Genomic DNA, 247,261 nt, shown 5'->3' on the forward strand with positions numbered 1-247,261 from the left:
CTGCTCAGTCTGCTTGCTTAGGAAGCCAGCTCTTGATGTGGTTTTTGGCTGTGTGCTATCCGTGCTTTGCCACCAGAGCACTCTGGTGTGTGTCACTGAAGTACCTAGTGTATCTCAATGCCACCATCACCTGAGGGGCAGATGGTTGTTCTCTTTGTATTGGCCTTAAGCTTTGCCCTAAGCTAAACTGGACTATTACAACGTATGACATTCTAGAAAATTAAAGAACATTTTGGTGAATTCCTTATGTGGTTAAAACCAAAAATGGGATAGTTGATAGTATGTCTGTTTCTACCCAGGAGCTGTTTGCATGGAAGGGGTGTAAGTGCTCCAATGGACTTCTCCCTGGGGTGGTTTGCAGAGCATGGATAGAGAATGTTGAAAGATACACTGGACTTGTAGTTGGAATGTGTCATGCTGAAGAAAATAGTGGCTGGGAAGGGCCAGTTCTTCTAGATTAGAGGAGAAGGGAAGAAAGGCATGTTTAAGCTGAACCCAGGGTCTGCATCCAAACTGCCAGAAGGGTCAATACCTCCAGCTGACTTGCAGTGGCCTAACTCTGCTTCCTCTAAACTGCCTTTCTGCAAACTGATGCCTGCTTGCAGGTTTGGGCAAGCTCTGCAAGTAAATGAATGTGGGGAAGATGGAGCTTGTGCTTCCTTTTGGAGCAAGTTCAAGTGTTCCTCTTCCTTCGGTGAATTAGGACTGGCGCAGCCTGCCTGCCCAGGTCCTCTCCTGCGTGTGCTGATTGCTGGTGCTGCTGGGAGGCACATCCGTATCAGGCAGGTGGGCTCCTTGCAGGCTGTGGGGAATGGTAGCCAAGCCACAGCTGCGCTTGCTGGCAAGATGGGTGCAGCGTGGGGCCAGGGGCGTGAGGTGCTCTTGGACACTTACTGAGTGAGGTAGTTTAGATAGAGCTGGAAATGAGCTGAGATCAGCCTGTTTTGATTAATGTGCAAAATGCTTTTCTGAGCCTGGGTGCAGCGGTACGGAGAGAAGGTATCTGAATGGCACTGAGGTGGACTTGAGTTTACCTGGAGAGCAAAGGCGTTTCTAGGTTCTGTCTCTGGCACACCTGCTGTGGTGCCATATGGGCTCTCTTTCCTGGCTTCCCCTTTTCCTACCTTGTGACCATGAGTGGGGGGAGGAAATGTCCTCACTGCAGAACGAACAGGTGAAGGGGTGGGGGAGTGGGTGGATGGATGGTGAGAGACAGTGTGACCTTCCTTGCCTGTCCCTGATGGAGTGAGCTGTCAGGAAGACCCATGTTGCCATCACTCCTCTCTACTATAGTGGTTGCATTGTTCCCCTGAGTGGGCTAGTAAAACCTTTGTCTCTTGTGCAGAAGTGGCATCTAGTCTTTCTACAACTCTGATGTGCGACCGCTGCTCGTGATGATGGCAAGTCATGACAGCTTATGGGGGCAGGCTTACAAAAATTTACCTCTGTTTAAACACAGCCAAAAGAGCCTGGTTATCTCCTTTCCCTGGCCAAGGAGAGCCTTTCGGAGGGAGCAGAGACTAGGCCTTACCTGGGAGCCACAGAGTACAGGGTGGAACAGGAACAGATGCCTGCCTTCTGCAAGCACACATCAGGATCTGATCTGTTTTTTAGTCTTTTGCTGGTTCCTGTCATCACATGGACTAGAGCGTTCCCTGCTCAGAGTCAGCTGGTTCTCATTATTAGTGCTGTGTTCGGGTGAAACTTGCCTTTGGACCTGGGGACCTTTTGGTATCCTCCCACCACCGCAGAAAGTGGTCTGTCTCCAGGCTCTGGTGTTGGGTCCCTTCACACAGCCCATAGTACCTTAAAGCACAGCTCCAGTCTTTACTCCTATCTCAGTAGTGAATCATGACTGAAAAATGGGAAAATAACTAATTATTACTACTGGTAATGGCAGGAGCCTGGACTGGGGCACTGGGAGCGGAGGAGGGACATCTGTCTAGGCAAGCTTGCTTTCATCTAGTTTCCTACTCGGGTCAGCTCTGCGTCCACTGACCTTTGAAGCCAGCGAGGGGCAGGCAGGACTGAGCTGGGGCACCTTTGATTTCAGCTCGGGGCCTCTGAGGAGTGACCCCCTGAGGGAGGCGGCTCATCCCCAGCGGAGCGCCCAGGTACGCCCGGGCTACCGGCTCCCGCGGGCTTTGGGCCCGGCACCCCCGCGGCAGCCAGCCGCCGCCTCGCCCCGCCGCTCCGGCAGGGGGCAGCCGCGGGCCGCGCTGCGGGCAGGGGGCCGGGGCCGGGCCCCGGGGAGTGGGGGGGTGGTGGCCGGGCCCCGGGGAGTGGGGGGGTGGTTGCCGGGCAGGAGCAGGTGGAGGTGCGCGGTAACCCCCAGCCTGCCTGGCGGTGCGGAGTTACGGGCTTCGGTAGTGCCCAGGCCCCGTCCTTGGCCACTTCTAGGAAATAAAATATATTTTTACCACTCTTTTTTTTTTTTTTTTTTTTTTTTTTCTGTCTGCCCTGTGGCGCTTCCCTGAGCCCCGGTCCTGGGAAGGTCCCAGTGGGCATTTCCCAGTGGCAGACTGGGCCTGGACAACCACGGTGGAGAGGCGAGGGGTGGCTGGGGTGAGGGGGAAAGTGAGGGTGCTTGGGCCAGAGACAGCTGGGGCAGAGAGACAGCAAAACAAAAGGGAGGTTTCAGGCGGAGGTGAGGAGCAGGAGAGGCCTGACTGCAGTAACTGTGTGGCTGTCAAAGGTGTGTGGTGCTTGAAGCCAGCTGGGAGAACGTGCCTCTGTAGAAAGTAGATACAAACCTGCTTGAATAACCTCACCCAGGGTGCCACTGCCAGCAACTTCTTGTTTAAGTGAAAGGTGGTTCTGAGTGCAGTTTCACTCTACATCTGATTCAGTTCAGCTTAATTAATTTTTTTCTTTTGTTATAAAGGATAAACATAAGGACATCATGTTTTACGCATGAAATAAAACTGTAGATGTGGCGTTGGGCAGGATTAGATTTAAAAACTATGTGGGCAAATTGGGGAAATGATCTGGAAGAAACAGGAGGCGGTTGAATAAGGATAAGTGGAAGGTCGTACACTTGAGCTGCAATATGAACTCCCTGAGTACAGAGGAGGGAGTGATGGGTTAAGTAGCAATTCTTCACAAAAAGGATCAAAAGCTGAATGCGAGTCAGCTATGTCATGGTGTTGAGGTGATGGAAAATAAGTTGAGGGGAGATGTGGGGTAATTGGATCCAGCCCAGAGGAGAGCAGTGAGACCGAGCGGAAGTTGAGAAACCATTACCTACGGGGGAAGCCTGAAAGAACTGAAATTCCCTAACCCAAAGGAGGAAAGAACTGAAGTCTTTAAGCACATAAAAGCACATAATCTTTGCTCCTTGTCTGTGATGGAGAAGAGGGGAGAAAAAAAAAAAAAAGAAAAAAGGAGGCTTAAGTCACAGCAGGAAAGACTCAATTTTGATGTTAGGAAAAACTTTCTAATGACAGGGATAATAAAGAATAGACTGCCTGGGGAGTGGAGAGCTTTAAGATCAAGTTAAGCAACATCTGTCAGGGATGTCCGAGGTTTAGGTGATCCTGCCTTGGGTTAGCGGGATGGACTGGTCTGACCTTTCAAGGTCCCTTTCAGCCCTAATTTTTCAGTGGTTCTGCGGGCCAACATTAATCTTCTTAATAGTATTTAAATAGTCAGCAGCTTCTCTTAAGTAACTGCTAGTAAGTCTCTTCTCTTGCCTGTGGTTTAAAATTAACTTAATTTCCATGCATCACTTTCACCCTCCAGCTCCCAAGTCCCGTATGGCCAACCAGCAGCTGAATCCCTTGACTGCTTGTCAGTACCTTCTTTGTGGCTCTGTAGCTATCCACAGAGAAAAACAAGGGATAAAAATGCTGCATATCAGTGGCTTTGTTGCCAGTCTGAGGGCGGCCTCCTTTTCTGCTTTTATACATGGGAGATATGGTCCCCCTTCTTGTGAAAGCTGGATCTCATATGTGGTCATTTCATGTTGTGTGCTCCAGGGAGCCTTTCCACGTTGCCTGCAGCTTTCTGAGGGAGCTTGTCATGCCCTGCCTCTGGCCTGGGCGACTGCTCCTTTCTGAAAGGAGTCGTGTCAGACCGTGGGTGTTCACTGTTGGTTTGTATCCAAGCCCAGACACTGCCCAGGGTGGGTGGCACTTGTGTGTAACAGTGTACAACAACAGGTGTTGCAATTAGTACGTTGTCCACCAGTGACCTCTCTTCAAATGGTGCAGACTCCAGAAAGAAGTGTGTGGTGTGAAGTTGGCCCTTGGTCTGGGAGTATGTCCTTCCACCCCTTGAAACTGCAAATGAAGGGGAATAAGCCCTTCATCTGCCAGCAACAGAGTAAGAGGGGGAGAAAAAGCCAGGCCACGATGAGCAGTATCTGCAATCCTTGTCTAGTGTCCTCGGAAAACAGGAGAGCCGGTTAGTGAGTTGTGAAGGCAGGGTGTCTGCAAATTTCTTAGTTATTTGCTTAAAACAGAAAAGATGGCATTTCCATAGCTGGAAAAAACTGTCCCTAATGAGCGAGGTAACCACTGTCAGACACAGACACTAGACTGGAAGTCCTCACCTTTGGAAAATAACTCCCTGCTGAGCTGCACCTATGGATTGTGACTGGGGTGACACTGCTCAGTGTGGCCGTGAAAACTGAGTGGGTATGGCACCAAGAGGATCACTGACCCCACGTCACAGCTAGGATATCAGCAGTAGAGGAGACATCCATAAACAAAAATACATTCTGAACACAGGAAAACATGAGGCTTCTAAACCTTCGTTGCATCCTCCTTAGTAGTGTAGCTAAACCAGAAAAGATGACGTTTCTATAGCTGGAGAAAAATTGTCCCTGATGAAAGGGGGAACCACAAATATCTTATCTGCCCACAGAGGCAGTCGCAATTTCTCCACTAATCTTCTCCAGTGGTTTTAACCAGCCAAGATAATTTGGGGCCAGATACACAGGCCTTCACATTCACTTTTATTAACAGAGCAAGATCTGTCCTATTTCTGCGTGATGGGTAAGTATTAAGAACGTTATTTGATACATGGAACTAATGTATAAAGAAATGAAGAGGCCACCACAGCAGCAGGTTGGAACACAGGGTCTTTCACTCTCAGCCCTCAGCTCCTTCTTCCAGACTGTGTTGCCAGCTCTGAGACATGGGGGGGTTGTTATTTATACGCATAATAAAACACCACCTGAATGCAGCTGGAGTCCTACCTTTGAGTAACATTAAGATGCTTGTGACTTCATTTACAGCTATTTCACTTTGCCTCTCTTGATGCTGGGAATGAGAGTTTCAGGTGTGCTCCCCTTTAAAAAAACACTGTGAAATATGCTTATGTTGAAGTTGGTTGTGCCTTTGTGGAGCCTATATCCCAAACTATATAGTAGCCGCTTTGTGCACAAATTGTGCAAAGGCACAGTTCCACTCCAGTGAAAGTCTATGTATCAGAACCACGACTGTATGAATCCAACTCATTAAATAAGACCTCAAGTTTTTAAGGGAATGTTAGGAATAATACAAATACAGCAAGCTTGTAAGGCCCTCGCAAGGTAAGGGTGAAGCAAGCTTACTCTTTAATTGCTGCAACTTGGGAGAGGTTTTTCTGGAAGTTCTATAAAAATCATAAGCTTTCTTGAGATATCTGAACACTGCTGTATCCCATAGGATTTGGGGGAAGGATGAGATTAGCCACCCAAATGTAAATTTATTTCAATGAAGCAATTTATATAAAGTGCAGTGGGATATTTTAAGAAAAGAGAAAATCAGGACTTTTTAAATTTTTTTGCCCAGACACCACCACCTGGAGAACTCAGGTCCAGCTACACTTGAGCACCCTGAGTTTGGGCATTGCAAACTCAAAAGTTTCCCGTCTGAGGGGTGTTGCCAGCTGCAGCCAGCTTGATCTCTGCTTAGCTCCAGAGCTGGAGCCAGACTGCGTGCAGACACAGTATGGCTGCAGGCCCTTTTGGTGTTTTTACTCTGTGGAGTTTTTATGAGACCGTATCTGTCAAACGTATGTGTGAAGATAAATCAAACAAGCACAGCCACAGCTACTAAATAAATGTGAAATCTGAGTGGCTTCCACCAGCCCCTCGGTCCCTCCCCCTCAGCTGCCATGTGTGCTGAGTGTTTTACAGAAACAGGACGGTGAAGGATGGCTGGTTATGAGAGAGGGAAAGCAGGGGGGAGGCAGCTCCTAAGGAAGGGGGTGATTTCCTTGCAGGGGAAAGCAGAGAGCTACAAGATCAGTTTGGGGCTCATGCTGCTGAAATATTTGGGTCTGGAAAGAGCCTGTGTTGGATCTTGATGACTTTTGAAGAAGAAGAGACTCAATAAATTCCATCGGGGATGCGGTCTTGGCTGCTGTCATGGCATCATCCTAAGTGCAATGAAGATGGGGACTCGGCAGAGGAGGCAAGAAGGTGCACCATGCAGAAGTGTAATGAGATAGTCTCCGACCGTGTTTGGGGCTAATGCTGTGTGGGCACCATGAGGTTGCTGCGCCATGAATACCAAAGCATGAGAAGGACATCAAGCTTCTACATGCCTCACAGCCTGTCTTCTCCTGGAAAATAAAATAACCTTGACCTGATCACCACTCAGATTTTCCTCTTATTTGCTAAACTGTTCTTCCCCTAGGAGAAGGGTGGTCCTTCCAAGGTCAGGGTTGAGGTTACTGACAGGTCAGGGAGGGCAAGGTCAGGCTTGAAGCTGACTGTCTGTACCAAAGCTGTCCCACATAGGGAGAGGGCCTTGCAGTTTCCAAAGCCATCAATCTCCTCCCCACTTTCACTAGCTATTCACCTCTCCCAGTTTTAAGTGGAAGAAAATACAGCCAACCTCTTCAAGCCCTTGTGTCGTGCCTCTGGGAGCTGCATTCTTGCTCTCGAGTGCTCAGTCACCGAAACAGAATAGCCAATATATCACTCCCAGTGTCTTTATTTGGAGGTTGAAGTTGGATCAATGTATCTGAAGGCTACTGTAACCAGGAAATGATTCTTCTGATTTCTGACAATGGGGCCACTTCTGCCACCAAGAAAGCATTTGTCATTTCTCCCTGGCTGCACTGGAGTTTGGCTGAAGGCGCTTATTTACCCCGGCACGCAGGGAGAATGTCCTCGCAGAGGATGTGGGGACCCAACAGGAGTCGAGGCTAACGAATCGCGTGGTAACAAAGCGTACAGTGCTGGTGCCAAAGGTGAAGCAGGAGGGGCAGCACTATGCCGTGTGCTCTGGACAAGGCCCATAAGGCAGGAGTGTCGGACAAGGATTATCTGACCTGGCTTCTACATCTGTGAAATCACTGCATGTCCGTTGATTTTTAATGCTGATTGACACTACAAGAGGATTCAACCCATACAAATATAGTCTGCTGCACATAGGGTGTCATGACATCTCTTGGTCCTTCTGTGTGTATCACCAATGTTCAGCTGAACGAAAATAAATACTCAGAGATGTTTTTTGCCAGTAAAAACATACAAGGAAAGAGAAGGCTAATGTACTAGCAAGTGCATTTCTGCTGAGTGGCTAATGCAATGCAAAGTGATTATTAGTAATAATTAGCAATGCACATGAGACTACCATTGAACAAGCGATCTGTGAACACCCAAAAGGCCACGAAAACACTTAGAACCAATCTTTCTTTGAAAGTAAATAATTTAGATTGGATTCTGTGGGCTCATAGGGCCAGGTTGCTTAGTTGATGTGCTGGCACTGTTACTTTCAATGAAATCTAAATCAGCTAATTTACACAAGCTGAAAACCTCACCCTAAGTTTTCTGGTTTGATCATCACAGTCATTATTAATGTTAAATATTTAAGGGGCTAGCTTTTCATTCAGTGTTGGAGTTGGGTTTTTTTAAGAGTGTGCTGTAGGTCCTGGTATATAGTATATACATGCAGCTCCAAGTGATTCAGTTGCCACTTACCAGCTGAGATGCTGCATCTATACCATCATGTCAGTGGGGAACAATTTTATTCTGATCCCAAATAACAGAAAGCACAATTTAGAGGTCCTGAAGTGCTTGGTTGTCAGAGCAGAGCACAGGGCACAACTGGAATTTAGAATGGGAACACAAGAGGAAAAGGTGGTTGTGACTGATGGCGGTGATGTGCCTGCAAGTTATTTGTGCATATAAACACCTAACGACCCCTACTCTGCCATCCAAGGATGATATGTGGGTTTATAATATGCTTTACTCCTAGTGCTGTGCTTCCCCGTAGTGCAATTCCATTCACAAATGCAGGTGTTTGTGGAACAGAAGTAACACAATGGTAACTTTGAATTCTCCGGTCTTCAGTTTACCCTGCCTATCTCTCCTGTGGTCACCAGTCATCTTCTGTTTATGTTGCTGCCCTGTAACCGGGGTAAGAACCTGGTTAAGATCAGGCTAGAGATGCAGATTGGCTTTGACATCTACCGTACTCCCATTGTGACAAAACCCCCTCACCCTGGGGTCTGTAATGTGCTCTAAGGCACAGGTGATGTGGGCAGTTGCCTTGGGTGCTAGACTTGCAGTCTTTCTCTTTGCTTAGGCCAGAGGAGAGAGGAGCTGGTTGCTGCTGGGGAAGCAGGAACACAAACCACTGGTTTCTCACCGCCAGCAGGCATATCCCTCCATTCCTGTCACCACCAGCAGTGCTGGCTGCAAAGAGTTTCCTTTTGCAGCAGCAACAGCCGTTTGCCCACCCCATCCCGCCAGTGTCACTGCGAGCAGCAAGCCCTACCTCCAGGGTTTTCAGTGCTCTCCCATCTGGCCCTGTATCCTTCACCTCCTCAGGACAAGGTTAGTCTGGACTGGCCTCTCCGCTCTTCAGGTGTGCAGCAGCAGCTGGGGAAGTTTAACAAGATCAGTGACACCTACTGCAGATAAGGGACTACAAGGGGACCAAGTGGAAATAGTGGAAAGGAAGTTTTGGGGGGCAGACTGAGGAAGGAGGAAGGAGAAACATCCCAGCACTCCTCCCTGCCTGTCCCACTGAATAGTCCTAACAAGGCCCTCCACTTACAATGGACCCTTCCCAGTCAACCTCCCCCAGAAGAGGTGCTGACTCCTCCCAAATCTCTGTTCCCCTTCCAGATCCCGAAGGCAGGATACCTCTGTCATTCCTGACAGCTATCCAACCTGTTATTGAAGCTCTCCACTTAGGAAGGCTTCATGATTGACATTTGATGCATTGCTTCCATCTATTTGCCCTAATATTTTTGCAACATCAAGTTTGAATCTTTCTTACTGCAGTTTAAGCCTGTTATTATTTCTTAACCTCTCTGTTTTGGGCAAGTAGAACTGACCAGTGGCATTCTCCTCTTGCTGCAATCTTTCATGAACTTAAAAGACTTGTGCTTATCCTCAGTTTTCTTTTTTTAAGGCTAACCTTTACCAAGCCTTTCAGATTTTCCTTCTAGATCATGTTCTCTAGACCTCTGATTATTCTTCTTGTTTTCTTCTGGACTGTATCTAATTAGCCCGCATCTTTTTTTGGCCTTTCCAAGAGTATGGCACTGATGACAAACAGTTCAGTTTTTAATCTGTGCTAAACCTCAGCTCCAGTAGTTCCATATCCATATTTGTGCAGTCAGTTATTACTAAGTGTGGAGTCTCACATGAATTCCTACTGTGTCCTTTCTTCCTTTCTTTTTTTTTCCCTGACTGTTTCTTTAATTTGTCAGCCTGTGGGTTTTTTTGTTGGGTTTTTTTGTTTGTTTGTTTGGGTTTTTTTTTTCAAATTCTAATTCTGTCTTCAGTGTACTTGAAGATCCTTCCATCTTTGGGCATCCTGCAAATTTAATCATCTTTCTTCTAGTTCGTAGTCCAAGTCACTAACAGACTGGAGTCAGAGAGAAGCCTATACATCTCTGTTCAACAGGTTCCTGCGTGTGGAGTGTGAAGTCCTGTTCCCAGCCTTCTGGGTATCAGTGCAGTGTCTGCTCTGCAGTAGATAGACCACACATTCCTTGCTGGTTTATAAGAATTTTGTGCAAGACAGTGTGAAAGGACTTACTCAAGTCAAGATACCAGCATCTGCTTCTCCTTACTAGCCTGCAAGGCCAGTCTCCTTGTTTTAAAAGGAAATTAGATGAGTTTGTCAAGACTCGACTATGAAGCTAATAGTGATTGTTACTCATCCCATTACATTCCAGTTCCTTACAAATAGCTTTTTTCATTTTTCATTCCAGAATTTTTCCTGTAATTGAAATTAAATTAATCGGCCTATAATTCCCCAGCTCCTTTTTTTCGAAGACTTTCTGATTTTGACTTTCCTTGCTTTTCCTGTGTTTGTATACTAATTCTTAGTAATCTAGCCTAGATTTCACTCTCTGTACACAACCTCTTTATGCTCAAGGTCAACAGCAGCAGTCTAGTCAAGCTATTCTTTTCTTGTACTCCTTTTCCTTTCTTTGCACTGGTGTAGAGCTTGCTTGGCCAAACTGTGTCTTGCTGCCTTCCTGTTGCAGCAACTAGCTGGGTGCAAAAAATGCCCCATTACCACCAAAGCCCAGGCTGTGGATGAAATCTGCGAGTTGCTTCCTGGTTTGACAGTTTCCAGGAAACTTGTCGTGATGATGAGGCCTACATCTGGTGACCTGTAGGCCACCTGATGCTGTCGATGCTCGTGTTTTCTCCCTGCACTGTATTAGCTATAGCATTTCACCTGGCAGATGTCCTGGGCCACCCACCTCAGCACCGGTGCCACCTTATTTATTTCTTTTTTTCAGTCTTGTCAGAAATGATTGGCATGAATGAGATGGCCACACCTTCAGCAATGCCCAGCAACAACCCATTCCAGCTGCTCTGCAGGAAAGGGAAGGGATGCTGAGCACCACTGGCAAATTAAGAGTCCCCCCACCCCAATTACTTTTCTTTGAAGTCAAATTTAGATCTGCATTACCATACTGGCAGTGAAGTCCTAATTCAAAGCATCTTTGGATAATGTTTGCTCAGGTGTAGTATCTTGGAAGTGAAATCATTGCTGCTCCTTCCCTAGAAAAAATAGTCATTGTTTGCCACATTTAATTAAGTTTTCCCCTCTGTTCACGCAGCCTCCCACATCCAGGTCTGAAGTTAGTTTTATAGTTTCCTCTCAGCCTTCTCCTTTGATCCTAAAGTAGCTGTCACCTCGGTACCTACAGCCCTTCCTTTCTCACCTTGGCCAGCATAAAATGTGTTTGTGTGTTAATGGCTTTCTCCTCGGGGGCTGCTGACTCTCTTTACTAGTCAGCTGGATGCTAGATGAAATCATTCTCTCTGCTGGTTCAAGTATGTCATATATATATATATTTCCCTGCCTGTGTTTTATGTTCCATACTGAATTCATTCATAGGAAATGACTCTGTTTTAGTTCATTTTGTTTTGGAAAGTGAATCTGTTGCCAGGGGAATGCGAGAGGTTTCCAGAGACTGGGTCCAAGTTTAGTGCAGGAAGGTGCTGCACAGACTTTGCCACACACAGCTTGCTGCTGCTGCTCCTCACTCCTGCACTGCAAGAGGCTATTCCCTCCTTAGAGACTCCTCAGCACCAGCCATACTCAAACCGATGTGTCTTAAGTTGTGTACAGTCTCTGCTTTGGTCATCCATGTCTGTGACCTGCTCTCTTCACCTTATCTGATGTCTGTTAGCCAACTTGCCCTATACCCAAACTGGAACTGGGGCTTGAACCCTCAGATATGGGGAAAAAACCTGCTTTGATAAACAGAGCTATATTACAGCAACCCAAGCAGGGTAGGAGCAAGCCTTCAGTTTACTGTGAAGAAGGCAGAAAATAGAAAAAAAAAAAAAAAGCCACTTGACATAAATAAATGGCAAAATAACCCTATGCTACAAGATGTAAGTGCAGTTATGAGTAGTACCATTTTTAGTCTGTTTGTTGGGATAAAGTTCTGCAACAAGTTATTAATAAAATGCTTCACCACAAGTGTCGCTTCAATAGCGTGACTCGGAAACCTCAATCTAACAACAGCTTGTCTGCTGTAGAGCCTAATTTGGATGCTGCCTTCGGCCATGCCACAGCAGGCTGACTCAAAATGCTCAATTAGTATGATTAATCCAAAGTATAAAGTAGACTGCACATTTTCTCTGGTGTGCTGTCAAATCAATGTTCTTTAGCACCGGTACCAGGATGAAACAACAGGATCCATCTCACAGGCATTGTGTAGGAAGAGGGCTAATGTGGGAGAGTGCTGATTTGAGGAGGGTCTGCAAGAGCAAATCTAGAAGGGAGGACTGACGGCTTGTGGAGTGAAGTGCCAGAGAAGAGATGTGTGCAGCTACATCAGGGACCCTAACCTGCTTCCTCTCTGCTCCTCAGAGGTAAAATCTTTAGCCGCTGTAATTGGCGACAGATGCTGGCTGCTAAACCAGAGCTCTGCTCCATCTCAAGAGATGGAATCGAAGGCGAGGGCACAAAAGATGTGTGTTAGAGTGATTCGTGAGGAACTATTGCAGGTTACACTCTCTGAAACGAATGAATGTTGTTCCCTAGTGTTCATTACAGATTAAGTTTTAATCAAAAAGTACCCACATTTGTAAAGAAGAGGGTCTAGAGAAAAGGTCTGTGATTTTTGCTTTGTTTTTTCTTCGTGGTGTATTACTATGTCAGTGAGCTTATTAAATCTTACTTCTACAGATCATTTTCAAATTCATGCTTACATTATGACCCAAAAGAATGAAGGAAAAAACTACTCCGTCCAAAAAATGGCTGGCAGATGATGAACAAAAAGTCTGCTTTGGAAATGAGCACTGTCTGTCCCTCTCTCGTACATATGCACACATATCCTTGCTGGGCAGATCACTGCTAATCAGGGTTACTAAGAAGAGTTAAGGCCAAATCTGGAACAAGGGAAAACTCTGTCAGTAGAAACAGCTCAGCAGATGCACATTTATTACATTCACTACAGCAGCAAAGAAAAACCAAACCAAAAACATTTCTTGGTGCCTGTGTCTGATTTGCCTGCGATGACCTCTCTTTCCTTCAAGCCAAGTCCTTTCTTTCTGCAGATCTCCATGTATGGTTGGCATTCCACAATTAGGGAGGCATCAATAAATCAGTGACAGAAAAGCAAGGACTTCAGCCTCCCCTAGAGCTTATACTGCTAAAAGTTCATCTCCAAGTGCTCCCTCTTCATTCCAAGCAGCAGTCAGGGTGCTTAGGGCTTGCGAACAGGAACAGCATGGGCTCGACGCTGGCCAGGCTCTGAAGCTGGAGTCGGAGGGGGCGGGGATGCAGATAATATTGGGTTGAACTGAACGCTGCTAGATATTGGACTATGCAGTGAGCCAAGAACTTGGGTGGTAGCTATTGTTGTGAATCACGATCAAGAAATGTTGTTATTACATAGTGCTGTACAATGGGTTGAGGCCTGATGCAAACAGTGAGGATCCAGCTTCGCGTGACATAAAGACCGAAGAAAGGCTCATGGGGCAAAGAGACAGAAATGCCTGTATGAAGAGAGTCCAGTGGGATGGAGAGGATACTGTAGAAAGCATCAGTAGCAGGGCTCAGTTGCATAGGTTGTCTCTGTGATATTCACTGTATACCTGTCACAGAATACCTCAGATGGGACAGGACCTTGGCAGGGCTGCAGCCTTGGCCCCACTCAGAGCAAGGCTGTTTTCAGAGTTAGGTCCAGGACTCTGTCCAGTTGAGTTTTGAAAATCTCCAAAGATGGGGATTTCACAATCTCTCTGAAAACTGTTTCAATGCTGAAACATCCTCCTGAATAAGACTTTTTCCCTTAGCTCCAATGAGCATTTTTCTTGTGGCAACCTGTGCCCATTGTTTCTTACCCTCTCACTGGGCTCCTCCAGGTGCAGTCTGGCTCTGTCTTCTCTTTAACCTCCTTTAGACAACTGAAGACTGCAAGTAGATTGCCCCTTAGCCTTCTCTGCTCCAGGCTAAACAGGTCCCTCCCTCACAGCTTGTCCTGATACACCCTCTGTAGCCCCCAGATCTCTTAGTGGGAAGTAATTTTCCTCTGCCCCGTCTATTTAGACAGCAAGGTCTTTGGGATGGGTATTGTTATTTAGTGCATGCATGGCAACTTGAGACCGCCTGGATTCCTGTGCTGGGGTCTCACAAGTCAACTGCACATAAATAAATAGTAAAGCACAAATGAACTTTGGAAACCCACTGAGAATTTGGGGTGTGCAGAGGGGGCTGGGGAGGTGATGAGTTAGAGTGGCGAGGCAAGGGTGATGGATGATAACTTTATGGGAAACATTCTCCTCAGGGTAACTCCATTCCCTTGCCTTGCTGGAAGTCAGAAGGGGCTGTAAGTAAAACTGCAGGCTCACTTGGAGAGCAGGATGGGGAAGGAGTACACCACTGAGTGCTTGGTTATGGTCTTGTAGGTGGCCTCATTTTCTGAGGCAAGATTCATTATACCTGAGCCATCCCTGACAGGCGTTTCTCCAGCTTCCACTTAAATTGTGCCCATGGAGGAGAGCCTGCAGTACCCCTCATCTGCTCCAAAGCCTCCCTATTACTGCTCTGTTGGCTGAAATCTTTGCTGCAAACCAGCCCCGGTTCTCATGCTCCTCCCTTGGACTCTGTAGTCTTTCAGACAAGTCCTTACATATTGAAAGACTGTTATGTTCCCTCTTGGTTTTCTCTTCTCCAGACTAAACAAACCCAATTCTTTCAATCTGCCCTCATAGATTATGTTTTCTAAAGCTTTTCTCGTGCTTGCTCTTGCACCTTGGAGCGCTCCCCAGTTTGTTTACCCGATTCGGAGAGTGCTGTGCCTGGTGTCCCGGGCTGAGGCCTCCCTGGGGCCAACTGTAGCACAGTCATTTTCTCCCATGCCTGGCCTATGAATCTCTGATTAATGGATCCCATCAAGAGACTTGCCTGTTTTGAAACAGCATGACAGTGTTGACTAAGTTTTTGTCTGCAATCCCGGGAGCCTTTCCTGCAGCAGTGCTTTTTGTCCAATTAGTCCCCATTTTGCATTTGAGTTCCAACACCTTGCTGTGGTATTTTGCACTCACTCTTGCGTGATTTCCATCCTGCTGATTTTAGATCAATTCTCCAATTTATCTAGATTATTTTGAAATCTGGTGTTGCCTTCCCACACAGACCCCATGGCTACAACTCCTCCCAGCTCAGTGGTGCACGTGAACGTTATCCTGATTTCTCTGCAACATCCCTGATGTTGTGGTCCCTATTATCTCTACTCTGTGGTCAGGCAAGCTGCTGTACCGCGTGGGGCCTGGGACAGAACCCTGTTTCCAGCAAATGCATTTGCTAACCTTTTGGGACAGTGTTACAGTGAGTTGCACACCTGCTTGTAGGATGATTTCATTCCTGGTTGTTTATGAGGCAGTTTTCCAGCACAATGGAAGGCACTGGGTATTGCTGGGCCATGATGTCTTTTGCTGGTCTTCTGGGAGCAGCACTGCTAAGCGCTAAGCAAAGGATTGGCAAAAAAAAAAGCTATCTTGTGGTCCGTGGCTGTGAGAAACTGAACTGTGAAAAATATCCAGAGGGAACTTTAGGGCAGAAGGATGCACTGAAGGGTCAGGCAGACTTCCCTTTCTGTAGCTCCATAAATACCTGAAATACCCTGGACAGCTGGGGAGAGGGGGGGTTATCCCAGGGCGCATCCTCAGGAGCTGGGGGCTTCTGCAGGCCCTGATTTGGCCCCATGAGCTCTCGGCTGACCCCAGGGCTAGGGGCTTCCCCGGGGGCTGAGCCTGGAGCAGGACCTGCCAGTGCCACAGGGGCTTCCCTGCGCTCCCCTCGGTGCCTGGCTGTCTCCAGGCCCCAGCCGCCAGGCTGGGATGTGGGTTAGCAGATTTTTTCCACGCTGTTTCTCCGGGATCCCTGACAGAGCCCATCAGAGCTGCCTTTTATCAGCACTGCACGCCTTAGTGAGCCTGTCATGACTCACACACAATGTGCTCTGTGCCAGATTAATCCGGCTGGCTTTCATGCTCAGGATGTGGGCGATGGGCAGGGTGGAGGGGGGCACGGGGACAGATGCAGGGCTAGCGGGGGCCTGGGAGATGGGCAGACACAAGGACCCCGAGATACTGAGGAGGAGGACTTCATTTCCGGGTGATCTGAAAGGGCAAAGAGAGGACGAGTACAGGGGCACAAAAAAGAAAGGAGAGCAACAGGTCTGTACGCTGCCTTCCAGCTGCAGATACTTGTTGCTCTGACCTTTTAATCAGAGCCATGCCAGGGAGTCCTGTAGAGGTTTTCAGCCTCATCAGTGATTTTGCACTGCTGCACCCTTAGCTTCGCACCATCCCCCTTCCTGGGAGCACCAGGGTTTGCGTCTGAAGGAGCCAGAGGCGGGAGGCAGTCCTTGCCACACGATCATCTCCTGTCACCTCTTAAGTCTCTCCAGCTCTTGGCGCACTCCACGTTATTTCTGCCACCAAATCATCCACTCAGCCAACAGTAACCTATCCACAGTTTGCAGAGTTATGTAGTAGTAAACCAATTTTGCAAGATTTGGTGCAGCTTTGCTGTTCCAGAGACCCAACGTGTCATCGGGCCAGCTAAGATCATGCCTTTGTATGTATGTTTCTGCAGGTACATGAGAGTGTAGTTTGGTGTTCACCCCATTACATGGACCTATGCAACCCTAAGAGAGAGGGAGAGACAGATATTTGCAAATTCAGGTGCAACAGCATTCTTTAGAGCTGCTAATACTTTTGATTTAGGTATGACATTTCTTTGATACATAAATACACCAGTTGAAGCAGATCGCTTGGGGGGGCTTGCACGTCTGAGAGATAGGTATGTTTGAAGCCTTGGTTCATGAACTGAGGGAAGACAGTGTTTATAGCTTGTCTTTTATCTTTTCTGGACTGCAATTTCAAAGTAACTGCAGTTCTCAAAAAATGTAGTGGTTATGAAAAGGATGTCTTCAGAAGGGGCTGCCATGACCGTCCTCCCTGAAACATGGGGCAAGCTTGAGGCAACCTGCTCACTTTCATCCCAGAGTTATCTGCACGCCATGTAAATTTGCGATCTCGGTCTGCTTATTTGTGAAAATTATTTGCCCCTGAAATAAAGAACTGTGAAGCTAAGCTGCAAGGAACTATTATTTAAACTAAAGGTAGAAACTATCCAGCAATTTGTGTTCCTTGCATAGGTAATTTCTGTGAGTCCATCACCATGGGTGTTTAGCATATCTCCTAAATCATGTCTGGATCTTAGTGATTCAAGAGGAGTGAAGAGAAGTTGTATTTGTGTCTTCCAGGCTCTCTTTGCAGCAAGCATCCCCATGGCATGAGCTGCAATCTGAATAGTGCCTTTTGGTGTGACCGTCACAACAGCTCGGCTGGGCACGGAGAAAGGAGCCTGACCTACCTCCTCGGTGCTGGTGCACCTTGCAGGGCAACATTACGGGCACTGCTGCTGCCTTCATTGCTGGCACTCACCTAGCAGGAACACCAAACGGGGCTGGGCAATTACACCTTGCAGCGCCAAACAGGGTGCTCAGGCTATTTTGGGTGCATCACATCAGGGTTTGGAGCTGTCAGTCCAGCACCTGGTTAAATGGCCTGGTTACTTTTTATTTAGTAATAAAAAAAATCGCCCCCCTCAGATGGCCTGGATCTGCACTGACATCTTGGTTAATGGTTTAGAAGTATGCAGAATGGACACCAAACGTCAGTATGACTTTTTGAACAAAGACATATTTTTCACATCCTATTCAATACAAAGAAAAAAACAAGAAAATGCAGGAAAGTTTACTTATTTCTTGGCAGTTAAAGGTATTCAGTCGTAGTTGTAAGGTGTGTAATATTTCACGACATAGCTCTTTTTCACTGGTTGGTTATTCCATCTTCAGCAACCAAGTAATGAGGATTTTTACTCATCTCCATTAAATGCAGAATGGAGAACTTAAAATATTTCATTGTTCCAAAAGACACTCTTGTGTTCTGCTTTGGCAGCTTCTTCCTTTCGCTTTCCTCAGGTGCAAGGCCCTGATTTAGCAAGGTGTTTAAATACCTCTTTAAGCTTAAGCATATGACTAAGTTTATTCCTACCCAGCAGCACCTCTAAGCATGCTCTTAACCATGTGCTCCAGTTGCAGTGAAGTAAAGCAAGCAATTAGGCAGGTGCTTTGCTGAAGCAGAGTCTAAATGACTACTTAAGTCCTTTGTAAGAAGGAGTATAAATCCTCCTCCTGACAGGGGTGGGAGTGGGGATGGATACGTATTATTATCATCCTCCTCTTTAAAGCTTGACTTCGTCTTGCAGACTGCCCGGGTCCTTCCTCGTTCTGGTGGCCAGCTGGTAAGTGGCTGTCACCTCTCTGAGAACTGCAACCATGTACAAAAAAAAATTCAGATTTACAGCAACACTGACAAGATCATCATCCCTTTTATGGAAATGTGAGCTGGTGGCAGAGGAAGGGATGTTGGGAGCTGGCTCATGTTAACCCAGGCAGGGGGAAGACAGCAGGGCTGCCCTGGTTTACACCTGCTAAGGAGCAGGGGGTGGCAATGGAGGGAAAGGTTTGCTCTGGTTTTGTTTCACACCACACCGCCGTCTTCCCATGAGGGCCGGGAAGGCTGCTTGCAGTCGCCCCACCGCTCGGAAAAGGAACACCGTCTCTGTTTAATTTTAATGCAGCCCATTAACTAAGCTGCCTTGCTGCACTTTGTCCATCTGGGTCGCCCCATGCGTGCCAGAGTTTCTCTGTCATATTATTCCCCATCGATTCAGGAGGCTCTTTTGACTTGCCCCCCCACTCCCCCCCCCCCCCCCACTTCCCAGCCCATCAACATTGTGCTGCTCAGCACTGGAGCACAAGCCACATCCCTTCCCCACATCCAGCTGCCCACACAGAGAAGCCCCAACCTGTGCAAAGGTAAGCTGCATGCATGTCCATCTCCCCGCCCCCTAAAAAAGCCCTTGCTGCCATAAGAAAGGGAATAAGCATGATGGAGGGAGGGACCACAACTATAACAGTGCACACTTGTTAACCAGGAAAAAAAAAAGGGGTAGGGAGGAGGAGGAGGAGGAGGAGGAGGAGGAGGAGGAGGAGGAAAAAAGACGTAGCAACAGCAGGAGCTTGGGTGGGAAGGGGGCTGGGGGTGAGGGAGGCAGCCAGACAAGTAGAGTCCCTCCGCTGAGGCCATCAATTATAGGGCCCACAGCCTGGTTGTTGCCATTGGCGGTGTGGAGGGTTGGGATTTTCTTTTTTCTTTTCCTTTTTTTTTTTTTTTTTTTCGGTGAGGTCTGGACTGCAGCTCAGCCAAGGAGGGCTGGGGGCGGGGAAGGAGGGGTGAATACGGGATTTTGCCCAATCCACTGATTCTCAATGGAGGCTTCAGACGACACTCGAGGGGTTGCAAGGAAGCACTGGCCCTAAGTAAGGGACCCTTGGGGGCTGCAGCAGGAAGGCAGGCAACAGATCTCCACTGCCCCCCCCCCCGCCACCCCCATTGCCAGGTCAAACTTTGGGGGTGCTGTGGAGATTTTGGCCCCTGAGCTCAAGCAAGGCGCTTGTGCAGCACTTTAAGACTGAAATGGGTAAATAAATAGAATGGATGGAGCAGATCTTTGGCTGGGGGGATGCTGGTCTATGCCGATGGGGGCTGTACGTGTGAAGCTACACATATACATATGTGCGTATATAGATACATATACACATATATATATATATATAAAACACATTCCTGGGCAGAGCATGGGCTGTAAGGCTGGTGGTGGTGATGGCTGCGACTCTCCAGCCTGGCCTCGCACTGTTCCTGCCCCAAGCCTGCCGTCCCTGGCTGGGTGATATCATCTCTTCCAAGAAAACATCTGGTCCTGATTTCAGGCCTGCCTGCAACTGAGCTGCTGCTGCCCTTCTAGGTAATGTGCCCTATGGATTAATTACTTTCACAGTTGAAAATGTGCACCTTGATTTTCAGTCTGAATTTGTCCGGCCTCAGCTGCTGGCAGCTGGTTCTCATAAATGCCCTTTTCTGCCAGATTAAAGAGCCCTTTGATATTGGGAATCTCTCTCTCCCTTGAAGTGCTTGTAGATCAAATCGCTCCTCGGAAGAACCAGGGAGATTGTACTATTTTAAACTGCACACCATAGGGTGGATTGTCCAGACATCAACCCCCCATCCTGCTGAAACCTTTGCAGATTAAGCTGTGTGGCATTAAATATCCCAAGGAATCCGCACCTGTTCCTGCATCCCTCACCTGCACCGCAGAGGGCTGCTGGCCAGCCCAGGATGGTTGGTGCCTTCAAGATGGCAGACACGGCCAACCGTGGGCTGCCAGAGGAACAGAGACTTTGGGGGAGACCTGACGGCTGCATTTGGCCACAGAGGGGCTGCTCCTTAAGTGTAAAATGACTGATAAAATGAAATTTGCTGCTGTTTTTGCTGCTGGGAAAGTCATGGTGCGCTGAGTGGGTCACAGCAGTTGAGGCTGATTGCTAGTGTGAGGGTGGGAGGGAGATTCCAAGGGGCCAGCGCATTGTGTACCAGCAGCCTTAGAGAAACAGGTTAATCTCTTGGGTCAAAGGGTGTTTAGCTACAATAGTTTACATATGGAAAAGAAATACTTATTTTTAAGAAATTTTTTTTTTCAGATTTTAACTTTTTGTGGTAGTATAGCACAAAAAGGGGAAAGGTTTTTAATGAAGCCTTGAGCTCAAGAATGTGAAAAATACTTTCCTACCCAGCTTTGCAATAATGAGATGTCTCTGTCAGAGAGAGGAACCTGCGGAAGTTCATCTTGTCTGACATGGAAAGGAGAGCCATGTTGTATCCCCATGCTATATACATTTTATAGCTTTTGTTTGATTGTTTGTAAGCTCTGCAGCCCAGTATTCCTTCTGCAGTTATTAAGCCCCGAACTCATGCAAAATGGCATTTCCACTGTCACATGTACCTCTGCCGGGTTGGAGTACCCCAGTCTGTAACACCCACAGTCTAAGAAGTTGAGGCATTGCTGCTTCTACCATGCTTACAACAATCTGGGGTTATATCCAGCTGAGGTTACAGCCAGTTGGGTATAACCAGCCATGGCTACAATAGTTGGGGAACGTGAAACATTGTAGTTGGCTAAGTAATTTGCAAGAGGCCACCCAGGGCATCGGTGGCAGGGCAGGACCTGAACTCTGCTCTTTTAACTCTGTCTCCTCATCACTGAACCGTCAGTGATCATCAGATTAGGAAGAGCTGTCTGGGCAGCCTTTCCCACTAAACTGCATTTCTAAAACAAGGGATTTGTCTCTTGCAGTTGTGTGTTTTAATGCAGAGCTACAAGTCTTAAGGTGAAGGCAAAGCAGACCTTTACTCCAAAGCACACCTCTACTCCCCATCTCCTGAGCCCAGGAAGTAAACCCATAGGGTGTCACAGGAGGCAGCACCACAGCAGTCTAGTCCAATGCAGACCACAAAACTTTTATCAAAAGCTGGATTAAAATTCACCTTTCAGAAAGTTTTCATTTCTCTACAGACTTGGTACAGTCTCCAATTCTGCCTCTGCCAAATACAAACTAAAACAAATTGTAAAAGTCTCTTTAACCAGCCCAAGCAGGACAATTGAGGTACTCCATCCCACTGGGGTGCTGACTGGTGGGTTATTACCCCTAGGCCTTTATCTCCATCAGCAAAGCTAGGGAGAACTTTTGGCTTTTTGGACATCAAACCTCTTTCTTCCTGTGTGGTGCTCAGTGCTAATGGAAATGGAAAGGAGAAGAAAGATCTTCTTTCTTGCCTCAAATCCTCTTACCCCCGTCCCAATCCCAAGGGTCCTGTGTGATATGAGACATGTGTTTTCCTTTCATCCCTGCCTGAGAAACTCATGTTTCTGCATTAGCATGCAAGATGGAAGAGAGCCAGCTGTTCTGTGGGGCTACTTTGGGAGGATTTCATCCCAGAGATCACTTTTACCTTTTCCTGACTGTTTCCCCAATGTTGTCTGCAGCAGGAAATCCCCCTCAGTTTGATACTCACTCACTCCTCTTGACCCTGTCAGTGATGCACTTAGACGTGGTGAAAAGCATCTCTCACCAGAGGCTGCTTTCGGCAGCTCAGGTATGAGGTGCTCTATGGGGCAGGTGACTAAGGAGGCATGGAGAGGGGAGGTGGCTTCTTGTCTCACCAGGTGAAGAGGTGTTAATTAAAGCAGCTATTTTGACTTTTTCGTGGCCTGACATTCTTTGTCAACTTTTCTACAGCCTGATGAGACTGCACGTGACCCAGCTGGCCTCCCAACAAGCACCGTGTGAGATCCACTGTCCTCATTGGCCACTCTTCAGCATCCCGTCTTCGTCATCGTCTCCTGCCCCCCTACTGCCTTGGTGCTGCTAATGCCTTTCCATTATTTATGAGACATCCTTTGGTGTTTTCAGTTCAGCCTTTCTCATTCTCTCTCTTACTGCTTTTTCCTTGGCATGTTGAGGACTATGTCCCAGAAGCCAATATGGTTCAACACTCAGGTACCAAACACAGATCCCTTGAACTTTTCCTTTCCATCAAGGTTAGTTTTCAGAGACATTTTAAAAGGGCAATATATGATCATTGTACATGGTTGTATAAACAAAATAAAAGTGAGACATTCTGGATTAATGGCCATGGAAGCCAGTGACTTCTCAAGTTGGCTGTAAAATGTGTAACGTACCAGCAGCAGTAACGTGGACCAGAATGAGCTCAAAAGAGGGAAAAGAGAGTTACTCTCTTTTTCTTGATGGTCTACTGATGAGGCAGCCAGCTTGTGCCCATCACGATAACAGTTTTTTTCTGCCTTGCTGTGCACAAGGAAATAATATGAGACATGACCAGTGCATTTCGCATGTACCATCACCTGACAAATCCTTGACCATCACCTATCCCTTGCTCAGGATCCAGAGAGTTTTGTTACTAAGGGTTCTCCTTAAGCGAGGAACACTTTATGTTGGAGGACAAGTAGGTTTGAACTCATTGCAGTGAGTTCAGTCATTGCAGTACTGCTCTGTAGGGAAATGGTGAATATATTATTCCTTTTTACAAGGCCTGCATTTGCTTGCTGAGAGAGGAGGCCCAGAGGAATGCTTCCTCACCAGACATCAGCCAGACCTTAGCTGTATGACCTTACAGCTCGCAGACAGCAGTTTTACTAGCACATCCAAAATAAACCTATCCTTCGTCCAGATGCAGAAACTGCACGGAGGCAGTTTCATTTAGAAGCCATTCCTTGGACAGCTTATTCCTCCAGTGGCCTGGGAAAGCTGTCAGCATCTCTTGTGAACTATTTACCACATCTGCCCTTTGTAATACTGAGTCTTTTTGCTGCCTTGCTCGATCCCTAGCACCCACAGTGTGAAAATAATAGTGCACACCAAATTTAAGCCAGGCACAACTCCCCCAGCATCCTCCGCCAGCCTTCATGGACGTCCATGGGTTTTTTCCATGCCAAGTGACGGTTTCTCATTCCCACTGTAATAGCCCAGAGCTTGTTGTCTAAATCTGATTTTGAATTAGGCAGGGGTCCATGGTTCCATGGCGATGCCAAGCTGTGGGTGGGAGCGGAGGGAAGGATATTTTTTCCTAGGGATTTGAAATCTCTTCTTACACTGTTTCTGAAAGATTTCATCTCTCCAGGAAGCAGAAGTCTCTCGAGATGAGCTGTTTGTGCAAGGCTCTGCCGTGTGGGCTTGAGCTGGAGGCTTCAGATGCAGCCAAACTGAAAGACTGCTCTTTTTCTGGGTTGGGTCTAGTCAGGATCCAAACTTCAGGGGGGGATTTTGGTCCAAGAAATTGAATCTGAGCTGTTCTTATCTCCAAGTGTTTCAGATGAAAGGATCGTTTGAGTCCAAGAAGGCGTGTGAAATGCAGTCACCCTGACTTAGTTGTGTCTCCAGGCAGGAGACACGGTGATGGGCCAGTAAGGGAAGCTGCTCATGGCTTGGGTGGGCGCTTGATGAAGTGACTTGACACAGGACACACAAACAGCCTGTAGCAGAGACAAGGAAAAAAAGAGTATCTAAATACTGTTTTGTTATCCCTCTTTGATCCACAGAGACTAGTTTGGGTGGGCCAAATCCACAGCTGGCATTAAGAGCCTCTATACTATCCAAATGTCTAGGAAAGATACAAATACAGAGATCGAGTTAGGAATGAGTAAGCCACATTTCTAGCTGGCATTTACAACAGGAGCCAAAGCTGGGGTTCACACGAAACACATCCCATTTCAGATCACCAAATACAATGCCCCAGTTGGATTTTCTTCTGTACCTGGGTTGGATTTTCTTCTATATCCAATATCAGGGCTGAAAGCGTGGGAATGCCTTCTCTTGAAATATATCTTATTTCCACAGTCTGGCTAAAGAGGTCCCTCACTCCCAAACCATTACAGCCTTTGTTTCTTTCCTAAATCTCATAGCACCAATGTTTGCCATGAAATCACTGGGTCAGCATCCCCCTCCTGGCTTTACTCCCCTCCTCTCTACCAGCTTGCTGTGTTACACTCCAGGTTGCACACAGAGAGATGAGCTGCAAATGCCTGGCAGCGGCAGCAGTGGATCAAATGCTGCTGCATGGAACCCACATTTGTTGTGGGGTCGGGTTTTAACCTTGCCCCATCCCTCCCCTTCCAAAACAGCCTGGGTGGGAAAAGTTGGAGAGAAATAAGATGTTACGCTCATCCTGGGGAGCTGAGAGACGGGGGGATTTGTAACTGGAGACCAGGACAGAGTGGGAGGAGAAAGAAACGTGCAGAGATATAGACGATCCCGCATCTTGGCGTGACAGTTGTCCCCAGAGCCCCTTTCGCAGAACATTTCACATCTCCCGGTGCCATGCATCCCTGTACGTGCATGTCCCTGCGTGCATGCGCGGGCGGTGGGGTGGGGGTGGGGGGCCAGGCCCTTAAAAAGCCTCGCTGAGAAAGGTATTTCTTGTAGGGAGAAAGACGTGGGGGGGAAGAAAGAGGGCAGGCCCCCTCGCTCCCCACTGAGCCCATTTCTCCTGCTTTGCCGGAGCTGTCAGCCTTGAATCCCGGTGGCGTCCCGTAACTAATTGACAGCAATGGGGGCCTTTGGGAGCCAAAGAATACGCGTCCTTGCTGGGCGAGCGCTGGAGCAGGGGCTGCGCGGGCAGCTGTGGGGGGACATAAAGGGCGGCTTTTAAAGCCTTTGTGCCTGTCCGCGAGTGCGTGCGTGCGTGTGTGTGGCAGTTTTGTGGTGGAGGTGAGGGGATGCCGAGCGGGGCAGCGGGGGGAGAGATGGAGGGAGAAGCCACCGAGGAGAAGTCAGTTTCTCCCAAAGAAAAGGGCGGGCAGAGGAGAAAAAGCTGTAAACAGCACGAGGAGCGAGGTCCCCGCGCACTTGGAGGCCGTCGGCGCCGCGAGGAGGGAGTGTGGTGGGATTTCGGTGTAAAGCCAGGGCCATCGAGAAACTAGTGCTCTCTTTTTCATCCTGTCCCGGCCCCAACTGTAAAATATGACCTGCCGGCACTGCTGCTGAGCTGCACCTTCGAGAAACAAAACCCCTGCTCTGTTTTTTCTGGGCTTGGGAAATGGGCAAAGAAAATATGCCCTCCCAGGTGTAACCTGGCAGCTTTGTCCCTACAGTCGGTCACCTTACTCCTTCCTGAGGATGCTCAGATACTCACCGGAGGAAGGGCTGGGTCTTTGTCATTGTCCCAAAGCCAGTGGCACAAACACCTACCAGCATCACAGACAAAATATTGTCCGAGAGACATTTTTATGCTTTTGGCTTGACTTATGCAAAAATGCCTCATTGTCTGTGACATTTGCAGAGACACTGTCTGATAAAAGTAGTCACACATTTACAGCTGGAAAGAAATAAAAAAGCCTCTTGCATTTCTCCAGGATCTGTCACTGTGGAATTTAATAACAGAAGCAAGAAATGGGGACAAGTGTATAAAAAACAGATCCTGAGGCAGCTGGGCAAGGGTGCGACTGCCAAACATGCCCAGGACAATGGTACTGGCAACATGGGACACATATTTTAGACCTAATCTGCACCCAGCTTTGGAGAGAGAAAATGAGTGTTTGAAAGATGGGACATCAGTTCATAGGTTTGAAGGCCAAAAGAGATCATTAGACCAGCTAGCCTGATCTTTTGTGTCATAAAGACCCGGGGATGACACCCCGTTACCCTTGTATTGAGCTAAATGACTTGTATCTGACCAGTAGCCACCTTTTTTTTTTTTTTTTTTTTTTTTTTTATCACAGTTTTTTGTCTCTGGATTTCAATTAGACCCTATACAAAAATGAAGTATGGGCTCAGCCAGTCAAGAGCCCCTAGGCATTTGGCAAAATGCATTCTTTATTCTGCATATGCCTCACTTAAGTAGGTGCTTATTTTTGCCACGTCCTATGTGTGGTGATAAAACATCCAAGTCCAGTTCCTCACAGGTTTGCTTGCCAAGCAAGGCTAATTGCCCCGCTAGGCTAACAGAGAGAGGAACCAAGCTATCTCCCAGTTCAAGTCCAGAGGCCCTTGGAAGTAATCCCTCTCCCTAACACTGGTGAAGCAGTGAGTTCTCATCCTTTCTGTTGCCTGGGAGCTTTGCATCCCTGCAAAAGGGGAGCTGGCTTTCCCAGAGAGAAACAGGTTTTTGCTTGGCAATAGGTTGTTGTGGCAATCCAGATGGTGTGCAGCGAGTGTCTGTTAAGGTTTCTGCATGAAGCCAGAGTGGGCATGTTAAATGCAGAGAGCAGAGCAAGCCCTGGGCAGGTGGTCGGACCAGTGGGCATAGCTCAGAGCAGCCAGCCCCTCTGGTATCTATCCGGTAGCTGACTAGTGCCTCTGCTGGTGGGAGTTACTGCTGTCAGAAGGCGGGTAATGAATTTGTGCTGTTAAAAAAGGAGAATGCCTTATCTAACAGATTCTGCCACTTTGAAAGGCAGTTCCTCACATTTTATTTTTTTTTTTAAAGAAGTAGAGAAAGGCATAAAAATTATACTTAACAATATTTTTGAAACATTCTGTTTTGGTTTTAGTTACATGGATGGTGGTGTTGCTTTCTCCACAGCCCAAACATCCACGGGCTAATACAGCTCCATCCAAGCTATGAAAGATGATACTTGGTCCATCTAGCAGCCGCCAGCTTCAGCCTGAGCTCCCAATGAACTCAGTAAAAAGATTGACTCAGCTTAAAAGGGAACATGACCCTAGCCTGTACCTTGAACAATAGTTCAGAAATGCCTGCCTGGCTGCAGGCTGCAGAGACCTGTTGCCGCTTGTGATAGTTACGCTGTGAGCTCCGGGCAGCACTGACCGTCTTTAAGCACGTACTTAAGTAGTGCACTCTGTGTAGGATCAAAATTAGTTTTCTGATGGGTGCTCCTATGCTTTGCCACAGTGGATATTTAATAGCAGAGCCTGTCTATGTGGGTGTGAGCAGGGATGGCACCACCTTCACCCTGCAAGCTCTGTAATGTCAGGGGGCTGCACAGGCAGCTGTTTTATCTGTGGAGGGGTCACTGGTTTGTGTGGGAAGAAAGAGAGTTTGTGATTGCTGGTGGAGGCAACAGTTCAAGCCTCCTGTCTGCTCTCTCTCAGCTGACAGTAAAAATAATTCAGTTTCAGATAACATGGCGCTGTTCTTTCCATGTGGAAAAATCGGAAAGGCATGCAAAACTCTCCCTCTTTTTTCCTGCTAATTGCCTTGATTTCTGCTTCCACACTCCCAGCTGCCTCTCCTCTTCAGATTGCCCTTTTTGACTCCTCGATTAACTTCTTTGTCCACCCGTTTACCACTCAGGACATGGCGACCTTTGGATGTAAATCTGCGCTGACGTCCCTCCCGCTTGCGTGCTTTTGTCAGGGCCGACATCTGTAGGACTCCTTGCGGCGGAGGCGGGAGGGAGCGGGGCGGATGGGGGTACCGGGCAGTGCCCTCCTCTGCCAGGGCTGCTGCCCCCCTCCACTCTGCACTGCCAGCTCCCCACCCCAAGCTGAGCGCCTTAGCCTGGGTTGAAAAAATCACAGATTTTTAGTCTCCAGCTACCAAGTGACACATGAGTGTAGACATAGCCTGCACCCTCTGGTGACTTCTGGCTGACAAGGTCCTGAGCTGCCCCCTGCTATCACCTCCTCAAGCCACAGAGTCTCCATTTGTTAGCTTAATTTGGACAGGCATTCTTGGTGCAAAAGAATGTGGGCCCAGCCCACATCCAGTGCCCTTCCTTGAGTGCTGGAGCCACTGCTGTTTCAAATGGGAGGCTTGTTCATCTCAGCAAGAAGGTGGAGGGCTTGGAGGATGCCTCCAGAGCCAGGACAATGTTGCCTCAGGGTGAAACAAGTCCTCCCTGCACAGCAAGTCTCTGACAAGCCTTGCAGCTGGGAGGGGGCCAGAGACCAGTGCAGAGCCTGATTGTGCACCTCAGACCAGACCTGACAAGTAGGGTGGCCACAGCACTGCTTTCCAGGAGCAGGGCCCTGTAGACTTTTGAAGGAGATACACAGCTCTTTCCCAAATGATGTCCCAGGCTACAGCATGAAGGGACTATTTACTCTGAAGCAGGCTTTATTCTGCACAGAGTTGGACTCCTGGCATGTGGAGCTCTGCCTCCTGGGCCACTGTGATTTTTGGTAGCATCTCCCAAATCCTGCTCTGAAGCTTTCTGCATACCTCCAGGTTCAGGACAGAGCTCCCACCAGGGACGTGAGCTGCCAGTTATCGTTCAGCTTCCGAGCACCGCGTAGGGCTTTTGGTTTTAATTACATAGACGGAGCCCCCCTTCCCCCAGCCCTCCACTTATTCCCAGCACAATGAGTTCAGACACCTGCAGAACTGAACTTTGAGCAAAGTTGTCCCAGTGCAGGACAAAGGCGTGAGGCAGGGGGTTGTGAGGGGCAGGCAAGCAGCTGCAGCAGAGGGGGCACAGCTGGATCCCTACACAGTGCTGCCTCCCTGCCTGCCCCTTCCTCATCCTTTTAAGGCCCGTTAGCAGCAAGCAAATTAGTTTCTCCTTGAACCCTGCAGCTAGCACCACTGCTGCCAGGCAAATGTCCCTGGACAAGCTCCTTGCTGAATGCCTCTCTGAACAGCTAAGGGAAGTGGTCTTGTTTGATGTTTATTTGTTGAGCCCTTTTCCTCTGCTCAGCATTATCCAAATCAAGCAAGACAACTCTGTGGAGGTTGAAATAAATGGCCTCTCCCCATTGGACCTGTAGACACTAGGAATGGGCAAGCTAAAAATCCCCGCCTCAGTTCACTTAGATCACGGCCTTTCTTGCTTCACTGGAGGTGGCACGCAAATGGCATAGCTAACCTGTGTCCAGCTGCCTGAATGATTTCATTTGAACACTTTTGCTGTACTATAGTTTCCCTTAACGTAAAAGGAATAACTGCAACTGTGCAAAGTGATATGAAGTTGGACCTACATGCTCAAGAGGTCTGTTAGCCTTACAGAGCACTGTAAGCAAATGGTTTTTAATGAAATCATGTGAGCTGAGCTTCATCAAGGTTTTTGTTTGCCTCTTTCCACTCAAGTGAAAGGAAATTAAGAGGACATACTCTTTTCTTAAAAAAAAAAAAAAATTTCTAAGAGTTTGGAAAGAAGCAGAGAGAAAAGAGAGCAGGACTAATAAGTGACCTATGTTCTGCCCAAGATTGTCCCACGGATTAGCTGTATGGTTTTGTTCAGTTCCCACCACTGGTCTGCTCCTCTGTGTTCCCATATGTAAAATGGGAAGAAAAACAATGAGAAGATAAGGAAAATGGGATCACAGATAGGGATGAGTAGGTGGATAATGAGGGAAAAAAGATTGAAAGGGTCATCAGTTCTCATGCTTCAGGATTCAGCTCAGTATTTGTAAGTGCCAGGAGGAAATCTGGGGAGTCGTATCATTCAGCTGCTTCCAGCAAGATTTCTTGCACTTCCTATTGACACTGGGCACCCAACAGTACCTGCTTTCACATAGCACTTCTCCCTAGGTAAATAGAAATCATTCTATGAGCATTGTATGAGTATGATGAGAAAGCATCTCTTATTAGAAATGACCGGTTGGAAGGGCCAAGTGAATTCTTCACCCCGTAAAGGTCTACAATGGGGCAGTTACAAGGCAGCAAGTTAAGCCTGAGCTTTGGGCAGTGTTGGGTTGAGGACGTCAAGTTTTGTCTCCTTCTCCTTTAGGAGGGGTCTGTTCTGCCCTGGGAGGAAAGGTGTCAGTCTTGAGGTCCTCTCGCCACCACGCTGTGGGAATGTTGCTGAGGGGGTGCTGTGCCTCCCCCATCATCTCTCCCGAGGTACGACCCGCTGTGCTGCTGCCTGGGCTGAGAGGTGGTGGTGAGGGGTAGGGATGAAGGTGGGGGCGAAGTTGGTGGAGAGGTGAAAGGAAGCAACTTTTTAAATAAAAAAAAAAAATAAGTGATGAATAGATCGGCTAATCCCGGGAAACCTTGAGAATATAGAGCAGCGTCTGTGGGGCCTCCCTTTTTTCTTTTCTTTTTTTAATTTTCTTTTCTTTAATTTCGCTGCAGCACGTATAATCAATTATGGCTTGAATCAGGGATAAGGGGAGGGAAAGTACTTCAATTCATAAATCAATTTTATACGGTCATCAGTCAGGTTGTGAATGCAAATACCTCTGTCGGTTTAGGTTATTCAGAATTAATTGACTCCCACCGGGCTGGGCTGCAGATGGAGAGAAGCTTTCTCACAAAGTCTGCTCGGGCTCAGCATGGGGGCAGGCAGGCGGGCCAGCTTCCTCCTCCTCCTCTTCCTCCGCTTTCCTCTCCTGGAGCATTATACTATTGGCATTGGGGAGAGTTTTGTGTGTGTGTGCCTGTGTGTGTGTGTGTCCATCTGTGAGAGGGTGAGATGCTTGAAGAAAGAAAGGGATATGCAAAGATTAAAGTCACAAGCCCCCTCTTCAGCCCTGGCCTGCGCAGACACTTTTATGTGATTAGGAATGCTTTGCTTTCAAGGGTTTGCTTTTAAGCCTTGAGCTTCTCTTGAACTTCTCCAATAAGAAAACAAACAGCAGTGTCAAAGCCTCCCCCTGTGCCTGGAATTCAAGCTCGAGTTGTGTCATTAAAAAGCCACTTTGCTACTGGGACTTTGGCATCTGAGTCACTGTTTCAAAGCCAGTCTGGGGCAGGAGAGATCGAAAGTCATTAAACATCTAGTGGTTGTTTTGGTGGCCTATTGAAAAATGAAGTTTGGAGGGTTTCAGGGCCACCAAGAGGATGCAGAACAAATGCTACCACCTGAATCCCCCCAGCTCCTGCACCTTCTCTCTATGGGCTGCATGGCCAAAATATCTGGTGAGGGGGCGGCTGTTTGGAGAAAACCCAAGGGATGGATTTGCTGCAAGGGTGAAGAAGGGTGTACCCTGCAGTACCTCTTTCTCTCCCCCATTAGAACTGCCCAGCTCAGCACACGTCCTGGGCTAAACAGTGGGGTAGAGCTGGCCACTGGTCCACAGAAGGGGCTCTCTCAGCTCCCTCCCCTTCAATCCCCTTGTGCGGCTGCACCCAGACTGGAGGTTGTCACCCTACATGGCACCCTGGGGCTGTCACCCCACTCCTCTCCTGGCCCTGTGACCCCTTCCCTCCTCCATGGCTGCCTCCCTTTGTCTCCGTGATTAGCTGATGGTCTGGTCCCAGTCGCAAGTGCCCCCACCCGAGGGACGGTCATCCCGGCTTTGTGCAGGGGCTCACCAACCAGCCAAGGCTTCAGACCGGCTGGTGCATCCCCCACTCCAGCCACCCTGCGCTGGAGGTTTGTGTCTGGTGTTGCCCCTTCCCAGATGTCACACTGGCAGTCTCTGTGGAAAGCGGCATGGACTGGGTAGGGAACACCACTCCATGAAACCCCATAGGAAAGAGGACATACAACCCCCCAGCTTTCCTAAGCCACTGAGGACAGGAATTGGTATTAACACCCAGGTACACACCTTTCCCTCTTTGTCTTGACTTGTCACACCTAGAGCTTTTCAGACCTGGATATTTATGCTTTAAATTGCAGAAGGTCATGTAGAGAAGGTCATCAGAGATGCATCAGTAAATAGCTAACTACGAGATCACTTGCCAAAAGCAGTCAGAGTATGTAGCTCTATTTTATGCCTGGGGAAACTGAGGCACGGATGAAGATGTGGCTCAATCCAAAGCCTCACCCTTTAAAAAGTGGCATAGCTAGGAATAAAGAGTGGGTGCTATGATCTCCACTCTGTTATTGTACCCATCATGACCCAGACAGCAGATCGCCAGAGAGCTGAACGCACAGGGCCCGTCTGGGCCCGCTGCTGTACAATGGGCTAAGCGCATCAGGTTTTGGCAGGGCTGGAGCTGACCCATTCAATCTGATCCCCATGATCCCATGGAAACAATAGGTCAAAACCAGCAAAAGCTTAGAAGAAGTGGAGGTAGAAGTAACTGGAGAGGAAGCTTAAAGCACCCCAGGAGGAGGAGGCTGCAAAAAGAAGATGAAAGGAGCTGCCTGTAACTGTTCGCAGTTAAGTGGGGAGGTGGGAAAAGGCTTTGCAGTTCTTTGACAGGAAGAGTGGAGAGCAGGTCTTGGCAAGGGGAAGCAAAACGAAGAAGCAGAACAAAAGAGCCATGCAACTTCCACTCAATGCTTTCCTCCATTTTGGGCAAATTGCTATTCGAATGATGACCAAAGAGCCAGGTGCTTTGGATGGCCTTCCACAAGGCTCTGCCAACTTCACAGCACTTCTTATCTGCAAAGTTCTCTGCTAGTTTTCACAGATGCAATTTTGTCAAAGCCTCTTCCCACAGCCCACATTCCCTCTGCCTCCACTGCAGCCCTGGGCACCCCTACACATACCATCCTGCCAGACCAACAGCACAGCCCCGCCATTTCCCCTTGATGCTTCCCCTTCATGCTAAACAGTGTCAGCCTGGCAGTATGGACAGTTATTGATGACAATACGAACGCCCCACATTCCTTGTCCCACATCTTGTGAAATGAACTTGTGCCACATTCTACAGAAGGCAAAGATGGGTTCCTTAGCTCCAGCACTGACTTGGAAGCCCCGGGAACTTACTACTCCTGCTACATGCCAAAGTACAACCCATGAGGAAGACCCAGTATTTGCAAGCCTGTCAGTTCTTCCACACTGAAAATGAGAATCACACAGACACTTCAGGCTCACTTCTGCTGGGGTTGTTGCGCGTTGGGGGTTCTCTACCGTCAGCGTGGTGTCTCTGCTGCTCTTGGTCCTTACGGCAGCCCCAGCGGGATTTCCTGCTCTGGGGCTGGTGGTGGCTGGGAGTGTGGAGTGGGAGTCTGTCGTGTGTTTTGTGCGTGGGCTGGGAAGCTTGTCAGGCTTGTGGTGGTACCAAAAAGCTTTTGCCATATGGCATTTCACATGGGAAACATGTGCTCTCTCCTCATAGAATCACAGAATGGTTTGGGTTGGAAGAGACCTTAAAGCTCATCTAGTTCCAACCCCCCTGCCATGGGCAGGGACACCTTCCACTAGACCAGGTTGCTCAAAGCCCCATCCAGCCTGGCCTTGGACACTGCCAGGGAGGGGGCAGCCACAGCTTCTCCGGGCAACCTATGCCAGTGCCTCACTACCCTCACAGTAAAGAACTTCTTCCTAAGATCTAATCTAGATCTATCCTCTTTTGGTTTGAAACCATTACCCCTTGTCCTATCACCACACTCCCTGGTAAAGGGTCCCTCCCCACCTTTCCTGCAGGCCCCCTTTAAGTACTGGAAGGCAGCTGTAAGGTCCCCCTGGAGCCTTCTCTTCTCCAGGCTGAACAACCCCAACTCTCTCAGCCTGTCCTCATAGGGGAAGTGCTCCAACGCCCTGATCATCTTTGTGGCCCTCCTCTGGACCTGCTCAAGCAGGTCCATGCCCTTCTTGTGCTGGGGGCCCCAGAGCTGGATGCAGCACTGCAGGTGGGACCTCACCAGAGCAGAGCAGAGGGGGAGAGTCACCTCCCTTGACCTGCTGGTCACACTTCTTTTGATGCAGCCCAGGATGTGATTGACTTTGTCTCTTCCCATGCCAAGCACCAGGAAATTTGTGCATTACATAAAGAAGCGTCATTATGGCCTGTTCTGCTCTCTGTGCACATCTGAGCCCATCTACCCACCAGTCTGACAGTAACCAGGTCTGACTCTTGCTAAACATACATCCCTGGGGCCAAAAGCTGCAATCTGTGCTGTCTCTGCAGAGCCTCAGCTAAATTGCCTGCTGAATGCCCCTGAAAAGGTCTGCTTGGCATTCATCAGGTTGGAAACCAGTTTAAAAAAACCAAAACCACCCTTTGGGAACTTCAAGCAAGTCCGTAATATGTGAGAATTAACCTATTTTTAATGCACTGTCTGCTTTCCCCACACTCCTTTGCTGGCCAGAGGCTGGTTCATCTTTCAGAGCCTAACAATGCTTCGTGTGTTTCTGTTTGCTCAACATTTAGAGGGGAGGCCTCTCTCTCTTCAGCACTTTCTTAGCATTTTTTGATCATGTTTATAAAGTCAAATACCTAAGTGACCAAAAGAGCGGCAAGAACTGCTTCTCTACTCTGCAGGGTACTGAAATCTCCTCTTGAAATCAATGGGGAGAGCCATGCTCCGCTGAAATCCTGATGAGAGCTGGGGCTTTAGCAAAGGGGAGGAGTGAGCCCCTTGTTTTACTACATAGCCCCTTTCACAGAGGCCCGGGGAAGGAGGGGGGGGGGAATCTTTACACCCATGGTGGGACTTCTGAAGAATTTACAGTCATCTTTCCTGGAGACACTAAAGATTTTATAGCCTTGGTACCAGTGGTTACAATGCCCTATGGAGCACAGAGCTGAGCGTATGCCAGGGACCCCTTCATCTCACCAGAGGCTGGAAGGCGGCCAGGGGCTTCACACGGGGAAGTTTATTTCAGAGAGAGAAGGGAGTGAGGAAGCGGGAGGGAGAGAAGAGGGGAGAGAGGCCGAGCGGAGGGGGAGAGGGAAGGGAAAACAAAGGCATGTGAGATGGGAGAGCGAGGGAAAGAGGCAGGATGGAGAGCAAGGGTGGGGGAGCGGAGGGAGGCAGAGAAAGGAGAGGATGCCAGCGTGGGAGGAATGAGAGGAGAGACTGACCCAGAGAGGAAGAACAGAAGGGAGAAATGAAAGGGAGGGAGAAAAACATTTTAAAAGTGGAAGAGGGAGGAAATGTGGGAAGAAGCAATAACAGAAAAGGAGCCAGGAAGAGGGAAAGGAAGAAATAGCAAATATGAGGAAAGTTATAAAGCAAAACAGGATCAGAGAGCAGGTACAAGAGGCTCAGAAACAGCATACAGCCCAGGCCCTCAGACAAACTCAGCACAGGAGCTGAAGCTTTTTAGTGACTGTCCTCATTCTCCTGCTAAGTCTCTAAACCAATGGAGGAGCCAGGGAGCATTTCTGCTTACCCGATTCTGCACAGACCTGCACACCCAGGCTCCTCTCTGGCAGATACTTACAAAAATGAATATGTTTCTATGTATGCATGCATGTGGGTTCATCTGTGTATGCACCCCTATACACATGTGCAAGCATGTCGTACATCCAACCGTGTGACATCCATGCTTTCCCTCTCCTCACACTTCTGTGCACCTGCTATGCATATGCAGACTCTCCATGTACCTTCACCTGCCTCCATAGCCACCCACGCATCCAGCTTGAGCTCCACTCCCTCTTCAGCTGGCTGCAAAACAAGGCTTACACTTTGTGAAAAATGCTGAGGTTTGGCCATTCAGGTTCATTCCGTGCTGGGGAGAAAATGAGCCTTTAAGATGTTGGGTTTTGCTTTTTTTTTTTTTTTTTCATGGGGGAAAAAAAAATCCAACAGGAAAATGAAGCCAGCAAGTGCTCCACCCCAGAAAATGAAACATGGACACACATTTACGGAATGGTTTCTGTGACCTGGTGGTCTGTGAATGTGGGGCCCAGATTTAATGATGATTGTAGTGGTCAGTTATAGCCTGGTCATTTATAGCCCTATGAGGCTACGCATAGGGCCACTAGCCTAGGAGTTAAAACACTGCCAGGGTATAAAAGACTCAGTTTTATGTTCTTGCTCCTAAGTCTGGCAAAATCAATGTGGTGGCATTTCTCTGGATGCAATGGGGTGATTCCTGAATGCTGCATCTGCTTGGTTTGCAGATGGGGGTAAAGTTTGCTAGGGGTTCGCACACAGTGGTATGACTCCTGCTTGTGGAGCCATGGCAAACCTGGGGCTTTTGGGCCAGAGCGGACATAGAGCTACTGCCAGCGTCCACTGTCCATCACTGCGTTTCTAAAGCACAATATGCCAACTTAATCTCAGGCAGGATAAGCCACAATCATAAAAATCCCTAGAAGTGAACATGGCACTCAACATGCATCTCTCTCAATATAATGGACAGAAAGTGGCCTGTAGCAGAGATTTTCTAGACTTTTATAGGTGTTGCCAGAGCCCAGAAAGAGTAGAGAACCAAAGGGCAAGAGACCTGGCAACTGTACTCTGGGATGAAGAAGCAACAGTGGTTTAATTTTCTATTAAAATCCGTCCCCACAAGCTGTGCAAACTTCCTGCTGTTAGACAAACACTGTACAAAGGCCCTGGGTAATACATCGTTAATGAGACTCTCTCGTACTGACGGTAACCACAGCGCCATGCTGGAGGACTCGGCAAACCATCAGAGGAGGTAGGTTTGTGCATGCCACCACTGCAGGAGCATGTCCTGACATCTGAGTACCGTGGCAGAGCCACGGAGATGCCAGAGGAGCATCCTCCCTGTGTCAGTGTTAATGTCAGACCTCCTGTGGGACAGCTGAATGGTTTTAGATGCCTAGGGGCACGCTGTCCCCTGCCATAATTTGACACCAGTAGAGTCCCTCTGACTTAAGATGGATGATATTTGGAGAGCCAGACTTCCGGGTAAACAGCTGTTGGGGAACAGCCCGAGGAAGGGATGCCTTTATTTCAAGACCTTCCAGATGCACATTTCTTTTGGATTGTAATTCAGCCTTCCAGCTGTTTAGGGGTGCTCACCTAATGCCACTGGTTTTTACAGCCTCACTGTGAAACACCACTGCTTCAGAAATGCCCTTGTCCCCTTTCTCTCCCCATTTTCTTTGAATTCTCTTGCTTCCCTAATGGATAACCAAGAAACACATAGGGTACAGTGCATGTGGCAGGGGCAGGGGGGGGGAACATGAATCAGAGAACAACACAAGTGCAAGTTGAGCACACCGTCTCGACCCAGAAATGGAAGTTAAATTTACTTTATTTTTCCTATTCAGGCCCTGTTCTTGTCTGGTCATCAGAGGTGGCTGGAAAGTCAAGGCCATCTGCTTTGGAGACGTGTGGTCATCTCTGCTAGATGAGAGCATCAGGGAGCCTACATGTCAGGGCAGGAATAGAAAGGAACTGGATCTTGTGCCAAGACTTTCTTGGTAATCCAAGAAATCCACTCACAAAAAATGCTAAATGTGTTCAAACTATAGTCCAGAGGGGCCCTGGCATCCTCAAGCTGTAAACAGAGAAAAGAAATGGATCTGATAAAAAGGCATATTTCTGGTGTGCTTGGAGGAATGTTACGTGCTTAGTACATGGGAGCGGGAATCTGCATGGCTGGGCACAGGTCTTCACTCTGGGCTGATGCACTACAGGCTGATTAAATCTTTAACTCCTGCTGGTGAATAATTATCCACCTGACCGGTTCCACTGCAGACTGTGAGAATACCCCATTAGTGACTTCTTCCCAAAAAGAGTGGGGCACTCATTCCTCATCTGGCTCTACCTGGCCTTCAGCAATCATGGTCAAGCCAACAGTTTCGGTGCTGGGTGCTGGGTGCTGGCAGGGAGGTCTCCAGGTTTGGGGACCCGTGCGGTCAACCTGGCTCTTGCAGGTAGGGAGAGCACCAGGCTCCTGCTGCCTCCTGAAGGAAAGAGCTCAGCACCTTGGGAGGTGTGGCCCAGGGCCTTCATTCTGATGTTATTTTGTTCCCCGATTTTGGAAGGAGCAGTGGAAACAATTAGGTCTCTTAATTTCTCCGAGGCAAGATCCAAATACAGAAAAGAATACATCTCCCAGGCAGGGAGAAGCAGGGAATTAACTGCCTTTTTTTGGATGAGATCAGAGAAAGCTGATTTATGAAGCAAAGAGAAAGCAAAGTGCTTTTATGGGTAAAATGTTCCCTGCTTATTTCCTTTCTGTCAGACTACGTTCCTCCCACGCTTCTGGCTGCGAGCTCACTCCTTGGAAGCCTGTTTAAGCATTTCAGCATGTGATGATTTAACTGGGCACGGATTCTGACAGATCTTTGCTAGTAACACCACAGGAGTTGCTGGAGGTGACTGCCTAACACTGACCCAGGGCACGTTCAGGAGGGCAAGACTGGCAAACAGAAACCCAGCCATGCCCTTGCGCTCACAGCCTCTCCCAGAGCACCTCTGAGCATCAGGCTCTTGGGAGACAACCCTCGCCATCCACTGAGATGAGATGTGTCTCACAACCTGCTGTTTCTGCTCTTCTCCCTTGAGAAGATAGAGGCGAGGCCAGTCTACGGCAGAGAGGGCTGAAGAGCTGAAGTCTCACGAAGAGTGAGGGCGTTTGGTTACAGCTCAGGCAGATCGAGGGGAAGCAGAACACGAGAGAAATTCAAGAGTCTGGGTGGGGAATGAGAAAGTTTCTGCAATTGAATTTCCACACATGGGGCTTTCAGCTCCTGCCAATGTACATATAGGATGGGATGAACTCAGGGGAACTCAGAGAAGCTTATGTCTACTAAGGGAGACTGTAGCAAGGAACTAATGTTGAATTATGGGATATCAGAACTACATCTGGGGCATTTTAAATGTTGATGGTTGGGCTGTGCTGTCTGCCCTGGCAGCGTGGTCCCTAGTGACAAATAGGTCCAACCATGGTAGGTACAGGTCCTCACAGATCTAGATGCAAACAAAGATGCATCTGCTGCACCCATACATCCCACCCACGCAAGGAGAGCCCAGTTTTCACTTAGATATGTGCAGGCATCAATATTGTCTACACTGCCCAGAGGAACCACAAATGGAGCCACATTTGTGATCCGTGGAGTGCAAATGTGGAACAGTTCAATGCATGGATGTAGTGTGATTTGCACAACTGCCAGACCATTCTGAGGGGTGCTGAAAGGTTTTGATATGCTTGGCTGCCACTCCCGCTCAGGTACCACTCTGTTGATAAGCTGTCATGCAGAAAGGACTCCAGAGCACCCACAAGGATACCGTAAGGTCCAGGGGCAGGAACAGTCTAACACTTGACATACCCTCACAGAATAAAATTAGCAAAGGAGGTGAAATGAAATTAACCCCCTCTGAAGTCAAGCAAAACAGGAAAATATAGTTTAATAATTGATAATGATGTAGACAAGCCCCTACACTCAGACCCCAAACTGCGGTAGGTTTACGGAGAGGAGGGGAGGGGTGGGAGGTGGGGGTAGGGAAGAGAAAGCTGTACGGATTGACCTCTCTCCCCTCCCTGCCCCCTCCTTTTTCTTTAAATCCCCACCTAGTCAGGAGTGCTCATTAAGGATGGCTCTCGTTTCCCTAATTAGGCTGCCCCCCTTCTCTTCACAGGGCTCCAGACCTCTGCCATTCAGCAATAACAAGAATAACAAGAAACTCGTTATTTTACAACCTGGGCTGGGGAGGAGGGGTGAGAGGGAGAAGATGGCTTTGTGATGTGCTCCTTGGAGGAAAACAAGCTCAGAAAAACCTGGGTCAAGGGAGGAGTTGCTCCTGTTAGACAGACCTTGTCTGCTTTTAAACACTGTCTTGCCCTAGTACATGCCTGCACTGGAAGTAACGCTATAAGGAATGGGGATCTGGGTTTTCTCCCCTTTTGTGCAGGCTCATTCTTGAAAGTTGTTTTTCTTCATAGCAATCCGTATGTATGTGCATGTGTTTTTATGTGAAAAGCGACCTTTAGGGACTCTGACAAGACACGAGCCACCCCAGCTCTGAACTTGGGAGGAGGAGGTGGCAGCAGTGGCAGTGGGACACACAATGTGTTAATGCGGTCTGTATTAGGTGTTCATCAGCACAAGGGAGGCTGCGATGGCTCACCTCAGGGAGAGCAGCAGCAGTAAGCCTGGTCTCAGCTTGGGTTTCCAAATCCACTTTTCCTCTCAGATGCTGATGCTGTGCACGCTCACCCTGCAGGCGAGCCTGGCAGGGCCTCAAGTGTGCAAGGTGCCCACCTCCGGCCCATGCCACGCTCCCCGCTGTGATGGCGGCAGCCCCGATGCAACTTTGCTGTCTCCATTCTCCATCCCACGTTGTGCTGGCTGATGATCCCCTCCCTCGCAGCATCCCGGTAAACCTCCTCACCGGTAGATATTCGTTTCACAAAGCTGCTGTGAAAACAAAAAAGACAAAAAATCTGTTCCTATTTTATAGCCATTGAGTGAAGGTGGAGGGTGAGTGAAATGAGGGCTCTCTGACGGACTCCTCTGGGTCTCTGTCACAGGATCAAGCGATGATCTTTCCTCTGGCCGGCGTGCTTTCTCTAAACGGCATGTTGTGTAGCATCCCACCCCAGAAGCAAGCATGACAAGTCAGCACGACCAAGCATGTGTTTAAGTGTTGTTCTGGATGAGGGGAAAAAAAATAAACGCTCACCACCTTGCAAAATCAGACCCTCCCTGAGCATTTGGAATGAATTTTGTTAAAACCCGCTTATCATCTCCATAAATTGTCATAGATCTACTCTGTTTTGCAGAGCTAAACATTTCAACATTTTATCCACATTACCAATTAAACCATCTTTGCTCAATTTATGCCTCATTTAAATAACTTATTACATCAGATATAGTTTGGGTTTTTTTTTTTTATAGTTTGGTTTTCAGTTTCTTTCTCAGACTCTCTTTAAGACTTGTCTAAATCTTTCAAGATGTTCTTTCAAGCCCTCAGACCAAATTAAAACATCATTCACTGGAGATTCAGCACTTAGCAGTTTCTCACAGATCTGGCAAATACTCTTTGAAATATCTTGGGAGCAGAGCAACTGCCAAATAGTGTCTGCCTTAACTTATACGTTGACATTTGCAAGCACGAGTGTTCAAAGTTATGCCTCAAAAGTAGGTGCAGGCATGTAAGCAAGTGACTCTGATTTTTTTCGGAGGTGACAAATGTCCCGCAAAAATGTCCTGAAGGATTTATGATATCAATTACTTGGATTTCGCCTCCAAGCCTTTCTGACAAATGATGGGTCATATTGTTTTCTAAATTTGTGTTCATGCCTTAACTCAGTTGCATCTGCTAGTGGGTTCAGATTGTCCTGATTGTAAATAGACAAACAAATATGTATCCGCTGGGACTGAGAGTCATTGTGCCAAACCCTCTTTAAACCCTCTTTGCTTCCTTCCACAAAAAAATCCAAACCCCCAAAACCCCCCAGATTTAGAGCAAGGCAACTTGTTTCAGCTGAAACATAGTTTTCTTGTGGCACGTTCCTTTGTGCCAAACCTTAAAAATTTGGGTCACTTGAAACATTTAGCAAATTCACATCAGTTTTGCTGAATTATTTTGACTGAAAGAAAAGAAGCCTTGTCTGCAGGGACACCTTGCTTACTACACCTTGGCCATTTTTCTGCAAGGCATCCCAGCAGATCCATCAGACTTGGGAAAAATTGTTGTTAGACCTCTGGTTGTGGTGGACTTTCAACCACCAAGAAACACTTTGCATAGATGCAGGCTGGAAAGAAGGTGTGTGGGAGCTTCATGGACAGCCCGAGCTGGTGAAGCCTCTTCCAGCCCACAGAAACATTCAGCATGTTCAGGACTTTGCCTTTTTCTGCTGGTAGAATACGGCTTTGCCTTTCCAGTTACATTTGCCCTCCTGCCAAAAGGAGAACTTGTATGTTTTGTCTATGCTGACCCTCCAGCTGGGACCAGGAGATTTCTTGGCCACAGCAGGAAGGAAGAGACTGTCCTGGATCACACATCTGGTTTTACATCTCCTCTCACTTCTCCTGTTTCAAGCAGAAACACATGGCAGGTATTTTTTTACAAGCACAGTATATCTGCATTATACCAAGGGCATCGGCATTGCACTTGGAGGGGAGCCCAGAAGTTGCTTTCAAAGTCAGACTTGCTGTCTATACCAAAAGTGGACATGTGAGTGTGAGAGGAAGCTTGTGTGCCCCATGCTGATCCAGAGGCATCAGTGTTGCTGCCCAGGGGCTGGTGGATTAAAAGCACACTGTATTTGCATCTAGCCCAGGACCACTGTGTTGAAGCTGGGCAGCACAGCTAGCAAGACACATTCCCTCGTGGCCACAGTCACTCCTGTGCCAGTCACACACTTTTCATTTACTCCTTAGTCCGCTCGTTAATTATGTGTCACAGTCACGTCTGAGTGGGCTGGTTGGGGTCACAGCCGCCGGAGCGATGGGCAGTCCCAGCCCAGCAGAACTCACACCTCATGGAGATGGGAGGTGGACATAGGGGAGATGTTGGCTTCAGGCAATTGCAGGAGTGGGTCAGGGTCACCCACACCATGACACACACCATGCTCTCTTTCACAGGCATGAGCACAACAGGGAGTGAGGTGCTCCCAGCTGGGAAAAGGCAACTTGCAGCTATTCTGAGCCATACTGGTTGGATCCTGCTTGTGAAAACAAAGAGAGAGAGAGACGTCCCTGGTCGCTATTGACTAGCACTGCTGGGACAACACAGGCAGCTTTATTTGTTGAGGGAGAGGCTGGAGGGAAAAGCCCCAAGTTTTCCCCCCACCCCACTCGGTTCTGTCCCTGCTGCCCTGCGGTGTATTGTCCCCCTTTGTCCCCGAGAAGCACGCGTGTCCGGTAGCACCACAGTTATTTTTAGGAGGGCTTGGCCAGCATCCACGGTGGTGGTGGCTTTGGTGAGCTGGAAGAAGCAGACTTTTCTCTCTCTGCCTTTCAATGTTTGGAAACAGTGAGGCTGCCAAGGCAGCCCGTCTCCTGCTCTGCACTTCCAGCCTCTGGAAAGCGAGAGTAAGCCCTGAAAAGCCTGGCAGGCCAACTGGGAGAGCCTGCCAGGCAGCCGGCAGCGCCCTGCCAACACCAGCGGCCCCTTACTGCCACTAGCCAGGGAAAGCCAGGGCAGGGGGGATGGAGAAGCAGTGGCGGAGGGAGAGGCTGGAAAATTGCACGGGTCCCCCTCGGGGAGAGCCTTTTCATTTCCTGAAACCGAGTCTCTGCATTTGGTACAGAAGTGACCAGGGAGGGGGGCAGCACCCCACAGCTCTGACAGCACAAAGGCTGGAGCAGGGGAAGGTGGGGAAGGGAGAGGCACGGGCTGCAGCCCATACGTGATTTCTTGTACATGTATTTGAGACAAGGTGATCTTGCTCGGGGAGGGGAGACTGCTGGCGTCAGCCAGGCTTGGGGACCACAGCAACTTGCAAGTGACAATGTGGCTGGCCTGGGCTGGGATACCTATGGGGCTCCCCTGGCCTCTTGACCCCTGTTTTGGCTGTCCCTGGTGAGAAGGGACCAAGGCATCCCTTGGCAGGTCAGAAAAGAAGGGGCAAAGGACTGCAATACCAAGATGTGCTGCAGACCGAGAGCAAGAGGCACGGGCTGTGGGCAGCTCAACACCTGGGTAATGGCGGGTGGGGACTTTATCCCTGATGGAGCAAAGAGCAAGTCTAACACAGTCAGCAGCCCACTCAGCCAGTTGACACTGATGTTGCTATTTTTGCCCCAGCTACTTGAATCTTACCTCTGAATGAAAGCAATTTTCTTTTTAAAAAAAGGAGCAGGAGGCATATCTTTCTACCAAAACCATTGCAGACACCCTGTGTCACAGCAGGGAGCACTTGGGCCACCAGCAAGGCAGCAGTGGCAGCTGGGACCAAGGGACAAGTCTTTCTGAATCATTGGCATCTGTTTCACCACACGGACTCATGTGGCAAGCCCGTGCCATCAGGCCAGCAGCCTCTCCTCTCCCGGCTGCATGCCAGGACAGCAGGTCCAGGGCAGCAGGCTGGAGCCCCCTTTCTCTCTCAGAGCCCCACCATTCCTGGCTCTGAGCCGTGCCACTGCCAAAAAGGCGAAGGGCTCCAGTGTATGAACGGGAGGGAGGAGGAAAAGAGGAGGTGCAAGCGTGCGTGTGTGTGTGTGTTGGGGGGAGATGGAGACGTCGGGTAAGAACAGACCAGCTTTCAGAGTTTGGCTAACACCCTCTCCAGCCTATTACTCAGCATACACGGGGTCCCATGATCTGAGTAGCAGCCCCTCTCATGCCATTGTGTGCCTGACCTGCTTAAATAAACGGTGTTATTTTAAGCAAGGGCAGTCGAGCATTTGCTGAAGGTCCTTCTCTTTCTTGCTCCCTTTCTCCTGTAGTCCTTCCTCTCCTTTCCCGCTGCTTCAGTTTCCCCTCCCACCCCACTTTCCTTTACACAGCGGGATTAATCCATCAAACCGAATGGGGGGGAGGAGGAGGGGCAATGAGCCCGCACTCCAGTGAGCACTGAAGAGGCCCCCATTCATGGGTCAACAAAACCAGGGAGGACTCTTGGACTTAATCAGCCAAGGAGCGCTCCAGCCCTGGAGACAATTAACATCAAAGCAATGCAGGAGAAAGAGGAGACGGGACAGCCAGGAAGCCTGGAAACCCACGTACAAATCCTGATTAAAAAGGGAGGGAGGTTAGGAAGGAAGCGGCAAAAGGAGGATGCTCAGCAGCGTGAGAGAGAGAAGCTGATCTGTGGCTGCCTTCAGGAGCGGGAAACTGAGTTGCAAGGAGGAGGAAGGACTTGCTCAAGGCTGATGTGCAGGGCAGCGGCATGGCCTTGCCTGGGGCAGAGTCCTGGTCTCCCAACTTCTGCTCAAATCCTCTTGCTGAGGCTGCCCTGGGGTCAGATCCCATACCGTCAGCGGCTGGGGCATGTATCCATTACGCCAGCTGAAGTTTTATGAACATCAGTGGGACTAGGATTAAGAAGCAGCATGTGGCTAGGTGTTGCTAGCCTCCCACACCTCATTTTGAAGGTTGTTTCCAACAGCCTTGTCATAGTACTGTCACGACCCACGTAATTGAAAAAGCTTAATAATACTTTATTATTACCTTTGGGCACAGCATCAAAGACCGGGTCCACCTAAAGATAATAATGATATTTTGCCTTTATAACAGATGGTCACTTGACTGCTAATGTAAACTGGCAGCACTCCTGCTCAGTTTTCGGGAGCGGCAGGGGCTCTGCAGCAAAAGCCTGGGGCTCAGGCTGGATAGTCCCTGGGGAGGGACAGCCAAGCCTGGAAACCGTCCTTGCACTGGAGCTTGGGGTTTATTTGCAGCTTCATCTGGAAATAAAAGCAGCAGATGAAGGTATAGGTGAAGAGGGGGCAGCTCCTCTCTCTGTGGCTGTAGGCCCACTCACATGAGTGCACTGAACCGAAAAGAAGAGGGCGACACGCTGCTAAGGGGAAGGGTAATGGCAAAGGAGGCTGCAGGGCAATTTTCCAAAACTTTTGCTACACACTTCCCCCCTTCGTGGGCCTCACTCTGCAAAGATCTTTCCACACCTCGGGAGGACCACGAGGAAATGTTAGGCTGCTAGTGAGCTGTTGCAGTTGCAATTTACCATCTTCTTGAGTTACCGTGGGGGTATTGAATGGAAAATCAGATCCGTGCCACAGTTTGCTAGCATATTCTCTCTTCTCGGTTCCAGACTGTTTAGACGTCTCCTCCCCGGAGCTCTGCAACAGGTAGTGCTGTCGCCAGCCTGCAGCTACAGCTACTGCTGTGCTGAGATCTTATGGTCCATGTTAAAGCATTATCTACGATGCTTTGCATTACCTCCCCTACCATCTCATTAGCACTGATGAAACGTTGCAGGGCAACTGGAGCCCTCCTGAAGGAGAGCAAGGTCTGCGCGCACTGCCCAGTTAAACCCTGGCATCTCAGGTGCTCAGCGAGCAGAAGACACGGTATGCACAGAGACACCGCCTCTCTTCCCAGTGACTCCTCCATCAGCATTTTCTGTGCTGTGCTTGCCTGTTTGAACCAGTAAAATCTCCAGGACTCTGATTTTTTTCTGTGGTGGGAAAGTATAAATCCTTGGAGCTCAAAATCCCACTTGTCTAAAATATATGGCGGGGGGGGGGGGGGGGGGAGGGGCGCAGAGGGGAACAGTGCATCATGATGGTCAGGCTTAAGTCCTGATTTGGGGCAACATGGGATTCTGGCTCTTTTTTTTTGAGGAAACCATTTAAAGACACAATTCCATTAAGGATTCTGAACAGAAACCAGGGAAAACGGAGTACAAGCCCAGGAAAAGCTGGGCAAAACCACTGCCAACATGAGCTACCTCTTCTAGTTGAAAGATGAGTTTAATATAAAGAAGAAAGGGAAGAAGAAAAGCTTATTGAATTGGTAGCTAGCTCAATGAAGCACTATGTTTCCATACCAGTATTTACCCCAGAGTATATCACACAATTCAAAGTAACTTTTGGAGCATTTTGAAAAGCTTTTATTATGTTTTTCAGTGTGGAAATGGTAGCTTCAGCTTTCTATATGCTTGAAGCACTGGTCAACACAACCCTCACTGCTCAGGTGCAGGCAGCTGACAAGCTTTCCTGATGTTGATTTCCAGCGCTTTGAACTGGGAGTGGATAAGGGTACAGGGACAGGGCTAAGCACATCCCTTGAAAAGTGGGACCGGGAACAATGGGCAACAAGCAGTGCACCAGATCCTACAGGTGTAAGGGTTTCTTCCAGAGGCGAGGTTGGGGCCATAAAGGCATCAGGGCATCAGTCAGGTCCTGCTGTCTCGTGAACACATAGGTGGCAGCCTGGGCAGGTCCATGCAGCCAGTTATTACTCACAGGAGAAAGGACACCTGGAAAGCACTCCCCATTTCACGCCACTAAAATTTTCCATCTCGGGGGTTGCTCTGGCAGGGTTTGGCTGCTCTGGCTGGGTTTGGTAGCCATGCAGCGGGTCTGCATGGGTGGGTTCATGCCTGGGCAGTTGTCGCCACCATGGGCACACTTGGCAGTGGGCAGATAGGTGAGGAGGAGGTGGGGGACCACCAGCCCGAGGGAGCAGCTCTCAGTGTATCAGTTACATCTTAATTGTGGCTGGCTGTTTGCAAGGAAGAACAGGAAGGGGAGCAGAGGGCCAGCCTTGGCTTTTGTTTCATGCGCTGAACTTTTGGGCTTCTCTTTCCCTTCTTCCACCCGCCCCCTTTTGCTCAGATAGAGCCACCCACATGCTCGCACCATGCTTGCTCTTGCTTTCTCATTTTGTCCTGTCATGGCTCTTCTCCAAGAACTTGAAGAGTTTTTTGAAAGAGGGAAAGGGGGAGCTGGGGTTGCATGGAGGTAAACCACTGTGCAACGCATTCCTTCACCTTCCTCCTCCTCCTCTGCGCTGTCTCCTGAGCATCCCTCCCTTTTCCTCAGCAGGTACCTGCGGAAAGTGACCCTGTCAACAAAACCCCAGCAGGGCTGGCCTTTGGTCTTGCTCAGGCAGCTGGTTCCCATTAAATGTTCTCAATCACGGAGAATTCTTTGTCTCTCATCTGAAATATTTTATTATTGCTTTTCCTTTCTTTCAGTTTCCTAAGGAGAAGGGAGGGAGTTTGTGTGTGTGTGCAGTGAACTAAAGAAAGGGAATTTAGAGCTCGATCTTATCGTGCCCATGTGGAAGGCTGTGTGTTAGCCACCTGCTGTAACAATTATTCCCTCTTATGTACCCACTAAATTATTGCTCATCTTTTCATTCCCCCACTGCCTCAGGTAGAGTCCCCAAGGACAAGAAATGCCACTGTTCCTCTGAGCACGAGCCCCTCCATCTGCTTAGCTTCAACAGAGAGGGGCCAAGACTTAAACTGGGTTGGGCTACCCAATAGGAGGCTGAGAGGACTCATAGGAGCAGCTGAGAGCTGTGGCATTCTGGTTTTGCCCAGGTGCCACTGTTTTTGCAGAACAAGAGGAATCACTCGGCCTGAGAGTTTGTCAGTATCCTCCCTCCTGGACTGACGCATGTAAGACCACTGACTGGTGACACACATAAGACCAGTGTCTGGGCTCTGCCTAAATCCAGTGAGGACAGGTGAGCCCATCCAGATGGGGACTGGTCCCAGTGTACACCCCTCCAGTAAAACACATCCAGGGAAGCTGAGCACGGGGTTCTTGCCAAGGGTCGGGTGCTGTGCATAGCCCCCCCAGGTTGCACTAACCTGCCTTCTGGTTCACAGGCTCTGGCAGAGGCTGCACCATCTCTGCCGGCTGACTGCCCTGAGGCAGAGGGACTGACCGTCCCTTTCTATAAGGCCGCTTCTAACACTGAGTTTAACATATATAAGCCTGGCGATGGCTTGGAGACATAGCCCAGGGGAAACTCAGCAGGGCTGAGAGGTGAAGCATCCCACGTGCAAGGGAAAACATATGCTTTGGTCTTTGCCTGGGGCACCACAGTCTTGTCCTGTCTGCCTGGTGCAGGGATCCTTTGCCCAGCAAGCTTTCTCCTTCACGTTGAGCACAGACAAGTGGTTTCAAGCTGGAGGCAGCTGCTTGCTAGCTGTCTCCTCCACACATTGCCTTCAGCTCCTAGGGCTGTCATCTCTCGCTGTGCAGCTCCCTCGCCCTGGGAACCTCCCCCAGGTCAGGATACGGGCTCCTCGCTTCATACGTGAGCCCCTGGGCTGGGGTGGACGTGGTGAGGCCATTAATGTTTGCCACAGGCTGCCAGCACTGTTTCCATTAGTAGATGCTGAAATGAGCAGCAGGCACTAACAAGGAGGCACACGGTTTTGGTGGTTAGTAGCCAGGATGGGAGTTCTCCTTAAGAAGAGAAGGGTGTATACGGCTGCATAAAACCACCATTTTGCTCAGACTGACTCCTGGCCTGAACGGCTTAGGTAATCCTAGGGCTTGTTGCAGAGCTGCCATGGCCCACAATGACAGAAAGGGTTATGTAAATTTTCCTGGTAATTGTTCAACCTCTATTGCCTTCAAAATTACAAAGAAGAAATGAAGCCCCCTGCTCTCTAATGAGCAAATGTCTGCACTTGGTTTTCTCCTCTGGAATTTCAACTCTTTGCCTCTGCTGTTTGTTTCTGCCCTTCTGCCTGGCCGTGGCCTGGTGTGGTGCCTGCAATATTCCTCCTGGGACAAGAGACACGTTTCTCCTCACAGCTCATTAGTAGGAACCATCATATCATCTTCAGCCATCTGAGAAAGCATCCTCCTCATCTCCTTGCTTGCAACTGGCTTGCGAACAGCTTCCCCGCAGGGCTGGATGGCAAAGGATCCTGCAAGTCTCCTGCCTTAACATGGACACATGAGAAAGAAATCAATCCTGAGTGCTTCGCAGTAGGGATGTAGCGCTGGAAGGGATCTCCTATTTTACCATGTCTCGTCCCTTGCTATTGTCAGCAATCACATCGTGCAATCTTTCACATAAATGTGAAGCTCCAAACAATCCTAACAAGTTTTAAGATTCTCCCACTACCCCAATTAGTAGGCTTTTCCAGAACTTGACAGCTCTGAGGCTTAAACCATTCTTCTTATTTCCAGTCTCAATTTATTCCTGGCTGGAGCATGCCCACTTGTTCTTGCGCCAACATTGTTCCAAGGCTTAAATAGCTCTGCTCCCTCCCTGGTGCTTATCCCTCTGATGTGTTTACCAAGAACAATCATATCCATTCTCAGCCTGCATTTCGCTGGGCAAAATAAATCAACAGTCTCCTGCCCCGTGATAGGCACTCTTCCCCTGACCATCCTGCTAGCCTTTGTCTGCATCCCCTCTCCTCTCAATCCTTCTCTCTTCAGTGCAGATGGAGAGAACTGGAGACCATTCTCCATCACCTGTGCCCTGACTAGGATCCTGAGCAGCACTCAGTTTTTTGCTGGTGCCTCAGTGGCCAGAGAAGGTCTAAGTGTGGGAATTTTTATAGGCACAAACTGCTTTTCGCAATGGATTCTGGTTTTGACCCTTGAGTGTTGTGTAGAGTAGTGCTTTGTCTCGGGGCAGTTTCTCAACACTGCTAAGGAGCCAGCATCCCTGCTCTGCTCTGAAGCTATTGTTGCTAGGCTGCTGGTAAAGCATGCAAGCCTTGCTTCCAGAATCATAGGTATAAAGTTACTCTTGAGGTTTTGAATCATTTGGTGGCACTAGCTGTTAAAGTTGGGTGTCCAATTTCCCAGTGTGGCAAGGCACCCTGAGCTGTATCACTGGATAGCTTTAGCAGAATATTTTATTTATCTGGTGGTTTTCTTACAAAGCATGAGATCCATGTAGGTTTTTCCTGTGATGCTTTCCTGGACACTCTGAAATTCCTGTCAGCAAGATATTGAGAGTCCCAAATAAAATTATCTAAGTGTGAGTGTGCTTTTTACATGATTTAGACCCTCTACCTTGTCTACAACACTTCATCTATCTCTTATGAAAGGTGTGCAGAATGCACATGACAGATTTTAGCCTAGGATATGCTGCAGCAGAAAGAAACAAATAGGTCTATTTTTTAGTTAAGCCAAACCTGGGCTTCAGGAAAAAACAAGCCAGTTGCAGCTCCTCAGGGTGTAGGAACTCAGCCATGCTCCTAATATTTTTTTAACTCTGTGACTTAACCCTTCTACACAGGATACTCTATTAGTACCATGTCCTTTAGATTTGGGAAAGACAAGCAACTGTGGAAGCATGGTGCAGTATTACTTTAGGAACTGGCGATAGAAGAAATGACTAGCCAAAAGGGAGAGACACACGGGCTGCAGTCTTTGGGGGCAGAGACTTCCTTTGGATGCTTCCCACCAGCTCTTACTTGCAGTCTTGCATTATTCTTCTCACTTTTACAAGGGTGATATAAAGAAATCCTTTTTTTCCCCTGACACATCTTATTTTGGCCTTCAATGGACCTTTCTAGGTAGATGTCCCCAGGTCTGCAAACTTATGCAGATGTATCACTATGCTGTTGGAGGTTCAGAAATAATGGATTATGACACTGGGAGGGAGGTGTTGAAAGGCATCCTTCTTTTTGCACCCTTTCTGCCACCTGAGAACCTATGAGTTACAGAAATTTTTCCTTACTGATAGCTGTCTATCACTTCCATTCAATTCTGTTTTGTACATCTGTAACACCTCTTCATGTATCTTGGTCAAAATCCCATGTTCTGACTTTGCTGGGTCCCAAGATCTCAGCAAACACCACGTTGTATAGAAGTAGCACAGCACAGAGATCTGCCTCTTGATAGATTGACTCCCCGCTTGAGAAAATGGGAGTCTCTGACAGAGCACCTGTGGCCCAAACTGATTTGGGTCCTTCCTGGTGCCAGGGACATGCTGGTGGTGTCCCATGGCATCCTTTCTGTCCACACAGGAAGACTGAGGTATAACAGGAAACAATACTTGAAAACCTGAATGGCTTCTTTTTTTCCCCGTAAAGTGTTTAGTTCCTGAAACTAAAGCACAGTAAATCAAGGGGTTCTGCCTTAAATGAGCTTTAAGTGCTCTTTATTAAAAAAGCCCAAACAATCAACAACCTCCAAAACAACTAAATCCCCAAACAACCAAAAACCCCCAAAACAACCAAATCCCCAAGTCCCTGAAAGGAAGAGGAGGAAGAAAGGATAGGACCTCAGAGAGGATTCATAAATCACATTGCAATGGACCTGATACAGATGTTACTGCATTCAGCCCACCAGGCAAAGCACAGCACCATAATGGGACTGACAGGCCACGTGTGAAAGCAGACAGAACGCAGCTGACTTGGAGAAGACGTGCTCTCTCTGGCACATATAACACATGCTCGGTCCCGGCCCTGGCCTCCCTCAGTCCCTCCTGCCAAAAAATAAACAACCCAGATCAAACCTGTCATGGTCTGGAAGTCTTCAGCTATCCCTTTATTTTAACATGGTGCGCATGGTCTGGTTTCCCAGCACTTAACACTTTGGCATAGCACTGAAAAACTGTTAATTCTCCAGTTCTTGGACTGCGGCTTCCCACCTGGCTGTCCAGGGAGTGCCCTGGCCCCAGGCAGCAAGAAACGGGAAGGAGGGGCCAGGAATTTCTCCACAGCCAGACTTCTCCCAGATTTATTTTTTTTTGAGGGGACTCTTTACTGAGTTGCTCAGGAAGCCCCAGCACTGCAGCACTCAAAGTTTGGAAGACCACTGCAGAGGGCTCCCAAGCCCTGAAGCAAGCGGTCAAAGGCTGAGGTGAGCATTTGGCTCCACAGGACAGAGACAGCCAGGAGGGGCTGGTGGCCGTGGGGCTGGGGACCAGGCATACCCAACCCCATGTGGGTCCAGAGGCACATCAGGCTGCGCACCTATCTCCTGGGGCAGAGGCTGCCTGGTGCTGCTGCTGCTTTGCCTGCACACCAACCACAGGTGCAAGAGCATGGTCAGTCCCAAAATCCTCAATCCCAAAGCACCCTCATTCACATTTAAGGGTTTCACAGCTCCTTCCCTAGTTCTCCAAACCAGAAGGTCATAGATGATAGAAGAAAACAGCTCATACGTCATCCAGTGGCCATGCCCTCCATCTGGGAACAAGGGAAGTAGGTGGCAGATAAAAGTTTAAAGCCAGGTTTTTCTGTGGTTTGCCTTGGAAAATGACCTATTGCATTGCAGAAGTCTCAAATGCTGCTGTTGTCAGAAATAGCCTCAGGACGTTCACTAGGGTTTCCCTCAGTGTCCTCTGGTGTGTACCCACAGCAACAAGATTGGAAAGAAGCTAAATTTAGGTCTCACCTGTGCTGCAACAAGTTGCATAGCAATTACGCTTTTGTCTCCTGTGCAGCCAGGGACCCATCTGCCAGTATTCCGGGGACACAGTGAGTGCACGGACAGGCAGCCACCTCACCTTTGGCCCCCGAGAGGCACAGAAGCAGGCAAGTGTTATGTGATTTGGGCATAGCAGCATGGGATATGTTATTTTCCTCTTCTTTTTTAATTTTTTTTTCCTTTGATTTGTCCTCGTTTCAGGAAGAAGGAATCACTCTCATTGGGACAGTTTTGTCCTTTGTGTAAGGGGAGAAAAAGACACGTAGGGAATTCCAGCAGGGTTTAGGGCAGCCAACACCTGGGTGGTGCATTCTGTTTAAAATGGTCTCCAAAACCAACCAGGACCACAAAAGGGGAAAAATTAATATGGATAATTAACTGGTTTCCATCTCCAAGGGCTTTGGAGACATGAGCTAATCAGTCTATAGGCACATACAAGCACACACAATGTCTGTAATTAGCTTGCTCTTCTACTTCCTTACCTCTTCCCCCAGCAGATTGCCCACTGAGATCCCTATCAGACAAAACAGGTCTCTTTCTGCCCCTTCTGCAGAGGCCTGATAGTCTTGCCTTCACTCAAAGTGCACCATCTCTCTGTCAGTCTGTCTGTCTACTTCCCTCCCCTGCTGGCCATGATCAGATTTCCCTAAATGAATCATAGTCTCATGGAAACTCCCTCCTATCTTTGCCAAGAATTGCAAAGTTGATGAAAATGGGACTTACAGCCAAAGGGAGTTTAGCACGGTGCCTTACTGGTTCCAACCAACTGGGTTCCCATTGCAGTTGGTTGCTTCTGGTTGTCCTGTTTCTGCTTTCAGCCTGGCACTGCTCCTCCACCTGGAGCATCTTTCCCAGGATTATCATGTTGATTACTAGATGCTGCACTACACCTCCAGGGCCCTCCTGACAGTCACAGATTGTTTAATTGTTTCCTTCCACTGAGGTGTTCCCTGTTCGCTTTTTTTTTTGCATTGAAGAGGACTTGTTGAGACCAAGTGCCCATCTATCCAGATCACCAGTGTGGGTTTAAACCTCATCTCTGTTCCCAGTTGTCTGGTGTGGTTCTTCCCTTGAACCTTACTTCCCCTCTGATGACTTCATGGCTCTGCTGGTTCTTTATGCTAGACATGCGTGGTCTAGTAGAGCAGGTACCCTCTGGCTGACAACCACAAGACCTCTCCCAGATGGGGCCTGGATTCTTTGTGGAACCCTAGGCAATGTTACTTTGCTTCTCTGACCCTCATTTTCTCCACCAGTAAAACAAGTGTAATAAACTCCCTTTTGTAAATGCTTTGGGGAAGACACTGGATTTAGTGCTGGAGGGGTATCTCATGACAGAGAGGAACTGCTGTTTGGTCTCCTGGGGCTTCCTTCATGCCACCCTGAGGCTAACCCCCAAGGATTTAGTAACAATCTTTTCCTCAGTCCCAGGCTGAGATGCTGAAGCAGAGGTCCTGGGGAATGTAGCACTCAGAGGTGCTTCTTCAGCTTCTCAATCCAGACCAAGCTGGGGTGGCAGATCATTTTGAAGATTTACTGAGAGAAAAGCCCTGGTGCTATCAGCCTTAGCATTTCCTCTCTGCAGTCACCAGGAACGTGCTATGGAGTGTCACTATGGTCCTCCAGGAAACACCCAATTGGACTCCTGGCTGCTTGTGCACTGTGCTCAGGTCTCTTTGTGTTGGTGTCATCCACACATCCAGAAACAGACTTGCAACTCAGGCAGTTCCTGGGAAGCACTTGGAAAGGAGCTCCTAGAGGTTTGCGTGTTGATAGGAAGCTCTTCATCCCTGCAGCTCTGCAGGGGGGTCTCAGGGCTCCTGGGCAGGACAGCATGCATGGTCCCCTTGGGGCTCCCAGAGTGTGGGTACATGGGGAGGCTGCAGCCCCGTCTGGCTGCTAGTGCAGCCTCCCCAGCAGCACTGTAGCTGTTGCAGGCTGCACAGGAGCAAGATCGATGTACTGTACCCCATCTCCTTATTCTCCAGCCTTCACTTCTCATCCTTGCCTTTCCCCTCCTGCCCCTCAATTATTCCCTTTGCAGTACCTCTTCTTCTCTCTCTTTCCTCTCCAAGCCTCTTTCTTTTCTTATCCCACCTGCTCTCACCTCCTTCTTTTCTTATCCTGCCTGCTCTCACCTGCCTATTCCCCTTCCACTTATTTCCTCTCCTCTCCTCTCCTCTCCTCTCCTCTCCTCTCCTCTCCTCTCCTCTCCTCTCCTCTCCTCTCCTCTCCTCTCCTCTCCTCTCCTCTCCTCTCCTCTCCTCTCCTCTCCTCTCCTCTCCTCTCCTCTCCTCTCCTCTCCTCTCCTCTCCTCTCCTCTCCTCTCCTCTCCTCTCCTCTCCTCTCCTCTCCTCTCCTCTCCTCTCCTCTCCTCTCCTCTCCTCTCCTCTCCTCTCCTCCCCTCCCCTCTCCTCTCCTCTCCTCCCCTCTCCTCCCCTCTCCTCTCCTCTCTCTGCCTCTGATCCACATCCAATCATCCCAGCTGGCTCCTTTCCTCATGGAAGCTGCCAGGGACATGTAACAGATGCCCCGGATCAACAGGGAGCAGCAGCTCACACTCAGGCCCTGGCTCCCAGCTCTCATCTCCCAGCTCTGCATCAGGAAAGCTCAAGCCCTGGCTGGTCCAGGAGCTGGTAAAGCCCAAGCGTGCTGCAGCTCTACCTTGCTGCCCCAACACGAGCATGAGCCTCCCCCCAAGAGCAGGGAGCAGCCTTGGCGCAGGCGTGGGGCCTCTGCCAGGGGAAGGCAATGTACCTCTGCCGCCTGCCATCCCACACACGACCACCTCCTCGCCTTGGGGGACAACCACAAGCCCTTATCAAGACTCAGCCCCTTGCTGTGAGGAGGAGGGATCGTTTTCCTTTCTGGGTCTCCCTGCTCTCCCTCTAACCCTCTGCTCTCTCCTTCGCTCTCATCCATTTCCTTTGACACTGGTCCCAGGCCCACTGCCAAGTCTCAGATCCATTAGCGAGGTGCCTTGCTGACTGAAGCACAAATCAGGACAGATCCGGGTGCAATTAGCAGCTTCTAGCACCTCATCTGGAAGGCATTAGCTTGGCTTTTGGGGGAGGGGGTTATGGGTTGGGAGGAGAAGAGAGAAATAAGACAGAATGGATATAGATGCCAAACAGAATAAATAAGCTATTTCTACCACTCTTAGGAACTACCATCTAGCATCCGACAGCAACATACAAACAGATGTGCAATAGCCATCTGTGGGGGACATGGTTACTGTACAAAGTCGGTGTGACCTATAGACCTTCCCTCCCAGGAGGATGTGGTTATCAGGTCCAAGAAGGTACTGAGATGGTATAAGGGTGTGCAGTTAGCCACAGCTTGCAAGTGATATCCCTCCTGGTTTTCCCTCACAAACCAAGGCTTGTGGTTAGGGTGCCTGTAAGTGCACTTTGGTCTAGCTTGCCCTCCTCTTCCTTTGGAGCTCTGCTCCATCTGGCTCCAAGTGCACTAAAATCCCTAATAACACAATGATGTTGTGTCTGTCTTACACTTGAAGAGCCAAGATAGACTAGCACGTATTAGTTATGATAGTCCACATGTGTATTGTAGACACATGCTCCAGATAATGTAGTTCTCATCTCTCTGTACAAAATATATTCGCCTTAGTTTTCTTCACCCAGCCTTGTAGATACCTCTGAGGAAAACCCTGGTATTGCGCTCAGCAGAGACACCAGCCATCACCTGCTCCCTCACCAGCTTGCTCCAGGCTACAGCCAGGGCATGTCGATGCACAGGAGGCTGTGATTCTTGGTAACCTCAGTCCCAAGCCAATGGGACAGAGCAAACATACTCATAGTGTGGCCTTTGTGTTCCCAGAAAGGTCCTGCTCTTTCATGGGCACAGCGGTGCTGTCACAGAATATGTCTCTGAGAGATTACAATATTGCTGACGATTAGAAAAGGTGACTGTCAGAGTGAGTTTGAAAGCATTCTTATGCTCCAGAACAAGTGCTGGTAAACTGTACACTTGTCCCCTGTCGTGTCTGCAGAAAAACAGGCTGTGCATTTTCCTTTAATTTGTACTCCATTCCCTACCTCCTTATGAAAGGGGCCAAAGCCAGCCTGTTAATTCCCTCTGCTTTTCCTTTCTGCCGGATCTCAGGAGGAGAAGGCAGGATGGGAGTAGGGGAGCTGAGGGCTGCGCTGGGCCCCTCTGCAGTGACGGAGCAGTCTCCTGGGAAGCAGGACCCCGAGGGCTACATGGGGCCATCGGCAGCAGGTGGCTGGCATGCCTCTGAAATGGTGCGTGCCGAGCTAGGAACATTCAGAGGAAAAACCAAACACCGATCACAGCCTCCTCTTGCAGGAGAGCCCACTAGCTGGCAAAGCAAGAGGGGCTGGCTTTTATTTATTCATCTGGGTACGATCCCAGTACCCAGACACCAGGTCCCTCCTCACCAAAGCACACACAGACCATTCCACTTCCCAAGGCCACCTGCTGATAGCCAGGGGCTGGGGAAGCCAAGGCTTCCTCTGAGCCAGTGATCTCATGTTATTCCTGCGCAGGCAGCAGCTGGAAATAGCTGGAAACATCTCTAAGAGTAATTTTTCCCAAACTGGCTGTTGCCAGACGAAGGTCTGTGAAGCCCTGCTGGTTAATGAGCTCATGGAAAGTCACCTGCACCTGGGCCCAGGGGCCAGCCACTTTCTGGAGATTTCCAGCCCTGAAACTGTAGTGACATAGGTGTGGGAGCGCCTGGAAGACATGTTGAGGCCCAATATTTGTTGGTTCAAAAAGTCTGGGATGTGTTGTTATATTCTGTGTTCTCTTTTTTTTTTCCTCCTGGTAGGTACATGTATAGTAAGGTAAAGGTAGTGATGGTTTATCCTGCCAAGAGAAACAAGACTGGCAATGGGTGATGTTGGGGTACCTTAGCAGGACAGTGAAGTGGCTGGAGGGACCCTGTGACTTCTCTGTCTTTTTGGTACAAGGAGGCAGAAATGCAAGGCACGAGAGAAAGCCTGCATTTCCTCTTGCCCTGTCCATTCCTCTTGCTAGCAAACTGTGTCAGGAGATGCTGTAAATTCCTCAAAACCAGGGCTGCCAAAGCACTTTCTGTGACAGCAGAAACTGTGACATTCATCCTTTCAGCATCCTTGTTCAGTGTGACAAGGAGGTGGCCCTGCCAGTACTGAGTGTTTCGAAACAGCCGGACATGCCATGCCTGGAGAAGGAAACAGCATCCGGGAGCCTCCTCTGGATGAGGAACACCAAGTAGATAGGAGAGGGGCAGAAAGGGGGGAGCAGATGTGCAATGAGGAAGGGCATGAGTGTGGTGGGAAGCACACCCCATGCTGGGTGCTGCTGTGCAGGAGCAGGGGACAAGGGAGGCCACATGCCCCAGGGGGCTGCAGGAGCAAGTGTCTACCCTCCCTCCATTTGCAAGTGGCTGTGCCTTGCCGACATGGTTGGAGGCAGAGGAGGACACCCGTGCACGCTCTGCTGGCAGCTGCCTGCACGTAGTCTCTTGTTTTCCCGGCTGGGGTGGAAGGAGAAGGCCTGGTTTTGGTTAAGCCCTCGGTCACACGAAGATGCCTTTCCTATTACTCTTTTGTTTTTCCTTCTAAGCAACATTCCCATTTAACTCTTCCAACTCTCTACCATAGCATAGCCTGCCCTGCCCTGCCTGAGGGCTGGCCCGGGTCAGAGGCAATTTGGGAACAAGGGGGAGTTGCTGGACTCCAGGGCTGGAAACCCCTCAGCCCCACAGAGGGGCTTTGGGAACCTCAGTGCATGGGAAGGATGACACTGTTGAGAAGAGCTAGGAGGCCAGGATGAAGATACTCCAGTGGTGTAGTGCTGAGCATGGTAGAAATACCTAAAGAGTCAGTCATGGCATTATCATGACCGAATTTGGCTCCAAACTTCAAATCTGCAGAGGGGGAGTGGGGGAGGCGGAAAAGAAAACATGCAAAGGCCTTTTCAAAACCCAAGACCACAAGAAAAAACTTCCTATAAACAAATCAAATGGAAATATTTTTTTAGTTCTATAAACATTTCCCCTTGAAGCCTTCAACCCAAATATTGCATCACTGTGCTAAGACATAAACAAATCTTGCAGTGAAAGAGATGCACACCAACAATAGACTAGCCTGTTTGCCTTGTCCGGGCTGTGAGAAGTGCAAAAAATAAACAAACAGAGCAAAGACTGACAAGCAGAAGAGAGATGTCTGAAGAGTACTTGTTTGAATATTCGAGGGAGGGAAGAAACACACACACACACTCACCCCCCTCCAAATCCCACTGAGGTTCAATAAGGAAATTCAGCTCCTTCAAGGTCCTTAGAAAATCACAACTCTGGCAGATCACAGGACACCAGCCAGACTTGACTTTCAGAAAGCAAGGTAGCTTCTGGTTTTCCCTAAATAAATTATTTAAAAACCCCATTTTTGACATGAATATCTCTTGGGTAAAGATGTATTTATTTTTACAATGATTGTAATGGTGGTAGCAAGAACTAAACTGGCCAAGCTGTGCTGTGTTTTATACCGATGTCGTGCTTCCCCTACAGGGAGCCCAGCCACTCGCCCACGGGAAGGTTGTTGTCCTCTGAGCAGCAGTTAGCAGGCTTTCAGCAGGAGGTAGGGGGCTTGGGGCGTAGCTTTTGGTTGGTAAAAATTTTTAGAGGCACTCTAGGAGGAAGAATTTGGCACCAGGTTAGAAAATGTGAAGTACCCCACAAGAAATACACACCCAAGGAACAGCAGCATAAGGTGATGCTGGGGGCCTCAGGGCTCCCATTTGTTCTGTCTTCTTGGCATACAGGTACCCCTAATCTGGCTCTACCTCCTCATTTCTCACATTTTTAGGATGTAGTATGACCCCGTAGATGGCATACCTCTGACAGCACATGAAGACATCTGCCTCCAGTCCCTGCCCTTGCTGCTGCGGCAAGGAAAGTGCTGTCCCTGCGTGGGAAAGGAGAGTGGACAAGGACGTGCTGAGGTGGAGGCTGTGGCAGAGGCAGGTGAGGGATGGGGCGGTATGCGCCATAGCACAACTGCACCTGGCAATTTTGGAACCTCTCGGTATCGTGTGTTTAGAGTCACAGTACCACACTGGGACCAATATTTGGCTCATTCCTCATACAGACACTGTAAGAGCTGCCAGGGGTCTCGCAGCTTTGTCTCTCCCACCAAGAGACACAGGCGAGGAGCTGCACAAGTCACTCTGGTGGGAGGGGATTTCACTCTTGTTCCAGCTCACGCAAGAGACACTGTAGAAAGGGCCACCAAAAAAAAGCTGCTTAGCAGTTCATTCTCACGGGAAAGTTTCACTACCAGAAAGCTAGTATAACTTAACACCTCTTGGGCAGATAAACTGCCTCTGTGTTCTGCTGGATGAAACAGAAATATGATTATGCTTGATCCCTCAGCAGGGGTCATACTGCTCAGTCAGTGCAACAAGCAGAAGAAACTATGGTTTCTCTGGTGGCTTAACATCCTCCTTCTGTGAGTCTTCCCGGCGCCGGGCTGTCCTATGCACGGTCCTCACGATCAGCGACCCCGGCTGAGCTGCCTGCAGCCTTGTAGGGAACAGCAAACCTTCTGAGACCATTTTATCTCCCTAGACTCTCGACAAAAACTTTTCCATGCATGCTTTGGTTTTGAGAAAATGACTTCAGGTGCTGCAGTGGGAGCTGATTTACGAGGGGAGGCTGAAAGAATAAAGGGCCTCACATACTTCTCATGTTACATTGCATCTAGCTGGTGTGAATTCAGGGGTGTTTATGCCTGGCTAACGGAGGGAGAATTGGGCCCAGACCCAGTATATCTGTCTGACCAACAGAGAGGATCAAATGCTAAGCAGGGGTGGTCCAAAATTATTAGAATCAGAAGTAATGGGATGAACTGTATCAGAGTAAAATTTAAGTGGCAGAGAAAAGACATCCATTCCCTAAGCCGTTGTTCTGCCTTCCACGAGAAGATACTAGGTATGGTTTACATCAGTCAGGAAAGGGGATTAAACGGGTTTTGGGTTTAGCATGGTCTGGCACGCAGCAGGCAGACTAGATCGTGAGTATTTTGAGCACTGATGAATTGCAAGACTTCAGAAGGTGGTCTGCAAGTGGATTACAGCATCCTTCTCCAAATTCCCGCCCATACACTCATGCCTCATGCAATATCTAACACATGCAGTCAAATGAAAAGGCGACAAATAAAAGCAGCTGGCAGAAATGAAAAATGTAGAATTTCAAAGCTTAGCTTGATTTTTATTTGGCTATAACTGCAGGCTGCTGCATGGTATCATGCCATGAAAGAATCTGTGGATTTCTTTTTTCTTCTCTGAAAGGTTAGTTTGTTCTTTGGATTAAAAAAGGATCAGAAACACTAAGCTATATAACCTTTTAAAGTTCAGCTAACCCTTGTTCTCATAGACTGTAAATTCCTGAGCACCATGGCCTTGGTATCAGCTGTGATTCTTTTTTCTAAAAGGAGACCTCGTTCCTAAAGTTTCTAAGAAATGACTGGTAGGTGCTTTGCTATCCTGATTTTTAAAATGCAGAAGAAGTATATATGTGCCCAGCCTAATAAGACAACAAAACAGGGCATATATGCACAGAGGCACAGAGCTGTAAGAACAGCTCTTTCTCTTTTTCCCTTTTACATAATCTCCAGATTGTAGTAGGGTGATAGTATCCAGTGGAGACACCATGTAAAAGTAGGGAGGAGAGTACTACTACAGATAGGCAGTGCAAAACCAGACTGACCCAAATGAGAGGAATTTTAAATGGTTCAGAAGGTGTTGTGTGCAAGACTTAATACTGGAGCGTTGGAGATAGTGCTGAGGATGAAATAAAAGGGTCATATTAGGAATAACGAGCAAAAAAAAGGGAAACAGCAGGTTGGTAAAGTAATGATGTTTTGAGAGATGTGTCTCTCCGAGTTAGACAAGAGTGCAGCAAGGAGCAGCCCTGTCTTGGGGCAGTGTCTCCTGCAGGCTCCCCGGGTTGGGTTAGCCACTGGGGCATGGCTGGAGAGGGGGTGGCACCTCTGACATTGCTTGGCAGGTCAGGAATGTCCTCTGGCCAGCCAGTCCCTCTGGCGAGAGGGGGTTTATCCCAGGGTGCATCCTTGGGACTTGGGGGCTTGCACCAGCCCTCCTTTGGCCCCATGAGCTCTCAGCTGACCCCAGGGCCCCAGGAAGCACCAGCTTGTGCCCAGGGCCAGGGGCTTCCCTGCGCTCCCCTCGGTGCCTGGCTGTCTCCAGGCCCCGGCCGCCAGGCTGGGATGTGGGTTAGCAGATTTTTTCCACGCTGTTTCTCCGGGATCCCTGACAGAGCCCATCAGAGCTGCCTTTTATCAGCACTGCACGCCTTAGTGAGCCTGTCATGACTCACACACAATGTGCTCTGTGCCAGATTAATCCGGCTGGCTTTCATGCTCAGGATGTGGGCGATGGGCAGGGTGGAGGGGGGCACGGGGACAGATGCAGGGCTAGCGGGGGCCCAGGAGACTGGAGATCCCCAACCTTTTCACTTGCTGAAGTTAAGGACTTGTTTGAGGGCTGTTTCAGGGGACAGGGGAAGAACAAGCCATAAGCAATGAAAAAGAAAGAAGGAAAGGCAACAGGTGTGTGGGAAAGTGGTGAAGGAGGAGAGATTATAGGTAAATAATAGGTGAATAAATGGACTACAACAAAGAGAGAATGTGATGTTAAGGGATATCTGTGTGCCTTAAAATGTAAGCTCCCTTGTTGATAGACATGACAGGTAGCTATTTCACACAGGTGCAATTACTGAGGGACTGCACGCCAGCTAGAGGGATCTTTTCAGCCTTCAGCATTAACCTGGAACACCTTTAAGACGCCTCCCTGTCTTGACTGTTGACATCTGTAAACCCCCAATAACTAACTTCAGATTAAGGGTATCAGTAAAAAGTGTGAAATCCTAAACCCAGTGAAGTCTGTACTGATGGGAATAAGAGTCCCATTGACTACTGTAGAGCCAGGTTTCCATGCAGAGTCTCCACAGAGAAAAGAAGTGATTCATCTAACATGAGAAGAAATGAACAGCTTTTTCCAACGAACCTCTGCAAGCCTAAAATGGATAGCTGGGGAAAAGGATCGGTAAAAGCCACTTAACCTGATACCACACAAACATCTCATGCTCCCTGCCATTATTCCTAGCTGAAGGTGTGCACACACCTAAAAAACCCCCTGATGTTCCATGAGCTGGGGATGTTGCAGACATGTGTGCATACACATAATGTGAATGCATACGCTAACGCATTATCTATATTGCATATATACATATTATATAGATCACCTCCAATTAGAGATTCACAATGTTCATTTGAAATTTGCATTTTACCCATGGAAGCCCTGTTTTCAGCACCTACTGCCTAAGTTCCCATCTCCACTTGGAAGGATGAACTACTTTAAAACATCCTATCCTGTCTAACCACTGCGCATGCATCCTAAACTTTCCAAATAATTTCCCACTCAAGGACCTGAATAAGCTTGCTGGCTGCTGAAAGGTCACCTTCTCTGGGGTAAAACACAACACCTATTTAATAGCACATAGCAACACTGTCACAGCAAAAGATGACATGCGTGGTCTTGTTTTTACATCCTGTCCATCAGGGAAGCATTTCTTATCATTACGCTGGGATGGATTTTGGTGATGAACCCAAAGGCAGGAGGGCATGTACTACCTCCTTCTGTACATGGCAGATGCATGGTGCTCTTGTGTCCCGTGTCAGGACTTCCCACATCCAGAACTGGCAGTGGGGTGTGCTGTCATGATCACAAATGTGGCTACATTGTCTTTCACTGCATGAGAAGTTTTAAACTGCAGATGAGTTGTTGCTAAATTCTGAGCAAGGAAAGCAAGATCCTAGGGGAAAAACAGGATATTTATTTAGGGCATTTGTCTGAGCTCCATACTGAAGCAAAAGGTTTTACCCATTGCATTTGATAATTTCCAGTTAACAAAACCTTTTCCTAAAGACCCTGTCCTCCACCCAAAATGTTGAATGACACTGTAAACCAGTGCTCAAATACAAGAGGATCTCTGACCGCCGATCTCTGAACATTTTAAGACAAGGAAACAAATGGACCTGAACTGGGTCATCTCATAGGCCTAGGAGCCCACTAACTATCCAAATATTTCCTAACAATGAACTGACTACAATCAGAACAGTAGTTCTTTACAACATCCCCTGTAGATAAATAGCACAGAGCATAGGCACAGCTGTACCCATACATAACACATTTTATACCAATATACCTATCACTGTGCAGAAGGAGAACAATACCTTTGCAGGGACACATTTCTTTTATGTGGTTTTTACTTCGTCTGAAATAGGAATTGTACCAGTAAAACCATCCTGTTGCCAACCCCTCTTCGACAGAAGGCAGAACTAGCACTGATTCACTGAGGTCTATTTTATTTCAAAATACATTACCCCTTGTGTGCATTCACATTCGCGCATGAGGCGTAACATATCTTTCTGAAATAAAATAAATCTCCATGAATGTATGATATTTCTGTCTGACATCAGGGTGAGCTCGTCACAACCAAGTCTATGTCCCTGGCTTGGACCCTAGTGGTAAAACTAAACTGACATCGAGCTGGTTTAGTTTACACCAGCAAGGATTTCCTAATATAGACAGGCCCTATCTCTTGTCCTCCCGTCCCACCCCCCCTCTTTAATTTGGCTCTCTGAGGTTTGATGACTGAATCACTTCCCTCTTTGTTTCTCTGATTTCTTTCCTAATCTTCTGCTTCTCAAAGATGCTTAGGTCCTGAATCCCTGTACAAATACACTTTCCTTTCTAAGCTTCTCACCAGCCAAACAAGGTTTTATTTGTTTATTTAATTTGACATGCCGAGAGAGAAATGATCCCATTTCCTATGGATTATCGAAGTAACAAATAGCTTTACAAGAGGGTAAACAAAGTAAAACTCATGCTGAAACTCCTTTGAACCAGAGGCTTCCCGTTCACATCCCTTCCTACTGTCAGTCTTTCCCCTCTCCTCTCCACCACACAAGTGATGACTTTCTGGTTGCTCTGGACCACGACCGCTGCTTTCAGACCAGCCTGCTGCTGAGGCTGAGCTAGTCATCACCTCCTCATCCTTCCTTTCACCAAACTCACCATGAATTTCCCACAATATGGCTGGACAGCTTTGAACTCACTCTGTGAATAAGCATTTTCTCCATCTTGTCTTTGGCTCCGTAGCCCAATTCCCCCCATTAATTTGCCATTTTTGCAAAGATTCAGATCTAGAAAAACCTGGGGGGGAGCCCAGGAGCCTCCATGGAGGCAGAGATGCCGCACTGATTTTTGTTAGGAGTTTTGCCTAAGTCATGCGCCAGGCATGGACACCTGAAAGCATCACTCTGCACACATGCCTCCTGCAATGTGTATTTCTGAAGACGAACAAACAGAAAACAGGCCTGAGCCTGGGCTAAAATTTAGAAGGATGAGGGGTGCTGATAAGCTGCCCCCAGGGCAACAGACCCCAGCAGCATGCAGCTCACATTTTTTCAGGGCGCTTAGGTTCGGGGGCTGTGGCCTGGATGGCTGCCCCCAGCCCCCAACATGCCTTTCTGTGTATTACTTCTGCTGTAATTGGGAGGCATGTGTGGATGAATTAAACATAGCAGGACGGATGAGAAAACTCTCCCTCTTAGCTGGCTGAATGAGCAAATTTAACTGAGCCTGTTACCCACTGAGTATCGTGCCGACATGCCAGGGTCCGGTTTCCTTTGAGCTCGCCCTTTCATGCAGAGTCCCTCCATGCCCCCCGCCTTGCTCCGCACAATATCAAACAGCTGGAGTTTCTGCGGCCCCGAGGAGGAGCCTTTGCATCCGATGGCAGCAGCAGTGGGAATTTCGCCTGGGATCGGAGAAGAACAGGGCTGATCCAGGCAAGTTGGTAGCTGAGGATCAGGGGGCTCTGGCACGTCCCAAGGGGGACAGGTCCCCCCCTAGTCGCAGCCTGTGCCTGATCAATGCCCACAGCAGAAGATTCCTTATGCCGGAGGGAATGGGGCTAAAGGAGGGGGTTTCGGCTTTCACACTACTTTGAGCTTTAGCCAGGCCAGTGGCACCCAGTAGTTTGAAATAAATGGGTGCCAGCCTAGAGCTGGTGTCCCGGTGTAGTAACGGGGTAACTGCCTGCAACCAGGACAGCCGCTGGCATGTCTGGGGATGCTGGGGGGACATGGCCAGGCAAATTGCATTCTGCTTCATCCCCAAGGCATTTCTTCCAGGGTTAACAAGGGAGGCAGGTGGGAAGGGCAGCATATGAAGGGCACTGCTGTGCCTCACGTTTCCTCCTCCCCGGGGATAAACAGGGAATGTAATCCTGCAGGGCTGCAATCTTTTTTCCCTAGCATGAAACAAGCCCTGGGGCACTTCTTTGCACGAGGTAGCACTAACTCGGCTCCCTCCCCTCTTTCTTCCCACCTCTGTAAGCCTAAAACTAGTCAGGGCTAATTCAATTCCTGTTTTAATTTAGGACAGTTTACGACTGCTCTAAATTAGGAAACCACTGCTTTTCAGACAAGGCAGGTGCTAGAGGTCTCAGCACTTGTAAAAATTAGGCCACTTAGTGAGGTGTCTACATATGGATTTAGCACCTGAGGACCATGTTACTGAGCAGTGTAGGGAAAAACCTGGAATCTGGAAAACAGTTTTTTAAAAGATAATTAGACAGCAAAGTTAACCTTGTGGAGGAAGGAAGTTTGTGTTCAAGCTGATAAGCCTACCCATTCAAATGCAAGTTGAAGAGCCATCAATACATATTCCCTTGGAACTCAAGAAACCCTGCAGACAAATCAGTTCTGACATTTTCAGTACCCCATCATAAACCAAGGAAATAAGAAACCCAAATCCAAATATAAAAAACCCCAAATCCTTCAAATCATCCTTATGTGTGAGAAATGGACAATCCAGGAGCACAGGCCCTTCCTACAGTGCTGCTAAACAGGAATAACTCTGAAACCTAATGATGACATGAGGATAAACTTTAACTCCTTCACCACCTTCTCTGACCGAAGGACTTCAGATTTAGAAACTACAGATCATGTTTATCACATATGCTCTGTGCATGGCAAAAATGGGAGAAACCTGTCCTGACCTTTCAGTGACAGAAGATTTGTTTCAAGCTAGTCTTTATTGAAGGGCTTTGAAAGATGGAGCATTTCCCTGCACCTCCGGGTAAATGTATGGTTTGGGGCATGTATTCATCCTTTGGGGTGGGGGAAGGCACTGAGCAGGGGCTGATTTGGTTTAATGCAAGGGAGCGGTGTCACTGCTTTTTCTGAAAATTTGTGCCGGAGACACTTTCCCTGAGAGCAAACACCTGCTAGGAGGGATGGTTGGGAGAAAAGGTCTGTTCCTTCTTGTCTCACTTTTCTCCATGTCACCTCCAGAGAAGCTGCATTTCTTATGGGTTAAGAGAAGGAGTCAGTCATCTTCCTTGAAACCAGCTGGCTAAAATCACGCACGCTTAGACTATTTGACCTCTGTGGGAAGGGACTCTCTTCATCTCACAGAATCACAGAACCACACAATGTTAGGGTTTGGAAGGGACCTCGAGAGATCATCTAGTCCAACCCCCCTGCCAAAGCAGGACCACCTAGAGTAGGTCACACAGGAATGAATGCAGGCGGGTTTTGAATGTCCCCAGAGAAGGAGACTCCACAGGGCAGCCTGTTCCAGTGCTCTGTCACCCTCACAGTGAAAAAGTTTTTCCTTATGTTAATTTAGTAAAATTATCCCCCCCCCCCCCAACTTTGAGGGAAAACTGCAACTTGAAATAAACATTTGGGCATACCTTATTTAACCTGTATGCATGCAGAGTTTTGCCTTTTACATAGTCACTTCTCTTCCTCCTTCTTTCATTCCCTGCCTTCATTTCTGTTTCAGGCATCTTGATGTCCTGATCCTGTTGGGTCTGTCCTGGGTCCCACAACAGGGCAAACAGGATGGGAACCCTCTCCTGGAAGGAATGAGCCTATAGAGCATGTCGGGCAGGGAAAGCACCTCAGGTTGCCTCACAAACAATGGTTACGCCTGTGAGGCAGCTAAGCAGATGCTTGAACTTCAGCTGCACAACTGGCAAATCGAGGCACGTAAGAGATGACAGGACTTGCCGAATCCCACCCAGCAGCATGCCACCACTGGAGCCTGTAGGAAGGCAAGCCCCTGGGCTGGGCAGACCCATGGTGGTGCTCACATATGGTTGCTCCTATGTCCTTCCAGCAGGTGCCCAGCAGTGTATAGAAAAGGTGCCATTCCCCAGGAAGCTCCACAGGTGGTTTGAGCAATTTCTACCCAACTGTCTGGGCTCGGTCCCTCCTGGGAAGAGGGGAAGGTCTCTCAGGACGTCTGCCACAAAGTAGTATTTAACAGCAGCCCATTTCATTACAACTAATGACTGCTCGAGGCCCCATCACCATCATCGGTTTCACAGCCAGGGTGAGGCGGGATGGCCACCGGTGCGGGGGCACCCGGGGGACTCTGTGAGCTGTTCGGCCCGGCCGCGGCAGCCGGCACCCCACCACTGCCCCGCCGTCCCCCTGAGCCTGGGGGAGCCACAGCACCGCCGCCCCCGCACCCCACTGCCGCCGGGGCGGCCTCCCTCCGCCCAGGCCAAACTTTTCGGCCCAACTTTCCCGCTTCCGCCTGCCGGGGGGAGCGTGGCGGCCGGCGGGGAGCGGCCCCGCGGGTACCGGCAGCCTCCTTTGGGGGTAGGCACCGGCCAGATGACGCCGGTTAGTGTTATTATGGGGGGGGCGGACAGGGAACCGGGGGTCACCCCCTGCCTGGCGTTTGGGGAAGGGGTTTTATTTTGCGTTTTCTCCCTCCTCTGGCTCCTCCTCTTCTTCCCTCCTCCTCAGGGGGAGGGGAGGAGGGAGGCTCTGGGGCAGGAGTAGCCAGAGCAGGGAATTGTTTGGGAGTTCAGTCATCCAAAAGCCGTCTCCCGTATGGAGGGTCTGGCTTCCCGCATCCCAGCGCCTCTTCCCTCCTCCTCCTCCTTCTCCTCCTCCTCCTCCTCCTCCTCCTGCCGCCGCGCCTGAGCTCTGCGCGGCCCCCCATCCCCAGCGGCAGCCCGCAGAAAAAACACAACCACCCCCCTCAAACCAACGGCCCCCCACCTTCCCCTTTCCACCCCCAAAACAGGCTTTTCCCCCTGTCTTTTTCTCTCTTTCTCTCTCTTTTTTTTTTTTTTTTTTTTTTTCCTCTGTGTGTGTGTGTGCTGAATTCCCCGCAGATCCGGCCTGGAAGTTCCCAGCTCCTGGAGTTAAGCCTCTTTGTTGCTTCGCTTCGTTTGGGGCATCTTTGTGTTTCCCCCTCCTGCTCCACTGGAGACCGCGGTGAGTGAAGCGAAGAGGGCCCCGGGCCCGACGGCGCTGGCGAGGGGCCGGGAGGGCGGCGGGGCGCAGGTCTTTCGCCCCTTCTTCACCCGCCGGCGGCGGTGGCCGAGCTTTGTGTCAAGAGTTTGGGAAGTTGGTGTGGGGATGCGGGGAAGAGGGTCTGCGTAGGGACGCGGGAGACGTGACAAGGGAGGAGTGGGGTCCCGCTGGCCCCCACCAATACGGGGCTTGTTTTCGCTCAGGCAGGTGAGATGTGGGGGGCTCGGCTGTTTCCCTCCAGCTCTTCCTCCTCGGTTGGTCGGCATTAATGGAGGGCCCAGTGTGCACACAACACAACTGATGCTTGCCTGAAACTTCCCCAAAACCTTAGTCCACGACGTCGGACTTGGGCTAGTCGAGGAGGGACGGCGCGCAGTGGAGAGAGGGAAAAGCTGTGCAAAATAAACCCCAGATTACTTCTGTGTTCCTCCAGCTCTTGTAAGAAGCTGATGGGAGTTTGCAGGCAAGACCCAGCTCCTGCAGATGCAAAGGCATTTTGGTTCCTGCCCTGTGAACGGGCTGGTGCTGCTGCTGCTGCCGCAAAGAAAAGCGGGGGTGGCTAATCCGTGCGTAAAATTTTTGTCCTCTCCTTGCACAACTGTAGTTTTTAACCCTGGTGCAAGGATGAGGAGTGATTTGGGTCAGAGGAAGTAATTTTCTGCTCGGCAGTGGGATGCTGTAGGATTTGTGTGCGTGTGCCTCGCCGCTTGGGCTGCAACTTTGGCAGGTCCTCTGGATGGTGACTGTAAATAGAAAATGTGTTGGGGAGAAAGTGGGATGCTGATTTTGTAGCCATGTCCAAACGAGACTTTTTAAAGTGCTCTGGAGAAAGTAAAACTTACTTTGAAAAATGATAATAGACTGGCTGGCAAAAGGTATTTAATACAACTTGTATCTTTGGGCACTTTCCCAACTAATTCTGGTACCCCAAGTGTTATTTCACTGGCATTGTGGGAAAGGCAGTTCAGGTCTATTAAAGAGGTTTTTTTGTCCTTGTTTGTTTTAAAGAAACTCTCTTGACCTCTCCGCAGCATTATGCAAGTGGGATAACAGGAATCCACACACACACTCTGCACCCGCGCGTAATTCCTGGCATGTCTTAAATTGCTTGTTTTTCTCAGTGTCCAATTCTCTTAATTTCTACATTGCTACTGTGGTGTCTTTTTGATATGTTCATTGCAATCTGCCGTTAAAGTTGTGTTTCCCATGGGCTAAAAAACTATCGTGGAAAATATTAGAAGAATGTGGGCATTTTGTAAGTAGCATTTTACCTTAGTTTTCTTTTCTTTTGAAACTAACTGACTCGGTGTGCACACATTTAGAGGAGAGTTCTTGCATATTTATGCATATATACATACATGCAGACGCTTTTATTTAACGGTTTGGATGTTGAGGTTTATGGCTCAGGGAATGATTTCAGCAGAAACATGTCATGGGTTTTAAGTGAAGATTTCTTCTGTTTATTTAAGAATAAAGAAATTAAGGTGAAATAACTTCCCATGCTAATAGGAGTCATCTTGGTATGTTCTGAAGTAAATAGGATGATTAGGGAGAGCTGAGCTCCCTTGCTTGATATTCTCTGACAAGAAATAAATGGAGTTTTGTTCCATTTCTTAACCCTCTCTTCTAGATACAATTACAGGGACTCATCCTGGATGTACAACGTAGATGAGGTCCCAGTAGGTGTTTGCTGCGAGGGTTGAAGTCAGATACAGTGCAGTCCTCCCTGCTGGTGTACTTCTCATTGGGGAAAATGAGGCAGGTTCGTCTGATGGGTGCACAAGGGTCCTGTGCAGTTTTGAAAGGCAAGTTTAGTTTTCTCCCTCTCTCATATACCCACAGGAGCTTTCTTTGTGAGATATCCCAGTACAAGTGGCTGAATCCACACACATCTCTTCTCTACTTGGCACAAAGAAGTATTACAGGTGAATGTATGTGCTACAAATAGGCATGTAAGTCTTATGAGCGCTCCGTATCCCTACAGTCTGGAAAATATAGCTTTTCTGCACCCTGTATTGACATGATGCAGAATCACAGAGTGAGAGGTTCTTAAAGACTGCAAAGTGAAACCCAGTGCCTGGTGTTTGCAGAGGTCTTTCCAGCCCTTTGGGTGTGAGACTCCCGGCTTGGAGTTTTGCACCATCGAAGGACAGGTGAATCATTGCCCAGTCCTCCTCACTGCTTGAAATTCTGCTCTGTCCTCAAAACTAACAGCAGACAGATCCCTTCAAGCCTTCACTACCAAACTGGTAGCCCCGCAGTGCTTTCAGGATGCTGGTACAGCTCCTTCCACCTGACTAGGGCCAGCAGAGTTGGCCCTTTAGGAGCCAGCTGGACCCTCCTGCTGAGCAAAGAGTGTTGCAGGTGGAGCCGTGAAGCGAGCAGCCTGCGTTGTCCCCATCCTCCCCAGTGTTGCACAGGGGAAACTTCCTTTCCTGAGTTAAGAAAATGGATCTGTTCAGGGCAGACCTGAATTTTTGTAGTTTCTTGTCATTGTTACTGAATGACACTTGACTGAAACACCACCAAATCTACCTGCCAGTGCTTCCTGGCCTCTGCCTGAATCATATGTCCTCAGGAGCACAGAAACCTCACAGTCTGATAACATGCACAGCAAAAAAAAAAAAAAAAAAGAACTATTATTTCTTCTACCCAGGCTGTGGGAGGGTAGATGGGTGACAGAGCAGGAAAGACACTCTTCAGGTGAAGGCATGGGTTTGGATGTGGAGGTATTTGGGCTGTGGCCTCACCTGATGCACATACCCTGTGTGAACTTAAACAATTTCTTCCGCAGCCCAGTGCCTTGGTTTTCCTGTGCAGAAACTGGGGCTAAACCTCATGCCAATGGGGTGAGTGCTGTGGAGGGGCAGATACTGGATATTGCCATCCATGGTGACTCTTGCCAGCTGACCAGCACCCGCCCTTGTGTTTCTTGGAGCGGAGCTCAGGTGCTCCGGGGAGGACCCACTCTGCTGTGCTGAGCCTCCCTGGGACTCCCTTTTTCCCAGGCAAAGACAAGCTGTCTCCCAAAACCTCCGTTGTGTGCCTTGCAAAGTGGGGGAGCAGTGACAGGGAAGAGTGCATTGGGGAGCATGTTGGTTGTTTCAGCCCAGCTTGGCCCGCAGATGGGTTTTCAGAAACCTCGGACTCAGTTAGTCTCAGTTTAGTTGCTCAGCCTGCAAGAAGTTACAGCAGCAGTAGGCCAACGTGACTTCAGGTTAACAGAAGTTTCTTTGGCAGTAAATAATGGTGGATTGTTTGTGTTAATGCCTGACGCAGAGTGCCTCAGAGGTGGGAGGCACAATTCCCTTGGACTTCTTTAATATGCAAAGATGACTAGATATATTCCTGCTGGCATGTTACGGACCAAGGCTTGCAAATCTCTTGGTTTGAACCGTTACCTCCCGGGCTGAAAACTTTGCAGTGCAAAGCCTACAGTTAGCATGGGATATCCCGCAAGGAAAAAGCTCTCTTGCAAATCTTTGGAGACTTCCTGTTTCTGGTTAGACTGAAAACATCCTGAGGGAAAAACCTGCTGCTGTGTATTTTGGTGCTCCTGTGGTCAGTCTGCTTTAAGAGGTTGTTACGTATTCCAGTTCCTAGGCCACGGGAACACTTTAAGGCAAATAATGACTAAATGAATTGCAGGTCTGTAGGTAGAACGGGAGTGAATATAACCTCCAGTTTTCTAAATGTACTTTGGGTAATTGTTCAACGACCGGTATCGCAAGCATCTTTTTTTATTTTCTGGTGCTTAGTTTAGTTCCTCTTGGCCCCAAATCGTACAACATTGTTTCTGGTGCTTCGTTGGCTGAATGTAGCGCTTGAAGCTGGTTTTCTGGAGGGAGTGCTTGCAGGATGGGAAGCTTTCAAAATTTGCTTCGCATGCATATTTGCACATAAGAGTTTTTTAAAATCTGCTCTCCACAGGAGCATGTGCTCCAGCAACGGAGCTGTGTGAACATCCGTGGGAAGCTAAGAAAAAAGGAGCATGGATGCACTGGAAGCAAGTCAGCTGAAGAGCTGAGAAAGATATTTGTTGCAGGGAAAAAAGCCACTCGATGCTCACACAGTCCCAAGGCTGCGGCAGGCATCGCAGAGCTTCCTACATAAACAGGGAACAACAGATCCCTACCCTGAGGATGCTGCATGCCCCTTTTATTAAAATGGCCTCTCATCTTCCCTGCAAAAGAACAAATGGGATGGGAGGCTCAGCTGTGCCCGATGGGGTTGCTGGCAGAGCACCTGGCACAGCACAGGCGGGGTGCCTGAGAGGGGCTCTCAGGGCTGCCGTTGTAGGAGCTCTTGAGTAAGAGACAGTGCCAAGTTATTTTGGCTCTGGTGGGATCGATGGAGGGAAATGTGCTTCAGGGAGCGTGTGGGACGTGCTCGAGCTTCTTCGCCCTCCTTACGGGCAGTGTGCCAGCACAGAGGTGAGAGCCAAACTTTACCCTTGCATTCTGCTCGGCTGCTCTGGGGAGACTGCTGCCCTGTGGCCAAAACCCTTCCCTGAGCTCCCCTTAGATATGAGGGTGCGGCTGCACCTTGTGCCCATGCAGTGTGTCGGAGGCTTGCTGGGTGAAGTCCAAACCACACCACAGTGTGTTGCCCCTGTGAAAACCCACTGTTGTCAAGTTCACAGAGGTTTTGGGCTGTGGTGTCTATATATATCTGTTAAAGTCAGATGGTGTTTTGGAAACCGGTCATTTTTCATTCACTTCTATGCCCGGCATAGGCAGTAAGTCTTTCACCCTGAGCCCTGTGGTGGCAATGCCATGTTGGCTCTCTTAAGGTTCACTCTAGCAAAGAGATTAGCCAACAGGTCGTACTCTTATGCAGGGCCACAGTCCTGGGGCCCTGCCAAATGCAAGGATGTGTTCACTGGTTGCAATGTCCACAAGTTTGAACAAGTTTGTGTGTCTAAAGACTGTGCATCAGGCCCTTCTGCTGTTCTTTAAATCATAAGAGTGGAGAGGAAAAGGATGTAAAGATCCCTGTCAGAACTGTGTCATCAGCTTTCAAATACCAAATTGAGGTTGCTTTTTCTTTTAATTCTAACAAAAGGACAGGTTAGGCAGAGCCCCGTGAATCACTGTGTTGAGTTTAGTGTGGTTAAGAAAGCTTGTGGTGCTATAAACCTACTGTGGTAGTCTTTGAGAAATAAACCTCAAATGTGGATACTTGGCTTAGAGTATAGCATTTATATGCAAAATGCAGCTTCCTCTGATAATGTTGCTGTAATTTATCCTTGTACTTTTAGGTAGAGCAGCCACCTCGCTTGGTGATGCTGGTGTTTTAGGGCTCAAGCCTGGGGTGTGAGGAGAGCTGAGTTTGATTCTCCTCTACACCACAGGTTTCCCCCCACGTTGGGGCAGGTTGCTTTTTGCATCAGCTCTCCACCTGCAAAACCTGTAAGTGGCACTTCCCTGCCTCCTTGTGGTGTTGAGGATAGGTCTGCTGGAGAGCAAGAGAGACCATAGTTTTGCTGGCCCTCAAAACCCCTCAAGGATAAGGACCAGGGCTGGTTTCAGCAGAGAGCCTCCTGCGGCATTGGCAGCCCAATGGGAAGGTCCTGTGGTTGCCTCTGGGGACATCTGCCCCTGCGTGCTGGGTGGATGCAGGCTCTATAAGGGCTGCTTGATGCTTTCGGTTTGGAGGGTATGCTGGGGGTGCGGCTGTAGAGAAACCCCTGTCTGAGCATGACCCTTGGGGACTCTAGCGTAGGTAGTAGCGCTGCAGCTGCAGAGAATTTATGGCTCCAGCCAGTGGTGGTACAGAGAGGCCATTGTAATCCTATGTACTGTACAGTGTACATCTCAACAGGCAAAGTGGCTTCTGGGTTGTTGGGGGTTTTTTCCCCCCTCCTTCTCTCCATCCCTTCACGTCTAGCTTTATGAAGTTCCTCCCCTCAAATTGCAAATTTGGCCTTATCTTCAAAGAGGCCCTTTGGTGCCAAGCTTTTAAAGGTAGGGAGGAGGCGAGAGCAAAAACATCAAATCCATTAACAGCCCAGTTGCCAGAGAAAATGTTTTTTAAAATAAAATCTGAAACCTTAGTGTTTGAGATCCAAAGCTGAGATTGAATACAAGTATGGGCCTTGTCCCCGGAGAGTCGCAGCGCTGGGAATACGCTGGCAGAGACCATGGAGCAAGGATTCTTGTGCATGCACGCACACAAATAGACAATTATTTGAAAGCCAATAGTGTTCTGGATGCTGAATAATAATTTACTTCATCGAGTGCCTTCTGTCCCAAGTTGCTCCCTGAGCTGTAGCTGATGTGGAGAGAGGTCTCATTGCTCCAACCCTCTGCTGGATGGCAGACCCCTCTGGGGCAGGAAGGTGGTGCTTACTTGCACGTTTCTAGGCCATGGGTGGTAAAAAGGACTAGCTGCCCCACTTCTGTAGAGCCCACTACCGACAGTGAGAGATTCCTTTGGGCAGCCTGAATAGTGATGGGAATGTGATTTTTTTTTTTTTTTTTTTTTTTAATCCCCCCCCCCCCCCCCCCCCCCCCCCGAAGAAAGCCGCTTGTTTAACAAACTCAAACAGTGTCAGATTGAAGGGGTGGGTTTGGCTCCCAGCATCAAGAGATGTTTTCAAGAACATGCCGGGTGGGATTTTTCGAAAACACCTGGGATAACTTTAATGATGTGGTGGCGAGTCAATGAGGCTTGTAAATTGAGAGACTGGACAGCTCTCCCCTCACTTTTACGTACAAGGTCACGCTTGTGTGGGTTTGTGGGACGGTCCCACTGTCACCAGTGTTAACAGCTGTCCAAATTAGTCCTGACCACCTACTCCTGCATGGAAGTGGACTCTATTTCAAAAGTGGCTATCAGGCACATCTCGGCTTGCAAGCAGTTGAAGTGCAGCTTCTAAGCCAGAGCCATCTGGACAGGAGAGCAAGATGGCCCAGTTATCCACCTGTAATGGGGTCTGAATCCAGTGGGGAGCACCCCATCAGTGGCTCCCTCTGGGGCCTTGCGGCATGGCCAGCCAGACCACATCAGAGCTGTGGGACCCTTGCAGGAGGAGGGCTTCACACCTACTAGCTTTTGAGTCCCTGTGGGGACTTTCCTACCTCTCAGCTGGCCAAGCAGGGTATCTGGCTTGTAGCTGTCAGCCACCTCTGGAGCTGGAGGCTTGTAGGGTAAGACAGGGCTGTGAGAAGCTGAAACATGGAGGGCTTCTCAGAGAGGCATGCCAGCTGCTCTGGATGTCTCCATCATCACTGTTTCATCACTCTGATGTTGTTCTTGGGGTGTCTGGGGCTGGCCTGAAGGGAAAAGGCCTTTGCTTCGCAGTAGGTGAGGAGCAGAGCTCCTGGTTGCATCCTGACTTCTGCCTGAACACTTCCATAATGCTGTAGAGAAAGAGTCCAAGGCAGCACAAGGGCTAGTTGCTTTTGAGGCCCTTGCTGCTCTGGGTGCCTGATCTGCCATGAATGTTGCAAGAGTAGTTTAGCACATTGGCACCCCAGCTCCAGGCCCTGCCAGAGATGGCTGCCCAGCCAGCAGAGAGGGAGAGGTCTCGGGATCATGGTCAAATATGCTCGGTAACCATGTAGCCCATTAGCTCGATAATGGATGCTGAGAAAGGGAGGCCATTCACAATGTATGGAGATAGAGCTGCTGGAGCCTGGGTGTGTGTTTGCTCACCCAACTCCTCTCTTGGCAGGGAGGCAAGTAGCCAGTTTGGGGAAGCGTTAGGGAAGAGCAGTATGGTTTACAGGGCTATAGTAAGACGAGCCAGCCCTGTATCTCATAGGACAGGCACCAGTTTACTAGTGGGAGCTAGCTGTACTTGCCTGGTACGCAACGGGCGATACAAGCTGTGGGAGCCTGCTGATTGCGTCATGAAGCCCGTTGTCTTTTGTGGGAGCAAGGGTCAACTATTTTCATCATGTAGCAGGTTAGGTGGGAGCATACTTGCTACATGTACAGTTGTCCAGTTTTCCTCATGTTTGACTGGACTGCAGATTTGGGGAGGAGGGAAAAGGAGCACGAGAAGAACAACATCAAGAGCAAAGTGGCAAGCCATGTTTATCGTTGATGCCTGACCTGCACTCTACCCTATAATGTATCTCCCCTGGGATAGCTTCGGACATCCCTAACCTCTGAGCCACTTCAAAGAACCACCTTTAAAAAAATTTCCCAAACTGGTGACCAAGCAAACAAGCAAAAATTTCAGCAGCCACAAAAATGTGAGCATAACCCAGTTTTTGCATAGCTCCAGCACTGAAGAGGAGTAGAGGTTTCTTAACACTGACTGTCTGGATGAAGGCCTGCCATGCCATCTTCCCCCATCACCATATTCCAAAACCTAAATTATTATTTGTATTACAGCTGTGTCTACAAGTTTTAACCGAGGCTGGGACCTGGCGATGTTAGATACCATGCTAACTTGTAATGGGAGACACTTCCTACATCCCCATTCAAAACAGTTGGACAAATGCAGAACAGGAGGTAAAAACAGAGCATGAAAAAGGACATGTGCCTGTGGAGTGACTCAGCAGGTCAGGACTGGAACTCAGTAAACACCCTTTGTTTCCTGATACCCAGTCCAATGCTCCATCCTCTGCCTTGCGCGGCTCTTCAGAAGAGGAGGTCAAAGTCAAGCATCACTAGGGCTTGGCTGATAGTTGTCTGCCTTGAAGCTGAGAGTTGTCCATAGCAGAGTCTCATCTTCCTTGGCCCTCGGCTCACATCAGCCAGTAAAGAGTGGTGTAACTTCATGTGCTCCAGTAAGTGGTTGCCCAAATGGGGCACTTGGCACTACAGGTGGTGTTGGTAGCATCTTGCCACTGTGGCATGCCTTGCATTGGGGCGGGCAGCAGGTCTTGCGGAGCTGAAACCTTTGGAAGGCAAACAAGCAGGAGGTCTGCTGGGGTGCTGGGGGAGCAGCATGTGGAAAGCAAGAGCGTGTGGCTGAAGGGGAAGGAAAGGAGCCAGTTATGACTTTAATTCTCTCCTGTCAGCTAGTTTTCAGTTGCGGCGTCATGCTTTGAAAGATAGCTGGGAGAGCGGAGAGCCAGTGTAATAAAGGTGTTTTGCTTGCAGCATGTAATCTCAATTAAAACAATCTCATTAAATAAGTAGTGTGCCTTCTTTCTCGAGGGGGTCTGGGACTGTGCTTCTCCTGCACTAGAGGCACTGGCTTTCAGTGCATAAGCCAAGGATAAACTTAACAGATGCTGCTAAGGCCAAGTCCATGGCTTGCACTGTGACCCAGGTGCAAGAGGAGATGTTGCTCACATCTCCATGGTCAGCACAGAAGTAGCTTATGCTGTAGGGAGGTGCAGAAAGAGCAATGAGGAGCAGCAAGGTTACAAAGAGCTGCTCTTCCTGAGAGCTGCAGGCCATGTTGAGTGTGTGGCTGGGGGGACACAGGGGTACCTGAACGCTGACCTGACCCCTGCAGGCACAGGTAGCCCAGGATGGAGCAGCTGTGTGGACACCAATGGCAGGACATGAGCAAAACCTGGCTTGATGGGGTAACTGGGAGCTGTCTCTCAAGGGGGATAGGATTGCTTCAGTGAAACCTGAGCAGGTTCCTTTACCCCTTCTTTCTCGTCTGACTTACAGCACTGTTTTGGGGAGCAGGTGGGGATGCATATGCGTCCTCTTCTGGCACCTGTTTGCAAAAAACTGTGGGCAAACTCTTCTAGGGGGCTGCTCATGGCCAGGCCGTGCCGCTGTCTGAATAACAGCCCAAACTGCAGTTGGAGGCTTTTTGCTTAGAGGAATGCTTTGAAACGTATTGTTTTTAATGGTACTGTGTTGCCAAGGGCTCTTTGTGGCTGGATGAAGAGATGACTACTTGCTCTGCTCTGCAGGGAGGGGAGCCTATCTGAAGCAGGACTCCTCCATTTTACAAGTGGGTTTGATCTTGCCCTCTGCAAGCTAAATAATTTAATTACAGAGGAGATCTTAGATGAGGTGTTTGGGCCCTTACTGTTTCTCCCTGGCTCAGTCAGTGGGTTGGGAGTGGAAGAGTGGTGAGAGATGCCAGACAGCTGCATGGGTATGGCTTTTTCTTCTCTGTTGGTCCCAGGTCGCACCTCGTGCATGACAAACTGCAAGGAGGCACCAATGTAGCTGTTGCCTTCATTTCTGTCCAGCTGAATTAGGCAGGGTGTGGGATGGAGAAGCTGTCAAAAAATGGATTTGTGCCACCCATCCTTCCTCGTGCTTAGGGAAAATAATCTCTTCCTCTCTCCCGGCACGCACATCCCTCTCGGTTTTGCTGGCGAGGCTTTTTTTTTTCCTCAGACCCTGCAATGGGCAGGGAGAAAGGGATTGCACCCTGTTCCCCATGTGCGTGCTGACTCCCAAAGGATGCGGGGCTGCCTCCAGGCCCTCACACCTCCCTTTCTCCCCATTTTCTGTCTTTAATTTTCCTTCCTCTGCCTGAGGTCCCTGTGCCGCCAACAACAGTTGCTGGGGCTGAGAAAGGCTTGTTGTGCCATATCCTGGATGCCCCTGTCCTTACTTGTTTTGGGGAAGGCTGATAAGGAACAACTAGGGGTGCCTCCCCAGGCGCCAGCCCGCTGCCAGAGAGGTGCTCCCAGCCCTCACCGACCTGGGGAGAGCACAGGGCGCTGGCATGTCAGGGCGGATTCAGAGAGCCCTTGCCCGGGCAGGGTGGCTGCCTGCAGTTGCAGGCAGGGCTGCTGCCTCCCCAGAGGTTATTCTGGAGAAATACCGTCCTCAAAAAGAGCGCCACATCTCTCCCGCCCTTCTTTCCCCCCCTGGCTGGTGGATTGGGGCTTGAGGGTTCAAAGGCAACGTTTTCGAGTCTCTGCTGTCTTTCTGATCTCACAGCATTTTGCAAACTGGAAGGGTTTTGTGTTGACCTGTCTCCTTACAGGCAGCCAGAGAAGGAGCTCAGAGGGACCGGCGGACATGGCATGCGCTGAGGTGCCAGCATCTGCAAGGGGCATGTAGACACCAGGCCAAAAAGCCTCAGTGAGCTGTTAATGAGCCACAGATTGGCAGCTTTTTCTGGGAGCCTGCTGCCTCGGGCTTCTAGAGCTTTCTGCCAAAGAAATGTATGACTAAAAGCTGGTGGTAGATAGGGGTTGGGAAGGAAGACCCTGAAATAAAGATCCTTAGAAAGGCACATCTGGGGTGGACCTCAGGAGGTTGCCTCTGCCAGAGGCTCCTCATGTGTTTTTTATGAAGGTCTCCTTAACTACTTGGGGGCTACAAAGAAGGACTAATTTTCCATGTGACACTTCTGTAGTTGATAGGTAAGACCAGCAAAGGTTTATCTGTGGCTTTTACAGTGGAGGCTCTCCAGAGGCTTTGCTCAGGTACAAATCTCCAGAGGCAGCAATGGATGTATTTTCCTCTTGCATGGAGAGGGACACTCCTGACAGATGTTTGTTATCGGCAAAGTGGAGGAACAGACAAACTTCAGCTGGTGAGAAATGCAGAGGGAAATTGTCATTGTTTCCCTGTTGGGCTTGCAGAGGGAATTCTGGAAGCTGTTTTTTGTCCCATTGTTACAGTTCATGTTTATATAGCTTATCTCTTTCGTGAAGGATTATTAAATCCTGCAGCATGTTGTGGATGTGACTGTATGAGAACAGCTTGCTTTACGCATCCCAGGGCAGAGTGTGCCAGCTGCACAACTGGATTTAAAATCATGAAGCAGCATTTCCTCAAAACTGAGGAATGCTTTTCGTCCTAAAAGAGTTTATGGTGTTTTCCAAATTAAGAAATGGTCAATAATTTCCCTATTGGTAATTCTGAGATTGTATTTCCCTTATATAGCTGAGTTTTTCCAGTTGCTACAGGCAGGGTGGAAGTCCTTGTTCCTTTCCACTTCTAATATTGCATTTGTGGTCTGTAGCAAGTGACAGTGTTTAATGTAATTTGGAAGTAGGTACTGACTGAGCTGGTCTACAGATGACTTTGCATTGAATAGTGAAAGTTTTTTTCTAGGGGTATTTAATGCTATGGGACAGTCACATACTTCCCTGCTCAAAGAAAGCGTTGACAGTCTCTGTAAGCAATTAGAAATAAATGTCCTTGAGGCAGAGGATGTCTTTTTATTGTGGTTTTGTAGAGTACCTATTACTGAGGTCTTAAGGGAGTCTCTGTAACATAAGAGAATTGAATACTCTTTATGTTCCTTCACTGAACAGTAATGTAAGGATGCTTGTAAGGTCCAAAGAGTTTTAAACCTTTTTTTTTTTTTTTTTTTCCTGGTAGACATGTGAGGAAGTGTCAGAGGTTTGCTATGTTCTCCCAGACTGCTGCTGGGTGAGTCTTTGGAGAGGATGATCTGATCTTTTCTGTGAAACACCTGCTAATGCCTCTCAAGCAAAGGTGATTTTTGCATTAAAAAGGCTTTATAAATTGATAAAGCAGTTCGCAGCATAAAAATATGTTAGTTCTTTGCAACAGAGAAAGAAGCAGACTTCTTGGCTTAGACTGTTGCTGGAGCTTTTAAGAATTTCTTGGGCTGCACAGTATATGTTAATGGAGAGCAGATTCACTTCTGTTCTGCTTCTGCTGTTGTCATCCCCTGAGGACCAGGGGCTGGTGTCGCTGTTTCTTCCTGGTCTCTTTACTGCTTACAGTTTTCTCCAAAAATGACTAAACATATAAAACAAGGATTGGGTTTGGGGGTTGGTTTTATTTTTTTCTTCCCATATTCTAGGACAGGCACTGACCACAGTCATGTATTTGCTTTTCTCCCTTAACTTCCAAATGCAGTCACATAACAATAGCCTGGAAAAAAAAAGTACTGGAAGCGATTTGGTCATGAATTTCTTTCCTTTTTTGGGCTACAAAGAGCGGGTTAGCATTTGGGTGAGGAGACTGGGAGCTCCAAGCCATCTCTTCCAAGGTTGAAGGGGGTTTAAATGGGCACCATCGTGGCAGAATGAGGAGTACTGTAGAAAGGCAAGCACATCCGTTGCTCCGTGTGCAGAGCCTCATGCTTGGGGCCCCTTTTCTCAGCTGGCCCCAAGACATTATTTGCTATTTATGTAATAGTAGAGTCTTGTACAGAGGCTGCTGAACAGGCTTTGTCTGCCACTGGCAGGCAGGGACGGGCTAGAAGAGAAATGTTACTTCCCATATCAGGCTTCTTCAGAAGTGGGTGACTGCTTTCCTTCACAGGTTACTAATAGAAGGTGGTGGGTGGTGTTGTCTGTCTTATTCTATGTAGGATGTCATGACAGATGGTGATTTTGAATGTTGTCCACAGCTGTAGAAACGGATTGCTTTCTAAGCCAAGTTGACTAGGATGGAGGCATGGGAGCTGACGAGACACAGGATGATCTGCAAAAGAGGAAGACTGATCAGAGTACTATTTGGCTGCATTCTGTCATCTCTCTCCTGAGGAGAAGGAAAATAAATATTTTGTGGACAGGCTTGGGAGATATGTTTTCAGTGTCTGGATCTTTGAGCCCTGGGAGGTGGTATCAGTGTTTACATGAAAATGAAAGATCATCGGGTGGGACAAAAATGAGTATGTGGTTGCTGCGCTGGTCAGGAGGGTTGTTGTTAAAATCTCAGACAGTACAGGCTGTGAAATCTTAAAATTTTATCAATGATTCAATGGATTTGGTTCTTACAGGAGAGAAAGAGAAAACAAGTGGAGTATATGCATACTGGAGAGAGAATACCATCTGATAAAGTTTAGACCAGTAGGTAAAGTTTTCAAATCGCAGGAAATTTCCTTAAAGTACTTATTTATTTATGGCTTTGCCGACAAATTTTCGACCAGCTGTGTTTAAAAATATAACAGTAATGAGATACTTTAAAAAGGAGTTAATCTCTCTTTCTCTTTGACATGCTGCAGAGCACCAGCTGTAGCACAGGAGAGCCCTGGGGAATCAAAATGGCACAGCCCTGCAGCCTGTGAGCCAAAGTCACACTTTGGGAAGCCAAAGTCACACCTTGGAAAGACAAACCCTGGAGGGAGGCACCAGCTTGTGGCAGGTCGCAGGGATGCTGGTGAGGTGACCCTTTGGTCATCCTCCAGGGACAGCAGGTTCAGCCTGCCCAGCTCTTCAGGGCTCCCCAAATCTCCCCAGTTCCCTCAGCCCCCCAGCCACTTGTCCTCAGGGCAGCAAGACCCAGTTTTGTCTGCACTGCTGGGAGGCCTTGAACTGTCTCTGACACCCCCGATGGGGAAGTGCTGGAATGAGGAGGAAGGGAAACCAAGGGCTTTTGTACTGAGGGAACAAAAAACATCCTCTTGTGTCCCTGGGTCCAGCTATTACAGACTGTCCAAATTGGACTGGTTTTTTGTTTTGCTTTTAAATGCTTCCTTAGCCAATGTGATTTTTTTTTTTTTTTTTGGCTGGAAGATGTCTCTTTGGGAGACAGAGCCAGTCTGGGGCTCTTCATTTGGCCCATCCAGCTTATCCACAGAGCATGCACAAGCCATGTCCTCCAGGCTCATTTCCTCTAGGATTCCCTATGGCTTTGCAATGGCCAAGCCTTTGTGTTTGGTATCGAAGGCGGAAAGGCCAGCGAGGGCAGGCCAGCTATGCTGTGTCCTCAAGCCCTCCGTCAATGGTGGCTCAGTGCAGGGTGGATGAACGCTGGGAGGGCTACAGCTATGAGACTGGTGGAAAATGTGTGTGGTGATTGGCAGGAAACTGTTTTGAGGAAGAAGATGCCTCTTCTGATGATGGTTGAGTGGCATGTGGTGGACTGGAAAGATAAAGCAAGTTAGGTTTGGTCCTAGGTGGAGGATTGTGTGTGGAAGTCTTGTCTCCTGGGCCTACTGGTTTCATCTTCAAGATGACATATCACAAGAGAAAAATCTCCTGTTTCCTTTTTCCACCACTGGTAGCTAATCAAGATTCAGTTTTAATGACTTCCCTATACTCTCTCTGCTTCCTCTCCCCCTGCCCCACACATGCCTTTTTTTTTTTAATATATTTTTTTAATGCATTTCTTTTTGGCAGGAGTTGAAACGCAAGAAGCATTTGGACCCAGATGAAACCAGTGGAGGAGTGTGTTGGGCAGTACATTGCTTTGTTCTGAGTTCAGGGGGAGAAGAGGGGGAAGCGAGGGGGGACGAGATGTCATTTCCCAGATGGGGACACTGCCAAAGATGTTCTTGCTTCAGAAAGCAGAGAGCGATTTTTGAGGTTATACCAGGTTTAACCCTTTGTCATGCCATTTCTGCTGTGCAGGGAAACACCAAAGTCCTGGACCTAAAACAGGGCTGCGTTGTATTACGTGGCCCAGGTGACCTGAATGGTCTCAAGCCAAAGTCTGCTGTTGTGGCTAAATGCTAATGATAGTCTGAGGTTCTTGTTGGAAACCATGAGTGGGTGAGAAATCTGTGCTTGTTTTATCTGTGAGGGTCCAGAACTAGTGCAGTTGTCCTTTGAAAAACAAAATCAACATGTTCCTTACAGGGGATCGGGACCACTGTGCTGTTTCCTGCCCTGCCAGAAGCACTTGGTGGGATTTGGGATGCTGCTGAACTCTGCTTCAGCTGTTTCCGGTGGGGTACAGGGAGTACTTTTGTCTCGTGATGTGCAGGATGCTTGAGAAACACCTTGTCCTTTGACCAAAGGAGCCCTGCACTGCTGGGAGTGGGGCAGCAGCAAGCCCGACCCCGAGGTAGCTCGTGGTTGCGCTGTGGACTGCAGGGAGGTCACAGCGCTGATTCCTCCTCTCTGTTTTGAGCGAGTGTCCTGTGTGAAAAAATTGTGTTGTTGGAGGGTGTGGAGTGTGGAAAACCTCTGTAGGCATGTACTGCTATGTTTGTGACTGCCTTGGGCCATAAATACTGCATGGTGTGTAGGCTGCTGATCTAATTGCCCCAGGGCTGTTGCACAGTGGCAAACTGAGGGTGAGGATACAGGAGGGGAGCAGAGAAGGGAAAGTTAAAGCAACTCTGTCTCTTCATTAAGATCTCTTCCAGGTTGTAAATACTTGGAGCACTTGTGTCAGGATTCCAGAGGAGGTCGTGTACCTCCTGATTAAAAAAAAAAAAACCACAAGGGTTTTGATCTGTGGTGCTGGGCTGTTTGTTGGTATGGACATCCAGCCTCTTCAGTCTGGATGGTGTTCTCCTGGGAAGACCACCCTCTTCCCTCATAGCTGGAGGGGACCAATGCCATGTGCATAAAATGCATAAAGTCCCTTTGTGTAAGCTTGGGCAGAGTCAGCATTCACCACAACTAGACCTGCAAGCCCCTTCTTCATGAGGATCAGCAGTCTGTCTGGCCCTCTGATCTCTCACAGCCCCTTTTCTCTAGCTAGGGGGATAACAGCTTTCCTAATCCCCGCCATGAATCTCCTGAACATAAACACAATCTTCAGCTCCAAAGAAGGTGTCAGTAACTTTGGGCTGGAGACCACAAACTTCCTCTTCCCAGCAGCTTTGGCTGCAGCGTGTGAATTTTTGATCACTTGCACAGAGTGCAGGCAGCTGCAAACATGCCAAGGGGTGGTTATAGTAGCACCACTGTGGGTGCATGGGTGGCCACTGACTAATAGAGAAGTGATGTGTCCAGTTCTGGCCTTGAAACATGCCTTGTGTCTTGCACACTTCTTTCTAGACAGGCAAGAGAGGTCTGAGCTGTAGGAAATGAATATAACACCATTCTGGTGTCACCCATTGGGATGAGGTGGGGAAGAACAGGGGCATGCAGACAGAAGATGGGCATTCAGAACCGCCTGTGATGGGTTTCAGCTTTATTTTTTGACATGTACAATCTTGAATGCTTTCCCATGGAGGTCAGTAGACCTGGTTGGAAATTTCATCTGCACAACTTAACTGTACAGCATGTCTGAACTTGAGTATTTTCCATCCCTTTTCTTGGACCACTTAAGTCATCCCTGTACCCTTTTCAGCAGTCTTGCTAACCGTGGGTGGGAAACACTGACCAATGGGTAGGCACTTGGGTGGGAACCAGAAGACTGATGTTTCCCTTCACTTGCTCAGTGCCACTGAGCACCCCTGCTTTCAGGGCTGGGATCAGCTACTTGCCCTTAGATCTGTGGTGTGTTTGGTCTGGGACTCTGGCTCCTCATAAGCACAGTGATCACCACTACAGGCTTCTAGGTAAAGTGGGACTGAAAATAAACGCATAATGCCAACAGCTGTTGGGTATCGCTTGTTATCTTGGAGGATGCCCTTCAGCCTGGAATTTGGCTTCATTTCACGTGCCCAGGTGGTTGCATCCGTACACGTATGCTACAGGAATGTGTCTGCTGAGCCTACGCAGGCTGCTGTACCCACACCTACTCGGGTCTGCAAATCCTGTGCTGGGTGAAGGCATGAATTGCTCCTTGTTCATGTAACCTGTCGGTGGGTCTTCCTGCAGCAGCTCAGCCCCTTGGCTTCACTAGTGCCTGCCGATGGGCTCGGTCGGTCTGTGACATTTGCAAATGGTGCCACATTGACTCTGCTGCTTCTCCTTCTCTGTTTACTTGGTTCTTGGCAGCTGCATGTTTGAATGTTTGCTTGACAAACACTTTCTCTGGAGTCTGTGATTACAGAAAGTTTAGTCTGACAAACCCCACTGAATTATCCTATTCTCTGTTGTCAGCAATCGCTTGGTTGCTGTCTTCTTTAACCACAATATTTTGTGTGTGGTGCAAATTCGTATTTTTTCCCCTTGTTGTAATCAGCCTGCCCCTCCCTGCTTGGTTCATTTACTGAGGCTGTATCCCCAGGATGCTGACATCTGTATTTTGCTAATCCAAAAATCCTGGGGCTACCAGGAAGCAATACAGATAATAACACTGCATATCGGTCTAGCACCTTTCATCTGAGAATCTGAAATTCTCTGACTCATGTTAATCTGGTTACTGCTTGTACCAGCTGGGGTTTGCTATTCCTGTTTTTGCAACCTGGGTAGCTGAGACACAAAGTAGCGCTATGGTTTGTGAAGTAGATGAAGAAGTGGTTCCAGAAATGTGGCATCATAACCTCCATGACTATGAGTTTCTAGCCCCCTTTGTCTTGCAGTACCTAATTTGCCCCCAAAAGGGAAGAGGTCAGAGTGGGTTGGTTGGTTTTGAGCAATGCTTTATTTGCAGTGATCCATGGCTTTTTTTGGTACCCTGGTAAGTTCCACCCAAGAACAAGAAGGCAATTGCAAGATATCTCCAAGGTACGTTACCTTCCTTGGCTGCAGTCAGGGGTCCGTAATGTAGTTCACAGGAAGAGCGATATCCAAATATTGTCGCTTGTTGTCAGTGTGCTGGTTTGGAGTCATGCTGGAGGATAAGTGTTCACAGAGGGCCCAGAGAGGGGAAGAATCTTGCTGTGTTTCAGGGGTGGTAACAACCCTGGTGAAAACATGTCTGCAGGTGGTTGGGTGGTCAGCCTGGACTGTTAATCTGTCCAGCTGCTGGCCTGCTTTGGACGAGGTCCAAACCAGGTAGGACACTGCTGCTTTTCTTGCCGCCTCCAAACACAGCTGAGGACCTTCCAAGCAAACCTGGGCTGGTTTATGGTTTTGTGTGGAAACCACAAGCAAACCACGTCAAATCTCTGGATTCTACCCCAAACCAGGCAAAGTGCATGGGATTCTGTTTTGTTTCGCTTGGAGGTGAGTGGGAGAGGAGGGAGATGGAGGAAAACCTGTGTGGATCCAGCACTGATGTAAGGCCATAGGTGGTCTGTTCCTAAAGTCTGCAAGTGCCATTCCCATGGCTAAAATAGGCTGGAAAGGGCAGAATAATACCTGAGCTGACATCCCCTGGGAACTTGGGTGTAAGAGGAAGGGTATTTTGTCTGAAACGCTTCCAGAAGGGGACAGTTGAGAGGGAGGGAGCAAGAAATAAATTTTAAAAACCCCAAAAGATGAGGAGGATGAGTGTGAATGCGTGCCCTCAACATACGTAATATCAGCTGAGGTGATGGGGAAGTTGGGTTAGGGTCTCCTGCTCTGTGGGGCCCTGGAGCATAATGTACATGGGGAATAAGAAACCCTGAGAAAGAAAGGGGGAGAATTGCAAGCCCCAGGAGGTAAAAGTGCATTTATTTTTCACATGTTGCTTCTGAACACGCTAAGGGAGGGCAAGCACATGCAAAAACAGTCCAGCTCGCTAGCAAAGGGGTGGGGAAGCGCGATGCCAAATAGCTGGGGAAATGTTGCTGTGGGCCTATCTCTCCCCTCCACATCCACGCAGACACGAGATCAGCACCTGTACTTACAGACCCTCCCGGCGGCATGTGCCAGGGCTTTGTAATGGAGCCACGCTCTCCCCTTGAGGCCAGGGCACCCCCGGCTCCCCGCCCTACCCCCCCTTCTCCCTTTCCCCCTTCTCCCATGTGCTTTTATTCGTTTTGCAAACAGCGTATGCCAAATCCGACTTCACAGCTGGCTCTGCTCCACGTGTTTGTTTTCTATGCCTGCGCGGCACTCGCCAGCTCCGCTTGCGCCGCGGCTCAGAGGTGGAGGCGGCGGGGGGAGAGCAGGGGTGGTGGGGAGGGAAACAGGAGCAGGCTGCTGCTTTCCAAGCCCTTATTTGTTTAAAGCTTAAGCCTGTTTGAGAGCGCCTTTTTGGAGTGAGGGGTAAGTGGCAGGGGTGGGTTGCGGGGGAATGGAGAAAGTAAACTGTGCGTCAAGGAAAGCAAACTTTGCAGCTGGAATTGCTGCTGGTGCTTATTGTGTGAAGGGCCTGGGGAGGTGCCTCCGGCTCCATGCTCGCACTCTCAACATGGGTGTGAGTGTAAACGGGCAAGGGCGAAGAGCGGGGAGCCGGCGATGGGTCTGTGCTGTGCCCCGTCAGCGTGGGCATTGCTGCCTGGCAGGCACTGGTTGTGGCTCTCGCCAGCGTGTCCTAATGGCTGACTGGGGCACGGGCAGGTTGAGCCTCCCTTCCTGGGCCTTGGGGCAGAAGCGTTTTGCCATCCTTTCGTTGTGGAGCATCCCCTTGCCGAGAGGGAAAAGCCAGTTACCAGCCCTGCCCGTCTCTGCAGGGCGATGCAAGGTCTTGCTCCATCTCCTGCCCATGTTTGGGTCACTGTCCTCAACTGGACCATCGCTTTTGGAGAAGCCTATTTATTGCTGGCATGATAAATGGGACAAGTGGGGCGCAGACACAATTTTTAAAAAAGACCAAGAGATGCGACCGTCTCGTCTTCATCTCTGGGGCAGGGGAAAATCTGTCACCCATCCCAAGACCCTGCTGTGAGTGTGGCCCCCATTATTTTTCACCTCTGGGTGGGCCCCATGGAATTTTGGAGCAGCATGGCAGCTGCTGGTCACAGCATGAACGAGGGCCGTGGCTTGGCCCATCTGGGTGTTGGCACTCAGCGCTGAGCCCCCACACCCCACCTAGACATTTGGCACCAGCAAGAGCATTCTCTATTGGCAGTCATTTCTGTCCCTTTGTTTTGCTGGCCTTGAGCTTCCTCTTGTGTTTTTTGGAGTAGTGACATGTCTTCCAGGGGAAATTCGTCCCAGCAGAGAGTCCTAGAGGCTTTTGACCTGCTCCCATAACCGAGATGATTATTGTTAGTGAAAAGCATTTAAGTGACAGCTACGGAGAGTAAAAACTCCCATTTATTCCCAAATTTATAAAAGAGAAAAAAAAAAAAAAAAAAGACCCAACTTTTAAATACCATCTTCAAAGGACAAGAAAAATGGGCTTGTGCTCTTTTGCATCCCAGCAACAAGTCATTGCTGAAAGGAGTGCAAACTAGAAGGCAGTTTCTCTTTATGGTGGTGATGGGGATGTCTCTAAAGCCAGCCATCTGGGGATTAAACTTTGTATTGACGTTACTGGCGAGTACTTTGTCCTGTCTCTTTTGTATGCTCTTCTGGATTTTGATGTCAACTGTGTTAAACTAGCCTTGTGCTTGTTAATGCAGTTTCTGGGCCTGCTCCCATTGAAGTCGTGGCAAAGATCAGGCTGATTTCTGGAGGCAGCAGAATCAAGTCCTCTGTTACGATCTTCTGGGCCTGTTGTTTTAGCAGATATTTCTGCTGTGCCGCTGGCTTGTATTTAATGCAGCCTTGGTCAGTTTTTTACTGCAACTGTTGTAGTCACCCCTGCCCTTGAAATACACACTGGAAGAAGGCTCAAAACCTAGGAAAGCTACCCAAGTCTTTGCTCTGCTCCAACAGGAAAATTTCTCCATTGCAGCTTCCCCCAAGGAAGGCTTAAGTGTCACTGTCAGTTTCTGTGGGCTTTTCTGGTTTGGGATTTTTTTGTTCATGTGTTTGTTTCATTCTGTTATTGTTCCTAATTGGACATGGACAAGATTTTTCTATTGTTCCTAGACAAAGATGATTTTATTTTTTAAATTTGATACTTAAAGGTAGGTTCATGTTTAAGCATATAAAGAAGTGGGCTGCTCTCAAAAAGCATCCGTAGCTTCCGTCTCTGGCTTGTGATCCAGTCTGCAAAGAAGAGCTTCCAAGAACCAGTTCAGAGGTGGCCGTAGCCAACAGACACAGCAAAACGCTCCCTGGGCGCTCCTGTGGTGCTTCGTGCAGATGCTGACCGGTGGTGTTTGTGTGGTATACCACTCCTCTGTGCTTTGGTTTATATTATACAGATCCTGCTTTCGGAGAGAGGAGCATTTAATCTGGAGGTTACCAGCATGAATGGACCCTGTGATATTTATTGTCTGTCCTGTTGCAAGCCTGACCCCATCACGTGACAGAGACAATGAAATGGAGATGGGTCTCTTCAGGGCAGCTCCATGTCACACCTTTGCCATGATTTATGGCCCTCTTTCCCTGAGGCCTGTTCCTGACCATTGGTCCAGCTGCAGAGAGGTTGTAGGGTGATGTTAGATAGCCTAGGATGTGGGATTTATAGCACTGCTGCCACATCAGTGGCGAAATGCTTGTTTTGGTCAACATGGCGGTGTCCTGCAGTTGGGGGCTGAGGGTTGGCTGAGTATGTGTGCTCCCCGAGAGCTGCTGGGGGATGCAACTCAGAGCAGAGCTGGGCAAAAACAGCTTTGGAGAAGAGCATCCTGCTCTCACCGTGGAAAAATGCCATTCCACTGGGACCAGAGCACACTATGGAAGTGCAACTGTTGATTAAACTTTTGTCTTAGAGAAAGATGGAGTTTCTGGTGCGAGCAGGAGTGGTTTTCCTGCTATCATGAGTAACCCACATTTAAACAAAGTGGAAGAGTGGCAGCTGGGGAGAGAGAGATTTGCTTGAGATGTGGTGGTCCCAGGTGGCAGCCCCTGCTCTGAGGAAGGCAGGGCAAAGTGAGCTGTGGCATTGCCTGCTCCTTGCCTGCCAAGCCCCTGAAGCGGTGGGCACAAATGCAGCATAAGGAAATTGGCCAAAATCCCAGCTCCCCCCTTTCTCCTTCTTTCTTGATCTCATTGCAATTTGATTTTCCTGCCTTTCTGCCACCTTTATTCCCCGCTTTCCTTTGGTATCTTGCATGGCTTTTGCCCAGCATCACTTTCCCTGTGTCTGCCAGGCCTGCCTCCTCTCTGACCTCTCCCTAATCCAAGAGGCGATTAAAGCCTCAACCTCAGGCTTCAAGTTCTGGTTTTTTTTTGTTTGGAAAGGATGAGAAGGGAAAAACAAAAGCAGTGCCCTGACTAATGTAAACTAGCCACAGGCACATCTGTGCCTGAGTGATGACGGCTCCTGGTGGGAACTGCCCATCCCTCCTGGCTCTCCTCCACTGCAGTTGCTGACAGAGAGGGGAACAACCTGACACCCCACTTGCCTTGGTGTGGGATTTGGCTCGGTGGAGCCCAGACCAGAGCAAGCAGCATTGCCCGGCACTCGCTGCCCATCCAGTGGGTCCCACAGCATCAGCCCCCAGTGGAGCCACACCCTGGGCTTTCCTTGCCCAGGTGCATGGTCTCCCTCATTCCTAGCTCCTTGCTACATGCTTTGCCTCTCTGTCCAAACAGGAAAAGGTGTATCTATATGCATTTTGTTACTGCTTGTATCAAACATCCTAAAGTGAGTAACCTTTCTAGCCAGTGGTGTGAAGCCTCTAGGACACGGGGATGGTTTTCACTCCTTGTTTAGTATGGCATCCGTCTGCAGCTGTGACTGAGTTGACACTGATCTCTGGCTTTAGTTGTGATGTGAATGATAAAGTGGGTATTGTTTTCATATGCCAAGAGATAGGACGCTTCAGGCAAGTAATACAGTGCAGGAGAACGCCTGCTTCTAAGACTGAAGGTGTGTTTTCACATCACACTTGTGTCAATGGGTGGCTTCTTTCCTACTGCCTCCTCTGAAGTGTTTCTCACCATGAAGATGCAACATTGTCCAGTTGCAAAGCCTCAGATAAGTCAGACTTTCTTGCTTCACTGTGAGCTGAGTTTGTAGCAGGCATGGGGCAAACTGAAAACGCTCTGGAGTAGGTAACTAATCTTCACAAGTGTGTGGCTACATTGATGTGGTTTTCCAAAGGGATCCTGACCCTTTGTCTCAACACCAGCTTTGGCAAGAGAGTAGGTTGAGCTGCAACCCCGTGTACACTTGGTCAGGTTCTCGCAGGACTTTGATACCAGCAGTTCTGCTGATTCTCTGACATTCCACGTTCAGCCCCCCTGGATGCACAACCTGCACCCCTCGCTAAGCGCTGCAGATGTGCTCTTGTTTTGGGAGTCCTCAGCATTTTAAATGAGGATGTTAGCTGGGAGGCTGGAGAGTTTACAGGTGGATCAAGGATGAGAAGGATGGGGAATGCAAAGGAAAAGTTGGTCTAAAGCTATGGCAGCTGTGCCAGGTTGGGACTGAAGTTGGACTGAAAGGTTTTGACTGGAGAGGCATCCAGTCCCGGTCACAAGGGCAGCCCCGGCAACTGCTGCGGGGCCACTTTGTCCCCTTGCGCGCTTGGGAGAAGGAGCCAGAGAGCAGCCAGCAGCTCCGGGTTTGTTGCAGCAACAACATCTGTTTCCTAGGTGCACTTTGTTTCTGAAGAGGCTGGGCAGCACGCTCCATCTGCGCCCTTCTCTCTGTTTTGTTTTTTTTTTTTTTTTAATCGTTTGTGCCGTGTTCGGCAGACAAGGACGGAGGCTCTTAGGGGAGGCGAGCGCTTCCCCGGGAGGACCCTGCGCCAGCCTCCGTGCCAACGCTGGCTGTCGGGCTCTTTGCACCCGAACCAGCATTGTCAGCATCTTGACAGCTGGCCGGCTGCATGCTTATTAGTTGCTACTTTCCTCTTGCCCTCCACCTCTCCTTCGCCTCCCAAACCACCTCCAGCCTCTCCCTTCCCCCTTCCCGCTCTTGCCTCGCCGGCCGGCCGGCCCTTCGGGGAGCCCCCAGCCTCTCCAGATTAGAGCTCTCCAGGGACTTGGTCCTTTTGAAAGGAAGAAGGGGGGGAAGGGAGCGGGGAGAAGGAGGGGAGGAAAAAAATTTATTAAAAAAAAAAAAAAAAGAGAGAGAGAGAGAAAAGAAAGAGGAGGAATAGAAGAATGAAAACAGACCCAAGGGGCAATAGTCCCTCGAGCCATTTCACTGCATTACAATGAATATGGACTCTATTAAGCTCCGTTCTGCCTGTTAGTGTTTCCCAGGGCAACACAGCTCCCATATGGCAAGCATGCAGCAGATTAGGGTAGGCCTCCGGGCTTCATTGAGGGCCCGAGGCTTGACTGGCAGTTGAACCCCATCCTTCCCCCCCCTCCTCACACTTGACACTGCCTCTGTTTATCTAAAGCAAAAAGGGCCGGGGTGGGAGAAGGGGGCATTTGGGGGGTTATTGTCCCGGGCAATGGGAGAGGGCAGGGAGAGGGAAGGGGGGGTGAGGAGGGAGGGAGGTGGCATGGAGGAGAAAGGGGGTGGGGGGGCGCAGCCTCTCATACATATTCAGGAGGGGTCTTGAATGGGCAGAGGAGAAATAAAGCAGATGGAATTCATGTTAAAGAACAGCCACAATCGCCCTCCAAAAACAAGGAGAGAAAAGCGGGCAGCCTTAAAGGAGCGTAGGGAGCAGCGTTTATCCAATTAGCAGGGTTGTCAAATTGAATTTACTCAGAATGGAGGGGGAAGCTGGGCAGGGGGGAGGGAAGGAGGGAAATTAAGTGTCTAGGGCATGGGGGGAGCACGATATTGAAGAAAGGACGCGGGTTTTCTTTCTTTCTTACTCTTTAGCCTTGTCTTTTCAAGGGCTGGAGCTGTTTTCGGGGCGCGCCAAGGGGCAGCGAAAGCCGGCATGCATACTCTGTTTTAGCACGGAGCTCCTCTCCTGGTAGCTGCAGAAAAAGGGAGGCGTATCCCGAGGGGCAAGGCCATCCTCGCATCCCTGGTCTGCCTGCAGCAGGGCTGTCTGAGGCTGGTGGGTCCAGCCACCCTGGGACCACTGTACTGCAGGCATTGCGTGAGGCAAACCACACTGGCTGCGGTGCCACCACTGTGGTGACACTGGGGAGCCCATGGCCTACATGAGGGTGGTATTTCGTTCTTCAAGCGGCCTCATGCTCGCTGGCTGATGAAATACCAACGTGAAGGGGTTCACTGGGGCTCGGCGAAGTCATCCTGATCAATGCCAGATAGAAAGTGGCACTCTTTTCAGAGGAGCCATCAGATGGAGAGGTGCCAGAAACTGCAGGCGTTGGGTCTTCAGCGGTGCGAGCAAAAGTCAGACAGGCGATGAGAAGGCTTTGCATCCTGTCGCTAATTCGAAGCCAGAATGCCTGGTCCCTTCCCTGGTGATACTGCAGGCTGTTATGGAAAGGAGCTGCCCAGGGCAGCAGCTTTGTCTGGGCAAGATGAAAAAAAAAGTCACAAAGATCGCTGCATGTTCTGTTTGGTTTGTTGCTGGTTTGGTTTGCATGAGCAGTTTTGTTCAAGGAAAAAGCTGGTTTACCTGTGAGTTTATTTTTTAGACAGGTGTCTGTCGCCACTGAATTGCTTGGAGAAAATCTGTGATTGTTCTTTAGGGTCACCCAGTGCCCAAGTGCAGTTGGTAGTTTGCAGGTGAAGTCGCTCATCTGCATGGTGGTGGTGCCGTGCCAGTCTTTGCTCTGGATATTTTCCTTCCCCAACTATAAGCATGAATTTATCCCCGGCTTTCTCTGTTGCGGCTTCTTGATGGACTCGCTGAGCTCACAAGTAGCCAGTAAGAGAGTCTTTTTTGCCTAATCACTTTAAAAAAGGGAGGGGGGGAGCTCCTCACACAGTTAATCAAGGGCTATGTTAACAGAGCTAATGCACTCTGAAGTCAGGAGCTTTCAATGCTACAGAGGGAAGCAGGCAAGCTTTTATCGCTGTTTGCACATACACTGTGCTACCTCCTTGACTTTAAACATGGTTGTGTAATATTGAGTGCTGCCTCTCTGCCCCCTCCTGACACCACCCGCTTCCCATTCGGGATCCTGCCTCTTCCCTACAGCATCCACACCCCCATCCCTGTTGGATGCCCACGGTGTTATGTGGGAGGGGGAGCGTCTGTCCTGCTGCAAACCTCTCCTTTTCCAAACCCTTTCAGAGACAGCAAGTATAACTTAAAAAATTAATACTTTGGAATGGAGTTGGGGGTTGGTAGAGGTTAATTTTGTCCCGTGGGGTGTTACTGTTTGATGGTTTGGGGAGAAACAGTCAGGGTGCCCAGATTGCCATCCCTGCCCAGGAATCATGGGGGACCTTGCAGCTGACCTGTTAAGGTGTGTCACCTGGCCAGTATTTTTTCAGCTAGAGGATTATACAGTTGTGTGGTGGCTTTTTTCAGATGGGATGTGAAAAATTTGGGATCCAAGAACAGCTTGTCTGGTGGGATGGAGGTCCCAGCCAGAGTGCTTTTAATTTCCAGCCCTGCCACTGCTTTACTGTATAACCTTCAGCCAGGTTGGCTTCCTTTTCGAGCCCTCAGGTTCCCTCGTTTGTAAAGCAAAGGGGCACTGTGGCTCTTTTCTCTTTTACATTTTCCTTTTCAGTCCTTTAAGCTCTATGGAGCAACAGAAAAAATACCGTCTTGTGTTAAAAACTAATGATTACAAGTAAAGTTGGCACGCTGCACTGTATAAGGCATTGCTTTTTTTGAAGAGCTTAAGTCTCAATGTATAAAACAGAGAACTGGGAGTATCATTGTCCCTACTTGACCTGTTGGAAATGGAGACCAGCTGCAGTGAATTCTCCAGAGTCACCCGGGGTGTCCCCAGCTGGACCTGAGTTGCTGCAGCCTTTGCCTTAGTGCAAAAGCAGCCCCTTCCTTGTCCCCCCTTGCACGAAGAGGCGCTCGGGATCCGGCCACCTGACACAACCCCAAACCGCCCTCCCCCGTCTCCCAGTCTGCCTCTGCGTGTCCCCCCGCCTGCCCGCGGAGCTGGGCTGTGTGGTGCGGGGATGCTGCCCCGGAGCTGGGGCAGGGGCTGGTTCCGATTTGGGAGCCTTGTAAATTACAGACAGCGTGGCAGTAACAAGGGCTGCTTGGCCGGCCCTTGTTAAGCAGGAGGGGGCTTGGGGCTGTGAGCAGCATTTCCTCAGTAAAACCTTCAGGTTCTAATCAGCAAACACCTCTCTCGCTGCCTGCGCTTAATTTGGATCCCTTTTTCCTTTCGAGCTTTATCACATCCCCCCTGCACACGCACGTGCCTTTCTTCCCTTTTATATCTTCACCTCTGGTTTTCTTTCTTGCTCCGTTCCCTTGGCGGTGCCCTCCATCGCCAGCACAGCTGGGGCTGCGTGCGGGGGCCTCGGTGGGCTTAGGTGTGCGGCGGGAAGCCGAGCCGACAGATTTTACACCCCCACCACCCCTCCCTATCTGACTATGCTCTCGTTAATTTTGTTCTGCTAATGGCCCCTCCTTTTGATTTACTGGGCTGTCTGAAAGGGATTTAGAGCTCCACCGGCAGGAAATTGTTATTTTAACCTGGCAGGAAAGAATTAAAAATAAATAAACAAATAATTTTTGTTTTCCCTCCCCCCTTGAAGGTCTTTAAATTACTTTAACTCTTTCTTTTCCCAGATAGCAATTAAGCGTGAACTGTTGAGGCTGGTGCTGTCGGTGGCTGCGGACATGTCGGCAGCCAGGGGTATCTTCTAGCGTACCTGCCTTGGGGAGAGGAGGCAGCAGAGCAGGACACCATCACGCAGCAGCCCTGCAGCCCCCTGTCTGCGACCACCGCCTCTGGGAAGGCAACTGGAGTGCCTGGGGCCTCCTCCGTTCCCCACCTCTGCCACCTCTCCCGCTGCAGCCCGTTCTGGCGGTGCTTGCAGGGACACCAGGCAGATCGAAAGCTGCCTGATTAATAAAGTTCCTTGCTTTGCACTACTGCAGGCTGCTTAAGGGCAGCATTTTCAAAAGAGGTCAGCTCCCATTTAGGCATCGAAATAAGTTGGTTGCCTATTCAGGAGAGCTCAGCATGTCAAGAACTGAATGCTTTTGAAAATCTGGCTCCAATTGTGGAAGCTGAGAATTTCGAAATCTGGCCCTGGATCCTAATAGTTCTTTTGGAATTGATGTTTTCATTCATTTTCCTCATTATTTTTATGCTGGCCATTTACTTTTTGTACTTCACTCGGCTGTGAAAGAAATGGCCACATGTCCCTATTTAGAGCTCATACTCTGCCTGGAGGTTTGGGGAGGTACCGTACACTTGTTTCAACACACCTTCTCTCCTCAGTATCTGCTCAATACTGTTCAGTCTGCCCAGTGCCGTGGCCAAATTTTTTGGTCTCCCCTATTTTCTCCCCACCTACTGCCCTTCATCTTTTCACAGACCTGGGGGCAGCCAGTTTAGTCATTGCATCGATGTGCCTGGGTGGTCCTAGCTTATGAAGGGTCCATTACACATTTCTGTGCCTTTGGCTCTGCCCTTCTGGCCAGAGGCTCTGCACGACGCATAGCTGCAGGGAGGTCTGGTTGGGAATGTCTTTGCCCACCCCCTCCCCCAGCATGGGCTCCAAGGAGCAACTCTTTTCCATCCAACATTTTTCCATCCTGCTGCCAAACCCATCCAGATAGGGGGAATGAGTCAGCTTTGCTGTGTAGGCTTCCAGTCCTGAGGAACAAGATATTAAGTCCTACCCCAAAATGTTTCTTCTGCGTTGGTGGAAGGCTTTCTGTCTCCAGCAAACCTTATGGTCTGAGGTGTTTTTAAGCCTAAACTAACTCGAAGTCTTTTCCAGATGAGTGTAATTAGTGGCACATCAACTTGCACATCAGCAGTGGTGTCAACAGTGCATGTTCTGGTACAGACAGACCTCGGGCATTTTTATGGCCGTGGTCAGTGGTGGTTTGCCCAAGTTGGCTGTGGCATAGTAAAGGGTGCTTTCGGGGCTGTCTTACATGGAGAAATGATCCTGAGTCAGTCAGATGGTGTCCAAGTCGATAGCTAAAGGATCATGTACAACAGTATGTGCCAGGTGCTGGGGGAAACTTCAAAGACAAATTGTTGAGGCTGTCTTCTCTCCAGGAAAGGGAATACCGGGAAGGATGAGGTGCATGGGAGGAAAGTGGATGTCTTGTCACACTGGCACTGGGAGATTACCCACAGAGGATTTTCACATGTAAATGGGCTGTGGGCTGCAGTAGCTAGAGTATGAATCTAGCTGATCTTTCTGTGTGCCTTCGGAGTATGCTCAGCCTGATGCATAATGACCAAGCTCGGCGTAATTTACCCTGCCTCTCAGCAGGGCTTGTCACCTTGGCCTCACGGCCACGCTAACCGTGACTGTGTGACTCCTGGGAAGGAGCTGCCTTGCCTTGAGCCTGCTGGGCAGGCCAGCCAAGTGAGCTCACATCAGCTTGCAAAGTGCCACGTAAAGATGCTCTTTGTGGCACTCGCAAATCTCCAGCTGCAGGTTGCTTTACTTGGTGTTGCTTCCTTTTGAAATCGTCAGCTTAGAGCAGGCTTTTCTTTTTCATATCCCTTCTCAACTTTATATGAATGTCTTCTCTATGACTTCTCCCCCAAGCAGTGCTCTGGGGCATGGTGGGGGAAAAAGGGACAGCTTGTGGGGCTGTCAGAGGGACAGCTTAGTTTGCGGAGATGCATGCAAGCTAGCTAGCTGGATTCTTGGTGTTGCGATGTGGACCTCCTCATGGCTGGCCCACACTGTGCTCTCACACCTTTGCTGTCACTAGAGGCCAAGCAAATTTGTATGAGAGTAGTTTATTGAGATTTCCCCAAATGCTGTGGTTCCTTGCTAGCAGTAATCAGCCATACCTTGAACAACTCATCGAGCACCTCATGGGGAGCCTGTGGCAGTCCTTACTTCAGAAGTTCGGAGATATAATTTTGGAAGTTATGCTTGAAGGGACTTGTTCCCTCTTTTTGATTGAGTTGTTTATGGAAAGGACATGCTCAAACAGGTGATGTCTTGAGCAGTGACCGTGGTGGAAGTGGGAAATACTGCTCTGCGGAGTCCAGGTGCTCTTGAGGATGGTGGTTATGGCCAATGAGCTCGTGTGTCTGCAGTGGAAGCAAGCAATATAACTGCTGTCCAGGCTGGCTGCCATGGCTGGTTTGGCCTTGGGCTTCTCACCTGCCAATGTAGACATGCCACAGGAGCAATTCTGAAATGCCTTTGAGACTTTCAGGTCATCTTCTTAGTGCTGCAGCTGGAGAGACCTCAAAATCCTGTAGCTGCATTACGATGTCCATAGAGGGAAGTCTCTTCTTGACTTCAGCCCTTTGCCCTTGCTTGAAGCTGAATCAGTCTGATATCGAAGGTGTCTCTTGGGGCAACCACTTAGATCTTTAATATTCCTGACCTGGCTTGTCTCCTTTAGTGTTCCTTCATGATAGTCTCTCCAAAAGAGCTGCTGCAGTGTGCAGTTCTTCACAGAAACTTCAGTTGTGATGGGTGGCCTTGGGCTTCAGGGTTTTTTGAGATTGTTGATACTTTCGAGTATGAACCTGGTGGTTTGTCCAGACAGGGTAGTTCAAATCAAAATAGGCAGCGTGTTTCAGGCAGAACAGTTAATCTGAAATCTTTCCATAGGTTGGGTCTCTTAGTTTAGAATAAGGATGTACTATGCCAAATTAGTGTAATCTGCCCTCAGCTCACTACACTGAATTTAAGCAAATTTAGAACTGCGCATTTCTTTTCTCCTGAAAAAAGTGTCCCCACCAATTCAGAATAATTCCTTGCAGAGATGCCCTGAACATCTTTTTACATCTCCTAAGGAGTCCCATCTGGATTGAACCATAGGTATGCCCAGTAGCAACATGGCCAGTGTCTCAGGAACTAAGACCGTGAAACTGCAGGATCACCTCTGTTTTCATGTACCTTGAGAGTTGTACTACACATTTACTTTTGTGTTCAAGCTAGGATATATTCCAGACATGGCCAAGAAATGGCAGCAACACTTAGCAAATATCTCCAGTGACACTTCATTGGAAACGTTTGTGTTTTGCTCCTGAAAAATTGCCTGGTGTGCACTGCTGGCATAGTACAGGCATTCACTGCTCCAGGTCTGAGATGGGGAAGGGGAGTAGTGTCTGTGTGCACACGTGTAGGTTTGCACTGAGGGCTGAAGATGGGATGTCTTGGGGGACTCACAACCATACTTGGGGGAGAGGCGGGAGAAGAGAAGTGCTTGCATCAGTGTCTATAGCCTCCTCAGACCACTGGCTTGGTGAATCCCTGGGAGTTTGGGGATGTCGACAGAGGAGCCAGGCAGGGCTGGAAAGCAGAGGGGATTCTGAGGGTTTCATCCATTGTGTCTCTTGTCATCCGCAGGAATCTGCTGCCACACATCCACTGCATCCCCTGAGACAGCTTATGGGACCCTTCTCTGGGTGCTCCAGGACACATCGCATGGGATGGCAATGAGGCGTGGAAAGAAGAGACCCATGTCCACCATCCCTTGCCTCATCCTCGCAGCCGCTAGCTGTTTTGCCAGACTGAGTGAGTTTCCGTTCTTACCTGCTTGTTCCGTTTCATTTATGTTTTGCCTTGATGCTGTTTAGCGTAGCTGTGCCTCAAGCACAAAGGGGTTTCCTCTCTCTGCTGCTTCCTCAATAGCCTTGACCAAAGGTCTAGGTTCGAACGCTCCTCCAGAGGAGAAGGGGATACAGTCAGAGTTGGACATCTCTGTCTGGTGGTGCCAAGAAGAAATGGGTGTGCATCTCAAGCACTAGGGTGGATGTGTAGGGAGTTAAGGGGAAAGTGCAGCACAAGTGGAAGCGATGGGGATGCAAATGTACCAGCACTGCGGTTTTTTGCTCTGTGCTTTCTTTTGCTGAGTCTCACAGAGCTTTCTTATTCCCATATTTCCCTCTGTACAGGTGAATCTCTGCAGGTCACAGTGCAGCCTGCCTCCATTGTCCAAAAGTTTGGGGGCCCAGTCAGCCTGGGGTGTGTAGTGGATCCCCCCAGAGTGAACCTCACCTGGAGACTGAACGGGAAGGAGCTGGCTGGATCAGACGAGGTGCTGGGTATCAACATCGAACGAGGGAAACTTGTCATCACGGCTCTCAACAACCACACGGTGGGGCGATACCAGTGCATTGCTCGTGTGCCTGAAGGAGTCATTGCCAGTGTCCCTGCAGTGGTCACGTTAGCTAGTGAGTAGCTTTAGTCCTTTGCCATCCCCTGCATTGCTTGGGCCATCGCTCGCGCATCTTGAGAGGCTCATCCATGCTCGTTTGTTCATGCTAGCATCAAGGAAGGGCTCTTTTGGCTTGGGCTGTTTTGTAGCATTTTTGATTGTGGGCCGGCTGTCGTGTTGTGGCCCAGCCATGACCCAAGCAGTCCTCCTGCATGGTAGGCTGCAGACCTGTCCTGCAGTGACAGGTTTTGCAAGACCACAAAGAGCAGGAAATACCTGAGCGATGGGGTTTCTGCGCATGGTTGGTTTCCTGACTGCCGTGCTGCCTCAACTGGTTGCCAACTTCTTGATTGAGGTTACCAAAAAGTACCTGCTGGTGCTGATGGCCAAACTGCCGCCTGAGCTGCTGCAGGGCTGTTGCCAGTGTTGGGTCAGCGTGTGCTAAGTTTTACTGCCTTCCCGACCCACAGAAAGTGAAGTCCCTTGCCCTGCTTGTGCTGTGATGGGACCTGCACTTTTTTGTGTGGCCCTTGGGTTCATCATAGCCAAAGTGCAAGCCCCCATGCTCACGGTAAGGAAAGGTTAGTCTGGTGGTGGTGAGGAGGCGCTCCTGAGCACCTGCGTTAAGTGGCTGGTGGCCCTCTGTGCACCGTTGGGAAGATCCCTTGCCAAAAGGCAAGGTGAGGGAGAGGGGTGGCGGGAGAACGGTTGCACGGAGATGTTGAAGGCAGAGACTATGCTGTCCTCATTTGGTAAGGCAGGTGCAGACGCTGACAGGAGGCAGATGCAGGAGAGCAAAGTATCTAAAAGCACTCGTAATGAGGTTTTTGTCTTTAAGGGGCAGGAGGCTGTATTCATTACCACTGCTGTGGTCCTGGGTGGGGCATGCTTCCCCTTTCCAGGGTTTTGTCCTCTTCCTATGAGGCAGTGGCATGGCAGCAAACAGCCACCTTGTTTCTGAGCCATAGGTCTGGGCGAGGAACTTTGCTCGTGTGTCTGAACTTATGTGCTCCTCACTGCTGCCCTCTGGCATTGGCGACAGACCAAGGAGACATGTGTGCATGGAAAGGGGTATCTTAGAGTGGAGGACTTCTCTTACAGGTGCCTGGTTTTGTCCAGATGTTATGCTCAAATGTGAGAAAGTGCTGTATTTGGATGCATCTGAGAAAGGGCAGCCCAGGCTTGCTTGGAGATGCGGGCACTCTGTGTGGACCACCCTTGTTTAGGCAATGGAGAGTCTGATCTTCTCAGAGGCCTGTGCAGTTTTTGGTGGAACAAGTGTGTGCAGAGGAGATCGCCATCCCCTGGCAGTGACAGCCCCTGGGCATAGAAAGGGCTTCATCGTCTCCCCAGCAAGGGGGAGTTTGGGGCTAAGTCATAAGAAAATGAAGAAGTGAAGATGTTTGTGCAAAGTGGGGACTGGCTTTGCTTTAGAGCCAAGAGCTATTGGCTTGTCACTGATACATTAATCAGGAGTGAAATGTTTAGGCCAGGCTGGGTGGGAGGAGGAGGCGAGGGAAAGCGAGGGGAGAATTGCTGAGCTCTGAAGCAGGATGGGAGGGGGTTGTCATGGGGCCGAATCTGTCAGGGGATTTGGCCTGAGCCCCGTGCAGAGATTAAGTTTCGGAGAACACATTCCAGAGCAGAAAGGGGGCTGTGTGTGCTGGTGGCCTGATACAGGGAAGGAGAGGAGGGGAGAGGTGGATGGGATTACCAAGGGCATGGTTTGCATTTAGGAGAGCAGGGTGTGCACAGCTCCTCAGCCTGATCGGTTCCTTCTTAGGCTGATCCCCTTTTCTTTTTTTCCCCTCACCCCAACCCACCACCACCAGCTCTGTCTCCTGGGACAAAGCATGGCTGTTTGACTTTTCTATCTGCTTTGGTCTAACATCAGTGGTGGATGGGAGACAGGTCCTAGAGCACTGGAAGGTCCCACCATGTCCCTCAGGACAAATCAAAGCCACAACTGAGTAGTCTAGCAGTCCTCTCCTGGAGCCTTTGGCTACCAGGTTGCAACTGGGATTGTGAGTGCAAAAGAGGGGGACTTGCCCATTGCTGTGGTCCCTGCCCTGGCAAAGGTGCTAGCGCTGAGGGGAGGTCAGGAGCACCATTCAGTGGGGCTCACAAAACTGGAGCCAGGGGTTGGATGACCAAGCAACTAGTCCATTGTGGAGCACCCCTGTGGCTGCGCTGCATGGATCCCTCGTCCTCGAGGGGAGCTGGGGATGGCAGAGGCCGTGTCCCACGCACTCGGACAGCCTCAGGCGATAGAGAGCCCCGAGGTGGGGAAGACTTGGCAGTCAGCGAGTGAAAAGAGAGAGAGGGGACAGCCCAGGAAAGATGTGGGCCTGAAGGTGTAGGAGGGAAACCTGGAGGGGTTCAAATAACCAGTTTCATGTTCATGAGCTGGAGGCTGCTTGCAGCAGTGGCTTTGCAGTGGTCTGAAATAACAGGGGGCACCGATGTGTGGTGGGACTGTGTTTGAAAGCTATGGTAGCAGATGTGCCTCGAGCTGTCGCTCCTGCTCCAGACCTCCTCAACAGGGCCTTGCTCTGAGCTGGTTCAGTGGGGACCATGGTCCCGGTGGTGGAGAGGGAAGACCCTGGCAGGTCAGCATTGTAGCTGATACATCTCTTCCAGATCACCTGCTGCGCTGAAAGAAAACCCTCTGAATGGCTTAGCCCTATCCAAAAAATTATTTTGGGGGGCCAGGGGGAGAGTGAAACTCAAATGTGAATGAAAGCAGGGGAGGGGGATGGGGAAATATTTTCAAGGTTTAGGTTTATTTTGGAAGAAGACCTAGAGTCATTGGAACAAGTGTCTTGTTAGGTTTCAAGGGCTGTTGGTAACATCATCTGGCCAACTTTTAGGTTATTTCCTCTATTTTCTCTCTGCCTCCTTTGGAGGAAACACCCTCGAGTGCCCCAGGCTGTGCGTGCCCAGTCCTTTGGGGCCTCCTTGTGCTTTGCTGACAGTCAGCAAGCAGATAACCATCGTTACAGTGCTGGCAGCCGCAGCATAGCCTTGGGACCGATACCTCCTTCTCCCATCTGTGGTACAGCAATGCCGAGTCCACCTGTGCCCTCCCTGGTTCAGAGGGCTGGTTGAAACTAGCATTTAATTCCTCCAGCGGAGATAAAATAGCTATTGTATAGCCGAGGGGTGGAAGGAGGTGGGATTTGCAGAAAGGGGAAGATTAAGTTCTTAAAGCAAGAAAAGGAGTAGCACTTCAGGCATTACTTGGGCACTTTTGAGTCCAGTTAGAGCCGACTTGGTGCTCCATGATCCCACACTCATCCCTGGCAGCCCATGGCACATCAGTGCACATAGATACCTGCTGGTCACTGCTGGCCTGGCCGTGCTGCACGAGATCAGCCCTGTGTGGCCCCAAGGCAGCCCTTCGGCCCAGTGGTGGTGGGCTGGAGCCTGGGACAGCTTGAATGGATGGGGCAGGGGTATTCCTGGTTTTCCAAGCCAGGCCCTAAGCCTTCATATGGCTGAGAGCCGCAAGGACGAGCAAGGTGTTTTCTCTGCCCGCTTCCAGGTAGCCAAGTTGCCATCACGCCAGAAGCCCTGCTCCAACCTCTCTCCTGGGTGGAGGTGCTATATGAAAAAGGTATGGCTGCAGTGGGCTCTTTATCCTGGGCTGGATAAATCCACCAGGGACATGAACACAGTGCTGTGGGCTGGTCCTGCAACAGCAAAAGGCTCAGAAAGTCAAGAGCCCTTGGTGGAGCTCACAGGGCAGCTGAAGTGCAGGACTGGAGCAAAGCCAGCAGGCAGAGGTGGCGAAAGCCGTGCAACTCTCAGCATTCAGCTGCGTCCGTGGAATATCAGTGCAGAGAGAACAGTGTCAAACCTGACCTGGACAGGCATGATATTTAAAAACAAAACAAGAAAATAGGTGAGGGGTGCAGCAAAGGAACTCCACCTGCTTTGGTGTATGCCCTATGGCCAGGGACAAGTGGAGTGCAGGGTGCCTCTGGGACAAGGGAGGCTCATTGCCCCGTGGTCCCCATCAGCGCCGCTGCTAAGGGCAGCCCTCGGCTTTGGGGCAGCATGGGGGGGAAGCCGGCAGCATGGGGGGGAAGCAGCGCTCGTGAGCAATGACCCCGCTCCGGGTCGGGCTGGGCATCCCCCAGGAATTTGCAGCTGCTTTCTGCAGACAGCCCCATTCATTTTCCTCTGCCCGGGCCTCTCCTCTGACCGCTCCCTGGAGGCACTGGCGGGAGGGAAGGGGGCGGCTGTGTGTTGGAAAAGCATTTGCTGAGCAGGCACAGGGGTCTCTGGCCCTGGAGGCAGAGGTGGTGTGAGGAGGGGAGAGAAGGAAAACACAGGTGGTATTTCGAGAGTCGGTGGAGCTGTGGCCCAAGGGCTGTGCGACGGGCCCGGGGCGCCGTGGGGGAGTGGGGCTGGGGCATGGCGGGGAGAATGTGCTTGGGGGTGCGTGAGCAGGCAGGAGGCCGGGGGGCTGCTCCTGTCCCAGCGGGGCGGGAGGGGGCTGATGGTGACAGCGCCAGTGTCCAGGCTCCTGCGGTGCTGAGCAGCCATAACTCCAGGCTGCTCTGACAGCCGAGGGGGCATTAGTGGAATGTGCCTGCCCACAAGCTGGGGGACCCCGTGCCTGGCCATTCCCCTTCTCAGGGTCCCTCCCTTCCCTCCCTCACTCTTCGCTACAGCAGGGACGACTTTCACCTTGAGGGCCAGCATTTTATTTACTACTGCTTCTCCGAAGTTATTTATGGTCTCCCGTTCATTTAATCCAGTCTGTCTCGCTTGCCTCGTTGCTTGGCCCCCAGCCCTGGGATTCAGCTGGTTTCCCTCCCCGATGACAGCAGCGCAGCTAGTCGCAGGGCTCACCCTCCCCGCGCCCCGGCTCGCCCCGTCACGCCTTGGAGCGGGACGCAAATGGACACAAGCAATGGCCTTTGGTTGCACTCCCTTCTAAAAGAAAAAAAATAAGCCCTGTTATCCCAGCACGGCTGGGGCAGTGCTCTGTCTGTCTGTCTGTCCGCAGCACCTCCCGGCCGGTGGCTGGTGGATGAGGACTTGCTGCTTCCCTGTGATCAAGCGTGTCTTTTAAGGACAAGGACATGGGCTGGCAGGCAAACCCAGCCAGTGGAGAAGGGATGTGGTTTCTCCCAGCTGCAGCGGGAGTTAGGCTTGGGGTGCAAATGGCATGTTAGACAAGGGGTACGGCTGCTGCCGGCCGGGCAGCTGAAGGGGTGAGTGCTGCATCCCCCCCTGGTGCTGACCCTCTCCTCTACCCCTCCATGCACTGCACTGCCTGTGAGGGCGAGGCATGTGTGGCCCCCCCACGTCTTAGGGGCTGCTCATTTGAGGCCCCCAGGATGAAGCTGAGTGTCCCATCCCAGCCCGGCACGGCACCTTCTGTTTTTCTGTGCTGGGGCCAAGCACACTGGGATGTGTAAGGGGGGCTTGTCCCACGCACGGAGGGGCCAGGGGTGCTCCCAGCCACCCCTCGCCAGTTCTTGCCGACCCATCGGTGTTAATGGGTGGCTGTACGCACCTGTACCAGCGGGGAGCAGGGCGGTTGAGACCGACCGTGGCCAAAACCCACTGGCAAATAGAACAGTCTTGTTTGCAGTGGGGTGAGCAGGAATTTAGGGGAGTAGTTTGGCAGGAAGCTCATAGAGTTGCGTACTGGAAAATAGTTTCTCTCAGTGCCCACCTGATGTTTTTCCCCTCTCCCCTGCCCGTTTCACTCCACTTCTCCGGCGAGGCTCAGCTCTTGCTCCCCCAGCCACCCTAAGATCCCTTTCCTCTGTCCTTTCCCCCTCTGTCCACAGCTTCGCCCCTCATCCCGTGCGGCTGGGCTGGGAGGTGAAGGCAGGAAGAGCCAGCAGTCCCACTCCCTGCTGTGGGGCTGCAGCACTCACAGCTGTGAGAGCGGTGGGCTGGGCTACACGTGAGGGACCCCCATGTCTGCCCAGCCCAAAGTTGTCCCGGGGGTCCCCCAGCAAAGGGACATTGTTTTCCATCTCTGAGAGGGTCGGTGCTCCCCAGTGCTTTCTGCTATGCCAGGGCCATGGGTCTGCTCTTCCTCCAGGCTTCTGGGCCCCTTCTCCTCTTCGGGGTCTGTGCATGCATGCACACATGTGTGTGTGTGTGTGTGTGTGCGTGCATGTGTGTGCGCGCAGATCTCTGCCAGCATTGCTGGAGCCTATGCCTTGGCTCTGAAATCTTAATTTGGCTGTGATGAATCCAGACCACCAAGGCGCACATTAATTTTCCTGATGCTCGTTTATATTTTGTTGATCGGAGAAATATGCGTGATGTGGGCAGGCAGACACTGGGCTCTTGCCTCTTCTCCACCTCTTTCCATTTCTGTGGCTCTTACTATTTTATTCCTTGATCAAGTATAAAAAGCGAAGGAGAGAAAATATCCAGCACCCTTCCGCTCCCCAGCAGTAACTTTCGTTGTCAGAGGAGTGCAAGGCCCTGCCAGCTTTTCACAAGTTAAGAGTTAACCTTCATCTGGCTTTAATACCCAGTGGAAACATGGCTCCCCTCCTCAGCTTGTCTTAAAGGATTAATCACATTTCTGAAGTTCACCCGTATTCCTTCTTTTTATTATTATTTTTTTTAATTGAACCATGCCAAGAAATTCCAGAAGTATTAAGCATGTTCGCTGCAAATCATTTTTATGACATTGCAAAACCTCCCCTTTTCTTTTCAACCTCCTCCCCTTCCCTCAGATCTGGGCCCGGGAATGCTGGCTCCCCCAGCAGCCACCCAGCAGCCCCTCCACGCCGTGCTCGGGGAGGCTTTCTCGCCGCCTTGCCAAGAGAGCTGGTTTTTATTTAAACTCCATAAAGGATCTTGCTTTAATCAGAAAGTCGGCTTGAGAAATTTCATGTCACTTTTCCATGACTGTGGGTGGGAGAAGCTTGGAGCCAGAGTTGTCTTTTGCTCTTGGAGCGCTGCTGCATTTCCCAGAGAACAAAAACACATTTTTCTGCCGGCCAGGGCTGCCAAGGGAGGCTGCCTGCCGTCCGCCCGCCGCCAGCCCTCCTGCTTCCCCCCGGCTCTACAAACTGCCCGAGGTTGCGGGTGCCACGTCCCGGGATGGGTTTCGAGGGGTGAGGGAGCTGTTGACAGCGCGTGGCCGTGCCGTGGCGACGGGTGCGACACGCTGCCTTAGTGTGGGGTTTTGAAAAGGAAGTGCGGTCTCGCCTGGATTTAGTGGCGTGCCGCTGGAGAGACGTGTGTTAGTGCTGGGTCACAGGGAAAATGGGCTGGCTTGAGCCTCGATGCGACAACGTGACTTGTGACCAACGGCGGGATGCGCAGTTGTCACTAGTGGTCGCCCGGGCTGGTGCACAGCACTGTCAAAACGCATTCACAGGACTTCTTTCCTGGCACAAAACCTTCTCCCTCCCAGCACAGGCTGACCAAGACGAACTTTGGGCTTGCAGTGCCCCGGCAAGATTTGCCGTCATGCCCAGGGAGAGCGGGGACCGGTTTCGCCTCCAGGAAGCTTGGCGGGGCCAGGCCGGCGTGCTCCCTGGCCTGCCACATCCACAGGGTTTCACCGCAGTGCTCTGCTCCTGCTTCGGAAAACAGGGAAAAGAAAACAAGAAGTCAAGCACCCCTTCGCCCCTGCCCCTGTGCTTCCAGTCGTGCTGCCTGCATCACCCCTGCTGGGGGAGCGACCCCCACCACAGCCTCGTAGGGGGACATGTGCTGGGACAGGGCGTTTTCATGGCTGCTTTAGGGAGGGGGCAGCTGTGCCTTGTAGAGGAGTACCTGCTTTTCCTTGCAAGTCCCTGTTCTTTGAACTGGGTATGGGCACTGCTGGGGCACACACAAAGCATCCTGGTTAACCAGCCTTCGGCCGTGAGATGTTTGATGGGAGCTGAGTGCCCGGAGCGGACACATGGGTCGCTCAGGTGCTGGAGGAGCTCAGGGCAGCTCTGGGAGTGCCCAGAATTCACACGCCCTCTCCCACTATGTCACCCGCTGTCTGTACACCCTTGAAGCAGGCTGGGTTCCCTGAGTTATGACTACAAATTAGCTTCTTAGTAGCAGGACAGCAGCCACGTTTGAAATAGCAGGCAGCAGAAGGACCATTTTTGGCTGTCCTTCAGTGCTGCAGTAAGTTGGCTCATTTTTTACTCTCAGGCCAGGATTTTTCGCACCCAGTTTCTCAGCCATGAAGCAGGCAGTTTCTCCAGAAGCTGTGTTTTAAGTTACCCGTTTTGTAGGAAGGAGGAGGAGAAAAAAATTAAAGCTCTGAAACCAGGCCAGTTTCCCTGGCTGCTGGGGACAGAGCGGTCCTCTGCCGGCACTGCAATGAAACAGCCCCGAACCCTCAGGAAGAGGATGAGCAGACACCGAGATGCTGAGCCAGCCACTGAGGTGCCCCGTCCTTTGCTGTCTCTGCAGATCTCAAAGATTTCAAGTTCGACGGCCAGCATGTGATCGAGGTGGATGAAGGGAACACAGCCGTGATCGCCTGCGACCTGCCTGAAAGTCACCCCAAGGCTCAGGTCCGCTACAGCGTGAAGCAGGAGTGGCTAGAGGCCTCCCGAGGTGAGTGCTGCAGGGGTTGTCCTGCTGGGTCCCCTCCTAGGACCCTCAGTTTTACCCTTCCCTACCAGCAGTGGCTTTCTCTACCTGCTGCCTCCTCGTTGTCCCTTAGACGCCAGTCTGAGCACAGGTTAGTTTAGGGTCTCTGTCAGATCTCCCTGATGTCCCTGATGCCTGGGGCTGGGGAGCCACCTGTAACCCCAGCTTGCGGTAAGGCAAAAGGAGGCAGAGTTAGTGATGCATAACGTCAGTCTTCATTGGGCATCTCCATGTGTCCGTGAAGCACACATATAGCCCAGCCAAGATAAAAGCAGCTTTGAATTTGGGGAAATTTTAAAAATTTGGATCTGAATTTTGCAGCTTCATTCTATCACCTGCTTCATGTACCTGTGAGAAGCTAGCTTCACCTGAGGCTCTGTTCCTTCCGCCATTGCATCATTGCTCCCCCTAATATTTGAACCCAAAGGGGTCATTTCAGTGCTGTCAGTGTTATTGTGTTATTTTTCCCTTCCTACTTGTCCACGTTTTCTTCAGGGTGCTGCATTCTTCCAGGAGGCTGGGTGGGAGCCTATCTTGTGACCACGTGCCACCTCCTCTTCTCTCTCTGCAGACAATTACCTTATCATGCCGTCTGGGAACCTTCAGATCGTCAATGCCAGCCAAGAGGATGAGGGGACTTACAAATGCGCTGCCTACAACCCTGTGACACAGGAGGTGAAAACCTCCGTCTCCAGTGAGAGGCTCCGTGTGAGACGTAAGCCACTCTCCCTTCACAGCACAACTTCTCAATAGTGCCTCCAGCCCTGGGAGTATCTACCAGTGCTATTGCAGCTGGTTTTCTCTGGGAACCGACATTATCAGTTGCTGGGAAAACTCCTTTCCAGGAGCAGAAGGCCCCAAGGTCTGCTCCTGGGGTATGTGTGTGCAACCCTGGGATTGCCGTACCTCCTCAGGGTTTGTTCTTTGTGGTGGGCGAGCAAAGGCCCTCAGCCCTTCGGCAAGACGGCCTGCTGTGTGCACGCATCCTTGAGGAGTGTCCCTCTTGGCCTACGTTTCTGTTTACCTGTCCCAGTGCAGGAGAGCAGCATGCTACCCTACTGTCACCGCTACCTGCACTCTGCTTTCCCACCGGCCACCTCCCTTCCCACCCACCTTCTTCCCCCTCCTCTCCTCGCCAGGCTCCACAGCGGAGGCAGCCCGGATAATCTACCCCCCCGAAGCTCAGACCATCATTGTTACCAAGGGCCAAAGCCTCATCCTGGAGTGTGTGGCCAGTGGGATCCCCCCGCCCCGGGTCACCTGGGCCAAGGACGGCTCCAGCGTCTCCGCGTACAACAAGACACGCTTCCTGCTCAGCAACCTCCTGATCGACCCCACGAGTGAGGAGGACTCGGGCACCTACAGCTGCACGGCTGACAACGGGGTCGGGGAGGCTGGAGCTGCGTTCATCTTCTACAACGTGCAGGTGTTTGGTGAGTGCTGCTGTAGCCCTTTTTTCAGGAAGGGCTTGGACTTTCTCAGCTGCTTTCAGGGGAATATACTGGTGCTGCTGTGCTTTTCCTCTCACCGGACAAACAGCCATATAATGCAAACCCCTGCTTGTGGTTCCAGTTTCTAGGAGATGGGACAGATTCTTGCTTGAGGGTGGTAGTTCCTCCTTCCTGGCTCCCACCATGGGCTGGAGTTGATGGATCCTCCCTTCTTCTGCAGAAACTCTTCTCTTGTCATTTGTGGCACTGGGTTTGCTCTAACACATTCTAGTGTAGGACTGGCTGTTTCTTAGACTTATTTGACGCTGGCACAGGAAAGATATCAGAACGTCTTGCTTTTTGTTCTGTTCTGTAGGGAAGCTCTCTATGGGGTGGGGAATGTAAGGGACACTACACCTTAGATACTTCTACCATGCACCCTTCCCCTTCTCACAAGTGTTAGGGAGACTAAGCCTATGTTTTACTGGGTTACATTTCAGCCAGGTGCCAACGTGTTGTTTTGGCAGAAGCGCGATTTTTGCAGAGTAGCATTTCAGCTCAGAAAAATGGGACTTGTAGGTGGCTGCTGGGATCTGAGAGGGGCAGGTGGCCTTGGGCCACTTCTCCTTGCCGGTTCACGTGGTTACTGAAGGGGAGGTGCAATGAAGCAGACCCCTGCGGGCCCCCACAAAGAGAGTGGGCCTTGGGGGTGGGCTAAGGATTGATCACTCTGCCCTCTTCCCTGGCGGAGAGGCAAGTGCAAAGCCATGACCGTGCCGTGCTCCCTGCCAAGTGGCACTCAGCAGCCGTGTTTTTCCCCCGCGCAGAGCCCCCGGAGGTCACCATGGAGCTGTCCCAGCAGATCATTCCCTGGGGCCAGAGCGCCAAGTTCACCTGCGAGGTGCGAGGGAACCCCCAGCCCTCCGTCATGTGGCTGCGCAACGCCGTCCCCCTCTCTGCCAGCCACCGGCTCCGGCTCTCCCGCAGGGCGCTGCGGCTGGTCAGCGTGGGGCCCGAGGACGACGGCATATACCAGTGCATGGCGGAGAACGAGGTCGGCAGCGCCCAAGCCATGGTGCAACTGAGGACAGCCCGGCCGGGTGAGTCCCTCCCTCCAAGCTTGTGACCATTCAATCCCAGAGCCTCACACACAGGGAAAGAGCAAGGGGAGCAGGAGAAGAAAGTTGGTGTGTAACCCCTCCTGCTTGTGTTTGAGCAACCTTGCTCTCCTCTCCCTTTTACCCTACACTTTGGGTGCTTTTTTGACTGGGATCTCTGTATCTCCCTGTAGGTGGTAGCTGTTTTGCTTCTAAGTGCAGTGCCACGGGTGCATACTTGAGCTATCTCTGCATGAGAGGCATAGGACGTCTGGGTGTAGCGCCTCACCCCGTGGCTTACTCAGCTCTGCCTCTGAGCTTACACTGGGCAAGAGCATAAACACTGATGGGGGTGGATTCACCTGATGTGAGATAGGTACCACCCGATGCCTTGGACTCTGCTGAATTTATCCAGGGTAAGAGGGGCTTCAGAGAGGGAGGAAGCCACACGTGGCCGAGGCCTGTTCTGGGAGAGGCCCCAGTGAGGTGTGTTAGGTTTATAGCAGGACAGATTGCTGCCAAGACCTTTTTGAGTGGCACAGCAGGCAGCACCACCTGGGACTTGATACCTCTAAGGTACCTGTGCTGCCATGGGTGTATGGCGCTGGTCTTCCAAGAGGTTCAAGGGGCTCGTAGCTCTGCCTTCACTGCAGCCTGGGACGGGCATTTACCCTGCCTCGACATGTTGTCTTTCAGGAGCTACACTCGACACCGGGCGAGATGCCCAGCTGGACTCAGCTCATCCTGCGACACCACCTTCCAGGGATGGTACCTTAAAGCTGCCCCTGGATAAAGCTGGACTGCCAAAGCCTGGGACGACCCCGCTGGCAGTTTCTCCACAGTGTGCAGCCAACAGGGAGCTGGTGTCTCCAGCCGAGGCCCCCATCATCCTTAGTTCTCCCCGAACATCCAAGACGGACAGCTACGATCTGGTGTGGAGACCCCGGCCTGACAGCAGAGCCCCCATCCTCTATTATGTGGTGAAGCATCGCAAGGTATCGCTGTTTCGCCCTGCTCCCATCTTCCCTCTGCGCCACTCCACAGGCGGGCTGGTGGCCTTACTGCGCGTTTTCACACCTTGCGAGCAGGTGCGTTGGGGGCAGGGGCACCCGTCGCTCGCTGGTGGTGCTGGCTGGTGGGACCTCCTCAGCTGCAGCCTCAGCCTGTTGAGGTGTGATGAGTACAGGCTGCGAGAGGAGGTTTGCCGAGCTGCCCAAGAAGAGCTCGTAGCGGTGCCCGTCTGCCTGAGTACACAGAGCACACACACGTATTATTTCCAGTCTGAAGAGCTTCCACTTCCCATTCCCAGTTGTGTGCTTACACATGTAGGAAGTCCTGAGGGCAGATTGCACAGCGACTTGCCCTGTAACGCTTTTGTCTTGCCACAAGCCACGGGGACACCTCTGCCTTCAAAGGCTTGGGCTGCAGGACACTGAGCAGCAGCCTCTTTCTGCTGCACGTGCTGCCCTGCTCAGCAGCACTGAAGCACCCGTGCTCGGTGACTGCGAGGAGTCCGCAGAGAGCTGTCATAGCCGTGTTAAATCCTCTGGGAAGGTCCTCAGCCACCGGCTTTATTCTGGGAGCTGAAAGGCAGCGCGCTGTTGAGCATGTCTCTTGGCTGGTGGCACAGCGTGAGCAGACGGTGCGCTGCCGAGCCCTGCTTGAGCCCAAGGGGTCCTGCCCTCTGCGGTGCTTCTCAGCGCCACGGGCAGAGTGCAGGCAGAGCTGTAGCCCAGCAGTTTTTCTAAATAGCGAGCCGTTGTTGAGGTAAGAATTCTGATTTGAGGTGCAGAGCATGTCTTCCCATTTCGCTGGGGATAAGTAGGAAAAAGGAGGCTTGAAGTTATCTGTTTGCTGCTTATATTTCCTTTGAGTAGGCAGGGAGTTGCAGTAGAGAGGCAGGTTTTGCTTTGGGGTTTGAGCACATTCCAGATCTGGCATGTTTTGGATTCCCAGCCGCTGCAAGGCACCGTTCTCAATTATATGTGAATATATATATCTGTTTTCCTGGAATTGTTTGATTTTGTAAAAATATGATATAATAGGAGGCTGTTAGGATTCCTACACATCCTTGATTTCTTTCTAAATAAAACTTAAGCTGAGGGTTTCAGCTAACCATCTCTTTAAAGAGCCCTTTAAAACAAAGGCAGGAGACGCCAACACAAGAACACAATAGGGCAAGCTTAAATAAAAACTAAAAGATGCCAAGAGCCTCGTGAGGCTATTGGCTCTGGTTGTCTGCCAGGAAGAGATTTGTCCCCTAATGGTGTATCACATAACTACCAATTCTGCGTGCGACCTTAACTTGTAGGCTGGAGTTTGTCCATATTTTATTTGGTTTTCAGTGCTTCACCTGGAAGGGGCTGTAGGGCAGTGGGGGTCACCGTGGGTCACTGCAGTTTGCAGTAATATGTTTTCAGTGTAGTCCAAATTCTCAGCTGGAGACTCTTTCTTGGGGTGCTTAAGGATTGTGTGGAAAGGAATTAGTCCTAATAACCCTTAAACTTGTTTAGAAAGAGTCTCTATCAGAGAGATCCTTAGGATCAAGTTATATAATGATCAGGTTTTGACATCTCAGACTAGAAAAGCATGTGTGCAGAGAGGGAAGGAATCAATTCACCAACAAAAGAAAAGGCTCTTTGTGTGAAAGATGGCTATAAGGAAAGTAAAACCTGCTGACAGGAGGCTCACATTTGTACTGGGCAAGGGTCTGCTTCTCCTCTGGAAAACAGCTGCGGATGTCTCTTTTTTTTTTTCCCTGGTATTACGCTGTCCCTAAAATCTCAACAGCCTGCAAGCAGTCAGATGCCCTGCAGCCATTATCTTTGTTCCTTAAGAATTTATCTTATTCTTTCCTGGGTAGTAGCAGTCTTTAGGGCTCCCCTCCCTGGCCTCTCAACTCCACGGGCTCAGGAATAAAAATAAAACGAGGCAGGCATTAATCAGTCAGTGTCAAATGCTTGGAGAAGATGAATGATACAGCAGAGTCTTGGCATTTCCGTTTTTGTTGCGTTGCCTGCATTGCTAATGCTCCTTTTGGCACCGGGTCACTTCAGCGTCCTGCCTATTTGCCTGCAAAAATATTATTCTTGCAGCTGGGGAGAAGGAAGAAGGTCCCACCTTCCCTCCCCCTCTGCATGAGGCGTCAGGGCATCACCAAAAACTGAACTGTGTTTCCAAGCCTTTCTGGGGACCATGGCCATCCACGGTCCCTTCCCTGCAGAAACCTGTGCTCAAATGTTACAGTTCCTCATTTCAGCCAGAAAGTGCCGGCGGTGAGGCTGGATAAAACTGGATAGGAAGCCGTTAGTCAAATGATTTAGGTCCATATGACCACAGTGGTGTCCAGGTACCTCATCTCATGGACATGGCCAACGTCTAAATGAGCAGCTCAGCAGCTGGGCTGCAGGAGAGATTTGGCTTCTAAAGCAGCTTGGGCCTCTGGCTAGTTGCTGCCTTTCATGGGCACGCCTGCTCCAGAGCTTTATGCATGTTGAGGGGCAGTGGTGTCAGAAGGGACCAGCAGACACAACATCCGCTGATGTGAACAGAACAGGGGCTGAGTGAACCTCTGGGGTCAAGAAAAACACCCTGGTGCTTGGAGACTTGTCCCACTTCTACCTGAATCCTTCAGCTTTGCCAAATCAGGCTGGAAACATCTCCCTCCTTTGCAGGCAGGGAACTGGCCCCCAGGCAGGAGAAGTAGCCCTGGTTGATAGACAACCTGCCATGAAGGTTTCTAAGCTTGGTGCCGGCAAGAAGCCCAGCCTGCCGTCAGCTTTGCAACGCCTGCCTTGGTCTCTCAGCAGGTCACCAACGCCTCGGACAGCTGGGCAGTGAGGGACGTCCCAGCCTCACAGCACCGCCTAACCCTTACCAGGCTGGACCCTGGGAGCCTCTACGAGGTGGAGATGGCCGCTCACAACTGTGCTGGCGAGGGACAGACGGCCATGGTGACCTTCCGGACTGGTAAAGGTCAAACCTTTCCCTGGGTGTTTTGCTCTGAGTCAGGGGAGGGCCCCTCCAAGATGTCCCGCCCCAGCCCTGAGGCACAGGCACCAGCCTTAGGACAAGGGGGCTGTTCCTGCTCTGGAAACCCATCTGCCCTCAGCTTAAAGCGACTATCTCAGAAGGGAAAGTGGAGGGCGGGACTGAAACGGGATGGGGGAAATCAAGTCTTCCCCTCTGCCTGGGTTGGAGCAAGTCCCTCCCTCCCTCAGTGTCTCACCTGGACACCTGCAGAACCATAGAAAATAGGTGTGGCGGGGATGTCAAGAGGTCATTTAATCCATCCTCTGCCTGGAGACAGGATCAGCCTGTGGGGGTTGTTCCCGACAGGTGTTTGTCTAATCTGTCTTTAAAAGCTTGTCCTGCACTAAAAGAAACTCCAAGCCTTCCCACGCAGTCTGCGTGGTGCCGAGCTCTCTTTGCCACTAAAAGGATGTTCCAAATATCTACCCTAAGTTCCCCTGTGCCCTGGCTGCTTTGCATGTCTCCAGCAGGTGTGAAGAACGGCATTCCCTTTGTATCAACCTTCCCCATGGTGGGCTTGCTCACGCATCTCCTCAGGCCCTCATCTTGTGCTAATTACCACCTTCTCAGGCAGAAATCTAGCAACATTTCAAGAAAACCAATTAAAAGTTTTATAAAATTAAGTAGGAGGGGGACCTATTAACAGTTTAACAAACCTGGCCCTTTAGCTTTTGTTCCTGCCTGCAGGTTGAGTGCTTTGAACCCCTAGGGCTGTTTGACTCCAGCGAGTACTTACCTCCGCATCATGACTGGGAATATCTTCTTTGCTCGTCACGACACAAATTAACTCTGAGCGCGTCTCCGTGTCACTAATGCCACCTCTCCCTTCTGCACAGGCCGTCGCCCCAAACCGGAGATTGTTGCCAGCAAAGAGCAGCAAATCCAGCGGGACGACCCAGGCACGAGCACTCAGAGCAGCAACCAGTCTGACAACAGCCGTCTGTCCCGTAAGGCCCTCTCTGAACTGGGCAAGGAAGGAGGGATCTCTTGTGGGTAGCAGTGGCCAAGCCGTGCTGGGGTTGAAGTCTCTGCTGGATAAAACAACTGTGCGAAGCTGGGTGGGTGGTCTCTAGCTCATGACGAGGAGAGGTCCTTCTTGGACACCCCTGCTCCTGCACTTGGCAAGCAGTCTGTCTTAGGAGAGCAGGCTGATCCCACTGCCCGTCCCCACCATTAAGGCAAGGACTTGTCAGAAACTCTCTGTCTCTTGCTGAGTATCACATGGAGGGTTCAGAAGGCCCTGCCTGTGGAGCCTGCAGATGTGTGCTGCACAGGACCAACACGCTGCTGTGCACCGGTGGGTGCTGGGGGAGTGCGAGGGGGAAGGGGAACCACGTCCCTGGAGGTCCTGGCATCCCTCCTCTCTCAGCCAAGCCCTGACAAGGGGCAGTTAGTGCCTGTTGTAGGGGTGCAGGGTGCTCCATTTGGGTAGGTTGCTGCACTGGAGAAACATCAGTTCCTTACTGGTTAATCCAATTCATTGTTTCCCACCTTGTGTCTGCCATTACTATTATTCACCAGTGCCATTATCCTTTTTGTGAAATTCTCTCCTTTGATCCTTAGCCTTTCTGTGAAGTCCCCTCCTTCAATCCCCCCCACTAATTCGTATGTTGCCTCTTCTTTCATCTCCACAGCTCCATTAATCTCTTTCCCTCCCATCTTTTGATTTTTTTCCTATCAAATTACATTTCTACAGTTCAGAACTTTTCCCTGTTTCCTCCTCAGCTGGTTCTTCTTAATCTCTCCTGTTTTCATCTCCTACACTCATCAGTCCCCAGTGTCAGTCTCCCCCCGCTCACTGCTTCCACTTCAGCCAGGCCTTTTGCTCTGTCTCCAGCCCTGCATCCACACCTCTTGCTGCTCTGCCTCCCGTGATGGATGTAGACACCTCAAACCTTGTCTCATCCTACTTGATTTGCAAGTGGAAAAGGAGCAAGATGCAAGCAGGAGTAAAAGGTGTTTGCAGGGCACAAACTGAAAGGAGTGAGGATTTGGTGGTGCCACCTCTAGTGGAGAGACAGAAAGAAGAGAGCGGTCAGGACAAAGAGCATGAGGGTGGGCGCAATGCAGGTAGTCCTCCACCCGCGTACCTCAGGTCCAGGATCCTCCAGACAAGGCAAGAGGGATGTGTTTCATGTCCTGAAGTCCCCCTGTGCCCCCTGCAGCTCCAGAGGCACCAGACCGTCCAACCATCTCCATGGCATCAGAGACGTCCGTGTACGTGACCTGGATCCCCCGTGGGAATGGCGGGTTCCCCATCCAGTCTTTCCGTGTGGAATATAAGAAACTGAAGAAGTTGGGAGACTGGGTCCTGGCCACCAGTGACATTCCTCCCTCTCGCCTCTCGGTGGAAATCCCAGGCCTGGAGAAAGGTAGGCAGGTGTTCTCCTCCCTGTTCCCTGGAGGTGTGTAGGAAAGCTGTGCAGTCCCTGTAGGGTGGTTAGCCAGCTGTCATGTCATGCTCAGCCCCAGCATGTGCCAGTGAAACAAAGCCTCCACAGCTCCGGCCTTAGATGCATGGGGAAAAGCTGCAGATGCTTCTCCAATTTCTCCAGCTGCAAAGACCAGCACAGATTTGACCTCCCTCAGGGAGGCTTGCATATGCTTTTCTGTGCTACAGGATATAGTTACAAAGGACATTTGGTTTTGCCATTTACTAGACAGGACAGAACTTTCCTTAGCCACAGGCAAGACAGATGGGCACGCAATTCCCATTGCACTTCACGTGAGAAAAGACGGCATTGCTGAGCTGGACAGCTGAAAAGGGTAACATCTCTGCCCCAACTTAAAGACCAGTAAAACGACGTTTGGGTGAAAATTAGTTAGACTTTGAGATTTTAACTGATGTTTATGTACTTAACTTGCATGTAGTAGAGGAAGGATGCCTTCCCATACCTGCTTTTGGGTCAGGACATCCTTTTAGGCATCTCTGAATCCACCCACACACATTTCAAAACGGCTACCTGACCTCTAGACCATCCAGGAGTTGGGGAAGGCAAATAAAAGCAGGCTCCGTCTAGCACACGGCTGAAATCTGGCCGTTCAGTGTTTGTGCTTTGAGCAAATGCTCTCTGTAGGCTCTCTGCCTCCTGGAGATGTAGCCTCTCTCCACAGTCAGGCCTGTGCTGACAGGAGGAGTCTCGGAAGACTCCAATCTCTGCAATTCTTTTATTTCCCATTTTTCCCCTAGGCATGTCCTATAAATTCCGTGTCCGGGCACTGAACATCCTGGGAGAGAGCGAGCCCAGTGCGGCATCTCGGCCATATGTGGTGTCTGGGTACAGCAACCGAGTCTACGAGCGCCCTGTGGCCGGACCGTACATCACCTTCACAGATGCCATCAATGAGACCACCATCATGCTGAAGTGGATGGTAAGGTTTGTAGGGGTGGAGATCTCCAAATGTGCAGGAAGCGGGTGTGTGGGTGCCACTTGCCCAGCTTACACCACACCAGCACTCATGGATCTGGGATCCCGTAGCTCCCTCCAGTGAAGGAGGACTGGGTTTGGGCCACACAGAAGTGGGGGAAGTCAGAGACCTTTTCATCTGAATCCAACATTGTGCACAGGAGGCATTTCAGCAGATAACCGCAGGGTCTTGACCATTTTGTTCAACAAGCACTGTTCAAAAATGCTTGGGGCAGCTGCTTGCTCTCCTGGCCAAATTCCTGGAATCCATGAGCACCTCTGTCTCTCCTAGTAGTTTCCAGCAGATTCGTCCTTCACTGTCACTTGCTGGATAGCAGTCCTAAGTGCTGATAATCCTTTGCAGCAGTACACCCCAGAGGATTTTTAAGAGCAGGCAGGATCTTTTGGATCACAAGCCCAGATCCAAGTGTTTCCAACAGCTTAGAGCTTATTTGGAGGGACACATTGCCCTCTTCTCTCCTCGCTGCTTCTAGCCAGAAATTGCTACAGGGCAGGATGGACACTGCTGTTCATTTAAACACGAACAGTAGCTGATAAAATACTGGGTGAAAGACAGCAAGAACACACAGAGCTGGGACAGTACTGCCCTGGGTGGGGGACGAACAGAGCTGTCTCAGCAACACAAGACTCTCGGGGTCATCAGTTTGTGGCAAGGTGCAGTTTGTCTGGAAGCCACGAGCCTACGGGAGTCAAGGTGAACGTGTGCTTGTCCTTGCCCAGCTGAGTCACTGTTGTTGAGGAGTTTTTTCTCTGAAGCATTGGCTGTGGCTGCTGAGAGGGAGCAGAGTACTGGGTGCTTGGGGTGACAGGACCAGAGTCATCTGAGAGAAGCAAGGTGCAAAAGTATAAAATAGCAGTGAGCTCACGGGAGGAAGCCCTTACTGTTCAAACCAGGGGTGACACAAGGAAGATTCCCCCTTGCTGGGTCTTCCTTCTGTCCCATCCCATTTATCCCCACTGCTCCTCACGTAGTACAACATGGAGGCACAGTCATCTCTGCTAATTTCTGTTCTCCCTCCCATTCTCTGCAGTATATCCCAGCCAGCAACAACAACACTCCCATCCATGGCTTTTATATATACTACCGCCCCACTGACAGTGACAATGACAGCGACTACAAGAAGGACGTGGTGGAAGGTAGGAAATGTTGGGAGACTGGTCTCAGCTGCTGGTTCCTTCTGGAAGAGTACACAGCCAGAAGGAGCCCTGGGCACCAAAGGTGGCAGCTGCTGCCGCCCAGGCCTGCTTTACCTAGCACTGCTGCAGAGCTGGGCCAGCTGCGTGTTCCCCGAGGAAGCTGACGGCACCGTGTGTGTGTTCCCTCCTCAGGAGATCGGTACTGGCACTCCATCAGCCACCTGCAGCCAGAGACCTCATACGACATTAAGATGCAATGCTTCAACGAGGGTGGCGAAAGCGAGTTCAGCAACGTGATGATCTGTGAAACCAAAGGTAACCAACTTCACAGGGCACCTCTGGGAGTGCAGCCTGCTGCCTTCCCTGCCTGCAGGTGTCAGAGCGCAGCAAGGCAGGTACCATCCCTGCCTGACAGCGCATCATCCAAGCTCAGGCAAGGTGATGGAGGCAGCCCTGGGGAGAAGAGAGGTGTAGTTTGTTGATGCTGTCGCTCAGTATGTGTATATACCCATACCAGTACTCACAGACTCCCTTTCTCCCTCAAAGTAGTCGTTACCTTTAGTTTTCCTAAGTATCACAGCGATGGTAACTGGAACCAGAAGGACTAACTTTCCCTTGCTGTGCTGAGCTCCCGTGTTTGGTTATAGGCAGGTCTCATGTTGTCTTCCAAGCAGCTGCACTGTCATGATAGGAACAGCATTAAGTCCCAAGTGGGTGTTTTGGAGAAGCTATTTTCCTTTTGCCTTAGCAGCCCAAGAGCCTGGCAGATCTGTAAGCCAAGCACAGAGGATGTCTCTGTACTGCAATATGCATCGGCCTAGGAAATCTTCTGCCATCTAGGAGCGCTTCTTTAAAGCCACCGTAGAAGTCTGTCCATGCCACAGCAGCACAGACATCCCTGGAACGGGCTGCTATTCCACCTGCCATGTCTGTGCCTAACACTCTCTCTCTCTCTCTCTCTCTCTCTCTTTCTTCCTTTCACAGCTCGGAAGTCTCTTGGTCTGCCAGGTCGCCTTCCACCCTCCACAGTGCCCCCCCAGCAGCATCCCCCACTCAGTGGGCACAGTGGCCTGGGGACAGGAGCCATGGTGGCCCGTTCCAGCGACTTGCCATATTTGATTGTAGGCGTTGTGCTGGGCTCTATCGTACTCCTCATCGTGGCTTTCATCCCCTTTTGCCTTTGGAGAGCCTGGTCCAAGCAGAGTAAGGGTTCTTTCTTGAGGGTGGATGTACAAAGTGTGCTCTGTCCTGTGGGTTAGATGTGATCCTGGGCGTAGTTGGGTCAGACACCCAAGATGTGAGGGCTGCGCATTCTGGGAAGCAGGGAGACGGTGGGCAGAGGGCAAGTCTCAAATGTCCCTGTGGAACCCCATAAAGACAAAGGCCACTGTTTGTCCCTTGTCCTGCGTACGTTGTTGAGAAGGAACCCTGGGACTAGAACGGGGGAAAGGGGCACCCCCTTTGCCTTCGTGTAGGGCCCCTTTACATCATTTGTCTCCAAGGGTGCTTTGGGTGCCAAAATAGCTGCTTGATAGGACAGCCTAACGCTATCCCTGCTGAGCTTCAAGAAGCTCAACTTTACCCCTGATTTTGGCCTCAGACTTCCTTTTTCTTCCCTCTGCAGAGCAAACCATTGACATGGGATTCCCAGGAGCTGGGCTGTTGGTATCTTCCTGCCAGTACACCATGGTGCCTCTGAGGGGCATCTCTGCTCCCCGGGCCAATGGACATCCCTATGTTAACGGGCAGCCCTACGCCAATGGGGCACATCTGAATGGCATCTGCCCCTCTGCAGGAGTGGGGTATGCAAGCACCAAGCCCCGAGACTACAGTCCTGATGAAGTGCCACCGGTACGTCCATGCCTGCGGTTAAAAGTTGGTTTGACATGAGCTGGAGGCCATGGTTGCAGTGAGAGGGCTTCTCCAGACATGGCTGGCACCCTTTGCAGCATGTAGAAGTGGCAAGACTGATTTCTTAAAAGAGATTTCCCCTTTGCAGTGGAGTCTGAGACATGAGAGGAGTAGGAAGGTCTCCAAAACACTGGTGAAGAGGGGGTTTCCTGGGGCAGTGGCTCTAAGTATGGCAGAGGCAGTGAGCAAAGGCTACTCTTATGGGAATGGTTCCTATTTCTCCTAAGCAAAGCTCACAGGGACTGACAATGTTGAGGACTGTGTAAATTGTAACACAGGCCGAGGCAGTGCCACGGCTAGAAATTGGTTATCGTCCCCCATTGATTGAGCAGTAAGCGTGAACTGAGTTTTTCAGTGCTCAGTTCCACTGTTCCCTGTAGCAAACTAACCAGTTTCAGCTTTCTTTGCCTTCTGTCATAAGAGCTTCACCCGTCTGCCCCCTGGCTCTGGCTCCCAGATCAGCACCTGCCTCTTAATGCTGCCGTGTGGCATCGTTCTGCTGAGACTCCTTCTCTCTCCTTACAGTCGCATGAGGAGACCAACGCCTTGCTGCAAGCGAGAGTGCTGCAAAATGGGAATGCCCAGCAAGACTACGAGCCCTCCAGGTTAGTCCTGGCTTGTGGAGGGTGGAACAATCCAGCGGGACCCACAAGACTACATGCTCCCAAAAGCTTGCCCTCACCATGCTCCCGTTTGTCCCAGTTCACTTAGGAAACAAATCCATCCTCCAGTACTAGGCCACCTTGGTCTAAATTCTCTTCGTACAGCTCATTCCTCTTATGGTTTGAGGGAGGGATAACTTAATGGTAGAGATGGCCAAGACCTACTTCCCCCTTCCCCCTTTTCCTCCCCCTGCTTCTAAGTGGGAGACTGAAAAGTAGGATGAGAAAAGCTACCGTCTATGACTGGATGCTGATAAACAGCTGCCTCAGAATCTGGCCAGGGTCCAGTTGCGGGTGCTTTATGTCTTGCTGTTCAGACGTCAAGTCATTATTCCCTTGCTCCCCAGGAGGCACTACTCCTCCCAGCTCCTCTGGCACTCACTAGATGTTGAATCTTGGATACCAGGTCCCATCACCTCATTCCCATCCCACAAGGACATCCTGGTTTCTGCTCTCCCCCTCATTTAGGACTGCTCTGTGTCATTGCATTGATGCAGCTGGCTGAGATGTTACATAGGTGATATCTTTCAAGGAGGAAAGATCTGTTAATAGTGCTAAACCTCTTTGCCTGCCTCCCTAGATTGCCCAACTCAAGAACAGAAGACAGCTCTTTCCTCTACAGTCTCCCCGATGACTCCACTCACCAGCTTCTTCAGCCACAAGATGACTGTCCTCACCTTCAAGAGCACTTTGTTGGCCTCCATCATCCAGTGATAGGCAGCAAAGTGGGAGGTCCTAGCCTGGATGCTCGGCGGGATCCCCTGTTCCACCAAGGTCAGTGGTCTGGAAAACTCTGTGCTTCCTTCATCTCATCGGTTTAGGCTGATCTTGAAGGGAAATCTCCCTGCAGAGCCTTTCTGGTGGCTCTGTTCACGCTTGCTTCTGCGGTGCAAGGACTGCTTTAATGCTGCGTAGAACAACAGCACAGAAAGGCCATCCTGGCAGTTGGGGACTGTAAATTGCCTCAGGCAGTTTCAGAGGACTCATTGCTCATTTCTCCAAAAGCTTGAGCTGCATGCTGCCGGAAGGGCACATGCCCACCTCCAGTGGCAGATGCTGTCCTTTAATCCTTAATTTTGCATTTTCCAGACTGCTAGTAAAACAACAAGGTCCCTGAAAAATTACGTGACTCCATCTCTCCAGGACCTGATCCCTGTAGCGTGGCTCATGCTTGTTGTGTGCAACCGTAGGATCAAACTCCCATGTAGCCAGGGCTTTCAGAACGCAGGTCTTCCCCTTCGCTCAGCGTACCCATCCTCATGAAGTGGACTGTTGTCGAGAAAGCTCCAACAGCATCTCTCATTTCTGTGTGCATTGTAATCGTTTCTTGCTCCTTTCCCTTTCAGGAAGCCCTTGCTGCCTAGGCCTAGTGCCAGTTGAAGAGGTAGAAAGACTAGATTGCTGCCAGTCCAGAGGAGATCTCCATCCCCAGAATCCAGTGATCACATCTTTGGGTCAGGACCTACCCAGACATCTCAACAGCAGCCCACCACCACTGAGGCCCTCAGAGACTTACTCTCCCACCAGCTAGGGACCAAGCTGCCTTTTGCAAAAGACTTATTCTAAAGAGAAAAAGAGAATGGGTATTTATTTTTGTATAACACCCCTATTTATATATTTATGCACTTGTATATAGATGTATATGTGCCTTTTATAATGCTATGGAGACAGAAGGCATCCTCAGCAAGGTCACAGGAGGGCCCAAGACACCCGGCAGCCGCTAGCTGTGGCACTGGGCTGTTCATCGCAGCACAAGATTGAAACAGCAGCACAAGAGACGTCGCAGGACATGGGTCATCCAAACAGAGCTGCCACCACCAAGATCTAGCAACCTCTTGCAGTGAGGGCTTCACGGAAAATAACGCTGCCAAAAAGGTCATTCCCCCCCACAGGAAGGTTTGTCCCCAGAACACACTCCTGTGAACAGACTGGAGTTATGCACTCTGCCTAATCGGTTTAAACAACCCTTCACATACACGCCATCTGCAGCTGCGTATCTGTAAAGACAAACCCATGCTTTAACATCTAAAATAAAGGCTTTAGTCTTTTCTGGGGTTGGCTGTATGCTAAATCCTCCCGCAGAATGAACCCACCCTTTTACTTGCAGTTGTACAGCAAGCAGGACACCTGGGGAAAGGTGACATTTTCCTGCAGTTACAGTTTTCCAGATAATCTTCTTAATGCTGAGCTTAGGAGAAGAGGGACAGCTGCTACCTCTGACAGTGAAGTGATAGAACTTCTAGTGAAGACCACAGCTAGAGGAAATTTTCATTTATCTCCAAGGACAGCTGCATGGGTTCGGTGATGGGGGAGACAGATGGACACCCAAATCTCTGCAAATTTTGTTTCCTTATCCCACACACCCCATCCTGTGGTCTTCTTCCAGCATCCAGGCCTGTGGATAAGGGTGGGGTTTTTTCCCTTAAGGAAACAGGGTGCTCAGCACCTTCACAGGCACCCAGTGAAAAGGCTGGCTGCACAAGTGCCGTTCAGTCGGTTGTGCTGGGCCAGGAGGGGCAGTGCTTGTGCCTGGGATTTGGCTGGATCCTGGCTGAACGTACGCCAGACGGAGGAGCAAAGACCAGTGGCAAAAGGCAGGGAGCGGGGAGGAGGAGCAAGGGCAGCTGCAGGTTGTTCAACCTATTTCACTGAAAATTAACAAACCTCGAGCCTCCCCCCGCACCCTCAGAAACTTTGTACTGGAAGGGCGGCGCAACACAACCCCTTTGCTTTGGCATTGAAGGAAGTTTTCCCAGTAAGCCAGAGTTAAGTGCTGCAAACGATCGCGCGCTGCCCCCATACCGAATGCCAGGGGCAAAAAAGAACAGGGCCTGAAAGGAGGCAGCGCCTGGCCCTCTTGCGCTCTGATCAGGCAGGTGCGAGCCAGTGGAATCACAGGCTGACTTCGCCTTTGCTGTAACCTCCTCGTGCCAGGTAAAGACCACGTCCTGCACTGCGGGGCAGTTTTCCACTGCTGCAGAGCAGAGGCAAGTGGGAAAGTCTTTGACTGGCTCCATACCCATCTGAGCACTGCAGGCCCCGAGGAGAAGAGTCCCTTTGCTTTCTCCAAACAAATAGCACTTCCCTTCTCTTTTTACATTGACTCTAGCTCACTCGGTTAGCAGAAATCTGCCATTGCTGCTAGCATGTTCAAAAAAATAAGACACACCCTTAAGGCAGGCCTCTTTTACCATTTTTGAGTAATAGAAACTCTCATGTTGAGCCCTCAACAGCCACTTGTTTGAAGAGCAGATGTACACCCACACACACAGAGCATGTGCCCAGTGCAAACCTCTGCAATGGACTGACAACAGCATGCACTGGGTGTATTTGCACTTTTTTTTTTTTCCCTAGGTCTGTCGCTACAGTCATATTTTGGTAAGGGAAACAACTAAACCCCTGCATAGCCAAAGCCATTCCTGTCACGCTTCCGGCCATGACTACTGCCACAGTTAACCATGTCCATTTTTAAGGGCCACTTGGACTGGTAGTTGCCATTTCTGGTGCAAGAACAGGGAATGATTCAGTTGGTGTCTCAGAGTCCTGTGGTGATGAGGGTTGTAGAAAGAGGCACCCATCTTTTCTGCTAAGGAGAGGAAGTTCTTCTCTTAAGCAGCCCCCTTTTCTGCTTAGAAAATTGATTTCTTCTCTCAGGAGGGCTGCGTCACGAGCCCTATGCTTGAGCCGTGACTCCAGCCTGGCCTTCTCTTTGATGTCAGTAGGTCGGGTGCCCTGAAATTCTAGTCCCTGTAAGGAGAGGAAGAAAATAGCTCCTATAAAGCACAGGAGACCGAACGGTGGAAATTTATTTCAAAGGTAAAGTGAGGCTTTCCAAGAGGCAAGACAGCTTCATGACTTCACTTGTCAGGCAGAGCTACTTGGAAGTCAGAGTGAGGGACCACTAACTTGGACTCACTGTCGCAGGTGGCTGCCTTATTCCCTAATACAGAGCAAAAACCCCACTTTAATTCATTTGGCTGTTTCCATATCACTTTGACTTGCTGCAAGACGTTTTTTAATTAGAAGTAAGATGAGTTTGTTCAATATCAGGAAGCAGCTAAGTAAGAAATTACAGAGAAGCCAAGGTATGGCCTGCTTCAGGATCAGCTCGTTCCTCTCCCTCTCTGCAAGACCCGGAGCAGCCAGTCAGCATTGCCACTAGGCAGCATTAGCCCAAACTGCCGACTGCAGAGCTGGGTGTGAGACCAGAGAGCTGGTGAGGGCCAGATGATGATCCCTTACCCATTTCTGAACAGTCCCAAACCTACACGTAGTACAGTGGCTAAAAGGCTTACCAGATCATTCTTTAGTGAAGCCAGCTTCGCTTCAAGTTGCTGCTTTTCAAGGCAAAACTGGTTCAGCTGCTGCAGCTTGCTGGTGTTTTCCTTTGTCAGCTTCATTAGCTGCTGCCGCAGGTCTGAGATTCTTTCCTAGAAAGATATAAGAGGTTGAGCTGGGGTGAGAGAGGACAAAAAAGTGTGAAGAGGGGAGGAAGTGCTAGGCACAACGTAAGCATCACAGAAGAGACGTAAACAACGGACTGATCCTGCATACACCACCTGATCCCACCGTACCTTTAGTGCAATCTGTCCTCATCGTCCTTCTTTTTTTTTGTTTGCTTTTAACTATCGCAGATGCCCAAGTAGGTAAAGCAGTTAGGCAAAAGCATGGGAAAGAGAAAGCCATTCGGTACGTGCCCTTCCGTAAGGGCACCATAAAGAGTGTTGCCTGCTTGCACCACAGTAGCTGAGCCTTAGGCCGCCGCCCCCCCGAAAGAGACAGGAACTTTTCAGACTGCACAGACTGGCATCCCAGGCATGAGCCAGGGCTGCCCTGTACTCAAGGAGTTTGTCACCAAGGACAGTGGGAGGAGGCGGGAGGTGCCAAATACCAGCTGAAAACCAAAGGAAAACGCTCTGGAAGAACTTCACTTAGGGACTGAAGCAGAAGGATGCATCTGAGGATAGTAAAACAAAAACATCATCAACTACCTCCATGAGAAAATAGGATGTGTGTCAGCAGCTAGAGCAGAGGTAGGAATGATGACAGGAAATTGGAGTTGGATGTTATGGTCTATTAATGACAAGTGGAAAAAAACCCAAACGTGAACGTGCTCACAAAAGATTTTAGCGTAATGATTCAGCCCCAGGGAAATAAAGCCTTAACAGATCTTCCTAACACATACATCTTCCTCCTTTTCCTGCTCCTTACCTCCCACTCTTTGAGCTCCTGGGAGTGCACATATTCTTTCTCCATTATTTGCACTTTCAACTCTTCCATGCGTATGTTAACAGAGTGTGCTTGAACTGCTTCAAAATCAACCAGCCGGCCAAACTTCTTCATCATCAGATGATTGCACTTCTCTTCCAGTTCTAACAGAAGGGGGATGGCACAAATGGCAGCACTGTCTTTCACTGGTTAATAAGGATTTCTGCCTTACTCCCAGCTTTTTGTCTAATTCACACACAACCACACGGAGCTCACAACTGAAGATTGCCTTTTGTCCTTGCCTGGGACCATGCCTGTATGGATACTAAGCCACACTCTAAGCCAGTCCTAGTAAGCAACTCCCACAGCAAAGGCTATATAGGGCCTCTGCAGGTTTGGTGGTGCTTAGACACATCTTTGGGTTTGGTCCTTGGGAAAGTAAGTGTTTTGAATAGGGCTTGTTTCATTCTTCTTATATTACACAGAGGAGGAAATTGCCAAAAAAGCTTATGTAGCTTTGGGGAAAGTACTTTTTTCCTAGCAGTTCTGGTTTACAGCCAGAAATAGCAATGGTGTGTCCTGACTTCCAGTGTTTCATCTCTCCTTATACTAAGTTCCCAAATTATTTCACACAGCCTAATGACTCTACAGTGCTGGAGAACTACTAGTACTTCATCAAAACAGTCCACTTGATCTGCTCTTTCTGGTTTATTTTCTGCAGTAACCAGCTGTGACATCTGTCTGAGTGTAAAGACTTGCATCTGGTAAGTTACCCACACCCAGTGAGGGGGACAGAACGAGCATCAGTATGCTGTGTCATTCAGAGTCTCTCTTACTCACGTCGAATCTTTATCTCCATCTCCTTTTTGTCCTGGACAAGCTGCTTATGTTGCTCCTGGGCCTTCTTATAGATCTCTCTCTGCATTATGTTTTCATTACGTAGGTCCACAATTCTCTTCTGCAAATACTCTAAGGACTGCTTGGTAAATACCAAAGCCTGGGAGAAGTCACTGGGCATCTTCCCATTAACCAAGTACTCCACCTGCGAGAAACAGCCATAAGCAAGGCTGACTTGACTTATTAAGGGTGCTGGTGATCTCTCCGGATAACGAATGAGTGAGCATTAGAGAACTAAGGAGTGAGGCGATAGTAAGTGGGGGCGCAACTCTCACGTTTTGGGCCAGGGAATCACTACCACACAGCACAGCTCAAAGACTACTTGCAGCTGTGATGACTGCCTGCACACAAAGCTGTCTACCCTTCTACGGCACCTGGAACAAAGGGGGAGTAAGGGACTCCCTGTCAACCGTACTTACAAATGATCTGGGAGCTGCAGGATTGCATAGTCAGGCCTTAGACTCTTCTTCTTTATTACCAACCTTTTAATGAAGGAAGGGAGATAGAACAAATGGAGAGAGCTCAGCTTACCTCGGAGATATATAAGCCAGAACAGGCAGAGGCCTATCTTCTCTCTCGGAGGACAAGATTCAGCCCAGAGGAAATAACAGTATTGTCTTGAGTTTTCCTCCTCATTTTCTACTTATCATCCCTGTGCTAACAGCTGTGCAGATGAATGCATTGCATCCGATCCATTATTGAATTGGGCAAAACTCCCATTAGTTTCAATAGTTTGAGGGCTTTTTTGGTTCGTTTTTTTGGGGTGTTTTTTTCCAGGAGAATATCAGTAGGCATGGACCTGAAGGAAAATCCCATGCCAAACCTATAATACACTTGAAGACTATGCACATTTCAGCAATTGGCCAACAAGCCTGTCCTTACCTCTTTTCTGCCAGTACAGGAGAAGGAAAAAAAACCCAAAACCAAGAGGAAATAGCAGCATGAACTAAGGGCCTCAAAGAACAGTAATGCCATTGTTTAGATGTATATAGGGCATTCTGCACCTGCATGCACAACATCTTGAATTACCTGATGGAGTTTCAAAGGCACAACTACATACAGCTCATTCAGTCTCTGCTGCTTTTCACACTGAAAGGTCTCCAGTTCCCTGTTTGCAGTGTCCAGACTGTTTTTCACTAATTTTGCCTGCAGAAAGACAAATTGTGGACAAACAAAACTCGTGTAGTACTCAAATGTGTAAGGCAGCAAGGTTCTATCTTAGAGTTCCTGATGCAAAGGGAAAGTAGTACAGAAAAGAAATGGCTTTTTTTTTTTTTTTTTTTTTTTTTACACGCTATGATAGAAGAGTTTCATAGGCAAACACGAGGCTCATCTACATATTCAAGCATATATTCTACTATGGATACCTCTGTACACATGTACACTCAGCAATGTCTCCTTAGTAGAGAAGCCCTGTATGTATCAAGAGCCAGCTGCTTTGTTTAGAGTCTAAAACACTTCTAGATCTGCAGAGCCTGCAAGATATTTTTTTATTGTGTTATGCCTGGAAATGCTTATTGATTCTGCATGAGAAAGAAACAATTCAGACTCAAATGTCAGACCCCAGGGTGAATATGTGGCAGCTGGCACTTAGAAAGCCTTTAAAAACTAAACAAAAAATGTTGTAAGTTAAGCATATTTGATGGAACATTTTTGAGACACAATAAAAGCAAGACTTTCATAACGCCATTTTGGCAGAACCCTCCCTCTATCCCGGATAACCCTTCAAATTAAGATTTTTTTTTAATTAATATAAATCAAATGTCTGGATGAATGCAGGAGCTCAAAAAAGCTAAAAGGAAAACTTGCACCAAGAGAGTTTATTCAGTGATTACTATGACAAAGAGCAAAAGAAAATAACTAAAAGCAAAAGAAATAGATGGAAGAATAGCATTTTTATGCATTTATTTTAACCTGTATTTGTGTTAGGATAACTACTCTTTAATCTCTCCATGCCCATACGCATAGGATAGGCCAGGCTGCACCAGCTGTTTTGTCTGCATCAGAAAATCCAGTTTCTGCTGCTGCATGACCGTTAGACGGTTGGGAAGGAACTGGACCTAAAATCTGGATCCAGCCTCTGAACAGCTAAGGTCAGACCACCTTGATTTACCCTTTTCAGGAGGACAGGTGGCCTATGTTGAGCTGCCTCTGTGCAACCACAGATACCTCTACCCAAATTGAGGCCTCGCAAAGAGCTGGGATTTTGTTTTTAAATCTTAACCAAATTCACTAGCACAACATTTTTACTGTAATAGAGCCAGCCAATGCCTGCTGAGAAGAAAACACTATGATACCTTTTTGGCCAAGGCATTGTATTTCTTTCTGAGGTTAGCAGCAACTTTCTTCTCCTCTGTCAAAGCTTTCTCAATGTCCAACCGCTTCTGCCGGAGCTGGATGGTGTTTCGGAAGAGTGCCTCATCACAGTCTGAGAAGGAAAGAGTCAAAGGATAGCTTTGTTTCATTATGACTGCACTATAGTTACAGGCTTGAGCTAATAGCTTCTTCTACTGTGTACATTGCCCAGCATTCCCCATAATAAGACCAAGATCTTGGTTCCCTAGAGCTTTCTCAAACATAAACCACATGGGCCACGTTCCTCCATGAGGAGGTGAATGTCTTGGATGGATCTTTTTTTTTCTTTACATTCAGCCAAGACAGTTTGTTTCCAGAAGTAAGACTAAGTGCATCAAAGCCAATATTAAAGCCATGTGCTCAAAAGTTAGCTTTTGTAAAAGTAATGCAGTCCCAGTAATTAATACGTGTTACAGTATAATCTTCAAATATGTGAACACATATCACCCTTCACTAGAAACTACAAACTTGCTGTAGGGATCATAGAATCATTTAGGTTGGAAAAGACCTTTAAGATCACCGAGTTCAACCATAAATCATTTATAGCTTTATTTGTAAATGAAGCTGTGATTCACAGGACCCGTTTCATTTGTTTTATGGTAGGGAATATCTGTGAATTTCTGTTGTAACACAGTGATTTCAGTCATATTAATCAAGTGCATAATTATGCCCAAATCAGCAGCCATGATTAAGACAAAAAAAAAAAAAAAAAAAAAAAAAAGTCCAATAAAGGCAAAGAAAATGACACATAAAGAGACAAATATGAAGAGGCTAATGCAACATGTAATTTCCCTATTAAATTAGTAATTTGGACTTTTTTTTAATAAAAAGTAAAAAAAATCTTCATTTCTTCTCACCATTTCATTGAAAAAGGAGATGAATGAGGAATTAATCAAAAATTCAATTTGTGAAAATGATGTTAAAATCCAATTTTAAAAAAAAATGATAGGGTAATTTATTGGTAAGTTCTAACTGAAAATAAAGCAGTGTTGTTACATGGTCATTGACATATCACTCAACGATTGCTAAAAAAACCCACCACCCTAAGCCAGTTAAACTCATACATTAAAAAAAAAGGCGAGGAGGGGGAGCGAGGCAAAGTTGCTTGCCTTTATTGAATGAATAGGATTTTGCAAAGCAAAGCTCCCGACTTTTCAGATACCCTTAAGAGAGCAGCCTAGTGACAGGCAATGGCTGCATAAATCCACGAGGTGGTAATAAAGAGCTTAATTTAACGGCATGGTGGGATCCCCGCAGAACTTCCCTGAACAGGGATCCAGCCAGACCAGGCAGCACCTTTCCAGGTAGAAGCTACAGCCTCGCTCCACCTCCACTCCTGAGAGGAATCTTTTCTCTCCAGAAAGCAGACGTGAAATGGTGAACAAAACTAATTCTTAGCACTTAGCTGAGTTATTTTTCCAAACTTTTTAATTAGAGTACCCTATACTACCAGCAGTTTCATTATTATCTTCACTGAGATTTCCTGGGGAGAAGTGCTACACTAAGGAGGAGTCTGGCCCTTAAGGGCATTAATATGCAATGAATATTGACAAATTCTGTGTTTTCTTTTTAAACACACACTATTGCCCCTAAAGCTAAACAAGTAGTCAACCCAAGGAAATGATGGCTTAGGTACTCTTTGGGCAAACAGAGTCATCAAAGACTTCATCTTCAAATCCCAAATTTTCTTCATCAATCCCCAAGCTGGACTTTTCATCATTCTCCTCTCCATTCTCGTCGTCTTCATCTGGAAGAAAAGGATAGTACTGATGGCTTGTAGAACACCCCCAGTCCCACTAACTGTGCACTATGCCAATGTCCTGGTGAACACAGTCCCAATAATCCTTGAAAGATCATCCTGGTAACATGTGAATCCAGGCAGCTTGTGCCTATTGCATTGATCTGCTAATTTCACAGAAAGAAAAAATGAGAAAAAATGAGGGAGAAGGATCACATAGTAGTACCAAAGGCACAGACACAGGCACGTTTCTGGGACTTCCTTCAATAATGTTTCTTCTCTTTATATGTGCTAGGAATTTGAACCTTGGGGGTTTAGCATTCTACCACAGAGATTAACCAGCCAAGCAAAATACAGAGCACAAAACTGTCACAAAAGCACCACTGTTGTCTGCACTTTTTGCTAATTGTGTCCCACTTAAAATCAAAAGCCAAGCCAGAGAGGGAGAGAGAGCAGAAGTATTTTAGCTCAATAAGACTGCCCAGCCTTAACGGTTTAAACCCGAGTCACTAAGATAAATAAAATCCTTTCATAATATGTTTAGCCCTGTGACTAATAGATGATTGCAGATTAGGTCTATGATCTCTCATTAGTCAACGGACAGATTAAAGGAGAGTGTCTTGAACGTGGCACACCAATCACTTATCCATAGCTCCCACTGGTACAGCATAGGAAGTATCTACTTAAAGCTTTGCCTCTTCTTCATACCGATTATCAGTCCTCGATACTGACTTACAGGAAGTAAATTGCAGGAGTTGTCATCAGACCAAATGTAGTCATGTTAGAGAATGATTACATCATTGTTATTGTTCAAGATGGCTGCCACAGAAAGTGGGTCGATATATAAACAAATCTGGGTAGGTCTGATCTATGTTTTTTTTGAACTGAGTTCAGTGGTGCATGTACCCAGAGCTCCAGCTACATTAAGATATTTACTTGACCACATGGAAATATGTGTAACAAATCCACAAAACAAAAAGAACAGTATCTCCAACCTGCTTCTCTTCCTACTTCTTTTTTTTCCATGCACTTGATTTTCTTCTTCAGAACCTTGGTCAGAAAATGGGCAAATTCATTGTTTTCTCCAAGGGATGCTTGGAAGTTGGCATAAAGAGCTTTCTCACATTCCTGAAGCTTTACAATCTCACACTTCCTGTCCTCCATCTGCCCAAGGTAGCTGTTCAATGTTGACTAAACAAACAAAAAACCTACTTCAGTTAAAAGATACAACCCACATATGTGTATACAGGATGTATCTGTGAAGAGCTGGAAATGTAAAACTTGTCTTTCTCTCTTGAAATCCATGCTTCAATCAAGCAAAACCTAGAAGTATGTTCTTAAATTTAAGTGTACGATTTGTCACTCATTTCACAGCATCAAGTGCCTATTAAAATACAACTGTTAAGATTATGAAAAGATTAACTATTGGAAGTTAAAAGTGACCATCCTAAGCTGGTCATCAAGTTTCTCATTTCTCAAAATTTAGCACTAGATGCCGGATCAGTGCTAAAATGAAGCAAAAAGATGTCACCATTTACTTTATGACTTGCTTTTGATTCAAGACATGCATTAGAGGTACTGCTAAATCCAGACATGTGGCCTACTTACTTGCGCAGCCTCCTGCTCACTGATGAGGGTGTTAACACGCCCCTGGAGAAGGTTCTCCTGCTTCTCAAGGTTCTTCAGGATAAGCAGCTCTTCATACCATGTGATGTAGCGCAGGTCAGCACTTTTCATCTGCACATCCAGCTTCAGTTTCTTGTGCCGCAGAAGGCGAAGTTCAGCATCGAAGTTGATCACTAGTGCGTTGATCTAGAGCATGAGAGAGTCAAATGAGGAACACAGAAAGTATTAGGAGTGAAGCTAACCATGTAAAGCTAGAGAAAGGAGCAGAAAGGATAAATTCTCTCTGCCAATTCGACTCACCCATGCTATTTACTATGGATTACTGAAGCACTTAGACAAAGTTAACCCCAAATGTGTCTTCATTCTCAGCACAATAGTAAAAGAATCACCAGGGCTTCAGAGGAATGTTTCACTGCATCCCACTCCACTCTTCAGAGAATGTTTTACAGTAGCCTGAAGTAATTCGTGTAACAATCCCAGATGCAGCAATAAATAATGTCTTCTGCCTTGACAGACTTCTTTCAGAACACCTGCCAGCACCTCCCTTAGACATTTACAGTTAAATCAGTACTAGCAGCTGCCAACATTAACTTATGTATATGAGATGGTCACAGCGGCATTTGGATATTCTCTCAAAACCTTGACACACATGAACACAAGGGTGTCTGTGTTGGGATAAACCAAAGAGTCAGTGGCCAGTAGCCAAAGTTGAGAAGGGACGGTAAGAAACAGAGCAAACAGTGGTACACCTCTGGCACCCTCCTCCCTGCACCCTCCTAAACTCTGACTTAGGGACATCCTGAGCTTGAAGTAGTATGTTTTTGTTCAGCAGCTTTGAATGGATTTTTCTTCCAGACTTTACCAAATTGTAGCTTCCCCCGTGTCCTAAAGCTGAGTTCCAAAGCTTAGTTATTGTTGGACAAAAAACTATTTCCATTTGCATATTGCAAGCTTTCTACATGACCATTTCATTTGCTATCTCTCCTTTTAAGTGATGATTCCCACTCACCTTTTCTATGCTATTCATAATTTCATCACCTCTGCGACAACCCTTTCAGTTGCCCGTTTTCCAGGCTAAAGATGCTTTATCCATTTCGATGTGCCTTTTAAAGAAGATTTTCCATGACTAAGCATTTTGGTTACTGTCTTTTGTACTTTCCGTAATTCTACAAAATCATTTTTGAGACCAATGGGCCAGGACTACAGTTATTTAAGAGCTGAGAACATCACAAATCTACAAAGTTGTAGTGATGCTCCTTTTTTAACTCTTCATCACTTTTCAAGTAATCTCTAACATTTCGCTTGTCTTTTGTCACCAGGCTCATAGCTTCATAGAACAATCAATAAGAAATCCAAGATCTGTTTTTCAAGTTACAATTGTCAGCACACAGGTCACAGTTAGGCAATTATACTGATTTACACTGTCAATTTGCACCAGATAGCATTTTCCTGAACTTCGGAAAGGCAATCCCGAGATGGAAGGGTTTTTTTTGGTTTTATTTCTGATGCAGTGGGATTGTTCAATCTGATAAAAATAACTTTTGATTTCCTACCTTTTTAATCAAGGTCTCCTGCAAGTATAGATTTTTTATCTTCTCCCTCTTTAAAATTTCCAGTTCCATCTCCGTTGGCTCTGCCTTCTCAATCTCAAAAACCTTTTGCTGCTCTGTGACCGCAGATGATGCTGTTTTCCTCGGGTGTGCACCTGCAGCCTGTACCATGGGGTCAATCTCTTTAATGGAAGGAGCTCGAACAAACCCATGCCTAAATGCATGAGATGAGGGGGACCCTTCCAATTGTTCCTGGAGCTTTGCCTTGGCCTCCTGCTCCTCTTTGAATTTCAGGAGGATGGCACTGTCATACTCAAATTTTTTTTCAGGAACCTCATCTGGGTGTAACTGAGGGATCAGAGGAAGAGGGAGACGTTCTGATAAATCCAAGGCTGCCTGTATGGATTTCAATTCTTGCACTAAACACTTGATTTCATCAATAATAGAAACCTTGAGATCCCGCAAAGACATTATCTCTTTGTTCATATTCACTTTCCTCTTATGGATCTGTAAAGGAAAAACAATTTTAGTAGGACTCCCCAGGAACACTTACATAGTATGCAGTCTTTCCCAACACAAGTAATGGTTAAGAGGTTTGTCATACTGACTTCCCTTCTTTCTATACTAACTTTCTCTTCTGTACCATCTCCACACATTATCATTTTTAAACAGCTGTCTTTCAGTCTGTGGTTTTAAAATCTTTGGAACCACCTCTCTTCCTCTCCTTCACACCAAATAGCAAAGGTGTAAGACGGGAAACTACGAGGCTTCCCAATTCTCCCAGCTCCTGTCTTGATTGTGAGTTTCTTGACACGAGATGTTGAAGCAGTGCAGAAAGCAGAGGCTGTGAAAATAAGCTGTGGGTTGTAGAGGATTAGTCATTTGGGCTGCTCATTACATACAGAGAGTATCTCAGCTTTGATATATGGCCCTCTTTTCAGGCATATAGTACAAATAATAAAGTAACAAGAAGGAAATTAGATTTCCTTTAGTATTTTGTAAAGCAAGCTTCCATCCCCAAGACAAAAGAAGCATACCTGAGAGGACCTTCACTGTACAGAAATCTAGACTTCTTTGACATAGTTATTGAAACAAAGCCACTATCTCTCACAACCTCAAAGATACTGAAGCAGTCCTCCATAACTGTAGGTTTGGGAAGGCAGATGAAATTCTTGTCTTTTATATGTGATGATGAAGCTGAAATCACAGCTACTGCAGGTGGTCAGAAGTGGAAAAAAGTTCTGAATTTTCAAAATATAGTAGGTAGCGATATTAAAAGCAAGAAAGTAACATTGTCAGATGCTTTTGGATTTCATACAAGCCACTAGATGTCCAAAACAATTTCTCTCCAGGCCTTCCAGTCCAGAGTCCCAAAGTCAACTCAGAAAACTTTGGCATCAGCTGAATTTTTCTCCAACTCAAGGTGAAGATCCACTAATCTCGAAAGTGACGCTTATATCAGATGTCAGAGGTGGGAATTAAACAGCCAAGTGCAGCAAAACGTATTTGTAACAACTTGTTTGCATCTTGCTTGGCCTGTAGGCAGACCTCAGTAATAATTCTGTATCCAGAATTCAGTAATAATAATTCTGTTCAACACCATTAATTATCTGGACAATGGGGCAAAGTGTACCCTCAGCAAGTCTGCCGATAGCGCAGAACTGGGAGGAGCGGCTGACACACCAGAGGGTTGTACTGCCAGCCAGAGGGGCAGGCTGGAGAGATGGGCTGACAGCAACCTCATGAAGTTCAACAAGTGGAAGTGCAAAGTCCTGCATTTGGGCGGAACATGCACTGGTACATGCTGGGGGCCAACCAGGCTGGAAATTAATTTCGCAGAAAAGATCCTGTGGGCCTTGGTGGACACCAAGCAGACCATGAGCCAGCAACGTGGCCTTGGGGCAAAGAGGGCTAACGTTACCCTGGGCTGCATTAGGGAGTGCTGCCACAGGCTGAGAGAGGTGATCCCTCCTCAGCAGTGGTGAGGTCACATCTGGAGTGCTGTGTCCAGTTCGGGGCTCCCCAGCACAAGAAAGAGATGGCACAACTGGAGACAGTCAAGTGAAAGGCCACTAAGACGGTGAGGGGACTGGAGCATCTCTCACAGGAGGAAAGGCTGAGAGAGCTGGGACTCTTCAGCCTGGAAAAGAGAAGGCTCAGGACAGGGGGCAGATCTCAGCAATGCATGCAAGTACCTGAAGGAAGGGTGCAAAGAGGGTGGAGCCAGGCTCTTTCCAGTGGTGCCCCGTGACTGGCAAGAGGAGATGGGCACAAACTGAAACACAGGAAGTTCACTCTGAACATCAGGAAACACTTTTTACTGTGAGGGTGACTAAGCACTGGCACAGATCGCCCAGTGAGGTTGTGGCCTCTCCATCCTTAGATATTAAAAAGCCCTCTGGACATGGTCCTGGGCAACCTGCTCTAGATGGCCCTGCTTGAGCAGATGGTTTGGACTAGATTACCATCAGAAGTGACTTCCAACTTCAATCATTCTGTGATAGAGATGCTGTATTAATTTACTCTTTTCACATGAAATAATAATCAACAATGTCATCTAACATTAATATATTTGGCAGAAACTTCTCTGATCTTTATAAAATAAAACAATCCTATACACCAGCCACCTGAAGTAACTGGAAATCTGCATTTGTATAAACCTGGAGTTTACAACAACAACTAAGCCCTTTGTTTGTATTGGCTTGTCCTACTGAGGTAGGTTAATCACTGGGTATCTGGTAACATCAGCACTACAATCTTCACTGGACCCTACGCATGAGATTGCTGCATCATTTCAAATTCCCTGAGACTGTAGCATTGCTTCTGTAATGCTTAGACCTTGCTATCAAAGCAACCCAGCCTACATGGTGCCTGAGATTAGGCAACCAGTTCATGAGGATAAGACTGGAGAAGATTCAGGACCACTGAAAGTATAACTTATGCTCCACCAGACAAAGATAAACCATGCAGTGAAGAGGCTCCTTTGTCACTAAGCAGGGCAAGAAATAAGCTTTCCTACAAAAAAGCAACTAGACAGTTCCAAGTTCAATAGATATATATTCTCATTGTTCTTTTAGCTAAAGAAATTTGTCACTGTTTTGCACTCCAGCCAAATAAAATGAAAAAGAGTTCCTGTGAGAAGAAAGATGGGGGAAAGAAGTCACAAGGAAAGCAGCAAAGATACTGCACAACATTTGAGTTTCTTCTGTCTTTATGGTTAAAAGATATGTGGTAGCTGTAGCAGTCCTATCACAGAAAGGTGGCTCCAAAAGACCTGTTTTTTCAGGGAGGTCCTAATGCTTAGTACCTAGAAGCAGTGAATGCTGAAGTGCAAATATGAAGAAGCCACACTAGAAACATCTGTCCTTGCTCACATCCCTGGTTTTGTACAAGTATTTCATGGCATGGGTTATTTAGCTAGGTGGTTTAAGGAAAGCATACCAGTTACTAGACGATAAGATTTTTGAAGAATTCAAGACAACAGATGTTCCTGCTGAAGTACTAGAGAAGGTAAAGAGCCAGCTGAGAGTTATCCTGGATTGATTCAGGTTTGTATTTGGTGAAGCACTAACAGTTCACCAGAGAAAGGCTGATTTGTAACCAGAGCTGATTCAACACTGTCTGTCCTTCAATGCCTTTTCCAACATCCACTTTGATTTCCTTTCAAAAAATTTCTTCACTGACAAATAGACTAGCCTCCCTCCTCCCAAAAGGGGGAAATATACGCATCAATTAACCAGTTTACATACCAACACTTCCAGGGATGTAAGCTGCATCACCTTCTTCTCAGTGTTCATATGCTTGTGTTCAGGGACTCTGCAGTTAGTGGCAGTCTTCAGGTTATAACATCCCATATTTTCCTGTGCTGCTTTGATATCCTCAACATCTTTGGGATTCTCATAGTCATCACTAGGTTTGCTCTTGTATCTGGTAGGTACAAAACAAAGCTGAACTTCAAGACAGAAAGCATACAGTTGAACAAGCGGGGTCATTTCATACCTTCTGATTTGTGCAGCAAGGCTTGGGAGATGAGCTAGGGATCAAGAATCACACACCTTTTTTAGAAAAGAATGGCTACTTTGGGAAGAATAGCCTTGCGCATTTGAATGAAAACATCAGATTACTTTTTTCCCCCTAAGAACTCTTATAACATAGCTCTGCCATGAGACAGGTTAAACCTCTATACCCAGTCAGAGTTCTGGGTTTAGTAAGCACATGCTGCTCTCAATCTCAGGGAGCTGCGTGTCAACACTCCACCGGGCCTGTAGCACAGAATACCTGATCCTACTCTATGTTGTTAAACACTTAATAACCTTAGAAGCCTTGTAGTCTGACTCTACACATTGGTCTGATTCCCTGTCATTCATCTCCTAATAAAGAACTCCTGTATTTCCATGAGTATTGAAAGATAAAGACCAGCATGGAGCATGAAGGCATATCACGAACACTCACATAATGGTCATGATGTTCGCGCAGCTGACCTAACCCAGCTGTTACAGCATCTGCTCTATGTGGTGCTGGCAGGGTTAACGGAGTTGACTGTGGTGGTCTCGGTGTCCCTCAGTCATGATCGATTTAGACACCTTTTTAGTCTCTACCTGAAGATGAAGCTACCTAGCTGAATTCAAGTCTTTTTAATATTTTAGAAGAACCATAGGAACTAACTGAAAGATTTTAATGCTCTCTTGAGACTCAGAGATACATGAAAACTCATCTATTTTAATTATAAACATTAGGAATATAAAAAACTAGGCAGAGATATTATAATACCATATGACATCTAAAACAGCATTGCTTGACCTCAGACAAGTAGCAGAACTAAAAGGGCACAGAGTCCAGTTCAAGACTCACAATTCATCCCACTCTGCCTTCCTCTTCATGATCTTAGCTTGCACCTTGTCAGATTTCTCAACAATTCTTCTGATTTGCTCATATTTTCTTTCTATATAGCGCATAGTTGGCTTTCGGACCTCTGGCATCTTCTTCAGCTTTTCAGCCTCGCCCTCGAAAATTCTAGCATCTGGACCAAAAAATAACCATGTGAAGATGTAAATACCATCCAGCACAGTGCAGTCCCAACTACTGGAAACCACCTGGGATAGCTCATGTAGAGCCAGTGTCAATCAGGATAGTTCCACTGTTGTGGATGTTCGGAATGTATTTGGGTTCTTTGACTTGACTCTTAGTCACATTCTACCCATGGGGTTGACAGACAATTGCTGACATTGACCTAAACATGAAAAACTACGTATATATGCTACTATGTACATAAGTACTGAAAAAGTATACCACAATTATATTTCTTTAGAATTTCTTTAGGTACAGGTAATGTCTTTAGCTTGGACTCAGGAAAACCACTGAGATGAAAGACAGAAACCATATTACTGGTAAGATTTAAATGGTCACCATTAGCCCTATGCTTACGCCTTGTCTCTGTGACGATCTCCCTTTCTTCTGCTTTTTTCCATGCCTGTTTATCTTCGTAGTGTTTCTCAGACATTGCTAGAAGTCTGTAGGTGGAAATCTGATGATTGCTTTGAATAGCATGAACAACAACAGTGTCAAATTCCAGTGAGTCCCGAAACCTGAAAAGCCAAATTAGACAAAACCATCTGATGTCAGTAGGCACAACCTACCGTTTTGCCTTGACTAAAAGGACATGAATCATGTAGTTTACTTACTGCACATACAACCATTACATGTAAATTCACAAGTCAGTAAGTAATGGCGTGATGACATCTGACACTATCTATTGACTTCTATTCAATCTAGGAATGGAGATGCCCAAGAATAAACATATTAAGGCCTCTCCCAATAGTGAAACTTACACCAGATTCTTTATGAAAATATCTTTCATCTTCTATCAAGGACTGATTAAAACCATGTTCAAGGCTTTTTCCCAGTCACACTCTGTGTGCCTAAGGTGTTTTTGTTATTGTGTATTATTTCCATTTTCTATTTAGTTTTAGGAAATCATCTTTTGCTATACACTTAGATTTAAGAAAACCAACCCAAAAATGCACCTTATGCTTAAACCTCTGTTCTTGAGAAAGTTAATTTTGTAACTTTAAACTGTATAGGGAAACATTGTGTGAGCAATGACACTAAAATCTCTGACAGACACTCAATTTGCCTGAAAAAAAATGGGTTCATTTCACTGGTTGTTCTTCAAAGTTTCAATAACAGTTCTTGGTTCTTACTGAACTTACTGGCAAAAACCCAGGCAGACTTGGTCTCAAAAAACCCACAAGTTTTTTTCATATAGGAGCAAATCGGAATGAAGCTACTTCCTTGATTTGAATATCTGAATTTTTACCAAAGATTCAAAAGAAGTAAGTACACCCAAATATCAATATACACTCTTGTGTATGTTCCAAGTAAAATAAGAACAGAATCAGAACAGAAGAAATATTGATTATATGAAGAAAAAAAATAAATTCTTTTTCCTTGTGGCAAGTACAGCTTCATACAAGATCATCCCCATGCAAGGTCACAAGGAGAAGAAAAATGGTACTTACCGATTTCGTAGTTTCTGCAGTCCAATCAAGTGTTTCTCATGCTCCCAAGCCAGCTCCTTTTTCACTAACTGGATTCTCTGTGCTGTCTGCCTATCCAGCTCCTCAAAGATCCTATGATCCATCTCATACTGCTGCAGAAAGACAGAAAACCCAACATCACATTATCTTGGCTACTAGGTCTGGTAATAAATATTTTTGCCCAGGTGCCAGAGTTCCCTGCACATCAGCACGATCCTTTATTCCAGCAGCTATTCAGATCTCCACAGAGATCCACAGTTTTCCTGGATGCTTCTTAAATGGCACAAATTATCAGCTGTGATTCAGGAGTCCCAGCAAATTATATATTCATAGAACCACCTTAATCCAAAGGGTTGGACATCTTTGGCCACAAGTCAGGTAGCAACATTTTAAAATAAGGTGCCTCTTCAGGTAAATGTCCCTTATAAAATCCAGATGTACCTCTCTGTGTAGCTGCATGTGCTTGGGCAACTCCTGATTCTTGTGAAGAAGACAAAGAAACTCATGCCTCAGTGCAATTAACTCCTCTCTTTTCTTGTTTTTTTTTTCTTCAGCTTCCTTCATTAACTGTTCATATTCCTTTTTCTGCTTGACTTCCTCAATGCTGAAAATCCATAAAAAAGTAAATGGTGTTATCTCAATGGAAGAAAGATTACAGTTTACGTAACCTTTTAGATTTCCTTGACAGCCTTAGACTCCCAGGGAACTCAATGGCTCTTAAGGTAACTTAGAAAGGAATCATCTTCCCATATATTTGTACAGTCCTAACATCACAGGGCTTTGACCTTGACCTTGTATGTTCTCTGTAGTCTGAAGTTAAGTAGTTTCAGAGTAGCATATTTGAATTACTACTACAGAAAAGTAGATGAAATGGAGGTAAAAGCTAAAAATACTTTGTGTGTAACAAGGAAATGACCCTCCTTCCTCTTAGCAGGCAAAAAGGAATACATGGTCTGAAGAAAGAGCTACCAATACTCGAAAATTTATTTCATCATTACCCAAGCATCTCTTACTTGTAGGCACTGGGATCCTCAATGTCTTCAGTAGCCTTCTCCTTCTCAAGACCACTCTGGAATAAAAAAGTTGTATTGCCTTTAAATAAGCAATAATAGTTTCAGCAGACAATAAAGCTGTTACAAACATTAAGACAGAGCTCCCATTGCCTCTCATGAAACCAGAAGAAACCTTCATGATCAATACTGCTATACGGGCCTTAAATATCAGGTTTTAATGTTTCAAGAAGAAAAAGCAATTAAGTTGGTTTATATGTGAAAGAACTAATGAAGCATAGTCCTTAGGAATAGAGAACACAAATCCTGTGTCCTCCCTATCAACATTAACCATTACATCATTGCTTGTCCTAACTTCACTCTGTCCCATAACATCTCTGGTTCTCCACCCCTCAAACCCAATTCATGTCTGCCCTCACTGCCACATTGACAAGAGACAACGTATCCTGGGCTAATTCCAAGTTACATGTGTAATTAATCTGGTTTGCTTCTGCTGACTGCATAATGGGTTCACAATTATTAGCTGTGAAGAATGACAGATGGATGGACACTGCAGTCGCACAAGCCTCATTTCCCTAGGCAATCATGCTCTAAAAAAAGAGGGGGGCCTATCACTCTACAGTGAATACAGTTGTACTAAATTCATCTGTAATTTAACTCAATTAGTTTCAGAGGATTTGTATTTGATTCTTTAAGCATCTCATTAAGTTTAATGAAGATGGAATTTTAAAAATCTTCCACATGACTTAGAACTATAATAGGTACTTAATGAAGATATACTTTGATAAGGGAAAAACTCTATTAGGATGGTCATTAAGCAATGTTGCTAGCCTGAACAATAGGAAATGACCATAAAGATCTTTATATAGAGCAACTTACATACCCAAAATGATAAAGCTGTGTATATGCTTTATAATTGTATATTAATCACTTGTAATACTGGAGCTAGCAAGGCTCTGATATCTCAGGTTCCAATCATTCACTTAGTTTAAGAAAAGAAATTTGAGTCTATTCTCAGTGCTATATATTCTTGTGATAATGGTAAAGAATTCTAACTGGTCATGAACAACTTAACTAAACGACCAAAATCACAATTACCTCTCTGTCTCCCTCGTCAAGTTTCTTTCAAAATGTAGTTACCAACTAATATTAAAAATACTTAAAAGTTGAATTTTTTTATGTTGACACTTTCAAGATTTTTAAACTGTACTGAATGTATATCTGCTGAAAAATTCATTGCACATGATAGCACTTCCTTACTCAACAGATCTCGCTCCTCCTTTCAAGTTATATTTGTTTAATTCAGGTGCTCGAGAGATTTAAAAAAAAAAAAAATAAAGAAAGTCTAAACAGTTTCAGTGGGGGAGTTGACACCTCTCTCCTTGTGTATAATCAGAACTGCTACTGAGTTTCAGTGTCACCTGTTCAAACATGCTGAAGGTGATGAGCTGTACAGTGATTACAGGATACCTGTAAAACCATTACTGCTAATGCCGTCCAAGAGTGAAAGAGCAAGAGGATCTAGCAAATGTGCTATTTTGCACATTTAAAAAATCCAACTTGTGAATTGTGTATGAATGGTTATAGATGCACTGAGAAACTACACATTTGATATTCTCCAACATCCTTTCTAGAATTCCCATCCAGAGCAGAATCACACTTTACTGGAAGTGGTAAGTCCAACACAGGTATTAAGTATGACAAAAACCTTGTGGTTCTTTCATTCTAGGAATGTGCATGGTTACACCTTTGAGTGGGGAAAAAGCTAGTAGAATATTACATTTGAACGACACACACTATGTTTATTTGGAGAAAAAACACAAAACATTGAGAAGGAACAATGCAGTCCCAGTGCCTGTTTATTAGGGAATGTTTTGCAAGAGCTATTCCAAATTGTTTGGGAAACCTCAGTTTTTGCTATGAAAAATCTATAATGCCAAATAACTGAACTGCATTTTGCCTATCTGCAGTAGTTTCATAGTAAATAGGCCTAATTCAGTGAAAGAGGGCAGCGACTTACCCTAGGAGAAGGGATTTTGGCTTTTAGCTCTTTGTGAGCATCCTCTGGAGACAAGATGTTGAAAGTAAAAATGTTTCCATCTCCACCACAGGTAATCAGAAACCTATCATCATAACTAGAACAGATCCCCTGGATCTGGCCATAATCATTGTCGTGTACATTGAAGCACCAGTATTCCTTCAGGGTATTCACTGAGAGGTCTTTATCTTGGAGAGGATAAACACGCAGAGCACCATCCTGCATCCCACAGAACATCAGGAGTCTGCTGGTACTGTCAAACAAGCAACGAGATACAGTAATTGCAGGCAACTTGTAACAAGTAAGTCCACAGCTCAAGAACAGAGCTAATCTAGCTTAATAAATGTAGTTTTCCCAAGTTTGTAAGATGGGTCCAAATACACCATTTAAAGTACATGTGGTACTACTACAAATCTTCTCCCAGCTAACTGGCTGCTCAGGAATATTCCACCACTTGCTGGGTATCGTGGAACTGGTCTCAGCCCTGAGTTGGGCAGGGTAGCAAACACCAAGTTCAGAGCTAGTTTTTCTCCCTGCTCCCCATCTAATACAGATGGTGATGAAAGCAGCCAGCTGTAGATTAAAGCCTGAATTAAACCTGCCTCCTTAGACATAGAACATGCTTAGCCTTATAGGGAACCTAATATTGGGAGTCTGAAAAATAGTTTACCCTTTTAATTCGTACTGTTCACAGAATGCCCCAAGAAGCCTGTATTCTTTGCACGAGAGGGGTGGACTGATCCCTCCACGTTCTCCTTAAGGGCTGTGTCCTCTCTTTGCTAACTACAAAAAAGAACTGCTCTTCTAGTGATCACAATTTGCAGAGATTTCTAATGGGTCTCTTGGAGTTCTACAATCTAGGATGCTTAAGTCCTAATCAGTACTTAACTAGAAATCAGACGTTTTCATCTTTGCAGGGCTTTTTAAATTATTCTGTCAGACACAGTGCCCAACTGTGTCCATGAGGAATTTTAAGTGAAACTCAGTACCAGGAAATCCAGAGAGAGTTCCTGCATACTAGAGTTGAGTCACAATTAAAAAGGGACAAAGCAGCATCCTCCTCCCTTCCACATGCAGTTTCATCAAGTTTGATCACAAAGCTATCTATTACACTACAATGTTTTACCAGAAGGAGATTTGGTGGATGGGGTTGTTGTCAGTGTTCTCAACAGGAATCACTTCAAAAGGTTCATCTTTCCTGTTTTCAGGGTCTTCTTGGTGATCATGTGAGAATTCACAATGATAGAGGAACCCTGAGTCATACCCACCCTGAAGAAGAGAAGGACCATAAAGAAATGGTGACAAAAGAACCCTGAAGCCCAGGTAAATGCAATTTTCAGAATAATTCTTCCTTTCTTAAGGAGCTATGATAGGTTAGAAAATGTTACTTCCAAACATCTAGAGATCCTATTTACCCACAGAGAAAAATCTATCATGATCACTGGCACCACAAGCCATCCTACCCATATGTTAAGATTCTACCTTCTGCTTGTGAGGGAACAGCTTGGCCTTTGTGCATGTTCAGGCATTACCAATTGGAAATTTACTGAACAATCTGAATTGGAGTGACACTACTGGTTTACTTCACAAAGACCACTGGAACTATCAAGTATGAAGGGAATTCCATGTCCTAGAGATGTCAAGTTTCAAATAATCAGTTTTCTAAGGCACCAAGATGTGAAGGGAAGGTTGCCACATCTTGCAATCCCATCAACGTGAAATAAAAATTGATTTACCAGGGAAAGCCAAAATTTTCCTGGTGCTGAATAAAACCCACAGAGGATGGGACTGGGCTCTTCTGGTATGTAAAGAGGTGGCAATGGCTCTTCTTCAAGTTCCTCTTCAGGTTCTTCTTCTTCTATCTCCTTTCCCATCTCCTGTTGCTGCTTTATCCAGTCAAGCTTTGCTTTCTCCTTCTCCTGCTTTTTCTTCTCTCTCAGTGCAATCTCCTCTTCCAGCTATTAAAACAAGCAGAGAAACACAAAGACATGAAACCAAGGCCCTCCCTGCGTTACTGACTGAAGGAGTCTCACAAATGAATTCCAAGGTGGCCCTGGCATTATATACACAGAACATCTAGAGAAATCTCTTTTCTGTCAGCTAAGCAGAGATCTACCAGACTTCATGGGAGTCTCCAGTGGAATGCCTCCAGAGTATTTGAACTTATGGTCCTCTGAAACAGAAACCATTCTGCATGAGAAGCAGACTTTAGCATTTCCTCAGAGAGATTATTCCCAATATTAACCACTATCAGCATTCTACTTCTGCAAAATTCCTAAACCTCATCCTCTGCCTGCCCAGGAAACAGAAAAGCACTGGAAAGCTGAACTCAAATTCCTGAGTTCTAGTGCATCAGTGATGTAGAGTAAAAGAGAGAAACTGTAATGGACTTTACCTCTTCTGAACAATAAAGGGACGACGTCTGCAGATTTATAAAACCATTAAACGCCCCTTTCCATTCAAGCCTACTTTAGCATATACAAATATCTAACATTCTCTAAAACAGAATCTTCCTAAGAAGACATTAGATAGCAAATCATAGAGAAAGGTCTGGAAAGATCTCAAAAAAGCATTCTTTTGCCTGAAAGCAGAATCACCTAAACCTTAAATATTATTGGACAACGTCTGTCTGACCCTTTAAAAGTCTGCTATGGGGACGCTACAGCCTATGCAAACTATTTCAGTGCTTCACTGTTTACTGTTGAAATCTTTCCTTACATCTTACCTAAAACATCCTAGAGGAAAAATAGAGCAATGAATACTCTTTCTCTTTGTAGAAACCCTTTTTATTTTTAAAGATTTATAGTGTCTCCCAACAATATTCTTCTGACTAAAGAAAAAACAACCCACCAACAGAACTCCACGCACATTTTTTCAGTCTCTCCTTACATACGTATGCTAGCTTTGTGATCATTCTTGTGGTTCTTCCTGTGAGAAAACCACCGAGAAATCTTTCTCGTGAATGCTGACTTCCTCCTAGTTTTAACAAGAAATGAGGCTTTCCCTGACATTCAGTAATGCACCACTCAGAAGACAGGAGCAGTTAATAGAGAAAGCAGAGAAATCACTGGTTAAGAATAGAATCAGAGAGGTTGTTGGATCGTGGTGGATTGAACATGGATGGGACTGAGCGCCTGCTCACTGAAGCTCTGCTCCCGAGCCCAACATCAGCTTGCCTTTTAATTTCACAAAATTGTCTATAGCTGAGAGCTGGCATAACTCTTTTACTCTGGCTCTGCATGTCTTCTAAAATGCTACACACCTTGCAAGTTGTTACAACATTTTTAAAAAAACGGAAATATATAACTGCTGGGAAAAAAAAAAAAAAAGAGATGTTTCATGCTTGCCTCAGAGAGACCACATGGGTGTTTTATGGCAGTTCAAAGGGATTTCCTACAGTGCCTATATCAACCACAAGAAACAAACTTTTTCTGAAAATTACCAAAATGAAAGTATTTTAAGAACTAACGTCCTATACTACCTTTCCCTTTCACTAATGCTATCTTTTAATTCTAATCAAAGTGCACATCATTCTTTCAGTGTGATGTATGTTCTATTTGAATAAACAAACAACAGGTTGTCATTTCAAATGGCGAAACTCAGCCACAAATGGACTCTACCTGGCCTTCCCTTTCAAGAAACTTAGCAAAAATCCTATGCTGTAATATAGGGACTAGAAACCTTTTTGGGTAGTTTTGTCCTCTGGCACATGAAGAATGTGAAATTCCTCCACAGAAGAGTTTTTTACCTTAATTCGGGATTTAATACTATAAAAATGGAAGTACTGTGTCGGCAGGTTTTTTATTTGATAGGTGGACACTGTATCCTGTTCCTCAGGGAAAGGGGCAGGAACCTGGAGAGCAAAGCCATTCTCACAAAGGATGAGCAGCGTGCTCTTCACCTGTACAAAACACAAAAAATACAAGTATAGGGCAGATGTATATACGGAACTGAGAGAAACAGGAAAAAATCAGTGAGAAGATGCACAGGCACAAAGCCAAGCTCCAGCCAGGAGGCATTAACGCTAACTGTGCTCTTATTTAAATGGACATCAGAAATTAGTAAGCTTCTTTTACACTATGTATCTGAGGCAAAGCTAACGAATTGAAGAAGTCCTTGCCATATACAAAACAGCTATCATTCTGACACTGTATAGCTTGGAAGCAGCACAGTGTATTTTAAGAGTTCAGTTAAAGGTTAGATCTGACCCAAAATTTAGGAGCTGAGGTTTTGTTTTGATAATTGCTTGAAAGTTCATACATTTCTATACTAATAAATCCCTTATATCTTCAAGACTTGGCTCGGAATCTTGCCAAATGATATTTAGCTTTGAGTTTGTTCTTTGCTGGTACCTGCCAGGTCCTTTAAAATGCAAAGTTAGGGAGAATAGGCAAGGTAAGGGTAATAATTATTTAGTGTTTTGAGATTTTAAAAGGCAAATCTGTATTTAGTTTCAATTTGTTAAGCAATCTGGAGAATAGAGAGGCTTATTTTATCTGACCCATCACTAAAAATGTGCAGAGGGGGCATATTAGAGTTGCTATGGTAACATTAACTAGAAATTATATGGTTCTTATGTCTACAAAATCTCAGCCTTACAAATGCATTCATTAAACGTATAGTATTTAATCACCAAGGTGCTTTTTTTAAAGACAAAAAAAGTAGTCCAACAGTCAGATGCTTGTACTATGTTTACTAAGTGCTCATATCTAGCAGTGGAGACCTGGTACTGGTAGATAAAATTACTCAGAGGGAGCCTAACATATCAAAGACACGATGGGTGCTTTTTTTAGTAAGTAGGAGTACCTTGTCCTCAAGGAAAGGACTCAAAATGCAAAATGTCAGATCAAGATCTGTCACTTCTGCACTAACATAGAGTTCATACCAGCAAGAACTCTTTTGCCAACACAGCTTTTATCAGTTCCGATGAACAAACAGTAATAGCTACACTTTGCCACTGCGCGCCAGTACAACATATCTTGCTGGCCACTTTGTCAGCATCTAAATAAAAGGAACAATCTCCCTTCTAAATAAGAATACTGGACCAACCAAAATTTCAGATGTTGCTTTGACCTTATAAAACTTTTAAAATATTAGCAAGAATCTATTTGAATATGTCACTGACACACTTCAAACACAGAGTGTGAATTCCAAGAAGCACCCAAAAGCTTTCTTAACATGTTCCGAAAGCTTCGCAAAAGTCTGGTTTAATATGGGCAAAAGACACAGGCAATAATGCTCAAATAACTCTTTTTATCAAAGACAACTAAGACCTTCTCAAAGCCAATGCACAAGCTTGTTTCTTCAAGGCAGGAACTCAAAAAGCTGACCAAAATTTTGTGGTTTGCATATGTTTCTGCTCTTTATTATCCAAATTCCAAAATACGAAAATATGTCCAAAGTGACCGAACCAGAGATACAGCTACACGGAACCTATCTGTCATGCTGAAGCAACATGAAGAACAAAGTAGCAAAACATCTCTTGTGTTGTCTATAGAGAACATGGCTAGGGTCATGGATCTTCACTGATTTTCATTGGAAGTTATTTTCAAAATGACATTTTAACACTGTAGGGAAAGGAAAGAAAACAAACATGCATTACTCACGTGAGAAGGTGGAGACCACTGTAATGCCTGCACCGGCCCAGGGACACGGATGAATCCAATTGGCTTGTATTCATCTTCAACAGCAAAAAAGAAAACAGTTTTGTCTTTACTCTGAGAAAAAAACACAAAGACGATGACTGAATCAAAGCTGACTGAAAATTCAAAAGACTGTAAGTACTTTATGACATAAAAAACACTTCAAATGTGTTGTGGCTCAAAGGTGGACTTACAAGTGCCTTGGGACTTAGAATTGGATTTCTATGATGATTACAGGGAGGAAATAAAAATCCCACCCACCTTGTTCCAGGGCCCTGAGTGCACCCATAGCCCTTAAATTGCCCTGATGGGCCTCACCTGGCATCCCCAGCCACATGCTTTCTGCCCACTGCCCCAGGAGCTCCTTGAAAGCTCAGGCTCAGAACCGATTTTTCAGATAAGACAGCACAGGCTGATTTCCCCAGATAACAAGAAAATCCAGAACTGGCGCACATGATGCATGGCAGCTTAAACCCTGCATTAAGTGAAATGCGTGGCGGTTCAGCTCAAGGCACATGTAACTGCAAATGCACGGATCATGGCTGAATGTCAGCTTTTATAAAGAGAGACCCCATTGACTGGAAATCATCTCAGAGACTAGCAGGCACACTGACAAACCAACTGGTTGATCCTGCCATAAGGCCGAGCAGTGCTGGGTAGCAGCTGGAGTGCTGCCAAGGTGGTATATGAACGGACTTGCTTTTACTGTTTCCAAGATACTACTAAACTAATTCCAAAATGAACCAAATCCATTTTCTAAGGGGATTACATTATTCACACTAAACAGTCCAGTAATTCACAAAATGAATTATATGAATTGCACGGTTGCTTTCCTTCAGAAAACAAATGTGAGTGCAAACAGATCCTTCTCTTCCCCTAGCGCTGCAGAGAACTACAAGAAGTGATCAACAGCAGTTACAGAAGTATAACTGTGTTGTCAGTAGACAAACTTTACCTTATATCTTTAAATAAAGTCTACATTTGTGACTTAATAAAAACAACCGAAAGAAGCGATACATACCCCTGTGGCAAGCACATCTCCATTTCGTTCATATGCCAAGGCTGTAACTGCAGTAGCATGAGGTTTGAAAGCTTGCTTCAGCTTTATCTCTGCATTCTCTGTACTGGTCTGTCCTGCAAGAACGGGCAGTCCTTTGGGATCGTAGACTTCAATAATGCGGACAACACCATCTTCAAACCCCACAGCAATTAGACCTCCTTTAGGATTTACCTTTGAGTGGAAGAATGAAGAAAAAAAGCACAATGTACCTCTGAGAGCTTAGAATACAAATCTGTATGGCACATGCTCTGGTGTTAACCTGTAACTCATCTTACATGGAAGTGTTGCTAAAGCACAAAGAATGTTTCATACATGGGAAATGTTGTTTGTTCTCTCTAATACGCTACCATAAAGAGAGTAGGAGGACTGAGGGTTATTTTTTGGTTTGGAGTGTGTTTCTTTTTTTTATGACACCTGACATTGAGACTGGAAATGTTAATGAGGATGCAGTTGTAATGTCTGATGAAGAGGTAATTCACACTGATATACAAATGTATCAGTAGCTTCTTCTTAAGAAGAGCTGGAACTCAAAAAAGGAATTATTATATTACTCAGAATATTATATTTAGCATCAAATGTGGGTACGATTTTAGAAGAGGTGAGGGCACAGACTTGGGTCTGGCTGACACCATGTAGAGTACAGTTGCCAACAGGGACAGCTACTTGAGATGGAAAGAGGCGGCTATGGAGTCTTTACCACAGGCCCTGTAGGTAAGCCAATTGCTAACAATGTATATAGGCTTGAATTGTGAGAGAGAAGAGTTAGCAGAAACAGGCCTGTGTTTTAGCTGGATCTAGCTGGACTTGCAGGTTTAGCTGATATTAGCCATACAGGGTAGTGTCCTGAAGTGATTTACAAGCTGAGCCAGCTTCAAATATGGCACAGATCAGTATTACTGCACACCAGAAATGAGACCAGAACGAGAATTGCTGTGTGAGGGGATGAGAGTGAATGGATATGCTCTGTGAGCAATTAGCAAAAGTATGCTCTTAGGCATGTAAAAGATTATTTATTGTTCAGAAGGTAGCTGGGGGTAACTGTCTTCCCATTATCTGGGGAGATCAGCCTGTGATGTCTTATCTTACAAAGCCCCTCTCTAATAAGCAGGTGTACATTATCATTGCTCAGTAAATGACCAAGAGGAGCCACTCAAGGACCTCAAATTTATGGCTCTGCATTTGACTCCCTTCATTAATTCTGTATCTTTCTTCTACTAGGGAGCCAGCACTCCAGGTATGGCCTCCCCAGGGTCTGAGTAAAGAGGAAGGATCACCTCCCTCAGCCAGCTGGTAACACCCTTCCTAATGCAGCCCAGGGTGCTGTTGGGCTTCTTTGGGCGCATTGCTGGCTTGTGGTCAGCTTGGTGTCCCCCAGGATCCCAAGATCCTTCACTGCAGAACAGCTTTGCAGCTGGTGGGCCCCCAGCTTATACTGGTACCTGGGGTTATTCCTACCTAGATGCAGGACTTTGCATTTTCCCTGGTTGAATTTCATGAGATTCTCCTCAGCCCAATTCTCCAGCCTGTCCGGATCCCCCTGAATGGCAGCACAGTCCCCTAGTGTATCAGCCAGTTCTGTATCATCTTTAGAGGGTACACTCTGTTCCAGTGTCCAGGTAATTAATGAAGAACATTGGCACCCATAATGACCCCTAGGATACACAGCTAGAGACCTGCCTCTAAGTAGACGTTGTGCTGCTGATCACTACCGCCTGGGGCCCAGCCAGTTAGACAGTTTCAAATCCATGTCACTGTTCACTTATCTAACCTGTATGTTGCTAGCCTGCCTATGAGGATATTATGGTACACAGGTGCTTAAAAGTATGTTGGATGACATTTCCTTAGATTAATAGCACAGATTTTCAAATTCATTTGAGCACCTTAAGCTATGGCTAAGTATCTAATGGGATTTTAAATGCAGCTAGATAGACTAAGTACCCTTGATTTTTCAGTTTGTGTTTAGTACCAACTGAACTTAGTCAGTTTTGTAATGCTGTACAATTGATTGCAGCAGTCAGCTTACCTCCTGAATGTATAGGTCATCACCTAACACATAATGTATAGGTCATAACCTAAAAGTCTGTGTGGCCAGAATTATAGTTACAAGAGCACTGTCCCAGTGTTACCCTCACCTTGGAAATTCAAGTAAGCACTTTCCTCCATAAATTTGCTTATAATTAACCCACCAGGCTTGCTATGTTTTCTCAAGAATATAACTAGACATTATTTTAATTAAAATTAGCAAATATGTCTAAAAGTGATAGACTCTACACTCCACAAATGATCAGTTCTGGCAACAGTTTTTTATGATTTATCTCCAAATGTTTGTGGATTGTCTGGGCTGTCATTTCAAAACGTGTTAATTAACTCATGTTAATTGACAATTACTCTGCGTGGGTTAAATAGAAGCTGTTAGTCTATAAACTAAGACTACTTCCTGGGAATGCACACTGAGATCTGACTTTAAAATCTCAGGAAGACACAAAGTAGGACACCTGATAATCCACGGTAAAGTCAAACTGCACACGTACTAGGTACATACATACTACTTCACAAACATATATACATACTACTTGAGTAAATTCCAGCATGGCTTAACAGTGGCTTCTTTAAGGTTTTGTGTGATGAGCTACTTTCTTGATGATAGAAGGCTCATAGGCCCCTTACGAATTTTTATTAACACACTAATAAAAACTCACAACACGAGGTGTCCACGTCAGTGCTGTTCCTCCTTGTTTAAACTTAATTTCACTCAGCTGACTGTTGCTGATGAAATCATAGATACGCACTGACCCTGTGTGGAAAGGAGACAGTAAGAACTTGTTTCTTGCAATATCACTTACATTCTAAGACTTATGGAGAAACGTCTACTTATTTGAATTAAAAGCTGGATAGAATGTTATTAATTTTTCTCTGAATATCAAGCGCCCACCTGGAAAGACATGACTGATGGTTACAGAGTACCAAGCTAGCATGGTGCTCATGAGCAAAACATAAGCTTTCTTCACTCTAACTTAGACACTCCCAAGAGTTGTCGAGGCTAAGGGTTGTAAAAAGAAGTCCCATGCTGACCATGTGTAATTTTCAAGTAATCACAGAACTGTGGCATACTGTAAGGAAAATCTGTACTGACAACATAGGAAAAGATTGTATGCTACTACTTGGGATTGCCAACAGTGGAAAATATTTAAATGGATGAAAATGGGAGATCGTCCAAAGAAACGCTAATTTCACCAGAGGTGAAGTTAACAGATTCATAGACACGCATATTGGTCTACATAAAATCCATTCCAGCTGGCATATATCCGAAGTCTCATTTGCTCAACTGGTAGCAGTTTGTCTTCAGGCTAGAAGATCACATACATTGTATAACACAGGCAAATGACAAGATACTGCTGACAAGAATTGAGTTAAAGACCTTGTAACATTTTCTGAGAAGTGTAAAAGACATTGTTAATGTTCTGGCCAGCGGTTCTTCGTTCAAAGCATGATAAAGCTAACTGTGAGAGGCCTGAATTGCAATATTTATAGAAGTTAAATAAATATGCCTGTAATTACATGTTAACTGTTGTTGAGAGCAGGATAGCTATTGCATTTTCTAAGCCGCAAATACTCATATTCACAACGACTTACATAATGCTAGAGATGTATGTAATTCCTTACAAAACAAAAATCCCAATACTTATCAATCCAGAACCTTGAATACAAGTGCTGTTATTCAAACCAAATGTCTCATCTTTTCAGCTGTTCCTTCAGAACAAACAGAATTTACAAAGTTTCCCATTAGATACTTCTCTCGTTAAAATCCCAGGCTTTTAAGATGAAGCAGTCTTAATGCATTATTTCAAAACATGACTGATTTGTCTTAACTATTAAAGAACTGATCCCAGGAATAACAATTGTCTGTAAAATGACTCTTCAAGAACAAGTACACAACTTCAGCTCAAAACACAATAGTTCCAAACCAAGCATCATTGCTCTTCAAAAACAATAATTACAGTGGTAAGAGAGGAAAGGAATAGTGTACTTACGGTCAAGAGCAGTGGTGGCCATAAGGTACGTAACGGGAGAAACACTCATGGCCTCAATCCTTCCAGAGTGAAAGGTATACAGGCACTCTGGATCACGGGCCTGCAGTGCAAACAGAAGAACAGAAATTCTGCTACATTCTGGAGCTGCATTTACAAAGTATTACCAGCCACACCTACAGCGAACCTGAAAAATTTAGACAGGTGCTGTTTGTGTGAACAAAATTTGACGTGTACGAGTACCTATATGCAATTTCCTTTTTTCTTTTTTTTTTTTTTTTTTAATTTAAATGTTCATAAGAAGATCATGAGCAAAATCAGTGTAGGAACATTAAGTTCATTTAAAATTCAGTCATTTTCTATGTGAAAATAAAAGGGAAGGCCTTTCATTAAGTGGTTTCAGGCTTGGAATTAGTGTTTTTAACAAAGAGCTGTTGCTGTGAAAATGCTTTCAAGCCTAGGGCTTATGCTGCCTGGGAAATAATTTCATTATCCAAGCAATTCTAGGGTTTGATATACATTTTTTACATTAGTTTTTATAGTATGCTTTGTTCATCTTTTATTTAGCATAGAATTCTTGGAACATAATTTTACCTGTTGCCACAGAACTTTATTCCACTCAAAGGGAATGTTCCTATTTACTTTAATATGTTCATAATCAAAAATTAAATGCCCCCATTTTAACTGTCGCTTGTGATAGAATCATAGAGTGCATTGGGCTGGAAGGGACCCCTAAAGGTCATCTAGTCCAAAAGTCACCTATTTCTCCATCAAAAATCATCTCCATCAAAAATCATCTCCATCAAAAATCATCTCCATATCTCCATCAAAAATCCATCTACACTAGTAACCAGTAGGATAAAACATGTGAAGTGCATTTCATCTTATCCTTGTTTTTCCTATTTCTTTATGTCATTTCAAGACAACAGTAAGGACTGTTTCAAGCACCTGTCTAGATAGGATATATCAATATTCCTTGAATTAATTTCCTGCATCCATGCAACTTCCATTATAGCTTATGAGAATAAAACTCCTTTAAGGTAACTTGAATTTGGCAAAATTTCAGGAATCAAAAATCAAATTATTTTTTATAATCCTGCACAATCATGATAATCAATAACATTATGAACATAAATTTTTAAGGAAAAAAAAATCTGTTTCAACACTAAAGTGTTCAACTGTGCAGCTTCATAAAACACAAACTTCATTGCAGTTGCATCCAGTACAGTTAAAGGAAGTTATTGTAAAGGAATTGAAGAAATCAGAAGAAAGAAACAGAAAACAAACTTACCATAGTTGAAAAAGTCAAATCCAGCTTCCAGATTGCTCCATTGGCATCCTGAAGAAGAAAAAACAAAACATGTAACTTGAATATTTTCAAACTCCATTTGGAAATAAAACTGCCCATGATGACTCCTTAAAAATTCCTCAATGATTATCACTGTGAAACTGAAATGGCTGAATGTGGTGATGCTGGTCCTATCAGCCCTATCCATCAGTCCAGGATAACAGAACTTGGTCTATACCTTTTGACATTCTCCTATTCTTATGCAGTTCTGGCTCTGAAAGCCAGTTTCACATGTAACTATGCACTAAAAATATAGACTAGCATAGCATGTTTCAGTTCAGTTGGAAGAGACCTGCAACAATCATCTAGTCCAACTGCCGGACCACTTCAGGGCTGACCAAAAGTTAAAGCATATTATTAAGGGCATTGTCCAAATGCCTCTTAAACACTGACAGGCTGGGGCATCAACCACCTGTCTAGGAAGCCTGTTCCAGTGTTTGAAAGAAGAAGATTATTTTTTACATGTGTGTGTATATATATATAAAAAATAAGTAAATTATATATATATATATGTATCTCCATAAGAAAACTGAATTCTACCAAAAACAAATGTACTGATTTCTAATGGACTCCTGTTGTTACTTAACACCACCTCCCTCATTCTGTGTTTCTCCACAGAGGTATATGTGCTCAAGCGTATCTTACCTGAGCGTACCAAACAGGCTGCCCACAGTCATGAACTTTTGACATGAAACTCAGACTGACACTTCTGCCAACATGAAGTTCATTCAGAGGCTCCACCTCCAGTAGCCCTGTGTCATCCACAGAATCAGCAACATCTATTGTCTCGAAGTTCCACACCTTCATGGCATTGGAAGCATTAAAAAAAAAAAAGTTTTTATAAGACCAGGTTATGTTTTCATACATGATTAATATGGAAATTCAAGATTATAAGAAACCACAGGAGTGTAGATTCTACAGGTAGAATGTTAAACCTGTCATATCTGCCTTGCTGATTTGAATGTAACCTAGAACAGTGACAATCAGCAACTACTATGCGATATATCTGGGTGCAATGAAAAGCATATGTAAAAGTTCTCGGTCCAATTCTGAAACAACAGTAGCTTAAATTCAGCCCTGGCACTAGCAGAGCTATACATGGCAGGCTCAGAACCACAGAGACTAAATGATATATGCCTGCTCTCAGCATTGCTCATACTGAGGCAGCGCAAAAGAAAGAGTAGGAAATGTAGCACATCCACGTTCTGCTCTGCGGGACAAAGACAAGGCATCAGTTGGCATCCTTATAACCAAGTGGATTTTCCTAATGGGATAAAGTCAATTTATAAAACACAACAACAAAAAATCCAAGGCCTTTGAAATCTTCACTGTCTAACTGTCAGCTTCCTGTTGATTATCTGGGTTTCACACATCAGCAGTAGACACGAAAGAGCAGGCAAACAAGATTGCAAAATCCTTGATAATTGATGGGTGAGATCAGAAACAGGTGGTATGGATAAGGAAAACTTTTTAACCTTAATTTACAGAATTATATGTTAACTTCAGCATGCTTTTTAATTGCTCCTCTATTTGAGTATATGTATGTCTGAGATACTAGTTAATTTCTGTCATTTTAACATTAATAATCTGAGCTTTCAAATACTCAGAAAATTAATTTCAAGTATTACTGTTTATCTTTCAAAATAACACCACATGTATTCATAGGCCTGAATATAATAAAGATAAACCAAAACCATACATGAAAAAAAACTATGTTAGAATGCAGGCAAGAACAAAGCTACTAGAGAATCACTGAAAATTATTTTGATTTACTAGAGTAAAAGGTGATTTATTTACTACTGTTAAACAGAGGACGTTGCATGAACACTATCCAATTCAAACATACACACTGTGGAGATGTGCACTTCTTCTGTTTGTTCTAAAAAGTCATTCTCAGAAAGAAACCGCACTGCAAAAATTGTCTCCATAAATAAGCCCTGGTGAAGAAAACATGTAACATTTACCTGCTGACCACAAATTTGCACACCTAGAGGCAGAGCAAAAGAAAAACTCACCCGAATGAAGCCATCTTTTCCAACAGTGACAAGCTCTCCTTCATCCAGAACTAACTGGCTGACAGGGCCACTGTGACAGGGCTTGCGTCCAGCTCGACAGAGCTCTACTTTAATGAGGCCCCCTTCCCAAAGCAGCAAGTTGCCCCACTCAGTCCCTGAGATAACCTTCAATGCAAATGAAGATAAGCTCATAAGCACCTGCACTTAACCATGCAGAAATACCGGCAAGAATCTGGTTAACATTTGTGCCTTCCTTACATTAAAGCATTAGATAGCAGCGTACAAATATTTGCAGGAGAAGGTGTAAAGGGTGAGAAGATTCAACTTTTTAGCAATGTGACATAATTTACATGCACTGAAATGGTTAAAGATTAGGGCTAACAGTCTTTGTATTTCTTTTCACTAACATTTTCACTGCTCCACTAGAGGAGCCTCAGCTCTAAGCCAACAGAGATCTTTTGTCTGGGAATTACAATACTAACAGTACTTTTCAATTATTACAAAGCAAGCCAGGTTTTTGGCAAATTAATGTCAATATTAGCTTATCAGAGCAGTACATTGAGGGTCTAATTCAAATCACTTTGAAGCAAATAGTAACTCCCCAACTTACTCAGTAGACTTTATATCAAAACCTTAGAGGGAATATAAAATCAATCAAACTTTTTCTTACTTACCTTCCCATCAGGCAGCTCCACATAACCTATAATGTCAGTCACTGCTGTTTTTCCAAACCTGCCCAAAGCTCCTTGTAACCTGAGACCAGTGAATCCGAGAACCATCTTCCAGAACCTGAGTATAGAACAAACATCACACTCTGAGACAAGATTTTCTAAACACACTCTTTAGTCCCTCTCAGACAGTGTGATAACCTTACCAGGTGTGCCTCTGTGGTAAGGGCTGTTCATTTATTATTCTTTTTCACAGGAGACCTTGGGTTTATCTTTTTAAAATGAGATAAAGCTTTGTAATTACACAAACATTTCCCTATACTACCTCTATGAAAAAGCTAGGAAAAAGATTTGGAATGGTCAGAATGAAGACTAAATTACTATTTAAAATGAGTAAGTGTAAAATGCACAGGTACATCTTTCCAGCTACAACCAATACATATAGTTAGGGAAACCTATTTTACTCTTGCTGTCTTCAGTGTATGATGCTCAGCTTTGTAAATCCACTGAATTTCATCCAAGTACCCCCGCAGACTTGAGCTTGACTATAAAAATCTCACTGAGCCAAAGGTTTTATCCTAGATCTTCACAGCTATTTCTATGTGATCATTACATTTTTAGCAGTATAAAACATAAATTTAAATTACTGCATTACAGAAAAATTAACATCTACTGCAATTAGGGATGCCTCACTGTGTGTGCAGGAGGCATTACATTTAAGACAGGTGTTGGAAATTGGAATTCGAGACCACATTTGGGTGAAAGATCATGTATATCATGTTATAAAAGCTGTGTCAGAGTTTATTCATAGTATTTTAGCCCAAAAGAAAGTTTATAAGAGATTTTGTTTTGCCAGATTTCCATATATAACGTATTCCGAACCACAATCATTCTGGGTCTAAATAAGCCATTTGCTATTTCAGACCAACCTTGCAACCAAACTATAAAGGAAATCTCATATTTTGATCTGATTCCTCTGTTAAAATTCAAAGAAACTTTAGATGTGTTACAGGTTTAAAGGTATCATCTTTATTACAATAACATCCAAGTCATATCTTATGTCTCTGCAGTATTAACATTGAACACTGGATAAATACAGAACACAAAGCTAATCCCTATCCCAAAGAGCTTAAAGCTGTGGTTTATTTTTTTTTACAAAAGCATCCATGAACTTACCAGAGAAGGGAGTGTATGGAAGCATATCTTTTGTAAGACTTCCCTGCAGGCTTTTGGTGGTATCAGAGGGTTTCTGATCCATGACTTGGCAACCAGTTCTAATGGCTGCCCAAACAGCAGATGAGTTCAAGAAATCAAAGGTAGAAAGCCCAGAAGGCACAGAAGGCATACATGCTATGTAACCAGCTAGAAGACAAGTGTATATACATGTTTTTTATTAATTCTCCCTAGTGCTTGTGGAAATCATGGAGCCAGTGGTACCGACATTCAACACCTAGCATCATCCTTTTTGCACAGCAAAGGTGTTAAAAGACTCAGCTGACTGGCTGAAGGACTTGAACTTTCTCATTTTTGTAATCGTAATGGCCAGGTAAAATAGCATTCCTCATTGGTCCATGTTTGCTAATGATACATTCCTGTTAGTCATCTTCTACATATCATGACTTTAGAGGTGATACATATTAATCCTAATCAGTAAACCTACCTGATGTGTCCTGCTCCAGATGTAGTTAGTTGCTCTTCATTAGCAGCAGAAAATGTGACCTTGTAAACATCCCGTGAAAAAGCTTTGGACCTCAACACAATCTTTTCTTGTTTCCAGTCCCAGATAGTCAGCATGTAGTCAGGGCTGCTCCCAACACTGGCCAGCAAAGTGCCAGCATTGTTGAAATCACCAAAAACATAGGCTTCCTCTGTTCCACCTGAAGAAACGTAGAAGCCCCAATACACACACACAGAAAAGAGGAAGAAACAATAGGAAAACCAACTTAGAAGGAGCTCAACTTTCACTGCAATTATTTTTTTCACTAGGTAATAGCTCTCAGTTGGCTCTTTCTACTAAATAAAAGTTTCTTCCCATGCAATAGTGAAAAAGCTTGAAACCGGTGTTTTCTATTTTGCTTTGCAGGACCAAAAGATTATACTTCATTCTAAACTTCTGAAGTGACCCACTACTCCATCTACTGGGATCTATAAACACTAGCCCATTTGTCTAAAATGGAAATAGAAATTTTTTACGCTACCTCGTAGTATTCTGTAGGGCCTCAGTGAAGGATAATCGTAGATGATGAGGTTTGGCTTCTTTCCTTTCTCTCCTACTGCAAAGTACTGCTTAGTAGGGTGTGCCTTGAAAAAGCAAAAGTCCTGTTTCATGCTGTAATGACACCTTTGTCCCTACCCTGCTAGTTATCGAGTTATTGTATTTACTCACTCATTAGTCAAAAGATATTGCCATAACTACTAAATTGCATTTTTCTGTGTGTTTATTCTGAAAAACTGCCAACCTAATGCTCAATATCAGAATGAAGCTACTATGCACACAAAATGGCATAGCGCACATGTAAAGCAGAACCATGAAAACCGTGAAATACTTTGCTTTATCATGCATTCCTTTACTATTCCTACCTCACTCAACCCACTAGCTGATCTTTCCATGAGCAGCACTTGTGTCAGCAGCCATCTACTTCAGCAGACAGCTGCAGAAAAGCCATCCTGAATTACATAGTTCTGAAGATATAAATATGTACCTTGATTCCCCAGAAAAGGCTGCTTACAATGGAGCAAAACAGTCTGAGGCTGGTATTCTGAAAGCCTTGCTGTGTAACACAACTGAGAGAAGGCAGAGCCCTTCACAGGGTAAGGTGTTTCAAATCCAGAGAAGGCATTTGAGAGTCCAAGCTCTTGGCAGGAGCTTACTAGAGTGAAATCAGATACTTTTTCTCTTCATTTATCTAGGAAATTGATTTTCTAAATTTCAACTGCAGGCAAAACACTATACTAACATCAGATGTGACTAGGAGAGATGAATGTTCAACAAAAAATATGATCTGAGACAAAATAAGAATGTAATAGTTCCAAAAATTAATCCAAATTGGCACCTGTCAGTCCTTTAAGGTACCTGAGACTGGGACTTAGGTATGCAGGTATTTCTCCTCTGCCAATTATGTTGATGGGCTCAGTAGCCTATGCTGCATGGCCCACACATCCCCATAATACCATACTTTCTTATGTATATGCATATGCATGTGCAGCTGTAGAAATCTCTCATCAGGCAATCAAGTGAACATTTCACTTCTAGAAAGTGACTAACATCCTAAAACATGAAATGAAAGCCATACCGTGATAAACCCAATTCCACCACTGCCACTGCTCCGGAGATAACTTTGAGATTTAGTTTTCAGGTCTAGGAGCACCACTTGGTTGCCTGCTATATACATTAGTGTTTGGCTATCCATCAGCAGCAGGTTTACACTTCTGGTACAGTCATAGCCAAAAGAATGTCTGAGAACAGTTCGATAAGGAAAAGATTCGACACCGGCTTTCTAGAAAAGTTTACTAAGTGGATAGAAACATTTAAACTGAAATGGGAGTACTGAATCTGGTGACTAAAAGCCTGATGGTAGGAGATAGTTTTGTTCGGTTGTCCTGGTTTGGGCTAAACCAGAACTAATTCTGTTTTAATGCTTTTACTTTTCAGTTAAGTCTCTTCTAAGTAACTGCACTTTCTGAAACCAACAGCACATATTTCCAGACAGTGACTGCTTCCAGCAGTGATAAGGCCTGATGTTTACAGTTCGTACCAAGCAATGGGGTGCAGAGAGGCCCTTGCTTATACTTGTTCTTATAGTGACCAAGGTCACTGCTAAATCTTGTACTCCGTGTTGGGGTGCCTGGAGTGAAAAGGGTCGCACGCACATAAAAAGGTCGCACCTGCAGGGAGGAGCGAACTGGACAGGCGACCCAAACCTGACGAACAGACTATTCCACCCCATACATGTCATATTCAGCATAAAGCTGAGGGATCACAAGGGTCTCTCTCTCTTCTTCGATGGCCGACATCTGAGGAGGGCTCTGTTCTTCTGTCTTCAATCCCGATCCGTGCATCCCTGAGTCCAGCTCCTGCATCCCATTCCTGTTTCCTGCTGAGTCCAGCCTGGGACTGCCCCAGTGCCAGCCCTGCAGCATGGTCAGTGATGTATCGTCATCACAGTGGGGGGAGTTGGGTTCGGTATTGGTTTTGTATCTTTTCGTATATATTTCATTATTTTCTTATTATTATATTTTATTTTATTGTTACTGTTTCGTTAAAGCCGTTTTAGTTTTCTTTTCCAAACCATAAAGTCTCTCTCCCTTTTTCTCTCTCCTTTTCCCTTTTGCGAGAGGAGAGAGGTTAATAGAGAGCGTCTGTCATTCGTTAGTGGCCGGCCCAGCCTCAACCCTTGACCTCAGTGTACAATGAAGGTAAAATATGTCAAGCTTCCATAACTGAGGGGAAGGCACAAGTGAAGACCTTCTAAAGTTCATATTTCATCCTTTAATTTCCACTACAGGCACACCTCTTGCATCTTCTTGATCCTTTGGGGCTGTGAGGAATTCATATTCTGTCAGTGCTCTAATTTCAAACAAAATGTGAGAGATATACATCAGATTACTAGGAACTGTTCTACAAACAAGAGATCAAATGAAGGAAGTGCTCAAGCTCACTTCTTAAATGTTTACAGGCAGATGTAGAGAAGGGAAAATTCAGTCTTCAATAGCAACTTGACTGTGTCTGCAAAGAAAACCACCAGCACTTGTGAAAGTCACATATCTTATCCTACTTGACCATACTGAGCAATTGACTCACTGTAGCTCTTAATCAACGGGCATTACTTACATCGTTCTACCAGTTTAGATCTTCTGAGCACCAGGCTACAAATCCACCTGGTTTCTTCCTCATTTCTCCCTTAGCAGTTCTGTGAGGAAGTATGAGGCACACAGCTGCTCTTCTCCTGCCCTCCCCTCAGCTTCTTGGGGAACACCAGCGCAGCCACACAGAAAGCCAGAGCTTTGCAGGGGATATTCTTACACTAGTCTTCTGCCTGATCCCATTAACTTGTCCATCACCTACTTCTACAACAGTACTTATGACAGTCAGCATTATGCCCAATAAGAAATGTTTATAAGATCAAGACAGTATTTAAGATTCAATACACCCAGAATCACAACTGGTCAGGATTCCTAACTGGGTCTCAACCAGAGGTATCCCACTAATGGCACGCAGGCTACTCCAAATTAGACAAGTATGATTTTAAGAACTTATGTTAAATACTCTTAGCTTTACATTTGCACAGCCTCAACAGAAAGGATACTTAAGAGTAAGAAGGTTAACGGGTATCCCAGAGTCTTCAGTGACAAATGGCCGTGAATATATATCTTCATACTTATAGAAGAAAGTTTCTGAGATTTTCTTTTCTACCTTCTCAGGCGTTTTTTGCGCCTCCAAGGGTACTTCATTATTATCTTGCTCTTCCAAATCACCTTCTGCATCTCACAAGTGGGAACATAATAGAAATTTATATTCACCATAAAATTTAGGCTCCTTGCTGGTATTTGCACCTAACCGCAAAAGAGGATTCACACATTCCTTGCCTCCTTTGACAGAGTAATGGACATTCTATATCTCAAAACAGGGGTACTGTGTCTTAGTAACAATTTGTCCTGGAACAGTCTGTAACTTCTGCTCCCTCAGGCTTTTAAAAACTTTACTGTGAATATTCAAAACTGAAGAATTTGAAGAAGAAAAATTTTGAGATTGTTTTAAAAACATTGACTTTAAAACTCAAGACTTACCAAAGTTCAGTTCAGCTTTGCTTGGTGTTTAGGTCTCAGCTTTAGAAACCAAACAAAGTTTGAAGTGTCTCTTTCCAGTGGCTATCGAACGCATGTCATTATACAAAACAATTGGTAAAAACACGTACAACAGACCACCAGAAGACACCACCCTTGTCCTCAGAAAGGCATACAGCTAATGCGTGACCCAGTGTAGTTCACTGGGCTGCAATGCAGAACATTGTCAACTTGACTTCCAACTAGTCATAAACACTTGTTAAAAGCACTTTTCAGTTTGATACCTCAGATCAAATCCCCATTATCTATTTTGTAAGCTTTACACTTTGTCTCGATTTTTTTTCTCACCTAGGTGTTCTATGAAAAACAACCAAAGGGGTCAGAGACCAGCCATGGGAAAGAGCAAAATGAAGTACACAAGGTAATCCAACCGAAAGGGAGCAGAGAAACTCAATAACTGTAACTTGATGGCACTGGTCTGAGATGCTGTTCATAACAATAAAGTGAAAAAATTCAAACTAGAAAGTAGTGGGATTTTTAAGGTCGTGACATCTCCTCAGTGGAAAGCAGTACTCACCAATGCTCTCAGTGTCTGATTCCACTTCCTCCACTTCCTGTTCCTCTGCAACTGGCGATTCCATTGGAAGACTAGCTTTGCTTTCTTCTGAAAAGGACAATTGGGATTTCTTTCTTAAGTATGAATTCCTTTGACTAATTTGCTCATATGTTCAATGTTAAATAAATACATAGTTCTGTAGTAGTAAAAAAAAGAAATGCCTTCTGCCCAACAATGGACTTCCTGCTATTAGCATTAAGTGTAGGGAGAAGTTTGTTTTCAAAAAAACCTGTATTTTAAACCTTAAGAGAAAGAAACACATCCTATAACAGGAAAGAGGTACAATAGGAAGCTCAAACAAATGCCAAAAGTAATGCAGCAATATAAGGATCAAAAATCCTTCCAAAGTTCCACAGGAGACTCACTTGTGGATTTTGTTATCCGTGCTACTTAGATGTAGTGTGTTAGATGACATGCAGAACATCTGAAATAGACACTGGACAGGCATTTCAAGACGAAAACAGTGTCAAAAAGAGAAATACAGATCTTTGACTGAAAGAGACTGGCAGAGTTAACTAACTGATTGCAGTACTAGCTACAGAGACAGGTCTAAGCAGCAAAAATTTTCAAGGGAGAGACTTTGTGGGCTGAGGGACAGCGGGAACTGCAGACACAGTGGTCAGCCCAGAATTTCACTGGAAGGGGTTGTCTTTGACCAGACTGAAAATGAAATTTAGCAACACCAAGAGCAGCAACTGAAGATGAACATGTACTAGTAAGGAAGGGGTGAGTGGTGGACGAAGCCAGAAGCTACTGTAGGTTCAGTACTGAAATCACTATATAACGGTGGGAAATACTCGTGGACACCACTGTGATCTGCCTGCGCACCTTCTGGTGGCTTCTCATCGGCTCCCTCCTGTTCCCTTGAAAAAGATGACATGTCCTCTTTACCTGACAGTGGTGAAGAGGAACTTGTAGTACTTTTGCCTTCATCTGCCATTTAGAGCATTTTAATTTCCTCTCAAATGCTTTGAGATTCCCAAAGACAATATTTGTGTTCTGCCTGTGCACTACAAACATGGATAACCCAAAGATATGTCCTAATTTGTAGAGTGAATTCATTGGTTCAGGTTTTAGCACTCCGGGCTTTGTGTACATTGCTATAGAAAGACTAAATATTGTGTAACAGGGGAAGCTGAAGTCAGATTTACATGTCTTGGGCTTCTCTTTAATATATTAGGGGGAAATTTGTTTTTGAGACAACAGGGCTATTCCTCTGCCTTCCTGGAGGACTTCACAAAAATATCAGGAAATAGACATTCTGAGACCATCTAATATCTTGAATGGAGAAGCAGGAGAGATGAATCCTTAAGGAAAAGGGACTTTCTTCAAAAGATTCTATACTAATGGAAAGTGAATTAATAAAAGTAACACAATTTTTAAAAATACTTTAAACAGCATAACTAATATGCCACAGCACTTTTTCAGCTTTCAAAGCGCTACAATTTCACTAGTTACCATTGTCCTCTGGAGTGGGAAAGATCCAAATTTTTTCATATAAAAACCAAACACATTGATCATTTATAAAAATGTCTCTGAAAGAAGTAAAAAAGCACAAATATTGCTTTTATTCCAAATTTGTTCTGCCTTTTGATTTCAAAAATGGTCTCCATTTCCAACTAAAATCACAGAGATGACACCCTAAAATGAACATTGCAGCTATTTTGTACAAATACCGCAGCTATGAAATACTATCAAGAAATCAGAATATTCAGAAATTGAATGTAAAAAACCCTGAAACATTCAGAATAACAAATAGAGGCAGGATGCAAACAAACCTCTTTTTATGTGTAAGCCTGATTTTGATACCAAGAAAAAGTCCTTAGAAATGCATTTCCTGTTTCTGGCTTTGAGTCAGAATCCATTTGGGAACAAATCTTTCGAGGCATTTCAGATTTTTCAGGTATTTCAGGAAAGGCAAAGTGTCCAAACATTATGCCATCCACCAGAAGGACAGCAAGAGCAAAGAAATATTGTAGACATGTCATTATATACACAACCTGCCCTACTCAATCTTCATCCAAAGGTTCTGAGTCTCTGACAGTCTGAATTTCCTGCATAATTTCATTTAAGAATTAAAATGAGCTTTTACCCCTCAGGAGTGCTCAGAAAAAACTTGAAAATAGACATGCAGAAAGTTTTACATTCAGAAAACAAATCAAAAGAAAGCAATTGCAATATATCTGAACATATTTAAATGAAATTAATGAGTTTTCGATGGAATAACAGAACTGATATCACTGACATTGAAGAAATAGTTACAGATCAGTTTCATAAATATATAGTGGAGTGTTCAGAGACCTGAATTCTAATTCGAAACCCAGTAATGACATGTACAATTTGTATCAGCCATTTCACCTCTGGCTGTCTCAGTTATCTCTTGTGAAAAATGAGATAATAATACTTACCCATCTTAGCAAAGTGTTTTGATATCCACAGAGAAAAGTGCTATAAAATTTCAAATTATTGTAACTAATTAGCAATCATTTATCTTCCAAAATTAAGACTATCATAGTTTTCATTATAAATTAATTCCTATCTGGAAAATGCTTTAGGCTGAAAGAGAGTTCAAACATTTCCACCGGTGTTGACATCTGGGTTCTAGTTAAAGAAAGCAATTGAAATGTTCACCACGCATATTACTGTGATGGTGTTCAAGTACTGTGCCAAAACAAATTTTGAATTTAAAGACTCTGAGGACGCTCAAGGAGGGGGACATGTCTACTCTGGTTGCAGATTCTGGGTTTCACATGTTAACTAATCCAGAAAAACTTTTGTGTAGATTCACTGTGACAAAGGTATGCATTTCTCTGAATACTGAATTTCTTTCCTGTATATTATTTTGAGTTTTCCTGAATAAGCTAGAATTAAGGTTTTTGATACTGAAAACTGGGATAGTGGTAAGTAAAACTGGTGTAAAGTGGGGAAAAAAAAAAAAAAACAAAAACAAAACAACAAGTCAGCAACGAGACATTTTTGCCAATCCTAATTATATACTATGTCTGACATTTTGTTTTTTCCCCTAGTCCTAGTAATTCAAGATACTGGCTGAAACTCTACACAGATCCACATCAGTTCCACCGTTTAGATTTCTAAGAACTCACTCAGGAGTGAATTCAGGTTTTCTTTCAGTGGCCCACTATAAGCTGTGAATTTCAGCTATGCTCCATTTTCTTTCAAACTGCTTTTCTCTTAGCTCTGTTCTCAAAAGCCATAGCTCACCTCAGAATGGTGAAATGTGTTCATTTGGGTATATTCTTCCAGTTATTCAAAAAATGTTTCTTGGCAATTTTGCTGCCACACAGAATCCTTATATATAGGAGCTTCTCAAAAACTCTCAGTAAATTTGGACATTAAGAGATTTCTCATCTCAGGCAATTGTCTCATATATTCAAAATACAGCATAATTAAATCAAATGGGTCTTTATTTGGTAACACGTAAACAAATTCAGTGAGATGACACCATTTTCTTTGTATTTTGTCATCCTATGATTTACCTTTCCAGAAAAAAAAAGGTGTTTAAATGTGTAAACTTCATAAATGCAGTGCTTGCCTTCATAAACCCTGTGACTGACACTTCAACTGCATAAAATGCATCAAATTAAATAATGATCAAAATGCAGCCTACAGTTTTACTTTAGAAACTAAACATATCTAGTAGTAGCTATTTTAAGCTGTCTCCATTAACTGTGTGACTGCGCCTATCTCACCGCAGCTTTTATATCTATAGAAGAGTCATAATAAGTTTTGTCCACTAATTCTGGATATGTAGAAATAGGGAACTATTACTGCAGAACGTAACAGCAGTGTTATTAGTACCAGTAATAAGCAAGAGATTAAAAATTCATCTCTACACTGAGTTACTTCTGAAGCATTTAAATTTTTGGTTCACTACAAATAGGCAATTTTTTGTAGAAAAGCTTTGGGCACCAGTGAGCTTCAAAAAAAAGTCTCTTGTTCTTTCCTTCTGGAGAGATTGTCTTGTGTGTTATTCCTTTACTTGTTTTTATTCCACATGAAAGAACTCAGCTCGTCCCAGGACTTTGTTTTGCTTTATTGCTTCCAATCCTGACTCCTCATAGCACCATACTATGAGCCTTACGGGCTACACTCTACCATCTTTCTGGCCTGGGGGTAACACTGGTCTGAAGTAAGGACTGCAACGTTTGGCTGTCGTAAGGGGTGTCTGCCACGAGGAATTACACATGAATCATTTGTTCCAGGATGAGGCATCAAGTCTATTTCTGCTTTGGGTGTGCCGGATTTCTTCTCATCTGCCAAGTCCTGCTGGTTCAGCTCATCTTCATATAGAATCCCCTCAGCAGTTTCTTCTGAGTCTTCCATTTCTTTAGGAAAACCAGCCCACCATTGAACAACTCTCTCAGCATTCCTTTTAGCCTTCAGACCACATCAGAGTACACCACCAATTTACTGGGCTGATGATGAGCGCCACATGTGCAAGCAGAGGAGTTTTGCAAAACTCACTTTCGTTCAAAAAAAATTGAAGTCTTTTAGTGCTTATATACACAAGGAAAAATATCCAAGTATAAATCAGGCACAGCTCTCTAGTGCAGTCTGTGTATCACTGTCAGTCAGCATTATTACTGACTTAGTAATAAAAGTCAGTTTTAGGCAATTGACCCAAAATCCTAAGGAAGAAATTTTTTGTACTACAGAATATTGCTGTCTCTCTTGCAATAGCTGGAAGACTTGACAGCAAGGAGAATAAGAGAAAATATCAATTCTCACAGCAGTTAAGGTTAAGTATATAAAATATTTACTAGTCAGAGACTGAGACAGCAAGGATAGAGTTACAAAGCAGGATCTAGACAAATCATCTTTATCATAGCCCCGTAGTCTCTTTTTTTTCCTCCCATCAGAAAGGAAAAAGAAGTGGACAGGAAAGCCCTGCTCAGAACCTCACTATTGCTATGTTGCACCCATTCAAATTATTTTCCTATAAAATTAGGAGAAATAAAACCTAACTCTAATTTCCAACCTTACAACTAAAGTAGTCCTCTGTGTGACCCAGGTGTCCTAGCTCTGTCTCATGCAAGCAAAAGTTTCAAGTCTCTTAAAGCCTGCCTTGTGAATAAAAGGTTACCAGTTTTCTGTTAAGCAGAAACAGGCACAGGTGACATCACCACCATTACTTATTAACTTACAGTCTAAAGGAAAATCATAAAAATGTACATGAGAACAGCCCCACAAATGCAACGGGTAATAAAATCAACTGCCTCGCACAAGGTAAAGCAAAACCAACAAGCCCCATGTTTCACGTGAAGTATGGGATGGTCTGTCTCAGCTGCAGAGCATTCATCCCTGTTTCACTTTTCCAAAGCTAATCATCCTACATGAGAATAAAGGCTTTTCTTTCCCAAAAGCCGCTGTGTAGGAAGACCGGTGCCACACATGACTTCAGCATTTAAAGGTGATGGCACCGGCCTCGCACAGAGGTGCGGGCCCAGCGCTGCCTCAGCCTGACGCTCTTCCAAGGCCGCCTTCCACCTGGACACCGGGAAGCGGCCGAGGCGAGGCAGAGGCGGCCGGCGGGAGGCTGTTTTCTGGGAGGGTTGGACAGGCGCAGGCGGGGGACACTTGGGGCTCCTCAGGGAGAGCAGAGGAGGGAGCCTCTGAGAAGAGCCAGCGGGGGCGCAGCGAGGAGATGCCCCGGGAGCGGCGGGTGCACGAGGAGCGGGCTGGCTACCGGCGGCAGGTCCACGGGACGCGGGGCCACGCGGGGGCCTCCGGACCCCTCCGAGGGACGATGTGGGCCCGCGTGGGGCCGGAGCGGGCCCTGACCCTCCCCGACACCCCGTACCTGGGGCCTCCTCCATCGCGGCGTTACCGGTTTCCAGGCAACCGGCCCCGCGGTGCGCTGGAGCGCTCCGGGAGGTGTAGTTCGGCCGCGTCGGTGCGCGCATGCGCTGACGCGGGGAGAGGGGGTGGTGGGCGAGTGTCCGTCAGGCAGCGGCGGGAGGTGGCGTGTGTCGGCGGCTGTTGCCCGGCGTAAGGGCCGGGCTGACGGGGCACCGCACAGCTCCCGTTCCGCCGTGAATTAGAGGGTCTGCTGGGTGGGTTGGTTGGGATTTTTTTCCTTAAAGTAACATCTCTTTCGGCCGCCGCTGCCGTCTTCTCGAAACTCGGCGGGAAAATGAAAGGCATTCCCTCAACTTTCTGCCCACAAGGCGCAGCGAGTGCTGCCGTGCGCCCGCCGGTGACGGCGTGTTCCCCGGAGGGCAGAGCTCAGGCGAAACTTCCTATCTGCGTCGTATCTTCACATACACCTGTGTGCACTTCTTTTTTAATATATATATACTTTTTCTTTCCCACCCCCTGAAGCTGTGGGCTGGTGTTTTGTCTGGCTTTGCGGCGGGGGCAGGGGGCGTAGGTGCGGAGGAGGGAGGAAGGGCCGTACCTGCCGCCGCGGGGGGGCAGGCGCCGAGGGGCCGCGGAGGGAGGGGACTGCGGCCGGCGGCAGCGCCCGGCCCTGGGACAGGTGCCACGGGAAGAGGAGGGCCTGTGGGCGCGGCGGGGTGGCCCGGCGCGACGTCCCCGGGCGGACGGAGGAGGCCGCGCCATGGCCCCGTGCGGGCGCTGCCGGTGGGCGCTGCTGCTGCTGCTGGCCTGGCTGCCGGCCGGTGAGTGGGGTGGCGGCGGGGTCCCGGTCCCCTCTGGGGCCCCTCCCCGCCCCGGGACACCCCTGTGGCCCAGGGCGCCGGGGCCCGGGAGGCGCCCGCGGGTTTTGCCCCGGGGTTAACATGGTGCGGCGTGGGGGGAGCGGCGGTGGCCTCGCGGCGAGAGGAAGGGGTGGCCTGGTCCGGGGGACCGTTGTTGCCCCCTTGGTGTCCTTCCCCGCCGGGCAGAAGAGTGGGGCCCTCCCGAGCTCGGTACAAAAGCCATGCGGAGGAGAGGAGTTTCGTTACCCCAAAGGTGCGGCTAGCTGCTCTCCTAGGAGGAAGTGGCCGCCTGCTTCCTGGCACCCTCCGGTATCGCTCGTGTGCCGCCAGCTTGGTTTGGACCTGAGCGCACAAAGACGGAGGGGTTCCCCGTTGGCTTGTCACAAGTGCCCACCGCAGCGTTTGCTGCTAGCTCAGCAGCCCCTCCGCCTCTTTGGGGATCTGGTGTAGCTGCAGCGCTTCGGTACCTGGTAGATACAGGCTTGTATGGAGAAGAGCAGCTCACCTCCGAGTCCACACCTCCATGTCCTTTCTGCTAGACTTTGCAGGTTGCCTCACAGCTTCTGTTTTTTCTGTAGGAAATACAGTGATCATTTTGCTTCTTGGATGGCTGGGTCTTTGGTGATGATTTAGCCTTAAATACCAAAGCTCGTTTTTTCACAGAGAACCAGTAAAAGAAGCAAAAAAATGTGGAGTTATGCTTGTCGATTGCCTTGCTTGACAGCCACATTCCTGCATGATGTTCTAGCTAAAACTTGGCTTCACTGGGTCTGAAGGTTAATGTCTTCAATGCAAAGCCATAGGCCTGAGGTAGCCATAACGTACTAGGCTGGTAGCGTCCAGATTTGTTCTTTCCAACCAGGATAAGGATAGCAGCATGCAGTGGAGTACTGCAGTCCAAGTGTAGGAACAGGCCTTAATTTCACAGCTTCTCATTTTTATTGGAGAAGGTTAGGATGAAACATCAGATGTGCAGAGACATCTGACTGTCCTCCAGTGGGAACAGTAGGTTTTTAACCTCTTTAGAAAATAAGGAACTTACCATTTCATCTCTGACTCTTACAGAACAGAGGTAATGAGAAAGGATCCCTTTCATAAAGAGCTCTGGTTTCTGTAAGTGAAAAGCACATAGTGGTTTTGAGTATTTTATTCTTGCCAGAGAGATGCTGCTGTAGGAAACCCATGAAAAATCTCTTATGGTTCCATGAGCCTTGACAGATCAGATTTCATATGGGAATTCATTTGATTGACAATGAGATCAAGGTTTTGTCAGTCTTGAGAGTTTGAATTTTGGGTTGGTATCTTGTGATTTCCTGCAGTAAGATCCCGTGGGTCAGCTATTTCACAATGAAGGCTAAAACAAGATGTGTTAAAGTACAGTGCTCTTAAATAAGAGCAACTGTAACTATCTGTCACCAGTCTGGAGCTTGATTTGCTACAACATTGTAAAAACAAGAGGTCCTTGTTTTTGCTAGAGGTTTGCACAGCTGCTGGTATTTCTGTATTAAAATGCATGTTGTGTATATTAGGTTTTTCAGAAAAGCGTTGGACTCAGAGTTTACCGTGATCATGTCTGTGTTTGTGTGGTATTTTTAAGGCAAGTAAGTTCATTCTGCCTGTGCTTTGAGTTGGCTGACCAGGAGTCCGTTTCAAACCAGAAACTGAGCAAGTACTGCATTGACAATATCCTACTGCAGAATTACTTGTTGAGGCAGCATGTTTTCCACCAGGTGGAGGCTGGGTGAGCTTGTGTTTGCCTGGAACGTACCGTGGAGGTGCAGCCTAAGAGGACACTGAAAGAATGATGCTTGCGGTTGTGATCCAGATGTTACTACGTAGTCCCTTATTCCCTTGCTCTCATCCTGAAAACGTGGAGCAGAGGGAAAGTCTTCGAATATGCGATAAAAACCGAGTTTTGGTTCATTGAGTCCCTTCCAGTTGATATCTTCCAAGCCTCCCCCTTTCCTTCCCTCTTTCCCTGCTGTCATGCTCCCTGGTTAAGAAGCAACTAGCATAGCACTGCAAACCCTGCCCTGTTCTCCAGGGTGTATGCCAGACAGGGCATCCCACGCTTGCTCCGCACTGTTTGTATTCTCTTATCGAAGGCAACTGGTGATAACTTCGTTATTGTTAATGACAAGCACAACTTAACTGTATTATCAAAGTTTAAATAAGATAGGGATGTCTTTGGAGTGTAGCTAAAATAAAGCATAGCTTATGAGAAACTTTGTAAAACCTTCCTCAGTGGGTGCAGGTGCTTGGATAGAAAATGCTGTGGAGGTTGTTATGGATGAGTTCTAAACATACATAACAATAGCTTCACTAAAAAGGAAAAAAAGCGTAATTGCTGTGTCCTGTTCTGAAGTGGCGATAAACGGATTAACTATGATGGTACAGCCCAAAAGTTCTGTTGTCTTAATCCTGGTCACCACTAGATAACATTCTGATGACTGTCTTAGCAACACCTTGATAAAATTCATTTGGTATTTATATGAACAGATGACGCTGCAGAACTTTTCTGGTTAGGATGACAAGCCAAGGCAATCCCATCCTCTGTGCTTCTAGGCCCAACGAATTATCTCCCTCAGCTTGGTGGGACAGTTTTCCGCATGCAGAAGGAGAACACAGAGTGATGTGCTGGACAATAGCTGCTTTGGAGAAAATAATTCCGTCCATCAGGCAGGCCAACACAGCTGGCTCAAGCTGCCTTCTATCAGGGAAAGACTCACGTTCTAACCGGGGTTTGTAACTGGGTGGCTGCACCAGAGGGGCTGGTGAGGTCCATAGGTGCAGGTGCTGGATGAGGCCGAGAGTGACGTACTTTGGTTGTCGGTCTGGTGCAGGGTGAAGGTTGTGATGTGAGGTGTGTTCCTGTGAGCTGACTGCCTTCTGTGTTCTTGTTTGCAGGTTGCCTCTCCCTCCTCGTGACAGTGCAGGATGTTGAGCGTTATACCACCTTATTTGCCACTGTTGTCCTCAACTGTGACTATAGCACCTCAGGTCAGCTGCAGGATGTGGTGGTGACCTGGCGCTTCAAGTCCTTCTGCAAGGACCCCATCTTTGACTACTACTCAGCCTGTAAGTGCTGTGCTTGTCCTCCAAGGAATCCCTCTTCAAATGGAAAGGAAGGGGAAGGTAGACTTACTGGGTAATACAGGCTTTTGACCTCTTCCTGCCCACAAACCAGGTTAGGTAGTGGTATTTCCCTGCGCTCCAAGAAAAGTAGATCATTTCTGTGATTTCCTTTGCAACATCAAGGCTTTATGAAGTGGTGTTGTAGAAATCCCAGCCAAAGCAGCGAATTTGTCCTCCTTGTCATCACTCAGAAGGCAGAGAGGCTCAGCCGTGTTTGACACACGTCAACCTTGGCAGCCCTATCTTATGCTTCAGTATTTTTGAAAGCAAGGGCATGCAACAAGTGGACTTTATGATTCCATAGTTGGAGCTAGATACCTGTGACCAGGAGTTACTGATATAAAGAAGCAGAAGAAACACTTGCATTTTGGAGGGCAGAAAGACTTCTAAGTAATAATATTTAGTACTGGAGGCAGCACTTCATCTGCACACCAGAATGTGTGCAGCCTTAATTCAAGAGTGTTTAAAATGGTTCTTAAGATGGTATGCAAACTGCATCGTGGGGTGCATCAAACAGTATAACCAGCTGGTCAAAAGAGATGATGATTCCACTATATTTAGCATTGGTGCAGCCTCACTTTGCATATCATGTGTGGTTCTGGGCCCCACAATTTAAGAAGGATGTTAAGGTACCTGAACACATCCAGAGGAGGGCAACAAAGCCAGTGAAAGGGCTGGAAGGCATCTCCTATGAGGAGCAGCTAAGGACTTCGGGCTTGTCTAGTTTGGAAAAAAGGAGGCTGAGGGGCGACCTCATGCTCTCTACAGCTTCCTGGGAAGGGGAAGTGGAGAGGGAGGTGCGGAGCTCTTCTCTCTGGTATCCAGCAATAGGACATGTGGGAATGGTTCAAAGCTGTGTCAGAGGAGGTTCAGGCTTGACATTAGGAAACGTTTCTTTACAGAGAGGGTGGTCAAACACTAGAATAGGCTTCCAAGAGAGGTGGTTGATGCCCCAAACCTGTCAGTGTTTAAGAGGCATTTGGACAATGCCCTTAATAATATGCTTTAACTTTTGGTCAGCCCTGAAGTGGTCCAGGAGTTGGACTAGATGACCATTGTAGGTACCTTCCAACTGAACTACTCCTCCCTCCCCTCTTCTAAACCCTGCAGTATATTTAAGCTGGCCAACCTTAGCTTAACTGCACACTAAGCTCAGAGTGGGGAGCCTGGACTTGTTTGGTGTCTTGGTGCCCACACTCTCCCTTAAGCAGTCTGGATGGGTTGGGTAGGCATGTTACCGAGTGCTCTACAGCCTAGTCCACAACCAGGTGGGTCCCTGGCTCTGGTGATCCCAGCATAATGTGGCTGCTTTGAACCCAGGCTCAAGCTAATAGCCCCCAACGGGGACAGAAAGCATGAAGGTCATGGTATTTGTTTAGCTGGGTCTGCTTTTCATGATCCATTGTAGGTACAGCAGTGGAGGAGCCTTTGACCAGCTTTGTCCTCTCCTCTCTTCATTGCAAGCCCTTGACAGACAATGCTGACTGTATCAGTTGTCTCCCCAAATCTCAACACTCAAATACCTGGCAACTCAATGTTAGTTTATATTGTGAGTGTGTCATAAGAGTATTGCACAGAGATTGCCTGTAGTCCTCCATTAATTCTGTTACAAACACATAATCCTTAGTTGGAATCAGACGATGGATTCTTTTCTGTCTTTATGAGCTCCACAACATCTAATGGGATACGGGAGGGAAGAGGAGACAATCCCTACAGCGGTTCTCTTGTGTCTGGGGGTTTTGTTTGGTAAATAAACACACTTTCGTTTTAGTTCCAGTATTCCTGGGAGTTTTATGACTCTTTTCCTTGCAGTTTATCTTCATGCTGGGAGCTGCCCCCCAGCTACCATCATTAGCTTCTTTCTACTGTTGTTCTTTCAGTTGTGAGTGCAGAAGGCATCTCCCGTGCAGCTCCTGCATTCTCAAAATCTCTGCCATTGCTGTGGCTCTACCTTTTGAGTTCTCCAAAGCAACTTGTCCTTGCTGGTTTGAAAGCCATGCTTTGTATGACTAGACCAAAGCAGAGGCATACGTGCATTCAAGAGTTTCTCTGCTGGTCACAAGGGGATAGAAATTGGTCCTTTGACGTAACTTTTGCTGTCTTATTTAATAATGTGTGTTTGTAGCATACCAGGCTGGTTTAGCTCTTGGCCAGGACCCATCTAATGACTGCAATGACAGCCAGCGAAAGGTGCGCATTGTCATCCAGAAATATGGGCAGAAGGAGCCTGTGCTGGGTATCGACTACCGGCAACGAAAGATCACCATTCAGAACCGTAAGTGACTTGACCTCCCAGGCAGGCAGTGAACTCAGTAACTATCCAATAACTGGGCCAACTAAGTGAAGAGAAGCATAAACATGGCTAATGCCATCTATAGCTTACATATTCTGTGAGGCAGCAATGGAATAAGAGCTGTGAGGGGCTCTGTCCCCAGCTGGCCTGAGGTTGTTGGAGGCACCACAAGCTAAGGCTGAGCTGGGGATGCCTGAGCACTTTTCTGAAGAGGACAAAAGTAAGCTGAGGAGCCCAGAGGCTAGAAAACAGTTCTTTTTTCTTAGTACTGTGTAATTGTCCAGGTGTATTATATACTCCCTGCTGTACCTGGAACAATAGCTGTTGCTCCTGCCAGAAGTGTCACTGGGATGGCTGACCTAATGGGGACAGTGGTCTGTGTTCCAAAACCCGTAGGGCTGGCAGTTGGCAGCAGCCAGTATCTGTTAACATCCATCACCCAGCAGCGTGTTGGTTATTTCACGCCACAGAGAGCTAGTCCTGCTTCTAAGCAGTGTTGCCTTCCAGCAGCACAAAGGGAAAAGGGACTGGCAGTTAATAGTCTTTACAGGAGTTCTCAATGGACTCAGATGGGATTGTCTGAAGGTGATGGCTACGCTTAGAAAGAGGGGAGATGCAGTACTGTATGTCACCTGCAGGCAGAGGGCCCTGAAAGTAGTGTCTGTCAGTCCCAAATAGCCCATTGACCTCTCAGTCCCTCTCCCACAGGGGCAGACCTTGTCATCAGTGAGGTCATGTGGTGGGACCACGGCGTGTACTACTGCACTGTGGAAGCACCAGGAGATACCTCAGGTGATGCGGACAAAGAAGTTAAGCTGATTGTTCTCCGTAAGTGTCTGTGGTTTGTTGCCTGGGTGTCAGGTATCTCCTCCTTCTCTCTTCCTCCCCACTTCAAGATGTCTCCAGCAGTGGGGAGGTGCTCAGTAACTTACTGTGCCCAGGTACATCAGGATCTTCTTTCTCCATTTTTCCCAGACTGGCTCACAGTACTCCTCATTGTTCTCGGTGGCCTCCTGCTCCTTCTGCTGATTGGAGTATGCTGGTGCCAGTGCTGCCCCCAGTATTGCTGCTGCCACGTCCCGTGTGTCTGCTGCCCAACCCGGTGCTGCTGTAATGAGGCAGGTGAGGTTCAAGCAAATGTGCATCCATTCATGGCTTCTGTCAAGGCAAAAGCTTGACTGGGAGCTTGCTGAGCTCTGCTTTCTCCCTCCAGTTCAGTGTCCATATAGACTGAGACATTTCTTTGGCTGGTGTGACCTCCGTGACCAGCTTATCTGAGTTTAAAGGAGGGGAGCTAGGCTACATGGAGCCCATCTTGCTCCTCTGTGTCCAGTTTACAGAAGTTCCTCCTCACTCACACCTTGCTACCAACTTCTCTCATGTCATCTAGGGCATGATCAGCTCCATTGTACGAGTAGCTCAGGACTTTTCTTCCCTGTCTTGTGGTTCATATGCCTGCGCATGTGAGGAAGGCAAGCAAATGTCAAACTGGCCTAACCTTCAAGTGTGTTGCTCTGAGCGGTAATTATGTAAAAATCGGAATTTTCTATCTTCATGTTATTTTCAGAGCTGCTCTTTCCACCAGAAAAAGCTTTTGTTTGTTTTCTTTGAGGAAGGAAGTGAGGAGAAAGATGGTCTCTCTTGGTGGTCAACCATGCAAATATATTCTGAGGTTTTGAGGGTCAAGAGAAACTTTGTTGTGTGTCATTCTTAGCAGTAATAAAGGTTTTGCAGCCAGACCCTGTTCTCTTAACAAGGCCACAGTTTGAATTTTGGCTCCTAAGGTCATATTGGTGTTCTTGTAACTGAAACTTAGTAGCAACAGAAGGTGGACTAGCCCCCCTGCAGCTTACACAATCTGACAGGAACAAAATGCAACGAATACATTTATTATTTATCACAGAAATAACCAAGGGGAGCATTTATTTATTTAACAAGGAGCTATGCTTCTAGTTTCCCTTTACCTGCAAAAGAGCTATTTGGTATACCTTGGGTGTTAGTAAGCTGTGAGAGTTTTAGATTTAAGCTTAATTTGCTTAGTCCTTGCAAAGAGCAAAGAGAGCATCCCTCTTACTACTAAAAACAAACCAAAACACTTTCTGGGGGCTTTACAGGCTGTCAAGTAAAATGTGTGGTGTTGAGGAAGCTATGGAAATTTGGCAGAAAAATCAGTTCCATGAAGGGAGAGAGAGGTGATGGAGATGAAAGAGTCACACCTCCAGACTGCCTAGTTCTCATCAAAAAAGGGATTCAGAATATGTGTGAGCTCCTTTTTGTTTTTCGGTGCTGTAGGAGATGATGGCCCCAGACTGCTGCTGTTGTCTTTCCTGCCTCCTCTTGAGGATAGGTAGGAGAGATTCTTGTGAGGTTCACAAGACGTCTCCTTGCCGATGAAAGAAGGTACAGACAAGTCCAGCCTCCTTGACTGGCTGCTGGATTCTGTGGCTGCAATTTCGATCCCAGCTGCCTGCTCTTCTTGATCCACTTTGCAAGGGATCCTGGTGCCTGCTCCCCTCCTGTGGCACACCTTCTCTTCACTTCATCCTGCCTCTGACTTACTTTTTTTCACTCCAAGAAATGATCTGTAGACTTTAAAAACCACAAGAACATAGATACAGGGGCTGTCTTAAACAACAGTCCTGAGGAGTAACAGTTCCATACAGCTGAAGGCAGAAATCCTCAACTAAGTCTTACGGGTTACAGTGCGAGCTTTGCGAGCCGAGTACGGGCGATTTCTTCCCAACTATTGGCCACTAGAGGGTAGCCTAGATCTGCTGAACAGTCATAGATGCCATTGAGGCAAGGTAATTCTGCGTGTTTTAAGTCAGGTCATTAACTGACATGATTTTGAACCTAGTAATAAAAGAAGTGCATTGTTTGAGTAGTTCAGAATTGATGTACAGAAATATTAAACATGCCCCAGGAGCAAGCCAATTACATTCCCCGTGGAAAGCTCTGAGAAAAGCCCACCAGGGTAAATACACGTATGACCTCCTTCTGTTCCCATTACTTCCTTTTCTGCTGTGGACTTCTTCCACTAATGAATTGGTGCAAAATAGGATATACTTGCACCTGGGTCTGACTAAGTTGGAAATTTTTTTTTATAATTGGCCCAGCACCTGTAAAATCTGTCAAAGGTGAAGAACAACCTTTCTCAGCAGAGAGTAAGTGGAGGGAACAACACTACATTCTGTCGGTTTTACAGCAGGTATAAGTTTTGGAATTAGGGTGAATCTGACCTTCCCCAGATAAATATGTTCACTTTAAAAAGAGATCTGTAACTTCACTTCCATTTCGCAGGTAGGGAACCAGAGTATATGTCAAGTTCAAACTGGAAGGCAAAGTATCTGGGGAAGGAAGAGAGGATGATGGTAGGGAAGGAAGTCCAAGGGTAATTCTGCATTTGTTCAGCTGTAGGGAGAGATCAGAGAATTACAGGGGCAGGATGACTTTGGTCCTAGTGACTGCCTTCATACCCTAAGGAGGGGAACCCTGACTAGGTATTCCCACAGCTGCTGGGCCTTTCATTCCTCAGGCAAAGACTGTGGTAAAATCCCAGGGATGTACACTCAGCAGGTTCTGGGACATTCTCGGGGTGAAAACTGGAGGAACAGGAAAGGAAGAGATAAGTCCTTTCCCTTCTTTCTGTCCTTTTCCATTTCCTTTTTTTCTCTCTTCCTCTTAAGTTTGAAACTAAATTAGAGGAAAATCTCTTGGGGGAAAAAAAAAAAAAACACAAAGCAAGTTTGACATAAAATGCTTGAAAGCTGCTACCTCAGGCCACACAGCTTTGAAGAAAAGTCAGAGTATTACAATTAAAACCCTGAAGTTTCCAGCTTTGTAGTTCACTCTGGCTGGAGCCAGGCTGGGGAGGGGGAGGGAGTTTGGAGTGGAGAACGAAGTGGAGCTGCATGAACTGTAGGGAAAAGGGAAGGATGTGTTGAGAGGCGTGGTCAGTCCTGTTTTGCTTCAAGTGGTGCTTTGTTTAAATTCAGTGAAAAAGCTAAAGGAGGACATGTTTAATAACTGGAGTGCTACCTGAAATGGAGAGCTCAGTCCCAAAGAGCACACAGTCTAAATGCTGCCTGCTGCAGATGAACCCAGAGGACAGAATTAATTGGTGCTTAGCTGTAGCCTGGTTTCTTAAAGAAGCAAGGCTTATGCAGTCTGTCTATCCCCTATCTCTTTCCCTCAAATAGCTTTTAATTTCATCAGCCAACTTCAGCCAGATTTATCAGAGTAAAAGTCTCAAAGGCAATTACGTTCCTATCTGTCTCCTGAACTGTGTAGCCAAGAACGTTCTGTTCATGCCTGACCAGAGAAGAGGCTGCAGTAAAAGTATGAAACTCCAGAGAAGCCATGTAAGAAATGTTGCAAAGGCCCTGTTGCAGAAAAGCTTCACCCAGTAATGACAGACAAATCGTGCAAAGTCAGGCTTTGTAAAGTCTGGGGCTTGCAGAGTTTATTTGCTCATAAACGTAAGTTTTGATTGTCTGTGGTAGGAGGAGTAAGTTTCTGTAAGATGTTTTTAGGTATTCCCAAAAAGAGATGCAGCAGTGAGCGATGGTTTTGAAGACAGGGATAGTGAGGTTGTCTGTTTAGAGGAGGTGAGATGGAAGCACTGGAAAAAGTGAAGTGGAATTGGAGCCTGACCCCATGAGTAGGGGCCTGGAGTTAGAAGTGATGGAAAAACAGTGAGGAAGAGAAATTTCCACAGAGTTTGCTCTTTTGGCACACCGGAAATTGCTGTTGAGAATAGGAAATTTCATTTGTTCACCAGTTTGACCACACTGTCCTAAGGGATTTAATTTTAGCAGTCGTGCTGAGGTAAATTACAGAAAGAGACAACAAGAGTGGTTGAAAGACTGGACAGTGCATCTCTTGAGAGCCCTGTTTGTGGAACAGAGAGGAAATGATGGGATATGGTGTGGAAAATATGATCTGGACAGAGCCTGCATGAAGGTGGCAAAAAAGGTCTCGTTTAGCTGTAAATCAAAGCCAAAAGGGGAAAGGACCAATTGTGAGCTGAATGAGTTTTAAGAGAGAGAAGACAGTGTGGTGTGTCTTGCTGTATGAAACCATATTTCCCACCTTTCCGCAACTGTACTTATAATGACAGGGCAGGTAGAAGGCTTGCATTTGGTCATGCGCTATGTACTTAATCATAGTGCCATTTGTTCCCAGTTGCTGGAGCTGCACCCTAAATGTCAGGCAGTACCCTTTTCTTCTGTTTTAAGTATCTTTTTGAAGCTATACAACTTCGTATTGCGATTTCCTATGCTCTGTTTTACCTTTGTCATAGGGTGGAAAGAGCTTTTCATTTTGTGAATTTCCTGTGTTTGACCACATCCAAAGGCTACAGTCTATCAAGCAAAATGGTACGTGGTCTTCAAGTTGTGCTCTCTGGATAGCTGCTGTAAGCTTTATTATTCTTCTTTTATAGTACTGGAACGGCATCGGTTCCTGAAGCAGGCTCAGGCACTTGCACCTTGGATGTCACCCAACATGTTCTACAGAAGTGGTGACAGGAACTCGCAACTTTCCTCTTACCAGCTGAACCCTCTACTGCAACAAGGTGAGACCATGGGCATCATTTCAGAGGGAAATCAGGATAAGAAACAGGTAGCTTCTCAAGGAGGTTCAGCAGTGAGACTTTACCCTCTCTGCTACAAAGGAGAGAAAGATGTTCCTAGCATGACTGCACGTCTAAGCATCACAGCTCTGTTACATCTGCAGGCTACCATAGACTTACCTGGGTGGATAAGTACAGCCTATCCATCTTAAGTGTCTTGCTAGGCTCAGTGCTGGGTGAAGTAGTTTAATGCTAACTAAGGTATATCTGTGCTACACCCCAGCAACTGCAGGGTAAATATACCCAGCTTATCTTGCTGCATGTGGTAGAGGAGGGTACTGTCTCTTTGTTCTGCTGTGCTGGTCACGGTCAACTCCTTATAGCCAAAATTGACATGAAAAGTGAGGTGCAATTTGTTTGAGTTCTTATCAAATGTCTAGTCTTCAAATGATTAAGGGCAAACTGCCTTCTGTGCAATAGATCTAGCCTGCATGCAGCAAAAAATGAAGGACTCTAATGAACCGGAAGATTTTTCCAGTTGTTCTGCCCCAAAATTGCTTGTACTAGTGGTATTTATTTGTAACTTTAATGGAGGAGGGAAGATGGAATCTCTGAAGTCCTAGAGAAATAAGTAGTAAAATAACATATTACCAGTAGTATTATTTAATCACCCAAGGAATGACGTCTCAAATAAATATAACGTATTATTAATCCGAAAATAGCTTTTCATCACTATATAGCTGTCACAGGTTTACTCTGTGTCTAATGAGTCTTAACTGCTATTTGAAGAAATAGTTTGCAAACTTCTTAAATGCTAGATTCAAGATGTTTGAGTATATACTTCTTTGGCCCACTAGTTAATTCTACAGTTACTATTTTTCCTAGCCAGGGCACAAGTTTTCCTTAGAAAGATCTGGTGACTGAGCCACCATGATTTAAGACAAAATATACTGAGTCTTCTCAAGGAAATCCATGCTGGCAGAAAATGGGCATGTTCCTCAGGCAGTTTCTTAGCCCATGTTTTCACAGTCCTTGAATCTCCTGTGCTTAAGTTTCCCTTGAACTTGTTTCAGGTCAACTTTTTAGAGATGTAGAAGGTAGAAGTAAACATTTAGAGGTAGAAGGGAACTCTTAAGGTCATCTCGTCCTACCTCTTGCTCAAAGCAGGTCTGTCACCAACCTCAGTCACATTAGCTGTGGCTTTGTCCAGCCAAGTCTTGGAAACCTGCAAGGATGGAGATTCCATGACTTCTTTGGGTAATTGTTCCAGAGCTGGACCAGTGTCCAAGAGAAGAAGCTTCTCCTTTTGCTACTTGTATCTATACATATGTGTGTGTGTGTGCGCATGTATATAAAACATTCTTTTTCTTTTGCAGTTTTTGTTCATATTTCTTCCAGCTCAATGAGATACAAGAGGAAACACTATTAATTTTCTCTGATTTTTTTTAAATAAAATTTGGTATCAATGCTGTAGGAAAAAAATATTCCTCTCACTAAATACATAAACTGTATTTCCAGGTGTGCTGGATGACTTTGATTTCTTATCTCTGTGCTGCCCAAAACACAGATTATACTGCAACTTACTAGTTACTACTCTTTGCACTTTACCTTGTACGGTCTGGATGTGCTGGTTGTGGTGCTTCAGGCTCGCACAGCTCTTGCAGTGAGGAGGAGCAGGAGAAGAGAGGCTCAAAAGGGACTCAGCGGCATCATTAGCGCAGAAGGACCCTCTCTTTCTTGTTTCCCTTTGACTTGCTGCATTCTCCTGTGCTTTTATCCTTAGATGTCTCACTGCATAACAGTCTTCCACTGGTGCAGCCACAAGCTCAGCTTTCCCCTAACAAGGGTGTTCTGGACTATCTGGAATCTGAAATCCAAAACATTAACATGTCACAGCTCCGGCCACCCTCCCACCAGCGGCAGGCTGTGCAGCCCAGCTTGCTGTCCTCCCTGGGATCCGAGATCATGCCACCTCCTCTCACTGATCATGTCTCCTCCATCCATGGGAGCAGCAACTCCTCACGGCCACAGAGAGCTGCCCACACCCCCAGACCCTGGGACTCTGCAGCAGAGGACAGGAGGGAAAACCGGAGGTGGCCCTTGCCTTCCAGCGGGGATTCGCATTCCAGCTACAGTCGGGAGGCCTGGGACAGGCAGCGAGAGGACCATCCTCAGAGGCAGAGGACAGGTGGCTACAATGGCAGGCCCCAGCACTCCGGACGGGATGTGTCACCCCCACGCCAGGCTGAGAGGGGCAAGTGCAGCAGCAGCAGCAGCAGTTTCTATCCGGAGGAGGCCAAGGAGCGCTCCAGCCACCATCGTGGCTGGAGACAGGAGCCCGCAGGGAGGCGAGACTACCAGCAGCATACCAGGAGGAGCAATAACTCAGGTCAGCGGCGGCATAGCTACTCTCCCCCTTCTCGCCGGGGGTCATGGAGCTCCTCAGAAGAGCAAGTGCGTGTCCCAGCCACAAACCACAGGCGGCGGCACCGGTCTCGGGAATGGCCAGAAGATAAACCTCCCAGTTACCGCTCATTAGAAATCATCCCAGGTCAGGACAAGAAGCACAGAGGCAGCGCAGGGCCCCGCTCGGTGAGTAAGCTGCCTTTTTGCTTTCCCATCTAAGGGAAGAGGTGGGTTTTAGGGAGCGAGAGTGAGTGTTTGTCACTTTCTGCAGCCTGTTGTCTTTCAAATGGAGGGCAAGGAGCACTGGGTGCCCTGCGCGGCTTGGTTATGAAGAGGCTGCCGAGTTCCCTGCCTTCAGACATGTGATGCGTGGCTGTAGTGTGTTCAGGGTCAAAGTGAGTAGTCAAATAAAGTAGGTCCCCTATCACATCCAACACCGGGTGACATGTTATACCCTTTCACTCCTGTTCCCACCTAGAGGCATTTGAAGCTCTCCGTATGCGTTAGTGTTAAAATAGCTGTTCTCCTGGCACTGCCTGATGAGAAAGCACTTCCAGAGTAGGCAGCAGTACTGAGTATCCCTCTGCAATCCTTTGTGGTGTTGGTTTACTTCTGATTTCTTTTAGCATGTGCATGATTCTCCTATTATCGATCTCCAACATTTATAGTATCTTGGTGATATTTTTCATATGGGAAATCATCCAGGTAAGATGCCTAAAGCTACACAAAACAGGCTGTAGGATCATGGGTGGCTATAGTCGTGAGAAATGTGTGATCCTCCAGGCCAGGCGGAAGAGGATGGCTTGCTTGTTGGGACTCCTGAGAACTGAACATGGATTATATGGGCAGTGAACAGTGAATCATCTTGCCAGTTTACACAGGGACTAGATTTCAGGTAGCAAACTATGTGTGAAAAGCTTCACATCCAATTGCTAGTCTCCAAGTTAGACAGTGTATTCCCCCTTAAAAAATTAAGGTTTTTTAAAATAAAAAAATGTTAAGTGTTCCCTATCACATATACGCAGAATCTTACCAGGTGGGATTCTTCTCAAAGGGCTGTATTTTGCACATTACCATTTTCCCTTCTGAGTTTTGGAAGGAAGTGCAGTTCTTGTCCCAGCTGGGATGTGTGTATGTATAACTGGTTTTGTTATGGTGCTCAGAGCAGGTAGGAAGACATAAGATTTACATTTATCGTTCCTTGTTCCTGAATCTTTTGTTTTCTCTTGCAGGACAGAGGAAGTTCCCACAGTGGAAGAAGCATAGTCATTTAATGCCATTTGTGAAAGAACTAAGATTCCCACCAGACTCCTCTTAGCTTTTCTACTCTGTAGGTTGGGATGGCGGCTTTTGACTGAACAGACAACCAGCGAAAAAACAGATGAAGCAGCTTCCTCTTAGACTTACAACTCTGAATAATCTATGTCTAGAGCCCGTGAAAGCAGTACATAACCCATTTTTATTCTTGCTGTGATTTGGAAACTAAGGTTTGCAATGGGCCGTGGTCCATTGAAAACATTCTATTGGAAACAGCAGATTTTTTCAGTAAATAGTACATTCCCAGTCTTTAAAGAGAGATACCAGTTGTTTTTGTTAGGTGTCCTGGCACTGCAAGGAGCCCAGTCCATAGAATGCTGGTCCTTTGCACACCAATTACTAGAGAAGGGCTCCAATGATCACAGAATTGTAAAGTCACAGGACAGCAGAATAATTTCGGTTGGAAGAGGCCTCTGGAGGTCATCTGATCCCTGGGAGTTTGGTGTAGGGAGGCACAGCATCTCCTTTCTAAGGCCCTCTGTTGTGCTTCAGAATGTGTAATGTTTGCTGCTTCTCCCTCGCTACTCAGAATAGTTGGGGCAGTTGCTTCCTTTTGTCCCCAGTAAGCCCCTCTCCCAAATGGAACTATCACAGAGTTGGAAGGATTTTTGACTGCCTAGTGGCTCACTAAACTGCAAATTGCCAGCTTATCCACCCTATACTGACTCAAACAACCTGCCCTACTTTAAGCTTAGACCTTAGTGCCTTAGAAGATACTTATTCTAGCCTTTAACCCAGACTTGAATTTACTTGTAAACTCAAAGGGCTAAATTAACCAGGTTTGGCCATCCCTACAGGGACTGAGCAAGGTATGACTACTGTCCCTCACACCATAGACCAGAATTTCCTTCAACTCTAGGAAACGTGGCTTTGGTGGATATATCTTTCCTAAGCCATGTACTCTTTTCCATGCATTTTATATTCCTCCTTTGCTCTCCGTGCCACGTATCATCTTCGTGGGATAAAGGGTGCTCTGAAGAAGTCTTACAGTCACCATTTTTACTTTGTCCTTGATCTTTACCGTGACACTTACATCAACTCTGCATATGTGGTGTGTCTGATCTGTAGCTAGATTGCAGGGTTTTCTCATCTCTCACCTTGAAACTAGAACACAGAATTTCTTTATCCTCTGAGACCAGTTGCCATTTCTCCGTGATGCAATTCATCCACATCCACTCTTTTCATTTAAAATGTGCTGGAAAAAGAGAGGTTCTTTGGATGCTGGCTGCTTCCACGGGAAACCGGCTTGCCAAAGGCACTTCTTGGATTCAAGAGACTCAGCTGTTGGCAGGGAGCTCTTGGAGCATCTTGTGAATTATTTGTAATCCAGAGGCACTAAGGATTGGCCAGTATCAATGTCTGTATTGCCTAGCTTATTTCCCAGACAGTGCTGTATGGGACACTCGCTACTATTTGTTCTTTAACATCCTAATTACTTACGTGCTTATGCTTTCCCTTGGAAAAGGACTGACTTGGAGAGGTTTTCGCTTTGCCCAACTCCTTTTTTTCTTTTCTTTGGACAACGATGGGAAACATCACACTTGGAGCAAATGCTACTCGCTGGATATCCGATGCAGTTGCTGGTCGACCAAAGGCTACTACAGAGAGTGCTCATTTTCCTCCAGTTTCTTGGCTGACAGTGCTTATTTCTAATTCCTATGTATGGAGATAAAGCAGGAGGACACACTAGCTTCTCTGGCTGACTTCATTTCAGAAAGAGAGGCCTACTTTTTGAAGACAGAGGGGCTGTTCGCCAGCAGTCGATGGCTAGCACAAAAAAGAGCTAAAAGACTAACGCCAAAGTTTGAATTCAAGAGAGGAAGTCTGTATTAAGCGTAGTCCTCACCTACATTAGACCCAAACTATGAATAATGTGAACTGACCCATGAGTTACAACTCAAATGTAGGGAATTAAGTGTATTTGCAGAACTTGCAGAGCCAGTGTCACTCTTGAATCTGATTCTCAGCCACCAGCTGAGAATAATTTTTATTCTTATTTAATGACATGCTGAGGATTTTATGTAACCCCTCTTCTATGATGGGCTAGTATTTTGATTTGTTAGGAGTTTATGGTGACTGGAAAGACAGAAGATAATATGGGGCTCCTTCTTCCAAAACTAGTATCCTGTTTTGACTTTAGCATTGCCCTCTGGTGACTTTTAGCAGATACCCAGGGCCCTGCAGATTCTACCCTTGGAAGCTGAACTGGTGGCTTGGAATTTCACATTCTCCTTATACTTCCAATAGGTCCATACATCATGCAGGACAACTTCTCCCTGTCATCTCAACCCAGCCCAAATGTCCAGGTTTTAGGGGAGGGCTGCCCCTTTCTCCATTAAGAGTAGAGGTTAATGAGACATCAAGTGAGATCCCAAGATGGTAGCATGGGAAAGAGTTCACTTTCTTTCACGTTCAAGTGTGTCCGGCCAGTTTTCTGAAGAGCAAGAAACCCCTTCACACAGCAAGAAAACCCAGATGAGTCTGTGTAACAGTAGCAGCTGTTGAAGCTTGCTGCTGTAGTAGGAGCACAATAACTGCAGAGGTTGTGCTCTTTTATCTAAATCCTGTGAAGGAGCCCTCCATCTTTATTTGGTCCTCTCGTCCCCATAATTGAGATAGGGTGACTAATTGTAGATTGTGCGAACACAATTTGTGCTGTGTGAAGTCTGGAGAGTTTTGTCTTTATCATACTTGAGCTCCTCTTCAGCCACGTTGTTCATATTTATAGAAACATTAAACAAAACTCTTCAGGGAAAATTGATCGTATCTCAGTCTTAATTCTGTATCTTCTTAAATTGTGACAGAAGTAGACTGGGTTATCCAGCAGGGAAGCAGAAATGGTACCAGGTTTAGTGGTCCACAGACTGCTGCGGTTCATAAAACAGCAGTTGGTGGGCTGTGAAATAATGACAAAGGAAATCTATATATGCATGCTTTATAACTGCAGGCAGACAGAAAAGTTGTAAGGAAATCGGTTCTGCTTTGAATGCTTATAGAAAATTGAAAATAGAAATAAATGAAAGCCATTGTGACAGCACCACACAATACTATGTGGCCTCTTTTTTTCCAGTAAGATTACAGGGTCTTTGACTTTTAAAAAGAGAAGGAGAACTGAGCAGCTCAAATACTGCACACTGAAAGAAATAACAGCAGGAAATAGCCTAGCTTCATTCTTTCTACGTTGCAGTTTATTCATGCTTTAATTTTTCAGCCATTCCAAAGAGCTGATGTTCATATGTCCGCCCATTTACGATGAAAAAAGTTGAGTATGTTTCACATATGGAAGTTATTGCCATTCTAGACTTCTGTTCTTCCTGTCATGCAGTTGAAGGAGTATACCTTACCCCCAGGAACAAATTTTCTGTCTCAGATAAAGTGCCTTGATAGCCACTGGAGTTACCCTAATTTTAAAAAATAATGTAATGAGTAAGTGACCCTGCCACATGGGGCAGATAAGGATGCCCGTGCTGCTCCTGTCAGCTGCTTTCCACCTCAGACCAGAGATTCACAAGAGAGATAAAAAATCATGTAATTTTTCTTTGATTAAGAAAGGATTTGCAATATCTGGCTTTCTTGCGTATTTGCAGGGTGCCCTGCCATTCCCGAATGCCGTTCCAGGAATGGAGGGTAAGGGCTGCTTCTTGTGCAATCATTGATCTGGTCTTGGCAAGTGCCTGTTTGGCAGTAGAAAGTGCTGAAATGCCCAGTTGCTATCTCTGGGATTGTATTCATGATAGCACTAGCTCCAGTTAGGCTAACTTTGGGCAGGGGCGGGAAGTTACCTTGTGTGATAACAACCACAATGCAAAGCTCTTCAGCAGTACCTATTACTACATAGGGCAGCTAAGTCCCCTCTGTGTTACTACCTCCAGCAGCACATCAGTTGTTTAAAACACGCACTGAATACGGTTCGAGCCTTCCATTTGTCAACCTGACATAGGAGAGAGATGACACTTGAGGTTATATTAAATTAACCCCCACAAGTAATGACCACTTGTTGCCTTTTCTGCTAAGTTCAATGCCTATAGTGTGCCTTGTGCTCGTCTTCTGAATACTGTTCAGCTGTAAAAACAGATGGTAAATGTGTGGATTCTCTTCAATGACTGTCAAATATATAATTAAAATGTAAGCGAACTTTCAACCAGTTGCTCTTGTATGTTCTTCCTAGAATATAAATTGCTTTTTAGAACTGCATCTGAAAATTCTCTGTTCTTAGTTCTGGAATTAACCTTGTTATATGTTAGTAAGAATTTTTGGTTGGTTTTTTTGTACAAAAATGCAAAATGTTTTGCTTGTATGGTTTTTGTTGTTGTTGTTGTTGTTCTTATTTTGGGAGACTTTTTTCTTTGTTTTTCTAAGAAAGAAGATAAGTTTAATAAATACTCACCACGAGAGTATAAAAATGTCTGGGAAACCATTGGCAGCCCTCTAATGATGCGACCCACTAGCAATTGCTGACTTGGCTGCCATGTCTGTAAAATAAGAACACTTAACTGTTTGGTTCTAAAGTACTTTGAGCTCCATGAGACGAAAAGTCTTTTAGAAATTTTGTTTGGTTGATAAATGAAGATACTGGTTGAACTTTTCACACTTTCCACGTGTGTCAGTCACTTAATACATAAGTGGCTGACATAAGAAGAGAGGTCTGTTGGGTCTCACACAGTAGGCTTAATTTATGCCTCATATCCTCCCCATTCCCCTTAGCTAATGCCCCTTGTAGCTCAGCATTGCAGCCTTTCTGTCTCTTCCCCCTACTGCTCAGTGGTTGCATGTGCCAAATACAGATGGATGGCATGACTGAAGACCCAACAGGCACTTGAAACTTGAGCTATGGGAAAACACACCCTACAGTGGCAATGGAGCCACTTTCTGACTGGGACCAGGACCCCAGGGAGCCTGGGGTAAAGTTATCATAGAATCGTAGAACGGTTTGGGTTGGAAGGGAACTTTAAAGATCATCTCATCCACCCTGCCCTGGGCAGGGACACCTTCCACTAGACCAGGTTGCTCAAAGACCCATCCAACCTGGCCTTGAACACTTCCAATGATCGGGTGTCCACAACTTCTCTGGGCAACATGTTCCAGTGTCTCACCGCCCTCACTGTAAAGAATTCTTCTTTATATCCAATCTAAATCTATCCTCTTTCAGTTTAAAAACGTTTCCCCCTTGTCCTGTCACTACAGACCTTAGTAAAAAGTCTCCGTCTTTCTTATAAACCCCCTTTAAGTACTGGAAGGCCGCTATAAGGTCTCCCTGGAGCCTTCTCCTCTCGAGGCTGAACAACCCCAAATCTTTCAGCCTTTCTTCACAAGTGAGGTGTTCCAGCCCTCTGATCATTTTTCATGGCCCTCTGGACCTGCTCTAACGGGTCCACGTCTTTCTTGGGCTGGAGGTCCTGGAGCTGGATGTTTCCCCTGGATAAGTTTTGACAGCTGACTCAGATATGTGCCCATCTAGTCAGCCTGTGCAAAAAGAATGGGCATGGGGAAAGGAGAAATGTGAGAGGTGCACACTTAACCCCTGTGTACCATTTGGTTAACGCGCTTGTTAGAAACGGAGGGTGAAATACCAATGGGCGTCATAGCTGCAAGTAAGTTCCAACCGTCAGAGCAGTGAGGTTACAGCACAGGCCTTCCCACAGGAACAGTGGAAGGAAAATTCAGCCCAGCTGTAGCTAGTGTTAATGTGGAATTTGGTCAACTTATGAAAGGGGCCTCTATGACACGGTTGCCTGCAAAAGTAGGGGACTCGGTGACCCAGGAGCTGCCTTCCATGTCTCTTAGGCTCAGGTCAGACTGACCCTCCGTTACCAAATCTCAGTAACAGGTCCAGAGTCCTCCACAGCTTCTTGCCTGTCCCACTGGGCTGGATGTGCTTGCAAAAGAGGAAATGGGGAAATAAAGAAGGACCTTTGACCCCTAGCTATCGTTATATTAGCTCTGCATAAATGCCGGTGTCTCAGATGAGCATCTACCTCAGTTTCGGCCTGAGAAAGAAAGAGAAAGCAGGACAGGTAAGAGCTGAACTTTCTGTTCTAGGTGATATGGACTTTGTGACTGGTGTATCTAGGACATAGAGAAGTGACTGGAGGTGCTTTTCTATTTTACGCCATTTCTTATTGCAAGCCAAAGTGTGAGCCCTTCTCACGCTCCATAGCCAGGAATATTGCTGAAACAGAGGAGGGTAGGGAAGTCTGAGGTGACCTGTATTGAAGCTGAGTGATGGATGCTCCATAAGACACTCACAGGAGGGTCAAGCCCATGGTAGGGATTGCAGAGTTTCAGTATTGGAAGACACATAACTTTTTCCCAGCTGCCTTCACCACAGGGACTACAGGCTTTAAAGTGGGTGAGATCACCTCTGTATGCTCTTGGGAAGCAAATTTATACCTACAGAGGGCAAAACTGGCACTAGGATTAAAAATCAAGGAAGGGTGGTAATGGAGCAACTGCTTCTGGTCAGCAAGTGCCTAGTGAATGGAGTGGTAGCATTTGGAGGTAATCCGTGCGCAGAAGGAAATAAAAATGGATGGAAATTTCCTTACTATGGGATAAGAAGGAGCATTGACATGTAGCTAACTGGCACAGGATTTAGCAAAGCTAAATGTAATAGAATTGGCAGCCTTTTTTGCCATTGAAATTCCTAACGCTGCAATGTTGTCTTCATGTTGCTCCGAGTGATGCAACCCTTTAATTCAGGGTATAAATCAATTTTACCTTCTAAACACCTTTTTAAGTGCAGCATGTTTGAAAGCTTTTTTAGATGTAAAGTCATCTTTTCAATGTACCAAATTTTCAAGAGTTCTTCCAATTCTGACTTTTTAAATAGACAAAATAAAAGAGGCTGGATGAAGCTAAAATCTCCACTTACTTCCTTTTGATAGCTTGTTCTGCCTGGGCTACTATCTGCTTCATTAAACCCTGTGTGGAAAAGACAAGAGAACCTAGCTGGGTCTTTCCTCAACTACAGCAAGACAAAATACTCGGATCGCCAGGTCACTAAGATGATCACTAGCACAATGCTCTTCAGAGCAATTTACCAAAAAAAAAATCAAGCAAAAAAATCCCACATTATGAATTGTTGTACTTATGTGTGGAGGAAACCTATTCTGACCTCTGCTAGTTTTAATGGTTTGCTCATGTGTTGAAACAAGGGATTTTTAGCTCTCGTGTAAAAGAAGTAGCTTTAACTGTCACGTTTCTTGGAGCTCTGAAAGCTGTCATTCATTGTGGATATTTGAAATTACAGAAATAAAAGAACACTTTCATCTTTACACTATCTTTTCCTCACTTCAGAAGAAATACACCATGATCTTTCCTGTTCATATACTGGTTAGGTTTTTTGTAAAAATCTGGTGGTTTTATTTCTCTGAAAACGAACAATACATTGTATGCTGATTCCAGCAGGTCTCTTGGTGTAGAGAGCAGAACTGGTACTGCAAACCATGCTGCAATCCAGGGCATTGGTGATAGCTCTGATCCTGCTCCTTAGCACCACTCTCCCTGGTAAGTCTAAAAAGCTTTTCCATCTGCCTGAGACACAGTTCAGCTCTATAGGTTCTCAATTGCCTTAGAGAAGTCTAACCCATCCATAAAGTAGGACTGAAGCCCAGTAACACGGTTCAAGACCAGGAATATAAAGTGCTTGGCAGTGTGAAGCAAGTCGGTAGGGGCCTGGCATGAAAATTGCCCAGAGCTGGTGCGAATACCCTGCCATGTAAGGCCTATGACCTAGATGCCCAAAAATGGGTGATGAGGTACTGCTGGCTACTGCCAGAGCAAATTCTGGAGGAGGCTTTGAATCTTAGAATTTCAAGTCTCTTCTCACTGTGTCTGGGGGAAGATACCAGAGACACACGCGACCTCATGTTTTTTTACCTCCTCTTTCTCAGAAGTGCACTCAAAGTCCATCTTTGAGAGAGACCGCCGTGACTGGTTGGTTATCCCCGATGCAATTGCAGCTTACATCTACGAAACTGTGAGTAAGATGTCTCCTAAAGCCGGCCAGTTCTTGGCGGATGCTGCCCAGACTCCAGTAGTTGTTGTGACCAGGTATGGAAAGATCCTCTGCACTAACGCTGCAATAGCCATGGGTGAAAACAGAGAGGGAGGAGTGGGAGAAAGAACATATTAATCAAGTATCTATATGGGGAGACCCAATGGTAAATGAATCAGCAACCAAAGCCTGATGTGACTACAATGGGAACGGGGTGCTGGAAGGTAGGGTGGGACGATACGGTTTCACGTGAAAGTGCAAGCTCTTCCCAGGGATGCACACTGAACATGGCAATGCTCGTGGGGATAGCAGGTACTGCTCTGTACGCGTGGGAGGGGGCCGCTGGCTGGTGGGGGATCAGGCCCCTGGAATTGTGCTGCGGTGCTGTCTGTGAGGGGCTGAGTACTGAAGGTGCCAGGAAACACTGCTGTCACTCGACACAAGTCACAGAATTGGCCCTTGCTGCGAATACATATTCCTCAAAGAAGGGGAACAAGTTTCCTCCCAAAAGGAAAAACACAATGACCCTAGAGATAGTTTCAAGTCACTCATGGCAAACATACACTGCTTCTTCCTGCCTTCTGAGGAAAGCTCCTATAGGACTGCTGAGAAGCTTTGCACCCTCAGTGACAGGCAGTAGGATAACTACAGCAGACAAAGATTACGCTCACGTATTTGTGTATCTTACCACATACACTGTTGTCTCCTGCAGGAACTTCCTCATCAGAGAAACAACTAAAATCAGTATACTGGCTGAACAGCTGATGGAAAAAATAAAGAACCTGTGGTACACAAAAGTCCTAGGCTACTAGCCAGATGAAGACAAGTCAGTGTTTCTGATGTGAGTTGGTAACACCCTGCAGTGTCCTCTTTCCTCCTGCCCCTACTACGGACCAAGATCAGTCAATACGACAGAATTGATGCTCCTCTTAATGCCACTAGAGGGAACCCAGCTTCAAAGACCAAAGGGTGGAAGGCATGTGCTTGAAGTCTCTCCCCGAAAAAAACCCGCGGCTGGGCATGGGGAAGGCAATGAGATTGTAGAGCTCATCTGTAGCCAAATCTTGAAAATTAATTCCTCCTGAACGGCTTGGCCATTGCCCCTCTAATAAAAAAAAATGTTGGTTGTTACACTTCCTGAAGCTTCCTGTTTGTATTGACTGTTACAAAATCACATCCACCTCAGCATGCCATTCTGCTGAGGATGTTGCTGTGATTCACAAGAAGTTGTTGCAGGTAATGCTAACAAACCCTGACCGTTCAGGCACTTTTAACTAAGCTCAGGTTCTGCTGGGGTGGAGGGGTCACCACCTGGCCATCTTTCAGGGCAGACACAACATGGCAACCGTAACCTCACATCAGGAAAGATGATGAAATTTAAGTCCTACTGATTGTTCTCCTTGGTTAGGTAAGAAGCAAATAGGTGCACCTGTATCAAGTGGCTGAAGATTTCAGATCATTTGGGAAAACAAGTGCCAGTAAACTGAACTGTCCATCAATATGAGCAGGACTTTGAAAGTATGTTTCATCAACCAACCAGTGAGGCTACTGAGTAGCCTTTCCAAAGCAGAAACAAGGGGGAAATTTCTCACCGCCTTCAAGATGGAGGGTGATCAGTTTATGAGAGGGGCACCTATGCCCAGGGCTGTCTATGAAGACCTGGCAGGTCTTTGTTAGCCCTGTGTAACAGCCTCACCTCAGATGCCCACACTGGATAAAGAAATCCATCTACTTCATCATTAAGCAAGCAGAAACAAGTAGCAGTTTGTCTGAAATCACAATGGGAGACTGTGGCAGAGGCTAAAAAAAACTCTGCGAGTATGAGACCTAGGAGTCACGTGCATATGGGCAGAGCTACTGCTTAAGAGGAAGAGCATCACTGCAACTGGCAAAAGGAGACTTGCCTAATAACTACAAAGCAACACAACTGTCTTTTAAGGTGCATCTTCATTTACTTTTCCCCCATTGGAGTCTTAAACCTAAAACTTTGTACTGCTTCAGCATTACCCTTAACTAGCTGTCAAGGCTTGAGAGCACCAGTAGTGGTCCTCAGCTGGGACCCTCATCCACACACCCTGCCTGTGGACCCAGGAGCCACATCTAAGCTCAGGCTCTGAGCACCCAGACCTGTGGCTGCTCCCTGCTGTCTTGGCTTACTGGTGAGGTTTCTTGCGTGGATGCTGGACCTACACTGTAGGTAGCCTCATTCTATCCTTGGTTGTGCTTCCTGGATAGAGACCTTGGACCTACGGTGTAGCCTTGCCTCCAGCTCTGCCTTCTGCTGTCCTGAGCAGGCTCCCTGGTACGGCGGAAGGACTCCGTCACAGTTATAACCTCACCTCTGCTTGGGCACAGTGGGACTGTGCCCTGGCTGGGGATGTCACTACCTGTGCTATGGTCTCTGATGGGTCTTGGCTTGTTCTCCCTCTTGGATCATACCAGCTCTTGCTGCTCCCTGACACCATTTCTAGATTATGAGGTAATCAACAATTGAGGAAGGGAAACAGGAAAAGTGGAGAAGCCCAAGGAGGAATTGGGAGATGTCAGTGTCTGGCCCTTCCCATGGAAGCATGCAAGACAGCAGGAGAGATGGGGGGTAACAGGAAGAAGGGAGAAGCAGTAGAGATCGAAGGAAGTAAAAAAATCAGCAGCAATTGCTTTAAAAGCTGAATGTATTTCCTCAAGTCTATCCCTTCCCTCCCACTGGGTTTGACTATGGAAATTAACTGACAAAAGAGCTGACAAAGGGCTAACCAACAGACAAAGGCTGTGTTTAATCTGGTATCTCTGTGCCAATCTCCACCAGCATTGGTGGGAGAACTGCCCTGACTTCACGAACACAGGCCTTTATTTTAACCTATTCTCCACATTTTACAGCAGTATTTGAACATCTCAGGAGAGCAGGCTTTGCTATTGTTGAGCTTCAGTACTACTATTGCTTGGGCAGCGTTTGGGGTGGGGGAAGAACGCCCTAAGCTAACAGTAAGGCTCTTTCTCCAACCTGAAGTGCTGGATACCGAAAATGTGTGTGTCCACTTTCTTTCTCCATGATCAGAAAGACTTACTGCCACCAGTCCCTGATTCTCCAAAGCCTCCTATTGCACCAGTCTGAATTTCCTCTCCCAAGATCTTTGCTACTAAGAAGAGTTTGCTTCAGCACAAACCTGAACATGTTGTAGCTGTTGTCCTGTTGATGCAATCTGGTAGGCTATCAAAAATACAAAAGAAATTAGTACCCTGTGTTTTGGGGTTGGTTATTTTGTTGGTTTGGTTTATTTCTGTAATTATCAGTCGGATCAGCTATCAATATAAACTTGCACTTAACCATTTGTCTGGAGTAAAACAATCGCATTTTGCATTTTCTGTGTCTCAGCAGTCGCTTGGCGCCACGCGCAATCACAACGAAATCAGTGTCCCCGTGCACAGCAGCAAGTTCTTTCTTCCATCTCCGGTTGCTTCACCACTTCTGCAGAGCTCTTTTGCAGATTTTTTTAGTGCTGCCTGTTTTGCTTACACTGCCTGTGCTTCCCTGGTCACCCATGAATGTGCACTTGCGTATGTATTATGTAAATGCACCAGCATTTAGAAGAAGGTTTAGAAAAGCAAAGTTTGGGCTGATAAGAGCGTTTACCACATGAAAAAAACAGAAACTTCAGCTCTTTCTGCTACAGAGATGATTTCCTACCTGCTCGTTTTGTATGTGTCTGCTCAGTCTTTCTTTTTTACCAAATACAACCCTTGTAAGAGAAGCCCTGCAGGTTAAATCCCCTCTTGCCTCAAGGAAGAATTCAACATTCTGAATTTTCTCAGGATAGAGCTTGTCCTTTAGTACTTCAAAAGTATTTCTTTCTAAAAGAGTGAAAGTCATGAGTCATGTGAAAGAGCCTGAATGTGCCCTTAAGAGTTTGGTGTCCTGCAAGTCGTTGCTTTAGCCTTTTCAATCTATTTGCATGCACTGCCAAATCGGGTAGGAAAAAGTTTGGAAAGTATAGGGGACTCGGGTTGCATTTTGAGCCCGTGGTGTGACTTCATCAATGCAACCCAGTGGCATTTCTGTATTGCACCACTGCACAGCTGGAGCAGAGCAGTGCCTGGAACGAATTCCACTTCACAAAGTTTTTATATTTGTTAAATGCCCTTAGTTATAACCCTTTTGTTCTTCTGCAATGTAACCTCCAGAAAATCCAAGCCAGCTACATGCTGATTAGCTGTTTGATATCTGGCTGATTTTAGTATACAGGCAAAACTTAATCAGGCCATAGATCTCTGTATTTGTTTGTACTGAATCTCCTGATCGTGTAGCTATCTATGCATTTTTATGCTTTAAAAGAAATAAACAGAAAACCTCCAGATGGTTAATCTGCTGTACAATCTACAATGTAGGGCAACCTCCGAAGAGCAAAGTAGACAACCTCCCATTGCCACTTCTGACCCTAACGTTACTGGCATCACACATTGGTGAGTTCTTCAAAAGCAGAAACTAGTAGCTGAGGCAGCATTCAGGCTGGGATCAGGTAGGGAAAAGAAAAAAAAAGCAGCATTTTGCCCCAAAAGATATCCTGGGGCAAAATCATGGGACAGGTAATCAGGGGGCCATGTGTTTTACTCTCAGAGTCAAAACGTACGCATCTACTCCAAATTTTCAGTAGGAATAAATAGCTTAATCTGTAATTTCTTTGTAAAATAGGGATGGAAATCACTTCCCAAGTGATGTCTGTGAAAGTTCACCGAGTGCTTCAAGATTCTTGGAGAGGCTTCATAAGTGAAGCATTCATTTCAGCGAGATTCATGTCTCAGAAACTTTCTTTGTGAGTAATCATCATTCATTTAGCATCTTTGGGAAAGCCTGTGGTGTAACAGGTTCAACTGAGTCCATTGAAATGAAATCTTAAGAAATGTCAGTTTTCTGTTGTTTCTGAGATGGATGAGTAACACCCCATGTGTTCCTGATTTCTGCAAAAACACCCTTTCTCATGAAGTATTTATTATGGTGAATACTTTACACGGTTTTTGGTGGTCGAGAGTGTTGATGGCACAAAACTGTTCGGCTTTTACACTTCCTAATTCCCCTCACCTCTTAACAGTTGGAAAAATCACAAAGTAATGCTAACAAAACGAATGCCTCGGACTCTGCGCTGCCGTGAGCAGTGGTGACCGTCCTTGTCAACAAACAGCCCAAGTCCTTCACTAGCAGAAACCCCAAAGCGAGGCATTTTCTCCCTCCAATGAGAGATGAGGAGGACAGCAAAAAAGTAATGTAAAACATTTGAAATTTATGGCTGGCAGTCACACTTGAAGAGCCATGCGGTGACTGCCCTTGCACACACACCACACACACGCATTTCCACCTAAAGGTATCGCTATTTTGTCCTCTAGTGATGGCAGCACACGGCGATGCGGGCAGGGACAGAGAGGTGTGGGCAGGGACAGAGAGGTGCAGGCAAGGACAGAGAGGTGCGGGCAAGGACAGAGAGGTGCGGGCAAGGACAGAGAGGTGCAGGCAAGGACAGAGAGGTGCGGGCAAGGACAGAGAGGTGCGGGCAAGGACAGAGAGGTGCGGGCAAGGACAGAGAGGCGCAGCCGCCGCCGTGAGGGAGCGGACTAAGATGGCGGACACTCGCCAAGGCGCAGAGCTGAACCTTCTTTCAGATGGTCCTGCGCTTTCCACAGACTTTTGGCAAAGAAGCTTCTTCAAATTTTAAAAGTAAACACCAAAATGAGAAACGGGTGTGTGTGTATGTAATGGCAATAACGAAATCCGGCACCCGGAAAAAGCAGGTGGCCTCAGGTGAGGCCCCGCGGTGGTCACCCGCGGCCAGCCCCACGGGAGGCGGCTTTTGCTCTCCAGGGGCGCGGAGGGAGGGGGCTACAGGCCACCGCCCGCGGCAGTGCCCAGCGCGGGGAGAAGCACCTCAGATGGGGCTCGTTGGGAGGCCGCGGGTCGACGGGACTAAGCGGGGCCGGCCGCAGGGCAGCGCCGTGCCGACGAGGCGCGGGTGGGTGACAGAAAGCCTTGCGTGCCGGGCGGCCCGCCGGCGGGCGGCAGAGATCAGTCAGCGTCTGTCTCCCTTTCGCTCACAGCCCGCGGTCTCCCGCCGCCGCGGCGAGCACTGACTCAGAGCGGCACCGCCGCCGCCACCCGCTTCGCACGCGATGCCGCCGGCCTTCCCCCCTACCCCAACACCCCCGCCTCGCTCCTGGCCTCGCTCCCGGCAGCGGCGCCGCGGCCCCTGCACTCCCGTCCCGCTAAGGGCCGGGGCGGCGGCTCCGGCGGGAGCGGCCCGGGCGGTCAGGTAGGCTCGGTCAGCGGGAGCGCCGGGGCCCGGGGAGAGGCGTCGCGCTGCCACGGCGCCTCCTTCCCTGCGCAGACAGACACACACGTTTACTTCAGTGTTTGGGGTGGGGGCTGTTAGTTTTTGGGAAGCTGCCGTATCCCAAGCGCCCCGCACTGGTGGGCTCGGGCGGCCGCGGGGCCCTATTGCGGGCAGCGGAGTCTCCTGGCAGCTGGGCGCCACAAGCCCCGCCTGGGCAGACCAAGGGGATCCCCAGCCCCGAGCTAGGCCTGCTCGGCGAGGCGGGCAGAGGTGCATGCGGAAAGGGTTGAGCAGTTTTATAGCTGTAAACCCACTTTTTGGTGTGGCTGGGATGGGTAAATCGCTCCCTGCCGGCTGCCGAGGGCCCAGCCGTGGAGCCCGTGGAAGGGGAAGGGTGTTTTAGCATGGTCCGAGTTGGGGTTGAGAGGCTGCAGCTGGGACGGTGATGGGTGGGGAGGGTTTGAATGTTGTTTCCGTAGTATGTAGAAAGACGGTTTTTCACATAATGTTTGTCCGCTTACCTGCGTGCTTGCCAGTGAGGTGGGAGTTCCTCTCGCTTGGGTGTGTAGTGACTGCGCTGTGAGTTGCAGACCCCAATTTTTGGGTGGGGGGAGTGAGGGTGTGCCAAACCAAATGATCCCGTGTTGCACGATATCTTCACACTTAGATTTGGGGGTGATGTGGAAGTAGGTCACTTCTCATAAAATGCTTTAAGAAACATTTCTGGGTTTGCTCTTAAAAACCTCAAAAATTGCAAGACAAGTGCAAGCAACCTGTTTTGACAGTAGCTGTGATAAAACTGCTTTATTAAAGTTTCCCAGTGCCATAAACGTGGCGGTGTTTGAATGTGTGCCGCGGTATCAGATACCGTTCATAATTCGTGGGAGATGCACTAACCTGCTTACAGCCACACCAGGAGCATCTCTGGAAATGGTTTATAAGAGAAGTTGCTATCAACCCCAAGTTGCACCGATTACTGAAGATCTTAACAGCAGAATAAATATTTGCAAGTACAGCTGTGATATGTCAGTGAAGAGCGCAAATCTTTTATTTTAACAGCTTCCTATCTCCACGTTTACAGTAGCGTCCTTGTTAAATGGGTTCAGATATTGGGTTTGAGGCTGCTTTGTTCACAAAGTCCACTTGAGAGGTGAAAGCTGCAGGTGCAAGAAAAAAATGTGTAACTCTGTGTTTGAAAACAAGTGGATTAAGTTTACTGCTTAGAACAACCACTTCAAGATGATTATTTTTTTTCCTAATTGTAACATTTTCTCTTCTCTCCAAAGGCTCTTTGTCTTTTGCCTTTCTCTGGGGTGATGATGTTAATTAATAAGTCCTGCAGGAGAGGATCACTGCCTTTGGAGTGGAGTACGGACCCTCCCAGGTAACCTTCCCCGGGGAGATACCTTCAAAATGGCGTGCTCAGGTCAGCTTTGCCACTTGAAAAACACAAAACTGTAAAACAGCCAGCATGGCTGCGTGATCTACAGAACTAATCTGTTTTCAGTTGTGGTCAGTAAAACACAAGGTTCGTGTTTTAAAAAGAAAAAACACCACACAAATCAAACACTGAGATAGCTACAGGCTGTTGGATCCTTAGTTTAATGCTGTCTTTTGTAAGTTCAGCTGCCACTGTAGCTGTTCACTAATTCAGCATTTTAGGTTTCCCGTGCTTCTGAGCTGCTTCACTTGCCATGAAAGTGGGAAGTTTTGTATTTCTGCTTTTTGGGTGTCAAAAATTGTTCAAATTGCATACCTATACAGTTATTTTAGCAATTTAAGTAGCTCATTAAGTCTTTTTTGGCAGGTAAAACTTGCGGTGTTATTTAGATTTAAAAGGAGCTTTTAGTATTCTAATAATAAGGTAGACTCGATAGAAGTCGTATTTTGTAAAACGTAACTCTGGTAAATACTGCTGGAGGGAGAGAATGCTAGTTTTTTTGCAGTTACTCATTTTCCCAAACAGTACTTCGATACCTCAGAAAAATAAAGATCTACTATATAAAATCAGTACACGCATACATGACGTGTAATACTTTAGTATCTATTGAGAAGCAATGCTTCATCCAAAATAGTCATCCAGTTAACTTCTATATTTGTAAAAATGTCCTTTGTCCGTAAAAACTCTGTCCTTCTTCTGAGGACTTCTTGTTAGCGGTTAGGTTTAAAAGTTTTCCATTTTAATCATAAGCACCTTTTGCTCCGTCATATATTATTGTGGAGGGTACACTGGGTGGCTGAAAGAGGGAGGAAAATAAATATTTCTGTATTGAACTGACTCAGTGTAGGTCAGTAACTTTTGCCAGCTCATGTGCAATGTTAGAAACACGCTGCGGGCAATTGTCATCTGTGAACCCGGAGAAAAGTGCTTGTGGCAAAAGACAAAAGACAAGAATAGGAGGCACTGTTACAAGTCTTTTGGGCAACTCATTGGTTGCTAGCCAGCATAGGGGGCTGGCAGGTAATGCAGACATTGCTAACTCATGTTATGTCATAACACATAAAATCAAAATATGGGGCATGGACGCAGAAAGTTCTTCACTACTGCACAAGCACTTGCTCCCACAGGGTACGAGGGTTTATGATTGCCTCCCTTGACTAAGTAAATCACAGACCTGACTTAAATAACTGAGTAAATCAAAAACCTGGTTTTGAAGCATCTAAACTGGTCTGTGGGAGTGTGTCCATTCCCTGAGTGAACTGACAATTTCGTCATACTAAGAGGTGGTTATATTCTCAAAGCCAACAGCTTTCTTTTTAAATGAAGGTTTGTTTCCCCTCATGTTTGCAAAGAAAGCATGTGGTTAAAGGGTAAACCTATGAATTCAAAAGCAATTAAAAGGATCCTCTGAATATATTTGCATGGCATCTCATGATTTTCAGTGAATTCTGAGGATGGCGGTCTACCCTTATGTTTTTTGACAGATATATGTCAAGGATAGCCTATGTGTATTTGCTTTTAGTGAACTAGATGATTGCCTGAGGTCTCCTCCAGCTGTGCTGCACTGGTAATGCCACTTGTGTTAAAGCATGAGTCAGAATACAAGTTTGCTTTCTTAAAAGAAAAAGGAAGAAGGTTGCATGTCACTATTTGTCCTTTCTGTGAACACGAGACACTCTATGTCAAAACCCAGTAGTATTCTACAGCTGCTAGCAGACATCTCAGCCTTTGTGTTTTTACAGTACAACTTTATCACCTTCCCTCTGTGCTTCACACACTAACCAAATCATGCCCATTGTGTGGAAGGAGCCCTTGGTTTGTTTTTCTGTCTGATAAAAGTGTGGACACTTCCATGCAAAGGCTGAATCCAGCATAAGATGAGCAGACCTTTTTGTTGTTATTATTTTAGTTTAATTGTAGGACTGAAAATGTATACTTTGGTCCTTGTTCACGATGTGCAGTGTTTTGGAAATCCTGTTTTTAGTGTAATCTTCCTTTTTCACTTCCTCTGGACCTTTTCACAAGATTTGATTTAGGGCACATGCTTTCCTATCTGGTCTTAAGGCAAATACAAATTTATTTATTTATTTTTTATTGAGCCACTTAGCTTCACGCTCCACATCTGATTTTCATGTATGATTGAAGTGGTCATTGTCTGGGTATGTGGCCTAGGGGGCATCCAGGGGTAGAGTAGCATATTAGCTGCAGCCTCTCTGCTTGTTTTGCCTGTGCCAGAGGTCTCGAGAGCCAGGCTGGTGGCTGACTGCTGGGTGCGCAGGGATGGAGATGCTGCTGTGGAAGGAAGCCTTCCTGGGTCTTGTTCCCTCCAGCACCCTCCCAGTGGGGTCCCTTTCCGTGGCAGAAACCTTGTCCCATTTTGAACCTCATGCTTGAGGGTAGCAGGCTTGGTTTTGCCTGATCTGTAGGGGACATTCCCCGGTGATCCCTGGTGATGCTTTGTCTCCAGCTGCTGGGCACTGGGGGAAGGTGCTAGCTTTGCCTGTTACAGAACGGAGAGGGGCCTCAGCCTTCAAACCCACGGACCACTGGTGTTTCACTGTGATGCACTGGCCTACAGTGCAGCCACAGCTACAGTAGCCACGTGGGTTAGGACACCTGAGCTACTTTTGTTTGACTAGTTCACAGGTTTGGTGTAGATGAAGAAATGCCAGCAGGTACTTCAGTGTCAGCTTGCAACCCAAACGTACAGTCCCAGTCCCCTGAGGCTTGTTCATCCCATATTGATATTCCCATCACTGCTGCATCTCTGCTGCCCTTGCCTGTGATCACTACATTTGGGCGAGCAGGTTCACAGCTTCCAGTGTTGCAGTTGCCAGTTCGAGCTGTGGAGCAAATGAAGTCTAAACCTGGCACAAACTGCAGAAGGACCTATGATGCTTGCCGGGGGGAAGTCCCTGTGCCTGGCATTGCTCCCTGACAGTGCTGGCTCACCTTCTTAGAACCATTTGAGAAGAGCATGCGTGCCTTAGCAGAGAACACAGGTGCCTAAATGGGGATGATCTTGCTCTATATTTTATCCAAGTTGCTTAAAGGCAATTTAAGGAAGGGGCCACTAATAGTATCGGGAAACTTAGTCCAGCAGCACAACTGGGAGCCTCTGTTTAGATGGCCACTCTCTATATGGATAGAGTGAGGCCATATAATTACAGAAGTTTCATGGGTCTTCAGATCTTTTGGAGATGAATCATTAACGTGAACTCTGAAAGAGGGCACACTAATCTAGCTGGGTTCACTACTGGGTAGGTAGTCTGTGGGTTAGGCTTTCGGTCTTCTTCTTCAGCCAAACCCCAGCTCCTGAAGTTAATCATGTAAAACTCCAGTTGATTTCAACAAAACCAGCAGTTTCCCCACTGACTTTAATTGGTGTTTATTGGGTGACAGTGGAGATAAAGACCTACAAGCATCATTAGTCTGGTTGCACAAGTTCTTAAAAATTGAAGTAGTAGGATGGATACATCTCCTTTCATGAATCAGCAGGGATTTCAGACATTTTTAATAGCCTCAGGATGGTAGCAGCCTTTAAAGTGGCTATGCAAATATGAGTGTGTCAGCACCATCGATTCATGCTGCCAAAACGTTAGCCTTAGAAGGTATTGGATTAGAAGGGTTGTTCAAGGTTTATTCTCTCCTTTCTCTAGCTAGATGTAGTCCTTTTTCTGTGCAGTAGCTCATCTGTGAAATGTTCTGTCTTTTCAAGTGCTAGCTTAATTTCTCATGGGTACCTTGTTTTAGCACATTTCATATCTGCCATATACTCTTTGTTCTACTCTTGCCAAAAAAAAGAGTGCTCTCCAGGTCTCTCCTCACCTTTATTCTCTCGATTTTTCCCTCAGCCTTTTTCTCTCTCCTGATGAGATATCCACAAGGCTTTTTCAGTTACTTGTGTATTCCAAAGTAGTCTGAAGTACCATGTTCTTTGACTAGAAATCAGAATATCTGGCAGCTTATCTACAGCTGAGCTGCTGTGAGATCTTAGGCATGCCATTGCACATTGCACTTTTTGCATTTGTCTGCCCTGTCTTTGCTTCTTAGCACGCCTCCATCCATAACGTCCTGGTTGGTTATGAGGAGAGCGGAAGTTTATATACATAGATGTGTTTCTTGAAAGCTATCAAGTTTCTCCTTCTACCTGCAACATTTCCTTAGGTGGCGTGATTGTACCCATGGTGGGTAACTCCCACAGGTTCAAAGCTATGCACCAAATATGCACACCTTTTTTTTTTTCTTTTTCTTTTTTTAAAAAAAATCTTTTTGTAACGGTTTGAATGTTTTGCTCTGTGTGAGGCGTGGGTAGATGTTTCTGTGGTTCCCAGAGGAGGGAGGGTGAGGAGTGGGTGACAGGGGAAATGGGTGTTGTGGTCACGCAGGTGTTTAGGCAGTACATAGAGTGAACTCAAGTGAGTGGTCAAGTCAGGTGCATGGTACTATATAGGGCAAATCTTTGCTGTGTATTTATTTACACATGGTGTTCCTCAGTGGAAAAACTGCTCTTTGCGTTTTAAGTCTGACTTTCTGGTCGGATTGTGTACCAGTTTTAAAGCTAGATTGAAAATTTGGGTTGATTTAGAAACTGCTGACCAAGTTTCATTCTCTAACTGAGCAGAGTGCCACACAGTTCAGCAGTCTGGTTTTCTTTTCCTCAAATTGAGGGTAAAAGAAAGGGCATCCTTTGGAGAACAGCTGTTCTTTTATATTCATATTAACTAGTTTTATCAGTTTAGAAAGAAAGAGGGCATCAGATTATGGGATCTCCATGGCACAGTAAAAGATAGAGGTGGTTTGGTTTTTTTTTTCCAGAATTGACTAATGACTTTTGGATGCATCCAGTTATTTCCTGGTATTATCTTTTTTTTTTTTTTTTTTTTTTTAATTTTGATATTTGAAGGACCTGCTGTTTAGAAAGTGAGTACTCTGCCCTTTCTGGAAATCAGTGCTTTGCAAAGGATCTGAAGCTAGGCATTTACAAATGAAAGGCTCTGAATTAGTAAGCACTTTGTGGGAAGCATTTTCTTTGAACAGATTCTTACCTTACCTCCCCTGTACCTTAATCTAGTCCCCAAAGCAGCAAAATGCAGTCCAAATTTCAAGAGAAACATTGGTCTTTTCTGAGATCTGTTGTTGAGATGCCTCTTGTAAAATTCCATGTGCTCTAGAAAATGTGAAAAGTAAACAGCAGAGGAAGTATGTTCACTAACTAGACTTAGTGGGAGCATCGGACTAAGAATATGCTCTTGTGCTAATAAGGCAACTGTTTTGAAGTTTGAAAATACATGTTTTGGTCACAATGCATTATTTAGATGATTGATACTGATAATGTTGCGTGCTCTCAAACCATAACACGTGGCCTCTATTTCCAAAGCTGCTGCAATCTGTTACAAAAACATAGGAGAGGTAAATTAGGAAAAGAAAACCAATTCATATTTAAAAATAAGTATCAACCCAAGCAGCCTGGCCTTTGGCAGGGCTTTTTTACCAAGTCACATGTGGAAGGCTGCCTTTCTTCTCGAAGGCTGTTGGTTTCCAATCCACTTGCTTGCTCATCTTCTGTATTTTGCATTCTTTTACTTTACTGCAAACTCTTGTCTTAGCTGTGTAGATGTTTGGGGCCAAACTCCCTCTGGCTTTTACTGAGAGTAGAGTACTCCAAAACCTCCTGTCAACTTGCAGCAAGGCTCCAGCAGGATACTGAACACCCACATCTGCGAACTGAGCAGGTGCTTGGGTTGTTACTGAAACTTAGAGTGCACTAATTGCAGGCTTTGTGGTATAGTATTAAAATGTTATATGAGATAATACGGGCTTTTTCAGGTTTTCTAGGGCTACCAAGCCACCTCTGTGTGTAACATTCAGTAGCGTCGTAATTACTTCTGAGTCCATTTAATGCATTGTCAGTTCTTTGTTCCTGTTCATGAACTTTCTCTGATGACACGCAGAATACTGACATAGTTGGTAGATAGCCTGAGTGGGTGGGTTTCCCCTTGCAGGATTGTCTTTAGGTCATTTGGGGTCACCGCTTCCTGTTCTTCACTTGCCAAGAAATGTGTTCCTTAACGGGGTGAAGCCTTCTAAACAAGAGAAGAACTAGAACTGGGTTTTTGTTCAAAATTTTGGGACAGGTAACAATTTGTGCTCATAGCTTGCAGATCTACTCTCAAGTCCCTCTTGACCTCTTGAATATAAGTGGTCATAGAGGGATAACAAATTAGTTTTCCAGTAATGTGTAACTGCTAAAAGTGCACATAAATGTCCCGACCCATGAGTTGGTGTCTCTTTGTGCTGTATGCCTTACAAGCACCTGAAAAAAAAAATCTTTTGTCAATGATCTTACTGTTCCTGTGCAGCAGTCAACAAATGCATTGTTGTAACATCTTTGCGAAGTCAGGAAATGTTCTTATTGTAATTCAGCTTATTCGAAACCTGAGGCACAGATGGCTGTGAGGGGCTTTTCATCCCACCAGTCTGACAGGTCCGGGACAAGAAGCTGCAGATGAAATCTTGATGCACCTTAGTCAGTGGAAGTTTCCCTCTTAGCTTCCAAGAGCCAACCGTTACTACAGCACTTGTGCAGGGTCAGTCCAGTGCAGTGACTTTTACCAGTTGTCATACTTGTTGAGGGCAGTGAGTTGGGCCCTGCTGATTTTTGAATCTGAAGCTATTCCCTGTGTGACCTTCTCCTCAGTCCTCTGCAACTCAAAGTACCATTGAGCAGCAGTGCAGTTGTCAGTGTTAGCGCATCTGGCACTGAAATGAAGGTTGCGAAAAGACTTCACCCATTTAAGTAAGCATCAGATCTGGGTACAATTTTTCTTTGTGTTGAGATGAAATACTTTATTTCTGAAAAATGAAGATTCATTGAAGTCAAAATGGAGACCAAGAGATGCATCTAACCAGGTCGTCATTTACATCAAGAAGTAGAGGCACTTCAGCCCTGATCATGCACAGGAAGGTGCACCAACCTCTAGTTTGTTGGGGGTGGTGCTGGTGATGTAATTGTTTTCATGAAAAACCTCAGAAGGTCTTGATTTCGTTCCAGGGCAGTACAAAAGCATCTCTGAAATTATGAAGAGGCTTGTGGGATGGGCAGATGAATGTTCCCATCCAGATCTGCTGACAGATTTTCTAGTAATGCTTTGCTACTTTTTCATGACAATGAAAGGAGAAGTTAGATTACAAAAAGCAAACCATATTTCTTACCTGTAATCATACTGGATTTATTTTAAAATAATAAAAGTGGGGGGAAAAAAAACAGTCCAAGTTACTTACGAAGATCTTTGACAGGTGTCCTATCAGAATTGCACCATTTCCATTTCACATAGCAAACCAGTTTAGAGTCATTAAGTTCTGTTAACATGAGTAAAATAGGCATCCTGTTACATTACTCAAGTCTACCAGGTTAAATACTTAAAATCACAATAATTTTGATATCATCCTCAACTATATTAGCACTAACAAACGAATAATTAATATTCACATGGAATAGTCAACATTCCAGAAGTAAGTTTGTTCAAGCATAGGTTGAATTTTCTTTGAAAGAAATAATTGAAAATAATGTTTACACTGTTGTGAAAATTTCAAATAGATCTGCAGTTCTATTAAGTACTTCTGCTTAGTCAGTGGAAGTTTCCCTCTTAGCTTCCAAGAGCCAACCGTTACTACAGCACTTGTGCAGGGTCAGTCCAGTGCAGTGACTTTACCAGTTGTCATACTTGTTGAGGGCAGTGAGTTGGGCCCTGCTGATTTTTGAATCATAAGCGCCTTCATAGTGTACAGTCTTTTGGATGAAAGCCTGAAAGAATCCAGAGAGTTTTACTTTGTTCAATTAGTTTCCTCTTGTGTATTTTATTTTCCTCATGTGGTGCATTTGCTGTGGCATTTATATGTGGTTCTCTTCAAGCCTTGCAATATTTAACAAGTTTATTTGTTGGGTTTTTTTTTTCCAGGTGCCAGTACTAAAGCTTTAGGCAGTGGAAGGAGATCTTGGTAATTTCCTTGGTCTTTGTTCCACTTTGATACGGTATTTTGAAGTATTTTTTTAAAAAAAAAAAAAAAAAAAAAAAAAAAAAAGAAAGTGGCAGCCCTAACTTAAAATTGTTTGAAGTCTTACACATTGATCATATTCCAGAAATACTGTTCTGCTTTGGATGGGGACTGAGGAAATAATGAATGGGTTTGACTTACTAAGAAAACCTTCTTTAAAGCAAGATGTGAATTTTTTTCTGTAATAAAAATCATAGGTTAGTTGAAATGCAAGTCTCGGGCTTCTTTTTGTAATTAAAAAAATAATTCTTTTGTTACCTACTAGTAAAGGTAGAGGGAGGATAAGAGATTGAGAAGAGGCTATTGAGACAGTAGTTTTTGAGGGTTGCTGCAAATAAGATTGACATTTGAACTGACACTGTTGTGGTTTTCAAACACTGGAAGGTGAGAAAATGCCGTTGATGCTTTTCATGCATTTGTAAGCCTGAGAAAGGAGTTTGGCCATTAGGTGGAGGGAGAAAAGTCTGTCACGTGGCAGAAGAAAAACAACATCTTTTAGAAGAGGTAGTGGAGGAAAAAAAAAATGTAGGTGAAGGGAGGAGAGAGCAAAAAGCTAGTGTGTGTCTTTGTGATGCCCCCCGTGTAGCCCAGCACATATCCCACTATTTTACTGTGTGCCAAAGAGCACACAGCGTCACCAGCAATTGCTGAAAAACACTTGCCTCCACTGACCGACCCTGTAGTGCCAGCTCTCCACCTGCTCAAATGAGGGCTTGTCCTGTTAGCCTGTGGGTACGGTAGGGAACTGCCTGGGGAGTTGGGTAAGACGTCCATGCCTTGGTTTCCAGGTCTGCACTGCCCTTGGGTGAGGTGTGTTTTCGGTTCTCTGCCTACAGTGCATGACCAGAACATTCAATAAAAAATACAAATACCAGGATTTATTTGTTACACTCGAAATAGTCATTGCCACTTACAGACACTTAGAAAATACAGAGGTGTGGAAAGAAAAACTATAGTGAATGTACTCGTGCTGCACTTACATCAGAGGGATACCTCTTCTGTCATTCAGTTTACACATTTTTTCCCCCTCCTGTACAGACAGCAGTCAGATCCATTTCTCTGTGTTTCTCATTAATTATGTTAGCTGGTATAGTTGTCTTCCATTTGAAGGCTTTTAGCAGGTCTGCATGGGTGTAACCATTCAGCCTAAAATTCGCTTTGTCCTCTTCTTAAGTAGGAGACAGTCCTTTTTAGCTAGACTTCTCCCTAATTAGAATAAAATTAACTTTCCATAGATCTGTAAAATGCCTCATTGTTATTCTAGGAGTAATCCGCATCTGATTGCCTAGAAAACAATTCTTAGCTTCAATGAAATGTAAAAGTCTCTGTATTCTCCGGTGATCAAAGTGATCCAGGGACTATTGCTGCAAATCTTTTTGAGAGACTTGTCTCCAAGCTCCTGAGGTCAGTTACGGTATGGATTTGTGTGCTAGCTTATTCCTTCCCTGGCACAGTTGTGAGAAGGGAACATGGAACCAAAATCTTAAAACTTAACTTTAAACACTGTTGCCCAGTAAAATCATACGTGGTTTGCTATATAGCAAATTGCAGGTGAGTTGTTGCCAGCTTATTTTTATTCTTTAAAAGCAGACCCAAAGATGTATATTTGCTGACTCTCTTTTGTTGGCAGAGTTGAATTTGCTTTATCTTGCAGTGCTGTAAGTGCCGTTAAAAATCTTTTACTTATTGCAATTCATGATTTGTTTCCATGTATTTTATCACTTAGTGATAAGACAACTTCTGCCTCTAGATAACACCTACATGGGTTTTGGAAAACTAGTTCAAAAGCTTCAAAGGCTAAGTGCAAAAGAGAAGAGAGATAAAAATCTTTAAAATTATGAAACATAAAAGAAAAGTTTCTGACAGTTTTTGACTTAGTCACATTACACATCCTGGATGCTTTGCGATACTGATTTATTATTTTTATGACAAGCAGTATTATATTGAGCTAAATATTTAACAAGAGAGACAACAGAATATGAGGTATTGTGACACAGCCAAGTGCTGTTGGAAGTTCAACTCTTATTTTAACTGTGCACTTCAAAACATTGTACCCTGGTTTCTTTTGTTTTAAGTAAACATTTCTATCAATCGTTGGCATTTAGAAGGATATGAAAGACTTAGTAAAATAGATATAGTCAGCTTTATGAAAGTCCAGTACCAGGTTTCTGATGAGCTGCTTAACTCCTTGCTCCACATTTGTTCAGCTTGTAAATCTAAGTGGTACTTAAACTGTTAAAAATACGGAGCTTTCTCTGTTTCCCCACCCCATTTGCTGTCAGACATGACACCAGTTGGGCAAGTGCTGTTTTCCCCGCAGCATATTAAATGCAAGACCTCTGCATTTCCCAAATACAGTTGGATAGGAATGAGCCAACTTTATAGAGCTGTTTTATTTAGAGAGTTCAACTCTGTAAATGAACTAAAACATTCCTTTTCTGTGAGCAGCCCTGCACACAAGGTTTCTCCACATTGAAGCACAGAGAATCACTGAAATGTTTGTGTAACTCTGCTTTTCAGGCACATTCACATTTGACTGTGATGACAGTGGGAGAAAGTAGCCCCACTGTGTATGTCTTCACATCAACCGGTTGCACCTAAACAATGCAGGCCTGGACTTCGAGTGGCACACAGTGTTGGACCATTATACAGCAACCCAAGCAATCAGAAATTGTGTCAGATCCCCCCCCCCAAAATCTTAAAAAGCATGAGTGGATTTTGTGTTGTTCTTTTTTTTCCTTTAAGAAAAAGGTTAAATGCGGAATTTCTTTCGATTGTGTTTGGGTTTCTCTGCCTTCAAGTTATCTTTTTCCTGAAATCACAAGGTCTAGATACTTTAATTATTGTGGTTAAAACTAAGATTTAATGCCATAATCAAGAAGCTGAGACTTGAAAAATGCACAAGACTCAATTTACAAGAACTGGTAACACACAAAGTTGTTAAAATGTTGGATTTCTAAATTCAGAAAACCTCCAAAAAACCAGAATGGATCAAGTTTGAGAATATTGCGACATGTTTGTGGCTAAGCTAGGATCCAAAGAGAAGAAACACTTCTGTTGTGTTGTTTTTCTTGCTCTCCACAGAATAAGAACCTATATACATGTAAGTTCAAAGCTTGCCTCAGAGCAGCTTTGAGTGAATCACGTGATTCTTTTCTGTAGTTTGTAGCACTTGTACTGGAGTTCCAGTGTAAGCATCTGAAGATATTTCTCGGCACGATGGTTTCAGATTTACACCGTGCAGTGACACAGTGATCGCTGTGAACCATAATTCTGTGGTTAAGGTTTCCTATTCCATTTTCTGCGTTTAAAGGGAAGCAGCATGCCTCCACCTGAAGTGCCGGCAGCATTACACTTGCAGCTCTGTCTCTGTTTCTTTTTTTCAGCTTCTCTTACTTTATTCTTTTCGTGCCATCTTTGGAGAGAGAAGTTCCTTCCTCCCCCATCCTGGCTCCCAGTCAGAGGGACACAGAGCGCTTCCTCTTCCTAGCGGCATACTCCCCCACCACAAAATTGGATAAGGAGTGGCTCAGGCGAGTGTCCAGAGTGTCAGAGTTGTTGCTGCTGCTGCTGCTGCTGCTGATTTTCACCCGTGGGCACAAGCACCGGAGCATGGCTTTGCGGATGTAGTTGTCAAAGCAATAGTAAATGAAAGGGTTGGCACAGCTATTGGCGAAAGCAAAAGGACTGCTCACCTTCATGCCCAGCTGGGCAACTGTGTTGGGAAAACAGTCAGGCTGCTTCAGGAGTCCCAAAAGGATGGCCATAAGCTTGAAAAGATTGAAGGGAACCCAGGAGATAACAAAAGCTGCCACTGCAATGAAGACAGTCTTGATGGATTTTCTCAGTTTCTTATCATGTTTCCCAGCTCTCTGGTAATGCACACAGAGTCTCCTGGTGATGGAGCAGTAAAAGGTTAAGATACTCAACAGTGGGAAGAAGAAGGCCAGGATTAAAAGCGTCAGTGACATGATCTGTTTGGCTTCTGTCATGGCTTTGTCTGTGCAGTAAGTCTTTCCATATTGCCTCTTCAGTTCTCTGGACAAAAGGGTTGGCATCCCTAAGCAGCAGGATAATAACCAGACACAGATGCAGAGGCCACTGGAATAGGATTTTGTTCTGACCCGTCTAGCAAGAGAGGGATGCATGATAGCAAGGTACCGGTCAGCACTCATACAAGTGAGGAGGAGGATGCTGCAGTACATGTTGACTGAGATGACATAAGAACTAGCTTTACAGAGGAAAGATCCTACCCTCCAGCTCCCGTCTGATGCCTCCTTGTCCACCCAGAACGGCAGCGTGATGAGGAAGATGAAATCAGAGGCAGCGAGGTTGATGATAAAGATGTCGATCAGCCTCTGGACCCGTCGCTTGAAGACCAAGGCTACTATCAGGATGGAGTTGCCGACAATGCCCACCAGGAAGACAGCAGTGTACAGGATAGGAAGGAAAGTAGACATGTGTTGCAGATGCTGATACTGGCAGTTGTCATCGTAGTAGTAGTCGTAGTTGAAAGTGACTGTAGTCACGGGCGAAATCTGGGTGACTTCCATTTCTGGCCAAGCTGTCCTCATCCCTCTTCTGAGGAAGGCTCTGAGCTCCCCCTGCCCTTCCTCTCAAGTCTTCTTTAAAAACATGTTAGTGAGTGAGGGGGGAGGAGTAGGGGAGGAAGGAGGAGAAAAGTGGTTTGGAGGGGGTAATCTATATACTTTTAGCCAATCGCATAGGCAACGGACAAGTGACGAGAGTCTGATTAGTCAAAACCCTGCTTTCAGAATAAACACTGCTTTTTTAAAAAAAATCAGGTTTAGTTTTACTGATTTTTATCTTCATTTTGCATTTGCCTGTATAAGCGAACCAAGTTTGGGTTTTGCTTTTATTTTGTGGGGAGGGAAGGTAGTTTTCAAGATTATGAACTTTTTTAAGAGAGGATACTGCTACTTTGCAGAGGTTCAAGATTGTACCAGGTCAGAAAAATGAGAGAATGGTGAATTCAAGTGCCATATTCTTTATCTTTGCTCAAAACGTTTCATATAAATTGCTTTTCAGGGCAACTTCAACTTTTCTGAGGCTTGGAGTTTTTTACTTTCTTTGTCCATTTATGATTGTTGTTTTCTGTTGAGAGTAATTCTCTCCTGCAAAAATATTTAGGGAAAAACATTTAAAACAACCATCTCCCTTCTGCCCTGTGATTAGCTGTTCTATATCAGTCCCAGGTTCTCCACTGCTCTGCCAGTGCCCCCCTCCTGCCCTGCAGCCCCTCCAGTTCCTCTAGGGCTCACCACACCCAGCTTTATGAATGTATTGGAAGCTTACAGGACAGTTTTCCAGTGTGTCGTATATTCTTCTGCAATTTGAAACTTGACTTGATGTTCCCATCCCCGCACAGGCTTCCTTACCGGCCAGAGTCCTGATCTCCAGAGCAGTGGTTTGTTCCTTCTCCTTCTGACTGCACAACCCACATGGCTCTTGAGCCGTTGTTTTGTACAGCGCTCGATTCTCTTAAAGAGCTCTGATTTCCTTCAGCTTTCATTCGCAGTATCAATATTGCTCCAGCTGTGGCTTACCTTACAGATGGCTCCCTCAGCGTTGCATAAATCAAATGAAAATTCTCACTTTTTAAACTACTGAATTTGTTACAGCTTTATCAGTGCATACTAATTTGAAACGTCTACTACTTGTCTTCATCATCCTTCCTCTCTTCCCCAGATAAATTTATTTTCCCCTTCCCCTCCTTCCCACCTGCGTGTTCACAGAGCAGGTGCATCTTCAGGATTCTCAAAGCTTTGAGCAAATTGCTTACTGGAGCATGCTCGAGCCCTGGGCAGGTAGATCACATCTATTAAGTCTCCACAGGCAAAGGGTGACTTCAAATTGCATGGACAGCAGATCAGTCCCTCCAGTGCATTCTGGATGCAGTCAGATTCACGGTGTCAGTGCTCAGGTTACGTGCTTCTGTTCAGCAGGTACCTGGTAGACTTCCAAGCCACTGGAAAAGCAGCCAGCTGCTATTAAATGACTAGCTGCTGGATCAAGGCATATTGAGGTGATATTGGCTGTTTGGGTGGACACTCTCTCTTGTATAAATATGCTGATGTCTAATAAGGAGCTAGTTATATACAACTGCTTTCTTATCAATAGCGCACTAGTAGATTCTAGCTGACTGTTTTTCATGGAATATGTAAGGATTTAATTGTCTCAGTGAGTGTAAATCAGCCATCACAAACTCTGAAAAAAGACCAACGTGTATAAAAACACCCTGGCTTAGATTACTGATTTGTGTCAGACCTAAGTGTGAACCTGTAGGGAAGCGCAGGCTAAAACTCATCTTCTCACCATCTGAAGAGTTCAAAAGATATACCTACTTTACAGCTAAGAGTTGCGTAAGAATGCCCAAGTATCTTACAATTTACAGAAATTATTTTTGATGGATTCAGTGCAAAGTGAGTGTCGTGTCATCTTTGCTTATTTCTGCTTCAAGGAATGTGTTTTGTTTTTTTTCTTCCAAGAAGCACTGGGAAATAGAGGCATTCTCTTTCCATCAGTACTAGAGCAGATCAGCTGAACCCTACAGTCTGTGGTACAATAGTTCTGCCTCTCTTGCAGAGATAGACCTACATGTGATTTTACTCTGCACTTAGATCCTGACAGCTTACATGCAGTTGCAAGCTTTGGAAATCGGACACAAACTTCTCTCCCTCCATCTCACACTACTGCATACTCCTTGAAATTCACTCCCTCCCTCTCCCCATCCCAGAGCAGATAAAAAAGTGAGTAACTTTTAAAAAACCTTGATCGAACCATAAAAATAAACATACGTCCATGTATCTTTGTGTTTGCAGTTCCTCGCTTCATTGTCTCCCTGTAGTTTGATAGCCTTACTCGCTAAAATAAAAAATTAGGTAGTAAACCTTTTCCAAGAGGGATCAACTCTGTTCTCTTGAATTTGCTCTGAATTTCTTGAATGCTCTAAATAGCCTTGTGGATGTCACTGTGTGTTGTGGTATTACAGATGTGACACTTCCTTATCTGGACAGATTTGCAAAGATAAGATGAAGCACTGTCATGAATAATGAAGCGATCTGTAATTATGCGAGTGAAGCAGCAGCAGGCGTATTTATCGGCAGTCTGTAAGCCTTGTGGGTTTTTATGTGGTATTGATTCACTTAGGGTGTCATGTAGGGTCTTAACTCTAACCAGAGCTCATTTCCCTGAGGTTGAGCCAAGCTCTCAAAAATACTTGGCACGCAGAATTTCCCCTCATAACGCTTCTGCATAGATATTCCAGAAAGCTCAGCACGTGATGTGCTAAGATCCAAGAGATGCAGTGAGGTCTTTTGTAACCAGGAGGACAGCCCCCACCCTCTCCTCACCCCTCTCCTAGATTTCCACAGCACTTTCCTCCTCCCAGACCTCTCCAGATACATGTAAAGCCTTTTCTCAAACAAAATTTTCTGCTGAAGTGACAGCTACTGGCTTGGCTTGGGTGTATGTTCTTCTGTCCGGCGTACCCATCTTGTCGAGCCCTTAATGCAGCTCTGAAAAAATGCAGCCACTGGGTGCTGAGTAGTTTTGAACCTGAGAGTGAACCTAAAGCTTCTGTAACCACACGCTCGCGGCAGATGCTGTAATCAGGGCTGTGCATTTGGCCGGTTCTGCTTTAGAGCGTGTGCCTTTCTCAAATGTACTGGTGAAGCTTGTCGTGGCAGTGTTCCTACCATTCCTTACATCTTCCTCATAGAAAATGCTGAGGTATTTCCAACGGCAGCAAGGGAAGAGATGTCATGTGTGCGTTCGTAGTTCTGTAATGCTTGTGACGTGTGTTACAGTACCCTTCTAATTTTGTGGGAAAACGAGTAAAAGAGATGCACTGCAGAACTATCTGCACAGGAAGCACGCTGGGTTGTTGATTTAGTTTGTTACACGCCCCCACACCCCACCTTACAAATTTCTGCAATTGAAGCATTTGTAGTGGTGAAGTGTGGGGGTGTTTTTTAATGTTTTTTTACTTTCTCTAGTTCACTAATAGTTTAAATGTGGTTTTATTCCAACTCGTACATGTGCTTTTATATAAGCATAGGCATCTAGATAAAATAAGCTACGTATCTATAAATTATTAATGATGATAAATGCTGAGAAGGAACAGAGGTTCATTTGGCTGTAAAAGAAAGCGTAGTAGTTTCTAAATTATTGGGCTTTAAAAACCTTCTGTAAGGAAGAGATTTGCAGACCTAATTAAAAAAAAAAAAACAAAAAAACCAGCCAAAACCCCCACCAAATTGGCTGAAACTGCCCTACTATGCTATAACCTAGATGAAGGCAGGCTCAGAGATAACCAGATGAATGCTAACCAACAGAAGTTTCACCCCTGAACAGAGAGGAGAGGGTAGAACTGATTCAGGTAAAATTGTGAGCACTGAGACAATGCATCAGGATAGGCTGAAATAGTTTCAGACTGAGAGCAGTGGTCTGCAAAGTGCTGTGCAGGAAGAAAATATTTTTTGTGCACATAATAAAATAAATTATTTAAAAGTACTGTTAATTCCCTCTTTATCTAATCCTTTTTTAATTTAGATTTTTATGTATGTTTTAGAATGTACACAATATATTAGTACAGTAGTACATGTATGTAATTTTTTTAAAAAAACCCTTATAATAGGGATGCACACTCAAAAAGTTTTTACTGAGGGAGTGCGTGATAAAAAGATTTGGAAACCACTGACTTAGAGGACAAGGGAGTATCATTAAAGCGAACCTGTGCTATTCATCGTATTTGGAAGAAGCACATGTAGAAGTCTTCTCTCTGAAATTTATAATTAGGGTAGGATTTTCTTAGCCTACCATGTTCTTTGCAACAGATAGAAAATTACAGAAGGCAGAAATAAAACCAGGGAGACTGTATAAAGAGGTCTGAGGGGAATCCATGGGATTTTCTGCTCATTCTGTCTGTGTGAAAAGCTCGTATATGGTGCCTAAACCACAAAAACTAAACCTGTCCTTTTTATTATTACAAAGGGAATGTTTGTTGGGAGAGGCAATACCTTGTAGTAAATTAACTAGTAATATTGGAAGAAACAGGCAGACCGTTGAACACCTTTTTCAGGCCTGAATTAGTAACTCCTGGCGCGAATGTGATATATGAAGTAGGTCTTTTCGTTTCTCATTTCTCATCCTGTATCAACTTCATTTAATACGGATGGTGCCACCTCCTACAAATGTTTTCTTGTTCTCTTAGGCTGTGAGAGCTAAAATGACACAAATTTTGTATGACAAAAATTGTTTGCAACATACTGGGTTTTGTTTGTTTGTTCGTTTAGTTTGTTTAGTTTGCAGCACTCTGGTGTTAAACTCTCTGTTGTCAGTGCCCGAGAACTCTTGTTAGAGGTACTAACTCACGCACATGATCCAGGTCTGCTATCGAAGAAGCTTCAGTTTTGCAAAAAGCAGGCACAGCGTTTAAGCTATACCCGTCAGCGTTATTCCCTTCGTGCCTTCGTGTGCACGCTGCCGCAGCTCGTGCGCAGTAAAGCAAACTTTCACTTTGAGAACCTTCCCAAGGGATCCTGTTCTGTAGCTCAACCGATCAGCCAGCGGTTCTGCTGAGGCACACCGAGGAGGTGTGAAAAGAAGAGGAAAGGAAAGAAGATAGATTTTAGCAATTAATGACTCCCTGCATTCATTTGTAACATTTTTATTGGGTTACTCTATTATATGGAGGGGTATTTTTCCAGAAAAAAAAACCCTAATCTGGGTGAAATCTGTAGAGAGTATTTGAAATTAAATAAGCAAAATGAAAACACATCTCCTCCCTCTGGCTGTTTTCAAGCAGCTGCACATATCATATTGGTCATGGCGGGTTATGAAGAAGAGGCCACTGTAGTCTAATTCAAAAATGGAAGTAGCAATGGCTGCAAAATTTTCCAGAATCGATTCTCATTTTTATGAGATTAGATCTTTTAGGACAAAAACCTATAGACTTGCCAGTGTTAGGTAATTCGCTATGATTTACAATAAACAGTTCTATTTCTACTTATCCCATGGCTTAGCATACAGAGGGGGTTTGGAATGGGTTTTCTTCTTTTAACGTTTTCTAGCTTCAACTTCTGATAGTTTTGCCGCATAGGTATACTGAAAAAACTGTTACTGATTTTTTTTTTTGTTCCTTGTTGCCATCACATGGATTTTATGGTCTTGCAACTCCTTAGCTCTCTCTTCAGTAAATTAAATTGTCTGACCTTCTGTGATACATTTCACTGAGAGAGGTTTTCTAATTGCTCAGTGATTTTCATGTCCCTTTTCAGGTTTTCCTCTACTTTATCAAAACTAGACACGCTATTTCAGCAGCCAGCAGCAACTCTAGATGTGATACAACTTCTTTCCTCCTTGTGATTTCTGTTTACACATCTGAGGTTGAAGCAAAGTTGGAGTTTTTGGGCCACAGCACCGTCTTGACATTTGGTAATCCACCGTGACCCATTTGTCCTTTTCATTTTGTGCTTCCCAGGATAAAGTTTTAGGTCAGGTAAGTATAGCCTCCACTCTTTGCTCTTAAATGAATGAGCTCATCCATGACCTTATTGAAATGCATGTTTGCTTGCCCCTGGCTGCCAAATGATCAGGTCACCCTGTACTAATGCCCTCTCCCTGTCATTATTTACCCTTCCCTGAGGCCTCAGGTCATCTGTGAAGTTTATCAGCGATACTCTGCTTTCTTCCAGGCCATCGATAATGATGTTAAATATTTCAGAGTCTAGCATAAATCCCAATCAGACCCCAAAATACACCCTTGCAGACAGTTACATTATGAGGTGTTGGTGAGACAGTTCTGTGATCTGGAGAGGTGGGGCATAAAGGCAGAGGTTTCTTTGTTAAACATAATTTATAATTATTTTTTAAAAGAAAAAAAAAATTATTTTGTGGCATCAAGTCAGAGAAGTTTCTTATATCACTGCTTTCACCTTTGCCACCCTAGCTTCTTACTTCGCTGCAAAAATGCTTTGTGGCTGCTCTGGGAGAGGAGTTGGTGGGGGTTGTTCCCCAGAAGACCTCAGAGTCGTGAAAATGTCGGAGGTGATTCTTTTTTGTCTGAGTATTTGTTTGCTACTTTGAAGCTTGGTAAAATCAAAAGTGGGTGTGGTGGTCTCTCAGCCAGGGGAGCTGTTAACCACTTTTAAGACTCCTCTTGTAATTTGCGTGGGTTTGTGTGCCAAGGGAGGGGGGGAGATGTCCGGTTTGGGGCGTGGAGCCAGTGCTCCTGATTTTTGCAGTTTTTACTAATTTTTTTTTTCTTTACTTGGTGTTTTCTCAAGTCATTCAGTCAGGATATTGTAACACCATTTTTACAAGCCATCAAGCAAAAAAGAAAGGTGAGCCTTATGGCCGCAGGGGATCAAGTAATTAAAATTGCTGAAATGAGAGTTCGCGAAGTGGGTTTTTCTGTTTCTTTGAAAACTCCTGGCTGTTACAGCATGTACGGGATGTTGAGACCATGACTCCAGGTCCATCCTGAGCGCCCATGTCTTGCAGGTGTGCAATATTCGGCATTAATCAGCGCCCCGCCTCACCCCGGACGAGGGCAGTGCGAGGCGGGGCGCTGAGGTGTGGGAGTGTGGAGGTGTGAGGTGTGGAGGTGCGGGGCTGGGCCGCCGCCGCGGTTTGAGATGAGCCAGGCCTGTGTCAGCAGTGGGGTCCTGCATGTGTTGGTGGTGGGGTGACGGGCACCGGGCGCCCTGCGGACACACCGGTGGCTGAAGGGAGGGGGCGAGGTGGGTTGACTGGCGGCGGGCGCTGGGGGAAGCCAGTGGGCGTCGAAAGGTGAGGGCTGGGCGCCTCTGAGGCGGCGGGAGACTACACCTCCCAGCCGGCACGGCGGCCGTGGCGGCGTGGGGAACTACAGCTCCCATGGTGCCCTTCGGCTGACGAGTCGTGGCTGCTCCGGGTGGTGGCGGGAGGACTACATCGCCCAGCGTGCCTCGCGCGGCGGTGAGGGCGGGGAGCTGCCGTGGGCACGGCGGGGCGGAAGCGGCGGGGCCGGGCCGGGGGTGCGAGGAGACGACGGGCGGTGGGTGAGGCGCTGGGCCGGTTGCTGAGTGTGGGAGGGGGCAGGGGGTGGGGGCTTGAGGCGATCTCCTCGGGTTTGCTGCCTGCCGACGGCCCCGCCGGTGGCATCGCCGGGCGGTTGCTCCCCTTCTCAGGGCCGTCGCCTGAGGGGCAGGGGCGGGGGGAGGAGGGCGGTCGGCCTGTGCCCTGGCCTGGCGGCGGTGGGTGAAGCGTATCGGCACCGCTTGGACGGCTGCGGGCGGTGCCGGAGCGTGGCCCGGGTGTAGTCGGGCAGCTGCGGGGCTCCGCGGTGGTACCGGGCGAGAGCCGTTCTTACCGGCACTGACCCCGGGGGCCGCCGGCGCTGCTTGTCAGTCCGTGTGCTGGGTTGGTCGTGGTGGGGCATGGTGGGCCTGAGGGCTTTTGAACTCCACCCCCCACCCCCCTTTTTTTAAATATGGGGAAATTGCTGTGGAATGATGATGACAGACTATTTGGTTTGCTTTCTACTTCTAGATCGCTTTTTGTGCACTGGTGCTGTTGAAGAAAGTGAATGAATGGAACAGTTCGGGCAGATAGGAAATTTGCTTTTCATGCTCTCCCCTTGCCACAAGACACAAACAGCACCGTGTCTCTGAAGTGACCTGGAATCGTTGGACCTGTGTGTCCTGAGGGACTCTGAGGACCTCTGAAGGTAAAAAAGTGTTTGGTAGCATTCTTTCCTGACACTCTGTTGCCCTGAGTATTAAAAGGAGGATCCTGTTCAGTCGTGTTGCTAGCCCTCTCCCCACATTTCACCTTCTTTTAGGCTTTCTGCCCATTCTGCTTTCCCAAAGGGCAGTCAAATGTGCAAGCGTATTTTCTGAGAAAATACCAGCAAACACAGCCTCCCTCTTTTGTGATGTCAGGTAAAAGGAGTTTCTTAAATGCAGTGGCCTGCTATTGGCTGAAGGGAGTGATTAGTCTAACAACATAAAAACATGCATGTTTTTGTGTTCCCTTCTGCCATGGTACTGTAACTTCTTAAAATGCATATCCATTCTCCACTCTTACACTTGATTTTTTTGCCAGAATACTTGCTTTTGTACTCTTTTGTATTTTTTCTTTTTCAGCTCTGCTGACTTGCCCCCCCCCTTTTTTTTTTCCCCTGTTCTATGAAGTTCATGCATCTAGTCATTTCTGTGAATGTTGCTGCTAGTTTGGCATTTGTCTTCTCTTTTGCGAGCTGGTGCTTTGAAATGTTTGTGTGTCGCGCTTCTTTCAAAAATGAGTATAATATCCTGTGAAACACTTTGGCCTGAGAGGCTGTTTATTGCTGCCTTGTGTTGTCTTACATTCATTGCATAGATTAGTTTCAGCCATTACTTGTTGGAAATGGCTTCTACTGTTAGAATGTTAGTAGTGCCATATGAGCAAACCTTGTGTAAAAAAAATGAAGGTTCTTGCTGACAGCGTGTAAACACAAAGTATTTCCGCTTATTATCAATCCACATGTCTTTATGATTGATGGCATCTTAGGTAGTAGTAATGGTGAATTACCATTTTTTGGTAAGTAAGCTTATTCTAAGGCACGTCCTACATATTGCTCTATATGGAACCTTTTGCAAAGTGTGGCATAATCTTGTAAACACGCAGTGTCTTTTTTCATGGTCTTCTCTGGTAACTATTTCTTACTGGCTGTGCTTAACTGCTGCCATTGAGCTCTGCCTGGGGCTGGAAGGATGGTTCTCTCTTTAATAGAGCAAAGGATACCTCCTTCAAGTGGGAGTGTGTCTGCTGTAAATGAAGATGCATTGAATGTACACAGTGAATGGGCAGAGCAGTCAAATCTACTACCCTGTGGCAGGAAGAATTTCTAGTTACAAATTTACCTAAAGTGTTGTAGAGTTCTTTATTTCTTCTGTAAGTAGTTGAAGTTTTAGGCAGAAGCGTTGAGGGGACCTTTATTATAAGGAATTGGGGGTGTGCTCTTGCCTTGGCACTGTCTTGTCCATACTGAAAATCTGTGTGTGTTCTTTCTGGGACAAATGCCACTCAAAGCCACCCCCTAAGTTCTGGGGACTGTAGCGACCTCAGCTGCTTTCTACCTATTCCTGGAACTGTGCATTACAAGGATTGGTCAGCAGGTAGCCATGTTCTTTTTACCAAGTGGGAACGAACATTGGACAGTGCTTTAATTTACTGTTTGATGTTTAACCCTTCATTTTGCTTGTGAACTGCTCTTGGTTGCCAGTTGGCATCGACTCTGCCAAGTGTACTGTATGCCAACACACAGAAGGCTAGCCAGAAGTGTGTGGTTGCGTTTTAGTGATGCTCTGATAGGGATGTTTCCAGCACCAGTGTTCTGTGCCTGGCAGCAGCGATGTTGTATGTGAAAGTAAGATTATTTTTTTTTAGACAAGTTGTTTTATTTCTGTATGGTAGGTACGGAGTTGATAGGACTTTGCTATTGTAAGCATATCTAATAAAAGGCAGTGGCAGCAGACTAATAGCCCAGTTCTTTTTTGCCAGGCACTGCTCTGAGGATGGACCTTGTAGGTTCTTGCGATTCCTCTTTCCAGAGAGCGCACTTTCTAAAGAGAGGAGTCTGTTGCAGAGTGTTCCTCTTGCAGTGAATATGGCTGCAATATAGTGGAAAATCCAGACCAGCCTGCTCACCAGCCTGTTCTGCTGCTTGCACTGAGAGTGAGTTCCCAGAGGATCTGCTCAGCTCTGAGCTCAGCTGGGCAGGAGCAGGGCAATACGGCTTTGGCCTTGGAGATGCCACTTGCCCTGTTTGCTTTGTGAGAAGTTTGTGAAGGGGAGGGGATCCCTCGGAGAACTCAGTGGAGATGAATAGTGAGGTCAGATCTATACAGCAACACGCTCTCTTCCTATTCTGCTCGTCTAATGTACTGTGTACCTTGAGCTAGATGCTGGGATCTCAAAGGAGAATTAAAGAACCAAGAATTAAAACACTGCACAGAGAATTTGCTTTCAAGTCTGGACTTGATTCTATGTCTTCTAGATAAATAGCCCAAATACAATGTTTTCTCCCTCTCTATATTTGTCCCAGCTTATAAAAGTTCACAGCTTCTGGGTTATTATTTCAAGTACGGTTGTGGTATGTGAACTTTGCAGTATTTTGGATGGGTGCTGCTTGTCAGTTCACCAAAAATCAGTTCTATTCTTGCTTGTTGCTAAGGATGCAGTTTTGGGACTAATATTGCAGAGACCATGCCTCATGTAGTATGGAAGTTAAGCATAAGAAATAATATGGGTACATGTCATTTCACAGAATGGTGGGGGTTGGAAGGGACCTCCTGAGATCATCTAGTCCAACTCCCAACATCCAGGTTGCACAGGATCATGTCTAGGTGGGTTTTGAATATCTCCAGGGAAGGAGACCCCACAACCTCCCTGGGCAGCCTGTTTCACTGCTCTGCCACCCTCAGAGTAAAGAAGTTTTTCCTCATGTTGAGGTGGAACTTCCTGTGCTCCAGTTTGTGCCCGTTGCCTCTTGTCCTGTCTCTGGGCACTACTGAAAAGAGCCTGGCCCCATCCTTTTCACTCCCACCCTTTAGGTATTTAGAAGCGTTGATAAGGTCCCCTCTCAGTCTTCTCTTCTCCAGGCTTCTCCTCCCCAGCCCTGTTAGCCAATTTCAACCAAATAGAGGAGCAGATGGGAGGGAAAAGAAATAAGAATAGCATTGTTAGCAGCAAATACCAGTGCCTTTGAAACTCCATGCTTTTCTTTGCACCTTGTTTCATAATTCAGAATATCTTCCTGGCAAGTCTGACTTGAGCACTTATGTTTTTTCTTGTGATTGTTGTGTTTTAAGGCATTTGCTGTTTCCATTTGCGGTTCATTCAGTTGCAAAGAAATGAGACCAAAATATTTTGATGAAAGTATGTGGGAGAAGGGAGGTAGAACAAGCAGTAGACAAGAGCTGATTAGATAGTAGCTTGTGTCACCAGACTAGCTCTAGCTGCTGACTTAACTTCAGTTGACTCTTTTTGGTTTTTGGCGAGCGCATCAAGCCTGATTCGGCATAATCCATAAATTTAATCAAGCACAGAAAACACAAGAGAACAACAGGCATCTGAGAGTCCTCTGATGTATTGCGCTATCCACAAAACATTCCATGTATTAGCAATCAATTACTCATTAAAGTCACAGTATTGTCATAAGCGTAAGCATGTGTGGTGTTTGTATTCTCTCATGCCTCTTTTGATCCTGAATTTATGCCATTCGTGAGCACAGCCCTGCAGAGGAGGACATAAATGACCCTGAATACAGAGAGCCAGAGCAAAGTCTTCATGCCAGCACATGAAGGCCTTTCAGTTTTGCAAGCTCTCGTCATCTTGCTCGCGTGGAACAGGGCACCCCCCTGCGTTGTTTTAGCTCTTCAGAAATACCCCTGTATGTATTGTGGCATTATTGCAGCATTTATTGTAATTTCCAAACTTGTCTTTCAGTACTTCCTTCCTGTTCTGTCTCTAGTGCCTAGATACATTTCTCTGCTTCCCTAAAGGCATTCCGGCACCTTGGCATGGCTGCCCTTTGCGAACAGCCTGGAAGAGTTTGTTTGGCATGCTTGTGCTTCTTATCTTTGCTGTAAACACAAGCTGTGAAAGCCGTATGGGATGGCAGGCTAAAAATAACTTCTACCCTTGGTAATCTCTTAAGGAAAGATAAGTCTTCTGCCTGGGCGCTGTGGATGGATTTTCTGTGATTCCTTACAGTCAGGATCACAAATGGCAGTGAGCTGTGCCATCTGCTTTGGGGACAGAGTTTCTGTTGCTCTGTCAGTTGCTGTCTCAGAGAGAGCAGCTGTAGCACAGTTTGGCTGGGAGAAGGGTGATATCCGTACCTTGAACTTGCAGATCCAGTGGATGCTGACTCGTACTGTAGACTTGCTCAGTGTTCCTTTGATTCCAGGCTGTTGGAAGACCTGCGTATCCTGAGGGGACATTGTGTAAGAGGAATGATGTCACGAGTTTGACACTGCTAGGGTAACTTTGCGTTTACTGTCAGAGGAGTTACTCACTTGGCCCTCTCTTTCCTTACAGCAGCAAGGGCGCAATGATGGATAACCGTTTTGCTACAGCGCTAGTAATTGCTTGTGTTCTCAGCCTCATCTCCACCATCTATATGGCAGCTTCCATTGGCACTGACTTTTGGTACGAATACCACACCCTGTCCCCAGCTGAGAATGTTAGTGAAGCTGGTAGGAGCATCTGGGAGGAATTTGTCAGTGAAGAGGCAGATGAGAAGACCTACACAGATGCGCTCTTCCGGTGCAACGGCACGGTTGGATTGTGGAGGAGGTGTATCACTGTACCCAAAAACTCTCACTGGTACAGCCCACCAGGTATCTCCAGAGCAATTAACGCTTCCCGGCTTGCCTGGGGCGGTATATGCTAACTTCCTCACAGCGTATTCGTGCCACTTTGTTCTTCCAGAAGGCTTATTTCTAGCTTATGTGTTTTGTTTTTTTTTTTTTTTTAAAAAAGACAGTCTAAATTTTTAAAGAAGCGAAAGGCAAAATGGTCAGTGGCTGTCACTGCTGCAGACTTTGGATATGACACATGATACTTGATCTGAATTTACTCTGGTATAACTTAATTTCTTTTGCATCTGCTGTCCAACTGGGGATGCAGTTATAGTTGCTCTGCCAGTCTCTGTCTTTTTAGGAGAGGTCCTGGGATCCAGCAATGGAATAAAGATACTGCTTTATCAAAGGGGCACTCGCTTCTTTTAGCTAGTCATTCATTATGCTCACATGTCACAAATGTCCCACTGTTGCATCAGCACGTTTTGGACTCCTTTGGATATAGAATGAAATATTTGTATTCTTTTTCACAATAGTTTTGGGATAAAAAAGTGTGGTAAGCAATTATTTTAATTGCTTCAAAGTAGATTTTGTGTGTGAAGCTCTTCATTTTGAACCCTCTTAGAAAATGTACTTTCAAACACTTTTTCTGAAGAAAAAACGTTGCATTAAATACTTTTTTTTCCCCCTTCTAATGAAAATACTTATTTTGGAGGACACTTAAACCAGCTCTGCTCAATAGTATTCTCAAAGCAAAATCTAACTGGGGCATAAAAGGAGAGAAATTTAGTATAAAGAAGCAAATATTTTCTTTTATTTAAATAGCCCTTTCTATCCCATTTTTGAATGAAGTGATTAGTACAATACTACATTCTGCACACAGAGATAAGCACAGCTCAGTTGAGCGACTCTGGGTACAAGAATATGTAATAACATAGTTGAGCGTCATACACCACATTTCTTTCCCAATCTGCCAAGCATGGCCCAGTTCTCTGTGGATGACTCAGGTAAGCTCGAAGGTTCTGCATGTTTGAATGCTGTCCCTCGTGGCAGTAACTACATTATATATGATAAGACATCCTGCAGATCTATTTTGAGAGGTAATTTTTTCTCTAAAATGCTTTTTCTCTAAAGTTTTTTCTCTGAAGAGCTTCCCAGCTTAAATGTTTGGGAAAGGACGAATTGAAAAGGGGGGATGGGAGGGAGACACCTAATGGTAATATTTTTTTTTTCTTTTTTTCCCCACCAGAAACAGATATGACTACAAACTGCATCAGTTTTTCCCTCTCTGATCAGTTTATGGAAAAGTATATAGAGCCTGGAAATCACAATAGTGGCACAGATTTGAATCGAACTTGTAAGTGTCTTTCATTTCTGGCAGGTAAACAAGTAGGATGAAAAAAAAAAGACGTTTCTCAAATAGTGTCACTAGTGAGGGAAGCATCTGTATCTTGCTCTGCTTTTTTTTTTTTTTTCCTTCATCTTCACAGTAGCGTAGGCAGTAGGTCAGAGTTTAAAACTTAAGTGCTTTAGCAAAGGTTTTCCCCATGATAGCAGTATGGGAATTTGGGAGTTAACAAATTAAGTTTTTCCTACTTCAGTGGGGCCTTTGGTCCCTTTTAGCTGTGAATGTAGAATGTCTGATGAGGCAGAAGCAGTGTGGGTAGAAGGGAGTATAAAATGGTGGGAGAAGTCAGTTTCTAGCGCATTTTGAATGAACTTGTTTTGTGTGTTTTTTTCATGTGCAGATCTCTGGCGGTTGCAGTTTCTCCTGCCCTTTGTCAGCCTGGGCCTTATGTGCTTTGGGGCTCTGATTGGGCTCTGTGCTTGTGCCTGTCGCAGCCTTTACCCTGCCATTGCCACCGGAGTCCTCCATTTCCTAGCAGGTAGGTGTCTTGCCATCCATCACTTACCCTCCCTCCTCCAGAAGCGCATAGTGACAGCCAGAGCACTTCAACGTTGAGCTCATTGTGCTTCGCTGCTTCCTTCCCCAGGGCTTTGTACGCTGGGCCTGGTTGGCTGCTACGTAGCTGGGATTGAGCTGCTCCATAAGAAGCTGCCCCTGCCTGATGATGTGAGGGGTGAATTCGGCTGGTCCTTCTGCCTGGCCTGTGTCTCGGCACCTTTGCAGTTCATGGCAGCTGCGCTCTTCATCTGGGCGGCTCGCACCAACAGAAAGGAATTCACTCTCCTGAAAGCGTACCGTGTAGCATAAGTGCTGCTACCAAAGCGTTGGGTTTCCATGTTGTAGCTTCTCCTCCCCCAAACCCTTACTATTTTCTTTTAGTTAGAATTTTACCTTGTACTGCGTGCTTCTTGCCAGTTGAGGCAATTTAGCCTGTAGGCCCTGAAGACAAAGACCTCTGGGCTAAACGACCGAACTCTGCCGGAAGTCTGCAGAACTTGAACAGGTTTTTAAATCGGATTTTTTTTAAGAATTATTATTATTTTTTAAGCTTCATTTGGTTGTTGACTATCCGCTTGGTTAGGTGTACATTTCCCTTCCTAATTTTATTACCCTGTCAGCCTGGAGGAAAATAGGAGTGATGTTACGGGGTGGAAGAGAGATAGGAAAAGAAAAGATGCAGGTGGGCAAGAAAGGGAACCTCAGTGCACAAGTAATAAATATTCAGGAGCTGTCTGCTGTGTCACTCAAGCAGGCAGCACCCAGGAGACATGGGCGAACTCAGAAACCTCTGTAATGGAAATACTGTAGCTAAATCAGTCCTGTAGCTTAGCTTTGGGTCTCTCACTCTCACTAGTTTGCTACTTTTTGTGGCTTCTGCCAAAACCAATGCAGGCAGAGCAGCCGGCTGTGGGAGTGCCTGCGCAGCGCAGCATCCTGAAGGCAGACTCTGCGCTTGCTTTTGCCAAGGAGTGGGATAAGTTGGCCCACGTGGAGCTTTGTGCTGCTCTAGCTGTTCTGCTTCCAGGACCCAGGCTAGTTTGGTATCTGCACTACATGTGATTGTGCACTCTAATTTTAACTTGTGTGCTTTTGCTTGCTGTGAAATAAGGCTTTCCCCTCTATTGTGTTGAAGATGACCCTTCACAAGTTTTTTGGTTTTAACTTGGTTTAGTGTATGTGTGTATATGTACATATATAAAGTTAACTTTTTTTAAAGCTCACCTATTTATCCTGTACAGCACAGAACACAGGGGTTTTTTTAAAAGGTGCTGCTCTTTTCCCAACTTGCCCCAAACCTGTTGTTTGAATGAAACAGTAATAAAAAAAGCTCAGAAATTTTCAACACTGAGTGAATCTGATGGAAGGGTGAGGGAATGGTCTGAAGTGAATTTTACTTCGGAAAAGAAAAGCCGGAGTCTAGATTGTTCTCTGTTTTCAGGGAAGTGTCACCAGAAACAGAGATGTTTGGTTAGACTTTTTTATTAATTAAATTCTTGGGCTCCTGCTGACTTTAAATTTTCTCCTGCTCATCAGTGGGGGGCGCAACACCCCGTAATTTCTAATGAATTCACAGCTCCTGCACGTATTTCTTCTAAGTCACTGCAACTCTAGCCAGACTGGGTGCCATGTCTTACCTAGAAAACAGTGTTCCAAGGCTAAATTGTTTAATTCTGAGGCCTTAACTGCCCTTGTTTCCTTAGTCCATGCTTAATAGAAGAATTAGGTCTTAGAAGAAATAAATCATGACAAAATGAGTAGGTCTGTGATGGTAAGGATTCTGTGAGATACTGTTGATGAGAATGACACAGAAATAGGCGTTTTTAATCTCTCAGCTGGTTTTTTTTTATTATTTTGTGTGCCCTTTTTTTTTTTCAGTAGGTATTTCTACCCAGGCTGTCTTTGCTGGGTCAGCAAACAGCTCTAGTCATTAGTTACCTGAAGATTGGGGATCTGCTAGTATAGAACTTTTTTCTTGTTTTTATCATGAGCGTGATAGGGATCGACCTACTTCTCCTTCTGTTACCATTATTGGAGTCGTTACAAAATGAAACAAGGATGATGATGAAAACCAGGATCACCGCAAAAGCAGCGGTAGGACCTTCAAGATAATCCTTTTTCTCCTGTGCTGTTGAGTAATTTTTCACCTTTCCTCCTAAACCAGCTTCTTTCCCTCCCTGCAATGTCTGGGCCAATTCTAACCCCCTGAGAGGGCATGTGGTACTTTTGTGCAGTATTTGAGAGTAAATGAAAATCTGTGCTGCTGATAACGTACCGAGAATGGTGCTTTTTCAGTCATTAGTTATCTCTGACTTAGGTAGATAAGGCTTCACTGCTCAGCTTGTCTTGTTCTTCATTTGTCAGAAATACTAGGGCATGCAAGCCTCAGCTTGGGTAAAAAGGACTGGAAGGTGCTATTCTGCACTTTGAGAGGAAACACTGCTCGTTACTTTATCTAGTACAGATTGGGTTGGGGTTTTTTTCCTTTTTTAGGAGCTGGCAGAGTAATCATATCTTGTGATTTTAATCTGAGCAATGGGAATCCTGTGTACTTGCTCTCTTCTCTTGTATCAGACACCTCTTCTGAAGTGTAAATCTCAGTTTTCAGATGTTAATATTCTTGCTTCCAAAAGAAGGATTGTTATGGAGAGAAAAGGGAACATTGGAGGTGCTATCAGTCCTTTCTTGATCAATTTAAGTATCAGCAAAACCAAGATTGTTTGTTTTTGTTGGTGTCTCAGATAAATGCTGCTGGTTTTCTCTGCCCTGAAATGAAGAAAACAGGCTTTAATTGATCTTTGATTTGGACTATTTAACTAAAATAAGGGTCACCTTTCAGTTTTTTTCTTCACTCTTGTGTAAAGATTTCTTCATCAGAATGTATTTCAGTGAGAAGCAGATTTCATATAGGAAGAGGACTATCCCTCTCCGTTGTCTGGAGTGACGAATCTGCATGTAGCCATCTTGCTTTGTAAATGCGTGCTTTGCTCAAGGTGTAAAGGGAGCAAGAAGAGTTGGACTGCTGGCTTGGGTCTGCTAAATGGTGTTGGAGGAGTACAGAAAACCAGAGTAGACACTGAGGATGGAGTAATTCTATAAAAGAGAGGTGATTAAGTGCACTAACAGATACTGAGAGATCTTGACCCTGAGTGTGTGGCGCAGGCCCTTCACACCAGCAGTTTCTCATGCCATATTCAGAGCTTGGCTGCATTCAGGAGAAGCTTGAGGCCTCTGTGTGTGTTTGTGGTCACATATGTATATGCAAATGCAGACACCCTTGCTCAAAAATGAAGAGTGTTCCAGCTCTGGAAGAAAGTGCTGAGGTCAAAGGCTTATTTTTGTTCCTTAGTATTTTGTGCTCTGACCGTACGAGATGTTGACTGATACTGGTTCAGTGTTGGAGATAGGGATGAGGCTGATACACAGTGAGATCAAGAGAGATTAAAAAAAGGGATGTCGTTTTGTGTGTGTGCGCAGGGGAAGTGGCATACATCTCTAACACTGCTGTGTGGGCCAGTAAAGTAAAGAGAAGGCATATCAAAGGAAAAGGAGAAACAAAAGAGGAGGAGGAGGAATTCTGTCAGACTGAGTGTGAGAACCGAGGATGCTTGATGCTGCATGGGAGCAAGCTCCTGGGACTCCCTGTATGGTACTGCGCAGGCAGCACAGCAGAGGCCAGCCGCTGCTCCGCCGCCACCACCTGCCTGCCCACCCACGGTACCGTCACATGAGCTCTTCTCTTACAAGAAGCCCATAAAGGTTCTGTCCCCCAAATCTATGGTGGGCAAGCTGCATCTGTCCTTCAAACATGCCCCTGTGACAGTGTTCCTTCTTCATGGCCTTGGGCCTGGTTTCCTGCCAACACTGAAAACACTAGGAAAGCAGGGCTAGCAGAAAGCTGTACAGAGCAATAAAGTGTCTAGTCTAGGTAGCAGCCTCTTATTTTTTCCTCAAAGTGACATTTTCCCTGTCCTCTCCTCCTGCTCCAAACAGCTCTGAGAAGGGGCTGGTCAATGAAGCTGTGAAGAGGGGTTGTTTTATTGTGGCTGTAAAGACAGTTCCCCCTGGTATTAAAGGAGAAATCACTGGAAACAAGAGAATGGTCGATCCCATTTCCTTACTTTAATAAAAAAGCAGTATAGAGTAGACACAAGAAATTGCTTTGTTGTGTAAAGGGGACGGTTTGCCACTTACGAAAGGAATAATGTATTGTGGGTGCAGGTGATAGCAGAGTGTGGGATGACCCAAGAGGCTCTTCTAAATTTGTTGTTGTGCCAGAAACTATGTGTGGTGATCTAGTTTTCCTTGTGGATTGTGTGCTGGCCAGGTGGTCCTTTCCTCGTGGAAGGTCTGTTGCAGTCTTTTTGCTATGGTGGTAGCGAATGCCTACTCTCCCCTCGACTAAAACGCTCTGAAGTGTGTTTTGGGAAAGGTGTTCGGGGTTTTTAATTTTTTTTCCCTGTTCTTTGTCACTTATGTGACACCAAGTTATGTACCAGCTCACAGTCTGTCTCACAGTGCTGTCGTAGTTCTGTGGTTCAAGGCAATGACTTCTGAAGAGCCCTTTGCTGCTCACTAGCATTGTGTGTGCTCAGCCAGCACCTGCTATTCAAAGAGAAATTCTGAAATGTCAGCAGCTTGTCGTCGTTATATCTCAGGCTGATTGTCCACCTCTATCTGTGTGTATTTCCTGCTTGAGCAGGGTGTGTGTCTCAACAGAGAGAATAACATCTTGAAGCTGCTCCTTTTTTTTTTTTCCCATTTCCTCAGGAATAGCTGATTTCGTGCTGTAGAGCTTCTTTGTAACCTGCTTTCTGATAGGAAAGGATCAAAAGTTTGTGTGTTTACTACTAACTCTTCTATTGCTGTAGAATGTTATTCTTGCCCTGTATTTTTAAACTACGACTTTCAACACTACAGAGTGCAAAGTGAAGCCTTTGTTCAGATATATGACAGTGGAAGAATGGAAACTGTAACTGGAAGACTGTGTAGGGTATCTGGATATGGCAGGACCAGCCATATGCAAAATTACACTTAACAAGCACCGCTCTGCCTACTGATACATGCCAAACCTTTATACAAACTGATGACCACTGAAAAAAATCTGACAGCGATAATGTATTCCACTCCTCGCTCTCTTCCTCCCTTCTAAAATTACCGCTTTTAAAAATAACCATAGGGACAGTGTTTTATTTATTGATCGGGGTAGAGCAATGAGTGTCACATGTCTCTGCGCTCCATGCTTTCTGTGTACAGACAAGGGTGAAGGTGATAATTGATTTTTGCAGAGGATCCAAGCATCTCTCTAGCCTTGGGTTTTCTGAAGTGAGGATTGAAAATTTTCAAGAAAACTAGAACCTTTTGTTTAATGAAAATTAATTATTACTTAATCAGAACCTTCCTAAAACAGAAGTTAGTGATTTTTTTTTTAATAGCCTTCTTTCTTTTTCCAGCTTTCTCAAATCTTTCATCTTCTTCTTTTGAAGTGTCTCTTACATTAAATGGTTTTAGAATATTACCTGTTTTAGACTGATGTTTGCAAAGAAGATAATCTGGTTTATTTTGTATCACTATCTCAGAAGAGGAAACTCTTACATATGTAACTTTTTAATGTTTTTAATGTTTAATGTTATAACAGACTTATCTGTTATATCTGTAATTAGGGCTAGTTCTCAATATCAGACATGCATAACTTTTTTTAATTTGGAGTACCTATTAAAAATAAGGTTGATCCAAACATCCTTAATAGCCTTTCAAAAAAGTAAATAATGAGGAGGTGTTGCCAGAGCGCTTCGTTAGCAAGGACTCCCTCTGTCCCATGTTACGATCTACCTGCATCTGGACCTTTGCAATCCATCCTTTTTCCCTTCAGCTTCCACAGCTGAATGCACGTGAGTATGTTTTGCTGCACATTAACTTGTCTGAGCCATGGTTGAGGACCGTCCCCCATTGTGACTTCACCTTTGAGCACCGTCATGATAAAAGGGTTACACTACAGTGCTCCTGTTGCTAGAAGAGGAAGAGTCCCGTGGAGAAGCAGCGTGTGGTCACTTTGTGGAAGAACCATCCTCTTGTTGGCTGTGTGCCTGGAGGAACCAAGGCAGGCCCTTCCTGGTGGAGGGAGTGCAGCTCTCTGCCACTGCCCCGTCGTGCTTCCAAGCCCCATAAGCTCAGTGGTGGAGACTTGTGTTAGCTGTAAGTGTTGGTATCGGGCGTCCTTCACGCTGTGTCGGGTGAGTGCGATTAGAGCCTTTCCCAGCAGTGTCTGACCGTGACATGCCACGAGTATACTCTTGGGCTGAGCTACTGAATGAGTACTGCGCTGAATTATGGGATTTTTCCTCCCTCTGAGGCCAAGTACAGCTTGTACCTTTAGCTAATTTGATTCTTTGGGAGATTTCTCTGCAGTCTGGTGGCTGACACTGCTGGCTAAGTGACCATGGCAATACCTTTTTACGTTAAATGGTTTCTATGTAAATTCACTGAGAAACTTCCCTCATTATCAGGATTTGCCTGTGACAAACACATGTAAAGAGTGTCAAAGCTGACCCTAGGATGTGTTTACACCGATGTTGATTGAATCCACCAGTTAATCACCAAACTGATGTGTGTTTTGGAACGCTGGCTGGATAAGACCAGGAGTGTGCTGGAGTGGCAATGCAGAGCTGGTGCTCATTTTCCGTGATGTCTCAGCTCTACCAGAGTCTTCCTGCCTACAGTGATACCCTAGTAGATGCTGAGGAACTGGTTCTACAGCCTCTTCAAAGCTTTCCTGGGTCTCAGTCCTGCACTGGACTCTGCTCCCTTACCACTGCTGATTCTGTAATTTAAACAAACTACTTGTGTGGGTGATTTGGTCATGCTGGTGACTTTAGTCAAGTCATTTCTCCAACCCTCATTAAACTGCTTTGGTTGAGAAAGGGGTGGGGTTTGTCTTCACCAGAAATAAGCTCTGCTTTCTGGGGCTGTTGCAGTAGTTTCTTTTGCAAATAAATCCCTTTTGTTTTGTGCTCAAGTGACACATTTAACTAGCTAGTTTGTATTTCCATTTTGATGTTTACTTCCACACAAAACAGCAGCAGCAGTGGTTTAGAGCCACAGTGTCTGCCCAGTGCTAGAACTGCTTGAGTTCACTGAAGATCTTCGAGTTCTGGAGAGTGATTAACTGTCCACGAATGATGAGGACATCACAAATGGGTCAGTGGCAGGGTGCTGCTGGCGGAGTCGCCTCTGCCTCCCTGTGCTGAACAGGGAGGTGAGGCAGGAGGAGCTGGTGAGTGGGGCACGGGCTGCAGGGGCAATGAGCAGTCCCTGAGAGTGGGTCGCAGGTTCTGGAGCAGCTTCGCCATTCTGTGTGAGCCACTGCAGACCTGCCAGGAGCAGCGCTCGGACAGCTAGATCAGCCGCATGAGGCACAGCATGGACAGTAGTCGGCGATTTCCCCTGTGGGCCTGGGCTGGAAGAGGAGGCTGTAGCAGCCCATGCTGTCCTCTACAGGAAGCACAAGGAAGCGTGGAGCGTTACAGGGAGAGGAAGCCAAACCTGTTCTGGAGCAGACAGGTGTGTTCTACCTCCAGCCACCTTTGTGAGCTGATGGGAGTGTTGTCATCCGGGAGACACACTTGTTCCCCTTCTGTGTCTCCTTACTTCCTTCTCCCAGCTCCTGCACTGATTCTCCCCCTGTCCTCTCTTTCATAGCCTCTTTTTACCACAATAAACAACTCGTTACTCACTTCAGAGGCACATTGGGCCGTACTCGGAGGACCTCAAGTCTGTTCACCTCACTGTTACACCCTCAGTTGGGTGCGTCTGGAGGCCTAATGCCAGCTCATCGGAAATGCTAGGCACAGGAACATTTGTTAGGGCATGCAGTTAAGGCCATGAATGCCTTTAAAGCACCGGCACCCTTTTTAATGTGGCCTAGATGGTGTTGAGTCTGCTCTGCTAGGTGCTCAGCTTATGGTTTAAATTCTCTGCATCCAGTGTTTACAGAATGAGAAAAAATACCTTAATTTGCAGTAAAATATTTCTATAATGCAGTCTGGGCTAAAGGAGCTCTTGTTCCTGCCAGCTATCTGCTTCTGTTACGCTCCCTACCCTGGGTCATCTTCACCCCAGGAGGTGCCAGTACGGAGCTGATAGCTTCTTGATATTTAGGCATTGTTTGCGCTCAACAAGCTGGCAGGGAAACAGGGGTCAACTGATAGAGCAGTAAAGAAAACCCCATGGTGCCATCATGCACAATGCAAAGATTCTGGTTTATAGGTGAAGACAGTTTGTGGGAATATTTTTTTCCCCCCTTTTTCAGAGGCTGTGTCGTATATTTGGCTCAGGTTTTTCCTTTACTGCCAGTAATTTTAGATTAACTGCTAGAGTTTCTAGAAATTATGGGAGTCACCTTTGCCTTCTCACTGAAAAGGAAGGTTTTTGACAAAGATGTCACTGATTTCAAGCTTCTTGACCCAATGGAAAATCCTGAGCGTTACTTGAAGCAGTGAGAAATAAGTGGGACAAAGAAAGTCACTGATAATGAAGGTTCAGGAAGATGAATTTCAGACAAAGGTAATGTTTTCTGTAAGTTTCCTGTTCCGGGATGTAGTAACTTGGGATATGCATAAAAGATGCAGGAAATAATTGTTCTTCTTCACCTGACCATGTTCAGCCTTAGCTGACATTGTGTATTAAAGTTGTAGATAGTTGTGGGTATCCTGAGAGGAGTGAACAGCACCTCTAGAATGTTTCGTTGAGAAAGGGGTGGGGTTTGTCTTCACCAGAAATAAGCTCTGCTTTCTGGGGCTGTTGCAGTAGTTTCTTTTGCAAACAAATCCCTTTTGACTTGTGCTCAAGTGACGCAAGTATAGAAACTATAACCTACAAGATAAGGAGCAATGGAGCCATTATGTAAAAGTAATGACTCTTTGGGTGGGGTGAATAATGATTTTTTTAAGAAAGGAATTGATGCAGACAATGGCTGGTAGTTCTCCACATCCACTGGTGATACAAGAGGTAACCAGCTTGGTTTGTAGTAAAGGAGAACTAAGCTGATGAAAGAAAAAAAAATAAAAAATCTTGGTCTAGGCATGTTTGATCCTGAACTAGGTGACTATTTGTCCCTTCAGCCCTACACTTGTATTCTTCATCCAAGCCATCTTCAGGAAAAAATTTCACCTACCCAAGGGCTCATCTCGCCAGAGACACCATTTTTGAGGGCCTTTCTTGGCTTATTCTGTCACAGAATTATTTATGAAATACAAATAGCAGAAAAGGTAAGTGAACATGGACCCTCAAGTGAGTGTAGTGCTGTGAAATTTGGTGAAGATCCAATTACTTCTTTTACTTGAGACACTGGCTCAGGATGTGCTCCAGGAAGTCCCTTCCATAGATTTTCCTAAAATTTTTGTTTATTTTATTTGTTTGAGGTGTGTTTAGTTTGGGGCTTATTTAGTCTAGTTTCTCAGTGAGACAAGCCTGAGGAAACTATGGTGTCTATATATTTATGATTGTTGTCCTTCCTTGCCCTTTATAGCTTTAGAACCTGTTGTCTAGTTCAAGCCAGAGTTGCTGAAATACTGATTCTTACAGGTTTTCTGTAAAGAGGCATCACAGAGGACAGGGACTCTCTTAGTGCCTCCACTGAAGGCAGCATCGCCACCCGAGTACTTACTAAACAGAATAGTTCTTTGTCTAGATTACAGTTCCTGGTCATCTTATATATATATATATTTTTTTTTAAATCATTGAGGTCACTGTTATACAATGGATGAGAGGTATTATGTATTGGGACTTCTTTAGGTGATTTCTGCAAGGGATGAATGGAATGCATTGGGACTTGCTCCTCCTGGCTTTAGAACAAACAAAAGACTAGCCTTGAAATCCTTGAGACAGTGGCAGACGCTTGAGCGATGCCATGCAGATCTGGTCTGTAAAATTCACATTCACATGTGTATAACTGGTTTGAGCCTTAGTGCAGCATTTCAAGGCAGTCTGTCACTCGGTGTAACAAAGATGCACCAATTCACTCTTCACAATACATCTCGCGTTAGGTTCTTGCCCTGTTTATGGCATTTCCTTTAGGGGTGAAATGAGACCACGCAGATTATTTGTAGCCCAGAGTCGCTGTCTTTTAGACATTGATGAATTAGTTCATATGGAGTGACATTAAAAAATTGTCATAAATAGGAGAATAAGGGCAGATGTGCAGTAAGACTTCTTTTTGATGTTTGTTCTGCTGAGTCAGGCTGAAATGAAAGTGATCAAACGAAAACTTCAGAAATTAGAGATGATGCAGAACTTGACAAAAGCAAGGTTTGGAAAATACTTTTTTTGAAACTTATTTCACTTTTTTGAACTTAATTCAGTTGGTTCCCCAAAAACTTTGTTGAAATTTGCCTCTGAAAATGAGGTTAGTCAAGCAAGATTTCTTCCTTGTTACTGATTTCTAAGACAGAATTAATCATCTTTCAAATAGGAAATAATACTGTTCTTCTAACAATAGATTCTGCCCTATCTGAATTCATTGTGTCTTACCAGAGGTGCTTCATTCTTGAGCTGCCCTTTGTTCTCTGTGTCTTTATTTTTTTAAGTAAAGTTCTTTCTAACCTGTGACTGGCTTCTCTCAGATGAGTTCTTTGAACTTTTTCCAGGTCATGTTATTGAATGCTGTACAAATCTTCTCATAGTGACAAAATTTAACAAACAAGAAAAGAACATTAAAACCATGAGCAGCTCAGCCCAGAGAGAGAAGAGCCAGGACCAACTAGAAATAATCAAATTTGAAGAGAGTTTCTAGTATCTCAATGCGACAGTGGTGGGCACTTTATCTGCTCTGTGGGTATATGAAGCTGATGTAGTAGCTTTCATATTCAAAAGTTACAAGGAGATGCTGTGAGTTCAACTCTGGTGTGACCGAATCACACATTTAAGGGCTTTAAATAAAAATTTAAGATTTTAGTGTTAGATATTAATCTTGTTTCAAAGTCTTGCCCTAAGTCTTACAGAAAAATAAGGAGAAACTTAGGGACTTTGTTGCTTACCTAGAGTCAGTGGTATAGGGAGTTTGTTTTGAAACCATGTTGTGGTTTTCATCTTACGGGGTTTGTTTTGGGGTTTTGTTTGCTTTTGAGACAAATAAAATCTTAGTACATGATTCTAAGTAAGAGAAATGTCCCCAGAGCTCACATTTAAGATCTAGGATTACACTGCTTTGTAGATTGTCATAATGCATGGAGGTTGGCAAATTTACATTGTCTGAGGCTTTATCCTATGGAGAATAGGATATGAATATGAAAATATTGGTTAAGGGAAGGTGTCAGCCAGTTGAACATTTCCAATCTTTACTTTTTCACAAAGCATCCTGCCATTAACCTGATAATATCAGGTAAAGCTCTGTATGATTGTACAGAGATACTTGAGCAAATAATACAAGGGAGCCTTGAATATACAAGAAAAAATAAATGTGCAAGTACAGAACTACAGCTATGGGCAAAAACTGAGACGATGCCGTCTCCCCAATCCCACATGTAGGTGGTAAGAAATGCAAATTCAGAAATGTTCTTTTACTAGCCAAGTACAGTAATTGTAGCCAGAAAAGGTATGCAGAGGAGAAAATGAAAGAAAACTTTTTTGTTGTGGTTTTTTTTTTTTTTTTAAAGAAAGTAAGCAGTGACTCAGAAAACAAGATTTTGGTCGTATCTGGCACTAACATAGTGCAGATAAGCAAAAAATTAGTTTGGTAGTAGCCTCAGAAAAAATGCTGCTTGTACAAACAGGCAACAAAGCACCAAACATGCAATTTGGCAGTGGCTGAATGTGTGAAGATGTGCTCAGCGCTGTGCAAGAGAGGATAGCGAGCTTGTCAAGCTGAATTTAAACTAGACTGTGGCCTAACTGTCGCTCTGCCAGGGAAAGCCAACCTGCAGTACCAAGAAAAAGTTTAAAGGTTAAAATACCAGGAAATATAGGCGTTACTGGCAAATATGTTTTGTTTGATGGATATATTTATTTACAGTTAAACTTACTAAATGAGTGGCAAATTATGCCCTCCGTAAATCTACAAACACAAAAAGTGCTACAGGAAGAGCATGCATGCGATTTTGCCTTTTCTGTAGCAAAGCTGGAAAAAAAAAAAAAAAATTGTTTCGGAAAGAAAACAAGTAACATCATCTGGATAAGTTACTCCAAGAAGTAGCCTGCTTGCGTCACTCAGTCCAGCAGAGCTTTACAGTGTACTTACTGAAGAAAAACCCCGCCAATAATCTGTATTTCTGAAGAAATATAATGGAAGCAATTAGGCAAATAGGATCCTTGTCCTGAAGTACATAAAGCCAGGTAACCAACTCTGACAGTCCTTGCAAACTCAGCCAAGACGCATATTTGCTGAGGCCCAAGCAATTTAAACAAAAGGCCCTAAAGGCTTGGCTTCCAATGTATGCAACAAAAGAAATATTATCTGATTTGGGGAAAAGCCACGATATTCTTACAATTCGGTGCCAAAAATTAATACCAGCAATTTGGGTAGAGTGCTCCCTTACCATGTTAAGAACACTAGTAACAGCACAGAGGGGTTGAGAATGCCTCTGGGGACCTGTTTTAGGGAATATATGAACCCTCACAGCACAGTAGCTGTTATATTAAAATGTCTTCTACCATGAAAATTTGATGACTGTGAGGACAACAGGTTGAATGATTCTTGTGTCTCCTAGAAGGAGCCAACAAAGCAAAACTAAAATATCTGAGGAATAAGTGCAACATCATTCATGGCAGACCTGCTCATCACCAGGATCTATGACACAAGTCTGGAAAAGTCACCACAAAAAGCTCAAATGTCTGTAGCTCTTGTCGTATTGTAATATGGCACTTGCCCAACAGGAGAATTTGAGAACCAAACAAATCTATGTCCTGTTACCGGTGGTCTTAACATGGTAAGGGAGCACATAATAGTAAATATCAATCGGGCTATGTGAGCTAGTTTCCAGGCAGGACCAGGACGAAACTGTGAGTGGCCAAAGTGGCATGAGCTTTACCAGTGTTCACACTTGTTCTTCTGACTGGAGGAAAGAGAAGCCTCATCTTCTAATGTGTCCCATAATATCGCTATGGAATGAGTGCCCAGTATAGCAACGCTTATGAAGATGCTGAAACCTTTGATAAAAGTTATATCAGAGAGTTCAGGAGCTGTTTGCAACACGTATCAGAGCTGTTCGGAATGAGAAGAATGTCTTCAGGCAGAGACAGGTGCTGCTTATTGTGCAAATATGACTGTGAGAGAGATCAGAGACTTGATGTCCAGTGGGATGTATGCATGAGGAAGTGAAGCAAAAAGAGACCGTGAAAATATACCAATTCCAAACCTACAATGGAGTAAAGTGGGAAGGATGAGTGGCTTAACGGTGGGAAAATGCCCTGAAGTTGAATGTAGCTATTTTAACTTAGGGCTATGCAGAGTTGACCTACTCTTTGCTGCTCAACCTAGAAGGCCAAACACCCTACATGAATATACCCACTTCTTTATTACTGCGGATGTTTTTCCTTCTAACTGTACAAGCATTCTTATTGTAGGCAGTTTCTTGGTGTGCTGGGCACTGAATGAACTGAGCATACAAGCAGTGACTGGCACTCATGAAGTGATAAGGCAAGCCCAGCCTGCTGTCTCCTTCCACCGTCACAAGCGACAATGTTCTAATGATAAATTATACTTAAAATTATAATTATTCTATCTATGTCCTTCAACATGGTCTTAAGTTTACTGTAAGTACTAGGACTGGTATGAGAAACAGGCAGGAGAGCCAGGTAAGGGCTGAAATTTTCCTATGCTTGTACACAAAAGGCTACATGAAATCATAACCAGAAAGCCTCATCAGTATCATTTGCTCAACATAAAAGAGGCAGTTTTACTGGGAATTGGGGAGATCTCTATGTGGCTGGGAGGTTCCCACGTTGGCCGTTCCTCACTGTGGCTTGAGGGCTGTTGGTTGCACAAAGCACTAAGCTATTCAGTGTTCAGGGCACAGCAGCATCCAGCCCTCACCTAACCTGTCCTTGGGTGCCAAGGTACAGGCTTTGATCAGATAAATCCTTGTCGTGTAAGGGAGAAAAGGACTGGGCACTGGGACGGCAAGCGTGGTAGTTTCCCTACAAGCACAAAGCCTGAAGATGAGATGTAATACAAACAACATGCCCTCAGCTGGGGGCTGGTCAGACAGGAAAGAAACACAAACCAACTAGGTGACCACAATGACCAGCTCAGAGTGTTGCCTTCCCAGCAGAACGAATTGCAGAGCCGTCTCCTCTCTTTCCTGTGAAAGGTGGAGAGCTCTTTTCACTGTCCTGATGTTTTTTCCTTTTCTTTTTCTTCCAAACCTTTTAATACACCAAGTATGAAACTCAGAAGACAACAATTTCCACAGCAGTGAAGAGGTGATGAGTCATGAAACAAAAACAAGGTAGAAGTGGCAAATATTAGCATTGGCACAGTGGTGTATGCATGTATAGAGAGAGGTTTTGAAGGGCCCATGGAAGGATACTAACTGTGTAAGTTACAGTATTTGAACTTGGGCTTGATAATTCAGATTTTGATTCAGGGAAATAGTAAATAAGAATTTCCCAATAGGGTACTTAAATCAATATAAGCTTAATCGTATGCCTCTGTGTGGATTAATAAAACCCTGGTCTGACGAACAGCAGAGGGATTCCAGAAAGGCTTAAAAACTTGCCATGTGCAGCAGTGGTTGATGTCAAGAAAAGAAAGCAGCTAAACCCTTGTTCTCCAGCACCTTTTCTAATAAACCTACGGCAGTAACATTGAGCTCAGATCAACCTTCAGAAGGGCTACAGGAAAGCAGACCGTGAATCATCGTAGTAGTATCTTCAAGGAATGCTTGATTTCACATTTCCTGTAGGAGTTGCAACACCACCTAAAATTTAGCCCCTTATTGTCTTTCTCTTTGTATACTCAGATGTAAAACATAAAAGACACTCGTCTATACATTGGATGATTCTGAATAAAGCAATC

General features: G+C 46.4%; 6 protein-coding genes across 7 annotated transcripts; 4 read left to right on the forward strand and 2 right to left on the reverse strand.

Annotated features, from left to right (window-relative positions):
- The first annotated feature begins 100,643 nt into the window (after nucleotides 1-100,643).
- On the forward strand, nucleotides 100,644-125,191 carry BOC (BOC cell adhesion associated, oncogene regulated). 2 transcript variants are annotated; one of them, XM_086464140.1, is made up of 18 exons: nucleotides 100,644-100,728; nucleotides 101,109-101,387; nucleotides 109,781-109,927; nucleotides 110,535-110,678; nucleotides 111,103-111,396; nucleotides 112,221-112,493; nucleotides 113,187-113,578; nucleotides 116,297-116,459; nucleotides 117,359-117,469; nucleotides 118,688-118,894; nucleotides 119,713-119,894; nucleotides 120,982-121,087; nucleotides 121,280-121,402; nucleotides 122,072-122,290; nucleotides 122,712-122,938; nucleotides 123,524-123,603; nucleotides 124,241-124,434; nucleotides 125,007-125,191. In XM_086464140.1, exons 1-18 carry the CDS (start codon nucleotides 100,644-100,646, stop codon nucleotides 125,189-125,191), a joined length of 3,411 nt encoding a protein of 1,136 aa, XP_086320266.1. The 2 variants fall into 2 exon arrangements, with proteins under 2 accessions (XP_086320266.1, XP_086320273.1); XM_086464147.1 differs by having other exon boundaries at nucleotides 113,187-113,485.
- A 1,860-nt stretch (nucleotides 125,192-127,051) lies between these two features.
- CFAP44 (cilia and flagella associated protein 44) lies at nucleotides 127,052-173,616 on the reverse strand. Its single transcript, XM_086460545.1, has 35 exons — nucleotides 173,601-173,616; nucleotides 167,741-167,827; nucleotides 166,686-166,863; nucleotides 164,673-164,835; nucleotides 163,578-163,680; nucleotides 163,040-163,256; nucleotides 161,386-161,500; nucleotides 160,712-160,876; nucleotides 159,342-159,497; nucleotides 158,640-158,687; nucleotides 157,352-157,451; nucleotides 156,020-156,114; nucleotides 153,282-153,491; nucleotides 152,225-152,335; nucleotides 150,367-150,519; nucleotides 148,355-148,576; nucleotides 147,745-147,887; nucleotides 146,601-146,871; nucleotides 144,584-144,639; nucleotides 144,012-144,174; nucleotides 143,553-143,683; nucleotides 142,459-142,619; nucleotides 141,886-142,054; nucleotides 140,784-140,961; nucleotides 137,038-137,541; nucleotides 135,467-135,670; nucleotides 134,854-135,049; nucleotides 133,757-133,867; nucleotides 132,063-132,193; nucleotides 130,795-130,911; nucleotides 129,709-129,910; nucleotides 128,872-129,032; nucleotides 127,956-128,090; nucleotides 127,235-127,407; nucleotides 127,052-127,160 (listed from the first exon to the last, which is right to left on the reverse strand). Exons 1-35 carry the CDS (start codon nucleotides 173,614-173,616, stop codon nucleotides 127,052-127,054), a joined length of 5,454 nt encoding a protein of 1,817 aa, XP_086316671.1.
- A 743-nt stretch (nucleotides 173,617-174,359) lies between these two features.
- Nucleotides 174,360-189,139, forward strand: ILDR1 (immunoglobulin like domain containing receptor 1). The gene is made up of 8 exons (XM_086464159.1): nucleotides 174,360-174,420; nucleotides 177,367-177,537; nucleotides 179,720-179,869; nucleotides 180,596-180,715; nucleotides 180,863-181,009; nucleotides 185,331-185,462; nucleotides 187,243-188,051; nucleotides 189,098-189,139. The coding sequence occupies exons 1-8, from the start codon at nucleotides 174,360-174,362 to the stop codon at nucleotides 189,137-189,139; spliced, it is 1,632 nt and encodes a 543-aa protein (XP_086320285.1).
- A 7,488-nt stretch (nucleotides 189,140-196,627) lies between these two features.
- On the forward strand, nucleotides 196,628-197,990 carry LOC104342789 (apovitellenin-1). Its single transcript, XM_009946484.2, has 3 exons — nucleotides 196,628-196,688; nucleotides 197,075-197,234; nucleotides 197,891-197,990. Exons 1-3 carry the CDS (start codon nucleotides 196,628-196,630, stop codon nucleotides 197,988-197,990), a joined length of 321 nt encoding a protein of 106 aa, XP_009944786.1.
- Nucleotides 197,991-216,449: 18,459 nt separating this feature from the next.
- On the reverse strand, nucleotides 216,450-217,565 carry GPR15 (G protein-coupled receptor 15). The gene has a single exon (XM_009954746.2). It carries the CDS (start codon nucleotides 217,563-217,565, stop codon nucleotides 216,450-216,452), a length of 1,116 nt encoding a protein of 371 aa, XP_009953048.1.
- An 8,123-nt stretch (nucleotides 217,566-225,688) lies between these two features.
- Nucleotides 225,689-233,596, forward strand: CLDND1 (claudin domain containing 1). The gene is made up of 5 exons (XM_009952195.2): nucleotides 225,689-225,724; nucleotides 230,083-230,384; nucleotides 231,595-231,702; nucleotides 232,094-232,231; nucleotides 232,340-233,596. Exons 2-5 carry the CDS (start codon nucleotides 230,096-230,098, stop codon nucleotides 232,558-232,560), a joined length of 756 nt encoding a protein of 251 aa, XP_009950497.2. The 5' UTR covers nucleotides 225,689-225,724; nucleotides 230,083-230,095; the 3' UTR covers nucleotides 232,561-233,596.
- The last annotated feature ends 13,665 nt before the right edge of the window (nucleotides 233,597-247,261 follow it).

The sequence above is a fragment of the Leptosomus discolor genome, chromosome 1 (assembly GCF_034619465.1).
Source record: "Leptosomus discolor isolate bLepDis1 chromosome 1, bLepDis1.hap2, whole genome shotgun sequence".
In the NCBI taxonomy this organism is placed as follows: Eukaryota; Metazoa; Chordata; class Aves; order Leptosomiformes; family Leptosomidae; genus Leptosomus; species Leptosomus discolor.

Coding starts and splice junctions, on each gene's coding strand:
- BOC (XM_086464140.1), top strand. CDS start 100,644: ATGGCAATGAGGCGTGGAAAGAAGAGACCCATGTCCACCATCCCTTGC. Junction 122,939..123,523: donor GTCCTGATGAAGTGCCACCG/GTACGTCCATGC, acceptor CTCTCCTTACAG/TCGCATGAGGAGACCAACGC. Junction 123,604..124,240: donor CAAGACTACGAGCCCTCCAG/GTTAGTCCTGGC, acceptor CTGCCTCCCTAG/ATTGCCCAACTCAAGAACAG.
- CFAP44 (XM_086460545.1), bottom strand. Junction 164,836..166,685: donor GTTAACCTTCTTACTCTTAA/GTATCCTTTCTG, acceptor AACTGTTCTCAG/ACATTCTTTTGGCTATGACT. Junction 140,962..141,885: donor AAGGCAGAGTGGGATGAATT/GTGAGTCTTGAA, acceptor TGTACCTACCAG/ATACAAGAGCAAACCTAGTG.
- ILDR1 (XM_086464159.1), top strand. CDS start 174,360: ATGGCCCCGTGCGGGCGCTGCCGGTGGGCGCTGCTGCTGCTGCTGGCC. Junction 185,463..187,242: donor GAACCCTCTACTGCAACAAG/GTGAGACCATGG, acceptor TTTTATCCTTAG/ATGTCTCACTGCATAACAGT. Junction 188,052..189,097: donor GCAGCGCAGGGCCCCGCTCG/GTGAGTAAGCTG, acceptor TTTCTCTTGCAG/GACAGAGGAAGTTCCCACAG.
- LOC104342789 (XM_009946484.2), top strand. CDS start 196,628: ATGCTGCAATCCAGGGCATTGGTGATAGCTCTGATCCTGCTCCTTAGC. Junction 196,689..197,074: donor CCTTAGCACCACTCTCCCTG/GTAAGTCTAAAA, acceptor CCTCTTTCTCAG/AAGTGCACTCAAAGTCCATC. Junction 197,235..197,890: donor CCAGTAGTTGTTGTGACCAG/GTATGGAAAGAT, acceptor TGTCTCCTGCAG/GAACTTCCTCATCAGAGAAA.
- GPR15 (XM_009954746.2), bottom strand. CDS start 217,565: ATGAGGACAGCTTGGCCAGAAATGGAAGTCACCCAGATTTCGCCCGTG.
- CLDND1 (XM_009952195.2), top strand. CDS start 230,096: ATGATGGATAACCGTTTTGCTACAGCGCTAGTAATTGCTTGTGTTCTC. Junction 230,385..231,594: donor TCACTGGTACAGCCCACCAG/GTATCTCCAGAG, acceptor TTTCCCCACCAG/AAACAGATATGACTACAAAC. Junction 232,232..232,339: donor AGTCCTCCATTTCCTAGCAG/GTAGGTGTCTTG, acceptor TTCCTTCCCCAG/GGCTTTGTACGCTGGGCCTG.